This window comes from Dermacentor silvarum, chromosome 10 (genome assembly GCF_013339745.2).
Source record: "Dermacentor silvarum isolate Dsil-2018 chromosome 10, BIME_Dsil_1.4, whole genome shotgun sequence".
Taxonomy (NCBI): Eukaryota; Metazoa; Arthropoda; class Arachnida; order Ixodida; family Ixodidae; genus Dermacentor; species Dermacentor silvarum.
This window is the reverse complement of record NC_051163.1, coordinates 121,228,914-121,517,271: the sequence shown is the minus strand read 5'-3', so window position 1 is coordinate 121,517,271 and position 288,358 is coordinate 121,228,914. Positions and strand designations below refer to the sequence as shown.

The window sequence follows — 288,358 nt, the reverse complement described above, 5'->3', positions numbered from 1 at the left end:
CGGGCCCTCAGAGCTTCACCGCCAGTACGTATGGTCATGCGTCTCAATTCTACATGCTTAGATTGCAACACATATTCTAATTTGGGTCTTACAAGTGATTTATACGCCGGCCATTTTATTTGGGGTCCGGCAAGGTGGAGGTGGCGCTTAAGAAAAATCGAGTGCTTTGTGCGGTGTTGAAATTAGTGTTACTAATATGGGCGCGCGTGATAAATTGGAAGAGAGGGTGATTTGTAAAAAATTGAATAATCAAAGCGAGAAGGATTTCGACGACAAGAGAAAGACGAGTTTACATTTCGCAGGATTGAGGGACATTAAGCTATCACTGCACCAATTTAGTACGCTGTTAAAATCTGTCTGGAGGATTTCTTGATCATGACAATTAGTAATTTTGTGGTAAATGACACAATCATAGGCGAACATTCGTATTCTACAGGAAACATGCAGGGGTACGTCGTTAATATATTTTAAGAACAGGAGGGGACCGAGGACAGACCATTGTGGGACGGCTGAGGTAACTGGGAGGGGTTTTGACAGGTGGCCGTTAAGATTTACTGAGAATGATTAGTTAGGAATTTGTCAATACCTTTAAGAATAATGGGATGTAGGTTCAGCTTGGAAAGTTTTAGTAAGAGACGACGGTGGGGAACCATGTCAAAAGCTTTCGCAAAATCAAGAAAGGTGGAGTCGGTTTGCACGTTACAGTCAATATTAGTGTGCAAGTCGTGAAGGAATAGCGCTAGTAGGGTTTCGCAAGAGAGGCCCTTACGAAACCTGTGCTATGAAGGGTGAAAGAATACGTTGGAGTCCAAGAAGTTCATAATTTGTGAGTATATGACGTGTCCTGTGATTTTACAAGGCACACCAGTTGATGAAATGGGACGGTAATTCATGGGTGAGTCTCTGTTACCTGATTTGTAAACTGGAACGACCTTGCCCGTTTTGCACTCAACTGGCATAATTCCTGCGGAGAGTGACCGAAAAAATTAGACATAAATATGCTGCACAAGTTAATGTCATGTTTTTCAGGAGTTTCAAATTAATAAAGTCCATACCAGGTGACGATGAAATATTCATATTGTGAATTAGGGATGAAATGACTTCTTCGAAGAAGGTGACAGCGCGCATGAAAGTTTCTGAGTTAAAGGATGGTGACTGTGAAGGCGCGTGAAGTTCAATAGTGAAGGCAGATGCGAATGCGTTGTTAAATATTTGTCACAATCATGGTCAGTAACTGCCTCGTGCGATCGTTCGTCAGTGTAATATCGGGTGGACGCGTAGGATTTAAAACTTGCCAAAATTGTTGCGATTCCTGATTAGTAGGTTTGGAAAGTCGTTGTGATATAACGATAATTTGGTGTTACGAACGGAAACTAAGTAGAAGTTTTCGGCTTCGAAGTATTTTTCCATGCAGCAGGTGTGCCGTTGCGTTTGGCGGTACGCAACAATCGTTTCTTTTAAGTGCGAAGTATTTTTGGGGCCCGGGCTGTCGGCGTCTAATGTGACGTCAAGTAGTCGTGGTCACGCACAAAAACAAGATCTGCCGAAAACTCGCGTCTCGTTCACTTGGTATATACCAAAATTGACATGGAAGTGTAGGAATTTATGACTAAAATGACTGATAGGTCATGACATTAATAACATCACATGCTCGTCAGTTACGTCACGATTAACGATAATAAAATCACGTGCGGCGCATACCCACCTTGAATATGCGGGCATGGGCCAGGGATATGCGGGCATTAGCAGAAATTCGCGAAAATCACTTCTGAAATGCCAGTCAGGTACCAGCACAGCACAAGCATTTTTGTGAGTCGTTGACGCCATCAACATTTCACAGGATCAGTGCCACGACCCAGATCTGCTCCCACTCATTAATTTTTTGGAAGACCGAAGTAAAGACGTCCCGCTACTCTATGCCAGGGGACTGTCGTCGTTTTGTCGGCGCAATGATGTTCTCTATAAGAAGAACTTTTCTGCCAGCGGCAGCACGTACGTGCCTGTCGTATCGACATCACCTCGCAAATAAATACTAACAGCATGCCACAATGAAGCCACCTCAGGTCATCTAGGCTACACGAGAACACTGTCCCGACTCCGACGCAAGTACTATTGGCCAAAGCTACCCGCTGCTGTGAAACATCATGTACAAACATGTGCCGACTCCCAAAGACGCAAAGCACCTCCCGGCAAGCCTGCAGGTCTCTTACATCCAGTCGAGGTACCAGGACAGCCTTTCACCCAAGTTGTAATGGATTTCTTGGGCCCATTTCCAACTTCTACAGCCGGCAACAAATGGATCATTGTCGCAACCGATTACCTGACGCGCTACGCGGAGACTAAAGCTACGCAGCGGGGCACAGCAGCCGAAGCGGCTCATTTTTTCAATATGTATAAACAGCAAGCAAAACATAGTGGCGCTCAGTACGCCATCCGAGGACCAGACCACGAAATATGGAGCTATCAATAAGCTCCGCTTTGGAGAACAAGAATTTGAAGCAAGCGCTTACAGAGCAGCTCCTGATAACACATCCAAGGGTCTCATCAGAGGAATATCCAAAGAGGAGAGTCCGGGGGACATAGGGGCCAGTCTGGTCACGCCGCGCAATCCTGGGGTCTTGCACGCCAAGTGAATGGGTAACACAGACAACGTGATCGTTTTATTTGAAGGTTTTCACGTCCCAAGGTATGTGAGATATGGAGCGAAGCTTATTCGATGCTCCTTGTATAAAAAGCAGATTGACATATGCTATGGATCTGGAAGAACAGGGCACAGGGCTGACGTGTGCCCCAACCCTGAAGACAAGATTTGCCGTGGGTGCGGGTGCAAGAATCCACAACAAGACCACAACTGCTAAGCGGAGTGCCAACTCTGCGGCACAGACCACCTCAGGGGAGAAAAGAAGTGTGACGCAAGATGCAAGATACCGTACCTCGTCAGGAGACGTCGCTGGAAGCGACGGAGGAGGGAAGAAGAATACGCCGAAGAGGAAGAGTACTACTACCACAACAACAAAGAAGCCTGAGGGAGCAACAACAACAATAACCATAAGACGATATCGAGCAAGCATCCATCAACCGACAAAGAAGATACCAGCAGGAAAAACTACGGGCGTGACCCTGGGAGAGACCGGTCCGGTTCCTTCCCGAGACTATCCGGGGAAACCGGCCGCGGACGCTCCACGTCCAGGACCAGATGCCGGACCAGATCAAGGTCGAGGCCGAGGTACGGTTCAAGCACTTCTCGGGGGGGGAGACGGGAGCAAAGCACAGGTGAGCGGGGCAAGCATGGTCTCCGGCACTGCTACTCAATCTGTTAAAGGCATAGAAAAGGAAATGATAGAGATTAGAAAGATGTTAGAACAGATTACGCGAGAGAATGCAACGCTTAAAGAAGAGATCAAGGGCAGAAAACACGAAGCTACAGCAACAAAAAAAGAATAGCAACACACCCTCCGCCAGTATAGGACGCCGACGCCTAGTCGAGCTCCAACACCCGTTCGCGCACAAGCGAACGGGGAAGCCCCACCACACAAAAGGAAGGCACAAGAAACGGTTGACGAAAAGAGCGACTTTACAATCAGCGACGTTATGGAAACGTTTAAAGAAATGTTTGATAGGATACAGCAACAAATTACACACATGTATGTAGAGATTAAACAACGATTCGATGGATTAGAGAATAGAGTAGCGGCACTAGAAAGCATACCAAAGGATATTCGGCCGACAGGCGCGGGACCCGTTAAAAGCAAACCATATAGCAGACCGACTGCAGTGGAAAATAGCAAGGCCACCGGGGAAGATCAGGTAAATCAACATGGCGCCGCGTAACCAATACGCGATTTGGCAATGGAACTGCCGCGGGTATCGTCGCAAGCGAGGAAACCTGCAGCAGTTCATAACAAGCAAGGAGCCGCCAGATGTCATCGCCCTGCAGGAGACCGGGGGGATGGCAAAATTATCGGATTATAAATCTTACAATGCTTCTGGCGAGAAGACAACCGTCACGACGCTGGTGCACAGAAACATCGTGGCTGTCGAGCACGATACCGGAATACGAGGCATAGGCCACGTCCTTATTGAAATAATGCCCTCCCGCAAAGAAGCGGGAAGTCTATTCTGAACATATACAGTCCGCCAGGCGCGTAGCCAGGGGGGGGGGGGGGGAGGGGTATAAAGTTCTCATAAACTTCTGACCCATAAGTTTATATATATATATATATATATATATATATATATATACATAACTTATGGGTATAAAGTTCTCATAAACTTTTGACGCGAAAGGTTCACTGACATTTCCAAAGGCGTGCTTTAAAAGATTTTCAATTCTGGAACTTTATGGGGTTAATACTCTTATACACTTGGACCAACATGCGTGCACCGGAGCCCTCGTGACCAAGCCGTTCCAGAAATGAAAGCACGCGCTCGCAATATTCCACACATACGAAAATACTAAATATCACCGTGACTGTGAGCTAGCAGCTGATAATTTTCTCCAAACATTTTCAGGAAGCGTGCCCAATGTGATCGATCAGCTGGACCAGGGCAGACAAAGTAAAATATGAGAAAACAGAAGAAAGTAAATGGCCTACTATTGAGGAAATTCTTTTTGCGGGCGACAAGGTCTGGCTCTCTGTGGCCACAGGGACAGTGGCCCTATGGATTAAAGGATAGCCCCCGCTGAAAATACAGGTATTTTCAAAGCGCTTATTCGCATGCGAGCTGATTGTGGAGATACACATCTGAGGAACCATTTGGAAAGTTGCCCCAGTAATGCCTCGGTATCTAAGTCCAGATGCACAAAACCAAATTATAGAAATTTGTGGTGAAATTATCAAAGAAACTCTAGTTGCAAAAGCAGGCTGCTGCTCCATACTTCCTGACGAAACGACGGACATCGCTGGAATCGAACAGCCCACTGTTTGTGCAAGGTACCTAAGCAAGGATGCCAACGACATCGAGGGAGTGTTTTAGGTTTTAGGACCGGAATATATGCCCTCTCTCATTGTGACTGCAGGTTCTGTGTAAATGTGTACAAACTGCTGCAGATTCTAGTCATCCTTCCAGTGACCTCTGCCAGCGCAGAGAGAATATTTTTAACAAGAGTTTACTAAAAGACTACTTGCGCTCTACAATGTCTGTGGAACGCATGGTTAGGCTGGCGCTTCTATACACCCACAGAGACGTCGGCATCAACGTGTCCGAAGTCATTGACCGCTTCGGTCGACTTCCCCGCCGAGAGAAGTTTGTCCTTTAGATAGCGCAGCAGCAAAAATCTATGCAAGTTAAAAGCTCTGTTCCTTCCGGTCCATAAGCTCGTAATTATGAAAACGTATGACTGTTCGTTAGCTTTTAAAACCGCAGAAATTTTAGCCGTTTATTCTAGCAGTTAGCATCATGATCAACATTATCATGCGAATGCGAAAATTACGAGCACATCAATAACCAATTTTGAGCGACCTTGCTCATTGAAAGCTCGGCCCACGCGGCGTTTGCCAAAAACAATCTCGGATATTGGGTGGTTCAACTTGGCGCATCATCTGCGGCTTTCGTTTGCCCTTTTCTTTCCTTTTTAGCTACCTGCTTTTACTTCTTTTATGAAACGAAGCAATACCCTCCTTTAATTTTGGGTGAAGAATAGTTGTTGCCGCTGTGCAGGCAGTTAAATTCCACATTTTCGTACTGATTTCTGCATTATTCCTCTATTATTCTATCCATACGGCGCTGTTGCGACCGCCGCATGGCCCGAGTACATATCACGAATTCTGCTATCATAGTTTTGTTCTTGCCTAGGCCATCTGTCTTTCTGTGGCGAAGTTTACTATCTGTGACTGCGCAACATGTTTATTTGTCTTGTTTGACGGATTATATGCAGTGACGTTTGCTTAAAGACGTAGATTTATTGGAGACTTAGACGTATATTTATATATCTTGTTGCGAGGTTTTGTGTATACAAGCAGTGAACTTTGTTTCCAGCGACACTTTTAACACGAAAGTGTTTTATGCCGGGGTCCACCAAGACTTCACTGACGTATTTCCGTCACGGAAATACGTCATACGGAAATACGGAATGACGTTCTTACAATGTACACGAACATAATACAAAGAAAGAAACCAGAAGAAAAAGTTCCACAAACATGCAAAATTTGGAAATCGAACCCACGACCTCTCGGTCCGCGACGATAGATCGCCGAGCGTTTAACCCATTGCGCCACAAACGCATTTGCAGAGAGCTACACAGACGCGCCTTATATATCTAACACTCCTCCGTGTACCCGCGCTCTTGCTCGGGGCGGTGCCGCCGCCTACGAGCAGAAAAGAGAAGTACTGCATTATGACACTAACGCGCACCGACAGTGAACGCTTCGGTGGTCTCAGCACTACGACGCCTCGATGCCAGCATTCGAAGGGACGCTGGCATCAAGAAGCACTGCCAACGCCACCTAGGTGGCGTTCACCGTACTCAGCACAGCGGAGCGTCGCCTCCGCAATTAGCTCTGAAAATGTTTCTGAAGTTGATCGCGGAGGCTGCAATTACGACGCGCTGTACGCGCTGATTTGACTCGGTGACGATTCAGTTACGTGCTTTGTCTTGCGCGTTGTATTAGTGTGTCAGTTACGTGCTTCGTCTTTCGCGTTGTGCTAGCGTGTGCAGCGTAGTGCAGCTTCCATATGCACGACGGTTGCTCATGGTCATCGACGTTGGTAGTCGTGATGGAGGTGACGTGCCACCAGGCGTCAGCGTGGGTGCATCAACGCCTAAGGGCGCTTTAGCCACAAAACACCAATAGACATTATATATCAATGTGCAATAAACATTACACTACTTCTGTGAAGACACGTTTCACTTTCGTGTTCTATACCGATTCCTATATAAGAGGGATCAACCACATTTTTTGCCCTTGAAGTTGTATCTTCGACTTTGTATATTTCATTTTATCTTCGCATTTCTAATGTATATTTTGCAGAACTCTTACTTTTTATTTGTACTCACTGTTGCGAGTGTAATCTCGGTGTAATTACAATACACGACCGGTAACAGCAACTCCTGCGCAGTTTTTTTCCTCGCCGTTGCATATGTGCAAAAATGTAAACAAGGTTCTTCAATGACACAGATTCATTAAAATATGTGTCCTCAACTTATTCATTTCTTGGCCTTTACGTTTTTCATATCAGCTGCATGCACTGTTTTGCTGGTTTTGAACTGATATAGTTCTAAAGTTCGTGTGATATTTTCTTATTAAATGGACAAAAAAAAACGCGGAAGCATTGCTATCAGTTATTTCTGCCACAATTTTTGGGACACACGAATATATTCTTTTATGAAAAAATACATCTCACTCATTGGGGGCCGGGATTTAAGAAGCCTCACTGCAGGCATCCTGCGCACTATCTTCACAGACAACTTGGGAGAAAAGTTCAGCACACTAGCCCAGCGGCAAAAAAAAAAAAAGCCTAAGACACTTGCACGTGTACAGTGTCATTAAAGGTAAGGCTTGAGCTGCTGTTTGTCTGCGTCAGTGTAGTGACTTACTCTCAAAATATGCGGCGTATTGAACTTTTTTAAATTGTGGACAAATTTTATTCGTAGAAAAATATTGTCCATGCGACTATATAACTATAGCCGGGTGAGTGACAATTTTCTCTTTCATGAACTTTCCTCCATCTTGCAGTCTTCTGCAGAACAGACTTGTCACAAATTTTATTTAGTGTATACCTAGTAAACCGCCTTTAGCTCACTCGGTGAGCTTTGTCTGCCCCGAAGAAAATTCTGCAGGAATGTGCGGTGGTGCCAACGAAATAAGTGGAGTGGACGCATGGCTTTGGTGGTTGATTGGATTGGAGCAGTTCTCCCTTCACCTGCTACATGCATCGTTGTCAATGAACCGATACCTTCGTAACATTATGTAATTGCAGAGCTGTCAGTATCAGGTAATGGTTTGAATATCAGTTCGAAAGCTAATATTGCGTGCTATTTGCATTGCCTGACTAGGTGTGTTGGTATTTCAGAAGCGATTCGAAGTGATCCTACGTGTGCAAATGCAACAACTCATGCCATTCGTCAAGCAGCAGTTGCCTGGCTGAAAAGTTGCAGTCTGCGAGCGGCTAAGAGGTCAACATGTTACATTAAGCTCGTTGTTTGGTTACTTTTTATACAGAAATATTAACTTATCTTATCAACTAGGTAATGTAGCCATTTACATCACATTAAGCTTTGCTCTTGGTTCCATATAGGAGTCATTGCAGTGCACGATATAAGATTAATTATTGCTTTGTCTTTCTCAAATGTGTTTGCACCAACTGTCAGCAGCGATGTAATTTCCAAGGACCATATTGCGTGCTGTTTCAACATCATGCATTACTGTGGTCATAGGGAAGTATACTTTCTGATAGGTTCTAATTTAGACCAATAAATTTTGGGAACCTGAAGTAGAGTCTAGAATGCAATTATTGCAGTTACAATTGACGTTCAGGACTGCTTCTTTACGGGATGCAAAGTAGTGGTAAGTTATAAGAATTATTCATTTCCAGGCACCGAAAGGATGTAGCACATGCTTTGGTGGAGCATGCATAGACGTTTGAAGTTATAAAGTGGGTTATATGGGTATTCTACCACCATTCTTATGCCACCAATTTATGGTGGGTTGTGCTTCACTTCTCATATATGTTTTTTCACCCCTAAGTGATGGTGCTTGTTTTTGTTGTATATTTGTTCTTGTGCCATTGTGCATGCAGTCTTGTGACAGCCACTTGAAACCTTACGTAAAACAAGCAGCTGTGCATCCTTAGTACTAACTGAGGTCATAAAAAATTTCAGTTTCACGACTGCTATGGTTAACTTGCATAACTTCACCCTTGTGGTGGTTAAAGTGGTGTTTGTATTAGAGAAGCTATACTATTCTATACCCTTGAAAGCTGTCAATGGGGTAAAGTCTTTTTCTGTTTATATAGCGTCATTGCAAATTTTTCTGTAGTATGTCAAATGCCAGTTGCATTTGTACATTAAGTATTTAGTCTCTCTTTACTGGTTTTCATTGTGCTATATGGACTTGCCTTCTTTTTCTTTTCCTTTTTTCTTTTTTACTGATACAGGTCAGCAGCCTTCAAAGACATTGGGACTGCCACCAGCTGAAGTACTTTTCTCTTCCGTGTTACTCTTGTTAAAATATGGAGTCAGCTTTCCCGCAACTCTATTTATATACTAGTCAAAATAAGTACAAAGCAGGACATTAACTATATATACATTCTAGTCACTGTACATAGTTTGAAAAAATACATTTTTTACGTTGCTGATTTTTCTGTGTCTTAAACATTTCTTTTATAAAAGGCTGCCTTGGAAGAGCAACATATTGCAGTATTTTGAAAAGGCAGCTGTATTCATTACGTGCATATTTCCTACAAATTCTGAGACATGTCACCGGTTCCAGGAAAACCATACATTTGCCAGCAATCTGATTAGTACTCAACATGCAAATTATTGAAAAGTTTTGCAATACAAATTGCGTATTTCCTTGGGAAAGCAAAATAAGGCGTGGTATTTCAGGTTTACACAACGCCTAATAAAGTGTTTGCCATAGTAGTAGTAAACACTTTATTTAGGTCCTGAGAAGCTAGGCAGGGGGGCCTGCTAGCCGTTGGCTAGTCCCATGTCGGAACAGAGAGGCCGTGCCTCTCCGCTCGTTCACGGGCCCTCTGGACAGCCAGGAGTTGGACGTCTTGTCTGGGATCTGTGATGGCCTTCGTCCGGTCTTCTTCTTGGTTAAAATCCTGTAACATAGGGCACTGCTAGAGCATGTGATTTAATGAGCAAAATTCAGTACCACAATCTGGGCAGAATGGATCGATGTCGGGGTGAAGTTTGTTCAGAAAGCCCCTAGAGGGGTAGGACCCCGTCTGGAGCATGCGGAGCGTGCTAGATTGTGATCTGCACTATAAGGATGTTTATTGGACGGTACTTGAAGCAGCACAAGGGCGACAGTCCAAAAGCGCAGCACGGACTCTCAGCCCGAGCGGCGCTCGAGAGCCGAAGAAAACGACCCACTAGAAGGTACGGGAGAAGGAGACCCACTTCAAGGCGCTGGAGCGGAAGACCCACTTCAGGGTTCCAACGCTTCGCTACAATTCCCACTGGTGTGAAAAGCGAGCCGCCCGGCGACTTAACAGGTTGTCACCATGAGTGGGTCATGATATATCTTGAGGCGCCCCACATTGACGATGTCATGCCCTCGACGGCGCATGTCCGAAGGTGGTTCAACGGGTTCGATGGGGTAATTTACTGAGGACGTGCGTTCGACGACACGGTAGGGGCCTTCGTATTTGGGCAGTAGTTTCGAAGAGAGTCCAGTTGCGGTGGTAGGGACTGAGAGCCTGACGAGCGCCCCAGGGAAAAACGTGGGCGCAGAAGTGGTAGTGTAACCGCGAATGCTCTTCTGCCGCTCTTGTTCATTTGTAGTAAAGGTCCGGGCAAGGTCGCGACACTCTTCAGCATGTCTGGCTGTGGCAGATGCTCAGATGTGTCTGGCTGTGGCGTATACTCAGACGTGTCTGGGCTTGTATGGAAGGATCGTGTCGATCGTGTGCGACGGGTGGCGGCCATACAATAAGAAGAACGGTGAGAAGCCAGTAGTACTCTGAGGGGCAGTATTGTAGGCGTAGGTGACGAAGGGCAGAATGGCATCCCAATTTGAGTGGTTGGCGGCGATGTACATTGAGAGCATGTCGCCGAGCGTGCGGTTCAATCGCTCTGTGTGACCATTTGTCTGTGGATGGTAAGCAGTAGTGTTGCGGTGAACGACGTGACTCTTTGAGAATGGCTTCGACGACTCCCGACAAGAAGACACGGCCTCGATCGCTGAGTAGCTCCTGGGGTGGACCGTGACGCAGTATGAATCGGTGGAGCAGGAACGAGGCAACAGCTCGTGCTGTAGCCGCTGGAAGGGCGGCAGTTTCGGCGTATCGCGTGAGATGGTCAACAGCGACGATGGCCCAGCGGTTATCAGCAAACGTCAGAGGAAGAGATCCGTATAAATCGATGCCAACGCGCCCACACGGCCGGTTATGACAAGGTAAAGGTTGTAGAACTGCTGGCGAGAGGTTCGGCGAAGATTTCCGGCGCTGACAATCGAGGCAGGAGCGAACAAATTTCTGCACGTACCGGTACATTCCCCGCCAAAAGTACCATTGTCGAATTCAGTGGTAAGTTTTGTTTACCCCAGAGGGTGCACACTCCGGATCAGAGTGGAACGATTCGCATATTTTAGAACGGAGACTGCGGGGTACTGCCAGTAACCACTGGCGGCCGTCGGCGCTGTAATTGCGTCGGTGAAGTAGCTCGTCGCGAATGGCGAAATGGTGGGCTTGACGACGCAATGCGCGAGTGGGTGGTGTTGCCGACGGATCAGTGAGCACGTGTATCAGCGAGACAATTCATTGGTCCTTGCGCTGTTCTGTAGCGATGGTGTGAAGGTCGATGGAAGAAACGGCCAGCTGAGTTCCTGAGCAGCAGGCGTTGTCGTCGGGTAAGGGGGAGCCCGAGAGGGCGTCGGCATGTTCGCGTCCATTGCGGTAGAGCACGCGGATGTCGTAGTCCTGCAGACGATGTGCCCAACGGGCCAGACGGCCTGAGGGATCCTTCAATGAGGACAGCCAGCATAGTTCATGGTGGTCAGTAACGACATCGAACGGGCGACCATACAAATAAGGGCGAAACTTCGTAAAGACCCAGATGATCGCCAGGCATTCTTTTTCGGAGACGGTGTAGTTGGCCTCGGCTTTAGTAAGCGTACGACTTGCATACGCCACGACATATTCAGGGAACCCTGCCTTGCACTGCGCAAGGACAGTGCCAAGGCCAACACCGCTGGCGTCCGTGTGTACCTCTCTAGGGGGCGTAGGGTCGTAGTGGCGTAGTATGGGCGGAGACGTCAACAAACGACGGAGCTTTGCGAATGCATCCTCGCACACTGACGACCACGAGTCGAGGGGCCCCTTACAACCAAGGAGCTTCGTCAGTGGCGATATAATAGTGGCGAAGTTTCGAATGAAACGTCGAAAGTAGGAACACAATCCTACAAAACTGCGCAGTTCTTTGACGGACGTAGGTCTGTGGAACTCGGCTACGGCCCGAAGCTTGGCTGGATCTGGGAGAATTCCATCCTTGGACACGACCTAGCCCAGTATTGTCAGCTGTCATGCTGCAAATCAGCACTTCTTTAAGTTCAACTGTAGGCCGGCGTTGCTCAACCGCGTCAAAACATGCCGGAGGCGTTGAAGATGCGTGGAGAAGTCCGGAGCGAAAACGACGACGTCGTCAAGGTAGCACAAGCACGTGTGCCATTTCAGGTTGCACAAGACGGTATCCATCATGCGCTCGAAGGTCGCGGGCGCATTACACAGTCCGAACGGCATGACGTTGAATTCGTACAAGCCGTCGGGCGTGACGAAGGCTGTCTTCGGTCGAGCGTCCTCAGCGATAGGGACTTGCCAGTACTCTGAGCGAAAATCGAGCGATTAAAAGAATTCAGCTCCCTGGAGGCTGTCAATCGCGTCGTCTATTCGTGGCAGCGGATAGACGTCCTAGCGGGTTATCTTGTTGAGCTGTCGGTAGTCCACACAGAACCGAACGGAACCGTCCTTCTTCGCAACAAGAACGACCGGAGACGCCCAGGGACTGTTTGATGGTCGAAGCATGTCATCGACTTGCTCGTCAACTGCACGACGCTCTCCAGTAGATACGCGATATGGACGTTGCCGCAGTGGCGGTTGGGAGCCAGTGTCGATGCCATACGTGACAGTGGACGTGCGGCCCAGGAAAGTCTGCGCGACATCGAAAGATGGGCGAAATTCTTCCAACAGGCACAGAAGCTGTGAACGCTGGACCGGCGTAAGGTTTTCATCGATGGAGGAGCCAAATACATATATCTTCGGGCGACGAATCCGACTTCGAAACAGCACTGAGCGTAAAGGAGCTGGGCCAGTGCGGGTCATCGGGTGCGTCCACAACTTGTGCGTCTTCGAGGGGTTCCACTCTGCCGAGACATTCCCCTCGCAGCAATGTGACAGTATGTGGGGATGGATTGCTAACAAAAATAGCGCTGTCACCGTCAGTGATTTGCACTGTCGCAAAGGGCACCAACAATCCTTTCTTAGTGCGAACGCGGTCAGATGGCGAAAGGAGTGCAATGGTGTCGCAGAGACCGTCGCAGTACACTGACACAGCCGCCGACGCGTTCGGAGCCACTTGGGTATCGTCTGTGACGAGTATCTTGTTCGAAAGCGATGGTCTGTCTGCCGGCGTCATCTCTGAGAACGGCGAGAGTTCTATTTCGGCGGGTGTGCGATGAATGACGGCGTTGTGGCGGGAGAGAAAATGCCATCCCAGGATGATGTCGTGCGAGCATGCAGGAATGATGAATTCGACGGCATACATGGCGTCCCGAATGACGACGCGAGCTGTGCATACAGCTGTTGGGTAAATAATTTGGGCGCTAGCCGTACGAAGGGATAGCCCCGAAAGTTGCGTCGTCACTTTTCGTAGGAAACGGCTAAGTTTGGCGTCCATAACGGATACGGCGGCTCCAGTGTCTATAAGGGCAGATGCGCGAACACCGTCTACAAACACGTCCATTATGTTCGATGGTCTCTTCTGGGGGCTTTCACAGTTCGATAGCATCGCAGCCCTTGCCTCGTGGACTGCGACGACTAGTTTTCCCGATCTCGTGCGACCTGACGTGGACGCATCGGCGACAATGAGCGACGTCGTGGAGACGGCGAACGGCGAGTAGAAGGAGCTGGGCGTAACGTCGGTGACACAGGCCGCGGTGGTTCGTAATGAGGGCGGCTGGACTGGCTCATGACGGGTGGTGCGACTCGAGGCGACTGCACGCTATTGCAAAAACGTGCAACATGACCGGCGCAACCGCACGCAAAGCATATGGGACGGTTGTCGGAAGTGCGCTAACGGTTTGCCGGAGAGGGTCCCACCCATGGCTCAGGACGCGATGGACGTAGCGGCTGCTGATATGGCTGCATGGTGGGCTGCAGATGGAGCCTAATGACATCAGCGTACGTAGGCGGCACAACCGCTTCGAACGACTGAGGTCCAGCGACGGCTTCGGCGTAACTAAACGGAGCAGCCGCAGAGATTGGTTGGGCTGGCCTGGCGACAACTTGAGCGTAGCTAAGGGGCGCCAGTGCCGGAGGGCGCTGGTGATATTCAGGCATGACTTCGGCGATTTCCTGTTCAATCACTCAATCCCGTAGATCTGAGATGACCATTGCAAGTTTTTGTTCAAGGGTTAAGCGCTCCGAGTTTGCAGCCGAGGCAAGAAAAACCAGGCTGACTACGTCAGCCATCGGTTTTGCTCAGAGCAGCAACAAGCCAATTTTCATCAATGACCACCTCACACCTGATAACAAACGACTCTTTCCGCAGGCTCTTGAGCTCAAAAGAGGTAAAGGTTGGAAATACCTCTGGACTGACAACTGTGTGATTAAAGCTAGGAAATCAGACAGCAGCCGCGTCTATCGCATCACTAGTGTGATGGATCTGGCGATTATTCAGTGATCGTGCAAGCCATATTTCCGTTAACCACAGTTGCTGTTCGGTCTTTATTGCATTATGTTTTCCTGTGACTAAGTGAAATATTTTTTGCAAGATAAATCACCTGCGTTCTCTTTCCTTCATTGCAACATTCGTAGTTTACGCTAGCATCATGACGATCTATTGAACTTTCTTTCCATGCTTGACCACACTTTTTCCTTGATATGCTTATCCGAGATCTGGCTGACATTGGCTGATGGAAATTTGTATGGTCTTTCTTGCTACAAATCTTAATTCAATAATCGAACTTCCCACCGCAGCGGTGGGTCGGCTATTTTCATCAGATCATCATTGCCCTACGTTCGACGTTACGATCTTGCTTTTCGGGACTTGTTATGTGAATCCATCTGGTTAGAATTTGACCGCAATTCTCTGCCGGTCAATAATAGCTGTACAATAGTAGGTGCTATATATCGCTCACCGTCAACTTCTTATGCGGTATTCTGTTCTCAGCTTGAAGATATATTACATGCGTTAACAAATGAAAATAAAAACATAATAATTTGCGGGGACATAAACATCAATATTCTCGATATCAACTATCAGTCTTGCTCTGAATATGTACCTTGTCTACTCAGCTATGGCTTTTCTTCCCTAATACAGACTCCAACCAGGCGTGATCTTTCAGGCTCTTCCACGCTGATTGATCACATCTTTTCTTCATTTGATTTTGATTCTCAGTGCTCTTCTGGAGTTATCGATTATTCAATCACTGATCATTAACCCTTGTTTTTTTGCCAAGGTACAGAAGCAGTTAGCAATTCTAAAAGATATGTTAAATCTTCGTTCAACAAAACACAGTTTATTCATCAGGTTCAAACCACAAACTGGGATGACGTATATATGGAGGGTTGTCCTGAGAAGGCATTTTCCATGTTCCATTCCAGAATCACTAAATGAATTGATCAGTGTACTACTTATTCACAAGTCACACATTGGTATTCTACTCCAAGAAATCCTTGGATATCAGATCTCATGTTGCGTTCCATAACAAGAAAAATAATATTCACAAAAAAGTAAAATCGCAGCCCTTTAACATAAATGTGAAAAATCGCTTCCGTGCATATTCAAACATTCTTTCTGCCATTCTCAGGCGCGCAAAACGAGACTACTATGTAAACAAAATACTTGAAAATGGAAACGATACCAGGCGTAACTGGAAACTAACTAGACAATTTCTTAATATGAAAGAGTCTGATCCCAGCATCAAAAGAATTGTCCTCAATGATCATGAACACACCAAAGATACTGATATTGCTCATGCATTTAGTGAACTTTTTGTTGCTTCGGTTAACAGTCCTCCAGCTAATGCAGTGCCTAGTATTTCGCGTAGCTCATACTCATTTTATCTTCGTCCTGTTTCACCGCAAGAAGTCTACAATGTTATTTGTTCCTGAAAATCGACTGGGCCTGGGCTTGATTCTATCAGACCAGCTCATATGAAGCTTGTTTCTGCTGATATCTCAATTGTCCTTGCTGATATTATTAATAAAATGTTCCGTGCTGGGGTATTTCCTAACTCACTTAAAATTGGTAAAATAATTCCTGTCTTCAAAAAAGGCAATCGTGAAAATATTAACAATTATCGTCCCATCTGTATGTTGCCATTCAGCAAGGTTATTGAAAAACTTATCTATACCCGCCTCATGAACTACCTAAATAAGTTTAGGCTTATCAGTCCTCTCCAGTTTGGGTTCAGACATGGCTACTCAACCGAGTTAGCGCTAGTTCACTTAACTGACAAAATCAAGCAAGCCATTGACCACGGACTAATTGTAGGGGCTATATTTATTGATCTTACTAAGGCGTTTGACACACTAAATCATTGCATCTTGTTAAATAAACTAGAGCAATTCAGCATTACTGGTCCACCTCTCGAACTGCTCCGCTGCTACTTGTCTAATCGTTCCATAGTTGTCTGTATAAATGATCATTACTCTACCAATAAATTAATTACCACTGGTGTTCCTCAGGGTTCCATTTTAGGTCCGTTGCTTTTCTTATTATTCATAAATGACCTACCTAATGTACTGACCGATTCAGACTGCCTATTATATGCCGACGACACCACATTATACTCATCTCAACACACACTAAGCGCTCTGCAAGCTACACTTAATACTGACCTCTCCAATGTCCACACATGGTGTACCTTAAACCAATTGTGTATAAATCCAGTTAAGACAACGTTTGTCCTCTTCCATAGTCCACCAAAAGTATTAGTAAATCCCGTAACAATTTCTTTGAATAACTATGTACTACTGATATCTGAAAAAGTGAGATTTCTTAGTGTTACCCTTGACAAACACCTAAAATATCACTGCCATGTCAGTTCATTACTGCACACAGTGTCATTTGGTATTCAAGTTCTCATCAAAGCACGTGGAGACTTTGCACCACATATTCTTACTTCGTTATATCATGCATATATAGGTAACCATTTAACATACTGTTTGTCTACATTGGTAAACACATATCCTACTCACCTCAAGCCTTTAGAACGCCTCCAAAATCAAGCATTGAAGCTCATGACATTTACACCACTGCGATGCCATTCCCTGCCTCCTTACCAACTTCTTCGTTTTCTACCCCTTCGGTATTTATTTCAATATAAGTTATCGCTTCTCATATTTCGCTTCATTCGTCTTGACATACCTACGGAGGCACTTGGGTATCTTGTGTCACATCGTTAATTCATCCAACACAATGTTTTCTGAACAGAATAACCTCCTTTTACCGAAAATAACATCAAATTATGGAAAGTTTACCCTCAGATTCGCTGGTATAAGTGTTCGGAATGCAATTACTGCAGACATTAAGATTACCTCTTCTTTCTACTGCTTTAAACAAAAATTATAAATAAAATTGTTATAAGAACTGCTTTCTCTGTGATTTTTTTGTCTTTTTCTCTTTTTTTTCTTGCCATTTTCTTGCCGATATTCCTTTTCGTCTTTGTCTTTTCTGCGGACGTGTGTTTCCTAGTATTTGTGCGGGAATTTCTACTACGTATAACTTTCTTCACTCTTATTGTTCATATTGATTTTAAATAAATACGTTCGTGTTCTATTGCTTTAAGTTCACAAGTTAAACTATCTTCATAATCTGTGTTTAGGCCTTTGTTAGCATATCATAATGAAATAACCTTTTTATGATTTTTATTTTTATACTATTATCTTGTTATTTTGTTTTCATATAACACTTTGATTTGTGTGAAGTTGTTATCGCCTGTTTGTAGCCATTTGCAAGATAAATCACCTGCGTCGAAATACATTATATCGTATGCATTGTAAAACAGGAGGGCCCCCGGACATTTCTAATTTGGGACCTCCTAATGTACTACCTAAGAGGCTAAGATGTATGCTTTCTTTTTTTTTTTTTTTTTTTTTTGCTCTTGCGCTACAAATAAACTTCAAACTTCAACTCAACCTGCCGTCGGACCATCATAAAAGGCTTCAAACACCTCACGTTGCAGAAAACGTGGTATGATGGGTACCCATTTGTTGCCATCGACGTGATAAATATAGCGATGCAAAGCCCCATCGTGAAGCTTGAATTGTTTAAGTTGTCGACGGAGTCGGGCGTTCGGAGGTGAAGCAGAACCTTGTATGCGGTCGAGAATAGTTCGGCAGTATGGGTCGGCACGTTGGTGGGAAACAAGGACAGAATTGGTGATTAGGTTTCAGCCAGTCGAGCGATGAGACGGACAAGGGTGATGAAGTGGGCTCAGGCTGTACATCAGTACGATTAGGCGATGCTGAGTCATTATTGCTCCGCAAAGAGTAACGAGATAGAGCATCTACGTCTTGGTGACTCTTTCCAGACCTGTATGTAACATCGAAATCGTACTCCTGTAAACGGATCACCCAGCGACCAAGGCGACCCGATAAGTTATTTAGCGACCATAGCCAGCACAGTGCGTTATGGTCGGTGACGACTGTAAAGTGGCGACCATGGAGGTATGGGCGAAACGTTTGCACTGCCCAAACAACAGCAAGGCACTCTTCTTCGGTGATGGTGTATTTTTTCTCAGCAGCGGTCAGCGTCCGACTGGCGTATGCAACGACTCGTTCACGCAAGGGGGTGTCACGTTGAACGAGAAAAGCACCAAGGCCATGACTGCTGGCGTCAGTCAGCTGCACGTTGGTCAAAGTAGCACAGTACCGGGTCGGACGTCAGGGCCTGCTTGAGTGTCAAAAAGGCACTTTCACATTCGGTGGATCAAACCAAGGGCGTGTTATTTGAGAGGAGTTGGAGCGGAGACGCACGCGCAGCGAAGTTGCGTATGAAGCGCCGGAAGTACGAAGCCAGTCCGAGAAAACTGAGCAAGTCTTTTTGGCGCAGAGGACGAGGAAACTCAAGGACGGCAGATAGTTTCTCAGGGTCTGGTCGAATGCCTTCTCGGCTGACTAAGTGCCCCAGAACGTTGATAGACGCCTGCGAAAGTACATTTTTTCGTGTTGAGCTGTAGGCCAGCGTTTGCGAGGCAGGTTAGCACTTGTTCAAGACGTTGCAGGTGTTTTAGGAACGTGGTTGAAAACACTACGATGTCGTCGAGGTAGCAAAGACAGGTCTTCCATTTTAAACCGCTGCGTGCGCGACCGCAGTGCCGGACGCACACGCAACGGAGCCCGCGGTGTCAGCTTCCACACGTACCCGCAGGCCAAGAAGCTGCATGCAGCTTGGAGTGCGAAACATAGAACTGGCAAGCAGCCATCGGCTACAACTCGGGTGTGTAGCAGGCACTTCCGCGAGGAAGGTTTCTGCTACGGAACTGGGGTTGCGATGTTCGTTGAGTATCAGAAAGGGCGCACTGAGATACTCACCCACGCTCGCTGCCCGGTTATAATGTCATGAAGATTTGGTCTATGCGCTTCTTGATGCTAGATACTGCAAAGTTCACCAGAACGGAAAGGGAACGGTAAGAAGCACATTCAAATGGCATATATGCTCGATCATGTTTGTTTTAGCATCAATGACTGTACAGGAGTAACAAAAAAGAAGCAGCGCGAAATCCTCGCTGAGAAGACCGATAAACATACAGTGTGACCGCAACTTGAGAAGTAACGATATTTAAATGACCAAGAATTTAGAAGGAAAGAAAAAAAGATCACCAGCCCTTCCCCTGTCGAGAAAATGAAGGTAAGCAAAGCTTGCCGTCTGTGTGTCTGACCTTCGTGATGATTTGCTTTCTTTGCTTCTCTCTTTCTTTTTCTCACTCTCTTTCTCTATCTCTCTTCCTTTCTGTCTCTCCTTCTTTCTTTCTTTCGCTCTCTCCATCTATCTTTCCTAAATTCTCTCTTTCTCTCTCTCTCTTCATTTCTTTATCTCTCTTTCTCTCATTTTTTTTTTTTGCTTTCTCTCTGCCTTTCTCTGTCTCTTTCTTGTTTGTCCCATGGTATGTGCCACTGAGCTTGGACCCTTTCTGTACTATCGCCAGGATCGACCCACTTGTCAGCCTGACACTAGCACCACCACCGCCGACACTTGTCAGCCTATAAAGTTTCGCTTAAAAAACTTGTGTATCTGACCTTCGTGGTGATTTTTCTGTGTTTCTTTCTTTGTCTCTCTCTCTCTCTCTCTCTCTCTCTCTATTTATCTTTCTTTCTCTTTCCTTCCTTCTCTCTCACCCGCCGCGGTGGCTTAGTCAGGTGTTGCCCTGCTGAGCACGAGATCGCGGGATCGAATCCGTAGTGCACGTTAAAGAACCCCAGGTGGTCAAAATTAATCCGAAGCCCTCCACTGCGGCGTGCCTCATAATCACAACTGGTTTTGGCACGTAAAACCCCAGAATCAATCAATCCTTCCTTCTCTCTCTTTCTTTCTGTCTCTTGTTTCTATCTTACTATTTCTTTCTTTATCTCTTTCTTTCTTCCTTTCTCAATTTCTTCCTTTCTCTTTTTGCCCCTGGTATGTGCCATTGTGTAAAAGCTCACGGCACGGTGCGAAAACGCGCTCGCATGCAAACGCGCAGTCGGTCGCGGCGAACCCGTGCGATCGCTGCATTGAGGCTTCATTCTGTTATGCCCCATTTGGTTATACAGACAACACACTTTAAGAACATACTTGACATAGTCTGCTCTCAGCGATTGCTTACGTTTCACACAAGAAGCTGGTTCGGGGGACTCCGTCTCAAGCAAAATTGGCCGAGGGCCGACCATCGGGTGGTGCTCGGCACATCGCTGGGAGCCGATCATGTCGGCTTGAAGAGCTTGGGCCGTAAAAAGGCCGACTTATGTTGTCGACCCCATCGGCGCTGGCCTGGTCACGGATGCTGGCCCGGACGCGTAGGGCTGTATAATGCCGAGGACGAAAATTTTGGTTGGCCAGAGACGTCGGCTTCACGCTGGCCTGGCGCTGCTGGCCGATCATATAGGATGTCCCCGCCCGATCATATAGGATGTCTTGTGGTTTATGGAGCTCCACTCAATCTCACATGCCAAATCTTGTCGTGCAAGCGAATTAAGAGACTGGGTGCACCGTGATATGCATAAAGTACCGATGTGTGCATGCAGTGCCCGTAACGTATACTATACAGGGGGTCCCAACAATCTTGCACGAAGATTTATAAGTATGCAAATGCGACGGAGTTGGACAGAACCGTGGCAATGTTTGCCGTCGCTTGAAGATACTCATATTATTTTTTGCATTGTCTTATTACCTAATTAGTCTTAGTTAATGATATTAAACTTATCAAATATTATAAAAGTGTCAAGGAGATAATTGTAAATCAACATGTAAATCCCGATACAGTTTTCTGTTGCAATTAATACGTGCTACATAAAAGTGCTTTCCGAGTGTGAAAGAAGCCTGCGAATACACCCAAAGTGCCACGAGCGGCGAGTTGCGCGGCAATTTTGCGTGTATTCGCGGGCTTCTTTCACGCTCGGAAAAACACTTTTATGTAACACGTATTGAGCACCAGAACGCTGTATGGGGAGTTTTTCATGTTGCTGTACAATTTTCTCATTCACACTTTTCATCTAGCTATAATATTTGAGAAGTTGATTAATTAATTAGGACTGAATATGTAATTAGGCGGAATGCAAAAAAAATAATCTGAGTATCTCCAAGCGACGGCAAACAACCTTGGTTCTGTCCAGCTACGTGACATTTGCGTATTTTTAAATCTTGGTGCATGATAGTTGGGACACCCTAGCTAGAGTGTACTAGAACTCTACCCTAGCTATGCTAGTATATTGACACGTATACATGTTTATCTCTCGCCGATGGCCGCTTTCCACCGGCTAACAAATGTTAAACGTTATCGCTCGGCGCAGGACGCGCCTGTATCGGAAGTTTCTAGAACGTTATCGATGCTTCTTTCCGTTGCCTGTTTTCACCGACGCTTATGTTATCTGATTGTATGAGCGACACGAATTGTCTAGAACTTTCTGGAAGACACGGGCGTACCAGGAATGCACTTCTTAAGCGACCCCGAAAACTCCGCCGGCATCCGCGCTCCTCCTCCTCTCCCCTAGCAACGGCGCGAGGAGCGGAGAGGAGCGTCTGTAGCAACGGCGCAGCGACGTCACGCCCCACGTGACTGCGCGCGCTCCGCCCTCCGCTCCGTGGCTGCGCGCGCCCCGCGCCGGCTCCGCACCGCTCTCCGCGCCGTGACGTTACGGCGCGTTGTGCAGCTGGCGCCTCCGCGCCGTGGCTGCGCGCGCCGCGCCGGCTCCTCGCACCCTCTCCGCGCCGTGACGTCACGGCGCCATGCAGCTGGTGTGCCTCTCCCCCCGTTAGGTTTGCACTCACCCTCGGCCGCCGCCTCTCCCCTCGCGCTGACAGCTCCCTCCTCGCCCGGTAACAGCCCCTCGTGTGCGTACTCTCCCCACCGTTTCGTCCATTTCTCGGATCACAAAGCGCTGGTACTAACCGTGAGCTACAACGATAACACGAATAGGTGCTGATCTGTAGTGACGTGTGTAGTGTGTGTATGTGTGTGTGTGTGTGACGCACTCGCGAGGTGCATTAATGCATCATACGAAAAGCGTGAAGTGTAAAATAAATAAATAATACTTCATATATAAATGTGTGTGTGTGTGTGTGTACAAATGCATCATGACAACACTTTAAATCATTAATTACACTTAATCATCATCATCAGTAAAAGTGCTTTGCACTTAAAAACGGCCAGACCTCCGTGGGTCGGCTGGCGCGTGCTCTCTCGCTGCCGTCTCCTTCGCTCGGCTCTGCAGTTTAGTCGCGCGCGCCCCCTCATAGCATCACCCCGTGCTTCGCACTTCCTCATACTCCCCTTCGGGGAAATGCGGGTTTTTCTGGAACCTTCGATGACTCAGGTATAAAAGCCGACGCGTTTTGCCGCTGATCAGATTTTCGACGATCGCCGACTGTGTTCGCCGCTATCGTTGTGCTTTGAGTGTAGCTTGCTTTTGTGGGCACAGGTTCGCTCAATAAACAACCAGTTTCGTCATACACAGTTTTGCGACTGTTTTCTCTACCGTCACTACTACATGACATCTGGTGGAGGTGCTAGTTCGTTCATGCACCGAACGCCCCCGCAAAGCCGCGACCCAAGCCCGAAACCGGAGGACGAGACCAACGTCGCCAAGGACCAGCGAGCTAGCCGTAGGCAGCAAGGACTTGTGCCGGAGTTCGGACTTCTTCCCGAAAAGGCCACAGCAATCAAGGCCAAGTCAACGACAAGAATGGCAACACCAGCGTCCCCCATCCTGCTGCAGCAACCTCGGGAGCCACCGACTTTTCGTGGATCATCCGCTGAAGACCCTGAAACCTGGCTGGAGACATACGAGAGGACCGCGACGTTCAGCAAATGGAGCGATGACGACAAGCTGCGCCATGTTTATTTTTCATTGGATGATGCTGCTCGGACCTGGTTTGAGAACAGAGAGACCACCCTGGTGACGTGGGACCTATTTCGTGAGAACTTCGTCAGGACTTTCACGAATGTCGTGCGAAAAGAAAGGGCCGAAGTTTTATTAGAAACCAGAGTGCAATTGCCGAACGAGAACATCGCGATCTTCACGGAGGAGATGACTCGCCTCTTCCGCCACGCCGACCCCGATATGTCTGAGGAAAAGAAAGTTCGGTTCTTGATGCGGGGCGTCAAAGAGCAAATATTCGCCGAATTGATGCGCAACCCGCCCAAGAGTGTCGCCGAATTTCTTTCCGAGGCCACAACGATCGAGAAGACGCTTGAAATGCGCGCCAGGCAATACAACCACCGTGCCCTGACCAACTACGCCGATGCTCAAGCACTAGGCGCCGACGACCTGCGCGAGACCATCAGAGCAGTCGTTCAAGAGGAGCTGCAGAAGCTCTTTCCCGGGTGCGTATTTACAAATGCTAGTAGGCACAGCGGGGGCGTGGCACTGCGGGTCATGTGACTTCCGCTTAACACGGGTTGTCTTCCCGGGTCGCAGCCTCAAGTGGCATCTATCGCCGACGTCGTCAAAGAAGAAGTTCAGCGCTCACTTGGAGATCCCGATGTGCAGCCGCAATCGCCACAACCCCAGCCGGAAGCGCTGACCTACGCCGCCGTTGCCCGTCGTCAAGGCCCCCCTTCACGCTCGCGCCAGGGCGCCGTAACGCCGCAGTTCCGTCGTCCACCGCCGCCGCCGCCGCCAGCACGCCCGCCCGTCGCCCAGCGTAGCTACCCAAGAAAGACAGACATTTGGCGCGCCCCCGACCACCGCCCGCTCTGCTATCACTGCGGGCAAGCCGGCCATGTCTACCGCCGATGCCCATACCGCGAGATGGGCCTACGAGGGTTTCCCGTCAAAGCGCCGCGTCCCGATCGAGGTGAACGACCGCGCGACATCGCCGACTACCTCGCCGGAGCCCAGTGGCAACCACGACGATCCTCACGCTCGCCGTCACCAGGCCGCTACATCTCGCCGCATCGCCGTCAGTACAACGGTCCCACCCGGGGCCGATCTCCCAGCCCATACCCGGGAAACTAAAAGCAGCAACCGATGGAGGTGCGGTTGCTGTACGACGCAATGCCGAAGATCCTCCGCCGCCGACGACGACGACGATTCGCGAATCATCACGACGAGATATCAGCACGCCGCCTAGCAACAGCCTTGACAACACATCGCCGCCGAACGAAGACCTTCCGACGCGACGTAGCAGCAGCAGAGCAAGACGACGCAGCCGTGATCCGACGCCACGAATTAACCGCAACGCCAGACGCCGGTCTACCGATCTAGACGTGCTCATCGACGGTCATAACGTCACCGCTCTCGTCGACACTGGCGCCGACTATTCAGTTTTCAGTGGCGCGTTCGCCGCCAAGTTAAAGAAGGTGAAGACGGCCTGGCAAGGACCCGATATACGGACAGCGGGAGGTCACCTAATAACGCCGGCTGAAATCTGCACAGCGCGAGTCACGGTAAACAACCGCACTTACCCGGCGAGCTTCGTAATCGTGCCGCACTGCTCCAGGGACGTCATCCTAGGCATGGACTTTCTAAACCAACATGGTGCAGTCATCGACTTAAGGTCCAAGTCGATAACGCTTTCAACACACAAAGCGATACCGCATGATACAAGCATCAGTTACCATGCCTTGAATGTGCTTGAAGAACAAGTCACCGTTCCGCCTCGCTCCAGCGTAATGATTTCCGTCGGTACCGAAGTGCCTGCAGACATGGAGGGCGTCATCGAGGGCGATCATCACTTACTGCTCTACCGTGAAATTTGCGTCGCTAGAGGCATAGCTGAGCTACGTGCAGGGAAAGCAACGGTGATGCTCACGAACTTCAGCCCCGAATACAAGCACATTATTAACAAAGGCACCACGGTCGCCTACATCGACGAAATAGTACAAGCCAGCAGTGCTTTCGCCTTCACGGATGCCAGTGCACCCGCAACGACGACTATAGTACCTGAACCAACTTTCGACGTCAATCAGAACCTTCCCAAGCATAAGAAAGAACTAAAAGCTCTGCTCCTGCAATACAAGGACTGCTTCTCGTCGTCGTCAAAAGTTCGACAAACCCCTGTCGCCAAGCACCGCATCATAACCGACGAAAATGTCCGCCCACTCCGTCAGAGCCCGTACCGAGTTTCGGCGCGCGAACGCGAGGCCATAAGGCAACAAGTCGACGAAATGCTACGCGACGACATCATCCAGCCGTCCAAGAGTCCGTGGGCGTCCCCCGTGGTGTTAGTGAAGAAGAAGGATGGAACCCTACGTTTCTGCGTCGATTATCGTCGCCTCAACAAGATCATGAAGAAGGACGTATACCCCCTCCCACGGATTGACGACGCCTTGGATCGACTCTACAACGCAAAGTATTTTTCGTCGATGGACCTCAAAACCGGCTAGTGGCAAATCGAAGTCGACGAGAGGGACCGGGAGAAGACGGCCTTTATAACACCAGACGGACTGTTCGAGTTCAAGGTCATGCCATTTGGTCTTTGCTCGGCACCTGCGACTTTCCAACGCGTCATGGATACAGTACTGGCAGGCTTGAAGTGGCAGACTTGCCTCGGTCTATTTGGACGACGTCGTTCCCAGGTGAAAATATTGCAACTGGTGACAACTGGGACCAGTTAAAGTGGCTTATGGCAGAATTCCCAGTGGGGACCAGTTGCCAGTTGGTCCCAGTTGGGACCAGTTGCCAGTGGGTCCCAGTTGGGACCAGTTGCTAGTGGGTCCCAGTTGGGACCAGTTGCCTGTTGGCCCCAGTAGGGACTGGTCGGTCTGCTAGTGGTCTGCAGCTGGATTCAGTAAAAATGTGACCCAATGGGGCCATTTTTTTGGCTCCAGTGCAAGAAAGACAAGCTTGGATCATCATCAAATGTTTATTTGATGCAGTCTACAAAGTGTCATTCGATGTAGCCACCTGCAATCTTGAGAGCTTTTCGTTGACTTCAACCAAAGGACGTCCTTTTGAGGAAGTGGTTAAAAAAACCTGGGCACAAAAATACACATATAGAAGCAGTTAAAAACAGGGGTGCTAGTTCAACCACTAAACGTTTAACCTGGCAATATTTGCTTCCACATTAGAATAATGTGGCTCCGCAATTACCAAACCAATTTTAGGACAGTGTGATATAGGCTAGCTCAAAATGTCTATCATAATAAAAAATTACGCCACATGACATGACAATTATAAAGCACACAAAATCAACATGATATGTGTGTTCCATCGTAACAGTAGGCAGATATAAGGAACTCTAGACAGAAATCTTGCACAGCGTTGTCGGAAACAGGCATGTCATTGCTGCGACGCACACAGCAATCGGCCCGACGCCACTGTAGAGAAGTACTTACGTCCACCATCAGGATAAAAAAAAGAAGAAGAAAACACTTCATACTGTACTATAGAATCATAAATAAGAAGTATAATTACCTCGAAATGGTAAATCGGCGCCGGGGAAAACGCTGCACATCGATGCATGCTGATAGATCCACAAAGCCGCGAAGGACAGGGGTAAAAGAGTTGCCTTGCGTTGTTTTGAAGTTACAACAGCAGCCACAGATAAAAACTATCCAAATGTACTACCGCACGAATGAGATTGCGCAGGCGCTAACACCACGGGTTCCTTAAAAACACATCGTTCAGTCACAAACACGCACGCACGCCTCGCTACGGTGGCTAGCCTCGCCTTGACATGGCAGCCGCCATTGCACACCTGCTGTGCGCAACTACGGCTGGCTACGGTCGCAGTTTTATGTCTTTCCTGCCCGCCGTGTTCCCTTCTCTGCGCTACTGCTTTTTGATGTTAATAAATATTACGGCCTTTTATATGCGGTATCAAGTTAGCAATTTAGATTAAATGTTTAACATTTACTTTATGCGCACTTCAACAGAAAATACGACACTGATGAAACTTCAGCCGCAAACAAATATGGTTGCTGCTATTGCACCGTCGTTCGTAAGCTGACCGGGCACCGCAATCTGCCTTGCAGATTACGACTGGTTGTTCGGGTTTTCCTTTTTTTGTGTGGGGAAGTATTCGCTGTACTGTAAACATTAGCTACCCAACTCAACGACTCATCGCGACGAGGTTCAGTGAAGCAAAATTGGCAAGACCATGTAGGCGCACATCGCTTTTGTGTATGTCGCTGAGATGGCCATTTCTAGCTTAGTGCGCTGAAACAAAATGCAAACGTACGAACGCAATCTGCTGCACAATTGTACAGCAGAATTTTTAATTATTCAGTGATTAATTAGAAACACGTGCCTCTCCATGCAAGCAAGCGGTCCGCTAGTCTAATTTTTTTATCAATTAACTTTCACCAGCAATACATGTTGTATCAGATCAGCAACAATCAGCATAAGGCCAATAGAACCCATTAGTCTAATGGAGAAACTAGTAGACATGCAACACTGATTGTGTAAGACTAATAAGTACAATACACAGGGCCATTGGTCTTACAGGTAAATCAGTACGACTAATAGAAATTTCTGTCAATTGGTCTAATACAAAACTTATACAATTTAACTAATACAAAACTGTATTAGACTAATTATTACAAACTTCTATTAGAATTTTTGCTAGGGTTGCTCAAACTGCCAAACATAATTACGCAGTATAAGTATATAGACTAGCTGCTGCTGTCTTAGCAAGCACTGCATGTTACTTGCTTTCAGTTAAACTTCTGTCACCATTTCATTAGGATCCAAACTGCTACCAGTACAACTGGTGAATGTTCCAGTTGGAATCCAACTGGAACCAGTTGATTCCAGTACAACTGGTCAAAGTTCCAGTTGGATCCCAACTGGGTCCAGTCACTCCCAGTATAACTGGAAATTGTTCCAGTTGGATCCCAACTGGAACCAGTTGCTACCCAGTTGCTTCCCAACTGGGACCAATTGGTGTGTAACTGGGACCAGTTGGTTTCCAGCTGGAACCAGTTCATCCCAGCTGATCCCAGTTGGATCCCAGTTGGAAATTTTCACCTGGGCAATTGTGTTTGCCTCAAGCTTCGAAGAACACCTGCGGCGCCTTGAAACAGTTCTTCAAGCAATCAAAACCTCCGGGCTCACGTTAAAGTGAGAAAAGTGCCGCTTCGCATATGAGGAGCTCTTGTTTTTGGGCCACGTCATCAACAAGTCTGGAGTGCGCGCCGACCGCGCCTCAGAAAACTGCGGCCATCTCCAACTTTCCTCTGCCCGCTGACAAGAAGGCAGTGCGTAGATTTCTTGGACTGTGCGCCTATTACAGGCGCTTCGTCAAGGATTTTTCACGGATCGCGGATCTCACGAAGGCCGACGTCGAGTTCAAGTGGGAGACGCCGCAACTCGAAGCATTTGAAGAACTGAAGCGACGCCTGCAATCGCCGCCAATATTTGCGCATTTCGACGAAAACGCCGATACCGAAGTCCACACCGACGCAAGCAGCGTAGGACTCGGCGCCGTGCTTGTGCAGAGGACTGACGGACTAGAACGGGTTATAGTTACGCTAGCCGGTCGCTATCGAAGGCGGAAGCAAATTATTCCACAACAGAAAAGGAGTGCCTCGCCATCATCTGGGCTACATCAAAATTTCGCCCCTACCTCTATGGCAGGCCCTTTAAAGTTGTGAGCGACCACCGCGCCTTGTGTTGGCTAGCTAACTTGAAGGATCCTTCAGGCCGCCTCGCACGCTGGAGCCCGAGACTTCAAGCATTCGACATCACCGTCGTTTACAAGGCCGGGCGAAATCAGTCTGACGCCGATTGTTCGTCTCGCATCCCCGTGGAACCGCCGCCACAAGACGACCAGGATGACGACACTTTCTTGGGACCCATCAGTGCCGACGAATTCGCCGAACAACAACGAGCCGACCTGGAACTAAGGAGCCTTGTAGACTACCTGGAAGGCAAGACCGTCATTGTGCCGAAGGTGCTCAGGCGAGGATTGGCGTCGTTTTTCTTGCAAAACGACATTCTCCTAAAGAAGAACTTCTCGCCTCTCCGAGCCAACTACCTCCTCGTGGTACCCTCAGCATTGCGTCCAGAGGTTCTGCAAGCTCTCCATGACGACCCAACGGCTGGACGTACATCTTGGTTTTTCACACACTCTCGCGAGGATACAAGAAAAATACTACTGGCATGTCTGCCGACGTCGCCCATTACGTAAGGACATGCCGAGACTGTCAGCGACGCAAAATACCGCCGACAAGGCCAGCCGGACTTCTACAGCCAATCGAGCCACGTCGCCGACCGTTCCAGCAGATCGGGATGGACTTACTGGGGCCTTTTCCGACGTCGACGTCCGGGAATAAATGGACCGTCGTCTGCTACGGACTACCTCACCCACTACGCCGAAACATAAGCCTTGCCCAAAGGCAGTGCCGCCGAGGTAGCCCGATTCTTCGTTGAGAACACCCTCCTGCGTCACGGTGCCCCAGAAGTCCTCATCACCGACAGAGGCACGGCCTTTACGGCAGAACTAACTCAAGCCATCCTGAGGTACAGCCAGACAAGCCATCGCCGCACCACCGCCTACCACCCGCAGCCGAATGGCCTCACCGAGCGCCTAAATAAGACCATCGCCGACATGCTGGCAATGTAGGTCGACGTCGAACACAAGACGTGGGATGCCATCCTTCCGTACGTGACCTTCGCATACAACACGGCCGTGCAAGAAACGACGCACATGGCGCCGTTCAACCTGGTCTACGGAAGGAACCCGGCAACGACGCTTGACGCCATGCTACCAGACGTCGCTGACGAAGAAAATCTCGACGTTGCCACTTATTTGCAGCGTGCCGAAGAAGGTCGACAGCTCGCCCGCCTGCGCATCAAGAACCAGCAGAGGACCGACAGCCGACACTACAATCTACGACGACGCTACGTCGAGTACCAGCCCGGCGACCGTGTTTGGGTCTGGACTCCGATACGCCGACGAGGACTTAGCGAGAAACTGTTGCGTCGCTATTTCGGACCATATAAGATAATCCGACATATTGGCGCACTGGACAATGAGGTCGTGCCAGACGGCATTTCGCAATCACAGCGGCGCCGGGCACGACCTGAAGTCATCCATGTGGTGCGTCTTAAACCTTTCTACGCCCGCTGACGACGTTAGGTACTTTGTTGCTTTGTTATTTGTTTACGGATGGTTTTGTTTTCTGTTTCGCGTTTGTTTGTAGCATCGGGACGATGCTTTTTAAGGGGAGGGTATTGACACGTATACATGTTTATCTCTCGCCGATGGCCGCTTTCCACCGGCTAACAAATGTTAAACGTTATCGCTCGGCGCAGGACGCGCCTGTATCGGAAGTTTCTAGAACGTTATCGATGCTTCTTTCCGTCGCCTGTCTTCACCGACGCTTATGTTATCTGATTGTATGAGCGACGCGAATTGTCTAGAACTTTCTGGAAGACACGCGCGTACCAGGGATTATTCTGGAACCTTCGATGACTCAGGTATAAAAGCCGACGCGTTTTGCCGCTGATCAAATTTTCGACGATCGCCGACTGTGTTCGCCGCTATCGTTGTGCTTTGTGTGTAGCTTGCTTTTGTGGGCACAGGTTCGCCCAATAAACAACCAGTTTCGTCATACACAGTTTTGCGACTGTTTTCTCTACCGTCACTACTACGTGACAATATGCTGTGCGCACGATGTATGTACTACGTTGCAGTAGTGGTGAAAGTAATTTGGAGACAGGCGAATTTCGCCCCGCTAGCATGAGATTTTCGCGACGCTTGTTTTGAGGCTAAATAATATGAGACTGCGTTTGCATGTGCGATGCGTATTTAGGGTTTGTCATGAAAAATCAGGGTTTTGTCAGTACCTGTTCATAATTAAGTAGAATGGTTAAAGAGTTATTGGGACGCCACGAAGCATCTGGTAGAATATTATAGTAATACATGTCTCATTTCTGAAACTTACGTAGTACATGTCTGTATTTCAGATACCAGAGCGGGACCATAGCAGAATCAGTCAAGTGACAAGGCTGCACAGTTCCCTGGTAAATGAGCTTAGGCAATTCAAAGAAGGACATCTTAAAGTACCCATACAAGACTGTCATTGATTAATTCCCATTTTATGTTTGTCACAATTAACGACTAATCTACTATTACAGCATTTAATTCCAGTTTCTGTTGTGTTTGTATCTAAATAGTTCAATAAAATTCGACAAAAATCAACTGTAGTGATAATTTGTCTACAAAGCACTCGCCTTTCATGCAGAAACGTGTGCATGAATTAAATAGCGAATTATATCTGTCCTTCATTATGTCAAACTATCTTTTTTTTTATTCTTGTTGCAGATACCAGCATTCCGTTTCTTCATCTGGGTTGCATCTAACAGGTGGACATTACTTTCTAAATGAGCAGCTGTATAGTGCATAAGTTGCTCATTGACAAAACCGTGCCAATTGCTTTTTTAATTATTAACTTTAGTGCACATGTTGCAATGGTGGAAATGAGCCCCAATTCTGCACATTCTCCGCTCCACGGGAGGGCGCTCAGATAAAGTATGGAAACTTCTGAGCTCCCTATTTAAGTCCTCGGCAGACCATATCATAGTAATTGGCAAAAAACAAAACAACACTGCAGGACAGTAACTTGGCAATTGCATTAATGACTTTTCTTTCTGCCTTTCCCACATCCTCTACAGATGATAGCCTAACTTTCATGAATTTCCGGAATGAGCGGACAATGTTCCTAAGACCTGTGTCGGAGGAAGTAATAGCCGCATTCACAAGGTTGTACAACTAAAAATCTCAAGATGCAATGGGTATTTAAGTAAGACACCGGTTAAACATGTCAGTCATGTAATTTCCCATGTACTTACAAACTTATTCTCATACGTGTTTCTTGAATGGTGGCTTCCCGCGTGGCCATCGTAATACACAACAAAAGGTGACAAATAGCTTTTCTAATTATCAACCAATATTCATCTTGCCCATATTTATCCAATGGATTTGAAAAAATCAGTCTAATGCACTTAAATTCTTTTACCAACTACTTTACCAAATACTACTGTCGTCTTCCGAGCAAGATGTACTCCTACAAGTGCTTGCCTGCTACACGTCAGTCTTTGATTTTGCTCAACGCAAGTGGTCTCGGATGTTGCCGAAATTCCGCATGCACCACCGCATCAACACAAGGCAAGCGACTCCGATACGTCGAAACCCTATCGCGTATCTCCCACGGAAAGAAAAGTGATCGCCGAACAGGTCGATGACATGCTGCAAAAAGGCGTTATTCAGAAGTCTTAATTGTAGTCCTTGGGCCGCTCCTGTTATGCTAGTGAAGAAAAAAGACAACTCATGCAGATTTTGTGTCGACTACCGCCACCTCAATGCCGTCACAAAGAAAAACGTGTTATCCCTTACTGCGAATTCACAATGCTGTTGGCTGTCTCCACTCCGCCTCGTGCTTTTCGTCGGTTGACCTTCGGTCCGGGTATTGGCAGACACCGATGCATCCATCTGACAGAGAAAAGGCCGCTTTTGTTACGCCTGACGGCCTATTTGAATTTAACGTCATGCCATTTGGTTTATGTAATGCCCCAGCAACCTTCGAGCAATTTATGGACTCCGGCCTCCGCGGTCTCAAATGGGAGATCTGTATTTGTTATTTAGATGATGTGATTATTTTCGGCCGCACTTTCCACGAGCACAACCAGCGGCTCGGCGTTGTTTTGGACTGCATCCAACAGGCTGGCCTCATTTTAAACTATAAGAAGTGTCATTTTGGTGAGCGTCAAGCCCTTCTGCTAGGAAATCTCGTCGACAAGGACGGTATGCAGCCAGACCCCCAAAAGATTTCTGCTGTTTGCAACTTTAGGCAACCGAAGACAGTGAAAGACCTCAGAAGTTTCCTGGGCCTTTGTTCTTATTTTCGCAGGTTTATTAAAGACTTCGCCCAGCTTGCTTGTCCCCTGACTAACCTGCTTCACAAGGACACTCCCTACGTATGGTCCACTCAGTGGGAGGCTGCCTTCGAGCAGCTTAAGCTTTTGCTCATCTCTGGGCCACTTCTCCACCATTTCGATCCGAAGGCGGTCATCGAACTGCATACTGATGCAAGTGGCGTGGGCGTTCGTGCTGTGCTCGTCCAGTTTCACGACGCTCACCAACACGTCGTTGCCTTTGCCAGTCATACTCTGACGAAAGCAGAGAGAAATTATACAGTCACGGAACTGGAATGTCTTGCTGTTGTTTTCACCATCCACAAGTTCAGACCATATTTATACGGCCGCCATTTCAAGATTGTTACTGACCATCATTCTCTCTGCTGGCTTGTTGGACTGCGTGATCCAGCTGGCCAGCTGGCTCGGTGGGCCTTGCGGCTCCAAGAATACAACTTTTCCATTGCATACAAGAGTGGTCGGTGCCACACAGATGCTGACTGCTTATCTCGTCTTCCCGCTCAGAGCAACAGCACTGATAATGACGATTTCGACGACTACCTAACTGCCATCTCATCCGACTTTCCTGACTTCGCCGTCTTCCAGAACGAACAACAGCGCGACCCTTCACTAAAGCCGATTATTGATGCGACTCGCAGATCTGAACGGCCTACGCTATTTGTGATTCACGACGGTCTGCTTTACCACAATTATTCTCACAATGGTGCTCCGCTGCTCCTCGTCGTCCCAGAATGCCTGCGCCTTGCGGTACTTCGGGCCATGCACGACGACCTTACATCCGGGCACCTTGGATTCGCTCGAACGCTCCACCGCCTCCGACGTTTCTATTGACAATTGTGGAAGACAACCAAGCAGTACGTTACCAGCTGCGATGTCTGCTAACGCCACAAACAACCGACTACGGCTCCTGCAGGAACTCTGCAACCAGTTAGACCGGCGACTTCGCCTTTTGAGAAAGTGGGTATCGATTTACTCGGTCCCTTCCCCAAGTCTTCCAACGGGTGCCGTTGGATAATCGTGTGTGTGGATTACTTAACACATTATACTGAAACAATGGCACTCGTCTGAGCTACAACAGCCGATGTTTCGGGGTTTCTTCTGCATTCTATTATCCTCCGCGACGGAGCTCCTCGTGTGGTGATAAGTGATCGCGGCCAGCAGTTCACCGCTAACGTCATGGAAGAGTTAATCCGCCTTTGTGGAACTCGGTATCGCCATTCCACGCCTTACCATCCGTAAACCAATGGCTTAACCGAGCCAATAATCGTACCCTCGTCAACATGCTTTCAATGTATGTCTCAGCAGATCATAAGAACTGGGATACCGTATTACCGTTCGTCACTATGCCTTCAACACAGCCAAGCATGATGTAACAGGATACGCACCTTTCTTTCTCCTTTACGCTCACCATCCTCAAAGTTTCCTCGCATCATACTTCCTTTTTCACCTAACAAAGATGCTTCTGTCACGCAGATATTGTGTCGTGCCAAAGAAGCACGTCGACTCGCCCGGCTCAGAACCCTATCGTCGCATGCTCATGCCAAGGCTCGCTGCGACGCACAGCATTCGCCCGTCAGATTCGCCGCCGGTGACTTCGTGTGGTTGTGGACACCGGTTCGGAAAAGGGGACTTTCCCAAAAGCTTCTCTCCAAATATTCGGGCCCATTTGTCACTCTCAAATGCTTGAGTGAAGTGACCTATGTTGCTAAAGTGACAGCTGATAAACCGCCGTTCAGGCAAGACGCAAGTTGTGCACGTTGCACAATTGAAACCATATCATCAACGTGCACTCTGACTCGCTCGGTGAGCTTTGTCTGCCCCGGAGGAAATGGTAACGCCACACAGGAGGAGCGTAGAAGAGGAATTAAAGCTGCACGACGTTTTTGGGCTGATCGGTTGTTTCGGACCATCCCATGTCTTGTCTCCGCTTTTCACTATAAATAAATCCATCCTTCATCCATAACAATATCATAAACATCACACTTTCGCTTTACTGAGCTGGCACTTCTTGCGCAAGGTCTTTTACTTCTGAAATTAGAGAACAAAAATTGAGTACTGGGCTTATTGCTGGATTTCTCTAAAGCATTCGACTTCATAAATCATCAAATTTTTCGCAAGTTACATCACTATAATGGTATTCATGGGAAATCTCTGTCGTTAATATCTTTACACCTGCAGTATCGCACACAGTTTGTTGATATTTCCAAACATTTATTGTGCACTCATGAGTAGGTGTCTTGTAGGAAAGCACATTATATCCATTCATTTATTCTGTACATTAACAAAATTCTTAATATTGATCATTCTGCCAAATACATCAACGCCGATGACACTAGCTTGTCTTTCTTTGGTCACACGAGTACCGACTTGTGTAATCGAGCAAACAAATGAATGGCAGCATTCACATCTGGACACTCAATAATAGAAGTAAATGTCGAGAAAGCAAAAGGTGTTTTATTTCACACATTCAATAAAGCTGTAGAACATCCGGTTGTTGAGAATAAAGGAGGGCGTGTAGAATTTGTGCAGTCTTAACGGTCTTTTAGGAATTTATTTCTCAAAATACACACTCCTGGGATAACCACTCAGGCTATTTTGCACAGACGTAATCTCGCACAATAGGTTGTATGCGCCATCATTGCCTGCCCTTTCCTGTATCAACAAATGCTTTACTCTATACCACCCTATTTTCCGCCACATTAAATTATTTTCACACTCGTTTGGACTACAATGGCGAGCAACTTAAGGAAACTACTACTTTTACAAAAATGTGCGACGCAAATAAAAGGCATGCTACCATATCTCTGCCACACTGATCCACTGTTTAATATGTAAAATATAGTTAAATGTGAGTCGCTGTTCATTTATAGGAAATGTAAATACACAATTTTTTTCAAAAAGACAAGAAAAAAATTGCTGGCTCTCCCGTAATCGAGAGTATATATAGGTAAGCATGAAATGGCTACCATATGGCATCTTTTGCTGTCTGTAGTGCCGCCGCCTTCAACTGCGTTTCTTCTAGCACCAGTCCAACATGCTCAGCGTCTGCCACCACTTCTTGTCTCATCGAAGTGATCAGCTGCAAAAGTGCGGCCTTGGGAAATGTGCGGCCATAGGTCCCTTGTACGTATCTGCCTTTTGAACATCGCTATTGGAAATAAATAAATCTTCAGCATACTAAAAGTTACAGCTTGAGTGATATTGTGAAGAAACATTAGGAAGAACTCGGAAGCAATATTTTTTGTAACTTGTTTGGAGAGTAACTAGCGTGTGTAATGCGGCCCCGTACAAAGGGTTGGGGGCCAGAGACCGCATTTTGTTAAGTTTTGGCTGGTTGTCCGGATGATTTCGTTTTGTTCTTGCCACTTGCCGGCATGTTCTCGTTTTGAGTGCACGGATAGGATATTCTCGTTTAAGTGCCCGAATAATGGCTCTGGTTTTTTGCTCAAGTTCACTTGAAGGTCGCCGACAACGGGAGCCAAAAGCATTTCATGCTCAAAGTAGCACACTAACTGCACTGGCTCAACTCATTGGAAATGTCACTCCTTACCACAGCCGAAATCCACAGCCCTGGAAAATTGATGGATGCTGAATGAAATATGGCAAACAGATGCTGTAAGTTTACTTTGCCAACATATGCTGAATGTATTGCTGTTGTTGTTTTTCCAAACAAGGAACTGTCCATGTGGATTCCGTTTCCCACAAAGAGATTTTTTTTTGTATGACAACCTGTGCTGTCAATTTTTTTTATTTGACATCATGTAATAAAAATATATTTGAAAGCACCGACTTGAGTACAATGATATTGCTACTCGATTTTGTTACATTGTATTGGTATTTCTTGTAATGTCAGGCATTTCTTATTCTATAGCGTATGACATTAACATGATTGCGCTTGGCTAATTCAAAATTATGTTAACATTGCCTTCCACAAAACAACATGCTTTTTCGGTAGCCGTTTCTGCAATAACATTCTATCCCACTACATTTCATCATCAATAAATGATGTACCTTGAATACTGCAATGAGTGCTTGTTCTTGTATATATATACACACACTATCATTTATAACAACACTTACACTGTCAATGCAATGCCTTAATTGTGCTTACGTTACCAGATTGCTAATTTGCAGGGACGACAATGTTGTACCCTGCTGCATGTCACTGGGACAAACTTCTTCAAGTCATTCATCAAAATGGCTTTTTTTCGTGCTCCTAATATCATGTAATGATGTTGAATAAACTAAATTGAACTGAAAATAAATGCCCAACTTCTATGTGTTTTATTTGTCGAATATGAAGGAAAAGAAGTCACTGCTGACAACTGAACTGAGGTCAGCAGTGGAGGGATAGGGTTAAAGGGAGCACGAACAGGGAGAGAGGTTAAAGGAAAATATCTTCACTAATATTGCATGAGCATAGACCGTAAGCATGTCAGCGCATTACAACAGCATGCGAGGAACGGCAAGAACATCGACAGTAAGTGTGATCGCACAAAGTACACTCCAAGCATGCGAAAAAATGTCTGCTGTGCTGTTCACATCATAAGTATGCACACCCTATACACCACAGGTATCTTTTCCCCCATCCTTTTTACAAAAACTGACGAAAAGCAGAACACGTGGGTGACTAAGATGTTTCATATGCAATGCGTTTTCCATTTTTCCTCAATATGTGCACATTTGCTAAAGAACTAATATATGAACAATGGGGAATTTGTCAGTATCCGCAACGCATCGCCATAAATGCATGTCACTGATGGGACCTCACAGAAAACGAAGGCAGGGCATGTGCATTCCTAGGAAAAGTGTAGCAGACGATTCTCGCACTGTATAGTGCTTTGTGCGCATGTGCTGACATGCCGCACAGTCGACGCTTGTGGGATATTAAAAGCCCGCGAGGATCAACGACGTGCGTCACATAACCTTAAACGGCCTGATTGAGTGTGCTGCAGAAAGCGCTTCTTTCGATTACTCATTTAGGCTGCAACTAGCTGACTAGCTGGCGTTGCCTTTCCGAATCTTCTGTGCGTGAGTACGCATGTGCCTTATCAGCATACCCTCGTTCACACACGTGAAGCAGCAAATCCTGCACGTAAGTGGTCTGGAGCGCGTGTGGGTCGCGTGATGATAGAACAACGCCTGGCTCTGTGACGTCGCGAATGGGCAGACGTCACACTTGAACGGCTTTTCACCTGTGTGCGTACGCAGGTGACGATTGTAGGTTCCCACTTGAGTAAAAGCCGCGGAGCAGATGCTGCACTTGAAGGGCTTCTCTCCACTGTGTTTCCGCAGGTGAATGTTCAGAGTGCTTATGTAATGTGCGACGTGTGGGCAATAGGGGCACTGGAACACTCCACTCTTCGAAGGTTTCTCCTTTCCGTCGGCAACATTTTGCTCACTCACGGGTACGCTTGGCATGAATTGCATGCTTCGGCTACTGTCTGTTCCTGCTTCGCTGTCATCCTCCGAACTCGAACGAACAGGTGCTTTGTCGTGGCTCAGTCCACTATTCATTTCTGAAACAGCAGTGTTTTATAATGAGAGCTGCGCCCTGCACCATGGCAACACAAAGATGGATCCAAGGTTTAATATTGTGACTTCTTGAACGAGGACAAAGCAAGGGACAGACTTGCGCTGACTTTATATGGCTTTTCAGGAAATACAGCGGATCTCCTTCGGTTTTGTACTCATTCAAGAGGTCGCGCTGTTATACCTTGAACCATGCAGAACCAACTAGCTCAATCTTTGACGTTACAATAACGGAACTGCAAAAGAATTGCTCCCATTTTTCTGGCCCTTAATGCATGCTACTAAATTCCAGGTCAGTGTCCCCTCATCCGAGGCTGGGTTCACCAATGCAATTATAAGGGGCCAATGGTGCAGAACCTATAGCTCAACAGCTATACCTGACACACCATACCAACAACATTTACACCTGAAACTTTTCCATCACTCTGTGCTTTTAGAACTTATTTTAATTACGATTTGAAGAAACTAACAGTAGCTGAACAAGAGATGTCTGTGGCTGGAGCTATAACGCTTCGACAGGGGGACTTGTCTGCAAACAATGCATTTTACTCAACAGTAGAAATGGAAATACGTTCATAAAAGCAATGCCTATTCCTAGGCACAGTAGACATGTGAACATTTATCATCACTGCGTTGGATGACGCAATGCACACTGTACACACTGGCAATTTTCTCAATATGCACACCGCTTTATTTGTGCAATAGAAGACGACATCATATATATTCACTTCTTTTCACGGTTGATCAAAGGCATGCAAGAATTAAACACTTTTACTGATCACATCAACAAAATGACAAGGGGAACAAATACACGGGTGCTTATTGAGATGCTGCGGTAGTAGTTGCGGCCTTGTAATTTGTCAACGATAACAATTCACGACATATATAAAGCTTTCAAAGGAATATCACCTAAAGTTTAAATTCGCAAGTACTTAGGTGTGAGCTTACAGTATTTCTGAATGAGAAACAACAGCTTAGCATAACGTATTAGAGAAATGTGTTTTGTATGAGCACTTTTAAACATATATCATTTGTCATCTGCATTTGAATAACGTAACTTGCGGTAATTACAGCTTGGTATATTATATAACACAGCTTGGTATATGACAAACGAACGTTAGCGCTAATAAAATCAGCAACATGCAACAAGAGTAACAGTAGCCAAAATGCAGGGATGGTCACAAAACTGTGTGACCAATTTAAGAAGCTATTTGTTACAGAATAAAGCAGACTTCAAAAGTAGCGCAATAAAAGGAATGACTGAACATGAAGTGTGAACTGCATTATATAATAGCGCAAAAACATGATCAGAACAAATCATCGCCATACCGTTGCTAGGGTACAACTTTATTTTTTCTAACATATTGCACACATATTTCGGTGTTTATCTAGAGGAAATGCTTTTTTTCTCTTATAACATTTTAAAAATTTTTTTATCACCACAGAGCTCACCTCTTTTAGGGGGCCCTATAATTTGTTAACTCCTTTCCTACAGTAGAATGGATCCAAACCAAGAATACCTTTATTAATTTGTTATTTACTACAAGCATTATTCGATAGACATTGATACCGATGAGAAACATTTTAGTTACATCATTACATCTGTGTCCATTACATCAAAATTCGACGGTATAGTTCTCTGCCTCCTTCGACTGCATATTTTTTTTTCCACTATGTCACCTGCACAACTGGACTTTTTCATCCTTGTTAGCTTTCTAATACATGCTGCCATCTTTCCATCTCCTCTCATACATGAGAACTTATTCTACAGCTCATCGTGCGGTCGTTGCTCGAATCTCAAGTTTCTTTATCCTCCAGGTTGGTCCCATAGCTTAGTACCGGTTAGTATACACTCATTCTACGCCCTTTTTCACAAGGATACCAGTAAGCTGTCATGCATAATCTGAATTTGCCTGCCGTGTGACCTCCATTTATTCGTCTGCAGGTTTTTTACTCATGATCTGGATCCCTCGTGACTAATGAGCCTCTTTTGTTGCTTCAAGAGGCTGATTACTAATTGCAAATGTTTGTTCCCCTGTAAGGCTATTAATAAAGAATGCTAGGGGTATGCGAATATTCGAGACATTTGAATAACGAATCGAATAGTGACCTATTCGATTTAGTCTTCGGATCGAATAGTCACTATTTGTAAATGTGAATATTTTTCTAATACATTTCGAATATTTCAAAACGGCCAATTAAAGATAAGATTGGAGCAAAAGTAGAATTTCACCCCCACTGGCATAGTATAGACATAAAACATGAGAACTTGCATAGTGGAGCAGGCTACGTCACTTAGGTAGCCATATTTTAAGGCTATACAGCGATCATTCGCACTCTAGGAAGAGTGTCGTGCACACAAAGCTTTTATTAAACAACGCTCCTATGTAATGACGGAAACTTGCTAACTTTAAGAATACTAGGATGTGAATATTGTTTTATATAAATTGTGATAATGGCTGTTCACTATTCGAAAACTATTGAATATTCAATTCAATTTGCGTGTGGCACTATTCAATTCATATTCGATTCGGTCTCAAATGTCACTATTCGCACACCCCTAAAGAATGCTGAACGCTATAGCTACGAATTTCAATACTTCTATCGGCTCGCACGTTACATAAAAAACAACGTGCAAATCCATATAATTCTGGCTGCAAGAGAAAGTACAGTGAAACCTTTTTAAGCAAAATTGTACAACACCTTTATTGAAGCCTGCGCAAATATATACAATTCGCAACGGGCAGAAAGAGAGAAAAAGAAGAAAGGGAAGGCGAGTCATCGTCTGTCAACTCTTGCTGCGCACGCGTCAAAAACATAAAACAATACAAATGTAACAATACATATAGTGGACACAGGCCACTGTCCACAGACACAGGCCACAGGCCTGAATTGTATATATTTGCGCAGGCTTCAATAAAAGTGTTGTCGGCAGTCAGCGCTCATCCAGTGTTCTCCCTGTCCATGTTTTTTGGCGCTGTTTTAAATATGAAATCCCATCTGCTACATTTGGCATTCGTTGCAGACACAATGGTTACCAAAAGCAGTCAGTGATGGATGCGCCTACTTTGGCAGGTGCACTTTATGACACTGAGTCCCTCCATGACATGAGAGCGGTTTACAGCAAGATGAGTGATTAGCAGTACTCGAACAAGGTATGTCGCGAAGCCATCGTTTCGAGAAGGGGTCTTGTTTTCATTTGACCAAAACAAGCCCCTTTATTGGACCGTTCACTTCAGCAACATTCGCTGCTTTACCACTGGTAAATCACTTAAACGTCCCTCCATGAAGTCTTCTGCCCGGAAGTGCATAATCGAGTAATCCCTTTCGAAGATAGTTCCGCCTTCGTGAGAAAAGGCAACTCTGTGCTAAGACAGCAGGCTTGGCATAGTGCCAGAAATGCCGACGGCCGTATATGCAGACGCGTCCGGTGCAGAGTCTCGAGAAATTGAAACTACTTCCAAAAGTGATCGCCCGAGAATGCCACGCCAGGTACCTCGAGAGCTGTACATAAAGAGCATAAGAAGGAAGCAAATCAATGCACTATCGCGCAATGAAACATAACTTAAACATGCAAAGTGCCCAAGCAGTCTCACTGAGTGTGATAGAAAAAAAAGTGCTCCTTTTGATTAGTCGTTTAGGCTGCTACTACGTGGCTGAGTGGCGTCGCCTTCCTCGGTCTTCTTCTCCATGTGGGTGCGCATGTGCTTCAACAACATGCCCTTGTTCACGCACGCAGAAAAGCAAATCTCGCACGTAAAAGGTTTGCAACGCGCATGGGTCGTCCGATGGTAGATCAACGCCTGGCTGTGCGCCGACGAAAAGGGGCAGACGTCACACTTGAACGGCTTTTCACCGGTGTGCGTGCGCACATGACGGTTGTAGGTTCCCGCTTGAGCGAAAGCTGCAGAGCAGAAGCTGCACTTGAAGGGCTTCTCTCCACTGTGTTTACGCAGGTGAATGTTCAGAGCGCTCAGGTAATGTGAAATGTGCGGGCAGAGGGGACACTGGAACATTCCCCTTTTCGAAGGTTTTCCCTTTCCACAGGCAGCATTTTGTTCACACGCGGGGATGCTTGGCATGAAGTGCGGGCTTTGGCTCCCGTCTGTTGCCAGCTCGCTGTCGTCCTCTGAACTCAGACCTTTGTCGTAGCTCGGTCCACTTGTCGTTTCTGAAATAGCAATACGTCTTATCATGAGAACTGTGTACCGCACTCTTTCAGAAAGAGATACAAGTTTTGCTTTATAAAACCACTGATTCTGCTTGGTCTTAAATGGGTGCCACTAATTTCTGGACCCACCCTCAAAATTAAAGCGGATGAACACCGGTGCCACCGATATTATTATCAATAATGACAATATTTATTGATGCGCTGTGTTACAAAACAGTAGCTCGTACGCCAACAGCAGCAGCTGCTCATTAATTAGGCTTTTCCAGCTTTCTTTTATGCCCTCTTGCGCCCATAAGGCGCAGCAATGCATACAATGTGTCGGCAAACCATCCAACAGTTTATCGCAATAAGAACGGCTGTTCTTGGGGAACGCCGGTATGTGGTTTAGGCTAGTATGGCAGCATATACAGTAACTCTAATATAGGCGATAGCAAGTCATGTTTCACTGGTATTTTAACCTTCATTGTTTGTTTGCATTCTGCAAGATGTTTCATTGTTTGCATTCTGCAAGACCTTTCAGACCTTTCGTTTGCAATGATTCCCAGCTGAAAGTCAGTGCGTCTTTGTCTAACCGTTGCTCGATCTTGGCCTCCTTCATGAAGTTGTGCTGGAGAACAAACTAGCCCAATCTTTGACATAAGTTATTTTCATGCATTCTGACAGTGTCTACTTTAGTGTAGTTAATTACTTAACTGCAAAGAAGCATTGCATTGAATTCTAAAGGAACCAATAACCTAACTAGTTTAGTGAACTTTTATTACGGCAAAATGGCAAAAATAAATATTTAAAAATCTATGACATCACAAACGCACACAGCACTGTAGCCAAACTAGATTTTGGTGCACTGTTCAGAAAAACGGATGTGTAGCACTAATTTCTGAGAGTTATAATCAATCTTCCTGCTGCCAAATCGATCCAGATTTACTCCATAAGAAACATTTTACAAGTCTTATAAGTCTTATTGATAAAACGTAATAAATAAGACGATGTCACTTTTTCGTATCACTTTCGGCCGTCTTGTGATAAGCTTTCAAACATAAAATGCACGTGCTATCTGCATAAATTCAAATGCGAATAAGCCAAAAACAACTAGAATGCATTGCTGCATTTCCAGGTTTGCCTGCATTTGTAATGGTAGCCTAATCCAGGCCATAAAGCATATGTTTGAGACTACAGCATGCTTATAAATGGGTTACAGAGCAACTACACCTCACACTCTCATGTAATCATGAGCAACCAGTCATATTCTGACCCGTGTCTTTCTGTTTGTGTTAAAATTTTTGCTGATGGTACAACCAATAATTCAGCTTTCCACATTTCATTTGTTGTAAGCATACATAGTCTAGCCCATATATGCTAGGCTTTATCCACTGAAGTCGTGGGTAGAGCGCCCATCCTGTCTTCAATCTTTTTGTCATCCCAATTATTGCTATTATGAATTTCTCATTGACAAATAACTTCAAATCTGCTTTCGAACTGTTGGCACAACAAAACTGCTGCCACAAATAGCATATCCAAAATATCGCCAAATATAGCGAAACATAATTAACAAACACTGAGAGAACAAATTATTAGGTGTAATTAAGTGAAACTGAAACAGACAAGTTAGCAGTTCATACGGAAGTAACTTTTCATTTACTGGTTGCTCAAATACAAAAGCTAGCGTGAAAAATTCCCCATTAAAGAATATGAAAAAAAAACCACCCATAAGTTAAGAGGGCCCGCGACAGCCGTCAGGTTTGACTTGATGGTCCCCGAGTGGGCCTAGCCAGGTGACGTCGGGTTTACTCACGTCTATTGTTGACCGAATAAAGTTCACTCACTCACTCACCCATAAGTTAACTCTTGTACACACGTGATACAATGCACAAAATCATGTCTCATCTCAACCAAAGAAATTCCACTGATACAACAAAACCGGCAATTATATTCATAAGCAATCAACCAAAATAGCTGCCAAATTGTGAATTAAATAAAGTGCATTCCGATCTGTGCAGGCCAGGTGACCATTTTACACAGTACAACAAGGACGGCCTATAGCACTACAATGCAGTCCACCTCATAAACCTGAAAAAAGGAGAAACATAGAAAATTCTATGCTTAGAATACTGTTGTCCAGAAAGCAATACAGTGTAGACCGCTTATAACATAAGTCTCCGGAGTCGCGAATATCCGCACTATAACCAAAGCAGCAATTTTCAAGGCCCGCACATATGCAAAACATGTGCAGTGAGCCACCACGTGTATGCGACAGTCCAGGAATGCAGGTTGAACGTTTCCACGCGTAGAAAATGGCAGTGAACCCTTCTTTCTCCTTTATGCTTCCTCTACTTTCTAGTCACGTGTCAACCTTGCATGCTGCGGCTATGTCGCAGAGGGAAGCAGCGGCGCTGTCCCAGGCCGGCCAACGCCAGCTTCCCGATAACGGCAGAAAACAAAACTTCGGGGAGCTGGCGCAGGGCCAGCTGTAGTGGCGGCTACAGCTGGCCATGAGGGAGCTACGAGGGAGGGCGCTACGAGGCAGGGTGAGGGGAGCCACCGAAGCGGCGGAGTTGCCAAGGCGAAATCCGCTTCCCTGCCGCCCTCCTCCCTCACATTCCACGGTCCGCATGCGCCCTTTGCCATGATGTGCCGGTGCCGCCCACTCCCTGAAGTTTCGTTTACTGCCGTTATCGTGAAGCGAGCATTGGCCGGCGTTGGCAGTTTCATGGCGCTCGCTCGCTATGCGCGCCGTGACATTTCACGACTCGCACTCAAGATTCTGGTTTCACTCTCACTGGCTGTTCGTTCACACCATGTGCCCTTCTCCTCCACTTTGTCTCTCTTTCTTCCTCAAGCACTCCTTGGGGCGTCCGTTTAAGGGGAGCGTCCGCCGTCTTCGCTGACTTCTGTACTCCCAGGCAGCCGCACTGTAACCAGTATTTCATTGCCCGCAACTGCACTATAAGCGATACGTGTATACATGGAGTGCTATGGGAAAATTCACGGAAGTCTGAAAATACCGCACTATATCCGGTCCTGCACTAAAAGCGGTTACATTATAAGTGGTCTATACTGTAATAGAACAAAACATTCACATACACCACATATCAATGTGTCACAGCTGTGAAGAAACAACAGTTGTACTACTTGACTACTTTTACTTGGCTGCATAACAGATGGCCCATCCTTAGCTTATGAAACTGGTCATGCTGTAGCTAAAACAGGCCAACCCCAGTGCTTCCAACAGTATTTCTGCAAATTGCCGTGCTAGCCATTGGAGGGACCCAGAAAGCTTTCTCAAAACATCAAAAAAAGTCATTACAAGTCATCAGGAAACATAAGCAGTTGTGAGCATACCAGCTGAACATTAGGTCACACACACACACACACACACACATACACACACATATATATATAAATGCAAGACCATGTACAATCTATGTTTACCCCATTAAATGTGCTATGTGCCCAGTCCCCACTGCTCCATTTACATATGAAATGGAACATACAAGGTAATTTTACCCAATTACAGCAGAAGCAGTGAGAAAAGCTAAGCAAACAAAGTACAAAGAATGTCGTCCTCAAATAAAGAGGGTTGGCCAATCAATCTTCAGCACAATATGCAACAAAGTTGCGGGTAATCCTTTGAACAATGACCTGGAAAGAGAAGATAGATGCAATGATTATGAGACATTTATGAGCACTACCTGGCAGAGGATACTACAAAAAAATGTCACAGTTTCGCCCTGAGTGCGAAGCAATGAATGCGATAGCAACACAGCAATGTATACGAAGTAAGGTGAGCGGCTCTGGTAGCAATATGAATTGTAGTAAACATGAGCTGATTAAGTAAGCAGGTGTGCTGCGGCGTAAGTAGACCGCGTGAAGAGAGACTCGATGACCACGAGAAGGCGCGTGTGAACGGTGGTGTGATGAGAAGCGCTTCCCGTGGGCAGCGCCGTGCGAAGGGACACACCTGTAGTGCTGCACTGCCGATACGGGCAGCATTGCATGTGTAGCATGCGTTGGAAAATGTGGCCCCGACTATTACTAACTGAATGAACAAGCGTGGTGTGAGCGCGCACAAACAAACATAAAGAGATCACACAGAATGACTGCAGACAACGGCTTGTCAAAACGCCGGCAGTCGAGCCCATTCGCCACAGCGGGCGAAGGTACGTGCGGTTTATCGCTGCAACGGAAAACTGAGCGGCGCATGCACGGCGCAGAAAGGTCAGAGCCGTGTGGAGATAAGAGGCGAGCGACGAGCGCGGTTGTTGGCAGCGTAGAAGTACCCCCCCCCCCCCCCCGCGCTCCCTATGGCGCTGGCTTCCCGCTTCCTTGCTTGCGCGTGGGTGATTGAGTGCGTTCGCTCTCCGTGATAGCGCACGTCCCCGCACGCTTCCGCTCGGGCATACGGCGCGCGACGAAGATTTTATCTATAGGGAACTTCACAGCGACGGCAGAAATCCGGTTAAAGTGTCCATATAATTGCTATCGCAATAAAACTCTACCAGGTGCACTAACAGCAACATAATCCAAGTTACTGAAAGGAGGTATTTTCAGTCAACCTAAAATGCTTGGAAATATCTAAAATTCTACCTCAGCTAAAAAAAAAGGTTTCAGTGCTCGAATTCACCATCACGTCTAATCTCACAAATAAATACAATTTTAAACACTGCAACGTTCCTAGACATCTTCAAGTGTGAAATGAGAGCAAGATTGCAGCAATATGTGCAATTCAATCACATCTGACATCAAGAATGCCAGTTGCGAGTCCTTCGAAGTGCAAAGCTAACGAATATTTTATCACACATTACAGAATTCAAAGTAATGTTTAATGAGTACTATGACAAGCAATATAAATATATATGCATGTACATTGTTGTTTTTTTCTGCTGTAATAGATATTTCTCCGGATTGCTTGTTACACATGCTACCACCCAGTTTTGTTTTCTGAGCATTGATTTTTTTCGCATTATTGCCGATGAACACACCCTTCGTATGATATGCGAGGGAGCTGATACTGTTTGTCACAATTGCACAAACCCCCACTTATTCCTATTCGGGACCTCCAATAGTAAATTTATAATCTACCTGTGTTTTATGTATCGTACTGAATAAATCAAATGAAATACAAACTATTACAACACATGCAACTAGACAGAAACAGTGAGCATTTAAAATGTTTTGAGCAGGAAAAAAAATATTGAGCAATACAGCTGCTCCCTCAAAATATGCATGGCAACCCTTCTAGCAACGTTTGTGTCCCCATAAAGCAGATAATCAGATGACTGATGAGCCAGCTTTAGAGGCAGGCAATGCCAAGTGTCACTGAACTACTTCATATTAGGCAAAAGCAGCCACCAACTTCACACAGAAAAATAATCACACCTTTCATGAAGGCTTCCTCTGTTATTTGTACACAACTATTGAATGGTCCAAAAATAACTGCTCTGGGTGTGCATGGCTTTTCTGGTTAACTCACTGCCTTGTTTGTGATTAAGTTTCGAACCAAGGTGACACTAAGGCAACACGAAGGTAACTTATGGCCACAAGCACATCCAAAGAGGTCACATGCTAGCTTTACGAAGGAATTTTTTTTAGAAATAGAGCACTAGAAATGAGGACAAAAGAACTCATAACAACAGGACATGTACGGATTGCAAGTTTTATTTCAAGAAACGGGAACCACTTATAACTGCATTCTCACACAATATCACATACTGAAGACAATCTTTTTCTTATAAGGTCTCCAGGTCACACTTGAAAAGATTAAATTTTAAGCGAAAAGTAACAAAGGGATGATTAAAATGACTTGCTCGGAATTTTGCGTTTTTATGCTAGTTGTCCCCCTGGACGTCCTCCTCGTTACCTTCCTGAACTACAGTCTTAAATGACCTTTGCATTGGCAAGTCAATGGATGGAATGTGAAAAAGGAATACAACCTCTGCTTTTTTAAAACAGTATCAGATCTGAATATAATGCTTTGCCTAAAGATGTAACTTTGATGCAGAAGGCATTATTAAGGATGCTCATTATTAAGTTTTTTGGCATGTCTTTAGAAGCTGCAGCAAATGGATACACATAAAATGGGGATGAGGCATTGAAGTTAGCTCAGAGTGAACTGAGAAATTTTTATCAGGCCGATTAACTGGTTATTACATCACTAAATGTTTCTAAAGCTCCAAAAGCCAAAACTGTCATAAGGCGACTAAAACATTGTAAATTTGGCGACTTTCTTGCTAAGTTACCAACAATGCCCGGACAACAGGAGCAAAACATCAAAAAATCACCAGCTCTTCCCCTGTCGAGAAACTGGGGTAAGCGAAGCTTGTCATGTGAATACCTGACCTACTACTTTTTCTTCCCTTTCGTGCAACTTTCGAGCCTCGTCTACGGAAGCCCTCATGGTCGGGTCGGCACATCTATCTGCGTTCGATGTCTCAAGTTTGCTCGGCAGCATGGTTAGCAGAGTTCGCCCACCGCAGTGGTGGGCGAACTCTGCTAACCAGCTTGCGATTCTTAGAAATAAAATTGCCTCAAAATTAAATCTGTCCGTCACATAAGACAATGAATGGCTCGTACCCCTTTATGCCACCGTAAACGCGGCCTCCCCATTACGACAGAAGTGATATTCTATGCTGGAATGATGAGCAGCAACAGAGCCCGCTGTGGAAGAAGACGACAGCAAATGCAGGAGCAGTGGCACGAGCGCGTACTGAGCACGAGCACGAGCGCAACCCGAAGGCGCCAATGAACCAGCTGCAGAAGACGACGACGCTCGAGCCCATGCTAATGATGATAGCTTTCCGCGTACACCGACCCCAACACAAGTGAACCAATAGAAGCTTCGCTTGAAAAGCAATGAAAACCTTGGCACGCAAAATACCACCTAGGTACGTGACCTTCCCTCAAAAAATATTTATTTAGGAGAGACTGTGATGCCTTACTGACCCGCATCAGCCCAATGATTAGCAAAGTTTCAATTTTGCTTTCAGTCTCGGCCTTGCTTTTTGCGATTGGCTGGTATGTGTTCTCTCTTCCTCATTTTTTGTACTTTATTCATCTAAACACGTCTGAGCAGCTCCCTCAAGCAGTTCTGTTGCACCGATGGCTTAGTCAAGTTTGTACAGTGATAAGTCTCTACGGTGGCACACGCACGAAACATATTAACATAAGTGAATGCACGCATATCTGTTCGTGTTCAATATTCACACCGCCATGAAAAAAAAGCAAGTTCCCTGTCAGCAAGCAAGACACTGACACACTGTTTAGAGCCAACATTTTGTCATTAAGCATGCTCCAAAGTTATTTTCTTTCCATCAACCAAGTGCAAATGATAGCAAGTGTACAACCGCGCTCTCAACAATGATAAAGCGGCCAATGATAATGCGAGTATCATCTTGCAGTGCTCATGCAGCCAATCAACACAAAGAAAAGTTACTAGTGTTCAGGCGTGTAGCCAGGGGGGGGGGGGGCTGATGGGGCTTCAGCCCCCCCCCCCCCCCGAAATTTTTTCCCGGCGCCCAAAACAACCACCGGCGCCGGGAAGCATTAGGGATTTTGCCTACAATGTCTATTGCACGCTCGAAAGACATTTCGGCACGAACATTGAGAAATCGGGCTGGATTTCGTGGCAACGCTTCTGCGCTTGGAGTCACATAACGCAAGGAGCGCCATCCGAGCACAAAGGTTCAAGGGCTTTTCGAAAGCGAGCGGGCGCGTCGCGGCATCTCGCAGCGGCCGTGGAATCTACGGAGCGCACGGATTTCAATTCCGAACTTTGTGGTATAAAATTCTGATAAAATTTTGACGCAAAAGTGCATTGACATTTCCAAAGCCGTGCTTCAGATTTTCAATTTTGGAACTTTACGGGTTTAGTGTTCTTTTAAACTTGGGCCAATATGCGCACACTGGAGCCCTCGCATTCACGCCGTTCCATAGATGGAAGCACGCGCTCGCAATCTTCTATACACGAAAATACTAAATATCACCGTGACTGTCAGCTGGCAGCCGATAAATTTCTTCTGTAATGAAGCAGAGGCCGCCCCTGTGTATGTGCCGACTGAAGAGGAAGACGAGTGAGCCCCGTGCCCTTGCAGTGCCTACCTTTACGTAGCGTTCTTGCAACGACGACAATAAACCTCGTCGCATTGAGCGGTAGCGACGTAGGGTGATTGGGAAAGTCGGTATCGGGCAGCGGCACACTCATAGGATTGGGTGGGGAGGTTGTAGGAGCTGCAAGAAGCGCTTCCGATATCTGATTCCGGATGGCTTGCTGTAGCGTTGAACAAGCGTGGTGTGAGCGCGCACAAACAAACATGAATAGATCACACTGAATGACTGCAGACAACGACTGTCAAAACGCTGGCAGCAAGCGCATACGCCGCACCAACGGGCGAAGGTACGTGCGGTCTATCGCTTCAACGGAAACTGAGCGGCGAATGCACGGCGCAAGAGCCGTGTGGAGATAAGCGACGTTGCGAGCGAGCGACGAGCGCGGTTGTTGGCAGAGAGGAAGTGCGCCCCCCCCCCTCCGCTCCCTCCGGCGCTGGCTTCCCGCTTCCTTGCTTGCGCGTGGGAGATTGAGTGCGTTCGCTCTCCGTGATAGCGCGCATCCCGCACGCTTCCGCTCGGGCATACGGCGCGCGGCGAAGATTTTATCTATAGGGAACCTCGCGGCGACGGCAGAAATCCGGTTGAAGTGTCCTATATTGCTATAGCAATAAAAAGAATGATTTGTACAAGCATCGTGATTTCGGAGGTTACCGACAAAAAAACACGTGACGAAGAAAGAGACAACACGAAGTGTACTGACAACTGCTGATTTAATGAAACAAACGCCGAGCTATATAGATCAGGGCCCTGAAAAGCCAACGAGAAAACCAATAAAAGCACAGAGCGACCTTCAACAGGGGTGCGAACAAATGCAAGTAAGCGCTGGGAGACTACTGAGGCACCTACACGTGGTATCACATGGAAAGAAATAAAAGTTGTTTCTGAGTAACAGCAACTGATGGCGAAACTAACGCATCACCATCCTTAAAGCGTCGCGTGGCCCATGCCTCTACCATCTCTTTCAGCTGGCCATTTTTCTGCGGTAAATCTCGGTGTCGATGGCATAGGAAAGCAGCCCATGCAGCTACAGCAATGAATAGCCAAGCTTGACCTCCAGCAGCTCCCAGAGAATGTTCAATGCTTACACAAGCGAATGTTAATGCACCTACCGGTTTGTCCAATATCTGCCGCACTTAAGTGGAATCTTATATGACACATGTCATGCAGGGCACAAGGGGGTTTGTATGCTTATTTTACAGGGGGGCGAGCCTGTGCTTCCTTTGCCACCATGCTGCACAATTAAAAAGTTTACAAGGTGTGAAAGGACAACATCGACCCATATTTACCAGAATTCTTTTTAAGATTATGGGAAACCTTATGTATGTAGGGAAGTACTGCAAATCTTCCAACTAGCCTGTTCACTAGAAATTGATGGTTCTTTGTCCTTTTTCCGAAGCTTAACAAGTGGTGGTTTGGCAACCGAAAGCAAGAGAGAGCTCGGAAAACCCACCTTGTCCAGAGGCCCCACTTGAAGTTGAAAAACTGGAAAAGCTGCTTGTGGTGACATGATTTTAAAAGCGCTGATCTGAAACATGATGAAGCTATACCACGTTTATAAGCTTTGAATGGGATGAATTAAAAGGCAGCAATGCTTCTTTCGACCTGGGCTTGAATGCCCAGCAAGCATGGTCGCGGAAGGAAAATTAACTTTAGATCTAAAAATTGGATTGACCCATTATGCAGAAGCTCGTTAGTGATTTAAGCTGGCTGAGCAACTGAAAAAGATTGACAAAATCTCAAGAGCCACTTCTGCAAGGTCATCGTCCGGTGCAAGGTTTAGTATGATAAAAAATTGTTAACGTATCTAAAGATTTGCAAAATGGAAGGATGAGTCAGCTTAAGCTTCAGTGAATGTCCAAATGTAGCAAGGAAAATTCACAATGCCCTGGTGCGACGCTAGACCCAATGCATATGCCTTTCTTCTGGACATACCATTTATCAACAAAGGACACAATTGGTGGAATTGAGGTAAAAACTCAGCAGCTCTACAACGGTTTCTGAAAACACACAACAGGAGTTCTGGAAATCGTTGGCACCTGTAAGGTCAGCAAGTTCCCTAACAGCACCAAAAAGTCCCCCCCCCCCATGTGGCACCGAACAGCACAGATCTTCCACTCAATGGACAAAGTGTTGGCTTAGCTTTTCACCAACCAAAACGTCAGAACCGCTATTCTTGTAAGGATCAACTTAATTAGTGTCTCAGATGTGTCTGTAGAAACTTGCCGACATGTTCTTTCTGTTACAATAGCCGAAGTGGACAAGACTGCTTGTGGGTCTTGGCCACGGTGTAAGAAGAACAGGTGATCCGACGACACAGCGGCCGCTGCTCTGCAACGCGTCTCACTAAGGTGGAGTTTCACGTCTGCACCGCTGCACGGCAGCACACTTTAGGAGGCTGAAAAAGCGGGAAATTCGAACGTGTAATAATTGTAACTGTACGTAAAGCGCGTTTTAAAATAAAAAACTAATTTTTTTACTGCTTCTGTGTGCACTATACTAATTGAAATCCCTCAGGCGCCGAAACAGACGATAATGTCTCCGGCATTGCGGGTCGCGTGGCTGGATCTAGCAGACGGCGTTTGACAATGCCTGGAAGCAGTCGCAGAAAAGTGGTGCGGGCAGACGATAAGTTATGTTTTCTTAATATTTTGCAACGTTTGCTTTACCGTTGAGCAATCAGTCACCCTTGTTCTCGGGAAGCGCTTAATAAAGTTTTCCCGTGGTATAAATAATGGAAAAGGACGAATCCGTTAATCGCAAGAAAGGAAGAAGAGATTTGCCGTTTTGAGCCGCGACGTTACCTGGGCGGAGACGGATCTAGCCTGACTATGGGCAAGAAGTGTTTCGTTCCAAACTGCAAGAGTGGATATGACTCGTGCAAAGACAAAGTATGTATGTTTAGTGTCCTTAAAGAGGCGAGTCGACTGCAAGCATGGCGGGATGCCATACAACGTGAAGACCGAGTCCTGCGACCAGGGGACTATGTGTGCGATAAGCACTTCGACCCAATGTACGTGTTAAAAACATGGACAGCACTGCACAACAGAGTTGTTTTAGCCAGTACGACCGGAAGAGCTTCTTTAGCTAGAGATGCTGTGCCGACTCATTTTCCGGCTACTTCACAATCCACTTTCAAAGAACTGTGTTCCGTGACAACTGACGCTTGCGAAGCACTTCCGAAAGAAAGAAGAATAGGCAGAAAGCACAAGCGAAAAGAAAGAAACAGAAAGCAAAATGTAGTGAATCACGAGTTACTGGAGCTAGCAACTGATGTGCAAATAGAAGACGGCCAGAACCAGATTAACGTAGCCAACACAGAACAGACTCCAGCTGACGGCAAGCGTAAATCAAAACCTGAAGGCAGTGAACTACAAGAACCACAGGCAAAAGTATATGTGATGCAAGAGACAAGAGCTCAAGAGACTTCTCGTGTGGACAAGAAAACGTTAGCCATAGCAGTTCAGCAGTCTACAAGACCTCACAAAATTCAGGACTTCAGTGCAGCATCACATGACGGTAACGACAGCATCAACTTCAACCCGCTCTTTGAAAATCCGTCTCGCCAGGAATAATGCCACAGCTGGGTATGTATATTCTACATCGATGGACTTCCTTTCTGTTGGTTTGCAAGTTGCTTTCATTTGTTTTTCTGCTGCCTCGTAACTTTGAATAAAAAAAGCAAGAAAAACGATCGGCGTCTTCTATCATGAATATTTTATTAAGGAGCATGCGTATAAGGATATATACGCATGCAAGGTGCCGCATGCTTCATAAGAAACAACAGCCTTTAAATGGTTGCTTTATGGACCCAATACTATGCACGGAGCCTGTATGGGAAACGCCCAAACAAAATTTCGTTTGAGCCTGCAGAACAATTATAGCACAGTTCACCGCATTACGCGAAAGCGCTATATATACACTCAGGAGGACATTGTACGCGGTACTCCCCTACGCACTGTTTTCGCTATGAGAAACGAAAACGGGGACGCAGCGTATAGTGACAACAGATAGCAACTCGTCATCGAAACGTAACTTGCAAAATGAATTGTCAGCTGCTCCAAGAAAATACGGACTGTTAGCGCCGCTTGAGCGAAATATACGCTTTTGATTTAAAAATGCAGCAAGCCTAGCGACACTCTCAAAAAACTCTTTAAGCTTTCGGGAAATTAAGATAACTTCAATATGAGAGCGTTAACACTAACAGGCGCTCTGAAAAACGCAGGCTGAAACAGCTGAAACGCGCGCGCTCGGGTATGTTTGCCCCCAGCCCCCATGCCCCCGACGCCCAGCCTCCTAGTCACGTGCGCCACCTAGCGGTATCCCAACATTAGTGAGACACGCCGCGCGCTTCCGTCGGATCACCTGCTCTTCTTACACCATGGTCTTGGCCGTAAAAAAGATGCAAAGCGTATTCAACTTACTGCTCGACACCTGTCTTGCCATTTTCGTCAGATTGGATTCCTTCAGCAGAGCAATGGCCCCGCTTTTGACCTTGGAAGGACCCTGGGTTGAAAGCTTGAAGTTCTTACTTACTGCAGCCTTTGCTTTTTTTCTCGGAACAAAGTCCCAGGAAGCACCGTAAAACTGCCCTCTTCGTCAGCCAAGACAAGAGCAAGGTCGTGCTCTCGGAAATGCCCCCCCCCCCCAGCAACTTCTCTTAAAACTTACTAGGGTTGGCCTTCTTGGTGGAAGATCCTCCGGAGACTACCAACACCTTCAAGGCTGCAACTCTTTCTTTTCGAATGGGGCTTTGTTAGCTATTCGGTGCACAGCCGCAAGCAAATCCATCTTATCCACCGAAGGCACCAGGCTGTATTAGGACCATGCTGCAGTACTGCTTCCACTTCAGCAGGAACTGTTTCATTGTCTAGGCAGGTAACCGGAAGGAGCACTTTAAGGATGGTGATTGCATTAGTTCACCGTCGGTTGGTGTTACTCAGAAATAACTTTTGTTTCTTTCCATGTGATACACACGTCTTAGGTGCCTCAGCAGTCTTCCAGCGCTTATCTTAGCATTTGTATCGCACCCCTGTTGAAGGTCACTCTGTGTTTTTATTGGTTTTCTCGTTGCTTCTCAGGTGCACATGTCTGATCTATATAAGCTCGGCGTTCATTTCATTAAATCAACAGTTGTCAGTACCACTTCATGTTGTCTCTTTCTATCTTCATCTCGTGTGTTTGTTGAGGTAACTTCCCAAATCATGAATCACCAACTGGCCTACACCCACACTCTTCTACTCTAAATATACAAGAGCCTCCACCATCAAAAATATAAATCCTGTAATCCCATTAACACATCAATTTGTTTTGAGCCAACACAAGCCCCCCAAGGAACATATCCAAAATCTACCGGGTCAAATTGACAGAATCCCCCAAAACTGAACGTTTCAAGCTTTTTTTGGCTTCACTGATGTCACAAAGGCGCTATAACATTTGAAATTAAGAAAAAGTGGTCTTAGAGAATTAGTTTCAACTCTTCTGAGAGCATTTACTTATTTATCCTTGAAGCATTGCTATCTAGTCTACACACTTGAACGCAGCGAAGCGAGTTCCTCGAGCCATCGCCTCCTCTAGGACGAATCGTTGGTTCCTCTAGAGGAGGCGATGGCTCGAACACACTCGCTGTCAAGTGCACTCCCCAACAAGTGTCACTAAACATTTTCGTCAGACTGCCTGCGAATGACACTAAGGGCATAGTGCACTTGCTCGAAGTGTCCTAAATTTGCGCGTCTGACTGCGGTATTCCTTTCGCGTGACGTAGTACGCGGCGCATTTTATGATTCTAGCGGTTTCGCACAACCAGCCTACTAGCGCGCACTGAAAGTGTATCTCCAAAAGTGATCGTCGGAGGATAACTCCTGTCAGCAAATCAGGTCATCCAGTTTTGCTCAACCAGCCAATCAGCGCACACTGGGCCTCTTCGATTATCCGTCCCTGACAACTGTCCGAGAAGATGCACGTGCTCGCAACGCTCATTAAAAAAAATGGCGTTTTACGTGCCAAAACCACGATATGATTATGAGGCACGCCGTAGTGGGGGACTCCGGAAATTTGGACCACCTGGAGTTCTTTAACGAGCACCTAAATCTAAGTACGCTCATTGACTAAAGCACTGCTTCGGACAGTCTGGGAAGGCAGGGATAATCGAAGAGGCCCACTGAAAGTGATATCTCCGAAAGTGGCTGTCCGAGAATCCGTTCCCTGAATCTACAAATGGAAATTGTATCCACTACACGCAACGAAAGGCCGACGTCAGAGGCGTGGGATCTCTCACCATGGCATCCAACCTTTCACGCAAGCGCACCGATGCCGTGATCTTTACAACACATACACACACAACCAATGCATTGACACAACAGACGCAGCACTTCACTGCACGATCGCTTGCTTTCTTGGACGCCATGCTTGAAGCGAGGTGCGTCGACACACTCCAAGGTTCCCGATAGCTACACAAGTAGAAACACGCCTTGTAAGCATAAGTTTCACAACTCATCGCTGGTTCGTAGCATTATCACACATGTGCACGAGAAACAAACGTCGCTGGAGCGCTGGCAAACTGTAGGATCATACGGCAGTTGTCTTCAAAGCCGTGACAGAACGGACGCCAGCAGCTAGAAGGGAATGCAGTCGCGCGCGAACTTAAGCAAAGGCACGAAACAAGAGTTCCGAAATAAGTATTCAAGTAGTACACAGGTGCTTAGATAATGCAGACGCAACGAACTACTGTGAAACTACTACGACAGCGGCGCGGCTTGTGCGCAGCGGGGCCGCAGCTACGAGACTTCACACATGCTTCACACACCTTCACCACTACCATCCAATACCATCCACCTTCACATCTCCTTCGCTGCCTTCACGCTTCCGCGGTGCTTCGAATCAATGCCGCTGTATGGCAGCAGCATTCAGAGGCGGCAAATTTGAACAAATAACTTGCAATTTGACGGTATTTAAGCATATAACGCTATCTCAGTTACCTCTGTCCTTTATATTGTGAGAGCCACAGAACATAGAATTTTGGTATTAAACTCTATCGGAGAGCACGATTGGGGATGTAGAAGGGCAACCCATCATTTGACGAGCAGGTAGTGATTTGACGCCACGGTGCGTGGCCTGGCCAATGCCTCCTAAAATTTTTTTAGGAGGCATTGGCCTGGCTTGACGCCCAATGGTGGTAGGAGGGGGGCGTTTAGTGGACAGGAGGAAATATTAGAGCGGCCCTGTTTACCGATAGCGGTGCGGAACCGCAAAATGTGTATACAACCACGAATCTAAAATGCACTTTTTTTTTTTTTTTTTTTTTAGAAATACTTCTTATAATACTCAAAATGCCACTCATAGACCTATTGGGGGTGTAGCTCAGATGGTAGAGCGCTCGCTTAGCATGCGAGAGGTACGGGGATCGATACCCCGCACCTCCACAACGTTTTGTTTTTTTCTTTGTCTTTTTTTTTTTTTTTTTTTTTTTTTTTTGGTGTGTCAACTGCTTATGATCGACTTGCGTGTAACAATAGAGGTTCAAAAACCTGCAATGGTACCATAATAGTACACCCATATAGAAGTTGACTGCTACTTTGGCAATTTAGGCAAAAGAACCATCTTTTTGAAGAAAAAAAAAATCTTCAATCACAACGCAGCCCCTCCACTTCCCATATGAGAAAAAAAAAAAAAAAAAAAACTGCATTCAGCATCTGTACGGGGCGCGAGGTGCCTAAGGATCTTGCTCTAGACTGCTAGAAAACCTTGTTAGGTTATTATGACAGGTTCTGAACAGTGTCCTGATTAAGATTTATTACACTTCGGTGACGGAAAATTGGTGGTACACAACCCATGCAATTACGGGAATTTTTGTACGACATTACGCAAATGGAATGTACTCTTACGCCCACTTATTGAATTTTATCTAGCCGACACCACTTCTTTGTGGCTCAACGCTCCTTGATCTGTAGGCGCTCAAGCTGGACAACAAGCAAGAATATCCAACAGGGTCGGTCATGCACACGGAATACACTGCGGTTTGAGGGGGCCAGAGCTGCACGCACCATCCAAGGCTATCATCCACCTCTTCTGGCTACCGAAACCAAAACTAATTTGTAAAAAAAAAAGTGTGTTGTATTGAATCATTTAGGAAGTTCTGACCCTTTCCAGCATTTTGCTAGAGTTGACAGTGTTTACATCTTCAGTTACTCCCCCCAAAAATAGTAAAATGTAGACCATGCAATGACATGCACATGCAATGACCATGCACAAGACCACGTGTAATGACAGACGAACCTCCGCGTAAGGTAAACGCAATACCATTTTTTTTTTTTTTATGTGTAGTGCGCGTGTGTGCGTGCGGCGTCTGTGTTTTGCAAGCGATTTGTTCTAAATGAGACAGCCTGATAAACATCAGCATCTCGGGGCTCAAATCGCTCAAACATGTCGCTGTCGATCTATGGGTACAGTGTCTACTATGGGGAAACCTGTGAGAAAACTCTAGGGCTGGAGCACTGCTACGCGCCGCTACAGTGGTTACAGTTGGAGCACTAGCACAGTTCAGCACTAGCATATTTCCTGACAGCAAAGCCACTGTAGCGCTAAAGCGGCCAGTGCTCAGCCTGGCCGGCTTGCAGAGTTTTCGTACATGTGTGCATGTATTACCAGGGACGAAACAGGACAGCAGAGACAAGCTCTTGTCGCTGATTACCTGCGCCCTTATCGTCCTACGTTCGTAGTGTGGGCGCGCTATACGTACTATGGGAACAGTTGATTGAGGTAAGGTTATGGCAGAAACTTGAGAATAGCACTCGCCAAGTTACGCGGGTGATGTTCCAAAATGGCACAAAAACGTCTGACTTCGTCATCCCTACGTCTGTGAGGTAAGCAGGCAGTACCATCCCATCACCGTAGCGCCTGCAGATGTCAGATTGCAGCACACTGTGCCCATGGTGTGGGAAGCGTAATTCGAAGTGGCCACCTGTATCGCTTCGTGTGAGCTCGATAATGCGCGCGCGGTGGTTCCAGCGAAAAAGCACAAGGGACCACAATGCATTCTCAACGCATCTGTAAACGGTGCTTCCGTGAACATGCGAGCCAAATATCCCAGCGCATTTGGCGAACAACCCACAGCTCGCTGGGTTCGTGCACCTCCTTGAAATCCTTAATAACCCTTGAATTTAGACAAGATTGAAGGGCCCTTAAAACTCCTTGAAAATTAATATGCTCCTTGAATTACTTAAAAACAGGTTGGGAGCTAGTGACTTTCAAACATTCAAAGTAACAAACTCCACATCGGGGTTACTCCATGGACACTGTCTATTAGGAAACGATCGTAGATATTTTCTTTTGAGAGTGTCACTAAGTGATGCAATTTGCCATGTACACAGGCACCGACAGCAGAATTGTTCAAATTACCACTGCAATCGTGGAACTAGAACTTGCCAGATCAAGTGACCGAGCCGTGACACTGTTCTTGTTCTTTGCTAGTTGGTTCCCAGGCCAGCCATCATGGCACCATTTTCAAGGCCTAGGCCCTCTAAATTCTGGTGAAAGGGTTTCAGCCATTTGGCTTTAACACGATGCGAATCTTTGGCTGAAGCCGAACACTATTTACCATCATGGTGGAAGGCGACTGACATCATTACAATGGGAAAATCAACTCCAAAAAGCCACCCGAAGAGCATGAAGCATGTGTTCAACTAAGCAGCCTGCTTAGCTTCTAGACATTGAAGCGAAGGTGAAGGAGACTTCACTTTTTTCCAGTGCATGTGTACGAATAAGGTTTGTTTCCCCTTTTTGTAGTATGGCCTTTGGCATCAATGAAATCCTTTAATTTTGAGTCAACTGTTTTTTGCTAAACCTGATCTCGCCTAACTTGCTCATTCTGATGGCTTTAGAGACTGCCAACCTAACAGCTAAAAACTGCATCTCAGATGGTAGCAAAGGCTACAAGCAGAATGTCTGTTGCAGTGTTGGTAATTTAGCTAGAAATTTAATAAATTTAGGGAGTTTATAATCGCCTGAACAACTGTTTTGCCTTTTTGGAGTCTAAATGCTTTTTTTTTTAGAAATATATATACATATATAGCCAGTAAATTGCCCTGGTAAAATTACTTAAGAGGCTTTGGCTAAGTTCAATGCCTCATGCCCATTTCACCTTAAGAGGAATATATGCATTTCTGGTTTGTCGCTACTTCTAAAGACATATAGAAGAACTTAGTAGTGAGCTATACGGGAGCATCAAAGCTGCTTTTCTAGGCAAAACACACTCCTGAGATCTGATACCACTTTATACGGGTGTCACTCGGTGCACTTTTCATCGTGATCAAGCCCCATCCGGATCGAACTTCTTGGCTTTGATTGGCTTCTTTGAGCAAGCTGCGCGATGGAGTCAATCGCAGTCGAGAATTTCGATCGCGACCAAAAGTGGTCGTGTGACACCTGTATTAGAAAATATGGGGTTTTCTCTTTTCGCATTCTGACCATTTACTTGCCTCTGCAGAAAATAATTAAATTTTAGTTTAAGAATTAATAATTACTTCCAGTAACAAAGCAAAAAACGACAAAATTTTGAGCAAACCGTCATCATCGCTTCGTAACCTTTCGGTAAACGTTCGCAGTTTCGACCTCAATTTGAAGCAGTGATGCAGTAGCTGGTGCAACATTATGCGCAGTACTATTCGTCGTGCAGTGCGGGTTGGAGTAAATATCTGCAGGTTCCTGTGAGCAATAAATGTGTTCAGAGCTTTTTTCTTTTTATTCATGCGCATCTACTCTCCTTCTATCACCTTCACTTTTTCACTCTCCTTCATGTTCCCGTTCCCCCCTTACCCCTACACTAACGCCTGTTTCCAGAAATGTGCCTTAACTCAAAGCCCATGCTTGACTCGATCTAGATGACACCTGGCATGTTCACGTCAGGCTCTCCTAGATCGAGTTAAGCATGGGCTAAAGCACATTTCTTATTACGAGGCTAAGTAAGCATATAAGGTTAGAACACAGTAATCTGGGCATTTCTCCTATAATAAATCTTCTGTCTCTTTTCGAGAAGACAAAGAAAATTTTCTTAAATGTTGGCTCTAGTACATGCTGTCTTTGTTTGTGTAGGTGGCGCTCCCAAGTGGTGAAGCAGAGTGACACAACCCTTTCTTCCCCCTCTTTACTTCCAGCCTTTCACTTCTTCCTACTGGCTTCACTTATATCCTTTCAACTTGGTGCTGATTTATGGACGACCTGCAGAGCATGGCATGAGCCAATCGTATTGTCATGTGCTTAGGAGGCCAGGCGCAGTCTTTATTGCTGCAGCATGTTGGGCTGTGACCTGATGACTTTGTCCCAAAAAATCAATGATTAAGTGTCTGCGAGTCAAGAGCTATACAAAAGTAGCACTGACTGCAACAGAAACGAGAAGCGAAATGGTAGGAAATCACAAATTAAGCACATAAAAAAATAGCAGAATCTCTGAGAACACCTTGTTCTTGGGAAGCTTTGTTGATATTTGTTGAAGCCATTGAGCTCAAGTAAGGCAAATGCAAAGAACAGAGGACTGCACACCACGGGCATGGTGTCCAGTCCTTTGTTCTTTGTGTTTGTCTGATTTGTGCTGCAATGGCTTTGACTAATTTCTGATGATTATCTATGGCAATGTGATAGCATCATTACACTGCATTACTTCAAGATTTATAAGTTTGCATATGATAATTGTGACCAGATATGGGGCAAAGCTTGTGGGTGATGCTTTGGAGACATTCGCTGCCCGTGATGACAAGTAAAGAACAATGTATGCATGCACAATGAACATCTACCCAGTTTCAGATTTTATTTGCGTTTTGTGAACACGTGATCGATTACACATCTGCCGGTCGTTGTGGCAGTATTTAGTCATATTTTTCTTAGATTCAGCCCCAAATAAGTATCACAGATGTAGACAAAATAAACAACCGCTCAATGTCAAATTTTACCTTGTCTCTCGTGTGGAGAGTATACATTCGCTTCAAGTGTGAAGCTGAATGATCTTCTTGAACTCATTCAATTGCAAAAATCGTTCGATTCTAATGGCATTAAACATTGCTGTGTTGCAGCTGACTAATGTCATCCAATGCTAATGCCATTCGATTCAAATGGCATTATTATGTGCAGTGTGACAGGGGTACAGTCGAACTCGGAGTTATCAAACCCACATATAACGAAATATTATCAGTGGTGGTCCAAATGCGCCATTTGCACCATTTTGCTAGATTTGTACTCGTCTGCGCCTTGCTGCGCCCACCGAAGTGCAAATGCGCCGAAGCACCACCTTTGCCTTGGGCGCTAAGCGGACATCGCAGTAGCATGGCCGATCCCTCCCTTTGTGGACAGACCCGCGGCTAAGCATTCCTAGCATCAGCGACGTGGACTTCGGGACCAAGCTTTGCGCACGGAATCCTCGATTAGACACGCAGTTAATATTGCCTTTCAGTACTCGATGTTTCGGAATTCGTGACTAAGCACATCGAGCGTCGACTCCTCGAGCCCGCAGCTAGGCATTGTTGTTGCACAAAATTGTTTTTATGCATTTCTAGTCGGTTTTGTATTATGTCTGATGGCATAAAACTATTCTCAGTAGTGCACAAGTGCTATTTACATAGGCAAATAAAGTCTGTTTGCAACGTTTTCTGCTCTGGGCACGCGAGCTAAATGGCTTCGTCAGTCTGTCTTGCTTGTGTCCATTTGCTCTGAAGAAGTACTTAAAAATTGTGTAGTAGTAATAAGCTGTACCAAATATCATGCACTTGCTTTTCTCCTGCTCCAACTGATCCAAAACGCAAAATTTTGTGCCACAGAACTGCTACAAAATGCTAATATGGCTGCTCCTAAATTGCTACAAAGCAGCTTTCTTCCTGCTCCAAAAATTGCTCCAATTCTTAAACTGGCTGGACCACCACTGTATTATGTTTATGGAACAGCTGTAAATGTCCTTGAAAATTTCTGTATGAGATTTTTATTTTATGTATCGAATAACCTATATATTGAACTTTTTTTTTGTGATCCCCTTCAGATCAGACATATCCAGGTTCAACTGTATTACACACTAGCTTGACCCGCCGTGGTTGGCTTAGCAGCTATGGTGTTGCTCTGCTAAGCACGAGGTCGTGGGATCAAATCCCAGTCACGGTGGCCACATTTTGATGAGGGCGAAATACAAACATGCCAGTATCCCATGCATTGGGGGCATGTTAAAGATCACCTAGTGGTCAAAATTAATATTTGATATTTTTGACTACTGGAGACTAATGAAACATTTTGCAACAACCTACTGTTAAAGTCTTGATAGTGTTCTTTGGTCTGTTAAACAGAGTATTGCAAATTATCAGAAGGGAAACAACGACAAAAGTTTTTGAAGCACTGCAGATACAAAATGGGTAATGCTAGCTTTGTTTTTGGCTTCGGAGTGGAAGCCTACGGGATAAGCATTATTTTTGCTTGTAGTAAGTTATTTAGTGTACTTGAAAGTAGCAGTCTTATCTTTACATTGCAACCAGTGATGTTTTCCTCGCAATGGGTTCATTTGCATTGACGGTGCACTGACACATGAGCCATGTAGAATCCCCCTTATTACAATGGAAAGATGCAAGCATATGGGCACCTCGCCACGCACTGCACTTCATGCAAGTGCAACCCTGTCTTCCACAGGACAGTGATTCTGCTCAAATGTAGGAACCAAAGAAAAAGATATGTCGGTGAAGCCTACCATAGCCTCCTCTATAACTTTTCGAGGAGGCAATGAGCCTACATCAAGATGGTCCCAATAAAAGTAAACCGCAAATAAACTCTCTAAAATCAAGATTTGTTATTTTCAGCTCTGGCCAACATGTCATAAATGTTTCAATTGGGCAGCATCTGATTAACGCGAGTGATTATGCCACATAGCTAGGAGTCAAATTAGACCGCAGTTTTAAATTCCACTATCAAGTTGCATACATAAAAAAAAAAGGAAATGACTTGCGGCATGAGAGTCTTCACCAGAGCGTGTGCTCATTTCAGCCCTAATGCACTATTGTCACTCTGTTAAGCATTTCTTTTTTTCACATAACTACGCTGTGGCCATCTTGGGGAAACAAATATAATACTCGTGTAAACTCATTCACAATCAAGCCATCAGGGTAGTAACTTGCAGCTCTTAGAACGCTAATGCAAGAGAACTGCTCAGAACTAATAACATGCTCACCGTACCTCAGATAATAAACTATAATTTAGACATCTTGTAAGCTGATAGGCAATCAGCTCCCAGTAGTCCTGATTTCAGAATCATCTTTACTGAATGCTAACATTACAAGATTTGCATCTAACAAAAAATTTTATCTTGCCCAAAGTGCGGACTAATCATAGCAAATTCAGATTTCATTTTTCTTGCATTTCACTCTGGAACTATTTGGCTCTAATTATAAAAAAAAAAGTGTAAGACCACATGCTAATTAAAATTATCATAAAATGTTCTTGAATTAATTGCTGTAATTTCTGTACAGATTCTTGTGCGTCTTCTTTTTTTTTGTTTTGCTCATCTTTTAACATTGTTTTTGAAACTTCTTTCTAGGTTGGCACTTTAGCTTACTTTCACGTATATTGCTCATAGTTTTGTGTATACATCTTACGTATATTGCTCAGTCATTGTTTTATCATTTGATGTCTTTGTAATTGGAATATATCTATGTGCATTTTTCTTGTTATGCTTGTTATTTGCGTGTAGTTCATGTTTGATATACATCTGTAGGTACTCACCTTCCTGTATTTTTTTACGTGCATTTTTAAAATTTCTTTGTGTATTTTCATTTAACTTGTTCTCTCTGGTACTTGCCCTATTCTTATATGAGCATTACGTTAATACCATGGTTTTGCTTTATTTTGCTGCCATATAATCATTCCTCTCATCATCTAACCTTGACCGGAGGTCCCAATACAGTCTTTGACTATGGGACCTCATTGTGTATTTCATATTTATCAAAACTTGTAGCCACTTTGTGAAGCAATGAATCCTGAAATTGTGAAATGTGATCTGGTACAATGTAAGAAACGCCTTTGGGTATTCAAGCTGATAATTTACACGAATTTGAGACGTTCTTGTTTTCTTTGACAGGTGGAGACCAACGATGCAGTTGATCTTGGGACTCTTACAAGGGGTGGCTGGAATCATGCCACTTTTCTAAACAAACACGTTACTGCCTGGCCGCTGCACTTTAAAGGGACACTAATGAGAAAGATCATTTGACCTGCATTAGTGTAAATTGTCCTTTTACAACACCAAAAACACTACTCTTACCGCAAGAAGATGCTCGGTAAGCCAAAAAGGCGCAAGAAAAGAAAGTCGGGTGGCGACACAGCCTTGAAGTTTTGGCACCAGCTCATTGTGACATCAGAGATTTTGACGTCTGCTGGGCCTAGTTAATTTTTCATTGTTAAAAATGGGCTACATTGTGTCCTAAAAGAGGCAGATACTGAATTTGGCAAGTTTGGAGAACATTTATTGCTGTGTCACCACGACCCAACTTACGAGAAAATACTTTGAAATCAATGACGAAGCAATAAGGTTTTAATGTGGCCATAGTGTTTTTTTGTCCAATAATCAACCTCTTGCTAGTTACATTAATGAAAATGTTGTTTTGAAAGGATGCTTTATCTGTGTTAGCTGAACCTGTGTTCTTCTATAGTGTCCTTTTAAACATGGTAAACTGACTGCACCATGTGGACGTGCAGAGGTTACAGTGTCAACACATGGAGCATAATTTAGCACTTTCACGCAATAGAAGCTTGTCTTCCTTGTAGCTGCATCTAAAAAAATTAAATGTTGTTTATTGTCTTGTGCTTGTTTTGCATCACATGATAATACCATGTCATGATAATATCATCGCATGGTAATAGCATCACATGATACTTAATAAATAAATAAATAAATATGACTTAAATTCTCCTTGCAGTATACTGTAAATGTACAGCGCTCAAGGATTGAAACGCGATACTTGGAGCACCTGGTGGCCGGTTCTTTTTGCGCCACTGGTGAGCTCTGGTTTGATCGCTGATCAGCCGCCGAACACAGCCAAAATGCATTGAAAAGGCTCGCATTTTCATGTAATGGCAAGAATACATCGGCTTGGTGACCCCACAGCCACCCCTAGTGCAAAAATGTGCCATCAGCCACTTGCTCCGAGTATGGAGTTCCAATCGCTGAGCACTGTACGTCTGGAGCTGTATAAAGCCAAAGGATGACCTAAATGAGTACGAGATGAGTGGAAACAGCACAAACAAGTGATAATTACAAAGTGATCATGTGGCTTTTTGAATCGGGTAGTGCTTGTTTTCATTGACACTTAGCATCCTAACGGTCTCAGTTACTTGAAAAGGAATTTCTTTTTTTATATATATAACCACACATATTAACTCCCTCTGTATTATGTTATACCGAATTTTGCAGTGCCCAACTTTGATGTGTTTAAACATAACACTGCAGTGTCCGAAGTTTAATACATTGACGCTGGCTTTGGTGTTCTTTCATGTGGCCTTATTGTGTGCCATTCATGCTAGTCTGTTTTAAATGCTGCTTGTATTATCTTGTCTTTTTGTTCTGAAGCTCATTCTGTTTATGGTGACTTGCACAATCTTTGCAACCTATGTCAGTACGATCTTACTGATGCAGCTGCGACTTCCACGACACCAGCTTATGGTGCTTCGTTGTAAAGTATGTATTGTTAGTGTCCTGTACGCTGTGAAATCTTTCAGTTGCAGCCGCCTTATGCTCACAGCAGTGCTGATTTGAATAGTTGTGCCCTAAATAACGCTGCAAAGTTTGCAAATAGTACCCTGGACTGATGGACCACATCTGTACTTAACCTGACTCTCTCTTTAACTACTGATCCTAACAGTGTACCTAGCATAGCCTTGTAACCATTTTTCATGCTTATTACAATCTCTTAACAGTTTTGGTGCAATTTCAGATTAAGAGTACTTGTTTTGGTTCGGAGCAATGCAGTTCTATCTACTCCTCACTCCATGTGCCGTGGTATAATGTAAACGACTTCATTACAAGAAAGCCAATTTCCTGGTTCATCTTTTTCTTGATGCTGCAGTTTCTTGGAGGCTCTGTGTTCTTCCTCTGCTGTTCTCCCTAAAAGTTCAGTGTGAAGTTTTGAATACTCGATGCCTGAAGTCAGCTTGTTCATGATCTATATAAGAAAATACAGGCATACGACAAGCAACATGTGGATCTGTCTAGATTACGTAAACATGCACTGGAAGTACTGCAGACTTCGCTATAAACAGGACGACTTACCGTTTGTGAGTACTAAGTTCAACATTACTAATGAAGAAAATCAAGTTTGCTTTATGGAGCTCTTATGATCGGTATATTGCAGTACCATTGATAAGTGTTACTGGTAGTACCGCAAATGCTACCAAAATCAGTCATGTGTCACGTACTGACTTTTTGACAGCTTTCAATTATTATTTAGCATATGTTGAAACAAATGTCTTGTGTATCATGGGTTTTCTGCATGACGGAGTTAAATTAGCACGGTGCTGACTTTCTGTAGCTTTTCCTAGCTTATTCCTTTTTGATGCGAAAGCATCAGATGGCTCACTGAGCGAAAAGGCCTCGCGTTTGTCGTCTGTAGCAGAGAAACGGCACCGAAATTCCCACTGGCTGTGACGCCATGGCACGAGCACGCCTCAACGGTGCAGAGCGGGCGAAAGGGAACGCCTGCTGCTGCGGTAGCATGAGGGGAGAGGGCATTGCCGTAATGCCACGTCACCCTCGCTCTCGGAAGCCTAGGTTATCCGCGCATTCCTTGTCCGCGCCAGCTCTCGCCTGCGTTCTAACTGCGCCTCGATGAGGCCAAATCAAAACACGCCAAGCGTCTCAATGGCTCGTTTGCCCGCGAGGAGTAGTTCATAACTCATAACATATACTTTCCTGCGTTGATTTGCAAACGCTCCATCTCTAGCTTCTTGCTTTGTTTTTTTTTTTTGTATCTTGCTTTTTTTCATTTGTATTTGCAACTTTGTTGTACATTATGATTGTATAAAAATCCCCCCCTATGTAATGCCCTTTGCGCCTTTAGGGTACTGAAATAAATAAATAAAATAAATAACTCGAAGGACCGCTCGGGCAGCGTTCAATTAGACACTAATGCTTTCGCATTCACAACTCATAAGAAGTGCTTGAGTGTCCTCGGTTTCTTTTTTCTTGTGACTGCATGGTACATGTAATAAACTTAAAGCAGCAGACCATCATCTGAAATGCTGGTACCTGGATAAATAAAAAACAGAAGCCAAACAGTGGGGTAGCATTATGATCTAAAGAAACAGTAACCAGTACTGATCTTAATTTTGTTTCTGTGATCTTTTCTTTCAGCATTGCCATTGCCCCAGTTGCAGCATCAAGCGTTCTACTCGGACATTCAAATTAAGTGCGAAAATTCCCATGACTCTACAGCAGGGGCCAACGACAACGGCATATGTGCGAATTTAGTGCCAACTGTGCTGCCAGATGAGGGTGCCATCACAAGCGAAGCCAGCGAGCGCTCACGCCGTAACAAGTGCATATATTCTTGTCCATATTGCCCTTACGTTGCACGGAGTTCGCACTTGACTGCACACATGCGTGTCCATACTGGTGAGAAACCATTCAAATGCAACGTCTGTTCAGCTTGCTTCACCACGAAATCAAACCTGTCACGGCACGTGAGGGCTCAACTATGCGGAAAGCCATTTCCATGATCCGTCTGCAACTAGCGGTTCAACACCAAGTGCACAAGAAGTGATTAGCTTGATGTGTTCCAACTCCCTGAAAGAAGGTGGACTGTGCTGGGTGGCAGCAAGGCCTGTTCACACAGCCATCAACTGCGAGTGTGCTTGAACAGCAAAGAAGGCTCAAGTTTAGAACAAGCATTTCAGTCATATGTTCGTGGAGTGGTTGTGTAATAGCATGAGATTATAAAAAGTATCTGTCAAAGACGCTCACCAATAGACTGTTTATTAGAAAACCACTTATGTGCAGAAGTGTGGTGCTTCAAGCTGTGCTGTGAGGACACCTTTGGTTGCAGTGCAATGTTTTACTGTGCCAGGCAGTTTTAAAGTAGGAAACAGTCGCTGTTTCTGTAATTTGGTGAGTCCGTTGCGCTCGTTGGTGTTTGGATGCGCTGGCGCAGATGTCACTTAAGTTGCAGCAGTTTGGAACTCCAGTTTGTGGGAAGAGCTAGTGTGGATATGTTTTTCCATGTGGTGATGTTGATGCCAATTTCGAAATGCATCACTTATACAGTTCTGTGTACACATGCATCAGAGATAAAAAGTTCATGTTTGCCACAGCCAAGGTCTTTTTCGTTGGCTCGCCGACACTGATAAAAAGCATGCTGTTCTACTGTGAGGAAATGGTTGAAAGCATATTGAAAGAGTTGCACTGAAAAATTCTCAGAACCTCTGAATGAAGGCTGAGAAATAAAGCAAAGATTTCAAAGTGTGTCCTTTGAGTCGTTTCGTATTTCGCAATTCAAAATGGACAAGGCTTGCCTGAGGGGTTGTCGAGTGAAAGTTTGGAGTAGGTGGCGGAGTACAAGATGTGGAGAGGTGCTCGAAAAGGTGTGATTGCCGAGGTACTGCGCACTCTGTGGGGAGGAGGTGCAGCATCAAAGAAGGAGCTGCATGGCACAGTGCTCGACTCAGTTGCAAAAATGTGTTGCATTTTGCTCAGTAATGAAAAAAAAGCTTGTTGTCTTGTACACTGACATCCTTGTGGAGATGCAGAAAAGTACATTATTGAGGCATGGCTGCACGTGAGAAAAAGCACTTGCTCAATCCCTATTGTTTCGTGCCCCCTCAATTTTTGCGACAGCACGAAAATTTTGCCAAATACAAAGGAAACTGTAGGAAGTCTTTTGCCGATAAATGGTGAAAAAAAAAAACATGCTTTAACCAAAAGCTCTATCTGCATGTTGTAGATGATAAATGTGCTGCAGTAAATGCAACATGATTATTTACAGTATTTCAGAAAGTTGTCCTCGCCCACTGGTTAGTGCAACTTCTCTGTTCAACTATATCACATTGACTGCGTATGGCTGCCCCTAGACTTAACTTGAGCACATAACTTGTGCCTTGTGTGCAGAATGGTCACTTGTCCAGTATCTGACAGGCAAAGCTGGTTTTTTGGAGCTGTTTCTAATAGCTAGCTAATTGTGTTAGTTAATGTGAAGTTAATTAAGATAGAGTTAAGGCACTCAAACCTTCGGTGGGAGTTGAAGCCACAACCTTTGGTGGGAGAAAACAATAGGAAATAACGCATTTGAATGAGAATGTCAAATAATTTAAACAATGTCTCGTGAGCGCACAGGCTTGAGCCTCCATCCTCTTTAGCGTAAGTTAAAGTGAATGTCAACTTTTTCAATGTGAGCTATTCGCCAAGACCACAGCAGCAGCTACGATTAAGAAAGTTCGGGAGGATATGCAAAGAAATTTTCACTTTAAATTAAGGAAAGATGAGGCATCCAAACATGCCACTGCTTCATTTGGCAGTATTTACATGAATATATTGTCACGTAGTAGTGACGCTGAAGAAAACAGTTGTAAAACTGTGTACGACGAAACTGGTTGTTTATTGGGCGAACCTGTGCCCACAAAAATCAAGGTACACTCAAAGCACAACGATAGCGGCGAACACAGTCGGCGATCGTCGAAAATCTGATCAGCGGCGAAACGCGTCGGCTTTTATACCTGAGTCATCGAAGATTCTAGATTAATCCCTGATGCCCGCGTGTCTTCCAGAAAGTTCTAGACAATTCACGTCAGTCATGCAATCAGATAACAGACGCGTCGGTGAAAACAGGCAATGGAAAGAAGCATCGATAACGTTCTAGAAACTTCCGATACAGGCGCGTCCTGCGCCGAGCGATAACGTTTAACATTTGTTAGCCGGTGGAAAGCGGCCACCGGTGAAAGATAAACATGTATACGTGTCAATATAACATGCACATAGTTTTTTGGGGGGTTTAAAATAAAGAACCATGCGTATTCAAGTCCAATGCGCACCTGATTTTATAACAAGAATGTACCATCGATTCTGACTATCTGAAAAAAGATTCAACCTGCAGGTCAACTTGTTTAATGTTCATGTAAATAACAACGTTATAGATTAGTGATATTATATGTTAAGGAATATAATCAAAAAAGTTACGGTGGAGCTCTACTCTCGATGACTGTCAATGGTGATGTGAATGGCATTCGAGCAATGTAGTGACAGACCGTATTCCTGAAGTGACGTTTATTAAAGGTTTATTAAAGCAAAACAATAAATCAACTTAGACTGATAAAGTATTCTTCGAAAACTCTGCTGTCATTGATTACACTGCCTTAGGTCAATTATTACAAAAGAAAATGAAGCTCAAAGTTAATTTTTTTTTTAATTTCGCGCGGAACCCTCAATGTCGGCAAGCACTTCAGTGTGACGTCACGACTTCTAAAGGAATTTTTCATATTTGGGCCATGTTGGCTCACTAAAAGTTCGCGACACTTGCCATATTCAGTCTTGGGCTCCTGTAGAACACAATGTAGCCAATCTTTACCGCTAAGGAATTAACTGAGACCTAGAAGTCGCTGTCAAAATCCATGACGTCACAGTGAGCTGATGCGGGAACTTAATGTGGTGTCGCCACTCGCCTTCTTTTCTTTCTGGCTTACCCAGTGGCTTCTCGCAGTGAGAGTAGTGTTTTCGGTATTGTGGAAGGGTGATCTACTGATACAGAAGAAATCATTTTCCCCTTTAGTGTCCCTTTAAACACGTGTAGAGGTTTTGTTTGAGACTTGCATTGCTTCGGCTATATGCCACACACTCCGATATCGTCCCACTTTACTATGGCGCTCACTTGCCAAGATCACCCATGAGCATGGCAGCATGAGGACAACTGCATGACGCAGAGGCAATAGAATAACAAAGAAGGAATGATATCGATGGAATGACAAAGGCGCTGTAACGACGATGGCACGAGGACAATGATATGTTGATTCCTAAATTAAGACAACGGTGTAGCGACAAGATTGTGACGATGACGACGGCATGAGGACAATGAGATGACGACGGCTTGACCGCAATGGTATGATCACAACCGGATGAAGCGGGAATGATGATGGTAGGATGATAGCATCTGTCGACGACAATGCAATGACAACAGGGGCATAATCACGATTGAATGGCAGCAGCGTGATTACGATAGAATTACAAGCAAGGAAGGACATCGATGGATTGGCGAAGGTGGTATGACAACACCGGGATGACAACAATGGGATTAATTTACTGAAATGACGGCGATGAAAGGATGATAATGGTATGAGGGCTACGATGGCTCTCACAACAACGGCATGACGAGAGTCGCATGACGAAGTTACAATGACGAGAATTTATTCACCGCGACAGCATGATGATGACGGTATGACAAAGAATGTGGAAGATAAGTGGGATATAATGGAAAATTAGAACGGCTGTAGAGAGGGCAGGCGATAACCTGTTTGTGTTAACACAGTGTATAGAAATAGCAAAGGCTGAATCTAGACTGTTATGCAAGCAGCCTGTTATCTTATGCAAGCTCTTTTGGACATCTCATTTATTTACTCTCAGGCTTACTAACATTACAGAGAGGGGTAACATTTGTACAATTACTTGAAGTGAATGAAAATGGCAGTCTTCACATTGTCATCAACGATGGAGGCGATGGAGGTGGGAAAGTGGTTCCAGCCCGTGCTTGTGGTTGGTATAAAAAATGATTTTACATATTAGTATTTACAACAATTAGGCATGCAAAAAATGAACCAGTGGGTGTTGTATGAAGAAGTAATGCATGTGACAGTGTGAATAGAAAACGTTTGTGGAATGTTCCGAGAGACAAGGGGCGTTAATGTAGTACCACTGAAGATAATATATAGAGAGAATAAAAGACGTATGTTTTGATCATGCACAATGCATAAGAGAGAATAAAGTTCAAATTGAAGGCAAGGCCAAAAGTACGGAGGGAACAGGAGATATTATAAAAAATAAAGGACAGGAGCTTCCATGGCCACTGCTTCTTTCTAAGATCTATATAAGGGGAATGGAGAAGAAGTTGGCAGTAAACTACGGATTAACCTCGCACCTAAACAGAATTGAGCAGTGGTTAAGCAATGGCTATGAGGCTCAGTGTAGACAGCTGACATTTGTCTTATTAGCAGATAGCCTGAGTGAGTATTGAACAGCTTGCTAATATCAGGACTGGAGAGCGAGAAGCTGGGATTCCGGGCATGCTGTCGTGATTGATCGTGATCGAAAATGACCCGAATGTGGTATGTGTATATATATACACGGCCACTTTCGATCGCAATCGAACGCGATACAGTTCGAAATGCTCGACCGCGATTTGTCCCTCCTGCACATTTGCTTGCGCAAAAGTGATCCCGATGCGATTGAAAATGCGCTGTGTGATGCCCGTAGTAGGCGCACTTTCATAAAACACACGCAATAATAGTATTTATTCGTTGTTATTACTTTTCTTTTATTTTGTTTTGTGTGCGTTTGCGTCTGATTTGGCTACGCCGCGCTTGGCGACCTGTTCCAAGTGGGACAGCCCGATCAACATCAACATCTCAGTAGCTCTCAAATCAAATATGTCGCTGTCTGTAAACGAAGATGAGCCAGATAGAGATGCTTATGAAGCTAGTGCTTGCTTGCCCTGGCAGGCTGATTGATTTTATACGTTTACGTATGGACCACAAACGAATAAGAACTGAGACAAGCTTTGATCCATTGGCTACCTGCGCCGATAAGGTGCTGTGCTGCGTCCTTGTCGTTCTACATTTGTAGCGTGTGCTTGCTGCATCGGGAACACTTGCTCGAAGCTGGTGATGTGGTTACGTACTGTGCAAACCATAGCCTCCTGTGTGCCTATATACAGTGGCTGTAGCAGAAACCTCGAATAGTACCCGCATAGGGAGGAGATACTGTTCCGAAGTGCAAAAAAAAAAAAAAGTACAACGTCATATGTGAGGTAAGTAGGTAGCACTGCTTCATCACTGTAGTGTTTGCAGACTGTCAGTGCAGTCATTCGGTTGCACCATACTGCGCCCATAGTGCGTGAAGCTCAAGAATAAGCGTGGTTTCAGCGGAAGGCACATTCGCTAACTACACATGCAGACATTGCTACTGTGAGCTTCAGAGTGCAAGGATCGCTTTGCCCTCTCCTACGGCTTTTGAGAGTACCGCTTTTAAAGTGTTTCGCTTTCTTTGCATACTAACCGCGATTTATCGCGTCGAACCGGTTTCCAGGTCCTATCCCAAATACAATACGGAACCACCGGTACTGCTACCGCTCCCGTTACCACTCTGCGGTACCGCACATTGGCAACGGGAACGCTCTCGCATTCTTCCTTCGTGACTGCCAGCGTTTGGATACACTGTCGTTGAGACGCTGCGCCTCTGGTCGAAGACGCAGACGCTGTTAACCCTTCAGATAATTCGATTACGCTGGAAAGTCACGGCGAGTAGCCATGCTATGGGAGGAAAACTTGCTTAGTTAGTACGTGACAGCCTGTTGCGTCGGTTAATTCGACCTCTGTTGGCGCCGCCTCATGCACGCAATGGTTACTTAAAGCTTGTAATCACAAAAAAAATTCGGCATTCAGGGCTCCAGATTTCCTAGGCAACGACAGTAACGCTGACAACAGGGGCCGTATTCTGAAACGTTCGCCTAGGCGAAATTTCTTTTTTCGCTTTCAGGCGTGCGCCGATTGGCTGTTTTAGCAAAATTAGATGAGCTGATTGGGTGGTTGAGCCCGACGTCATTCAATTTGCTCAACCAGCCAATCAGCGCGCATGCTGATTTCGCCTAGGCGAACGTTTCAGAATACGGCCCCAGTGATGCGCGGTGCCTTGGTGACGTCTCCTTTTCAGGATGTTGTTAGCGCCGACGACAGTGGGCCTCTTCGATTATCCGTCTCTGACAGTCCCGGACTGTCCGAAAAACTGCATACGCAACGCTCATTGGCTGAAAGCACTGTCTCGGGCAGTCCGGGACTGTCAGGAACGGATAATCGAAGAGGCCCAGTGTTGAGCTCTGCGGGCCACTGACCTGCGACGACTTGTATAGTTTTGTAATACTAAAGTAGTCTGTCAATGACAACATACCTCAAGCAGTACAAAACATTTCACTCCGTTCATTTTGCCGCCGTTTGTAGAATTCGGCCTTTCGGACAATTCAACCAAAACTTGCGCTCCCACCAGTGTTGAATTAACGGAAGTCGGCTGTAGTAAATTGGTCATGGCACTCTGAGGGGTACCGCTGCTCCAACAATTTTTTTATTCTCAGTTTTATTGTTATGGTGTAGTGAAGTAATAAATGTGTGATGGGAGCTGTTGAGAACAATGTGCTAGACATGTGATCACCTGGCCTTACAGTGAAGATGTACTTGTTTTCTATTGCAGGTGGAGAGCGCTGACAAAGTTTATGTTTGGACTGTTTCCAGTAGTGGCTGGAATCACCCCACTAAAAATCAAAAGTGTTACTGCCTGGCAGCCATATTGCTGTGTGTTGTTTTATTTTTGCTGGTGTCACTATTTGTACTGGATGCGCCTACTGTATCGAAATTGTACAAACATTGCCACCAGAAAGAGACCTGTCTAACCATTGCAAGCAATGCTGCAGATTCTCAAATGTACGCAAGAATCAGTGATTACTCTGGCATGTATGATTACTTAGGTGTGTCTCAATAGTAATTTTTGAGACCTAATCGAATATGAATCTAATAGTATCAGAAGCAAATCAAATTGAATGGAATATCAAATACTTTTGGCTAATGAGTTCCGTGGAATCCCACAAGGTGGAGGGAGTATCATGAAAGGGAAAAATTGTCATTCACCCGAATGTGCTATAATAGTCATTCATCAAATAGTAATCAAATACTTTTCAAATAGTTTTTGAATATTGAACATCTGTTCTCGCAATTAATAGAAAATGACGTTCACATGCTCATATGTATTCATAACGTTAAAGTTTGTGTCATTACATTGCACATTATGAAGCGTTGTTCTTTAAAAACACAAATGGCACGTTAGGAACAAGTAAAAAGTTTGTTTCCAAACAAAGGGCTCTTCAGAGATTGTGAATCAACGCTGAATGCCCTGTAAGGTCTGCATCCTAGGGCGATGCAAGTTATCATGATTTATGTCAATACTACCTGTGGGGATAAAATGTATCGTACTTTTGCTACAATTTTATGTTTAATTATATATAGGTCATGTTTTGAATTATTCTAAAATTATTTGAAACTTAATTTTTTTTTACGAATAGTGACTATTCAATTCAAAGACCTCATTGAATAGGAGACTATTTGATTTGTTATTAAAAACTTTCAAATATTTGCGCACCCCTTACGATGAGTGATGTATAAACAGCAGACGAACTTGACCCGTTAGATCAGATTTGACAACCATACTAGCTGCTGTCATTGCGTTTCGAGTGCTGCTTGCTCTGCTAGGCACAGACTCGTTCAATGAAGAGCAAGATTCGTAACTCGCGCTTTTGGTAGTTGTTTGGTTCTTTGCTGTCAGTACAATGTGACATATGGGCAATTGGTCAAATGTCGCAACATAAATGTTGCAGCATTGTACGCAGGGCACATAATTTAGCATTTCTGTGCAACAGAAGTCAAGTCAAGAAAGTTTATTATGATTGTCAAGAGAGTACACATGTAGGTATTTATGTAGGTAGATCCCCATAACTCATGTAAGATTTGTGGCAGGTGATCTTACAGTAAACATAAGAAATAAATATGCAGTGAGCAAATTCATGGTAAGAAAAACAAAAAACGAGAATAACAATATTCATGGGTACATTTACTGAACATGTACTATATGCAGCACCTTGTCATCCTTGTAGCTGCATTAAAGAAATGTGTTTATTTACTTTTTTTTTTATCCAATGTTGTGATGGATTACCCAATTCTGCTTGCAGTAAATGTGTATTTTTGGAGTATGAATGTTCACCAAAACACGACCTAAGTGAGTATGTGATGAATGCAAATAGTGCAAACAAGTGATAATTACCGTGTAACCACGTGTCTTTTTTAATTCGAATGTGCTTGCTTTGACATTTTGGCAGTGTCCTAGCAGTCCCAGTTACTTGAACAGCAGTCTGTTTTTTTCTAATAAGCACACACATTAAACCCCGCTGTATAATGTAATCCCTAATTTCGCAGACCTAACTTTAGTGTGTCAAGCTACCCTGTAATAGTAAGAAATGAATATGTTGATGCGTTGTTTGATTCTATTTCATGTGGCCTACGGTCATACAATCTGCATATGCATTACCATCCTAGATGGTGGCTGTGTTATTGTGCATTTTTGTACCGAGGCTCTGTCTGTTTATGGTGACTTGCTCAAACTGTGTAACCCTTTGTCAGTGCGATTTCACTCGGTACAGCTACGGATTGCATGACACCAGCTTATGGTGCTCCGTTGCGAAGTATGTATCATTAGTGTTCTGTATGCTGTAAAATATGTCACTTACGGGCTGCTTTATATGTACAGCGATGCTGATTTTATTATTTGTGCCACCCGCTGGGGTGGCTCAGTCAGCTAAGGCGTTGCGCTGCTAAGCACGAGCTCGCGGGATCAAATCCCGGCTGCAGCGGCCGCATTTCGATGGTGGCGAAATGCAAAAACGCCCGTGTGCTTGCGTTGTAGTGCACATTAAAAAATCCCAGGCGGTCAAAATTGATCCGGAGCCCTCCACTACGGCGTGCCTCATAATCAGAACTGGTTTTGGCACGTAGAACTCCAGAAAGAAGAAGATTATTTGTGCCCTCAGTAATGCTAGAAAGTGGCACCCTGGACTGGTGAATCGAAGCTCTACCTAACCCGTCTCTTTTTAACAACTCATTGTAACGGCGCACCTAGCATAGATGTGCAATCTTTATTTTCTGCTTATAACATTCGCTGACTGAACAGTTCTGGTGAAATTTCCGATTGTGAATATTTTGCTTATGAGCCATGCATTTTCACATTTGCACCTTACATCGTATGCTGGGGTGAAAGCATGAATGACTTTAGCTTATCTGCAAGAGTTGTCCAGACTACAAACTATCTTTACTTCAGAGAATCTTATGACACTGCATTTTGGGAGTAGCCCCGCTGTAACATTAGCTTGCTTGATATCGCACTGATGAATAGATTTGTGAACTTTAATGAGAACAGAAAGATTTGCATATGGCAGTATTGAGTGCCCCTGTGATTTACTTAAACTTTGTTTCACACCTAGCAGGCAACACTACAAAGGCTAGATATTACTTCTCTCAGTGCTTGCTTTGCAACCAAAAACTTGTGTGCCACATGTTAAAGAAAGATGTAGGTGTGCATCATGTAATTCAATGTAATATTGTCTGATACATTCATTTCACAAAATGGGATGTCTTATGTGGAAGACATCTGAGATGCTTATGTCCACAAGTTGTAGTTTTAATATGATAAGTAGTTTTTCTTTAGAAGGTGTCATGGATAAAAAACACACCCACACTGCGAAATGTGCAAAGTGAGACTTCTACGACTACACTACTTCGGTAGCTTCTTAAGTGTTGCTTGCTAAGTATGATATGGTGTATCACAAAGCTTGTTATCATATTTCATGTTTTTATACTAGCAACTAGTCATACTGGGAGAATGTAATTGCTTGATAATGAGTGATGCAAATATGGTTGCGCTGTTATGCATGCACTGATGATAGGGTTGTTGTGTTATTGTAACCTGAGGGGGGGGGTATTCCGTAAGTGTCCACTAAGTGGTATGCCAGTTTCTGTGTGTGCTGCATGTATAGAGCCTGAGAGCTGGCAGTGACGATTGGCACCTTCCTTACCAGCTTTGAGCTCTATTCAATCAGTGTGTGCTGAAATGAACAGTGGACCCTTACAGAATGCACCTCCCCCCCTCCTCATTTCCTGTGAATGACTCATTACGTTAAGTACATTTTAGCTCTGTTGCATGTGGTAGACCATCAGTGCTACATGGATCTTGGGCTGCGAATAGCAGTCCTCATTGGAAAAAAAAAAAGGGATCATAATGTAGTGTTTTCCCTTCAGCTTATTCACCAGTCTCCTTGCGGTTCACTCTGGAGTTGAATAATTTAGCAGAAAGATTGTGGCTCTAAGCAACAGCACAAAGGAAAAAGCAAAAGGCACGCAGTATACAGTCAAGTCTCATCATAACCAAATGGGCTATAACAAACTTGCTGGTATAAGGAACTGGTCATAGTTCTCGAAGTTTTCACAGAAACCCACAGAATTATCTGATTTTAACTGTGCAAAAAATCCAGCAGAAATAGATGTAACAAACTCCTCTCGTTTGAGAACAAAGATTTGCTGCTTATATTATAGTGACTAGGCCAAACTCTGGTGGTTGCTTGTCCAAGACGGTAGTCGTGCGTCTGATGCTGCAAATCAAAGCTGGGATTATGTCTCTATGAGCACTAATTTTCTAAAGTGACTGCTACCCTCGCCTAGATTTGAGCAACATTTTTTGTTTTCTTTCAGAGTGGCCCTTGTGTCAGTTATCTGGCTAAGTACAGCCAGACTTGGGGCTAAGAATTAAAGAAGAGGTCTACTCCCACCTGTCATTAAAGGGAAATCCCAGCAGCAGGAGTGCAGACACAATGCCTGCTGCGGTTGCGCAAGGTAATGATGTCTCTCCTCATTCTCGCAAAGTCATGTTAGGAGAGATGGAATACGAAATTTGAGTGATGACATCTATCTCAAAAACTTCTTAGTGTAACGAAAAGACGGAGGAACGATAGGACTACGTGCTTATTCGCAATGGAAGAATATATATTGAAGTGATTGCAAATCTCGATTGTTGGCACATGTGTATGTTTGGCTTTAAGTCTGCAGGTTCTTTCATGATTAACCATGAGTATAGTTTCGGTTTTTCATCATCAACCACACCACTTTTGGCAGGGACAAGAAAAGAGAACATAGGACATGGGCTGGCTACGAATTGAGTTTATTACATGGAAGCAGTGGCTTATGCTTGTATTATAGTGTTCACCTTTTTCCACGATATCGAGGTGCGCTCCGTATCGTCCTTGGACGAGTCAAGCATGAAGGCGTGGGCGTGACCCGTCGCGTGGCGGCTTTGCCGTCTCGGCTACTTTGCAAGCGTCGGTCGGTCCACTAGTGCTGCGGGCTGACGGAAAGTACCGCAAGCCATGACCGAGTCGACGCAACGAATCGATCGAGAGGGTGTGTGCTTCTTGCCGCGTGGTGATACCCGGCCCTGTGGGGAAGGCGCTGTAGTGAGCTCGAACGCCATCATCTCGGACTGCAAAGTGCTACCCTTTGCGAAAACGAAGTGCGCTGGGGTGCCTAAAGGTGGCCTTGGCGTCGCAACAACGGCGTCCGGCCTGGCTGGGCACGCAGTTGAACGATTACCTCTGTATCCTTTTATAGACATGCTCAGTACAGCTAGATGATTGAGTGCTGTGTTCTCTCTTTCTACTTGGTGCATTTTGTCTTTTCAATTAATAATTTCTATATGTTCACACTAGAAAATACTTTTTGTTTCCGTATATTTGGCTTTCTGTATTGATTGCAGGAATGTCAACTATGCCCCCCCCCCCCCCCCCCCCATGTACAAATGCTCTCGGGCCCTTTGGGTACATGACTATATCAATATACATCACGTCAGTCTTGAAACCCGTGTCTGCACACATGCAGTCTGTAACAAGAGATCAGACAGTAAGAATCACAATTCTCAGTGTCTGAGCTCTTGTTACAGACTGCAGTCCTTATAAGTTTTGGTTTTTATCCCTTGCCTTGCTTCGCATATGCAATCACTTTCATACGTGTGTGTGTATGTGAAACTCTTTCAATAAATTCTTCAGTTGCAAGTGCGCGCCTTGTCCTGTCATTCCTCCGTCTTCCATCTATTCATTGCACTAAATAGTTCATGATGGATGTCATTCAACCAGCCCGCTTATCCATCTTGCTGAGTGATGACTTTTGTGGACTACTAAGTGCGCAACACATTTTTGAAAAGGCACACATTGGAAACAAAAGCCCTGTTGGGGGCACTTCGAAAGCGCATGTTCAACTACAATGAATTTGAATTTTTCTAAATCATCCTTTTGAGGGTATTGATCAGAAGTGTGCATGCCAGCCATTAAAATTTATTTGCAGGAAAAGTATGCCACACCCACACCCAAACTGCATCATAAAACATGAAGTTGTGTTTGCAGTAGGGGACAGGCGGGTTCGGCAGGAAAGGTGATTTATATGCACAACCTGCAGTGCCTTTGTTCATAAATGCTTAGACATGAGCCTGGGAGCCAATGTTGCTGCTACGGATAGTGTCGTGAAACTCAGTTTGTGGGGTGGGATGCTTGGGTGTGCTACGTGAGGGCACCTTTCGAGGTGTCATCTCAGTGTGCAGCTGCAACTCAGATAATGGGGCGACGTAGATGTGAGCGTAAAATACAGAACAAATGTTGTTTGTTCAGTGGGGAACATGCAGTGCGTTAGGCTTTTACAAATCAAGCCATGTCATGGCCGCTGTGGTGAGGAGGTCCTGCAGGCTCAAGGTCGTCTGCTTCCCCAGTTCCACGCCTTTGAGGTGTGTTGCCTTTATGATTGAAGCAATAAATAGGAATAAGCAATAGAATAGGAATACTTTCAATGGGAATCCAAAGTGCAGCATTCGTAGCTCAGCTGATAGGCGTGCTGCTGACATATGCCAGTGCCTCCTCTATTTTTTCAATGCCGGTGCAATCGCTCGCTCCGCAATGGGAGCTGTTGGTGCGCCTTAGTTCAGTGAGTTGCTGCGATGTGATGCTACCCAGACGGTACGACTGCTTGCGTCACGCGTGCGTCTGAGCCACTGAGCGCGCACCACTGCTGTTCCGGAGGGGATGCGGTAGACGCTTCACGCGTCTGTAAGGGTTACTTACTCCGACTTCCGTCGTGAGGCGCCACCTAGAAGGCACTCTCCCCCACGACCGTAAAGCAGGCGCGAATGCTAGCCGACGGTTGAAGAGTAGGAAAGGGCGATCGGAGAGGGTGGTGAACCGTTGGATCGGCCGCATCTGGCTGGCATTGAAAAAATAGAGGAGGTGCTGCATATGCAAATGAACATGAAGCTACGTTTCTTTACAGCCGCGAAATGTGTGCGATTGCCATATATATAAGTGCATAAGGAAATATCGTAGTCAGTGCCACTCGTTATGAGAAGAAGCTGGTATGTGCAGCAAACTGGTGAGACCAACATTAACACAGTAATGGCGATCGGAAATATAGGTTGCCAACAGTATCTGGCAGCTTGCAAGTAAAGAAGAAAAACAACATTGAAGCCAGGAGGCACAAAATTGTAGTTTGGGCATCACCGGCGGTAGTGCCCTGCTCTATCGGAACGGATTACTTTAAGGAAGAACCCGAGAGGCAAACATTGTGCTTGTAGTATCTCATCGTTCTAGGTCTCTGATAAATGAATTTGTTAATATATGCCTTGGAAGGTACCCCGCTCATTTTAGGACAGGTTTGAAGCTACAAAGAAAGGTGTTTTAGGGCCACTTCGAACTTTCTTATTCTTATAGTTGAATGGTGAATTTAAAGCACCAGGCCATCGTCTTGAATGCTGGTGCCTGCCTAAATAGAAAAGAAAGAGGCGAAACAGTGTGGTAGCATTGTGGTCTAAAGAAACAGTAATCAGCATGGATCTCAATTTCATTTCTACAATCTTTTCTTTCAGCATCACCGCTGCCTCAGCTGCCAGTCTAATTTTCCCTCCACTTAGACATTCAAAGTAAGTGTGAAGATTCCAGTGACTGTACCGCAGAGGCCAAGGGCGATGCCACGTCTGTGGATGCTGCACCAAGTGCACTACCAGACAAAGGTGCTGTAGCAAGTGAAGCCAGCCAACAGCCAAGTGGTGTTAACAGCACAATACATTCTTGCCCACATTGCCCCTATGTTGCGTGGAGTTCACACTTGACAACAGACTTGCGGATCCATACTGGATAGAAGCCATTCAATGCGACGTCTGTTCAAGCTGCTTTACCATGAAGCCAAACCTGTTGAGGCCCATGGAGTCTCAAGTGAACGAGAAGCCGCTTGAGTGCCCCACCTGCAACTGACCAGTCGATGGCAAACGGGACCGTCACAGTCACTCCTCCATGTACCTGGATATTCAACCTCACCTGTGTCTCATATGCTTCGGTCCTTGAGACCGAAGAGCAGTCTAGAGGCTCGCGTGCTTGATGTGCTCCAACTTAAAGGGGTACTGATACTATATTTCCGAGTCTTCTTTCCTTGCTATGAAGGTACGGAACCTCTAATCACAAGAAAAGATACTGTCAGGCCTCACGACGCCCTAAATAATGTAATGTAATAGCTTGTCTGCAGCCAGTATTGGTTTCATTTCTGCTGTGTTGTGACGTCATGATGCAGTATGTGGTCATGTGATACAAGACATTTTAATGTTTTGACACTCGCTTTGGCTCGCTCAGTCATCCGCCATGCTGCTACACCGCCTTCCAGATCGGCATAGGTCGTAAAATACATGTTTGAAATGGTTCTTTTCCGGAGTACAAAAAAAGTTGGTCATCCCATTATCACTGTCACTTTCATACTATCATCGCCTCTGCTGTCATGAACTTGCTGTTGTCATCACACACATGCTGGTGTCACATGCACAATTGCTGGCTTTGCACGAACACTTTGGTCCACAAGGCAACGCTCTGCAGAACCACAAACCATATTGGTTAGCCAGGCGCCTTCAAAATGCTTCAGGTAAGATCTTTTCACACATTGCATGGGACCTGCATAATTGTTTTTTGTGAATTATTTCTGTAAGCATAATTTTTAACCAACTGCAATAATAATAATTATCTTTCCAATTCCAATGCAGTGCAATGGCCTCTCAGCAATTTCTGGTTACCTCTATTCTGCGACACCTGGCTCCATACTAAGTCAACAATTTCCTCCTCTCGACGGTCAATGTAATTTTCTGCCATTAAATCACGCAGTTCGTATGTACACTGTTTATGTAGCTTTTCTGTATGATTAATTGCCAGTTGATATACAGTGTGCGGCCCTTTTGTTGTGTTGTGTATGTGCAATGGGTGTGTTCAGATAATGACAGACTTAGGGGAGTCCTGAATATGTTTTGTTACCAGCAAAAATTTTGTACGAGTTGTGCAAATGTCTCTGCAGAAAGGAATCAACCTTTATGTTGCGAGACGCAGCGCCAATTTTGAAAAAGAAAATTGTGAGCACTTTTGCAACTTGCAGATTTTACAAGTTTCAAGACCTATCACTCCAACACTAAAACAATGTACATCACCGAACATTTTTTTGGGTAATTTTGAACTGTTAGAACTATTTGCCCTAGGAAACTTAGGCTTATGCCACTCACAGTATTTTTTTTTTTTTTGAAACTTTGCCAAAGTTTACTTTTTGAGCAAGCACTTCTCACTGACCCTGAAATCGGTGGCTTTGTGGGGCCATTTTAGCTAAGGCAATAAGCCATAAAAATTTCTGACAAATCTCCAAATAGTTTCTTGCAAATTACTGAAGAAATGTGCAGCTACATTACACATTTATTTCGTAATAAAACCCCATAAATGCCAAAATTGCAAAAGTAGCAGAAATTGGCCAATTTTAAGGGCATTTACAACAACAATATTCCCTGGCTTTCATTAAAATTTTACAGAATGCCCTCGCAGAACTAATAAGTCTAGTACTGCAAAAACATGTTGCAATATTTTTTTTAACGGAAAAATTGAGCCTACATTTAGAACCCTACATGTTCATTGCTGATTTGTGTAGCTCTAATAATAAAATCGAAATTACATTCATATTGCGTTCCAAGCTCACTGTTTTTGTTGTAGCAAAGAAAAGTGACTCAGATTCTGTCTTTTTTGCCTCCTGTGAGCCACGAAATGGGTTGAGCTTGTGTTTTCAGGGCTCCTGTATCCGTACTTTTCCTTACGGTATGTTAAGGTAGCAAGCACATAAGAGCGCGCACAGTGAGCTGTTTAAGGCTAGTATGGGGAAACTACTGGCACTACTCTCTAATTGCACTTTCTATCTGAAAAAAAGTCTAATGTTGTAGCTCTGTTCACGACTTGTCTGGCCCACCTCTGTGTCGCAAAAGAAGGTCAACATGACACATAATTAGTGCATCATTGGTTTTTGCCATTCGGCCATAATCATTGTAATATGTACTTACGCCAATTGTAGCTCCTCAGTTCAGACCTCTCGAGGTCCCTCTGGTACGTTCCCGATTTGTGAACTAGCATTTCAGACCAAAACCGCCATGACCAGCAGTAATATAAGGTTTCATTGACAGTTTTGTGGCTTGATATGATGAGTGCTGCTGTGTGAACTGCTTTTGCTTGTGTGTTTAGTACAGAAGTTTGAATAGCAAAAGATTGACAGTAAAAGGTTTGGCAATACCGGAACAATTGTACTGCTGTTGGCATCTCATGACGCTGAGTTCAATGAAAGCAGACAAACCTAGTAGTGCTATGACCAGCTGTTATTTTGTTAGCTGCTGGCATAAAGGCTTTGGTAGCAACAACTTGTCTGCATCGACATATTGCTTTTTTTTTTCTTCTGTGGCAACACTCATGCAGCACCGACATTTCTAATGGGTTGTTCTTGAATACAGTGGCAAGATTTGCCATGAGCACCGTTGCTCCAGGTTATGCCTGTGGTATTTTGTGTACAGTGATTCATACATTGATAGGCTACAACTATTGTTTCTTGTGACTTGAAAATATATGATTTATTTGTATTAGGCTCTCTTGTTACTTGTGCAAGACTTTCTTGCTGATAAAGTGTTCAGCATTCGAGTGTTTGAGGAGGGCTAGGCCTGACCATGTGCCATGTTTGAAGGTGCTTATTGAAGTTTTCTCATGGTTTGCCTAAACATTACTGTAAACATAAATGCCTGCAGCACGGACCTGCTGTTTATTTGCTTTTTACTAAGCACTGTTGGCTATCTCGCTTTATAAATGTAGTCTGGCTCATTTAGTTATTGCGACATTTGTAGGAATCTTTTGGTTACTATGCTCATGTAATGAACCAGAAGAAAGGGAACAGAGAGGCCCAGTTTTCATGTCACAACCACATAAGGCCAACAGACAATGACTACAAAGAAAGTGTAGGGGGAATTACTTGTTTTATTTAATTGAAATGTGGAAATTATAAATAAATGAAAGTGGGTGAAAAAACAACTAGCCACAGGTGGGATACAAACCCACGCGCTGGCTAACACTCCCAGGGTTAACTCTAGTACACATACGTATATACCCAAGCAAGTGGACAGGAAAACGACGAAACAGCAGCTCAATTGGTAAGAGCATCGCATGTGTAATGCTAAGACCTGAGTTTGTATCTCCTGTGCGGCCGGTTGTGTTTTTGTCCACTTTTATTTTAATTTATAATTTCCACATTTCAATTATTTAAAGAAGTAATACCCTATGCTTTCCTTGTTGTCATTGTCTGCTGGCTTTATGTGGGTATATTCAAGTAGAACCTTCTACAGGCACAATACAAGAGTTTTGGTTACTCGTGCATGGTTTTTGAGTTTCTTCAAACCCTGTTTTCATGCTTTCCGATTAACCCCTTGAAGGCCTACTTTTTTCTAAAATAGAAACTGCCATAATTGCTCATCATTTCATGTGATATGCTTTAATAACATGGTTAGATTACAGAAATATGCCTGCAAATAGTATGGAAAATCTCATTTTGTCAAAGCGATGATAGATTGTCTATTGTCCGAAGCGGGCTTGTCATAACCCAAATGTGATGATCACTCAGGACGAGGTGAGGTCGTCGAGAACCTTTAAGGGGTAAATGGTTTGTTCGGCTAGCAGCATTATTTTAGTTGCTCTACAAGGCTTCACGAATCACTTCGACACATTGTGCACTGTCTGGGTTGCTCACTTCTGCTTGTGGGTCTAATCACTCTCACAGTGATTGATCATATGCCACCACTGTTGTTGTGTGTGCTTTCTAAGTCAACTGCTCTTGTTACTCTAACATTTGAATGTTATGAGGCTGGATTTACTGATGGTTTGAGGCATTGTGGCTAGCATTATGTGTTTTCACATTTTGGTGTGCCTCATTGGCGTGATATGTGCCTAGAGTATTTGTGCTTTCCTGGAAGAGCCATCAATTGAAAGTAATTTTATTCAAAAGAGTGCTTTGCTACCACAAGAATTATTAAGGTGTACCTTTAAACGGAATGCTGATACACGTTGCCAGCATATTTCTTACACACTTTATAGCAAACTTATGTCACAGTTGATTCTTATTAGTTTTGTGTAATCTGTTTCAGTTGGAATTATGTTTTCGGGCTGAGACCGAAGTGGACCAATAGAACAGGCTTTTTTCATAGAAAATATGTTGACATTAGCTGCACACTTCTTTTCATTGCATCTGCTTCTGCTGGCTTGGCTAATCAGTGTGCACTTCAACTGATATACCTGTAATTTATCACTTGAGGATAAAGCCCCAGAACTAATCTTTATAGCTTTATTGCCTATGTAACTTGCATCTTTACTCACTGCACAGCCATTTACAGTTGAACCTCATTATATGTGATATTTGTTGCAAGCGTACATTTGTTACCTACTGATATTGACGAGAAAAATGTCAGATTGACTTTGTTATATTCTATAATTTGTTTTATCTGTGTTTGTTATGTCTATGTTTCTGTACCGCCCCAATCATCAAATTGCTTTTTGAGGACAGTGTCTTCCTTGGCAAGTTGCCCCACTTTTCCGTATTGGGTATCTGGGTTAGCCACAAAATGCTTTTCGTGGGCCATCGTCGGCCAACCCTGGAGATAGCTAAAAATGTAATGTGGACCGATCTCAAAGGTAGTGCAATATTCTAAAAGGGTGGGCTGTTTCCATGAGTATGTGCAGTCTAAAAATGAGGGCCGATCTCAGTGATAGTGCGGTAAAAAAAATTGAAGCAGTCCGACACTTCTACTCCCCTCACACAAGGAGGTGATGCAAAGAGTGCCATACCCACCATGGTTGCTTGGTAGCTATGACTTTGCACTGCTAAGCACGAGGTCCCTGGATCGAATCCTGGCCACAGTGCCTGCAATTCGATAAGGGTGAAATGCAGAAACTCCTGTGTCCCGTGCATTGGGGCCAGGTTAAAGAACCCCAGGTGGTCAAAATTAATCTGCAGTCTTCCACTATGGCGTGCCTCATAATCAGATTGTGGTTTTGGCATGTAAAACCCCAGAATTTAATTTTAAAAAGAAGAATGCCATGCACATTGACTCCGCCTCATTCTCATTCCCAACCTGCTCAGGAAGACATTGTCTTTCATCGACTTCCACTGAAGGTTGAGTTGCCTTCCAACTGTTTGTGCAAGATTCTTGGCTTCACCTACTGAGCAAAACTTGCCCGTGTTTGCAGGACTGCCCGTCATTGTCTCCAGCCGATCATTATCCCTGGAAATCGTCGATGATGTGCTCGGTAGCCCTTTCTCAGCTCCAGCATCAAGCTTGCCAAATGAAACAGAGCCAGCAAACATGGCTGAAGTAGTATCTGGGGAAACTCCGATCGAGACCGTCGATGTCCTTTCAGGGGAGGTTGCCGGCGCTGAATTGGTGGGCCGGAGGACTGCCAGCTGCCAGTACTGTCCTTACGTGGCCAAGTACAGGAGCAAGCTGGCATTCCACCAGCGGACACACTCGAATGAGCGGCCTTTTCTGTGCGAGGTGTGTGGGCGGGGGTTCAAGCGCAAGGAGCACGTCGAGTACCACCGGCGCATCCACACGGGCGAGAAGCGGTACAAGTGCAGCGTCTGCTCGTACGCCTGCGTACAGAAACAGTCCCTGAAATCCCACATGCGTCTCCACACGGGCGAGAAGCCGTTTCAGTGCGCCCACTGCTCAAAGGCCTTCACCTACAGAAAGCAGCTCCATCGCCATACAATACAGCACAAAGACCTCGCATAATCTCGAGGCTTGTGACGCTCCTGCCCAACTGAACTTTCTCAAAGCACCGCATGTGTAATGTGGGACTTGTGAGTTCGGCTCCCACCTGACAGAAAATCCTTTTCAATAAAAAATAAGTCAATTTCCCTTATGCCTCCCGTGGCTTCAATCAATCACTGAATTAAAGCCTTATTCTACAATGTTGAAAAGAAGCCTACAAAAATATTTGGACCAATAGCTTTTCCAGCTAGTATCTGGTCCAATGCAAGAAGGTCACTGTAGGTCAGCCACAGGGCTATTAAAATGTATAGTATGTTTCTAAGAAAGAACATATATGCATTTAACAATAGACAGTACATTTAAAAGCAATCTTTCTTCACTGTCTGTCTGCTTCATATCCCCTTCTGATGGCAATTTGATTCAGTCCATTAAAAATTTAGTTTTGACACGTTTTCCGCATCTTCAGAACCGGGGAAATGCGTACTGCTACAGAATGGATTAAGGATTTTCAACTCTTCAGCGAGAGTTGTCAAGTTTAAACGATGCAGACGCTATGCGGGAACCCCCTCCAGGATCACATATGAGAACCTAAACTATTTCATGTCTAGCATACTTTCAAAGCACCCATTCAGACTTCAAATGTATGCTGGATGTAAAACACTCAACAACAGTCAAAGAAATTAACCTGTTACATGATGCCTTACTGATATACCGAGGCCAAAGACACAGGCATCTACCTTCCACCTCGTTTTACTGGAATTAATTCATTTATATGTACTAATGGCATGCCACTTTCTGTAACCGCTAAAATCCTTATTTTTGCTGATGCTTGGGTTCCTTACCACCCTTTCAATAACTTTACTGATGTTTCTTCCTTCTGGATGATTTCATTGATATTTAAGACTGGTGTGCTACTTGGCTTATGTCCCTGAACACTAATAAGACTACATATTTCATTCCATTATTGACGTAACTATACCCCTCTGCCTACAAAAATAATAGCTGTTCTATATATGTAATACCCAAATGACGGAAAACCCCCCCCCCCAAAAAACCTTGCACATATATGCAACTTTGCAGAACTGGCCCAATCAGAAGTGCAATGCATCTTAAAATATTTTCACCAGTGCTTTTGATACACATCATGGCATTGCACAGTGCTAAATTGCTCATATCTTCTCATTTTCTGCGAGATGAACAATCTGACAAATTGCAGAGTTGAAGCCAAGCTTTTAAGGCAGAGAGGTGGGCTAGCTATTTGCTACAGCTTGCATTTTGGCTGCGCACAGTTCAGAAAAACACGTGCAGAAAGGGAGACACATACAAAATAGAGAAAATTACTTTTGAATAACTCGTGTTTCGAGTCATCGCTTTCGGAGTCCAGCTACTTTCCCAGTCGCATTGCCACTCGTCCAGACCCGTTGATGTGTCTTCTGTGGGCCACCAGCAGTAGAGCTGTATAGCAAGGAGTTCTTGCAGTGGCGCAGTCCCACTCTCCAGGGTGTAGAAAAAAAAGGGTGGGATGCTTATCCTCCAAGACATTTCTGGCGAGTATTGAGTGCGTTGAGGTAATTGACTTAGAAACGTAGTTGTACTCCAGCTTGCTGCAACATGCTAGGTCGTATGTTGCCTGTGCGGTGTACAGAATTCCCCTTGCGGGAGTGTGTAGTATACAGGGATGTGCATATTTCGCGCTTACCGCTGCAGTGTTCTTGCTAAAGTTTGTGTTTGGAGTCTACATCCTGAGTGTAAGACTAGGCACAGTTAGGCCTGGTTCTTAAGAAAAAAAGATGCGAAGTTGCCTTCGTTGATGAGTACGCAAGCTGTTGCCATGGCGGCACAAGAGTTTACGCTCGCACCATCGCTGCAGCAACTTGCATGCTCATAAACGAAGTCATCTTTGCATTTTAAAAGCAAAGCTTTTCTTTGCAAACCTACCGGGTTTCATGACCGTGGCTGCGGCCCAGCTGTTCTCTTGCTGAATAGGCCAACCAATCACAGTGGAGCAGGCGCGCCGCTGGGTTCCTTGCACCACCACCAGATGGCGCTCGCCTCCGTGCATTCACGGCAGCGGTGGCGCTGGCCGTGTAATGGTGGTTGCTAGTCAGCAACTCCGCTTAAGAAAGACTCGGTATAATTTGTGTGTGCCCGCACTTATATGTGTGTGTGTATGCATGATTGTACCCTTTATGCACTCGCACAAAGCTTCGCTGTACTAGTATGTAGATTCCAATTCGTTGGATCTGCTGCATTTTTTTTGTTAAAAACCAGGTAATTAACTGTGCCAAGTGTTACACTGACAGACTCCAAAATGTGATCTTTCTGCAAAATTTGAGGAGGAGCAGTGCAGAGGTAAGCCCTAAATTTTTTATCGAACATTTTCAGCAAGATATTAAGCAATGTGCCCCTGTATTGCCCAAACAGGCCAGTGCATGTATGACGGAACAAGGGAAGCACTTCTATCAACATGGGTGATCACTTGTCATATTTCTTTGGTGTGTCGTGACCCACTGGCGAGTCACCAGATAGTTTTGCTCCTTTAAAACTTTCTCAAGGTGCAAAGAGATGGCACCACGATGCATCAAGTAAAAAGCAACAAAAATTTTTCCACTCTGTTGATTTCTAGCACAGCTGTCAGTTAATTGTGCACTGCAGGAAAGCACTGCACACCCGAACTGGGGAATGGCTGCCACGACCATCAGTGGCCATGTTACAGTGAACATGTTAAGTTAAGGGGAGAAGTGGGTTTTAGAAAAAAAATTTTTACTTTTCAAGATATGGTGCTGAAAAGTTGTACCTATGCGTGCTTATGTTGAATGTCTAGTCCATTTTTGGTTATCTCCCCTGGTTCTAATTTTATATGAGCTTCCTTGAAATAATTTTTTGCTAGGTTTGCAAAATATCTTATGCTTAGATTTCTCAAAATAGGGTAGGGTATCTATGGCTTCTGTATGATTCAAGGAGTGCCGTAAGACCAGCCTTATTGCTCTGCCTTAACTAGAACGCGAGTTGCGAGACTTCAAAGTTAAGCACCAGAAAAACACTCCTTCGAGTTTCAACTTCAAAGCCACACAACTCATGTTCTAGGCGAGATAGAGCAATAAGGTTAGTCTTACGGCATTCCTTGAATCATACAAAAGTCATTGATACCCCATTTTGAGAAATATAAGCATCAGATATTTTGCAAATCTGTGCAGAAAATATTTAAAGGACACTAGCATAAAATTGGAACGAAAGGAGATAAACAAAAATGGACCTCATATTTGAAATAAGCACAAAGAATTACATTTACATATGAGTTTCCAGTGCTACACCTCAAAGAATAAAGATTTTAAAAAATCTTTGGTCAAAGGCCCACATGTCCCCTTAAAGCTAAATTTACCCGCCGTGGTTGCTCAGTGGCTATGGTGTTGGGCTGCTGAGCACGAGGTCGCGGGATCGAATCCCGGCCACGGCAGGCCGCATTTCGATGGGGGCGAAATGCGAAAACACCCGTTTACTTAGATTTAGGTGCACGTTAAAGAACCCCAGGTGGTCTAAATTTCCGGAGTCCCCCACTACGGCGTGCCTCATAATCAGAACTGGTTTTGGCACGTAAAACCCCATAATTTAAAGCTAAATTTAGTCTAGGAATGTTGGACTTGGTGTCATTGACCCTCGTGTGAGTGATGACACAGAACAAGATTTGTTGACGGTGTCGAGCATTCAGGCTAGGTTTAACGATGCTGCTTATATATACAGTTGGACTTCGATACAATGAAGTTGCAATTGCAGCGAAAAACTCCGTTAAGTGCCTAATTTTGTTAACTCGAGGTCTTAAAGTTTCAGAAGTAAGTCATTTCGTAAATTCCCAGAACATTCCTGGTGGATAGTTTCTTGTCAGTAATCGCCTTTAAACAAGTATATATCGCAAGAAGGTCAGGCCATAATAGTGTGTTTATGAGTGCTAGTGCACGTGGTGCAGATCGCGCCCACCGAGGAGACGTAGCGGTAGAGCACCTGCCTCGTGTGCAGGAGGTACTGAGTTCAAATGCTGGTGCCACCGAAAACTCACCGTTTTTTTCTAATGGGTAGCGGTGTTCCCTGGCCTAGCACTCGGCTTCTCATGGGGTGGGTTCACATCTCGAATGGGGGCCATTCCAGGTTTCATTCGGTGACCGATTTTTGTGAAACATTTCCCCAAAATGCTATAACTTGTGCATTTTTACCTCGGGGCTAAGGATTGGGAAAGATAAAAGCATTTTGTAAAACTGTTTTATAATGAAAGGACAATGTTTTGGGCAACACAAGAACGCAATGTTTGAAAGAATGCGAAACGGTCGATACGGCCGCTACGCCACATACTGCTCCCCCATTAGAAAGGAAGCTGACTCGGTGGATGCTTTACAATGTACAAGTGGCAGCCCAGTGAATGCGACGAAAAATGCATTTGCAAGGCGGAGTCCGCATGTCCAGTGCGGGTGCTTTGCTGAATGCTGGCTTAATTAGTCGCTTAAGTGCAATGGTATGTCGTGTCCCATTTACGTTGATGACGAAGTTAGAAGAGAAACGTTCCAAAACAGGGAATGGCCCGAGGTAGTGAGGCTGAAGCGAGCCGCGCACAGGGCCGTACCACACAAAAACGTGTGGCTGTCTGTAATTCTGAAGTTATGTACACTGCACGGTGTTTGTTCAAGCGTGTAGGCTATGGACGGAGGTTTCAGAAGACATCGCGCAGCTGGTCAACGTACTTGCGGTTGTTAGAGAGGAGGTGAGGTTGTTTTCTTCGAAGAAGTCGGCTGGCAGGCGACGTGAAGTGCCGTAAACAAGTTGTGCAGTGGCGCAGGAGAGGTCCTCTTTGAAGGCAGATCGAATTCCGAAAAGCATGAGCAGAAGTCTTTCAACCCACTTGTTAGGGCAGCTGTGCAATGTGAGTGCTGCCTTGAGATAGCGATGAAATCTCTTGATGAGGCCATTTGTTTGGGGATGGTACGAGGCAGTTCGTCAGCGTGCTGTTCCGAGAAGTTGAAGGAGCCCTGCAAAAAGGGATGATTCGAATTGGCGGCCTCGATCAGTGACAGTTTTTATTGGACAGCCATATCGGGATACTCAACTCGAAACAAAAGCAGCTGCGGTGACCGTAGCTGTAGACATGTCAGAAGATAATGATAGCCTTGGCATGGGGGTAGCGGGCCGACGATGTCGACGTGCACAAAGGATGCACGACGTGCACGTGAAATCTTGGATGTTAGGCAGTAAGTACCGATTGGGAATGGTTTTTGCGTTCAGGGATTGGTAGTTGCCGCACGGCCTCCAGTCACCTGATTTCTTGGTGACCAGGTGGAACGGAGACGCCCAGCTACTGGATGATAGTCGTGCGATTCCAAGTTCCAACATGTGTTAAAATTCTGCTTGGGCAATTTTGAGTTTGTCCTGGGCGAGTCGTCTTGGGTGAGCAAAAACAGGTGGACCAGTTAGGATGTGATGACAAACATCATGTTGCATGGGTTTTGTCTAGCCAGGTGGTCCTTGAGGTTCGGGAACTTTTGAAGGAGGCAAGAAAAGGAATTACCAGCAACTGTTGTGATTGGGGCGACTATAGGTGGGCCAGGCACCATGAGCAGACAGCAACGTAGCAGTGTCTAGCAGGCGTTGGTGTTTCACGTCGACCAGCAGTCCATGGTGGTTCAGGAAGTCAGCGCCAATGAGAGCACAGCAAAATGCCAGCGACGAGGAAAACCCAATGGAACACGTGGTTCAGGCCAAAGTTCAGGGCACAACTCGAGCGCGATGTTGTGTGCTCAAGCAGTGGAGCCTTGAGATCACTGTACAGAGTGGTGGGAGGTGGTACAGAAAGCAGGTTGGCAAATTCTGCAGCGGTTGGTGACAGCACCTAAACAACTAGGTGGTACTTGTGTTCTGTGCGAACGCCAGAGGGAACCAGAAGCAGCATGGGATCAAGCCGTGCTGCTTGTCTGGAACTCGACAACAGCGGTGATTGTATAGTGGTCCGTAGCTCGCGTCCTGGCAAACTCAGGTTTGACCAGTGGTGTGGTGGCCAATTACTTCAGATGCTGCATAATGCACTGAGAATCAGTTGAGGTCACACAAATGCCTCTACGTAAGAAGCACTGCCTGCAACGTCCCCTATTATGGCACAGGACTATAGTAGCTCATCCAACGCAGAAATGGAACTTGAATGCCACTGGAAGCAAAAGAAAATTGAATTTAGCTACGGGTAATTGTCAAAATGTGCATTGGCATGCTATGATGCGTGGTTGATGTCTAAACAACTGCGCGTGCATATGTCACAGGCGACCTTGCGCACTCATTTATGAAGTATCTCTTGCAAACTTGCGATTTCGCACAAGCTGCGACTCGCTCATGTACGCTAAACACACCTAGAGTTTTCCATTACTCAAGCGGGTAAAGTACGCCTATATATATATTTATATATGCAATAAAGATATGTGTGACCAACGGTGGGATTGAGATTTTGTCTTCCAGGACAGCAACCCACGCTTCTTCTCTTGTGCCTAAGTCACGCTTTGAAACCTCCAACGCAAGTTTCACGTGCCATTTTCTTGCATTCTTCCTTTGCGACAGCTAGTGCTTTGAGACAGCGTGCTAGACAGTACTGCCTTTCAGATTGGCCCATGTTTTTGTCAGGCAGGTACCTACAATATGGCTAGAGGCAGGCCCGTGACATAAATGTGATCTTAGCTGTAGTATGGAAAACGAAGAGAGTGTCTATGTTGGTAGGAAACTTGCCTGCTGGGGGCATGCTGACACAATGTTTCAATTTTCATTTTCAGTCTACTCTAATAATGAACCAATTTGAAAATTTCCAGTGGATAACCGAAACTTGCAATGGAGCCCTATAACGTGACAAAGAAACATGTGGGCTCACTTTCTACCAACCAGGTTCCTGTAGCACGCTAAACACGGTACACGAGTGTTCATTACATTAGAATGCAGCCTATCTCAGCTGGGTATCTAATGCTCGCAACCTCAGTCGTGCTCGGAAGAACGACACAGTCAGAGGATGCATGAATTCTTATTGTCAAACCACAGAGCTCAACTGACGCGTCCGTTCTGCTTGTCACGGTCCATGTACTGAAATCAAAGCTTGTTCCGTGACTAAAAAAAAAAAAAAAAATGAAAAAAAAAAAAAAAATGGGGGAGTTGCTTACACAAAGGGGTGAGTGAGTTAACCTCTTGAGGCCTGCATGCACCAGCTTTAAACCAGTTTCGTTAGACAGAGCTGGCGGAGACCAGAGGTGGCTAGCGGGCCGAAAAATAGTAAAAAAGTTTGAGGATGTTTAAGCTTCGCTTTTAAGAGTGGGACGCGATAGCATTCAAAGATCCCTGGTTGCTTATCAGGCTTTTTTTTTCTCGTATACTCAAATTACAATCTGACGCTATCACGCTTGTAGGTTGTGGTTAAGTCGTACTTTACAATTTTTGTGACGAATTTTACTTCGAGAAATTAAATTTTTGTTCACTAACGCCTTGCGCCACGCCAAGGGCCTGCCCTGTAGGGGAGGTTCGGGATGATGTGGTTCGGCATGATTATTTCCGCCAGACGCCGATGCTTACGCCGACGCCGGATTTTCAGCGACACGTTCCGACGGACAATAATAAAGTTTTACCATACCATACCATACGGGGCCCTTAGCTGTCGCGCTACTTCAGTCGAGCTAAGCGGTCACCGCCAAACAACCCAGTTTCTTTTGTCTTCATTAAGTTAGCCGAAACTCAGAATTTAGAGGGCCATATTTTGTTCACTTTCTTCCACTGTTACAACAGTAGTAAAATCTAGAGCGACATAAATCACAGCCTTGCGTGACAAGGACAACCAAGCTAGCCAGCTTGACCGCTCGAAATCTCGCGCTAATACAGTGGTCGGTGTGAAAAGCACTGCACATAATGACAGTCCACACTTGCTTACACGTTCAGTAGTTTTGAAGCCACCCGACGACTGTGACACTAAAGCCCCTCCATGGCGGTGGCGCGTGGATGGAGGGGCTTTATGTGACACCACAGTAACCACAGCGTGTCCTCAATCATCCCGAGCATCGCCTTTCTAGAGGAGGCGATGTCCCGAGGCAATACGTTTATGGAAAGCTTCTCACACCGTTGTCAAAGAGAAATTTCTCAATGCCGTTATTGAAACTTCTAAATGCTCCGCTCCGAAATACACGCGCTCCGCGTAGTCGTCATTGTAGTAGTAGAGTGTACTAGAACATTGTCTAGTACACTCTAGTAGTAGTCTAGTGACAAGATAATTACTGATGATGATAGGGAGTGTTGACGCCGCGCCGACAGGGACGTACATTGCCTCCGAGATTTAACGGCAGACAGAGTGCGCACCATTTAATCTCAAAGGCTATGATACGTTATCCCAATGAAACTGAAGTTTGTGTAGGATTTTGTTCGTTCCTTGCCTACGAGCCCGCCCATTCTAAAGAGCAAAATTAAGTCGAAGATTATTACTATCCATCATCATCAGCAATTACTTCTGACGCGAGGACCGCGTGAAGCGCGTATATTGAGCATTTGAAAGCGCGCGACGTATCTCGACAACGGCTACAACGGTACGAGGCGCTGTCCGTAAGCGTTCCCGTGTTGTCACCGACGTCAGTGGAGCTTCAAGCACTAAGCAGCATTCGCAAAACGTGTAAGTGTGGACTGTCAATCCCCGCAGTGATTTTTTTTTGACACCTGCCACCGCGCAAGATTCGGAATGGTCGAGCTACCTTGGTTGTTCTCGGCACGTAAGGCTAAAACGTGTGGTTTATGTTGCTTCGTGTTGTAGGTATTCTGTGGTAACACTGCAAGAAAGTAAACAAAATATGGCCCAATGAATCATCCGATTTTCCTTTTCGTACAGAGTAGAAGAACAGGGCATGAAGACGAGCGGAACTGAGCCGTTCGGCGGCGACTGCTTAGCTCGGTTGCAAATATTTTAGTACCATTTTTCTGCCCGCTTCGGGTGTCCCGAATATCTGGTCATAGGCCTTTCTCTGTCCAACGCGAATAGTTCAAAGCTCGGCGTACGTAGGCCTCGCGAAGTTCTCATTTGTCATGTGGAAATCTTTATGTAGAAAGATGCGAGTAGCTCGGCGTACTGCTTGTTGCAACTGGCGAAGAAGTTGAAAGGAAAGCTCAGCAGTATACGCCAGATTTTATTTTTGTGGCACTAGCGGGAATGCCGTGTATGGCAGTGCTGGAAGGATTTAGGTAAACTAATCGCGTACAACCGCGCTGCAAACGCTAGTACCTGTGCCAGCTAGCTTGGGCAGCATCTGTAGGTACGATGATCGTCAAGCCATTGGTCAAGCGGATAAGCGCATGCCTCGAATTGAAACAGCGCTGCTCGAGTGCAAGAACAGCATTTCTGTCGTGCACTCTGCAGCTCTAGACTGGACCTTAGAGGTGGAGTTAATCAGCTGCTGTGACTCGCACGCTTGAAGGGACGCCCGCCCGTTGTAGGGCGTGGTGTTCTTAAACAGCCCGGGTTCACGTCACGTTGGCACACACGGTCGTCTAGCGCTGTTGCTGAGAGGCTGCCTTGCGGGCTCGTTTTCTCGTATGTAGGGGGCCTTTCACTGTGTTCTTCCCGAGGTTTTTGCACCAAACGCGTCATCAAAAACCGCTCAACCGTAATTGTTTGCAGGCATGTTATAAGACATTCAAATGTACTAGATACTCGTATTCCAGAATTACCCCAATAGAGTACGAAATACTTGAAAATGTATTTCGTTGTGTTTAAGACTCTTTCAAAATACAAGACACTGCACAAACAAAAGAATGCCGACATTATTGCAGCACTTGCAAAACGAAGGGCCAAATTTACAATATCATTTGCTCGCCCTCGATAAAGCTGCTTTTGTAAATTTGCGTTGGACTGCGTTCCCTCTTTTTGAAGATATCACTGCCTACACTGAAAGCTGCCCTATGGCACAGCAGCGTTGTGATTGAAGAAAAAAAAATAAAGCTGAAGGGAGGAGTACTTCAATACCGATGTCATACCTAAGTACCTGTCTCACTCAAATTAGGAGTGTAGTTGTGCTGCTACACTTTTCAGTGTTGTCCACTGGCAAGTTGTGGAAGGAAAGTTCCTGTCGTGGTGCTTGACTTAGTTGCCGTGTTTCATTTAGGGGGGAGCAAATCGACTGTATAGCAAAGTTTGCTGCCTCATCTACAATCCAACCATGGCAATTCGGTCCCATGCATCCATCATAAGGTTGCACGCCTGCTTTTTGTGCACTGATTTATATTTAACAAAATTGGCGTGCGGTGAGTTCCTAAAATGCCGGTAGAAGCTTCGAATCAAGTGTCGGGGCAACGCATTCCAGCATCTGTAACCAGCCAACTTCGTTTTAAGTATCTTGAAGAGTATCTTAAAGAGTATGAAATATCGGAAGGTACAGTCTAGGGCAGAAGTTTAAGGACCAGAGGCGCCGCTAACATGTTTTATTTCTTGGCAGCCTAGGCATAAAGGCTGAAATCAAGTGGTATTGCCTCTGTGTGCCTGTTTGACCAGCGTTTACATTATTACAATTTCGCATTGCACGGCTGTGCTGGAAAAAAATTTTTTTTTCTTTTGCCACGTACAACTTGTGCCAAGCACAAGTTCATGGATTAAATAGCCAGGTCAGATAGGTGCATTTCAGTTAAGAGGAAATGCAACAAAAACTCGTGTAATCAATAGTTCAACGGATCGCCATCTGGTTGGGTAAAAGCATTTGCTGACCAATGTCAAAAAAACAGTTAGACGTTTCGTTTGATCCCTGAAGTTTGGTACCTTGTAAATGAGGAATCTGTACAGACTCAAAAACATCAGTTCTTATTGTTTTTTGACATTGGTTAGTGACCTGCTGTGTAAATGATAAACTCGTGCTGGGTGCATGTTAAAGGAACCCAGTTGGTCAAGGGTAATCCAGAGCCCTCCACTACAGTTTCTGCAATAGGCAATGTTTTGCTTTGTGATGTTAAAAGGACATTGCGGGCATATCATGTTACATTGAGGCATTTATATTGATTCTCTGACAAGTGGTGTTCCTTTAAGAGGGAGTGCACGGTCTTTCGTTTGAAATTTAAGCTAGGTACTTTAGCATTGTGCAGCAGTTTGACATTTTGCATATGTAGTCGTCGGCACATGATCTGTGTATGCACGGAGCTTGTTGATTTGCGATGCAGCACTGACTAATGAACAATTTTTATTGCGTGTTGACGTTAGTGTATGTCTGAAGTATATCCAGGACAAGGTAACAAAGGAACAGGAACATAAGATATTACCGTTAACTGTGCCATGTCACGAGTTAGATGGGTACATGATTTCACTATGGTGTAGTGATAGCACTGTTAACAGTGACCTTTGTTTGTTCCCTTGCATTTAATGTACTTCCAGTATGCATTTACGTTGACATGCAATAAAAATTCTTTGTTAGTAAGCGCTGCGTTTACTGCCTCTCCAATGACCATCAATGAACTTCAAAGTGTTTCCTTGAAGTTCAGTAATGTACAGGTGGAAACAAAAGTAACTGGAACATGGGAGCTGTGGCTGGATGGATGGATGGATGGATGGATGGATGGATGGATGGATGAGGCTGAACCCTTTAAACTGGGCGGTGGCATACGCCACCTAGCCATGACTATTAACATATTTTGTACTTTGTGGTGGGTGAAATTTCACCCCTGCCTTGATTTTATCCACCAATCAGATAACCTCTGTTTGGTTATTTCTACCCGCTTAAAGTCTATTTTGCCTTCGCTGTCCCTAAACCCCAATGCTTTGAAAAAATCAGCCCCGTTGCCTTGCACTGTAGGGTTAAGCCCTTTACAGAAAAGTATGAGGTGTTCAGCCGTTTCCTCTTCTCCACACGCACAGCACAACGGTACCTTGGTACTTGACTCGATACATCTTAGTCCGCAATACTCCCGTCCTGGCTTCAAACAACAAAGAGCTTCCCCTAGAATTATCGTAGATATTGTCTTTGGCAATTTCTTGCTTGAAAGTTCGGTATGTTCCCAGTGCTGATTTCGTCTGCATCCCTGTTTTCCACAGACCCCTCTCTGTTTCCTTAACCTTTTTCTTAACCGCTGTTTCCTGGTTTGCACCCCTCCTGCAGTCCAAATATTTGATTGAAAATTTTCTGGTCAGCTTCCTCCATTTTGTATCAATATTCCTCATGTACAAATAACTGAAAACTCTCCTTGCCCACCGCTTTTCTGCCATTTCTCTCAATCGCTCCTCAAATTCTATCTTGCTGCTGGCTTCCCTGCCCTCGAATGACGTCCATCCCATGTCACCCTGTACCCCCTGATTTGGTGTACTTCCGTGTGCTCCAGAGCCAGTCTACCTACCCCTCGCTGCTTAACTTCCAACCTTGCTCGAACCTCTGATCTCATGCACAGGACCGCATTGCCGAAAGTCAAACTAGGGACCATCACCCCTTTCCAAATCCCTCTCACCACTTCGTACCTATTGTAATTCCACAGTGCCCTATTTTTCATCACAGCTGCATTTCTGCTACCTTTGGCCGTCACATATTTTTCATGTTCCGTTAGGTACTCAGCCCCATTGTTTATCCACACTCCAAGATATTTGTACTCATCCACCACCTCCAGCGTAACCTCCTGTATCCTATGCTCGCTGCCCTGATTATCATTAAAAGTCATGACTGCCTATTTTTCTTTACTAAACTTCAAACCTAAGCTATCTCCCTCTTTACCACAGATATCCATTAATCTCTGCAAGTCTTCCTTGCTGTCAGCCATAAGTACAATGTCATCCGCATACATCAGTCCTGGTAATGACTGTTTAATCCATTCTCCTTGCTTGAAATAGGAAAGGTTGAAGCCAAGTCCGCTCCTCTCTAATTTTTTCTCTAATCCTTGTAAATACAGCATGAACAACAGAGGTGACAGAGGGCACCCCTGCCTAAGCCCCTGCTGTATCTCTATAGGCCCAGATACCTTGTTTTCCCATTTTATAAGCACCTTGTTACTTTTATAGATATCTTTTAAAAGATTTCTTACTCCATCTTCCACCTCTAGAGTGCCCAGTATGTCCCACAAATCCTTTTGGATTACACTGTCATAGGCTCCCTTGATATCCAGAAAGGCAAGCCATAGGGGCCAAACTGCATCGCAGTGCCCTCTAGTGGCTTAAAGGAGCAGCAAGAGCAAGAAATTCGATCACGCATGCACGCTTGCTGGCGATTGTAGAAGTTCAATCGGAGTGCCCTCCAGCAGCCTTGAGGCCGCCAAAGGGTGTTGAAATGCAGTTCGGCCACAGCTCCCATGTTCCAGGTACTTTAGTTTGCACCTGTACTGGCCAGTCCAGCCGAACTCGCTACTGCAGCCTTCCTCTTGTTGAATTGTTCCAGTTGTGTGTTTAGCTTCTAGTGCCCGGTATTCTCATTGCAGGAGGCACCTGGCTTCTCACGTGCACCTCCGGCAACATGCTGGCCACACCCGAGTCTCCGCCCATGAGCAGCTCGATGGTGTTGCGCGAGGCCCAGCGCATTGTGCAGAATTTGGAGGAGCTGGCCACTACGCCGCTGGTCGACACGCGCCAAATCACTCTCGTTAACTTCACCCTGCAGAGCCCTGAGCTCGATACGAGTGGCGCGCTTCGCCGCAAGCTGTTTCAGGAAGAGGAGGCTCCCGAGCACGGCGACACCTCGTGAGTGACCCTTACGCCTCCCTGTTCGCTGATGTCCTTGGGTGACTTTATATATACTAAATGGAGAAAACTAAATCGTGACAGTAGGCTTTTGTGCACAAACGAGTGGACGGAGACAAGAGACGATACAAAAACAAGTCCAAACGTTTAACTTATTTTTATTATCGAAAAGCAGTTGGTGCTTGGCAGCCACTGTAGCGACAAGTTTTGCTTCAATTTTCACTTCTGCGTAACCGACTTCAATTTTTGGTTACTGAAATGCGTGAGCACTGCATGAATAGGATTATCACCAAAAAGAGGTAGATCATTTATTGCGAGATCTGTGGCTGAAGACCTTGCCTTTCTTGGCCTGTGTTGGGCATAGATATGTTTTTTGGTGCATGTCACCGTCTTTGAAATCCACGTACCTGTTAAACATTTGTTTGTCGTCTTTGTGTTTATGTATGTATGTATGTATGTATATATATATATATATACATATATGTATCACGGCGCCTGAGGTATCTGCGCTATGCAGCAGACTGCAGCTACATGAAACTGTGCTGCGTATGCGCAGCGTTTGTGTCTTGCACGACAAAGCTTGAGTGCACGCTCACGCTTATATGCTCCAGTCTGGCCATGCTATGTGTTGCAGACTGGCTTTTTCCTGCACCAACTCGACCAATAAATAGTGGCCTCATCCAACTTGCGCATTTTGCTCAATCATTAGCTGAATACAAAGCGAATTATATGCGCATGCATGTGGTCTGACCTTATGTTTCGAAGCTAGGTGAGTGTTCCGAACTTGTCGAAAGTGGCGACACCCGATGGCTATGACACTGACATGCAGACGACACCTACGCGTGCGGCCGCGGCCGAACGTGAGCAGACAATAGTCAGCTTCGTACCGGAGTACAAAATTCGTATCGAAATTCAAAAGGCAGGTTTTCGCTTACTTGAGCCTGTTTATTAAATGGCGTCAATAAATATACACAGTAACGGTAGGAAGAAGTGCACTGATTCAAACATCCTTCTTGATTGATGTAATCTATTGGCCAATAGCAGCTGCATATGGGAATCTGCTATATTACGTAATAAAGCATCCCAAAAAGAATGAGGACCACGCTTCTGTTGAAAAGAGAACGTGACTTTGTGCTCTGCTTGCGAGCTCCACGCGCTGCACACAACTGCAAAATTTGGCTGAAATGTTCACAGCAGTGTATGCTACCTGTGGACTGTTTTTTTTTTGGCCAAGCCTCACGGGTGGTTCAGGACTCCTTTAAAGTTCCCTCGGAAAGATGTCGTGAATTTTGACAGCATCCGCATGGGCATATAGTTACTTTTATTGGTAAAGGTAGACTGCATTTTATTCTAGAAGAGCCAAAGACTAAACTTGGCAGGTTTCAAGAACCTTTACTGAGCTGCAACAGCCCAAATATGGGAATATGCAGTAGAATCTCATTGATTTCCCGGTGCCAACATTCGCGATCGAGAACAAAGAAAAAGTGACCCAATAGAGTTACGCTTATTTTTTACCGGTTTGTACGTTGCCAGAAAACATGATTTTTGGGCACTAAAGTTCAGTACATCGCCAAACTGCGATTATATGATCAAATCAAAATCAAATCAAATCAAGCTTTATTTCCTTTTGAGAGAGGAGGAGGCGGGACTAAAAGCCGTGAGTACGGCTTGACTGAGGTCCCTGCCCCCTTATTTTGGCACGACAGCGTACATAGAAGATATACATCTGATTACATTGCACATAGCATAGAACATATATTTGTTTTTGGAATAAAAAGAAAACAGAAGCATAAACACATGTCAGAATACAGAAAAAAAATTAAACTTCCCTAACACAACTGGAGTAATAATATAAATTCAACAATATAGTTTATGACATCACATAATAGATGTTATGCCTGATACTTATCATTTAGACATTGTCGATAAGAAAAGTCTGATCTCATTATTTGAGTAACAGAACGGGTCAAATGATTCTTGATGCAACTTATTTAATAAATGTGTATCATTATCCCGTCTCGGGATAATGATACATACATTATCCGGCTGTTAGATGCCAAAGGGGGGGGTTGAGGCGCGCCATTCGAGAACATAACCGCCCCGCACGGCACCTTCACCGCAATACTTGCCCGCTCGTCTCATGTGAAAACGCCAGCGTGCACTCAGTTTATTATTCCGGTACCAGCAAATCTCCTCCCGCGTCGGATGCCTCATTCACGGCTGTCACTGCCAAACCTATTGCAATAAGCATCTTCACATATTTGTTTTACACTGCGTGGGGCGTAGTGGGTAGTGCTGTCGGTAGCGAGCGTACTATATGCTTTTCGTACTAGTACACACAGTCCATGAAAAACGAACGCCATTCTGGCTGCTCTCGGACTGGTGGGTGGAGCTTCCGAAGCTCTTCGAGAAAATGGAATGCAGGACAGCAGTCCCAATCAGTCCGGTACTGTCGTGGACTGATAATCGAAGAGGCCCACTGACATACCAGCGCTAGGGTTTCGGCGCAAAATTAAAAAATGGAACTGTCATCTTCGTTTTCTGCTCTAATAATGCACATATTACCACGAAATTAACAATAGTTCTGAAAAAAAAAAACAGCTTTATGAGTCGAAACTGAGTTACAGGTTTCACTTTAGTGTCTCGTAATGAGAACTTGTAAGTAAATGCACAAATTAAAAATGTAGGTTACTGCCATCACAAGAGGAAGCGTAAACAAGATTCATACTAATGCTTTTACTCTGGTTAGACGTCTCGGTGTTCTCACTGTAACTGAGGACTGCGCGTGCACACGTGCATAAGGAACAGCATGCCCCGTTACAGTGCCTTTTTCCACTCTTGGTATGCTTTACTGTACAGCAGATATGCTTCATTGCATAACACAACTCTGTTGCAGTGAAGCTAAACATAAAAATCGGTCATTGTACTTCGAAAAGTCTAATAACTTGTTTTTTTAAAGCAATTATTGAAGAGTGGAATATTCAAAACAGCTGTTTGGAAATTCAAATACTCGCAAGAAGAATGCCAGGTGGTCAAAAGTAATCGGGAGCTCCATCCTACTCATAATCAGATTGTGGTTTTGGCACCTGAAACCCCAGAATTTCTTTAAATCTAGAGAAGGCTTTGTGCTGTGTCCATCAACTTGTTGGTTGCACCTGTAAGCTTGTGGCCATGGGTGAGGGACCTTGTGCTTTTGCATTAATCGTCCAGGTAACGGAACAATCTGCAATATAATATTCCAGCGGCACGGTCACCCGTCGCAGTGTGCAACCCACTTATGGTTGGAGTGTTTATTTATAGTTATGACGAGTTCATAAGAGTGACATGTTGGGCAGTTTGGTGCATCATGACATTACGTAGTGGTAAGGCTCAACAGGAAAGTAAGATAATAAAAGCCTTTCATATCTACATATTTGGTCTCGACAAGTGTGGGATTGCGCCATTGTGTGTGGTAAGAGGGATTACGTCGAAGTGATTTGCAATGCTACCACGCATACTCCGTTTGTTGTTGCAGGGTGTTGTTTTCACGAAAAAAAAAAAAAAAAAAAGGTTGGTTGTCTGTCCAGCACCCTTCCTGTTCCTTTTTCTGTTTCTTCCTCAGTTTCGTCTGGTTCCCTTCCTGTCTGCTGACATTCCAATACATAATAATTATGACGAGAAGGGTGCAATAGACTTCAGACTCTGCCCAGGTGGCGCTGCGGAAAAACCTGCCACCAGCGCCCCCATCGCAGCCTTGGCGCAAACTGAGTAGTGTAAAAAGAGCTGTCTGCAAGCGAAGCTGCATAGGCCACAATGGAGCCCCCTGTTTCGGTTGTGTTGAGGCACGGTTTTACAACAATGAAGGACCTGGAAAGCTTCTTCCGCCCATCCACGCTTCGGAAAGGGAGGAAGCTCAGCAGAGCGAAGCACGTGTACAATGTAAAAGAAGTAAAAGAAGTTTCAGCCTGCTTATTTCGGTGCGCTGCAACTCTCAAGTATAGCGAGCATCGTACGACATCGAGTTCGAGGCAAGCACTCCGACGTCCGTTCTCTAGCGCCTAAATGTGTTAAATTTGGGTACATACATAATGTCAAAGCGATGAAGTACATATATGATTAATTCAGTTACTATGTAGCTTACGGTTAGTGGTACAAAGCTCGCTTTATCAGGGGTGAATGGCCCTGGCGACCTTCGCCTTTTCAGTTGCATTCTCGCTACAGCTCTCGCTTCCTGTGTGTTCGAGCGTGTTATCGCGCATCTTCGAATGTTCTCTTCACGGTTGTCTTCTGTTTGTACTTACTGCAAATGGAGATACGTGTGTGTCCGCTTTTGCGGGGTACAACCGAAGGCAAAACAAACCTAAAAGTGGTCGCGAACAATATTTTGGCATTTATTCGTTTGAACACGTGTTAGCATTTGCTAGTTGTTGCACGCGCTAAACTGATGGCTATCTGGTTTCAAATCTCTCAAAGGGTGACCGCTTGTTACTCGATTGTTTATCGCTCAATGCGGCGCGATTACATCTGTTCCCGGGCAGGCGTGTATATACACAAACGATGCTGCCGTTTTTTACGTATCCCTTTTTTTGGAGACCACATAAAGCTTTATTGCACCTTGTTGGCGATAAGACGAAGGCTTCTTTCTCACTTGTTTCGGTTTCCGGACGTGCACACAACCATTTTTCAGTGCGCTTATCTTATTCATGAATGTGTATTTTACAACACAAACAATTTACGTCATTTTACGGTCATTCTAAAAAAATTACGCCCATTTTTTTCAAAATGGGTTCTTTCGAAGAATTTAAATCAGCAATTAAAAAAATCGACCCTGGGGGGTCGCATTTGGCAAAAATATTCGACCCTCAAAGAATTAGGCATTTTATCGTAATGTTTAATGTCGTAATTATTTACAGACAATAAATTCTTCCATAGCCTTTTTCGGGCAGCAAACAGAAAACGTCTTCCAAGGCAGCAAACAGCGTGTGAACATAACGAAAGTAAAGCTCCTACAGTGCCTGCGCGCCACATTTTTCTATCTCGCGGGAGCTACAGCACGGCTCAGTACCCTTGAATTTTTAGCAGATGCTTAAAACAACACTTTGAGCGGCTGTGTTGTGAAGAATGCTAGTAACTCGCTTACCCAACACGTTGAGCAGCCCGTATCCAGCACTCTCGCCTTTCTCCTTCATACGACTGCGATGGAAATCGGTAAAACTGAACGTTATTATTCAGACCTTCACGTTCATGTCAATTTACAGCCCAACCGTAGCGTCGATTGCGGCGTTTCTTCGTAGCGCGCGGGGCTGTCGCGGTTACCGTCGTCGCCATCGTTCTGACGAGTGAGCCAACAAGAACTTTATGGCTTTATGGCAGTTCAGCGGCGCGTCTGACTAGCGCAGAAATTCATAGCTCTCTTTCTGGGTGTTAAATGCACAAAACATGCGCAATATGAACCAAAATTAAGTTAAATCGTTGTTTCACACTCGCTAGCTGCTTAGGCAACTTAGCAAGGGAGTCGGACTTTGCACTACTCAATTATTACCTCTTCGCACCGGCAGGTGGCGCTACGCGTCTTGCAAAACTCCAGAGTCTGACGTCTATGCATTATTCCTGAAATTCCAGGGCCGGAAGCCTGCTGAACTTTGCGGAAGAGCATCTGGGAGCCATTTCCTTGGGAACAAGCACGCCACTGGTGTTGTCCCCGAGCACCCCTGCATTTGGGGCAAGTTTCACCGTTGACACAGCAGGCGGAGCAGGGCTCGAAGTGTGCGCCATCCAAGCCACGTCTCCTTGCACGTTGCCATGTCCTACAGATATCCCGACAACTGAGTGCAAAGTGGCCGGTCCTGGGACACTCGTCCCTGGTCTGTTGCCCGGTGGTTCGGCAGACGTGCCTTCGAGCCCGGACCTGGTGACCCATGATGAAGCACTCGAACTCTGTCAGGCTGGGGAGGGTGCAACCAACATAGCGGCCGACGATGCTCCGGCCGCGAACAACGAAACATACGTCCAGGCTTCAGACTGCGAGGCCGACAGCTCCTCCCACCAAGCCGGCGATGCGAAACCAGACGGCAGCCTGGACAGTGAGCAGCTGCCTTCTTTCCTTTGGTTCCTTTCTTTGTGAGAGTTTAAACATTGCGAAAAGATGAGAATGCAGATACACGCACACGCACAGGAGCAGCGCTGTACTACCTGCCAAGCTATTTCATTCGGAAAGACCATGCTTTTATAAATGCCATTCCCTCACTCTTGACAAAGTGTGCATTTATCATTGAATGGAAAACAAAACATGTTCCTGTGTGTATGTAGATATGTATGTGTTATATATATATATATTGTTAATGAAGCATGTTGGGTTCAGAAATCGTTAGTTTACAAGCATGCCACTGAAAAGAATAAATCACTGGGAGGACCGGCGGATATAAATATCAAAGTTCATCGACACTTTCTGCGCCACCTTGACTTGAAAGTACGTAGCCGGCTTGCGTTGCGAGCTTTCATACTATTTTTACGTCTCCGACTTTTGAGAAAGAGCTTCGTGCCATAGTGCCCTACACCAGGGAGGTCTTCAATACCATTGAATAGTTGCCGTCGCTTGAAGTGGACTTATTGCGCAGTTTTACGCATGCAGCACGTTTAGGTATGCCTTGTAGAAGCTTCAGCATGTGCGCATTATGTCTGCAATGTGCATCTCAAGTGAATTCCACTGCGCCGCATCTACAACAGTCACCGCGGCTTCACTTACTGCGCGTGCTTCACGCCATTTCTGTTCGTTGTTCATAGTGACAGGCCAAGGTCAGCCGTGAACACGAAGGTACAGCGGCGCCGCTCTGTTTAGACAGAACGGCGTCTACTCCCGTCATTTGCAGTTTCCAGCATTTCGTAGGCGCGTGCCCGTTTGCATTCACCATCTGACACTACTGGCGCAGGCGCTGTTCAGGCGCCTGAAGGGAGCTGAACAGCAATTAAAAAGTGGTGACCGCACAACAGTGAAATTTAGTTACAGCTAGACGATGATAAATTAAGCCCAATGCTACTCACAATGGCATGAAAGCCAAATATTTTTTTACGCTGTGCACTCGCCGGTAAGAATTTTCACACTTCCAGAAAAATACACACGCGCCCCTTGCTATGAAAGCTCTGTGTCAGTCTTGTCGAGGTTAACGGAGCCGATCAGAAATGTTTAAGGTCCATAGAACCTGATACCCTCATATTTGTGGGCAAGGCCGGCAGACAGCCTCTACAAGCTATTAAAAACACAAATGTCTTAAAGCCCCCAAAATTTGCGATAATAATCGACCTTTTACAGCACATTGAAAGCTTGTGATGCACATCTTTGAGCCCATTAAAACCCTGTTGCCCCCAGGCGACCGCTGTAGAAACTCGAGAGGTGTGGTGACGCGCTTGTGGCACTCGTTTGGCCACCTCTCCTATTCTACCACCGTGATGAGGACCCAGTTGATATGAAGCCCCTCAATGTAAAAGTAGCGATACGCTTTGAAGAATGCCCCCTCCTACTCGCACGCTGTGTCCGAGGCCGACGTCGTGTTGGTATTGGCCTAATGGCATCACGTGGGCCGTTGCGCCGCCAGGTGCTGGCTGCGTTTGTTTATGATCACGCTCCATCGCCATTTTCGCCTGAGAATCGTCTACTGACTGGTGAGGAACACATGTTGGCACCGTCGCTCTTCCTTGTTGTTCTGGTTTGTGACCGCCTTGAACTAAGTTTTGCGGCAAGTGCGACGTCGTTTCACGGCATTTTCCATCACCATGACCTGCTGCGCCTTCGCATGCCAAAATAGTTTCAGCAAAGGCAAGAAGCTTAATTGTCTTGTACGCCAACAGGCTTGAATTCGCGGGCACGCAAATCTGCATGTGAAAACGTGTCATTCAGCTCAATCTTTTTGACATTTGAGGCTCGAGCATGAAAACTCTTTTTAGGAAAGCAACTCTGCCTTTTGTGATTACTTACTAGCGAATAGCTTTGTTTGCCTCTTTTGTTCTTGTTCGTCGCTGGTGGCCGCCTGGTGGATTTGCAGTACAAAGGCACCAATGAAAAGCGTGCGTGCTCTCCTGAAACTGAGTTACGGGGTGCGTTCGTCGCTGAACGACAGCATCATAGGTCTTTGAGACGTATGTTGTCGGGATAAGGGGGGGGATGCCAATGGCTCTCTGCCTCGACACACAGAGTCCCACGGTTGGCGCATGCCTGGCCCATCAACCACGTTCCGGTACAAGCTCGAGGAAACAATAGACGACAACCACGTGTACACTCGGAAAGCATTTATTATAACTGCAACTAACACTTCGAGCAGGCCAGCTAGCTATAGTTGACATCGCTGAGGATTCCCTCGAAGAGAATAATGCACTAGGTAAAGAAGGGCTTCCGACTTACCAACTGGGGAATACGGGCGGCCGCTGCAAGAATGTGGTTGACTAACCTCGTGCGGGAATACGAGAGCAGCTGCGGAGACTTCCGCTATCGCCGTTTGCTGGGGACCAAAGAGACCCCGGTGATGTCAGCAGGATCTCACATGACCCACCCGGTGGTGCTGATAGCGCTTGCGATTCCCGTGCGCCGCTCGCAGAAGGAAAGCTTCCCCTCTCCCCAACATTGCTGGCTCGCATGCGCCCGACGCGACGTTCGCCGCGTGTGCAGCAGTCATGGGACCCCACGATTCCCACAACGTGCTAATTCGCGTGAGCTTTAAAGTGCCTGAAGGTTATGATGCGGGGGTGGAGCACTCGCAAAGAAAACATGCGGTCGTCCGCTCGTTCACTGGCTGGTTTAGTCGTCGTTCATTTAGTCATTTGCTCGTTCGTTTAGTCGTTCACTTGCTTGTTCGTTCAACTATTAGTTTGTGCGGCCACTACGTCTCTGAGATGCACTTGCTGTAGGACACTAAGGCTGGTGCGTCCGTGCCCTCCGCCAGCCCTTGAGCGCCGTAGCTTATACACGCCGCAAATTCAAGTGGCAAGGACGGAGCGGATTATTTAGGTTACTGATGGTTTGCTGGAGGCCAGGATGTTGGCATTCGATCGTAAACGTGTTATTTACAACCATTTGCAACAAGATCTTGCGACACACCCTTGGCGAATGTAGTGCACGCAATACATTCGGAATCGTCATGGTACGGCGTTAGTGCTCGTATAGATACTTAAAAAAATAGTTATCAAAACAGGAAAAAGAATCTGCCGTCACTGAATTTGTATATAGTATTGTCACGTAGTAGTTGCGGTGAAGAAAACAGTCGCAAAACTGTGAATGACGAAACGGACTTTTTATTGGGCGAACCTGTGCCCACAAAAGCAAGTTTCACTCGAAGCACAACGATAGCGGTGAACACAGTCGGCGATCAACAAAATCTGATCTGCGGCGAAACACTTCGGCTTTTTTATATGAGCCATAGAAGGTTCCAGAGTAATCCCTGGTGCCCGCGTGTCTTCCAGAAAGCACTAGACAGTTCGTGTCGCTCATACGATCGGATTACATAAGCGTCGGTGACAAGAGACAATGGATAGAAGCATCGATAACGTTCGACAAACTGCCTATACATGCAGGCGCGTCTTGCGCCGAGCGAAAACATTTAACATCTGTTAGCCCGTGAAAAGCGGTCACCCGTGAAAGATAAACAAGTGCATGTGTATATCTATATATATATAAACTCTCCGTATAGAAATCCCATGCTATACACGAAGTTACTCTGAGCTAGAACGCTTCAAGCGCATCGCATTGCTATGCGTGCATTCGCTCTGCGAAAGGTCGTCTGCTATGCTCAGCCGGTGTAGGCGGCGCCACGGTCTAGGAAGGAGCGCGAAAAAGAAACAAGGAGGAGTGAAGGCGGAGGAGGCAAGTGCCTCTACTTTACGAAGTTTAAGGGGTTTAAGTCGATAGACTTTATCCCCCTTTGTTTTGGCTCGTGGGGAGTACAATTGTATTGCCTGAAACAATAAACTTTAAGGCAAGATTGAAATACCTTTTATGTCTGTTTTTTTTTTTTTTTTGGCCCAGAGTGACTCAAAGTGCTGTTGTATTTGCCCAGGCACTCCACCCGAGCCATTGCCAGCGCTTGGGGAGTCGTTTGTTGTTGCCAGAGAATCTCCAGCTGCCGACGCAGTGGCCTTGAATGGATCACCCGTTCCCGTAGCCGAGACCACCTTTGCCATCCCATATGCTCCCCCTGCGACTGCCGACGCAGTGGCCTTGCATGGGTCACCCGTCGCCGTAGCAGAGACCACCTTTGCCATCCCAGCTGATACCCCTGCGGAGATGCCAACAACACAGGCAAGTGTGACTGCGCTGCTTGTCGGTGATTGGAAAAATCTTTAGTGCACAAATAATTTTCTCGTTGGCTTACACACCTAGCACGGTGTGTCAGTGGCTATGGCAGTCTGCTGCTGATCCCCAGCTTCTGCAGCTGTAGACTTCAATGGAAGCAAAATGGAAAGGCGCTCACGTGCTCTGGAGCACGTTAAAGAACTCCGGATGGTCAAAAAATTTTTGCAGTCTTCCACTATGGCGTCGGTCATAACTTACTGGGCAGTTTCGGCACGTTAGACCCCATAATTTCGATTTTTCTTTTTTAAAATCGCTCAATGTTGATTGCAGCCTCGTCTGTTTAGAGAACACACCGGCGGTGTGCTGTGTTACTGAAGCACTTGAGCAGGCCCCTGCACCTTCTTACTTTGATTTCTTTTATGTGCTCGGCGAGCCCGTGGGTTTTGTAAACTTTGTAGGTGATCCTCGTGAACCTTGTAGGGGAACTTGACAATGACAAGGAAGTTTATTTATTCTCATGACAATACATGTATGAAGACCTTAACATGGCTTGAAACTTGCTGCAGCAGGCACTGCAAATGGCAGCACAACACGAGTGAACGGGTGTAACAAATAAGGTCCCAATAGGCATCTTGTATACAGACAAAAAGAATGTACTATAGACATACAGCTTGTACAGGCAAAGAAAACACTTCGGCAGGTTCTCTTTCATAATAATGCTTATGGCAGAACGCTAAGAAATTCCTCCTTGTTGGGCCATTTCAGGTATAAATCTTCTGGGGTTCTGAAATTTTTTTTCAAATCGTCTCGACAAACTGGGGCACTACTTGCCGACTTCGGTTTTCAGGAATGCTTCCCACCGTACATAGATCCAATCAGTCGTAGCCTATTCACCCAATCACAGATGTTTCTTATTGGAATTTTAAAGGCGTCTGTAAATTTCTGTGGCATGGAACCCCTTGTTGTAGAGCTTCTCAATTTGTTGCTCGCAGAGTCTTGCTTCTCACCGTCCTAAAGGCAAGAATATCTGTTTGCACGTGAAAAGTGGAGAAGAGGAAGTGCAAATAAAGACAGTCATGTTTATTCATAAATCATGATTCATAGTCGCGAAAGGCAAATGCTTATCAGCAGCTAAATATCTTGCGCTTTGAATTTTCTACTCATGAAGGACATGTATGCCTGGTAACCGTGGTGCTGTTGTAATTTTGTTCAGATTTTTCTTTTTCTCTGCTCTTTTGTTGTTTTTGTAGTATTCAGAATGTGCCCACACTGCAACAATGCCCTCTGGTTGCATGTTAAGTAAATGGAACAGAATGAAATGCAGTCAACGTCTCATTTTTCGGACTCCCTAGGTTGCCAGAATGTCCGAAAAAACGTGCAGTCTGAAAATACCAGTACACGTCTTTTACTTCCCTAAGGGCTCAAATCACCACAGGCACGTCCTAATTAGCTCTGAAGGCCTGCCAGTACACTTATTAGGCATAGCGGTGCTCGTACTGTGATGGGAGACAGCAGGTTCATGCGCTTATAATTGAGGAATAGTGTCCTGCGACAATTGCCCCCTTCTTACTCTTGGTATGCTTCAGCGCAATACTTCGCTTATGCTTGACTGCGTAACGCTGCTGTATTGAGGCGAAGCGGACTTTCGGGAACCGGCATTATGCAACGCATCGTGCTTTCCGAGCTTCCAAGACATTGGCGAGGATTACAAAGGCGGTGTCGGTGCCATTGCTCACAGCGGCAAATTGTTTTAATGAAAAACACGGCACCGAACAGCAAGAAGCTTGGTAGCCAACGTCGCAGTAGCTAGGCCTAGTGTTGCAGCAATGGTCGCTACGGCTGCCAGCGGATCTGCGTGCGAGAGGATCTGTGTCGGTTTGAGGAAGTGAGGTAAATCAAAATGGGCGGCGCTGGTGCCTACGATTAATGCTGTTTCGGACCTGTGGTCATGGCAAGAAGTCGGGAAAATAGGACGGCGAAGGTTCTTTGCGTCCAAAATTTCAGACGTTCTTATATATCGACTCTATGAGGGGGGGGGGGGGGTACGTGGTGGTGCTGCGCAGGTGCCCGAATTATCGGGCATGTCTGAAAAATTGGGTGTCTGGAAAATTGGCCGTTGACTGTAATGCTGATGGACTTTTGTACAACTGATGTTTAGGAAGTGTGGGAACTTTTGCCACACCTTGTATTTGCGTAAACTTGACCTAACTTGAACCAGCACATTTATAACTTAAAGTGGCCCTGAAACACTTTTTTGAACAAAGAAAATGTTGTAGATGTGTTGTAGATGCTGCTGTGAACATGTGAGCCAAATGTTACTGCACTGCATGCAGCAAAGAATATACAACCTCGTGCCAAAACAGAAAAATGGCTTGCTCTCGCAAATGCTATCATGCAGCGTCATCGCTAGCAGCTGGACCCACAACAGCTATTGGCTGATTTCATGATCGCGAGAACATTTTCAATAATGCAATTAATGCTCATTTGAGTTGAATAATCGAAATATAAATATGTCTGGAATCTCTATAAGACTGGAAAATCATTTGATCTTTGCACTGCGCCTAGCTGTGTCAGTTGCGCGCTTTCCCTTCGAAATGGCGGTGGCGTGCTTCGTAGTGTAGTCTACTGCGGCTGGCCACAGGACGCCGAGACCAGCCCTTTCACCGCCACAGCACTCAACTTTTGGCCAGGGCTTTGCCCTCTTGGCTTCTCTGCTGTGTAGCTTCCAGTGTGCTAGCAGAGACGAAAGAGAGAAAGCTGGGCATCTGTGCGATAAGTCCACTCGGTTTCTTTTGTGGCGCTAGATTTGCGAGACGATGTCCTTTAATAGTGAGGCACCGCTACGATTAGTCAGAAAAGTGTTTTCAGGGCCCCTTTAATTTTGAGAAAGGTTTATCCTTGTGCTGTCATGACCACGTTTTAGTTTAAGCCACATTTCGGGACAAGCCAAGCCACCTACGTCCCAGCATCCTCAGTTTCACATATCTACACCCGTGAGCAAAAGTATACAGACTACCGGGTCGCCGAAAAAATTGAATTTCTTCGTAATTAACTAGCATAAACGGTTCACTGAAAAGTTCGCACTGCCAAGTTTGGACTGCAGTCCTCAATTTCGAGTTTCGTTCACAGGCAGAGGAAAAAATCGACTTTATCGCGCAACCCCTGGTCCGTATACTTTTGCTCACGGGTGTACATGAGTGGCAGTTCTGGAGGTCTGTTCAGGAGTCCAGTTGGAGAACTCTTTGCCCTGTTCACCCCAACACATACTCTGACTGGATGCCCCTTTTGTACATATGTTTTCACTCGCGCTGCGCACTTGGGGGAAGCCTCTGTGGTGGCTTGACAATCGCATGCAGCTGGCAGCAGCTGAAGTTGACAAGCCATGTGTGCACGAAGGAACACGCTAATGTGCCTGGTATGATTGGCCGCAACTACAAACCACTTTCGCATACAATCAGTGCCATAGCTGGCCGGTTACACTAAGTCATGGCTGCGGTGGCTCCCTCATCCGGCTGCCTCCACGTGCGGTGTAAGTACTTACTTTGGCGGGTGCACCAGATTTATCTCTAGGCAGTGTTAATGGGAAGCTCCACGACTACAGCAGCTGACAATGACTCCTTTTGGGTGTGCAGGTGCCCTCGGCCAAGGCAGACACCACCATGATCATGGCAGCTAGCTGTTCGTCGCGCCAGCAGTCTACCAAAGGTACAGCACTGGTCCGCAAGAGTCTCCCATGTGAGTCGCCTTCCTCCCGCACTCCCAGTTGTGCTTGACAGTAATGTGCTCTCGTGAATCAAAGGTGTACAGTTGGGGAACTTGACCACCAGACACTGCAGAATCGGCTTTTTAAAGCAAAGCTTTAAAAACCCGCAATAACGAAAGCCCGAGACACTGAAATCCTCGCCACAACGAAAAGACTCTAAACTGCAACCTTGCATCAACGAAACCTGCCAGAATGTTATACCCCATGTTATCTACCTGTGCAACGCTAACAGCGTACAGTAGAGTACAAAAAGTGCTCAAGAACACATTCTCTCTACTTGAATTGCGTAAAATGGCATTACAGTGTGGTTGCATGGCCGCCGCCATTTTGTTTACAAAAACAGCCAAGTGCGGGAAACACGTCATGGCTGCTATCTTATTTGTTAATTGCCCATTTCAAATGGCATGGCTGTATGTCTCTTCTGGCATGCGACGTCGATGATGTACAGATAGACGCACTGCTTGGGGTAGTGACACAAAGTGTCTCTTGAATCTTTATAAGAGCCTCATACTCACAAGAATAGATTACGGCGCCATAGTGTACCATTCCGCTACGCCAAGCGCCCTAAGGATGCTGGATCCTGTACACCACCTAGGCATCCGCCTAGCCACTGGTGCCTTCAGGACAAGTCCTGTGGCAAGCCTGTATGTAGAGGCGGACATGTGGTCGCTCGACATGCAACGTTCGTACCTAAGCCTCACCTATTTTCTGAAAGTTAATTCGAACTCTGAACACCCGTCCTTCTCAACCGTAAATGACATGACCAGTGCCACACTCTTTAATAACCGGCCGACAGCAAGAGATCCCTTCTCAGTACGTGTAAGAAAAATTAGTGAACAAATGGATATCCCACTACCTGAAAATGCTCTGATGGCCCCAGCAAAGCCAGTGCCACCGTGGCAGTGGCAACTCATAGAGTGCGATACCTCGTTTGTAGAGGTCACAAAAGACGCTCCAGAGGCACATATTCGAATCCACTTTCTAGAAATTCAGTTCAAGTACTCGTCCTGCACTCAGTTCTACACTGACGCTTCCAAGTCACATGCAGGGGTATCTTACGCAGTAGTCGGACCGTCGTTCTCAGAGTGCGATGTACTGCACCCGGAAACAAGCATTTTTACGGCTGAAGCCTATGCACTTTTATCAGCAGTGAAGAATATATGCAAGTCAAAACTCAAACGATCAATAATATTTACAGACTCCCTAAGCGTTGTAAAAGCGATTATGACTCTACATAGACACAAAAACCCTGTACTCATTGAACTGTATTCTGCTCTGTGCAAAGCATATATGTCTAACCAGCATATTATTTTGTGCTGGGTGCCTGGCCATAGAGGCATCGAGGGCAATGTTCTGGCTGATCAAATGGCCTCATCCACTACATCGCGAGCCCTTAATCCTACAGCTTCTATCCCTGCCGCAGACCTCAAGCCCTACTTAAGAAATAATCTTCGAAGCCACTGGCAGCGCTTGTGGGATGCCGAAACGAACAATAAGCTCCATTTAGTTAAGCCACAGATAGGTCCCTGGCATCCCGTTACGAAAATACGAAGAACTAATGTCCTATTCTCTCGTTTGAGAATAGGACATACATACGGCACCCACAATTTTCTTTTAACTGGAAATGACCCACCAACCTGTGATAGATGTGGAGAGAGGCTTACCGTGCTCCACGCCCTCGTGGAGTGCAGGGAAGCCGAAACAGAGAGAAAAAGGCACTTTCCTCTAGCGTACCGGTACTGTCTCCCTCTCCATCCCACTATGTTTCTGGGTGACAAACCCCTCTTTAACACCAAAGCTGTCCTGAGTTTTCTTAGCGATGTTTCATTGCATGTTATTTGCCCAATAGTTTCATAGCGCATCCTCTCTCCAGAGGATGCCGCTGCGATAGTAGTTTTGTATAGCACGCGCCTCCATGCCCTTGCATTTCAAAGGGCCTGTCAAGGCAGTAGTGCTTTTTGAAAAGAGTTGTCAGTGATAAATTCTCATTTATCATCATTATCTTGCAATTTGTTCTTTCGTTTCATAGTGCTCCTCATTAGCCATTGCCATAATTTTATTACATATATATATATTTTACGCATTTTACAGCGATTGTTTTTAGGCCCTTTTACAGCCACGGCACATCTACCTTTCGCAATTCATTGCTCCATTGTCAACTTATTAACACAGGCCTGGCGCTCTTTGGCCATACCTGGCCCTTGCGCCATTAAACAACATACATCATCATCATCATCTGGCATGCGACGGCAATTTTTGCGTGCCTAGCACAATGTATAATCTGTGGCTTGGCAAGGAAAGTGCAGAAAATACGAAGAATGTAGACTTGTTTATTGCACATGAGATGGCAGCTACAGCATTGGCTACCAGCCTTTCGGCCGTGATTGAGCGATCATCGAGGATGTGTGTCCCTTGCTTCAAGAATGCTAGTTTTGATACCGCCCAACAGGCATTGCTGGGAGGTTCAGCGTCGCTGGACATAAATTTGCGCGAAGGTGCCATCTTTCTCGGTCGATCACTTTTGGAGGTATCGATCACTTTTGGAGATCACTTTTGGAGATCACTTTTGGAGGTTTCACGCTCGGCAATGGATGCGTCGGTGCCTATGGGGGACAGCATCTGCTCAAGGAACGCTGTTACACGTGAGAAACGCTGTTGCTCTGCATCCAGATCTGAGTTACGCAAAACTTCACTTTCAGAAATATGATCACTTTAGCAATCGACCGAGAATACCTCTCTATCGCAGTGCCACCATTGATGAAGGACGCATGGGATGCACTTCATGCCGTCAGCGGTGTGGTTCTATAGCCTTGAGCAAGCTTGCCAAAGTAGGCTAACGGAATTTTGACAGTGAATTTTTTGTTGTGATGCATTCCTTATCTGTGCTGCCTCATTTCGCAAGAATAATCGCAAGAATAAAATTCTCGTGCTTTACCCACCGATTTCGTAATTTCGTAACTAGATGCATTCTCAAAAATGGTGAGCTCGTAAATTATTTTGTTGCAGATTCATTGTATGGCGGCAGCGCTACTTTGACAAGGACTGAAAAAAGTAAAAACGGGACATGTGCTTGATTCTCAACTAATCTTCATTATGAAAAAAAAGTAGCAAATTTTTTCGTTTGTGTATATGCTGAGGGCCAGCAATTGCACATTCTTCATGCAATGGCCATTGTCTCAATATGAGGTGCCATATTTCATTTGCTTAAGGACAACTGGGGACCCAAGACCAGGGTTCGGGGTTATTTCACCTATATAAGGGCAATGAACTAGTAAAATGCTGTTAACTCGGTAGTTGTGAAAATTGGAAAGATTTTTCCAGGATGGTGAAATTGCGAAGATATGATCCCACTGACCATGCACAGACCATGCAGAGCCCTTCCAAAATGGGGCCAGTAACTGCCAACTTCCTGACAAAAGCTTGGTATGCCAGGAGCATTATTCTCGGTCAATCCCCTTTTGAGGATACCATAACTTTCACGAGGCTTGGTTCGAATAGTCGCTTTCACATGGCTCAGAACTGGACACCTAGTTTGCTGTGTCGGTGTTGGCAAGAGTGTCCCTGGCACTTTGTCAAGACACCCCGACGATTGATCCTAACGCAAGGACAGAAGCCAGTCGTCCGAGGGGTTTGAAACTGGCTCCAAAGTTTGTGGAGATCTTGAATGGAAAGCTGCAGTGCCATAAAATTCTGCTTTCATTTTTTGATATTGCAGCTTCAGACAAAGTATGGAAACTTTTCAGTGATTTTTTCCATGGCGTTTTTGCAGTTGAGATTTGGAGGTATCAGGAGCCAGTTGCAAAAAAAATTTCAAAATGAGAGGTAAAAACACGTGGAGTTGGCATCACAGCAGGAAAAAATTTTTATATTGATTTATTTATTTAGTACATACTGCAGACCACATTGTGGTCCTCGCAGGATGGGTAGACATAGTTAACCACAAGACTAGACATTTATAAATACAAAGATGTATGTAGATACATTCATATACATTCATATTCTAAGGATAGTAATAAAAAAAATACTTTTCTAGAATATTGACCCTTTTCGTGGTGATCCCGTGAGCACTGCCATGTTTGATCACGTGGTGACGCATCCATTGCTTGCCTCAACTGCCTCCGTTGCCTCCTTGTTTACAATGGAAGTGTATGACTCCAGCGCAGCTTAGAAAGCCTCTGTTTTGGGAGATATCGTAGACAGTGACTGAGTCACCGTCTACGATATCTCCCAAAACAGAGGAGAAACACCGTCTACGAGAACGACACGAAGCTTTGATCACACCTACAGAGGACATGCAAAAGCGCTTTCGGAGCTGATTAACCTATGTCCAAACGGCGCGAGCAGCGTGTATGGTGCTTGTTTTAATAGTGGGGTTAAATATGTATTCGAATCTATCCAAACATTCCGCTCATGAATTGAATGAGGATTAGTGTGTTTTGCTCTGTACTTTTATTTGGCAAATATTTTGAAGCAGCGGCTTGTCAGTTTCTGACTCAGTAAAAGTACCTCGGTGTGGCCACTATGTGATTATTTTCGCCCTAATCGCTCGTGGGTGTGCTCAGTTCCGATAGATTTGTTCTTGCTGCGCGCAAGGCTTGAAACGTAGCTGTTTTGCGCATTGTAATACCTTGTAGCTAATATATATTACCGTTAGTAACTCGCTTACTCTTGTGGACCGTCGCGAAACCATTCGTGCGCCATCGGTGTAGTCCGTCATTTATTGTGAGTAAATAGTGCACATATATTCAAGTGTGCGCCCATTCACTTATTCTTGGTACGTCGGCGATAGAGTGGGCTTAAGATGTGTATAGATAACGTGCGCGAAACTCACTATGACGGGAAGCGGCACTACTCTTTTTGTCATTGTTTAACAAGTGGTACTCACACTTGCTGACGTTCCGGGGCTGAAGCCCTTTCTTTGAAGGTTAGCGATACAATGCTGGCGGATGAGCAAATTTCTGTATCCTCGAGGAAAGCCGTACATCTCAAAGTGCCGGTAACACGTTCGGACAGTTGCAGCAGCGGTCCGCGAACTTGGCCACACAGATTCATTCCATTCCTTAACATGCTAGTCACTATTTCTTGCAGCCAACTACTGCACACGTCTTCAATCCACATGATTAAATCTAGCATGATTGGAGCACAGTGTGTTAGCGAAAACTCAGTTGCATTTCCAACAGCTGATCGCACAGAAGCAAGGTAGAAGCGGTAATGGTTTCGTATTCGTGCGCGGTCGCTGAGGAGAGGTATGGCGCGCCGCCGTAAGCGCCATCTCGTTTCTCTAAAACTGCTCCGCGAAAACGGTCAGTATTGCTCACAAAACACTTCGTGAAAAGATCAAACGCAAAGCCTTAATCACTCCGTTTTTACCAGTCGAGGAAAGCACAAGAGGGTGCAGAGCGATGTAAACTAGATAATAGCAGAAGATCAGTGACAATAGGCAACTGCGTTTGCACACCGAAGACCAGGGTGTTTGAAAGTCGGGGATTTGCTGTGATCATTCAACAGCAAAGAAGACACATTTATGCAGACACATTCCCAGTGCAACGGAAATACTAAGCCCTAAAACAAAATTTGTCGGCCCTTCCACTCTGTGAAGATGGTTAACCAGCGAAGCTGAGATGTGTGTCCCCGGTGTTTATCACTGGGTTAATCCCGACAATTCAATGAAGTATTTCTCAATTATGCGGTTAACACGCGTTCGGCTGCGACGGAGAGAACGACTTCACTTACAGTACGCCTGCAGTCTGCCTTTGTCGCTTGCGTTCGATGTCTCAAGCTTGCTCGGCGGCGTGGTTAGCAGCATTCGCTCATCATTGCCGCTTGCGATTCTTCGAAATTAAATCTGTCCGTTACATAAGACACTGAATGGCTCATACCCCCGAAACACGATCTCCCCATTACAACGAAAGAAGAGTAGCGAAATTCTACGCTGGAATGATTAGCGGGAACGCAGCCAGCTGTAGGAGCAGACGACGAATGCGGGAGCAGTGGCATGAGCGTGTGCCGATCACGAGCCAGCTGCGGAAGAAGACGACGATGCTGCAGCCAATGGCGATGATGATAGTTTTCTGTACACAGGCAATTTCACCTAGATATATACAATGTCACCTAGACATATAAAGCTTCACTTTAAAAACAGCAAAATCAAGGAAAAAAAAAAGCTCACATATTCAAAAAGACAGTCGCATGTTGTGTGGTGCGGGTAGAGAATTCCATTCAGAAATAATCCGTGGAAAAAACTTATAGGTGTCTGTCTTAGCATAGATAGATATTAGTGTATCAGCACGATGGTGTCATGTATTCCTTGTGGAAAGAGGGCTTACATATAGTGAAGGGCCCAGAGCCAATTTGTGGTTAGAGTATGTAAAAATTCTAGCTGGTATTTCTGTCTTTGTTCAAGCGAACGAATGTCGTTAGCCAACATCAACTCTGACGGCAAGTCCGAACTTTTGCATTTGGAATAAATAAAACGAACAGATTTTCTCTAATATTTCAAGTTTGTTAATGTTCACTTCAGTATAGGGATCCCATGTGACACAAGCATGTTGAAGTTTTGGCTGGACATAGGTCAGGTAAGTGAGTAGCTAATGCTTGAGGGGGCATTTCTAAGTTTGTATTGCAGATAAGTTAGCTTGCGGAAGGCAGAAGAACATGTGTTATCAATGTGAAGTTTCCAAGAAAAATTGTCAGTGAAAGTTACGCCAAAGTACTTGTAAAACTTGCTTAAGTGGAACAGATCCCATGTCATACGCGTACTCCATGGGATTCTTTTTATGTATTATGCTAAGAGAGACAGTTTTATCTGGGTTTGCAGCCATGCCCCCATTCTTCGCACCACAAAAATATATTATTCAAGTTCTCTCTGATCATCTGTGAACTTAATAGTACGAAATACAACACATTCGTCTGCAAACAGTGTTGTTTGTGTTCCAGGTTTGACGACTGTAACAACGTCGTTAGTACTATATAAAAGAACAATGGACCCAGGACACTGTTCTGGGGAACACCTGAAGTGATTGGTAGTTGTGACCAGAGTTGTGATCATCATCTGAAACATACTGTTGTTGATTATCCATAAGTAATTATGATGTCTGGAAGGTTAATATTTCTTAATTTTAGAATTAGTTTATCGTGAATTACCCTATCGAAAGCTTTACTGAAGTCCAAAAACACAGCATCAATTTGACCGTTTGCATCCAAAGCTTTGGCAATTGAATTGACTACTAGTATTACTAATTGCATGACAGTGGAATAGCCCTTTCTGGAACCATGTTTATCACTTGTTAGTGTCAAGTTTTCTTCTAAGAATTCATTAATGCGAGTTGCGATTATGTGCAGTAGTCTTGACAATGGGCAAGGAAAGCAACAAGGTAATGATCAGATAAACCATCTTCGATTGAAACGATATGCTCAGAAAAGGTTCGGTTTAAAAATGAGATCTAATATAGATCATGATGGCTCTTCTACATGTGTCGGTTCATTAACCACTTGGATTAGATGATGTTTTAGGATGTCAAAAATAATGTTAGCATTTGCATCAACCTTATTGTTTGCCTGGAGGAGCTCCCAACTCCCAAAATTTTTCTTATTTTGTTTATTCACATCTGTTTATTTGAGGCTACTGCTGTTGTATTTATTCTATATCGCATTATAAAAGTATTTAAGTATTTTTTGTACATTTCCCTGTCAGATGTCGGCATTTTTGTCATACCTGTGTTACCCTGAGATCATTTGCTGTTCACCTTTTCTTGCTTGTCTGTTTGCCTACATGTTCTTAACAGGAGTTCTTTGCCTGGCCTCCTGCCACTTCTTATTTCATTTCACACGGATTTTTAGCAGAAGTGATTTCTCTCCTCATCTTGTGCCCTGGTGTTGCAGCGCCACACCCCGCACCAGTGCAACGTCCTGCAGGGCGGCTGTCGATGATGACCAAACCTAGGGCAGTCCCGGTGCGGCCCAGTGCTGCAACTAGAACTGCGGCAGACACCACATTTGCCAGGAATGCACAGGCACCAGTGAGATCATTGCTCGCCCCAAAAGGTTGCGAGCGACCAAAGGTGATGACCACTCATTTGTTCCCAAATCTGGACATGAAGCTGTTTGTTCTTCAGAGGCTTTGAGACCACTGAAAGTTTCTGAGTGGGATAAACAAATAAAAAATTAACTGCGCTTGGTAAACCACAAATAATTGCTTAAAAGTCCCCCTGCCCCCCTACGAATACGAATGCATAAAGTGTGGAGAGCAGCTGACAGTCCTGCACATTTCAATTGAATGCGCTCATTTTCGTTGCGAAAAAGTATGCCACCTTAAACAAGTTTTGCACATTGTATACCTCTTCACTCTGCACTGTTTTCATTGAAGAAGCAATGTTTCCTATTGAAACTGTTTTAAAATACTTCGAACAAGTCAACTTTTTTAGCCAGATGGCTTACCATCGCAGGCACCATTAAGCTGTGCTCGTGAAGATGATGAGCATGGGAGACAGATGGGCTTGCGGTAATTGTACAATCCTGGTATCTTCTTTCTACACTCTAAAACACATTACCGTATTTACTCGTATGTAATGCAACCATGATTTTAACGCGAGGGTCGGCTTTTCAGTCACTGGAAATAAAAAAAAAATAAAAACCGCGAATGTAACACGAGATGAACTGAATACGAAATGCCACCTTTTAAAAGGGATCGCAATTGAGAAGCGAGTTCTCTTCACTCATCGTCATCTAAAAATTAAATTATGGAGTTTTACGTGCCAAAACCACGATCTGATTATGAGGCACGCCGTAGTGGGCGACTCCGTAAATTTGGACCACCTGGGGATCTTTAACGTGCACCTAAATCTGAGTACACAGGTGTTTTCGCATACCTGGGGATCTTTAACGTGCACCTAAATCTGAGTACACAGGTGTTTTCGCATTTTGCCACCATCCAAAAGCGGCTGCCGTTGCCGGGATTCGATCCCGCGACCTCGTGCTCAGCAGCCCAACACCATAGCCACTGAGCAACCACGGCGGGTACTCATCGTCATCTGAGGAGGCAGAGCTTTCCTTGGGGAGTATTCTCAGGCGATCACTTTCGGAGATAGCTTGACTGTCGCGAAATTTTCCGTGACTCGGTACCTAACATGGCCCCGACAAGTGTTTCTGGTGCTGTGCCAGGCTCACTATCAGTGCCAAGAGTGCTGTCGGCCGTATACTTCGAGGGGTTCAGTACCTCGGTGAGCAGTCTTTCGAATGCGAAACTATCTCTGAAAGTTATCACACGAAAATGAAGTAATCTTCTGTGTAGTTGAGCTCATTTGAGAGAGAGATTAAGCACTTCTTGAAAGACCGCACAACCATTTCATTCGACCGCAGTACCAGGTCACTACGAGGTCCACAGAGCCCTTCCGACTGGTCTTGCATTTGAAGAGCCTCCTGTGGGCCCCGCCATCCACGAATCGTCGACTCGTTGACGTCGAGTTCCCGAACTGCAGCGGAGCTTCCCAGATCCTCTGCCATCAAAATTGTTCATCTTGCGAAGCGGGCGTCATACCCCACGAGCTGCATCACCATAACGTTGCGAATGAACGGAGTCGAAACGTGTAAGGCCGCAGGGTACTGTGCCACCGTAACCGTTGCACTAGCCACGAGCACAGCGAAAATGGCTGTGGCACATACCGTATTTGTTTGCCCAGAATTTATAAGCAAAAAGTTTTCTGAAAATTTCGCTAATATTCGATTCAATATTCAGCTTTTTGTTTCATTCGATATTTCATTAGAAATCTACTACTATTCGGTATTCGCACACCCCTGTTAATAGGTTTGCGGGTACGTCGTTAGAAGTACAGTTGAATCCTCCTAAAACTAACGCTGCTACAACGAAATTTCCGCCACAACAAAGATATTTCAAATCCCCATCAGCTGCCCACAGAAAGTAATACAAAAAAGTCTCTTCGTAACGAAGGCGTTTTATGTGTTATTTTCGCTTGAACAAACTTTTCGGTAATGAAACTGGGACTGAATTGAAATTGGAACTGCCGAGTAGTCAAAATTAGAAGGCCCTTCCAAAGCTGTGACGATCGTATGTCCGCTTGAACAAAGTTTTCGCGAATGAAATCAAATTCAAAGTACCGATTTATGCCACTGCAATCCATAGCCAGGCGTAGTCATCACGCGCCTGCATGAGACTGCATGGGACCACCATAATCACTGCCGTTTTCTGTGGTGTGTGTGTGTGTGTCCTGTCGAAATGGCTACGCCAACGAAGAAGGGTAAATTTCTCTCTCTCGAGGAGAAGGCACATATGATCGCCGAGGCAAAAAGCGGAAGGAAAAAAATTTCGCACTTTCACCTGAAAGGTAAAGAATCGATTGCGATAGCAGATTCTAGTAGACAGCTATACGAATTAAGGATAGTAGTTTATCGGCCATGTAAATTTGTAAACATTCGCTTACTAACTAAATTACCAAGCACGGTGTCATGCGCACAGGTAAACATGAACACATCTCGCTCGATGATCGCGGAAACTTGGTGTCAACACGCTGGAATGAGAAGGCGCGGCAATAGCAGCGAGTGAATTGACCTCCGTGCCGTCTCTCGCTTCAATGCGAACTAAACGTCGAAAGCGCAGCGCACATGACTCTACCGGCACTAGTTGCACTTTGCCCAGTTGCACTTTGCCCACATCGCAGATTGCTTTCGAGATACGGCGGCCGCGTCACAAGTGCTGTTGTCAACATGATGCCAACGTCTCGTCGTCTGTGGAAAATGACGCCCGCTAGACACACTGACTCCAGCGACTGCTTTGAAAGTAATGGATCCTGTTGACCTCATCTTAAAGGTTATCAGAGCCCACGACAAATGAAATTTTGATGGCTCTTTTTAACGGGCTGCGAGACTCGCGTAACGCCTTTGCTTGCCGTGAAGCGTAAGAAATCTAGGCTGACCGACTTCTGTAAATAAAAGTTCTGGGAAGAGCAAGCTTGCCAAGCTTGCCGACTTTGTTATAAATATGCAATGAAATTGTGATAATTCAAACCTCTTCATTGCGACAGTGCATGCACTGCAAAAGAAGTTTTGCGATCGGCATGGCACGCACGTTAAGTGTCGGCCACAATGTACGAAAAATGCTATAACAGTGGCGCGAAATGCACCGTATTTACTCGAATCTAGACCGGCTTCAATTCTAAGCCGAGCCGCCAAAAGTTCGAAGCCAGAAAAAAAAACAACTTTCCTCGAATATAGGCCGAACAAAAAAGCGAGAACAGCATTCACAAAATGAAACAGCATTTATTAAATATGAACGTGCCGAGCTCATTCTGCGTCACCATCGCTGCTAGCCTCGTCGCTATCTTCCTTATCGCTGTCATCGTCAAACAGTGCACTATATTCAGTACCATCAAGCGCATTAGAGATGCTCCACTTTTTGAAGGAGCACACGATCACTGTTCCTGGGTAAATGCCATCGTCATTGTGCCGCACGCAAAATGCATCTCCCGTGGCCCCTCCAACGACAGACGTTTTTCTTATCGATGCTGAAGTGCCGCCCGGCTTGAATGTTTGACGATGCCTCTACAGCTAGCTCAGCTACCGTATTTACCAGATTCTAGCGCGCCCTCTATTATAATGTGCACCCGTTTTCCGTGACGACAAAAAAAAGAGTCCTTTACAGTACCGCGCCCCTCATGCTTTCAAACAGAAATACAACTTTCTGTCATTTGGAAAAATAGATTTTCGCTCGATGCACTGAAGTTGCGATGAAGAAAAAAAGTCGCAGTTTCGCTGCGATAGCAAATTAGTAGACTGCTATACGAAGTAAGGATAGCAGTTTTATCGGCCGTATAAACTTGCAAACATTTGCTTATTAAATAAATTAACAAGCACGGTGTCACGCGTGCACCAGCAAACATGAAACACATCTCGCTCGTTAACCGCGGCAATGAACTGTCAAAACGCTGGAGTAACGAAGCGCGGCGAGCGAATTGACCTTCATGCTAGCATGCCTCCCACTTACCTATAAGCAGCAAAAAGACGGCGCACGGCAGACTTTCCCCGTCGCAGATTACTTTCAAGATAGGGCAAAGGCGATCGTATCGCCGAAGTGGATTGTCGCAGATTACGTGCTGCTTTGGTCCACTGAAACCTTTCCGCATTGCTTTGCTGGCGAAAATCTTCTCGTTCTGTTTGCGCCAGTCCCGCACGCAAGTTTCGGATTCTCCGAATGCCCGCGATGTGACCAGATTTCCGTCCATTTCCGCACACACGATCACTTTCCTTTTAAATGCGGCATCATGATGAACTCGGTACTTCATGCTGATAGAGCAGACGCAGAGAACGTGAATACAGACGGTAGACTATTGCCTAAGCACGTGTATTGCAGCACACGGAGGAAGCTACGGTAGCTAGGCTCGACGCGCGTGCGAGGCGGCCATTTTGAAATGCTGACGGCTATGTGGTAACGCAGATATAGGGCCAGGGTAAAAGTTCGCGTTAAATTCGAGTAAATAACGGTATTCGTTAGAAAGCGGCACTATAGTGGCAACGCCTGTTTGGTGCCATTACGATAACGCCATGCCACGCGCCGATGCTACACCATACTACACTGTAACCATACCGATACTACCGATACGACACAGGTCAAACTGGCGATGTTTCTCGTGTACTTCAGTTGGCTACTAGCGCTGCTAGTAGCGACTGCGATACTGACTTTTGTAGGTGGCGCTAACTATGCACCATATTCATCAGTTTCAGTTAAAAACTGTCGCTTTTTAAAACATCCTCGAATCTAAGCCGACCCTAGAGTTTCGTATACGATTATTTAAAAAAAAACTATCAGCCTAGATTCGAATCAGTACGGTATTCGCTCGTGAAGTTGACACGTTATTGGCCGCATTCGGTACGTCTCAACCTTCGCCCCACGCCATCGCGAAGATTTCTCCTACAGTTGTTTTGGTTTCCTTCCTGGCTTTGCCGTTTGGTGTACATATATACATACTAATTTAGCGTCAACGAAATTCCGCTAATTAATTTTCTTACAGTCGAGTCTCGCTACGACGAAATTCACGGGGCACGTGAAAAATTTGATTGTAGAGGCACTCGACTGTAATGACAAATAGAGATGGATATATCTCTCTTGGAATAAAATTTGGGCATGACATTAAACCCGGCCAAAGTTTCTTGATGAATTTACCTAGGCAATTTACTGGCTATACTTAGTTGCCGTAAAGGTCGCTAATAAGCCATCAAGACTTAATAAAGACAATGTTGTCATTAAAGTGACTAAATCCTTGCTGTATAACTGACTTTCTCACCAAGTTTCCAAGCTGAACCGCATGTGATGAAGTTGCTCTCAACCTCTTTTCCTAGCCTGGGTCCACCTCTGGAGTGTCGAAACCTGCTCGAAGGGGGCCGACGCCATATGTGCCATCTGCGCCCGCTGTGACACAGCGGCCAGCAGCTCGATCGACGCCAGCTATGCCCGAGCCACGTAGGCCACTCGGACCGCCTGCAGGAGCAACTGCTGCTTCGAGGAGAAGCCTCCAGCCAGGTTTGCATCCAATTGGTCTCTTTATCTTCGGAGACTTCAGTTCAATTTTGTTGTGTGCATGGCAGCATTTGTGCTGTTGTCCTCGTCCGAGGGGGCAGCCAGCAGTATTCGCATGATACAGCCTGCGTGAAACCAGAAACCTCATGACAGACGCGGGATAAATCTTGTGTCCTCGCGCATAGACAACGCTCTGAACTGCGAGGTGAACACTCTTATCCAATACGATCAGTGTGCCTTCTGGTGGCTTATCGGTTCAATCTTTGCACATGCTTTCATGGTTTCATGCGCACTCGGGCGGTATTCTCGGGTGATAACTTTCGGAGATGGTTTCACTCTTGCGGGAGTCGGCAATAAACGCATTGAAGTATGCTGGCGACAGATCTTAGCAAAGAGCTAGAACTGCTGTAGCCATATACACGAATGCCCTCAGTGAAGGGAGCAAGCGCTGTGAGAGAAAGCGTGATGACACTGCAACGAAGGGATGAAGGCGGGCGGCGGTTGAGCGACATGAAGTGGGGTAGAGAAGGGCAGTAGGTTGAAGAGAGGGCTGACAACGTGGGGTAAGGAAAGAGGAGGCTAGGAGGGAACCCGGAAACCAGTTGGAGAGTGAGCGTGCGTGACACAGTTGAAACTACGAACCTTATCTCGGGAGGCTGTCTCTTTGCTATCGCCATCAATGCTCCACCTTTCTGGCAAAACTGACTTCTTTTTTTTTTTCTTCAGACATATATCGGTATCTTTCTACACTTTTGTTGTTAATTTGTGGGCGCTTGGCTGCGGGCACTAAGCGCGGTCAGCCATGGTGTCCAATATTTACGGTGCCACGTGATGCAACACACGCAAATCTCGGATGCCGTGAGCCACGTCGATGCATTGTTCTCGGCACGATCTGCACCGCACGCGCTGGAGCTCATAACCGGCTATTATGGCCCGACCTTCTTGACATTTGTTTATAAATTCCTATTGTACTGAAGAAGCATGAGCAGTATGCACTGCTTTGAGAAAGACTGCGATGACGAGCTGCTCGAAGCCTTGTGCCTGTGTTGCCTGAGCTGTGCAACCTCTCGCTGCAGTGCTCTATGCTCTAATTAATTAAACCAGAGCACCTCTCTACACTACGAACAGATTCTATCTACCAGGAATCCTTTGGGAATTTGTGAAGCCGTTCTCTACGGCTGGAACATTAAATAAAACCTTGAATTAACGAAACTTGCAATATAACAAAGTATGTTTGCTGGAATGCAACTTCGTTATATCGAGATTTCACTGTTTAAAACTTCGTTTTAACGAAGTAAAATTGTTCTGCCAGTGTAAGTGACGAACTAAGTTTGTCTCCGAAACCAAAAATACCAACCGTTGTGCACCGAGCATATCGCCTTCTGCCACGTTTCGCACTCGTTCGGTGTGGCAGTTCAATATTCCTGCGTCGAATGCGTTCTCGAGCAACAGTGGTCTTTCTCATCGCAGAGTGTGGTCATGCACAATCACTACAACTTATCTTATCGCACATCTCTCTTGCTGTGACAGCACCTAGCTGGCAAAGCTAGGCGCGCACCCTCTGAGATCGCAATCTCGGAGGCCACATATCAATAGTGCTGCTTGCCGCAGTGTGCTAAAAACCTGTTTCCACTTCTCTCACTCCCTGCGGCGCAGCCAGGCGAGACCTCCAAAATTGCATGAAACTAGCATGAGTTGGCGTGCTCGCACAGTGGAGATGTGGCAGCCATGAGGCCACGAGAGATAGTTTTGCTTTTATGGGTCAAACAGGTCGGTGTGCATGTTCACATTTGTGGCACTGTGTCAAGCTCTACCTGCCGTTTGCTTTGACGGGTTTGCAAAATCTTGTGAAAGTGAAACTATCTTCGAAAGTTGTGGAGGTCGCTCGAGAATGCCGCCCCAGCTGCGTAGTCGGCGCACTGTGTTGTGTGCCGCTTGCTGCTCGAACGCTACGGACTTCATTCACATCACAGCGACAGAACCGGTCCACACCGGTTTCACGACAATATTAGCTAACCAAGTGGAAAGCGGAAGCAGAGACCATCACATTGGAACATAAGGATGCTATCAGGTGTTAAAAAAGTCGCTTGTTACACACGCCAGAGTCTTTCGCTGTTGTTTTAATAAATTTTCATCACATACGCGGCCGCATGGCGTTTTGGGAGGCCGCGCAGCCATAGTCTTCTTTGCATGTCCATTGGGCATATATACTGCAGTAAAGGGAAATAGTCGGTATAATGAAGTAGTTTCGGCTTCGGTATAACGAGGTAGTTTCGGCTTCGGTATAACGAGGTTTGAGTGTATTTGCACACCCCTCATAGAAGCGCATGGAAATTCCGTGACATAAACGCACCTAACAAAATGAAAAACTGGTATTTAAAATTGCCAACTCTGCTGCTACTGCTTTACAAGCAGTGTTTATTATGCAATCAATTTGGGCCAAGCAATCGGAATTTGATGTTTTATCCTGCGGTTGTTTGGTACATTGGAGCAGCTCTTTGCACTTGTTCACATGGTCACTCTTTATGCTGCAGCGAGGGAAGCGCCCGGCGGCCCGGCACGAAGCTCTGCGACCAGGCATTCCACTGTTCCAGAGAATGCGGCACCACGACAGTCTCGCCTCCCTGGTGAGATTTCCCTCTGGCTATGCTACTGCCACGCGACGGTGAAAACCAAACACCAGCAAAAGTAGGTTAACGGAAGACATGAGTCTTGGACCGAAAATATAAAATAAAATTTTATCCTTCGATTTATGGTGCTGGGAACTTGCACATATATGTAATGTTATGTACTTATTTCGAATGTGAGGTTAGTTTTGTTTAACTTTTTTGGTTCAAGTTTATATGGGCCCGATCAATCCTAATTTCAATCCTAAAATTGGCCTTCACTGGATAATTAGAAAAGAGACGGCATCCACACGCCTGACCTCTATGGTGACCCCTTTAGTGGCAGTGTCTGTCTTAATGAAGCTCGGTGGACAGCGAATGCATTGAATGCCCGTCATCAGTCGAAAATGTTTATTTTCGGCCTGCCCAAGGAAGATAGCTCACAATAGCCCAAGGAAGATAACTCACAACGTCTGATTACGGTATTTACCCAATTATAATGCATACCTTTTTTTACCAAGAAATTTGGGGCCCAAAATTGCCTCCATGCTGCAATCCACGCCGTTCATATGCTTTACCGCATAACAAGGATATCTTGTGGCAAAGTTGACTTTAGGAAACAGGCTCCCATTGGACCCTTGCCCATTTTTCTTGATAAATAGTGTGCGTGTTAGATTTCTCGTTTGTTTAGGAACTTTGTTCTACTTTAGTTTTCAACTTTGGACACATAGAAAGTGTGCACGTTTGATTTAAGGGCGTGTTAGAATCTGGCAAATATTACCAAATGAATCGGCGGTCTGTTTTGCGTTTTGCCGCGACCGTCCCGATTTAAGAATCTGGTAGGCAGCAAATCACGCTGAAGCTGACGCTGAATAGGCGTCTGCTTTTTGTAATCGGTGCCGGCCATGGTCGACCTGCACAGCGTACACGATGGCTCCGCACAGAGTGGTTGTCACTGAATAGGCACCTGCTTTTTGCAATCGGCGCCGGCCATAGTCGACCCGCACAGCGTCAACGATGGCTCCGCGCAGAGTGGTTGTCAAGTCACTTGATACGCCGTCCGTCTTTTTGTCTGCCTTGCAGATTGGTCTTGCGATAACCCGCCTGCCGTAAAGATGGGGATAGCCCTTCTGTATTTTAGGGGAAAAGTGGAAAGCAAAACTTTCTCTGCAATAAAATATTGCCATGAAAGACAGGTCTGCTATTAAACTGAGTATGGTACTCAGTACAACAGAACGTCACTAATTTAGCTTAAAAGGGAAAAAAGAACATTCCATTCAACAGATATTCTATTGATAAGAACAAAATTTTGGAGACCATCATACACTAGAACTGAGTGGTAGTCAGTAGTGGCATAGTATAATTTGGAGATCCCTGTATTGAGAGTAGACCGTACTGTACATCTTGTTTCATTCTTGTTATGCAACGCCAGCAGCCTCCCACGAGCATGTGCAGCACCCTGTTTTCTAGCACAAAATTTGTCATTAAATAAAAAAAAATGTCCGATATTCTATTCGATATTTGGCTTCTTTTTTTTTCTTGATTTTATTTGATATTCGATTTGGGGCGTGATCTTGTACGCGTTCCAAAATGGAACGGACGCCTCCGTTTCATTTTGGAACGCGTACAAGATCGCGCCCCTGAAATCTATTCGGTAGTCGCATGCCCCTAGTAAATAGGTAATTCATTTATCGTACTGGTCAGTGATGCTCCATTTTTGTATAAATAATTCAATCATAGGCTTGAAGCACATGCGCAATGTAGTTACTACTGCTTGCGTGCATTACGAGCAAACTATTTCTTCGACATTGCTACTGGAATGCGGCACGTCGAATGTCCTGTCAAACATGGTAGTAACTTCTGCAAAGTGAAATGAAGGCACGTTGACCAAGCAAAGGGTTCAATTCACCTGAAGTTCAATGTCTGCCGCTTTTTCTTGGCCACCACTTGACAGAACCACTAAACCCGTTGAAGATAAAATAACGTGGCCGTGCCATTTATTCAGCACTCGGGACATGTGATGCAGGTGCCAGGCGGTCTGTGGCTGCCGTTCCAAGGGCCACGACCGCAGCGAGCCAGCCAGTGGCATCTCAGCCCGACGCCAAGACTGGACCGTCTGCAGGTCCAGCTGTGCAGCCGTCGCAGTTGCCCCGCTCACGGCTGAGGCCGCCCAGCAGTCGAGGTAATTTGGAACGCAGGATTCCCGACCTGTAGGGAGTAACTGGAACGGATGGCGACGGTAGTTGCGGTGGTAGTGGCAGCCCGTTCTGCTCCGGTCGCCGCTGCATATGGTGTAGCTGAGCGGGCCTCATATATTGAAAGTAGGTGGGTACAAAAATCTAGGTGCGCCGAGGGCTGATGGCTTCGTGTGCATTGTTATTTTTTAAATTTTTTATTCAAAATACCCCTAAAGGCCCTCATTACGAGAGTATTACATAGGGGGGGGGGGGGAGGAAGGGGGGGATCACAGGTGCACAGGCACTGGTCACAGATTATACATCAGACTAAAAACAAAAGGATATATAAAAGTAATAGAGTGAAACGCATATGTAATGTACAAGATTAAGTCACAGTTATTGCAGAGAAAACAATACATATTAGATCATAAGGCAACTGCAATGAAATGCAAACAGCTACAAACATCGAAAACGCTGTAAAGTCCCAAAATAATAATATTAGGTGGCAAGTCATGAGCGAATTAGATCTTGATTATTTAAGTCCAGTTCCATGGCAATGTCTGATGGTAAGGTGTTCCATTCAGTTATTGTGTGCGGCAAGAACGAATATGCATAATGGGATGACTGGCAGTTCATGCGTTTGAGCGTATATGGATGATCACGACGTGGAAAGGTAACTGTTGGTGACTGGAAGAAATCGTCATGAAGTGATGGATGGTGATAAAACTTATGGAAAAGCTATAGGCAAAGTGATAAGTTGTGGCTTTAAAGAGGACCCAGTTCTGTTCAATAGAGCGAGAATGAAACCATGCAGAAATTCATCTGAAAAGGTTAATTCTTTTTTAATTGCGTAGAAATTAGCTTTAACGTAACATCTTATTTTCTTTTTGGTAAGTGTTCTTTTGCTCACGCAAAAGTTAATGCATCCAGTTATAACATCATGGTTAGCGATGCCTCTTTCATGAGTTATGTCGGAAAATATCTCGGGATTTTTAGTTAAAACTAAGTCTAGTACATTCGCCGAAGTTTCAGTGGATCGTGTTGGTTGACTAATAAGTTGTGTTAATGGAAAGTCAAGACAAGTGCTCAGAAAAGAATGCGACTGCATCCGTAGCCAATACAGAGAGCGTTGACCAATCAATATTTGGAAAATTGAAATTTCCAAATATGATAATTACCGACCTCAGAAAAAGCGCGCCACACCTCGCTAAGCACCTGACGATACTCATCGGGAAAAGGCGCCAGACATGTCGGGTGGACGGTAAAAAACGCCAATGATCACACTAAACGCAGCATCCTTCAAGGAAATCCAAGTACATTCAAGAAAAGAATCGATAATGATGGATGCGGCAATGAATTCTTCCTTTATTGCGATGAGCACACCGCCCCCTCTACGCTGTTGTCTATCACATCGAAAAAACTTGAAAATGGATTCACTTGTAAAGGTGTTATCGTGAATGGTGTTGGTAAGTAACACTAAAGAAACCTAAAATGAATCAATGAGCAATGAGTGCAATACCATTAGCGATAACACTTGTAGCGCTGGTGTATAGAAGGGGAATTTATTATCAGTGCTACAATGCAATCTTGCGGGCGAGCTGGTAGATGAACCTGAGCTTAAGGAATCGAAGGAGGAATATCGTTCATCCCTGCGCCGGGGCACAACAGCCTGGCCCTCATTGGTGTTCCACTCATAAATGACATTGTTCAAAGTTTGTTGAACACAAGGCGTACACGATCCTCGTCTTATAGTTTGCGAGAACTGGGGAAGCTTCCGTCGCTTCGAACTGCTTCCGAGTAATCTCAACTTAGTGTTTTTCAACCTATAGCCGCGGCTCAAAACCAGTTCAGCTTCCTTCTCATTGACGAATTTGTCTATGATAGGCCGCTTCTTCTCAGACGAAAAGCGGCCCACAGGATGTGCTCTCGAGATTGACATCGCGGTAAGCCCAAGTTTTTCGGTACAAAAATTATTTACGAGTCGCTCTGACTCTTTGCAAGTTTCAGACTTTGCCAAATCTGTTATGCCATAAAAGAGAATGTTAGACCGCGTAGAGCGATTTTCCAGGTCGTCAATTTTTTCTTGTAGCCCTACGAGACCGTTGTCACTGCTCGCGATGGACTGGGCACATTTGCTGCAAATTTCTGCTCTAGATCAAGGACACGCTTGGTCAGTTTTTCGAAATCATTCTTTATTTCTACGTGAATTTGAAGCACCTTGTTAACAGATTCTTGAAGTACTGAATTTCTAGCTTCAACACGCAAGATAGAGCCAGCCACAAGGTCTAGCTTTGCCTCTTGAGCCTTGGTCATGTGTCACGGGTTAAGCTCGACATCGCCTCCCAGAACAAGCGGGCACATCAGATACGATACACAAGTGCGAACACTTTTCAAAACATGAGGTGGCCACGACACCACTAAAAGACAGACATCATAGTCACAATAAGAATAAGTGTCATAGTAGCTAACCTGTAGAAACATCAACGGTGAGCGTAGGATCGCAGTGGCAGTGCCGTGGCCCAGGCCGGCGTCGAAATGCGCCCACTTTTGTACTGCCCGCTCAGCTGACTTGGTCCCACATTGCCAGACGAAAAAAAACTACAGCGTCCAGTAGTCGCAGAGCATCTAGGAGAGGCAAAGTGGCCAAAAACGGTATTGATAGGCCGCAGTTCGTTGACGGAAATGCGCGGAGCCAGGGGGAGCTTGTATCAGCACAATGCGTTGGCGGGCTAGTTGGTGCGAATCCATAATTACTTATACGTAGGGCAGTCATGGCGCTGTGTTAACGAGCACCTTAGAGAACACGAGCGATCTATACCGACAGGCACAGGTTCCCATTTAGCTCAACATAGCAAAATATGCAAGTGCAAAGCTATGTTTCATGACGCTACGATTTTGAGAAAGAGCCGTGATACCACCGCCCGAGAATTATCAGAAGCTTTTTTCATACAGTCGCTGGGTTCGCAGTGCATTAGTGTGCCTTCCTTAAGCTTGTACAGCGCTGAATATGGTTTTTAGGATTATGTGTCATGAGTGCACTCTGGCGATCAGATGTTGTGGTCGTTGCCGCGCATGGTGCTCACTGCGCATGTTCTTCTTGTTTCTGCTCTATATAAAGGAGGGATGCAATAAAATGATGTCAGATGAGAGTAGCGCCTTGTCCTGTCGTCTTTCACGTGTCCGTTGTTTTTGCGCTAAATAAGTAATTATGGAGCTTGTATCGTTGTGCCATTCACAATTGAGTGTCGTCGGGACCGGCCGCATCAAAGAAACGGACCATCGCCGGCCCAGGAAAATCGGCAACAGGATCTGTAGAAACATCAATGGTGAACGGAGCATCGCAGTGGCGGTGCCATGGCCCTCCGCTTACTTAATTAAAAAAAAGAAGATTAGAGCAGGCCTAAAATATAAACAAATATTATTACAAAGGTATCGGAAAAGTAATATTGTGTCCCGATTGTTATTATTGGTTCCTGCTTTAAAAAGTTTGACTTGCTCCAACTTTGGCCGAAATAAGTCTAGAGCATTCATTCTTGTAGCATTCTGGTATACAGTGTAGACCGCTTATAACGCAAGTCGCCGGAGTCGCGAATATCCGCACTATAAGCGGTACCTCACTATAACCAAAGCAACAATTTTCAAGGCCCGCACATATGCAAAACAATTGCACCGAGCCGCCATGCGTATGCGATAGTCGAGAGAGAGAGAGAGAGACAAAACATTATTTTGATGAGGCACGGAGAAGCGTCGATCTCCGTGGTGGGTGGAGCCTTCAGTCCAGGGCCCCAGCGGCGGTGCGGTGGCAGCACTTTCGGCTCTGGCGATAAGCTTTCGCTGATCCTCCAGTGCCGAGCTGGTCAGCACCATCTCCCACTGCTCGTGCGTTGCGTTTCGATTTGGGGAGTTATTGGGGATATTTTGGCAAGCCCATGTGGTGTGGTAGAGGGTAGCTCGCTCTGTACAGAAAGGACAAAGGTGCTGATAAAGGGTGGGGTACATCGCGTGAAGGAGCGTGAGGTGAGGATAGGTGTTGGTCTGGAGTTGCCTCCAGGTCGTGGCTTCAGCTCTGGTGAGGGATGGGTGGGGTGGCGGCATCGTTCTTCTCGAAAGGCGGTAGTGCTGCAGTATATCGTAGTAAGTTTGTAGTGTGTCTGGACTTGGGTCTTCTGGCATCTCTTGCAGTGCCCGGTTGCAGTGACCTCGGGCTATCGTGTGTGCACGATGGTTTCCGCTGACGCCTTCATGTCCCGGTGTCCAAATTATCGTGGTGCGGGGTATTTCGTTGAGGCGATGTAGAATATCGCATGCGATTTTTTGTAGATGGCCGTTCACGTAGGCTCGACATGCTGACTGACAGTCTGTAAGAATATATAGTTCTTCGTTTTGTCTTGATGCCGAGGTGGCGAGGGCAATAGCGGCCTCTTCGGCTGCAGCGACGTTCTGCATACGAACGGAGGCGGATACCAGTTCTTGCTATCTGTGTCCAGCCACGCTGATTACCACGCCCTCTCCATTCGGGTACATGGCCGCATCTGTCCAGCGAGCAGTGGAGAGAGTGCCGTATTCTTTCTATTGTTATCGCTCGTGCTTTTCTCCTGCCCAAGTGATATTCCGGGTGCATGTTACGCGGAACAGGCGCCACCATTATTTGCTCGTGTAGGGACTCTCGGAGTACTTCTTGATTGTTGGTTGTCGCCACGGGGTATTGCAACCTTCGAAGTGTTGCTCTGCCTGTTCTAGTGAGGTTGAGGCGCGTGATTTGCGCATGTCGTTGTGCTTCAATTAGTTCTAAGGTGTTGTGGATGCCCAGGGATAGAAGTTTCGTTGTTCCGGTGCCTGGAGGAAGGCCGAGGGCTTGTTTGTACGCTTTCCGTAGTAACACATTTATTTGGGCTTTTTCTGTTGATAAGTTCAAATAAGGTGTCGCATACGTGACTCTACTGACGATAAGGGCCCGAGTCAAGCGTAATAAGTCTTCTTCCTTCATGTGATAGTCGAGGAATGCGGCTAGAACGTTTGCATTCAATTTACAGTCGAATCTCGTTAATTCGAAATAATTCACGCGGCGGCGCCTCCGACCGGCATTGCTCCAGCACCGTCATAGAGTAAAAGCTTAGGAGAGACCCCTCAATGTCGCGCGCGAACAAAACAAAAAAAGGAAAGAAAAAAAAATGCGGCGGAAATTTCACCCTCTCTCAAATGGCAAGGTCTCTGATTCTGCGTTGCGCCGGAAGCGTGTATGTGCCGACGTCTCAGCCACGCTACCGTAGCAACGCGTAGAAAATGGCAGTGAACCCTTCTTTCTCCTTTATTCTTCCTCTACTTTCTAGTCACGTGTTGACCTTGCACGCTGCGGCTACGGCGCAAAGGGAAGCAGCGGCGCTGTCCCAGGCCGGCCAAGGAAACTTCCCACGCTGGCAAACGCCTGCTTCCCGATAACGGCAGAAAACGAAACTTCGGGGAGCTGGCGCCGGGCCGGCTGGAGCGGCGGCGGGCGCGCATGGTGACAGTCGAAAGTGAGGGAGTTACGAGGGAGGGCGAGGGGAGCCACCGAAGCGGCGGAGTTGCCGCGGCGAAATCCGCTTCCCTGCCGCCCTCCTCCCTCACATTCCATGGTCTCCGCGTGCGCCCTTTGCCGTGCTGGCGCCGCCCGCTCCCCGAAGTGTCGTTTACTGCCGTTATCTTGAAGCGAGCGTTGGCCGGCGTTGGCAGTTTCGTCACCCTCGCTCGCTATGCGCGCCTTGACATTTGAAGACTCGCACTCAAGATTCTGGTTTCAGCCTCACTGGCTGTTCATTCGCACCACGTGCCCTTCTCCTCCACTTCGTCTCTCTTTCTTCTTCGAGCACTCCTTGGGGCGCCCGTTTGAGGGGAGCGTTCGCCGTCTCCGCTGACTTCCGTACTCCCAGGCAACCGCACTGTAACCGGTATTTCGTTTCCCGCAACTGCACTATAAGCGATACGTGTATACATGGAGTGCTATGGGAAAATTAACGGGAGTCTGAAAAGACCGCACTATATCCGGTCCTGCATTATAAGTGGTTACGTTATAAGTGGTCTATACTGTACCAGACTCCTTCATAACAACCAGCATTTCAGAGCTCACCTTTAAACCAGTCCACACAAAAAACAAATTTCTTAATTTTCCTGGGCAGCAAGTCTTTAAGTTAACTGCATATTTGAAATCAGCAGGTCGAAATACATAATTAACACAAGTTTCATCAAAATGTGGTCATAAAAGAACAAGTTTTCAAGTTTACCAGGACCAGGAAAGGTTAATGAGACATCTAAGAGGAAGACTAGATGAGTTTAAACTGATAGTTTTATTTCAAGACTCCATTGTTAATTTTGCAACAGTAGGTTGATTACTAGAAAAGAAAACGAAAGTGAAAGTTTAGTTGCATCAAATTTTGCGCTGAAACCACAATGCTGGTATGTCAGTGTGACGTCATGGATTTCAAAGTATTTATTTGCATTTTGGGCTGCTTTGTATCGGTAAATGTTCCCGAAACTTGCCACATTCAGTACTTGGCTTCTTTAAAACACAATGTAGTTCATTTTTGCCTATAAACAAATGCCCAGCAGATGCCGTCGAAATCTGTCACGGCAAGCTGGTGTAGGAAATAAGGCGATGTTGCCAACCGTACTTTTTCTTTTATTGCACCGTTTCTGACCTACCAAGCCACTTTTAGCAGTGAGTGGCGTTTTTAATGATGTTTGCAGTAATGCCGGTGAAATAATTTTTCTGATTATTTAACGCTGCGACTACCCCGTAGGAGACATTGATCCAGGGATCCATCGGTGGACAAAGATGAATTTTTCTTCAACTGGGAAGCTTTCTTTTTGAGGAACCCATGTATAGCTTTCCTTTGTGACTTCATGCTACAGTCCAGATGCATGCCTGTTTCTCCCTCTTATCGAAGGTGTTGCATCACCAGGTTTTTTTCGCATCTGACTAGCTTATAGAGACACTAAGAGAAAAATAAATCAAGCTGTATTAGCTAACTATTAGTTAATTAGTTGCTGCAGTACCAAGAATGCCACACATGCTGTGAGAGCAGTCTTAGTAAGCTGCAAAATGAGGAACTGAAGATGGTTGTCAATGTCTCCATGAAGTTCCTGTACACTGTGATGTCGTGGATTTTGATGGTGGCTAGTAAGGCCTAGTTATATTTTATCGCTAGAGCTCGACTACAATGCATTCTTAAGGAGCGAACCAAAGACTGAAGTTCTCAAGTTCTGAGAATGGTGCCACAATGCCCAGATTGCACAAAAACCCCTTGAAACCTATAACATCGCACCTACAGGCTCGCACTGGAGTTTCGATGCGAAATTCGAGAAACAAAAGTTTGGTCTTCGTACTTGATGTTCAGTAGCGCTAACACAGATGAGCACGAGTCAACAAGGTTCACAACAATAGTATTCCTCGTCTGTGTTAGTGCTACTGTATGTCAAGTGTGGACTTCCACCAACCAGCCGAAGTTGCCCTACTCTTACACTTTGGTTTTCATTTACTCTTCTAGTAATAAAGCTTTTACTGCGAAAAAGAGTTCTCAAAGATTATCTTATCAATCTAAACTGCCTCAGTGTTCCTCTTTGGTGTCCTTTTGATGTCTACAACCAACTCAAGAGGCCGCTGTGGTTTGGGGTCAGTGATACTACATAGGGCATAATCGTATCATGAATCGCTCTTTGCAGTGTCGGGCAGCGTTTCTCGAGTGCCTAGATTGGCCTGCAGCAAAATGCCCTGCCTGCTGCCGGTGCCAGAGTCTCCAGTGGAGGGTCGCCTTTCATCGACTCCTGCCCGGTACGTTTCGGAGTGAACCTTTAATCTGCATTAGTGAATTAGGCTGCACTTGTCTGTGGTTTTGGACCCAGTCTTGCCGAAGCATTTTGGCAGCACCTTCTGCTGTCGCGATGGCCGCACTCTTGGAATAAAGGAAAGCATCATTCCCTTTGTCCACATGTCGAGAAAATTTGTCGTCAGCTCTAATTAAAGTAAAGATCTTCTAAATGCACTGCAGATATGCTAAAGGCCAACTGCACCATAATATTGCTCCCCAGAAAAAACCGATGCAGTGGCATCACAGAGTGAAGATACATAGCAGCCTCCATGCACACTTTTGTTTCTGACGTACGAGTGTATACTCGGGGAAAAAGCTTGCGAACACTGTCGCTCTACAAGCCACTGATGAAGCACGAAATTGCAACTGGGAATTTGAGGCACATAGTGTGTGTGCATGTCCAGAATGGCTGATTCAGGTCACGGTGTGCAGGTGCCTTGGGTTATGCGGTGTTTTGAGTTGCAGCATTTACCCTGCTGCTGTGCTTTTGTGTGAATATTCCCAAAATCAGTCCTTGCTCTCCCCTTCACTCTGACTCGCTACATCGACTTATTGGCAGCCCTGCTCTGTCCGTAAAAAAGAGAGCAGCGTGAACTTCCATGGCCATCACAAGGCATTGCAGTCTTAAAGATTGTATGTGGTTAATGGTCTTGCATGAAACTTTTGTGTCCAGCATAGGAGTAGCCAAGTTCATAATGGTGGCTGTCATACTTTCTCACCTTTCCTAGGTCTGTCTATATTTTCCTAGCATAGTTTTCTAGAACAACTACTAGAAGGAACTCTGGCACTTTGATCATTCAGCTACCAAAATATTGACACACACACACACACACTTGTTTATCTTAATCCGGTGGCACATTTCACTGGCTAACAAATGTTGAAAGTTATCGCTCAGCGCAAGATGGGCCTTTCTGTACTGAAAGTTTCTCGAATGTTATCTCTGGTATTAGCTGTTGTCTGTTCTAGGACTTGAGCAAGCACCAGCAATTATGCTGGTAGTTCAATGAATCAGGTACACTTTTTTTTTCTTTATGTGTACCAAATTTATTGAAATTGCCTATGGCAGAAAGCAAAATTCTAACCCTTGATCTAAATTACACGATAAGGTGGCCCATTACTTCTACAAGCAATTGGAATGCTTAATTGAATAATTGACATAATTATGTTATTTGACTTTAGGAATTCTAGCTAGTAAGTATGCAAGGCTATATATATTTATAAACTTGCAATGAATTCTGAGGATGCCACCAGTTTCGAGGTATGCGCCATCAAACTTGCAGTAAAAATGCACTGTTGTTTCACTTTTTTAAAGGGACGATTTTGTACAAATGTGCTAAGTCGTTAGGGTAGGACCTTCTGATCATTAAGTGACACCTTTAAACGCTCCGCGTGAAGTGTATAATTTATTAAAGTTTTTAAAATGTGCATCGCTACCGACTGCAGCGGCGCTGCTCCCCTGAGTTTTCAGTCACCCCCTCACAATTGATGCAGTTAGCCCAATTCATGGGCGAAATGCGAAAACACCCGTGTACTTAGATTTAGGTGCACGTTAAAGAACCCCAGGTGGTCCACTACGGCGTGCCTCATAATCGGAGCGTGGTTTTGGCACGTAAAACTCCATAATCTAGCCCAATTCATGTTGGTTGGGTGAGCTATCTGATTGCCTACCTAGGTTACGTCGTTGATAATTTTTTCATCTTTATGGTGAATAAATGTTATTTGCAATAGCTGGGATGCTGGTTAATTTGTTATGAAAAAAAAGTAACAGACAATTCATCCCTACACTAAAGCACTTCCGGCACACGGCAAGTGTCGTTTGCTTGTGTTACGACGTGCTCCGTGTTGACACAAGCTGCGCGGTCAGTGTTGGTCTCGAGGTTTCTTTTCGCAAGCACCATGGTGTGCCCTTGTTACGTTGTGGGCTGAAAATCTAGCGATCGGTGGCATGTCCAGCTGCGACATCGTGTCCCTCTACTAGGCAACAGGCGAGCGGAGGGGCTGCAGTGCATCGGGCTGCGGGTGTCCAATCGGCACCAGCATCTACGCGTTTACGGCCATCACTTCACGCTGGAGGATTACTACCACAATAGAGAGATTTAGTGTGTCCGGTATTAGGGTAAATGCAAGTGCAAGTGGACTGGGCGTTTTAACGGATGAGTGGAAAGTGAAACGGCCTCGTGGTATAGCCACCTGGTGCCACAGAGCTCAACCGAACACAGAGCTAATATAGCAGTAACCAAGTGTATTCTACTTTGCTGCAATTGTACATTTTTGGCAGGAGTGTAAGCGTGAACACGTTTTGTTGTTAGATGTTTAAATTGTTTCACTTGGTTACAGCAATATTAACTGTTTTGCTGGTCGAGCTCTGCGGCACCAGGTGGCAGCACCGTGCAGGCCGCTCACGTTTACGTTTGGGCCTCTTCATCACAGCAGTAGTAGTATGGAGGGACTTTAGTTTGTGCCTCCACCCATCCATCAAAACGCCCAGCTTGCTTGTGGATACCAGAATACCAAACACTAGGGGTGTGCGAATACGGAATAGATTACGAATCGAATCTCAAATTGAATCGAGGAAAAAGTGCAGAATATTGAATCGAATATCAATCGAATATCTTAAATTTTTTATAAAATTGTATGCTTGCAAAAAAAATGTTGCCCAAGAAAATGCAGTGCTGCACATGCTCGGAAGTCTCCTAGCATTGCATAACAAGAATCTAGCAAGCTATCGATAACATAGGTACATAGAGATCATGACATAGAGCACGGTCCATTCTTATTAAAGGAAGTACCAAATTGGTATGCCAGCACTGATTACAGCTCAGTTTTTGTATGTGAAGGTCTGGAAAATATTTCTTTTATCAATAAAATTTTTGTTGAATAGAATCAAGTGCATCTTTTCCTCTCAAACTAATGAATTACTGACGCTCTATTGTACTGAAGTTCTGTTTAATAGTGAACCTGTGTATTGCAGCACTCTTATTATTTCATAGAAAGCTTTGCTTTCCAGTTTTTCGCAAGTGCAGAAGGGCCATCACAACGTTACGGCAGTTCGGTTAACACTGCAGGCCAGTCTGCACGACTGGCCTGCAGTGTTAACCGAACTGCCGCAAAGTTGTGCGCATCACGAGTGCGCATCACGTGAGTCGCGTTGCCGGCAGTGATGGCAGTAAAGAGCAGGTGCTGTGTCTGCGTCATTTCGTTGTCAGGTTCGGCGAGATTTGCTACCTATCAGATTCTACAATCTGTAGGTTCACGGCGAGTTTGTGTGATACTCATCCCCCTCCCCCCACCACGCCTATTCCTGCTTATCACGTGTGCCAATGCATACAACCAGGTCATGACACTTTTGTGCCGTCCGTGTAAATCCAAAGCTAGTTTTGTGGTGAGTTGCTCCAAGCTGTAAAAATACCGATGCTACGTCGGTAATAAGACCACCGTTTCGTGTCACAATTATGGCAGCCATGAACAACTTCATTCATGGCTGTTCATGGCTGCTCATGGCTGCTTAAATTTTTCCTGTTCAGGAAACAATTTAAGCTCAACATTGGTCAGCTCGACATTACTGTCCAAGCGATGTGCCGAACAGTTATCAATAAGTAAGCAAACATTGCGGCCTTGCCTTTTCATTTCTTTGTCGAACGCTACCAGGCAATCGGTGAAAATAGCCCGCGTCATCCATGAATGGCTATTTGCGACGTATTTCACCGGCAGACTTCGCGTGCCTTTAAAGCAGTGCGGCTTGGCCGTCTTGCCGATGACGAGAAGGGGCCGCTTGTCGGACCTGTCCATATTTGCGCAGAGCAAAACGGTGACATGCTTTTTGCTTTGCTTGCCTCCGTGGCACTGTTTCCTCTTGAAGTCGAACGTCTTTGCCAGCAGCATTTCATAGAAGAGTCCGGTCTCGTCCTCATTTCATAGAAGAGTCCGGTCTCGTCCAGACGCAGGGTACTTTTCCATGATGTTAGTGGCGTTGTTCGCAATCCACAATGATGCACTGTCAGTCTACAGAAGCAGACTCCCCACACAAACACTTTGCCGACGATCTCGTAGCGCTCCTTGAAGCCGTTAAACCACCCGGCACTTGCTCTGAATTTGTCACCAATGCCTAAAAACGCCGGCATAGTTGAAAGCCTTCTGCTGAATCATACTTGCACTGATCGCAATCTTCTTGGCCCTTGTCTTGCAAAACCACGTATAAACTGCCTTGTCAGGTCTTCATGGGCGGGCTGGGTCGTTGTTGCGCAGACGTGCCTGACGCTAATGCCTTTGAGATGCTCGTTTCAGACTTCAGTATCGTCGACAAAGAGCTTGGCGTGATGCCATACTTTTCGGCAATGCTTCCTCTTTTTTTTCCTCCTGCTGCCGCGGCAATAATTTGAACATTGTGCTCTAGTGAAAGAAACTGTTGTTTTTGCTTTGTGGCGCCGCCATTAGCCTTCGCGCTACCGTAGACTAGAAAACGCACCCAAAGAAAATATAAACAGGTCAGAGCTCACGCGGCGAAGCGCAGACGCACCAGAGTTTCCGCGAGGACTAACACAAAAGATTGCTTGCGCTAGCAGCCAATATGAAACGTGCGGACTCGGCTTGGCTTTGGCTTCAGTGAATGTTGCTGATCTGCAAGCTCGCAGGATGCTGCGCTGCATCGTCATCAATAGCAAGCAATGGCGTCCCCCTTATTTTGCAACATTCGACAGGTTACGTGCGACTTTGGTGCGTTTATGATCGTTTGAGCCATCAGGAACCAGGAAATCCTGTTGTTTCTATAATTTCCAGTATTTATTTATTTATTTCAATACTCTCAATGCCATGTGGGGCGTTACAGAGAGGAGTGGGTGTCAATACAATAAATGCAAATCGCGGTTTTGAAGGATGATGGAACGGGGTTGCTGACAATGGAGGCGGGGAGGCGGTTCCAGCAGGTCGATGTCCTTGGAATGAAGGAATAAGCATAGTAGGTTTGTACGTGAACTTGGGAGTGGACCTTGAAGTTGTGATCGGTGCGTGCTGAAATATAATGAGGAGCAGAGAGTAGTGCATTCTTGAAGTGATGATTGGTATGGTATATTTTGTGGAATAGCCCAAGCCGCGCCATTTTTCTTTGTGTCGTAAGGTAAGGGAGGTCCAGGAAAATTTTTATTGCCGTAACACTTGCGGTGCGAGAGTAATTAGAAAGGATGAAATGGGTGGCTCGGTTTTGAATAGCTTCAAGAGAGGAGGTAAGCAAGACAGAGTGAGGATCCCAGACACAGGCGACATATTCGAGTTATTACGAATGTTTTATACAATAACAGTTTTAAAGAGATAGGAGCCAATGAAAAGTTTCAGCGATGGAAACCTAACATGTGATTAGCATTGTTAGCCACGAAATCTATGTGAGTTTGCCGTGTCAAGGTATTAGATATATGAACGCCGAGGATATTTATATGAGCTAACAGCTTCTAAGATAGCATTGATAGATAGTATTGAGAAAGTAAGGATAAAGGGCAGGAACATTACTGTTACGATATACTTCATTACTTTGCATTTATTCACGTTCAGTTTCATTAGCCATTGAGTACACCTTGCTTGAACGTAGTTCAGATCAGCTTGAAGCAGCAGTGCGTCACCTGGTTTAGTTATCTCCCGGTAAATTACACAATCATCAGCAAAAAGTCTAATTTCTGAGGAAACGTGGTTAGGAAGATCGTTAATGTAAATTAAGAGTAACGGTCTGAGAACGGTTCCTTGCGGTACACCGGAGGGGAGAGTAGAATTGGAAGGGAGTCGTAGCTGTTTTCCGTGACGTACTGCTTTCGATTTAATAAAAAGCACTCAATCCACTGGAGCACGTTGGGGTCGATGTTAAGGGCTTTACAATTTTAGAAGGCGGTGAGAGACTGGTGTCGAATGCTTTTTGAAAGTAAAGAAAAATGCAATCTACGAAGAAAGAGTTGCGATCGAGGATGTTAAAGAGGTCGTTAGTAAAAAGGAGCTGGGTTTCACAAGAGTAATGTTTCCTGAAGCCATGTTGATGCATACAGAAGAAGTTGTTACTTTCAATGAGTTGCCAGATTGGAGTATATTACATGGTCTAGAAGCTTACAAGGAATGCTGGTTAATGTGATGGGTCTATAGTTTAGGGGGCTGGATAAGTTACCTTGCTTGGGAACTGCTACCACCCTCCCCGCCTTCCAGTCATGAGGAAGCTGAGAACACTGTAAAAACTGAGTAAATATTTGTGACAAGATTATTGATGAATATGTCTCAGTGTGCTTCAGAAACACCGCGATGATTTCCTCGGTACCAGATGAAGAAGATGGCTTCAGTGCCTATATTAGTTTGGTAATACCAACCAAGTCAACCAAGATTGGATCCATCATAGGAAAAGAAGTTGCTGCAGGCTTGGGGGCAATGCACGATACATCATTCGAGAGTGAGGCTACAAAATGGTTTTGAAGAACAACAGAACACTGATTGCTTGGTATGATATCACCTTGCTCATCGCATAGCTGAATTTCCAGTTTTTTTTTGACCCAGTCACAATACTCCAAAACTTCTGTGGGTTGGATTGTAACAAAGATGGAAGTGTACAGGTAGAAAATTGTCTTTGGCTACCCTAATTGCCTGTTTATACTCGAACACGGTGCTGTGGTACACTGCCCCCTTTTACTGCTATCATAAAGTGACGCACTACGATACAGCCCCTTTCTTCTTGTGAAGGTGGTTCAGCGTAGATGTATACCAGGGGGAACGGAAAAAACAACGAGCACTATGCCATGGAACATACTTATCTATTAATAATAAGACTTGGTCTTTGATGATAGACCAGTTGTGTTCAACTGAATTCTGTGAAAAGCTGCGTAGGAATTCATGACAAAAATCTTTGCAACTATTGCAACTAGTTTGTGTGATTTCTTACCTGGTAGATCGAGTGACTTGTGCCTCGGGAAAATTTCGTTGAACCGGAAGAACGATGAAAAAGTGGTTCGTTGCGGAGGGAGTTGCGATACATTGGAGCCTATGGGGTGCGGTCAGGGAATCACAAACACTTCGTTGAAGTGGGAGTTTCATTGTGGTGGAGTTCGTAGTGGCAAATTTTGACTATCTCCGAAAGGGATCATTACGAAAATGTGCCAGTGACGTGTCAAAGCCAGATATCGCTATTACCTTTCAACTGGGCACTCAAATTAGCACGCAGTCATGGAGGCAGAGTCTGAATCACTGAATTATGTGTCTTAAGGTGTTCGAAATTGGGATCGTCCTTATGCATTAAGTTTATGGGCCAGTGGAGGTGCCATGAAATAGTTCGAATAATCGAGCTTCTCTGAATTATTAAATGCAGTAAACATTTCTATGCTTACCGAAGGAGTAAAACCACCCGTCCGTCATGTAAGACTATTGCTTTCAAGATAGAGCCCGTAGCTGCGAGTGATTTTACCTTCGTGCTGCTTGTCGCTTCAATGCAAATGAAGCGTCGAGAACACAGCGCTCGCGGAGCTCTCAACACACTCGGCACACTGCCCGTTTTGCAGTTCGCTTTCAAGGTACGGGCCTGTACAGTCTCTCCAACGCTGAGCAAGCGGCGAGAACACAAGTGCGCCAAGCTATCGGCAGTCGGCACTCACCGTTGGCATCGTGGATCGCTTTCAAGATACGGTCCACACGGCCGTGCCATATGCAACTACTGGCGGAGTATGTTTGGTCACGGATCATAATAGTTTGTCGTGCCTGGATAAGGTGCTAAAGAGCGACAACTGCTTATAATCGGAACGTCTTCAGTGCACCTGATGCTGCCACCTGAAGTACTTTGCTTGTGCTATCAATGCACCTATGCCACCGTCCGCACCAGTTCGTGTCGCCGCAGCGCTGTCATTTGTACTGGCCGGATCAAGTTTCATAACACTGATAATGACACCGGGCTGCATGGAGATGAGCAAGTGGCACAATGCTTACGTATAACTCCCACAGGAGTTTCTGTGTAAATTTTTGGTGTCTGCATAATCGGTCGACGTCAGTTGTGAATCAGTTGCTGAGTAGAGGATTCAGGTTTGAGGAAAAGCAGACCATTGAAAAGGATTCGTGTCATCTAAATCAATGCTTGAGATTAACAGGCGCTCATCAACGCTGGCCTGACTCACAGCATTGACCACATAGTCTAGCCAGGTGTTTCTGACTGATGCTAACACTAGCTTCGCTGAACATGGCTGAGCTGGCAGATGTCAATAAAAATTTGTGAGATCTAAAAGCACCATTTTAGCAGCTTCACTCAAATGGGAATAAACAAACTACAGCACCCTGTGTGAACAGGTTTGTCATCCTAATTTAAATTACAGGGTACTCAAATTTAGGTTTTCCTTTTTTGTATTTAGAGGCAGAGTTGTTGTACAGCGAGTCAATACTTTCTGGAATGACGCTTGTCAAATTTAAGTGTTCGAAAGTACCTAGGACGTTCCCAGCAGAAGGAATTTATTTGCTTCAAGGTGCTCTGAAATCTGTATTTAGGTGCTCCAAACTGCTCCTTAATTGCTCCAAAAATTGCTCCAAAACTAAGTTTGTCAGTGGCACCACTGTGTATGTTAAAATGTATGTTTGTACATACATTTTTACAACATACAAGTGCACCACTTGTATGTTTAAAATGGCCGAACCGGGTGAGTGACCCTTTAAAGGCTGCTAACAAGCCAACTATGCAATTAATTACCAGCCCTACAGCTTTGCAAAGATTGTTTAAGTGTTAACAAATTTAGTCAAAGTGAAATTTTGTTGCAGTTGACCTTTCAGCTGTCTGGTTTTGACTTGTGTGGAACTGCAAAATAGCTGTTTGGACTTGTGTCAAGAAACTGTCATTTTATTTTGTGCAGGCCTAACGTTCCTCTGGCCAACTGGCAGTCCGGAACTGACACCCATCAGGAAGAAGCCGGATCGCCACTGAAGTGTCACTTGCGTCCGAGCTTTAGAATTTTTTTAGATCGTAATTTATTGACGGTGACTTTGTCTAGGAAATGATTTTAACGTAGAAACACAGAAGCTCGGGCGAGTTTTTATGACTGCATAATAAAGTTCTTACTTTTTGACAGCATTGTACTGGGGCATTGCTGCAGACATTTTATGCAATTTTTCTTCAGGATAAGCTCTGCAGTTAAAAGGGCGTACTTGAGATCATCGCCCAGTTTGGTCTGGTAGAGTATTTTACGATGGCTGAAGCTGTCCTCGTGCGATAAGGGGTAGGGAACTTATTAGTAGTCGAAGCGCAGGGCAAAAGTTCCGATCGACTTTTTGCCTGAACCACCATGGTGATCTATTTGCATCATTTCAGTGTTTTCGCATTTTGGGCGGTTGAATGCGGTTGGCATTCTTGGGGAACTTCACTCGGTTTGCCGTATCTAACCTCTTCCGCATACCCAGTGACTCAAGTTGCCCATTAACTTGGGCCACTAGTTATGTGCTGGCTGCCGTCTTGCCGAGCAGACATGGGCCACTGAGTCTGGGTCACTGAGTATGTGATCGAACAAATGTCTTCAGCACTGCATATGTGATGTTGGCATGTGCCCATTCTTGGCCGATCCTCCAGAATGCATGTGCTAAGGAGTCTTAAAGGGTATGTGCACTCACACCTAGAAATAACGAACTTCTCTAATGAAGTTTGCAGTATAACAAAGTAATTAACTTTTTAAACTTTGAACACCATGTATTTTGAACACCAATATAATGAAGTGTGTTAAAGCGCATTTTTCTATAATGAAATTTTGCTGCCGCTGTGAAAGGGGTGCTGAGGCATGAATGAGATATGCCTCTTGCTAAGCGTACACGTGTGTATGAGTCTGTATGTGTGTGACGAAGGAAGGGTGAGCAGCCACACAATACGGGCGCAGAAGTAAGCACTTCAGTTCGCCTAGCACAGTGTTGCTAGATCACCTTTGGAGGAAACGTTTGTGTTTGTTTTAGAGTCAAGTTTATTCTTGATGCAGATGAGGCAATTGCGACCGGGAGATCTCTTCCCGAAAGGCCTTTATTGCGATTGAAAGTGCCCCGTATGACGCCCTTAAAAAATTCTGAGCGCCACCTTGGCCCACAATAACCTTGTCACGTGCTTATTCTTATGGTGCTCGTGCTTTGACGGCCAAAGTTCAGGCTGTGCCTCAACGCAGGGGACTAGCGTGTCGTTATTGTGTCCCTCACCGTGCGACATGGAAGCATCTGAGCAAGATTTTGAAACCACAACCTGTTTCAAAACCCATGCCGGAAGTTTACGTGTAAGCCACGGGATGCGAGCGCACAAGCCGCTTCCGTAGCGTATGCTCAAAATTATGCTCGATATCAAGCACTGCTTGACAGGCGCGGGGCCCACGTGTCCCACGTGACAGACGCGGGGCCCACGTGACAGACGCGGGGCCCATCCTACCGCGTCCCTTCTGGACGCGGTAGGATGTGCACACGACCTTGCAGAAGCATGATGCGTAGCCAGGCGTGTACGATTAGCCCTGTGTGGTTGGGCATTAATCTCAAGTTTCGGAGACACGTTGAATGGAGAGGCAGTAGAAGTGTTCGCTGCCCTCTGTCTGCATTCATCATGCCAGCGTCAACAGCAAGTGCTCATAGTCGTCGAGCGAGATCTGTTCACGTTTGCCTGTGCGTGCATGACTCGGTACTTGCTTGTTTAATTAATAAGAATATTGTCACGTAGTAGTGACGATGAAGCAAACAGTCGTAAAACTGTGAATGACGAAACCGATTCTTTATTGGGCGAACCTGTGCCCACAAAAGCAAGTTACACTTGAAGCACAACGATAGCGGCGAACACAGTCGGCGATCGTCGAAATCTGATCAGCGGCGAAACGCGTCGGCTTTTATACCTGAGTCATCGAAGGTTCCAGATTAATCCCTGATGCCCGCGTGTCTTCCAGAAAGTTCTAGACAATTCGCGTCGCTCGTACAATCAGATTACATGGGCGTCGGTGACCACAGATGACGGATAGAAGCATTGATAACGTCCGAGAAGGTTCCAATGCTGGCGCGTCCTGCGCGGAGCGATAACGTTTAACATTTGTCAGCCGGTGTTGAAAGCGGCCACCGGTGAAAGATAAACATGTGTACGTGTCAATACCCTCCCCTTAAAAAGCATCGTCCCGATGCTACAAACACGAAAGCGAAAACAAAACCATGCGTAATAAACAAAATAACAAAAAAAAACAATAACAAAGTAACAAAGTACCTAAGTTTGTCAGCGGGCGTAGAAAGGCTTAAGACGCACCACGTGGATGACTTCAGGTCGTGCCCGGCGCCGCTGTGATTGCGAAATGCCGTCTGGCACGACCTCATAGTCTAGTGCGCCAATACGTCGGGTGATCTTATATGGTCCGAAATAGCGACGTAACAGCTTCTCGCTAAGTCCTCGTCGGCGTATCGGAGTCCAGACCCAAACACGGTCACCGGGCTGGTACTCGACGTAGCGTCGTCGAAGGTTGTAGTGTCGGCTGTCGGTCCTCTGCTGGTTCTTCATGCGCAGTCGGGCGAGCTGTCGACCTTCTTCGGCACGCTGCAAATAGGTGGCAACGTCGAGATTTTCTTCGTCGGTGACGTCCGGTAGCATGGCGTCAAGCGTCGTTGCCGGGTTCCTTCCGTAGACCAGGTTGAACGGCGCCATGTGCGTCGTTTCTTGCACGGCCGTGTTGTATGCGAAGGTCACGTACGGAAGGATGGCATCCCACGTCTTGTGTTCGACGTCGACGTACATTGCCAGCATGTCGGCGATGGTCTTATTTAGGCGCTCGGTGAGGCCATTCGTCTGCGGGTGGTAGGCGGTGGTCCGGCGATGGCTTGTGTGGCTGTATCGCAGGATGGCTTGAGTTAGTTCTGCCATAAAGGCAGTACCTCTGTCGGTGATGAGGACTTCTGGGGCACCGTGACGCAGGAGGATGTTCTCAACGAAGAATCGGGCTACCTCGGCAGCACTGCCTTTGGGCAAGGCTTTTGTTTCGGCGTAGCGGGTGAGGTAGTCCGTAGCTACGACGATCCATTTATTCCCGGACGTCGACGTCGGAAAAGGCCCCAGTAAGTCCATCCCAATCTGCTGGAACGGTCGGCGAGGTGGCTCGATCGGCTGTAGAAGTCCGGCTGGCCTTGTCGGCGGTGTTTTGCGTCGCTGACAGTCTCGGCATGTCCTTACGTAATGGGCGACGTCGGCAGAGAGGCGAGGCCAGTAGTATTTTTCTTGTATCCTCGCGAGCGTGCGGGAAAAACCGAGGTGTCCAGCCGTTGGGTCGTCATGGAGAGCTTGCAGAACCTCTGGCCGCAATGCTGAGGGTACCACGAGGAGGTAGTTGGCTCGGAGAGGCGAGAAGTTCTTCTTTAGGAGAATGTCGTTTTGCAAGAAAAACGACGCCAATCCTCGCCTGAACACCTTCGGCACAGTGACGGTCTTGCCTTCCAGGTAGTCTACAAGGTTCCTTAGTTCCGGGTCGGCTCGCTGTTGTTCGGCGAATTCGTCGGCACTGATGGGTCCCAAGAAAGTGTCGTCATCCTGGTCATCCTGTGGCGGCGGTTCGACGGGGGCGCGAGACAATAGTCGGCGTCAGAGTGCTTTCGCCCGGACTTGTAAACGACGGTGATGTCGAATGCTTGAAGTCTCAGACTCCATCGTGCGAGGCGACCTGAAGGATCCTTCAAGTTAGCTAGCCAACACAAGGCGTGGTGGTCGCTCACAACTTTGAAGGGCCTGCCATAGAGGTAGGGGCGAAACTTTGATGTAGCCCAGATGATGGCGAGGCACTCCTTTTCTGTTGTGGAATAATTTGATTCCGCCTTCGATAGCGACCGGCTAGCGTAACTTACAACCCTTTCTAGTCCGTCAGTCCTCTGCACAAGCACGGCGCCGAGTCCTACGCTGCTTGCGTCGGTGTGGACTTCGGTATCGGCGTTTTCGTCGAAATGTGCAAGGATGGGCGGCGATTGTAGGCGTCGCTTCAGTTCTTCAAATGCTTCGATTTGCGGCGTCTCCCACTTGAACTCGACGTCGGCCTTCGTGAGATACGTCAGTGGCTCGGCGATCCGTGAAAAATCTTTGACGAAGCGCCTGTAATAGGCGCACAGGCCAAGAAATCTACGCACTGCCTTCTTGTCGGCAGGCGGAGGAAAGTCAGTGATGGCCGCCGTTTTCTGTGGGTCAGGGCACACTCCAGACTTGTTGATGACATGGCCCAAAAACAAGAGCTCCTCGTATGCGAAGCGGCACTTTTCTGGCTTCAACGTGAGTCCGGAGGTCTTGATAGCTTGAAGAACTGTTTCAAGGCGCCGCAGGTGTTCTTCGAAGCTTGAGGCAAACACAACGACGTCGTCCAAATACACGAGGCAAGTCTGCCACTTCAAGCCTGCCAGTACTGTATCCATGACGCGTTGGAAAGTCGCAGGTGCCGAGCAAAGACCAAACGGCATGACCTTGAACTCGAACAGTCCGTCTGGTGTTATAAAGGCAGTCTTCTCCCGGTCCCTCTCGTCGACTTCGATTTGCCAGTAGCCGGTTTTGAGGTCCATCGACGAAAAATACTTTGCGTTGTAGAGTCGATCCAAGGCGTCGTCAATCCGTGGGAGGGGGTATACGTCCTTCTTCGTGATCTTGTTGAGGCGACGATAATCGACGCAGAAACGTAGGGTTCCATCCTTCTTCTTCACTAACGCCACGGGGGACGCCCACGGACTCTTGGACGGCTGGATGATGTCGTCGCGTAGCATTTCGTCGACTTGTTGCCTTATGGCCTCGCGTTCGCCCGCCGAAACTCGGTACGGGCTCTGACAGAGTGGGCGGACATTTTCGTCGGTTATGATGCGGTGCTTGGCGACAGGGGTTTGTCGAACTTTTGACGCCGACGAGAAGCAGTCCTTGTATTGCAGGAGCAGAGCTTTTAGTTGTTCTTTCTTATGCCTGGGAAGGTTCTGATTGACGTCGAAAGTTGGTTCAGGTACTATAGTCGTCGTTGCAGGTGCACTGGAATCCGTGAAGGCGAAAGCACTGCTGGCTTGTACTATTTCGTCGATGTAGGCGACCGTGGTGCCTTTGTTAATGTGCTTGTATTCGGGGCTGAAGTTCGTGAGCATCACCCTTGCTTTCCCTGCACGTAGCTCAGCTATGCCTCTAGCGACGCAAATTTCACGGTCGAGCAGTAAGTGATGATTGCCCTCGATGACGCCGTCCATGTCTGCAGGCACTTCGGTACCGACGGAAATCATTACGCTGGAGCGAGGCGGAACGGTCACTTGTTCTTCTAGCACATTCAAGGCATGGTAACTGATGTCTGTATCCGGTGGTATCGCGTTGTGCGTTGAAAGCGTTACCGACTTGGACCTTAAGTCGATGACTGCACCGTGTTGGTTTAGAAAGTCCATGCCTAGGATGACATCCCTGGAGCAGTGCTGCAGGATTACGAAGCTCGCCGGGTAAGTGCGGTTGTTCACAGTGACTCGTGCTGTGCAGATTCCAGCCGGCGTTATTAGGTGGCCTCCCGCTGTACGGATATCGGGTCCTTGCCAGGCAGTCTTCACCTTCTTCAACTTGGCGGCGAACGGGCCACTGAAGACGGAATAGTCGGCTCCAGTGTCGACGAGAGCAGTGACGTTATGACCATCGATTAGCACGTCTAAGTCGGTAGACCGTCGTCCGGCGTTGCGGTTAAGTCGTGGCGTCGGATCACGGCTGCGTCGGCTTGCTCCGCTGCTGCTACGTCGCGTCGGTAGGTCTTCTTTCGGCGGCGAAGTGTTGTCGTTGGGGCTCTTGCCAGGTGGTGTGCTGATACCTCGTCGTGGTGATTCGCGAATCTTCTTCGTCGGCGGCGGAGGATCTTCGGTATTGCATCGTACAGCAACCGCAGCTCCATCGGTTGCTGCCTTTAGTTTCCCGGGTAAGGACTGGGAGATCGGCCCCGAGTGGGACCGGTGTACTGACGGCGATGGGGCGAGATGTAGCGGCCTGGTGACGGCGAGCGTGAGGGTCGTCGTGGTTGCCACTGAGCTCCGGCGAGGTAGTCGGCGATGTCACGTGGTCGCTCACCAAGCTGTGGACGTGGCGCGTTGACGGCGAACCCTCGTAGGCCCATCTCGCGGTATGGGCATCGGCGGTAGACATGGCCGGCTTCCCCGCAGTGATAGCAGAGCGGGCGGTGGTCAGGGGCGCGCCAAATGTCCGTTTTTCTCGGGTAGCTGCGCTGGGCGACGGGCGGGCGTGCTGGCTGCGGCGGCGGCGCTGGGCGACGGAATTGCGGCGTTACGGGGCCCTGGCGCGAGCGCGGAGGGGGGCCTTGACTACGGGCGACGGCGGCGTATGTCATCGCTTCCGGCTGGGGTTGCGGCGATTCGGGAAGTCCTAGCGATTGCTGGATTTCCTCCCGCACGATATCGGCGATGGAAGCAACTTGAGGCTGCGACGACGGTAGCAACTTCCGCAGCTCTTCGCGTACTATCGCCCTGATGGTGTCTCGTAGGTCGTCGGAAAGTCCTTGGACTTCGGCGTAGTGTGGCGTCGAACGGCGAGAGAAAGTCTTGGACTGTTGTTGGTGGATTCCGTACCAGTCCGGCGAATAGCTCCTGCTTAACTCCCGGCATGAGCAAGCGAACTTTCTTGTCTTCGGGCATAGCTGGATCGGCGTGCCGGAACAATCGAGTCATTTCTTCAGTGTACATACCGATGCTCTCATTCGGGAGCTGTACACGGTTTTCCAGCAAGGCTGCAGCTCTTTCTTTACGGACGACGCTCGTGAAGGTGTCCAGGAAGGCGGCTCGGAAGAGGTCCCAGGTTGTTAGTGAACGTTCCCTATTCTCGAACCAGGTTCTGGCGCCGTCTTCAAGAGAGAAGTAAACATGGCGCAGCTTTTCGTCGCAGTCCCACTTGTTGAACGTAGCGACCCGGTCGTATGCCTCCAGCCAGCTTTCGGCGTCTTCACATGGCGAACCGCGGAAAGTCGGCGGCTCCCTGGATTGTTGCATCACGACCGCAGATGTTGGCACAGGGGCTGTCATGGTAGCTGCTGCCGAGGTCATGACTTTTGTCCTCTTGGTCTTCTCAGGTAGGGGTTCGTACTCCGGTGGCAGGTTCAGTAGCCTGCGACTAGCTCGCTGGTCGGGGTAGGCGTCGACGTCTTCTAGACGGTGTGGGCTTGGCTCACGGCTGGACGGGGGGGTCCGGTACAAGGACATAAAAGCACCTCCACCAGATGTCACGTAGTAGTGACGATGAAGCAAACAGTCGTAAAACTGTGAATGACGAAACTGATTCTTTATTGGGCGAACCTGTGCCCACAAAAGCAAGTTACACTTGAAGCACAACGATAGCGGCGAACACAGTCGGCGATCGTCGAAATCTGATCAGCGGCGAAACGCGTCGGCTTTTATACCTGAGTCATCGAAGGTTCCAGATTAATCCCTGATGCCCGCGTGTCTTCCAGAAAGTTCTAGACAATTCGCGTCGCTCATACAATCAGATTACATGGGCGTCGGTGACCACAGATGACGGATAGAAGCATTGATAACGCCCGAGAAGCTTCCAATGCAGGCGCGTCCTGCGCGGAGCGATAACGTTTAACATTTGTCAGCCGGTGTTGAAAGCGGCCACCGGTGAAAGATAAACATGTGTACGTGTCAATATTTACTGCAACTTGTGTTGCCGCGAACAATAAACTACAAACTTTAGAATGGTTGCTTGCTGGGCTAGTTGTTTGATTGCAATTTATGTAATAGCGCGAAAAATTAAGGAAGGGATGATGATAGAGACAGTCAAAGAGCGGTCTTTTGACTGTCTCTGTCGTCGTCCCTTATTTTTTCGTGCTGTTACATAAGTTACAAACTTTACTTTGTGTACTTGTGTAATTCTTTGCCATCACTATCGCTACTTCACCTTTTGATCGAAAGTGACTTTTTTGTCCTTGAAGTTCGTTTTTTCCAATTACCCGATAATTGAAAATTTTTTAAAGTATTCTGGATAAGAACGTTCTGTCGGCATACTTCAATGTTAAGAAATTTCGGTATAATGAAGTGCCGAGTTTACTTCGTTAAGCCTATATATATAACGAAGTAGTGCCCCATCCGTGACGAGCATGGCTAGATGGTACAGCATGTCTCAAGGGAAGCATGAAAGGGGAACCCGATAGCAGTACACTCGTACATGACTCCACTCCACGTGCATCATTCGGTGAGCCCTCTTGCCGTCTCCTTGCCCAAAGCTGCTGCTTACCACTAGGGAGTTTGAAGAATGAAGATAATGGTGATCTTCATAAAGCGAAACATATCACCCATCATGAAAATTACTGCTAATCATTAAGATCAATTATCCCCAGAAGTTAGATGTGCCGCCAGTATATATATTTTAGAAAGTTATCAAAATTTAGTAGTTCGACCTCCAGGTGCCATTATAATTCAACGGAAAACTTGGCGATTGAAAAATTATAATCCTGAACAAATGCTGCTCAGTTGTGCGTTAGTTTTTCTGGCTTACCAAAACTCCATTCGTGGCAAAGGTCATCTTTTTGGTAAGCCGGGCGGCCCCGCGTGGCGTCCGCCAGGCGGCCGGCGGCTGTTCGGCGTCGATGACGCGTCTCTAGTCCGCGCCCTTTGGTGGAGGCTCGTATGCATCCGCCTTTGAGGGGGCAAATGCCGCTGCCTTCTAAAGTTGTACCCGACTACAGATACGTTCGCAGGCGGTCAACCGCTCGCCGGTAGTGGCGAATGAAGTTTGTCAGCGCGGACCAATCAGGGCGTGGTCGCGTCCTTCCTGCCGCCACATTTGAATCGGCTAAACAGCCAAAGAGCGAACATTGCAACGAAAGCTACGCGCATCGCGTACAATGATGCACTGATCACAGCCGTCCAGGCGCGACCAATATGGTTCAGCTGCAGAAAAATCGTCGCAGATCAATTGCGATAGCAAATTAGTAGAGAGCTATACGGAGTAAGCATAGTAGTTTTATCACCTATATAAACTTTGACATGTAGCAGCACCAGCAACGCGCAGAACTGTTGTCGACGCCGTCGGCGTTTTGCTCGCGCTTCGCACCGAGCGCGCGCACCGTTGGTGACTGTTGCGGTGCCTCTGGCGGCGGCTCGGAGGTTTTCGACGAGTTGAGAACGGGACACTCGTCGAGCCGCGTCGGCAGTCTTTACCACCTTCTCGCCTCGCAGCGTTTTTATATAAATACGCATTTGGTGCCGCAGCTCAACGTCGCCCCACGGCCTTTCGCGCGACGGTAGAAGTCGCGTTTGCTCTCCGCCGTGCGTTCGCTCCCGTGAAAGCGTGCGTCCCTCGCGCACTTTCACTCGCACATACGGCGCGCGGCGACGATTTCATCGCCGTTGGACTTCATACGGAACCTCACGGTGACGCCAATGGCAGAAATCCGCTCGGAGTGTCCATATAATTGTTATCGCAATAATAATGGTTCAGTTGTAGATACAAAATTTTTTTCACTGCATGTCACTCGGAATAGAATCCTGCTGTTTCCACCAACACTGTTTTCACCGCATGTGGGTGCAGCACAGCGGCGGCGCGCTAGCGTTCCGCCGCGCGAAGTTCGCCGTGAAAGTTCGCTCCATGTGCGCCGGGCTTTAGGCGCCCGTCTTTGCGGCGAGCGTCGGCGTAACCGAGCGAGCCAGCACAGCGAATGATGAAAGAGCGAACGCGGAGCGCAGTGGGGGATGAAAGACGACGACAGCGAAGAAAACGCCAGCAGGAAAGCGGAGGGTATGTCGAAAGCTTAAGAAAAGCGTAATGCCGCGCAAGACGGGCTCTGCGCGGCGACGATGGTTACGAGATGGCGCCAGAGTAGCGCGCGTAGTCTGTATGGAAACAGCGCTGCATGAGCGGAGGTCTGTCTGCGGCGGCTGCGGTGAATCATGCCCACGCTTCACCCACGTGCTGCCTCGCGATCTCCCTATTATCGAAGAAGTCGCGCCACACTTCGCTCCGTTTGCAACGTGCTGCACGATACAGATTGACCGCGCCAGCTAATATAGCTGTGCTCAAATTTCGCATTAGGTAGCATCGTAATGCACCTTAGGGCCGAGCCTTGTCCCTCCCTCGTCTTCTGTAGCTCTGGTTTGCATGGAGTCCGCTAGGGGCGCTGCGGTGCACAAGGGCTGTATACGCGTGCTCTTTCTTCAGCCATGGATGATAACGGTGGCTTCTAATAAAGGCGCGCCCGCTATGGATGAAAAGGCGAGAGTGGCGGCGCAACTGCAAGCGGAGTCGAGGGCTCGCAAAGCTGCTGCAGCACGGCGACGCAGACAACAAGCGGACCCGGAGACTAGGGCGCGGGAAACTGCAGCAAAACGGCAACGCCGGCAAGCGGACCCGGAGCTGAGGGCTCGCGATGCTGCAGCAGCACGGCAACGCCGGCATGCGGACCCGGAGCTGAGGGCTCGCAAAGCTGCAGCAGTACGGCAACGCCGGCAAGCGGAGCCGGAGCTGAGGGCTCGCGAAGCTCGCGCTTGAACCGAGCATCGATCGGCGCCACCAACCTCAGGTAGAGAACGCTTCCGGCGTTTTGCCGCCGCTTCCCGCGCTCTCGTCGCCTCTGGGTCCGCTTGCCGGCGTCGCCTTGCTGTTGCACTGATCATAAGACAGTCTTAATGAAGGGAAAATGAAGTCCGCACCTCAATACCATATACGACCAATAAAACAACATTGTATATACTGGTGGTGGTGGTGATGTTGAAGCAGGCGGGGTGAGCCTGGCATACATAGCCGGCAATTGTTCCGCCTGATCCTCCTTCGAGTTGAGATCAGGGGTGTGTCACCAAGTGTCTATGAGCCCCGTGTCTCGCAAGAAAGCTATCAGCAGTCGTTGCGCTCTCTTCCTGATTGTCGCAGGTCCTCCGGGGAAAACGACGTCTTCAAAGGTACTGTGCGTAAGACCGCTCTTTTGTAGGCTGTCGACAATCGCTTTTCTTTCTGTGTCAAACTGCGGGCATATCCAAATGAAATGTTCGATGTCACCACAGAAAGCACAGAATGGGGAAGCGCGAAGCCCAGTCTTGAATAACCAAGCTGTGGTGTACGCGAAGTCGGTCCTGATGCGGTATAAAAGCGTCGCATCTTCGCGGGTAAATCCATGAGTCACACAGGCTTCGTGGCGATTCTTGTGGATCTCCCTAAAGTGAAGGCCGATTGCAGCCTTAGGGTTCTGAAAAGTTCGTCAGCTTTCTCGTTTCCATAAATTCCTACGTGTGATGGTATCCACTGGAATCTTATGTTAAAGGGACACTAAAGAGAAACAGGAAGTTCAGCTGGAATAAATGAGGGACCTTCAGGAATGCATGCCGTTTTTGTTGGGTGCAAAAATATTAGTTATTAGCGGAAAAATTCGTAAACAAAGACCAAATATCTCTTCCTCAATTTCTCTCACCCTAGATTTGGCGCTGAAGCAGTCACAGATTGCATTGCTCTCAGCGAATCAGAATGCGCCATGATACGTCACCGCTTACGTAAACGGCTGAGGCGCTGGGCTGGATGCATCATGGCTGCATGCATGGTCGCTGCGTTTGCGTTCGCCGCGATGGATACCGTAGCTGCCGCTGAACCTTGCAACGAAGAGCTCGCCAGGAAAGCAGGACTGCATTTCAGCGATATTCAGTGAAACGGAGCGCGAAATGATCCTCTGTGCTCGAGCGGTAGGTGTTTCCGCGTGCGATGGCGGTGAGCCGCCGGCCGCGCCGGCGGAATGCAGAGCTTCGTTTTCGTCGACGGGAGGCGAAGCGTCCTCTCCGCCAGGCGACGATGTTCCCGACAGAACAAGCGTAGAAAGTTGTGCACGTACTCGGTATGGTTATTTCGTGGCTTTATTTAATGACATTCAGCACTCACCGAGCCGCCAGTTTGCTGCTGCAGGGGCACCGGTAGGAGGTTTGATGAAGGCCGCATTGAGGGAACAGCTGCTCGAGAAAGGACTGGCCTCTGGGGCACGCCAAGATACTTTCCGAGGGCAAGATTATACACATAATCCGAGGACGAGAAATGCAGAGAGCACACCATCGGTTTCTCTGGCTCTTTTGCCGTTTTATCATCGGCAGAGCACTCAGCCATTGCGAACGCCGGGGAGCCGGGGCTCTCCGAGCGACGCCACATGAAAGGACACAATCGAGTCAACACTGCCGCTGCCCCTGATCAAGCGCCTTGGGCCATTTATACAGCCCTCAACACTACACACACGAGGCATTTTCTGGCTGTTTCCCGCGAAGTCAACGTTTTTGGAGCCACGCAACACGCAACCAAACACCGTAGAGCGGAACAGGCGCGCGCGACGATGCATTGACCAATCACGGCCTTGACCAAAAACGAAACTACGAAACTATCACGGCCGCATGTATCGCCATGCCATTTTTTCTTATTTAATTTTGTGCTAAACTTGTACTTCCTCGCTTGAAACGGTTTAAAAAGTTGGCAAATGCTGTTTATGTACGTTTAAGGTGTATTTAATTTTGCATTTTATTAACAGTGATAAATCGCTCTCGACCAATCGCGACCGGCCTGCGTTTGTAATCTCCGACGTCACATCACGTAGTGCGGGAATTTCGAAGGGGCGTCAGCACCTATTCTTCAGTTTTTCGCTATTTTCTCGCTTATTAAACATCTGTTTGCAGTAAGAATTGTATGGCTGTGATCGTGAAAGGATAATCTACTATTTAAGCTCAACTTCCGGTTTCTCTTTAGTGTCGTTAATGAGTGTCGTTTAATCGTTAATGAGTGCCAGAGATTGCCTTGTAAATTTCTATAGAGGTAGGCCACGATGCAATCTCTGTAACGCTGACTTGGAATCCGTCAGCACCACGACATCTCGTCCAAAAAAGGCCCGTAGTTTCCGCAAAGCCGCGGTGATTGCGGCGCTTTCTACTGTTGTAGAGGAAACTACGCGATCCAGTCGGCCAGACCATGACACATCAAGGGATGGTGTGCAGAATGCCGCTGCACAGCTATCTGTTTGTGCACACACCGAACCGTCTGTGTACACTTGTAAGTGGCTTTGAAACGCTGTGCTCAAGTGTTCCAGCACAATAAACTTTGCTTCTGCTGTTGAAATGGTGCGTTTCGCCTGTAGGTGGGGTACACTGAGGCTGCAGGTAACGGCCGAAAAAGACCATGGCGGGTCAAGGCGACTTCGTTTAGGCCATTGCAATCCTGAAAATTGGAAAGTGTTCAGTGCCGCATGGAAATGTGAGCGAGTTCTTGCTCTTAGCCGCCGGAGAAGCGCCGTGCCTGCGCGGTACTCGCCCAGCCTTAATAGCTGCGTCAGCAACGCCTGAGATGCCAAGAGGCGGAGTGGAAGAGACTCTGCCTCATTAGCGACTTACTGTGCACATGTGTTGTCACTCATTTGCATGTTCGAGTGGGGAATTCACGGTTACCCGAATGATCCCCCGGTGCTTCGCCCACTCATCATCATTCACTTCGTGGATATGCGGTGTTTTTTTCATTGTGCAAATTTCAATTTAGAAATATGTATTGCATGTTAATCGAGGTAATCTAGAAATCTGCGGAGTACAATCAACCTCTCTATATGGCTATCATAGATTATGAAAAGGCATTTGATTCAGTAGAGATACCAGCAGTCATAGAGGCATTGCGGAATCAAGGAGTACAGGAGGCATACGTGAATATCTTAGCAAACATCTACAAGGATTCCACAGCTACCTTGGTTCTCCACAAGAAAAGTAGAAAGTTACCTATCAAGAAAGGGGTCAGGCAAGGAGACACAATCTCTCCAATGCTATTCACTGGATGCTTAGAAGAAGTATTCAAGCTCTTAGACTGGGAAAGCTTAGGAGTGAGGATCAAGGGCGAATATCTCAGCAACCTTCGGTTTGCAGATGACATTGTCCTATTCAGCAACAATGGAGACGAATTACAGCAAATGATTGAGGACCTTAATCGAGAAAGTGTAAGAATTGGGTTGAAGATGAATATGCAGAAGACAAAGGTAATGTTCAATGGCCTGGCAAGGGAACAAGAATTCAGGATCGCCAGTCAGCCTCTAGAGTCTGTGCAGGAGTACGTTTACCTAGGTCAATTACTCACAGGGGACCCTGATCGCGAGAAAGAAATTTACAGAAGAATAAAATTAGGTTGTAGTGCATACGGCAGGCATTGCCAAATCCTGACTGGGAGCTTACCACTGTAGTTGAAAAGAAACGTGTACAATCATTGCATTCTAGCGGTGCTAACATATGGGGCAGACACTTGGAGCTTAACAAAGAAGCTCGGGAACAAGTTAAGGACCGCACAAAGAGCGATGGAATGAAAAATCTTAGGACTAACGTTAACAGACAGGAAGAGAGCGGTGTGGATCAGAGAACAAACGGGGATAGCCGATATTCTAGTTGACATTAGGCGGAAGAAATGCAGCTGGGCAGGCCATGTAATGCGTAGGATGGATAACCGGTGGACCATTAGGGTTACAGAAAGGATACCAAGAGAAGGGAAGCGCAGTCGAGGTCGGCAGAAAACCAGATGGGATGATGAAGTTAGGAAAATTTCAGGCGCAAGTTGGAGTACGCTAGCGCTAGACGGGTAATTGGAGATCGCAGGGAGAGGCCTTCGTCCTGCAGTGGACATAAAATATAGGCCGATGATGGTGATGATTGCATGTTAAACTGAATGCGTCCCGCATCAAGCAAGCAAAATTTGAGCACATTTGCTGCAGCAGAAAATCGAATGTATATGGTTCCACTGCGATACAAGAAGACTCAAATTCTAGGGCTTTAAGCGCCCAGGGATGGCAGTGCTGCGCCAATTGTTGCGCCAAAACACTAACTTCGAATGAAGTCGCTAAATTTTGCAGGATGTTCGTGTTGCTAGCCACGTGTTGGCTAGCATTTAGTCCTAGAAGCCAAGCTGAATTAATCCGTTTCAGCGCCGGCGTCGTTGGAGTGTGGGTGTGTTTGGTGGCACATTGTAGCTTGGCCGCACGAAAACGAAGATCCTTTGTGCTATACAATGCATTACAAATGTTTTATGCAAGTCTTGCGCGTTTGCGTAATATGCGGACCAGACAAAGATGATTTGAACTGGCGCTCTTTCTAAGGGGCAGTCGGGAAAGAAAGCCGTGCTCTCAGCTGAATAGGTCGTACGCTGTGGTTATACATTTTAGGGCTGGCTCGTGCGCCGTATTAGGAAATCTGCGTTGATTTACGGCGAATACCATGCGCGTAACGTGAAAATATACTTTGCACGTGCACCATTCTCTGTTTACCAGGATGGTAGTGTGACACGCTGACAAACGCACTACTTGCTTTCGTGAAACTTTCTGGCCAGAAATACCCAATAGCAACCGCAATCATCACTGAAATTGGTACTCCGGTTACTCTATTTTCTGCATAACCACACCACACAAAAACAGACTTTTGCGGTCGCAAAACACTGAGAATGCAAAGTTTCGGTTTTAGTCTACCGTAGCGGCCGAATAGCTGTCGGAAAGGGTTGGAGAATACGTGAACGACAGAAATTGCCTTCGCGGCAACGATGTTCACGACGCGGCTTGCGCAGATCGAATCCGAAAATTTTAAGAAACCATTCATTGGCATTGAAAATACCGGTCGCCGTTTTACATTGACTTTAAGGGGCAGCCCTATTAACCGAGCTTGTGCAATATATTGGTCGGCGACGCGGATCGGAAAGCCACTGAACACTTTTTTCACCTTTATGCTTTTCATGAATGCCAGTTTTTGTTTCTTCTCGCCAAGTGATGTCGAATACTGGCAAACATGCATTGTCCAGCTAAGTAACTTCGCATTTATTCTGCGTTACTATGCTATCCCAGCTGAATGTCACAAAGGATTAAAAAAATTGCTGAGAAAATGCGAACGGCGTTGCCTGTATGTTGATGGGTGTTCATGGTTGTCGCAGTCAGTATTTATTGTTCATTGTGATCGAATACGTCTAATTAGCTAACTTTATAGACTCACCTAATCGACGAGATGTTGATGAAGACGTTGTGGAGGATGTTGAAACATGAATGATAACTAGATTTAAAGCAACCTAGAATTTGCATTATCCAATAATTGAGGTAAAGTTAGCTAATTAACCATTTTAAGTATTAGTTGCTTGTGCACAACGAAAAAAATAAGAAACTCTTGACTAGCAATAACAAAAGCCTATCAACATACAATGGGTGCCGCTCGCGTAAATCCCTTGTTTACTTTTTTTTCTTGGCCACATATAGTTGGCACGTCCGGTATGTCACAACATTTTTGCTGCTTCCAGAGCTGCTCCAAAACTCCCTTGGCCCCTTCCATCACTGAGCGCCGAAACCACGATCTGATCATGAAACAAGCTGCAGTGGGAGGCTCCGGATTAATTTTGACCTCCTGGGGTTCTTTCTAAGCACTTGAACATTTTTGCATTTCGCCCCCAGCGAAATGTGGCTGCCGTGGCCGTGGTCGAACCTGCGACATCGAGCTCAGCATCATAGCTATTTGTCTACCATGGTGGGTCTGGGAACACTAAATCATGAAATTAAATCCCTCTTAGTAGCGGCAGCCAATCTCAAAGGCTATGCTTTTGTGTACTGCAAGCGGAGGGTGGGCAAATGCCCTCATTTTTTCCTCCCTCGCGCCGCAAGTACCGTCCTCACCCTCGGGTTGATAAATTTCACCCCCCTCCCTCACTCTAAGCACAAAAGCTTTACCCGCCCTTCCTCACCATCCCGCTGAAAAAGTAACCATCCTTCTGTTACCTTTCGTTTTCTACAATTTCAAATAGACCGTTTGCTCCACTCGCGAGCTTAGTAACACTGATTGTCTAGTGCAATTCCTATTGTCAAAGCGTGCTATACTGCTTTGCTTTTAGGCACTTAGCCATAAGTCGGCAAAGAAACGGAGCTAACTCAGACTCACTCACAAACTATATTTTTACAGCGGCGCTGTCTAGCCTCCCCCAGGATCGTGTCCGCGTGTAGAAAAATACTATCATCATCAGCATTTCGGCTCCATGTGCGTGGAGGTTTGGCGCCATGTGCATGGCGGTTTCCCGCCAGTTGTGCCTTAGCACAGATGTCAAAACGAATGACTAATATGACTGATAGGTCATGACATCAACATCACATGCTCGTCAGTTACGGCAAGATTAACGATAATAAAGAAGGAATGAAAGTAGGAAAGAAATAGAGAAAGAAAAAAAGAAGGTAAAGAAATCACATGTGGCTCATATCCGCGTTGGATATGTGGGTATCAGCTGCCGAGAGCAGGAGCGGGAGAGATCTCACAGGATCCTGTGCCGCGGCTATGAACGTACGCTGTGGCTCATATGCTAGTCTATGACGATGGGGCGCACTTGGCGCAGCAAACGCACTACTTGGCCATCGCGCCGGGCGAGAACAAGACGCCGGTATCATTGCTCTTTGACGAACATGCCGAAGACGCTCAATATAATCAATAATGATAATATATAAGTTCACTATAGCAATATTCACTACAGCAGACCCACCGTAGTCACAGCTTCGCTGGCTTCCATCTTCACAGTAGTGGAAGGGCTCTGAATTTTTGCTTAGAGTTCACTTGGACTCTGACTCGCCGAAATTCTACTCAGCCGGTATCACTTGGATTCAAACTCACCAAATTTATACTCAGCTGGGCTCACTCGGACTCAGACTCGCGAAAATTGTACTCAGTCGGGCTCGCTCGGACTCGCCAGAATTATACTCAGCCGGGATGACTCGGACTCAATCTCAGCAAAATCTCAGTCAGACCCTGAAAGGCCTTCTTGGCCTACAGATTTAACGAACTCAGAATATCTTGAACATATCAACGAGAAAGATATCTTCATACCAGGCTAATATGTATGAAATGCAGAGGGATTACAAGCGCTAATGATTTAGAAAAGTGTATGCACGAGAGTCGTTAATATACAAGAAATTTCCTTATTTCTTGTCCATCACGATGTCTCGTAAGAACCAAGTATGACGGGCGACCTTTGGCAGGGCTGGATTTATTTCGCCTAAAGATAAAATGCGCAAAAGAGATCTTTAAAGAATATGCAAACTATTATTTGTGCGTGCGTACGGTGCGCACACTATAATTGTTTTTGTGGCGCATGCGCATTTTTGGCAGTTCGGGATAGATCAGTCCTTTCGTCCTAGCAGTGTACTAAATGAACGTTAGCCTCGCAAACAAAAGTTTACCCTGCTGGAATGGTGCGCAAAGGAGCTTTAATATACGTAATGCCACTTATCCACGATTTACTATTAGAACCGCGGGAGGTCCAGCTCGCTGTAATACTTTTATTGCGATAACAATTATATGAACACTAGGCGCATTTATGGCGTGCCGTCGCCGTCTTCGTCGCCTTGAGGTTCCGTGTAAAGTCCACGGGCAATAAAATCGTCGCCGCGCGCCTTATGCTATATGTGCGACTGAAAGCGTGCGAGGGTGAACCGGCGAGCGCGGCGTTTTACTCCGCGTCGCAGGAGCGCCCGCGGGCCGCAAGGCTCCGAGGGGAGGGTGGGGAGGGGCGAGGCCGCGTACTATGCCGCGCGCTCTCGCCCGGGTGGCTATATCTTGAAAGCCATCTGCGGCGGGGGTCCTTCCTCCCTGCGCTGTGTTTTCGCAGCTTAATTAGTTCGCGTTGATGCGAGCTGCGGCACGAAGGTCAATTCGATCGCTGCTGCAGTCGCGCTTACTCACTCCAGCGTTTTGACAGCGAGTTTCCGCGTTCATCGAATGAGATGCATTCATGTTTGCTTGTGCGCATCCGACGCCATGTTTGTTAATTTAGTGTGCCTATGTTTACAAGTTTACACGGACGATCAAACTGCTATCCTAACTTCGTATAGCTGTCCACTAATTTGTTATCGCAATCGATGCTTCGCCTTTAGGGCGAAGCTGCGACTTTTCTTGGTCCACCATGGTTCGACATGTGTGATTGATAATGAGTAACTGACAGACGCATTTCAAGGTTCTTTCTCGTAATGCAGTATAAACTCGCAATATATATGAGAGAGAGAGAGAGGTCACATGGTTTGCGGTTTGGCCCACTACTCGAGGAATAGTTGGTACGCCACTGCCCTTGTACGTTCGTAATTTTTATTTGCCTAATTACGTGTTAAGAAATTGATCCTCTAGAAGGCTGCTCGGCACACACGGCTAGCTGGAATCATTGCGTGCTTTCAGCGGCCAACGCGCAGTTATGTTTTCAGTGCGAGAGCAATTCTCGCTGCCTTCCCTTCAAAAAGAAAAAAAAAACAGGGGGTGGGGGGGCGGGAACAGCCGCCTTTGTTGATCACGGCAACTTTCCGCGCCTGCTTCTAAACAGCATCGAAGAGAGCAGAACTGGGCTGAAGAACAGAGCACCGCCATCAGTGCTTTGGCGGCTCGATCATGGCCTTGGCCGACGGCTCGGGCACGTTCTCGTCCGTCATGACCGTCTCGTGCAGCCGGGTGTACGAGGGCCTCTTGAGTCTCAGCGGCGACATGGGCGCGATGGTGATGTTGAGCTCGTTGGCGCCCTTGGCGAGTGCCGTCCTGACGCCGTACTGGTCCATGGTGTCCACCGGCACGCCGTCTATCATGAGCAGGACAGTCGCCCGGGTAAAGGAACTTGTTGGGCGTCACGACCTGGGCGTTCGTGACCTGCAGGTGCCGGAAGAGCAGGCGGTTACCATTCCGAGGCATGGGTGAAAAATAGTCTGCTAAAGGAATGTTCTACATGCTGGGATCATCCGCTGCAAATATATGTCGAGGAGCTAGAAAACTGGAAAGATCGACTATAGTAAACGGGCATTTTCTCAGGCTAGAAATATAAACTATTTCGGTATCTATGGAGGTCTTAGGTGGCGGCGATGAAGTGCTTATTGAATAGTATTTAATTAAGCTAGTTGGTCCATAGCTAAGAGGAGTTTTCAGCAGCTGAACTAAAAAATAAAAAGCTGGAGGCGACTCTAATCCTTGATTTAGGTGCCTGGTAGTGGCACTCGCACCCCGGCGTTGGTTTGCCCTGGTGTATTCCTTGGGTTAACCTTGCGTTTTCCTTGTGTCAACTTTGTGTTAATAAAGTGAAGTACGACACAGACAGAGAATGCTGGTGAATTCTTGATGTAAACGATGTAAACTACACTACATTGCGCTACACTACACTAGACCTGACGTCCTCGTCGTCGGAAACTCGACGGAACACAACACTTGGCCTGGCGTCATCGTCGTCTAATTCCATGGTGAACGGAACGGGCGGAAAACCGAACTCGGAAGAGCGAGCGAACGGAACTGGAGGAAAACCGCCACGCAAAATTATTCCTGTCACTTAACTAACTCAATTTGCACTCTATCTTTGGTCGCAAAAAACAATAAGTGACAACGCATTCGGATGAGAATGTCAAGAAATTTGATGAATGTCTCTTGAATGTGCAGGCTTTCGCCTTCAGTCTTTTTGGCGTATGCTAAAGTGACTAAATTTTTTAACAGCGAAGCTGTTAAAGCTGGAGGTAGTCCGGTGGGGTACGCCCGAAATGTGGGCCGACCTTGCACGTAGTGTAGAAAGGGCCCAAGCGCAATGGCACATACCCCTGTGAACTAGCCATGCTGTTCAAACTCGAGGATGGTCCGTCGAGTGTACGCCGCGAAACCTCCGCCTGGCGATGACGTCACCATGCGTCGCCTAGCAACGCTTCGCCCCAGCTGCGCCGACCGCGCTGAGCCTCGCCGCATCACTTAATTCGCCTTAGGTTTGCCGAGCCCACGATGTAAGATATATACTCTTTAGGTGGGGACACTTCTCGGCTTGCTTGCTAGACGCGATCGACCAGATTAAGTAGCAAGGGCGCGCGTCTATCGTGGCGGTGACGGCAGCGGATACCTATCGGCGGAACGACGCAACTTCAGTTAGAACGCAGGCGAGAGCGTGCGCCGACAAGGAACGCGCGCATGCCCTCTCCCCGGTGACCTACTTTCGTGCGTCACTCAATCATTTCGGATTTCCCGTGAACCGCCGGTTGCTATAACAACGGGAGATTAAACCAATAAAAAGCTTTCTGTGTTGAAGTTGCGTCGTACTGCCGATAGGTATCCGCTGCCGTCGCCGGGCCGATCGGCGCGCCTTTGCTACTTTATTTGGTCGATCGAGTCTGGCGAGTGTCCTCACCTAAAGAGTATATATCTTACACCGTGGCCGAGCCACAACGTCACCGCGCCGTGCGGAGCGGTTGCCGCGGCTGCGCAGAGGCGGAGCTAAACCGTGACGTTACTGCGCCGACCCACGGGATATATAACTCCGCAAAAAACACAAAAGCCCCGCCGTCTCCGCACCGAGCACATCGCCGCGAAAATGGGGCGGCCGAAAAAGAGCGTCGCTCTCGAAGAAGAGGAAGCACGGCGCGAAAGCCGCCGCGCCGCTACTCGAGAGCGAGTGAGACGACTTCGGTCCGATCCCGAGTATCGCGCCGCCGATTCGCAGAAGATTCGGAATTGCGAGCCCGCGAAACTGAGCAAAAGCGTTTGAGCGTCCAGAAGCGTCCAGATACTTTAATGACCGAGTGTTCGTTGCTCCTTGGGCTGTCGATGATTCCGGGGTGATCTTGCGCAAAACGTGGCCGTGTCTCGAAGCATAACCTCGCAAAAAGTTGGCCGAACCGAGATAAAGCTAGATGGGGTCGCCAGCTTCGCTGTTTGGCCAGCCTTCACACCACTATGGGGAAGCTGCCCCGATTTTAAAATATTTATATTGAATTTAGATTTTAAAAAAATTTAGCACAAACCAGAACTCGGTGGTCTACCGGAAGTCGCTGCTTAAGGAACAAAGAGTGTCACTCGCTGCTCGTACTACTAAAAGATAACTAAGAAAGACAAACAAGGAGGTCGCTGTGGCGACGTCTTTGTCTGTGTCTATTTTTTTTGTTTCAGTTCAGCTGTTGAAAACTCGCCTTGCTTATTGAAGGCTTTGTGATGACTGTTCCATGTCTAACATGCTTTGCGCACGTTACATCCGGAGAAAATTGTATTTAAGGTATAGTGACATGACATTTACGACTTATCAAAAATGTTTTTGGACTAAATGAACGCGCTGGCCATTAGATAAAATACTGGTAGGCATCAGAGCGGACTAAATAATGTACTATAACACAGAAGTGTTTGAATAGTGAAGTTTCTGAATCGAAGAGAATACGGTTCTAGGCGACCTACATTTATCCAATCGAATATCGAGTATATTTTTATAGCAAAGCTGTTTACCTCTAGCCCCCGTATGCATCCCCCGCATGTGCTCCCAGGAAGGGTGCCCTGGGCAGCTTGCGTCCGTATCGTGGAAGGGAATGGAGACGATACGATTGGACAGGAATGGCACAAAGTTAATTGTGCACATGCCCTGCGATTCAGTGGTTTTAACGTCCCGCACGTTCGCGGGGAGAGGGGAAAAAGTGTGTCGACAGCGCTGCCGCAATGAACACGAGTAAGGGGAGAGGGCAAAGAGTGTGGCCACGGCGCCTGTGCAGGTGGCCTGCGCATCTGTGGTTATAACGTCACGCGCGTTAGTGGGGAGAGGAGGAAAGAGTGTGGCGACACAACACCCTCTAGAAAAATATGAAGGCCTTAGTTCTTTTCCCTTTCCACTCGCGCTACGTCAGCAGATGGGGCGGACGCATCAGGCGGCGAGCGCGTTTTGCGGTTTTGCCCGTCGCCGCGACACGACGCATCCGCGCGTCCGGATCGCGCTGGTGCGCGTTGATCGCGCGTCTCCAGAAACTCATTCCCCGGCGCGTATGTACAGTCGTACATCTCTTCGCTGTTCAGTCGGACGTGTTTTCCTCGCTGTGAAAAGAATCCCGCCGCGATGCCGTGCAAATGCTGTGTACCTCGATGCCGCGGAAACTACACGGGGGACACGAAGGTGCATGCACGTCTTCAAGTTCCCGAGAGATCAAGCTCTAAGGGACGCTTGGATTCGCGCTGTGCCACGGGAAAACCTCACGGTCACCGAACATTCCAGGGTAAGTTTTTTTATTTAGATGTTAGTTAATTGAAAGAATATAAACGTACATCTGTAAGTGGCTCATGAGCCGCATGTTTGTGTGACCTGTAGCCGTCGGTTTGCTGATTGGAGCGTATTTTTTTTCTAGGTATGTGAACTCCATTTCATGGACGAGGACATTATTCGAGACGCGACGCATACAGATCAAGCAACTGGCCGCGTAATGACAGTGCCGCTATCTCATGTGCGCCTTCGCCCAGACGCTGTACCGTCGAAGTTCCCGAATCATTCGAGCTACTTGTCCAGAAAGACCGCGAGGAGGGAAGATCCTGACTCCAAGCGCGCGCGAATAGAGAATGCAGCCCTTCAGAAAGCCATCGCTGAATACAACGAGGCATTTATCAGAGCACGCGAGGAGGATAAAGTCAACAGTGTGAGCGAACTTGCCAACCACGTAAGGAGCCAAGGGATGAAGTTCTGGGATGTTATCGAAAGAAATGAAAGGCTTCTTCTCATTCACATTGTCGACGATGAAGCACCGTGGTTGAAATACTCTGCTTGCGTGAAAGGAGATTTGAGCGTGACACTACACGTTATGAAAACGGCCGTAAAAAAGCTCGGTGCAAATCTCTGCGTTCCCGAAATCGCTAACAGTAAAAGGGGTATGGTGGAACTCCTGGAAGGCATCGAGAAGTGGGACTGTGACCTGATGTCCAACTCAGTCGCCGAAATTTGCGAGGCTGTTTGTTTACTGCTTGATCAGCTTTGCACGTCCCAAGCAGAAGATGACGCCAACTGTATTCAATTTCTGAAAGAGCAAGTCACCTTGCACCTATCGAAAAAACAGCGCAGGCGCTACTCTGCTGATTTCATGATGTTTTGCTGTATTGTTTTCACTATATCGCCCCATGCATACGCGTTCATACGTAGCCATGGAAGCATCACCTTGCCGCATCCTATGACGATAAGATCAGTGTGCTCGTCTTATGGTATGAGTCCTCAACAAGAGCATCAGAGTGAAACATTCCTCAGCTACATGACAACAAGAATTTCTGACCTGAAAGATGACCAGCGCTTTGTCACAGTTATGGTTGATGAAATACATATAAAACCTTACTTTGACTACAAAGGAGGCAATATTACCTGGCGCTGCAATGAATAGAAATGAAGCTGCTAACTGTGCGCTCGTTTTCATGGTGCGCAGCGTGACGTGTAAATTCAAAGAAGTTGCGCATATCGTGCCGGTGCACCGAGTAGAGGCGGAGTTCCTGCAAAAGACGCTTAAAGACGTGATTTGTGGGCTGGAAAAGATTGGGTACCGGGTTATGTGCGTCGTCAGCGACAACAACTCTGTGAACAGAAAAGCGATGTCACTTTTCGAATCACCTCCGTGTAACAGAATTGTGTACCAACATCCATCAGACCCTTCAAGGCCGCTGTTCTTCGTTATAGACCCAGTGCGCATTCTAAAATGCATACGAAATAACTGGATCAATCAGAAGAATGACCAAATTTGTTTCTACTTCCTGGAGATCCAAGGAGACACACCAGAATCAGAGCGAATGCAAACAGCGTCATTTGCAACAATCAGGGACCTTCACAGCAAAGAGTGTGACCAGCTGTTGAAATATGGCTATGGGCTGTCAAGAAAAGCCCTCTACCCTTCGAGTCTTGAAAGGCAGGACGTAAAGCTTGCTTTACAAATCTTCAATGACTATTTACCAGAGGCGTTACGTGCTCTTGGAGCAAAGCACAACCTATTCTCTTTCGAGGCCACGGCTACATTCGTCGAGATCATACTCAAGTGGTGGAAAATTGTAAACGTCAAAACTCCATGGAAGGGAGAAAGGCTTAGAGATCACTTCCAACAACCAGTGCTTTCCATTGATAATGATCCAAAAATTGACTTCTTGCACATGTTTCTGAAGTGGCTGGATGAGTGGAAGAACAAAGGTTTTGACAACGGTACTCTGACAAAGGAGACTCACGCTGCTCTCGAACACACCACCTATGCGCTTGTTGAGCTCGCTAGGTACAGCTTCGAAGAGCTTGGAATGTCATATGTCCTTTTTGGGAAGATTCAGACAGACTGCCTTGAAGATCGGTTTGGAAAGTATAGGCAGCTGGCAGGTGCGCAATTATCACATCTCCATATGAAGTCGAAAACAAGCTGCGCCTGCAGAGCACCTTGCCTACAGTTTCCCCTGACCAGCACTGGGAATGTGTCCGAAAGCAAGTCGAGGCATTGCTTCCCAGCAGCAACGTTGTTGTTACCAGCCAGGCTCTTACGAAGATGCAGGACGTCGTCCCAGTCCTCGTCTACGTTGCAGGTTATGCAGTATACGGGACCCTTAAAAAGTTGAAGTGCGAGCAATGCAGGGACTCGTTGACCGTGGACAAGAAGATCACAGTCTCTGCCACAAACGAACATTATGGTCTTGTGAAGCAGCTGGACCGAGGAGGTTTAGTTTATCCATCAATGTTTGCACTTAACGCAGTTGCTCATAGCTACGTTGTAGTAGAGCAGCTCGCTACAGAGCCAGCACTGCTTATGATGCCTGAACAACGCCAGGTGGTAACGAAAATGACGCTACAATTGCTGGCTAGTGAAGAGCAGTCCGACTTCGATACGTGTGAGAATGGCCACACAGTTTAATTAGTGCTTAAACACATCCTGCGGTGCAGCACCAACATTCTGCTAAAGAACTTTTGTAGGAAGCTGAACGACAAACTTCTCGACGCTGCCGATAAATAAAAAAAAGGAAAGCCACAACTCTCGAGGCCAAATAACTGCATGCATTGCTTCTAATATAAAGCCAGCAAAAAAAGAAACTGGGCTTCGTAAATAAATGTTTTGCTGCTACAGTTTTCTGGCGTTCTATTCTTTTTTAAATACATGCATGCTTGTTCTTGAGAAAAAAAAAATGTTTCCGCGCAATGCACCTGCGAGACAACCGCTCTTGAACAGCGTTCCATATCTTTTTTTTTCAATCCGCCCCATCGTGTGACGTCACGCGAAGAGAGCTAAGGCCTTCATATTTTTCTAGAGGGTGTTGGGCGACAGCGCTGCGATAATGGAGACGGGTATGGAAGAGGGGGAAATGGTGCGGCGATGGCGCCTGTGCACGTCGCCTGTGCTTCTCCGGCGCTTCCTCACGCGCGTTGCAGGTGCCGGTGTGGCTGCAGCAGCGGTTGCGGCAGAATGCGTGGGAGGTGCGTTGACCACATCGGCGTAGTGTGGTCCCGAATGAAAAAAAAAATCTGTGATTTCATAATGAATGCAGCCTACACAGCTTCGCTGGTAATCCGTCCCCATATGAATGTTGCGGCCCCATGATTTAATCTTACCCATTTGGGTAGGATTAAATGTAGCATACAAATCGAGAAAACTGAACAGTGTGAAAAGCCAGTAGCAGATCTATTTAGAGAACTGGACCATGAAATTTCGAGAAAGTCCCATACGCTCAAAGAGTATAGTGGCACTTTCGGTCCTCGGACAATAATATTGCTGATGCAATCGAGCAAGGCCGCTGTAACGTAAAGCTATTCCAGACTGTTTCAATTTCATTTCTGCAATCAGTCCTCCACGATTTCTTGGGCCACCCCCACATCACCTGCCTGTCACGCGATTCAAAAAACCGCGAAAACGTCTGATGGACAGTACAGACTGATTACGCATGATTAGAAAATAAAATTATTTCCGATTCTATGCCATTTTCGTCCTTTGCCCTCCGCTATTGGTCAAATGATTTCGGGCGGCGCCCACTTCGCCTGTCTGCCATGCAGCCTCATAAAATGGAGAAAGCTCACCACGTTAAAGTGACGTGTACGCATTAAAGATGCTGATAGGACGCGTTGAAGGTTAGATGCGCTTGGAGTTTTTATGAATGCCAGAAACAGGCAACGGCCAAGCGGCGCGAGTGCGAGCACCAACAACAAGCGTCTTCTTCTTCGTCTTCTGCTGGCGCCCGTATTTGTCACTACAATGCATTCATTAATATTGACACGTATACATGTTTATCTTTCACCGGTGGCCGCTTTCCACCGGCTAACAAATGTTAAGCGTTATCGCTCGGCGAGGACGCGCCTATATCGGAAGTTTCTAGAACGTTATCGATGCTTCTTTCTGTTGCCTGTTTTCAGCGAAGCTTATGTTATCTGATTGTATGACCGACGCGAATTGTCTAGAACTTTCTGGAAGACACTGCGGGTACCAGGGATTAATCTGGAACATTCGATGACTCATGTATAAAAGCCGGCGCGTTTCACCGCAGATCAGATTTTCGACGCTCGCCGACTGTGTTCGCCGCTATCGTTGCGCTTCGAGTGTAGCTTGCTTTTATGGGCACAGGTTCGCCCAATAAAGACTCAGTTTCGTCATTCACAGTTTTACGACTGTTTCTTCATCGTCACTACTACGTGACATCTGGTGGGGGTTAAAGCCCCTGTATATAAAAAGTAGCGACACTCTCCTCCTCCGGCTTCCCTCCTCCTCGTTTCTCCTCTCTTTCGCGCTCCTTTTTCGACCGTTGCGCCGCCTACACCACTTGAAACACGTGCACTTGTTTATCTTTCACCGCTGATCAGATTCGACGATCTCCGACTGTGTCCGCCGCTATCGTCGTGCTCCTCGCCAGTCGGTAGACGCTTCTCGGGCGAAAATGGCGATGGAGCGCGATCGTAAACAAACGCAGCCAGCGCCCGGCGGCGCGACGGTCCACGTGATGCCATTAGGCCAATACCGAAGCGGCGTCGGCCTCGGTCAGGGTGTGCGAGGAGGCGGCGGCATTCTTCAAAGCGTGACGCTACTTTTTATATATAGGGGTTTTGGTGGGGGTGCTTTTATGTCCTTGTACCGGACCCCCCGTCCAGCCGTAAGCCAAGCCCACACCGTATAGAAGACGTCGACGCGTACCCCGACCAGCGAGCTAGCCGCAGGCTACTGAACCTGCCACCAGAGTACGAACCCCTACCCGAAAAGACCAAGAGGACAAAAGTCATGACCTCGGCAGCAGCTACCATGACAGCCCCTGTGCCAACATCTGTGGTCGTGATGCAACAATCAAGGGGGCCGCCGGCTTTCCGCGGTTCGCCATGTAAAGACCCCGAAAGCTGGCTGGAGGCATACGACCGGGTCGCTACGTTCAACAAGTAGGACTGCGACGAAAAGCTGCGCCATGTTTACTTCTCTCTTGAAGACGGCGCCAGAACCTGGTTCGAGAATAGGGAGCGTGCACAACCTGGGACCTCTTCCGAGCCGCATTCCTGGACGCGTATTTCCATTTGCTAGTAGGTACAGCGTTTGACCGCTGGCGCCACGCTGCGCCGCTCGCGCGTACCATGTTTCGAGCCGCCGCCGTTGGAAAGGAGGAAGCGTTGACGGAGAAAACGCTGGGCTGGTGGTGACTTAGCCTGCTGTTGGGATCGGTGGTATTATAAACGCATCACTGTTTTGATGATCCAAATATAATCTCACTATCAGGGAGGGAGCAGTCTACCTGACTGGAGCAGTATTTTTTTATTTGGGGTGTTGCTACGCTGCGCTCCGCAACACCCGAACGACCGCCGCTTCGCGTCGGCGCCCGGCACCACGGCTGCCGCCGTGGCGCCGGGGTTCAAGCGACCGTGCTGGCAGAGAGAGAAAAAAGGAAAAAGCGTGATATTAAGAAAAAAATGTAGCCAGAGCGAGTTTCGAACCCGCGTACGCAAGATCCCGAAGCGAGCGCCGTATCCACTCAGCCATACAGCTACGCTTCCAAAGGTTGCATTCGTGCAAACCATATGATTGCGTTCGAGCGCCCTCGGTGAACGGAACCACCTAGAAACGCAGTACGCGCGAGCGGCGCAGCGTGGCGCCAGCAGTCAAACGCTGTACCTACTAGCAAATGGAGTGTTGCTTCCTGGACACCTTCACGAGCGTCGTCCGTAAAGAAAGAGTCCCAGCCTTTCTGGAAAACCGTGTACAGCTCCCGAATGAGAGCATCGGTATTTGCACTGAAGAAATGACTCGATTGTTCAGGCGCGCCGATCCCGCTGTGCCCGAAGACAAGGAAGTTCGCTTGTTCATGCGGGGAGTTAAGCAGGAGCTATTCGCCGGACTGGTACGGAATCCACCAACGACAGTCCAAGACTTTCTCTCGGAGGCTACGACTATCGAGAAAGCACTGGACATGCTCAACCGGCAATACAATCGCCGTTCGACGCCAGACTACGCCGAAGTCCAAGGACTTTCCGACGACCTTCAGACACCATCAGGGCGATAGTACGCGAAAAGCTGCAGAAGTTGCTACCGTCGTCGCAGCCTCAAGTTGCTTCCATCGCCGATATCGTGCGGGAGGAAATCCAGCAATCGCTAGGACTTCCCGAATCGCCGCAACCCCAGCCGCAAGCGATGGCCTACGCCGCCGTCGCCCGTCATCAAGGCCGCCCTCCGCGCTCGCGCAAGGCCCCGTAACGCCGCAGTTCCGTCATCCACCGCCGCCGCCACCAGCACCCCCGCCAATCGAACAGCGCAGCTACCAGAGGAAGACGGACATTTCGTGCGCACCTGACCACCGCCCGATCTGCTTTCACTGCAGGGAAGCCGGCCATGTCTACCGCCGATGCCCATAACGCGAGATGGGCCTTCGAGGGTTCGCCGTCAACGCACCACGTCCACAGCTTGGCGAGCGGCCACCGGTGAAAGATAAACATGTATACGTATACGGGTTCTGCAAGCTCTCCATGACGACCCCACGGCTGGACACCTCGGTTTTTCCCGCACGCTCCCGAGGATACAAGAAAAATACTACTGGCCTCGCCTCTCTGCCGACGTCGCCCATTACGTAAGGACCTGCCGAGACTGTCAGCGACGGAAAACACCGCCGACAAGGCCAGGCGGACTTATATATACAGCCGATCGAACCACCTCGCCGACCGTTCCAGCAGATCGGGATGGACTTACTGGGGCCTTTTCCGACGTCGACGTCCGGGAATAAATGGATCGTCGTAGCTACGGACTACCTCACCCGCTACGCCGAAACAAAAGCCTTGCCAAAAGGCAGTGCCGCCGAGGTAGCCCGATTCTTCGTTGAGAACATCCTTCTGCGTCACGGTGCCCCAGAAGTCCTCATCACCGACAGAGGTACAGCCTTTACGGCAGAACTAACTCAAGCTATCCTGCGATACAGTCAGACAAGCCATCGCCAGACCACCGCCTACCACCCGCAGACGAATGGCCTCACCGAGCGCCCAAATAAGACCATCGCTGACATGCTGGCAATGTACATCGACGTCGAACACAAGACGTGGGATGCCATCCTTCCGTACGTGAACTTCGCATGCAACACGGCCGTCCAAGAAACGACGCACATGGCGCCGTTCCACCTGGTCTACGGTAGGAAACCGGCAACGACGCTTAACGCCATGCTACCGGACGTCACCGACGAAGAAAATCTCGACGTTGCCATCTATTTGCAGCGTGCCGAAGAAGGTCGACAGCTCGCCCACCTGCGCATCAAGAACCAGCACAGGACCGACAGCCGCCACTACAATCTGCGACGCGGCTACGTCGAGTACCAGCCCGGCGACCGTGTTTGGGTCTGGACTCCGATACGCCGACGATAACTTAGCGAGAAACTGTTACGTCGCTATTTCGGACCATATAAGATCATCCGACGTATTGGCGCACTGACTATGAGGTCGTGCCAGACGGCATTTCGCAATCGCAGCGGCGCCGCGCACGAACTGAAGTCATCCACTTGGTGCGTCTTAAGCCTTTCTACGCCCGCTGACGAACTTTGTTACTTTGTTATTTTTTTCTTTATTACGCGTGGTTTTGTTTTCGCTTTCGTGTATGTAGCATCGGGACGATGCTTTTTAAGGGGAGGGTATTGACACGTATGCATGTTTATCTTTCACCGATGGCCGCTTTCCACCGGCTAACAAATGTTAAACGTTATCGCTCGGCGAGGACGCGCCTGTATCGGAAGTTTCTAGAACGTTATCGATGCTTCTTTCCGTTGCGTGCTTTCAGCGAAGCTTATGTTATCTGATTGTATGACCGACGCGAATTGTCTAGAACTTTCTGGAAGACACTGCGGGTACCAGGGATTAATCTGGAACATTCGATGACTGATGTATAAAAACCGGCGCGTTTTCGACGCTCGCCGACTGTGTTCGCCGCTATCGTTGCGCTTCGAGTGTAGCTTGCTTTTATGGGCACAGGTTCGCCCAATAAAGAATCAGTTTCGTCATTCACAGTTTTACGACTGTTTCTTCATCGTCACTACTACGTGACAATATGCCGAACAAAGCTGAATTTTTTAGGAATTGTCGGAGACTTCCCTTGCTCGCAAAGAATAGAATATGACTGCCCGCCGATCGCTCTGCTCCTGGTTAATTCGTCACAAGTTGAAATTCTGATTGATTGATGCTGTTATCCCTGTTTGGTATTCTTTTGAGCGTATTTGTGTTTTAATTAATCAATGGCTGAGTTCAGTGCATCCGCGCATGTCCTCTTTTATTGTGTGTTTAGTAAAGTACAAGAATGCGTATGCAGTCTGCTACGTTATTTTACTTCGAACACATAAGACAACTCTACAAAATTTATTCGAATTACGTCATTACAGAAGAATTTTCTGCTCAGGCAAACGCCATGTGCGAGGGGAACCAAGACATCTATTTATAATTACACTAATCACATATATTAACTTCTTAGCAACATACTTTACAGTGTATGTTTATATTGGAAAGTTGAAGGAAATTGCCATGAATGTTTATGTCCGCGTTCTCACATTTCAATATTCCGGTTTTAGCTTGTGGCAAGACGACGCTGTCGCAGGCGTTTCGCTTTGTTTGCCCTAAACTCAGGGTCGGCGGCTCTTCGCCTCAACATCGCGCTCCCGAAACTCGGGGTCTGCGGCTCTTCGCTGACGTTTCGTCTGGGCTTCGGAAGCCCTCACGCTAGAATCAGCACGGCGACGACGAGCCCCCTTCCAGAGCCAGTTCGCGGCGCCGTTGCTCAAACGCAGCCTGGTCCTCGGCACAACGCACCACGCGCCGCCTTCCCATTCGGTAGCCGAAACTGATCTGAGGCGAGGGAAGCCCGGCGGAGCGCGCGCGCGCCAACCCCCTCTCCTTCCATTTCCCTTTATTTCTTGTCCCTGGCTCATACCTGCATATCCAATGCGGGTATGCGCCACATGTGACTTTTTGCGTGACTGCCTCGCCACCGAAATCTGTAACGCAATACAAGCTTCGCTTGAATCATCATCATCAGCAGCAGCAGCCTATTTTTATGTCCACTGCTGGACGAAGGCCTCTACCTGCGATCTACCTACTTGCGCCTGCAAATTTCCTAAATTCATCACCCCACCTAGTTTTATGCCGTCCTCGACTGCGCTTCCCTTCTCTTGGTATCATTCTGTAGCTCTAACGGTCCATCGGTTATCCAGCCTACGCATTACATGGCCTGCCCAGCTCCATTTTTCCCTCTTAGTGCCCATTAGAATATCGACTATCCCCGTTTGCTCTCTGACCCACACCGCTCTCTTCCTGTCTTTAACGTTAGGCGTAATATTTTCCGTTCCATCGTTCTTTGTGCGGTCCTTAACTTGTTCTCGAGCTTCTTCGTTAACCTCCAAGTTTCTTTCCGATATGTTAGCACCGGCAGAATGCAATGATTGTACACTTTTCTTTCCAACGACCTTGGTAAGCTCTGAGTCAGGATTTGGAAATGCCTGCCGTACGCACTCCAACCAATTTTATTCTTCTGAAAATTTCCTTCTCAGGATCAGGGTCTCCTGTGAGTAATTGACTTAGATAAACCTACTCGTTTACAGATTCTAGAGGCTGACTGGGGATCCTGAATTCTTGTTCCCTTGCCAGGCTATTGAACATTATCTTTGCATTCTGCATATTAATCCTGAACACCACTCTTACACTTTCTCGGTTAAGGTTTACCTGATTTACCTGATTACGTACGCGCAACCGCGAAGAGTGGCTCGCGGTGCAACCACCCTATGGCGTAGTATAGGACGGTGTAGAATGAAGCTTCGCCATACTGCGTGGTGGTGTGCAAGTAGGTATGTTTACAGAACTGATTGGCTTCAATTTTGCAGTAACAGCGTGATCCCCTAAAGCAGCAAAGCAAAATGGAATAGCTGAAGTTTATGAATTATGTTTCTAACAGCTATGTAAGTTGCCAATCCGTAGGCAGCTTGTCGCGTCGGCAGCCGGTAAGACTCCATACACTGTAAAGAACTATAAACTTTCAGGGTGTGATTTGGTGATGCAGTCAACATCCCGATTTCCATAATCATATTTATGTCAACTGCAGGACGAAGGCCTCTACCAGCGACATCCAGTTATCCCTGTCTTGCACTAGCTGATTCCATCTCATACTTGCAAATTTTATAATTTCCTCACAAGTCGTCCTCCATTGCGTTTAACTTCCATTGGCACTTCACACCACATCCCTTTATCCCTATATAATCTGCCTCAAGATACTAAAACCAGGAGGAAGGCATCACTAGAATTGAAATGAATACATCTTTTTTCTCTCTCTCTCTCTTGGCACTCATTCTGTAGCACTAATGCTAGTCCACCGGTTATGTGCCCTATATACTTTACATGACCTGCCAAGCTCCATTCCACCCCCCACCCTTAATGTCAACTACAATATCATTTTATGTCCTACACTAATCCTCATTAATTAGGAACCAATTAGAAATTAGGTACCAGAGAGGTGGAAGAACGCCAACATTATACTAATCCATACGAAGGCAGACGTTAAAAAATTGAAGAATTATAGGCCTATTAGCTTGCTTTCAGCATTGTATAAAATATTCGCCAATACAATTTCCAATACAATCAGCGCAGCACTTGACTTCAGTCAACCAAGAAAGCAGGCTGACTTCAAAAAGGAATCTTCTACAATGGATCACGTAAATGTCATCAGTCAGGTAATTGAGAAATCTGTGGAGCACAATCAACATATCTACATGGCTTTCCTAGATTATGAAAATGCATTTGATTCATTACAGATACCAATAATCATTGAGGCATTGCGCAATCAAAAAGTTCAGGACGCATACGTAAATATCTTGGGAAATATCGACAAAGACTCCACAGTTACCTTAATTTTCCACAAGAAAAGTTGAGAAATAGCTGTCAGCAAATGGGGTCACGCAAGGAGACACAATCTCTCCTATGCTGCATGCTTAGAAGTATTCAAGCTAATAGACTGGGAAGGCATGATAATGAGGATGAACGTTGAATATCTCAACAAACTTCGGTTTACAGATGACAGTGTCCCGTTCAAGAACAATGGGGATGAACTGCGACAAATGATTAAGGACCTTAATCGAGAAAGTGTAAGAGTAGGGATGAAGATTAATATGCAGAAGACAAAGGTGAAGTTCAGTTGGCAAGGAAGCACGAATGGATGATCTCCAGTCAGCCTCTAGAGTCTGAGAACGAGTACGTTCATCTAGGTCAATTACTCCTGACTTGGAGCTTACTATAGTAAACTCCAAGTCAGGATATTTCTTTTAGACGTATACTGTCGAAAAGAAATGTGTAGAATCATTACATTTTACCGGTGCTAACATTTGGGGCACAAACAACGAAGCTCGACAGCAAGTTAAGGACCGCGCAAGGAGCAATGGAACAAAAAATGTCAGGCGGAACATTAAGCGATAGGAAGCGAGCGGTGTGGATTGGAGAGCAAACGGGGACAGCCGATAGTCTAGATGACATTAACACAGTTGAGAGTGCAGAAAACGTAGACGACATTGATATTGTGATTGTGTCGCTAGAACCTGTTGGAGGTACGGATCAGCAGGAAGGCGACGACGACAACACCGATGCTGTCACCGTGAGCGACGTCTGCGGTCATTGTATGTTGGCAAAGTCTGCAACAATATACCGCCAAAATGGTTCCATAGCAATATTTTTTTTATTTATTTCTTTATTGATACGACAATCCCAGGAAAGGATTTTCGAAAGGTGGGCGTACAGATACAAGCACGGATCAAATATTCACAAACAAAAAATCCAGAAAAAACAAAGGCTGCAAATGATTAGTAAACAAAATGCATCAGCAATATTGGAGACAAAAAATTTATTGATGGAGTAATTAATTGATAGGAGTAAACATAGCAGTGCAGTAATGTTTATGGGAAATCCTAATTAATCATGAACACATCAAATCTTGAGTGAATAAATTAATACAAAATGTAAGGTGCATCAAATTGATAACAATACAAAATTCGTAACTATATGGGCAGCCGGGAATGAATACAACAGAAAATAAATGTTAATGGACACTGAGGCTTCTGGTGAATGACGTCAGAGATTGCTGTAGTACTTGATTGTTAGTAAGCTAATTCCATTCCGTTACTGTTCTTGGAAAAAATGAATATTTAAAGCGGTTATTACGCTGACGAAAAGGGGTGATTGTGAGATTATGACGTTGTCTTGTAGAGTAACCTGAAGAGAAAGTCCGTCAGTGTTAATCGTAAAATGACCTTCGATTAATTGGTATAAGAACTTAAGTCGGGAAACGCGATTTCTTTCGGATACAGATGTCAAACCAACGCTATTTAACAGATCACTTACTGATGTGTGTCCATAACTATTATAAACAAAACGATTTTCTTTCTTTTGCTTTCTTTTGTACTTTTTCAATTTTAATAATGTTCGTGTTAGTAGATAGATCCAAAATTATCGCCGCCTAATCTAATATTGAAAGGACAACCGATTTGTAAGCTAGGAGCCGGACTTTGGGTGGGGAGAGCTTTAGTGCTCACCTAAGAAAAAAAAAACGTTTACGGTTAGCATTGCTTACCACCTGATCAATATGTTTAGTCCAATCAAGGTCGTTATTGATTTATAATTCTAGAAATTTGTACTGCGTAACTTCGGAGGGGATATTGTTAGCAAAATAATATTGGAATATGAGGGGATTTTTCTTGCGAGTTACTCTCATGTAAACGGTTTTCTGAAAATTTATCGGCATCTGCCAGGCGTCACACAATTCAGTAATCTTTTGGAAGGCGTCGTTCAGTGTTGTCTGATCTAATAAAGTTTTGGTTTCAGAGTGGAGCCCGCAATCATCAGCGTATAATTTAATATGAACTGGAATTTGTTTTACGATGTCGTTTGTATAAATGATGAACAGAAGTGGCCCAAGCACCGAACCCTGAGGGACGCCAGAATCAACAGAAAAAGAGATTGAGATGAATGATCACGAAAAGTGCCATATTGCTGATGGTTACTCAAGTATGTTGAAATCCAATTAGTAATCTTGTCATTTTTTATTAGGCTATTAATTTTGGAAAACAGATTTTTGTGAGAAAATTTATCGCATGCTCCCGCGAAATCCATAAAAATGGCATCTGTTTGGTTTCCGTTATTAATAGAGTTAGTAAAGTCATGTACAGCTTGGAATAATTGAGTGCAATTACAATAACCTCTACGGAATCCGTGCTGAAGATTTGTAATAAAAATATGTTTTCCGAGAAAATCAGAAATGTGGGTATGTATTATGTGCTCCATAATTTGGCAAGTTGTCGATGTTAGTGAGATTGGCCGATAATTGTTGATGCACTGTTTCTTAACGTTGCACTCTGGCCGTCCTCCAGTCGTTCGGAACCGGCCCTTCATTTAGAGATCTTGAAAATTATATAAACAAGTGTTTGGCTACCCAGTCTGCATACCTGGTTAGGAATGCATTTGGTGTTTTATCGGATCCAGGGGACTTCTTGGTATCGAGATTCAAAAACATTTTAATAATACCTTGCTCGCTGATGACAAGATCAGGCATCGGAGGTAAACATGTTTCGAAAGCAGGCAGTATGCCATTATTATTAGTGAAAACAGATTTGAAGCATTCGTTAAAAGCAAATGATATTTCTCTTTCGTCATGGGTTAGAGTGCCGTTGACTTCAAACGCATGAGAATCTCTGGATACCGGAGAAATTGTGCGCCAGAATTTCTCTGTTGAAGTTGTAATGAAGTTAAGCAACAAGTTACCAAAATAATTTTTTTTATCGAGTGCTGTTTGACTGTTTAATTGAACGGCAAGAAGGGAAATTTTTCTAGCAGACACCTAGGCCGGTTAACTGCTTGCTTTTTCTTTTTCAATCGTTGTAATTTTCTGCGCATTTGTACTGAAGTACGAGAAATTCAGGGAGTCTCATGTTTTATCTTTTTTAATAATGCTTGGCACTAAATGTTCACTACACACCAATAGGAGATTCTTGAAGGAAATCCACAAATCGTCTACAGTTGCTGTTGACTTCGAAAAACTATCAAAATGAAAGGACAAGACATCGATTATCGTTGTTTCATCTGCACGTGAGAAGTTAGGAAAACAAGAGTGTTTTTGATTTCTGTCGATAGCAGTATCAGACAAGGAAAGGAGTAAGGCTTGGTGGTCGGAGATTCCCGTGATAATTGCGCACTTTGATTTAGTACTAATAGATCCTCTCATGAAGAAAAGGTCCAGTATAGATTTAGAACTGTCGTGTATCCTAGTGCATGTGCCAACAACTTGAGATAAATCAGAAGCAAATGCTATATCCAAAATATTATAACGATATCATCGAAAGATGTTCAAGAGACGAGCCACCGCGCGAAAGACGATGAAGTGTGTCTGTGCTCTTGGCGCGAGCGAGTGTCGGCCTGGCTGTCTGGCTCCAGTGTAAATAGCCTGTAAATAGCCTCTTTCGTCTATGTCCTTCCACATCTAACATTCTGGTGGAGGTTAGCGATCCCCGTCCTCGCCACGAAATCTGAAGTGGTCGGTATCATCACCTGCTTTGTCGTTATGGTGTACGAGTTAATTTTGGGCCTGTCAATATTAGGCAGATTGAAATAGCCAGCAAGAATTATTCGATTGCAAGGTTTTATATACGTGTTCATGTAAACTTTTAAATCATCCAAAACAGAAAGAGAAGAGGAAGGGGGCCGGTACATCGCGCCTATGATGAAGCTGATTCGACCACAATAAGCTAAAAATGCACTCAACATTTGACACATAAGGCATCCTGAAAACTCGTGACGATTTTTTGTAGATAATACAGACGCCACCACCACTACCAATGCGGTCTTTATGGAGTGCATTGTACCCAGCAGGCACGAATTCACTGCCAAAAATTTCATCATGTAACCAAGTTGCAGTCAGCACAGCAATGTCAAAATTGTTAGAAAGAAGAAGCCCCTGAAGCCCGGTGGCCTTATTGATTACACTTCTGCAGCTAACATTCAGGACTAAACTGCAGAAGTGATATTGAGGACGCCTTAGCCGCACTCGCGCAGTCGGCGAGATCGTTGCCGTGCTTGCTGGGTGTCATTATATGTGTGTTTAAATGCTCATGGCGGATGGTCACGGTCGCTACGCCGAAAAAATTGTAAAGCAGCTGCGATGCCACTCTTGTCACGTCCGAGCATCATGGGGATTTGAGAAGTGCACGGCCACTTTGTGCATCGAAAAAGGGTGCTTCCGAAAACTTCAGACAAGGAGGTAGGATCGCAATGAGAAGTGCGTTGGCCATTGAAACCTCATGGGCCCAGTGTACTGGATGTAGTACACCATTGTACCTCGAGAACCAATAGGTATTTCTTGGTAACGTTTTGCAGACGTGATATTTGTGTACTTTTTATAAATTTTGATGAAAATCGCACCGGTAGTTTTATCATGGGTCATAATGGGTTAAAAGAAAAAAAAAATGGAGCTGGCCAGGCCATGCAATGCGTAGGGCAGGTTACTGGTGGACCGTTAGAGCTCCATAATGAGTGCCAAGGGAATAGAAGCGCCGTAAGACGGCAGAAAATTAGGTGGCGAGATGAAATAAGGAAATTTGCAGGTGGTAGTTGGAATCAGCTAGCGCAAGACAGAGGTAATAGTAGACAGCTGAGCGAAGCCTTTGTCCTGCAGTGGACATAAATGTAGGCTGACAATATTGTTATGGTGAGGCGATTACAGTCCTGCCCTAACACTGCCTTTGTTCTCACACACAACGCCACCGTCCCTCATACGGTACTGAGTGTTGCCGACAATCGTATCTGCCTTCCCGTGGCAAATTTCAGCTTCACAAAGGAAGTGCTGCCACAGGGAATATCCCTGGCCACGATCAGTGCTTCAGCAGGTCGTGGCGTTGAGATTTCTGCCGTCGACACCTGGAAGCCTTTCAAGTCTGCCAGTTGTTCTGACAATGAACCTTTTGCCTGGTGAAGCTGAAGGTCTCTGTAACTTTGTGCTTTCTTATAATGATATTTTTTACCTAAAGACCGTCCTTTGGGCCCGACATGAGCTACCAAACATCGTACGCACACCGGAGATGATCAGTCCATTAATCGACCACTCTACAGAGTTTCAGCATTAAAGAGCCAAGTCATCAAAGCAGAAGTGGACAAGATGCTAGCAAAAAACATCACTGAGCCATCGTGAAGTCCCTGGGCGTCACCTGTCGTGTTAGTGAAAAAGGAAAGACGGCACGTGCCGCTTCTGCGTTGACTAGCACCACCTCAATCGCATCACAAAGAAATATGTCTACTCCCTACCTCGTATAGATGACTCCATTGATTTTGTCTATGGTGCCCAGTATCTTTCATCCATCGGCCTTCGGTCCGGGTATTGGCAAATTGCTGTGGGTGATCACGATCGTGAAGACAGCCTTTATAACGACGGATAGACTTGATCAATTTAAGGTTATGTCCTCTGGCTTATGTAACGCGCCGGCCGCCTTTGAGCACATGATGGACTCTTTACTTCAAGGGTTTATTTGATCGACTTGTTTTTGCTACCAGAGTGTTCTCGCTTATGTTCTGCGCACAACTTGAGCGCCTCTCTGCCAATCTTGGTATTCTTCGCAAGGCTGGCCTGCAGCGCAACTAGAAAAAAATGACATTTAGGCCACCGTCAGATAACTGTGCTTGGACATCTCGTTGACACTTCTGAAATCCGACGTGACCCGGGAAAAAATTGCGCCGTCTTCCGCCTTTTCTCGTATCACGACCTTACTCCCCACCACGGTGTAAGATATATTGACGCGAAATAAGTTGGCACGTGGTGACACTGGCCCCTTGAGGCGAGAACGACGAAGTTCGTGGTTGCGCGCGCGCTCTCCGAGGTCCAGCCATATTAAAGGCTGACGTGTTTTTTACCTATCTGTTGCTGGTCAACTATTCTAGCTGTACTAGCTGGGTGACATTTCTGGTGGAAGTGCTGGGTACGGTCGATGTTAAGATCTCCGGAGCGTACCCCAGACCTAAGCCCGGCGAGTAGTTCGGCCGAGCTTACTCCTGTGCACGTACGTACCAGCCGACGTCTCCAGGGACTCCAGCCACAGCACGGTCTGCTACCCGAACGAAGTAGAATGACGAATCAACCCCCTCCTGCTGCTACTGCAGCATCGCACGTGGTCGTCAATCAGATCCGGACGCCGAATTCGTTCCACCGGAGTGCTTCAGTGGACGCCGACGACTGGCTTGACCATTTTGACCGGGTCGCCAACGTCAACGACTTGACCCACGAGCGTAAGCTCATGGGAAGAATTTCGTCGGCAGTTGCTCAATGCCTCCGCCAGGGCGGACAGGAAGGAGAGAGCGGAGTTAGCAATGGAGTCGAGAATTCAAGGCCCGAATGAGCGAGTGACGGCATACGTAGAAGACATGAATCAGCTCTTCAGACGTGCAGACTCCTCTATGGCTGAAGCAAAGAAGGTGCGCCACCTAATGCGTGGCGTCAAAGAGGAAATCTTTGCTGGCCTCATTCGAAATCCGCCGACGACACTTGCAGAGTTCCACGACGAAGCCACTGCCATGGAAAAGGCCCTTCAACAGCGGGTCAGGCAATACAACCGCGTCGCCGTGATTTCAAGGGAGCTCTCTGCCGTTACCCTCGGCAACGACGTCGGTGCCTTGTGATAACTCATCAGAGCTGTCATCAAGGAGGAACTGCAGAAGATGCAGACGACCGCTGCCTCTGTGGGACAACTTTCCATTGCGGAAATGGTGCGCGCCGAGGTCCGACAGGCTGTCCACGTTCCTGAACAGTACGAGGCACCACAGCAGGGAGCGCGTCCTGAAATGAGTTACGCTGAAGCAGTACGCCGTCCACCACCCTCAAGTGCGTATAGCATGGTACACCCCGCTCAGCAATTGGATGTAAGCTTCAGGCCTCGCAGCCCACCGCACATCGCCGAAGCAAGAACTAGGAAGAGCGATGTCTGGCGCACCGGAGACGACAAGACCCTTTGTTATCATTGTGGCGAAGCCGGGCACATCTGCAGAATGTGTCCTTATCGTCATGTGGGGCTCCGAGGATTCTCGCCGAATGCACCTCGTCCACGACCTGGTGAGCGGCCGCCGGAAATAGAGAGTTTCGTCGCGAATCGTCGCAATGGTGATCAACGATGGCACGAGCCCCGTTCGTCGTCTCCTGCTCGTTACAGGTCACCATCACCAAGACAAGCCTTCTTTCGCGGCGCTCTCAGACGCCGCTCGCCTAGCCCAGTGGCTCGGGAAAACTGAGTTCAGCGACCTCCGGAGGTGAGGCCGCTGACGTCGACTATGCGCAAGATCCTCCACTACGACGACAACGACGAAAACAGAACGACGCAGACGTACAGACGCAGTCAAACACCGTACGAGAGGTAATAACGTCGAACATTCCCGTCACCGTAGACGAAGAAGAAATAACAGCGTTAATCGACACTGGAGCGGACACCTCAGTTATGAGCATGGACCTTGCCTGCAAGCTGAAGAAAGTTTCTACCGAGTGGACTGGGACGCAGATTTGCACTGCAGGAGGCCATCTGCTAACCCCGGTAGGAAGATGCACAGCGCGAGTGAGCATTCGTGGATTTACGTACCTCGGAGATTTCGTTATCCTCCCAAGCTGTTCGAGGGACCTAATTCTGGGAATGGACTTTCTGCAGGCTAATGGAGCCGTGATTAACTTACAAAAGTCGCTGGTAACGTTTTCAACGGCGCAGGCCTTAGCAGGGAGCAGCACTGACGACACGTATGTCAACGCCTTGAGGATTGTCGACGAGAACATCACGGTGCCGCCAATGAGCAGCGTATTGACCCTCGTAACCTGCGACGCATTCGACGACTATGAGGGTATTGCCGAGGCAAATATCCCGCTGTTGCTAGAAAGACACATCTGCATCGCCCGGAGCCTTGTTCGAATACAGAATAAGCGCTCGCAAGTTTTGTTGACAAACTTCAGCCATGAGTATCAGCGCGTCCCTCAAGGTACAGCTGTGGCTTTTCTGAACGACATTGCTGACATCTCCGACGTCGGCACGTTACAAGTGACTTCACCGGATGCAACAACTCACGCCAGCCTGAGTACCCGCGTCCACATTCATGCTGACTTAGCAGATGTACAGAAGGATCAGCTGCTGGGCCTAGTGACAGAATTCTCTGGCTGTTTTTCCACAGAATCTAAAGTCCAGCGCACCTCCATTACGCAACACCGGATAGTCACAGAGGAGTCGGCGCGGCCTGTTCGTCAGCACCCGTACCGCGTGTCACCTATGGAGCGGAAGGCGATTAAGATTCAAGTTGAAGAAATGCTCAATGATGACGTCATCCAGCCGTCGACAAGTCCGTGGGCGTCGCCTGTCGTACTAGTAAAAAAGAAACACAACACGCTCCGCTTCTGCGTTGACTACAGACGGCTTAACCGAGTCACCAAACGCGACATTTACCCTCTCCCACGGATCGATGACGCTTTGGACCGTCTGCGTCATGCTGAGTTCTTTACTTCGTTAGACCTAAAGTCAGGGTACTGGCAAATCGAAGTGGACGAGCGTGACCGTGAAAAAACCGCCTTCGTGACTCACGACGGGCTATACGAATTTAAAGTCCTGCCTTTCGGTCTCTGTTCCGCTCCTGTTACATTTCAACGAATGATGGACACTGTACTCGTCGGACTAAAATGGCAGACGTGTCTAGTGTACCTAGACGACGTTGTGTTTTCCAGCACGTTCGATGAACATCTCACCAGGCTACGAAGTGTCCTTACCGCAATACGCAAGGCAAACCTCACCATCAAGCCTGAAAAATGTTACTTTGGCTTCCAGGAACTCACGATTTTAGGCCACGTGGTCAGCTCCCAAGGAGTACGACCAGACCCAGAAAAGCTCGCTGCCGTTGCTGAGTTTCATCACCCTAATGACAAGAACGCTGTTCAGCGGTTCCTGGGCCTCTGCGCTTACTACCGTCGTTTCGTTGAAGGCTTCTCGAGGATTGCTGAGCCTCTCACGAGACTGACGCGACAAGATGTGCCTTTTGCGTGGACGGAAGCCCAAGAGCAGGCCTTCACCGAATTGCGCAAACGCCTCCAATCCGCTCCAGTGCTGGCGCATTTTGATGACTCCGCGGCAACTGAAATTCACATAGACGCAAGCAACGTAGGACTCGGGGCTATTCTGGTTCAATGGCAAGACGGCACAGAACGTGTAATTGCGTACGCGAGCCGTAGTCTTACAAAAGCAGAAGCTAATTATTCAACCACCGAAAAAGAATGTTTAGCCGTCATGTGGGCCATCAGCAAGTTCCGACCTTACTTTTACGGCCGGCCATTTCGCGCGATCAGTGACCACCGTTCGCTCTGCTGGCTTGCCAATCTACGAGACCCGTCAGGTCGCCTCGCTCGTTGGAGCCTCCGGCTCCAGGAATACGACATGACTGTTGTCTACAGACCGGGCCGTAAGCATAGCGACGCTGACTGCTTGTCACGTTCTCCTATTCCCTTGACATCCTCCGACTTGGAACTAGATTTGCCGTTTCTTGGTGTCGTCGATGTGGTGCGCATGGCTGACTACCAACGTGCAGACTCTGAACTGCTTCCAGTCATCCGATATCTCGAGGGAGCTGACGTTGTTGTCCCACGCCCACTTTCACGAGGATTGACATCGTACTGCCTGCGGAACGATGTCCTGTAAAGAAAAATTTCGAGAACAGCCAAGAAACGTTCCTTCTCGTCGTTCCGACGGCGCTGCGCTAGGAAGTTTTACAGGCGTGTCACGACGATCCCTGTGCCGGCCACTCAGGCTTCGCGAGGACATTAGCGCGCATACGGCAGAAATACTATTGGCCACACCTATTTTCGTCGGTTCAGCGCTATGTGCGAACGTGCTGTGACAGTCAGAGGCGTAAAGTCCCACCCGTCAAGACTGCCGGCCTCCTTCAGCCTTTGGATCCACCTCCGGCGCCGTTCCAGCAAGTGGGAATGGACCTTCTGGGTCCGTTCCCCACGTCTTCCTTGCAAAACAAGTGGATAATTGTGGCAACCGATTATTTGACTCGCTATGCGGAGACAAAAGCTGTGCCGCGGGGAACTGCTGCTGAAGTCGCCAGCTTCTTCGTCCACAACATCGTGCTTCGTCACGGTGCACCCGCTGTGCTCATTACTGACCGCGGTGCAGTGTTTACAGCGGAGTTGTTGCAACAAGTCGTCACGCTGACGCATACCAACCACCGAAGGACCACGGCCTATAATCCCCAGACTAACGGCTTAACAGAGCGTCTGAACAGAACATTGGCCGACTTGCTATCCACGTGCATTGATGTGGAACACAAGACATGGGATGAAATTTTGCCATACGTGACGTTTGCTTACAATACCGCTGTGCAGGAGACCACCGAGTTTACACCATTCGAGCTCTTTTACGGACGTCGCGTTACAACCCCCTTAGACGCCATGCTCCCAGTACACCACGGGACCACAAGGAATGTCACCACTGAAGAGTTCGTCGAGAAAGCAGAGGAAGCTCGCCAGCTTGCTCGGAATCGTATCCGCACGCAACAAAATACCGACGCCTGTCGTTACAACCGGACCCGACGGAACGTCCAGTACTCACCAGGCGACCGCGTGTGGGTGTGGACACCAACCGACACCGTGGGCGCTCGGAGAAATTGCGCCGCTATTTCGGCCTCTACGAAGTTGTACGCCGCCTCAGTGATGTGAACTATGAGGTGGTGCCTCAAAGCTCTGATCCTAGTTCGAACCGACGCCGTCCCCGTGCTGAAGTCGTCCACGCAGTACGGATGAAGCCGTACTACGCACGCGAGGGATAAGCAACCCTCACAAACCGCTTCAGCATTGTGTACATTCCTGTATGTTTTTTTTTCTTTCCATGTTGACACTCTTGTCCATATTGCTCGCCCTCTACCCTTGAAGCGACCGGGTCGGTCGCCTTTGAGAGGGGAGCAATGACGCGAAATAAGTTGGCACGTGGTGACACTGGCCCCTTGAGGCGAGAACGACGAAGTTCGTGGTTGCGCGCGCGCTCTTCGAGGTCCAGCCATATTAAAGGCTGGCGTGTTTTTTACGTATCTGTTGCTGGTCAATTATTCTAGCCGTACTAGCTGGGTGACAATATTCTCTTTAGGTGGGGACACTTCTCGGCTTGCTTGCTAGACGCGATCGACCAGATAAAGTAGCAACGGCGCGCCTCTATCGGGCCGGTGACGGCAGCGGATACCTATCGGCGGAACGACGCAACTTCAGCGAGACTCGAGAGCTTGCACGGGCAAGGAACGCGCGCATGCCCTCTCCCCCACGTTCTCCTCTCTCCCCAGGGACCTACTTTCGCGCGTCACTCAACCATTGCCACGGTGGAAGAATATTTAGGTGTTGACACTGCGCGCGAGCGAGCGTCCAGATTATGTTCGGCCGCGCGCGGGCGCACCGAGTAGCTCTGCTGCGAGCAGGTAGATGGCGCCGCGGCCAGCGGTCCCACCTTAGCGGCGCCGGCGGCTTGGCATTCCTCTGCCTCCGCTAAATTTTCGTTCATAGTGGCGCCAGTAAAACTCAAAGCGCGAAGGAAATTCGTTATTTCAGATTAAGGTGATAAGTGTACCAGGCTCAATGCTTTGCTAACATGAACGTATATTGTGCAGGGCGTGAATGACGTGAACACGGATCGATCGGGCAGTATTCAACGCCCACTCACATTCCGCTCGCGCGCACATTGTGTTGCGGCCGATCTAGTCATGCATACAAGCATAAAACAATGAAAGCGTAAGCCCGCGTGCTACCCCTCGATCAGAAGAAAGTAGTGACTGCATCGGAAAATTCCAACTCAGAAAACTGTTAAGCATCGTCACGCGAATTCAGTGTGGGCGCGATATAATTTAAGAAATGAAACGGCGCAAGCTTGCGATATGCAACGCACTAGAGCAAAGTGGGTGTTCATGGCTAGAACCTATGATGAGAAAGCTCATAGCTATGTAAAGAAATCTTTCAAAAGATAATTTATCAGGTTGGACGAAGGCAGGCGTTTTATCTTGGATTACAATATCATTAATACAGTTTACTTGCGAAAATCTTTATTTCAATTCCACTTAACATAGACTGTGTATATTATTAATTTGGCTTTCGTCGTTTGGGGAGCGAGTGACTCTTGCAGGATCTAAGAGGTGACTTTCTTTTTTCTTAAATTGCATATGAGAATGTGCCAATGTAAGCATATTTGGCAATGCATGCTACTGCCTGTCCACAAATACACTTATACCCAGCACACAATAATCTCATAGACTTTTTATTTTTTATTTTGCAAAGACAGAATAATTAAAAAATTGTGCATGGAGCAGCTCGATAATTTTAATAGAGGATAGCCTTCCCAGAAGCTTACGCTCTCATACACTCCCACAATGCAAAAATGTTGAATAAAAACATGCAAGCGTGTAATATACACCGCACGCGCATTGTAAAAAACATTCAGTATCCAGGATGGCACAAATTTGAAAATCGGGCACACATCTGCACAGAAAACAGCAGTATTTTACCGGGTGCACAAAGATTTAAAAACATGTAAATGTCACGTAGCTGAACAGAACCAAGGTAATGTTGTTTTCCGTCCCTTGGAGATACTGAGATTATTTTTTACATTTGGTCTAATTACATGATTAGTCTTAATTAATTATTCAACTTCTCAAATATTAGAATTATATTAAAAGTTTCAATGAGAAAATTGGAGAGCAACATGAAAGACTCCCGATACAGCTTTCTATTACTCAATACACGCTACGTAGAAGTATTTTTCCGAGCGTGAAAGAAGCCCACGAATACACGCAAAGTGCCTCGAGGCAATTTTGAGTCTATTCGCGGGTTTCTTTCACGCTCGGAAAACACTTTTATGTATCACGTATTGAGCAACAAAAAGCTTGTTGCTCATGTTGCTGTGCAATTCTCTCGTTCACATTTTTTTATCGTTCACACTGTTTTAAGAAAAGTTGATTAATCAGTTATGAAATAATTATGTAAGAAGGCGGAATGCAAAAAATAATCTGAGTATCTCCAAGAGACGACAGACAACATTGCCTTGGTTCTGTCCAGCTGTGTGACATTTTCATATTTTTAAATCTTGGTGCATGATAGTTAAGACACCCAGTATATATCTTATACATGCAGCAAAATTTGCACAGACTGCTGTGGCACACAGAAGTTTTTGTGGCACACAGGAGGTTCTCTCTTCCGCAGCGGCTTTCGAGGTTTATTTGACCGTGTCAGGTTCTTTGGACAGTTCGGAAATAAGGTGGGAACTGTATTTGCAGACAAAACAGGGCTCTTTGGCGCGTCAAGTAGCATCATTTTATCGAGCTCCGCCTAATATGCCGTCGATATCATATCCTCTGAAAAATTCTTGGCGCAAACATGGTCGGTAGGCATTAGAGTTCGGTCTGCCCTCAGATTTACACGGCGCCACTGCTCTAGACGACCGCTGTCGGACGGCACTTTGAATAGAGGCACACGCTCCGCACAAGTTCGGTATCCAGAATTGCAGTTCGTGACGAAGCACTTTCTACCCATTTCAAACTCTCAGAAGGCCGCTTCCACCTTGGTCGAGGGCCCTTGGCGACAATACACAAGCACAAGATGATGAAAGGCGCGTGAACAAAAAGTGTGCCTTCAAAACAGCACGGCCGCACATGCAAGCACAAAGCGCACAAAGACAGCGAAGCACGCGCCTTCCCGCCGAGGCTGTGACTGCATACCGCAGCGCCCTCTACGACGGCGCCGAACCAGCTGCAACCAAGCCGAACATAATCTGGACGCGAGCGAGCGGCGCTTTCGCGCGCGTTGGGGGGAGAGTGTCAGCACCTCTCCTTATTCTTACACCGTGACCATTGCGGACTTCCCGCGAAGCGCCGGTTGCTATACCAACGGGAGATTAAACCAATAAAACGTTTTCTGTGTTGAAGTTGCGTCGTACCGCCGATAAGTATCCGCTGCCGTCACCGTGCCGATCGGCGGGCGCCTTTGCTACTTTATTTGGTCGATCGCGTCTCGCGAGTGTCTTCACCTAAAGAGCATATATCTTACACCGTGCTCCCCACCCACTTAACCCCGGCCATGTCGATGCTTCAGCCCCTATACAAATACGCATCGATGAAGTGGCCACGGATTTGATGCTGTCTTGGCGCAAGTCCAGCGTGGTGATGACCGTGCTATTGCGTACACCAGCCGCTTTTTATCAGCTTCGGAGCGAAACTACTCCATTACCGAGCCAGAGTGTCTGGCTCTTGTCTGGGTGGTTGCGAAATTCCGTCCCTATACCTACATGGCCGGTCCTTTTGTTTTGTCACGGACCATCACGCTCTCTGTTGGCTTTCGTCTTTGAAAGACTCTACATGGAGGCTTGGATGATGGGCTTTGCAGCTGTGGGAGTATTTCTATTCGGTGGTCAACAAGCATGGTAGCCAGCACACCGACGCCGACTGCTTGTCCCGTTACCCAGTAGACACACCCGACGTCGGTGACATGGACACTTCCGCATGCATTAACGTTCATCTCTCAACTTGTGTATATGACCATGAAGCAACGCTGGAATGCCACCTTGCGGACCTTCATTGAACTTGTTGAATCAGCGCCTTACTGACCCATCCGTACGGTGGTTCTTACTCCAGGGCGGCGTTTTTTACCATTGTAATTTTCACGTCGATGTTCCTTTCATTCTCTTTGTCATCCCTCGACACATTTGCTCAGCCGTTTTCCATGTGCTTCATGACACAACACTTGCATGCCATCACTCGCCCCTACGATCGTGTTCACCGTCGCGTCTACTGGCCCGGCCTCGCTCGCTCAGTACGCCCATATGTTGCAGCGTGCGAGCCCCGTCAACATCGAAAAAAGAAGCAACCCAAAGACGCTTCCTTCCGGGTATCTTCAGCCCCTCAATATTCCAACCGAGCCATTCTTTCGAGTGCGTTTAAATATTCGCGGCCCTTTTCCCGAGTCCAGGTCTGGCAAAAGGGGAATCGCTGTGGCTACTGATTGCGCGACGCGCTACGCCATTACCCGAGCGCTTCCGATCAGCTGTGCAACATACGTTGCGGATGTCCTCCTCCACGACAGCACTTTTGCTGACGGTGCCCCACGACAGCTACTCAAGAACTGTGGTCGTACCTTCCTCTCCAAGTCATCGCCGACATCTTACACATCTTACACTCTTGCTCTACCAAGCACAAGCTCACTGCCTCCTACCATGCTCTGACCAATGGCCTGACTGAGCGACTGAACAGGAATATCACCGACAGGCTGTCTAAGTACGTTTCGCCAGACCACAGTGAATGGGACATTGCGCTACTCTACGTCACGTTAGCTTACAATTCACGCCACGAAGCCACCGGTTGTTCGCCTTTTTACCTGTTGTTCTGTTGCGACTCTGCATTGATTTCGGACGCTTCACTTCCCTCTGCTAGAGCCTCGAGAAGCGAGTATGCCTGCGACGCCATTGCCCATGTTTACTACGCGCGGCCGCTTGCCCGTACTCGTCTGTTGGCATCCTAAGAAAATCAAAAGCGCGTTTACAATCAGCGGTACAATGACACACTTTTCACCAGGTTACCTTTTGCTACTATGGTCCCCTTGCTTCCGAGTGGGGCTCTCGGAACAGCTCCTTCCTTGCTAAAAGGACCCTTACCTCGTCCTACGTCAAGTAACCAATGTCACCTATGAGGCAGTCCCCGTAAGCTTTACCATGTCACCTGGCATAACCTCACCTGACGTCGTTCACGTCGTACGACTAAAGCCCTACGGCGCTCGTCCCGATGATCCCGCTTGACGCACCAGGAAGGTGCTTTTATCCGCCGGGGGTCGTGCTACGGTGAGGTGAAGAAGAGAACGACGACGGTTCCGAAGACAACGAGAAGTCTACACAGCCTGGCTGGGCTCTCGTTTGTCGCCGTTACCGCTCTGTATTTGTAAATACACCTCGTAAATAGTTTTATACGAGTAAGAATATATTAGGAACCATATACTGGTGGCCAAGCTCGTTATACATAGTGTAATTTCTAGCGCAAATAACTCACCAAAGAGAACATACATAGGGTGATTTGTCTATTCTACTTGTTGTTGTCCTTTGAGCTAAAAATAGACCTGCGCTATAACTCTTATGCGCACTATACTCGCGGACCACTTTCTGTGGCTATGAAGGGAAAGCTACGGAGGCAAAGCGCGCAAAAGTGAGAGCGCTTCCGAAAAGAGTCCCACGTTTTAATCCACGTTAGTTTAGGCTGGGGAAGAGAAAACGTAAACTCCTTATTAGCAACACTTAAATAAGACAGAACACACCACTGAGTGTAAAAGCTAACTCAGTTGCGGCTTATCTCTTCCGCGTCTGGGTGAACGCGAAACTGTCGCACGTGGAACCTGCGTTGATTCAGCGTCTGTTCCGTGCAACCAAAAGCACTGTCAAACGCTGCCGGAATATTTGGCGCGATAATACATGTGGCGCCCGTAGCTTTCTCTTCCTAGCCACAGAAAGTTGTCCGCGGGTATACCTCACTTTAACTCTGAGTGCCCTGTACTTGGAAATGATGAACGCCGTGAGCGTCTCAGCATCCCTAAAGGATGTAATGTGTCTAAAAGCTCTGCAGCCGACGAAATCTCGTGTAATGTTCATAAACTTCGGTGGGCCAAAAGTGCTGGCGCATACCTTCTGAATGACGTGGCAGTGTACGAGCGCCTTCTTCTGCTCGTTCCACGCCTTGGCCTCGAAGGCCGTGAAGCCGTAGTTTCCGCTGCCTCCGCACGTGGTCTGGATGGCCCTGAGCTGGATAGTGTCCTTGCCGGCGGCCTTGAGCACTTGGTCCATGTCGCGGCGCGACTCGAGCATCCGGAAGGCACTCGAAGAGAGCACCGTCAGCACCAGCTGGTCGCCCGAGTCTTGCATCCTGCGGCGAACCTCTCCGATGGGCAACTGGGACACGTCCTGCGCGTTGACCGCCACGATGACGTCACCTTCCAGGACGTGCGACACTTGGGCCGGGCTGCCGCTCTTCACTTTCTGCGCGGGAACGGTGCCACCGAGGTGGCGAGTGAACGGATTGAGTAACTGAACACTTAATTGCGACCCGTAACTCAGAATAAAGCAAATCTGCGCATGTGTATAAGGAAGTTCTCACACCTTTCAATCGTCCGAGGGGCCTGGTCTGCCACTGCACGAAATGGACCAAAGGTTTTGCGTGCGCTGTGCTATATTCGGCGCAATTATTTCCCTATATCGAAGCTTAGTCCTTCTATAGTCTCCGCTTTGCCCAACACATGCTCCGGTATGCCACGCCGACTCTGCCCGGTCTGCTTCACATCATGTGGACACTTCTAAGAAAATTACACAGTCAGTGGCAGGCAAACCCTATAAAGGCGCTTCCCCATTTTTTTTCTAAAACTCGAATTGCCATCCTCACAATCAGGCTCAGGCACTTTCTTCCTAGTGGGCATCACGCACACGACGGTGTGTGATAGTGCTCGCCCCAGCCGCTGCAGCAGACGCAAGCACTCCAAGAGTCACGAGTAGTGTATGTTTAATTTTAAAAACGCCGGATTTATTCTCGCACATAAAGTTCGAAACATGCAAGAAAGCCACCTCTGGAAGCTGTAAGACTACTCCTCGTGGCGACGCGCCTCCGCCTACCTGCAGCGATGGGCTATACGAGTGCCGCGAGTGAATCTAAAGCCCCGACCATGAATCCAACTAATGCGCCACATAAGCTCTCATCAAAAGATGTATATTTCCCCTTCCTGCTGCGACAAGGTCTTCATGAACTGAAGAAACACAACCAGGACGCCCACGAGGAAAAGAACTACTACTATAAAGAGTGCACCGAGCTGTTTCGCAAAAGAATGCACTTCAGGAGCCACATGGCATAGCACACAACGGGAGGTCGTTCCTGTGCGACAGTTGCCCTTACACGTGCTAGAGTTCGTACAACTTCCGGAGGCACCAAGGGTCGTCGGGGTGCCCAAAGAACTCTAACAACAAGCCAGCCAAACTTCGAATCGCACTGCAGCCGATGAGGGAACCGAGAGATGTTCCTGTCAATAGGCGACTCGATGTCAGTGCTGCCTCTTAAAATAAAACCTTAGACTTAGGTACGAGGTACACGTGAAAGCGACTCTGCTGAAAATGAAATGTGTATTTCACTAGGCGTGGTGGCGACGTTACAGGGAAGTCGCAGAGCCACGTAGATAGAAAATTCGACAATGACGCAAATGTTATGATGTTCGTGAAGTATAGACGCCTGGGAATGCGTGCATGCAAGAAGTGGCTTTGTGATTAAAGGCACCACTGATATGTACTGATATACTGGTACGCTGATATGTTCACTTATAGTCATAATAAAAGAATATGACTACAATAAATATGTAATAATTGCTTGCAGCAATTGTATTTAATATTGTTTGTGGGATAGTGCTTATTCCAGGATTTATGACCACGTGCGGATCGTTGATGCATGGCAGCGCGAAGAAAGCAAAACATATGTGCCCTATACTTAGCTACACCAGCAAACTCTGTGAAAGAAGCTTTCGCCTGAACCTGTTATGAGTGCAAATGAACAATGACATAATGAAAACTAGTAATGTGTGCTAAAAGATGAGCTGCGAGAGACGACTTCGGGCGTACAATATGGTCCACTTTTTAACAGAACACCCAGCGACTGGCAATTACCCACCGAAAGCACCTGAATTGTAGCATCAAAGCATACAAAGGATCTTTATTGCATATATGTAAGCCTGTAGCATCCCATCATAGCGCTTTTTACAAGAGAACCGGATTCTGGCTGGATATCTCATAGACTTCTGTTTCACGGAAACTACGTATTTCGCCAAGCCTGCTCGCTTCAGGCCATACGTGTAGCCATTTCTGGCCCATTTTGCACACTTCACAACTTTCATTACCCTCCATCTCACGTCGGCAGCAAAGTTCGCGCGTTATCTGGGCGGCGTTCTTCAGATTGGTTCTGTTAATCTGGACATAAAGGCCTGTAACACGATAAAGTTTACTACAAAACTTACTAAGGGAAACTAGCGCTGGTGTATATGGGAGCGGTGAGCATGGTGATTCAATCGGAATTGGAATGATTGTCAGTACATACATGTGCCTGAAATGTACCCTTCTGGATTCAAACGATTTTTGTGATTTTGAAAAGTGATCTTTTTCAACAAAACATTGCTTTAGCAGTACAACAAGTTGCACGGATAATGCGTGTGGGGACAGTATGATTTCCTTTCGCTTTAGAACGATAAGAGTGCTAATTATTTGTAAATGAAATGAACTTTTATTTGGCATCAGCTGTCAGATATGTCTACTGCACAGGCTGAATGAACGAAGATTCAGCTTGAGGGGCCCTGTAACCCGCGTAAGGTACAAATACTAATTACCTACAAATACTAGTCGGGCAAAATAAATCTGAGTTTAGTTGGCCCAGCCAACTAAACTGCTGGTTTAAATAAAAGTTTGTTCCTCCTCCTCCTCGATCTGTAGCAGAAACATGCGTGCATCAGATACATGTAATTCAGCATAACATACGAGGTCTGTTAGAAAAGTATCCGACCTTATTTTTTGGATATGAAACAAGCGCGTTTGCATCAGCCGACCTTGAACCTTCGTGCGCATGCGCGAATTTTTTCCGCCGGCCGATAGCGTCAGTCGCTGGGACGCAGCGTTTGAGTGAAGTAGTGCGCAGTGCTCACGTCGGTTTTTTCATTGCAAGGAAAATGGCGGAGTGACTGGAGCAGCGCTACTGCATCAAATTTTGCCAGAAACTGGGCGACAGCCAAGTGGAAACCATTCGGAAGATTCAGACGGCTTTCGGTGACGATGCTATGAGCAGCACACAGATTTAAGGAGTAGTACAACCGGTTTAAAGACGGCCGCACATCGGTGGAGAGCGAGCCACGCTGCGGTCGGCCATCAACATGCCGAAATGACTAGGTCATTGCTGAAGTGAACGCTGTGGTGATGGGGGACCGTCATGTGACTATCCGAGAAATTGCGGAAGAAGTGGGCATCAGCACTTTTTCTGCACATTCCATTATGACCGAAGATTTGCCATGAAGAGAGTTGCGGCGAAATTCGTGCCGAAGCTGCTCACGGTGGAGCAAAAGAAACTTCGCACTTGATTCAGACTTTTTTTTTGGCGAAAAATCAGACTCCTGTAGTTCAACAGGCTTCTTACTCTCCTGATATGCCCCCCTGTGACTTCTGGCTGTTTCCCAAAATCAAGAGGTCATTGAAAGGAGCGCGATTTCAGACAAGAGAGGACATTATGGCTGCAAAGACAGCTGAGCTAAACTCCATCCCGAAAGACGCCTTCTCGGAATGCTTCCAACAATGGAAGCACCACTGGGAGAAGTGTGTGGAGTCCCAAGGAGACTACTTTGAGGGTGATTAGGTTTTCAACGTTCCAGTTATGCCAGTTTTTTTTCCTTCGGCCAAAGGTCGGATACTTTTCTAACAGACGTCGTATATGACACGGAATGTCTGCAATTAGCCATAGTAAGTATACAGTGCAAAAATAAGCCGTAGAAGGAGACTTAGGAGTACGTTGAACTGAAGCTTGATTTTGAAAACCAGCCCCATAGTAGAAAAAGAAGACAATAAAAATGCAGCAAAGATGTTGCGTTCGAAAGACATTACATTCTGATTTAGGCCAATAAAGGCAGGTAAAGAGCAGGAAATCAAGCCACAATCATGAAGATCAGAAAAATTCATGTACTAACCATTATTGTCATGGTAGTTAAACGATCAGCGCACCAGCATCATCGTTATCGTCATCATCATCAGCCTATATTTATGTTCACTGCAGGACGAAGGCCTCTCCCTGCGATCTCCAATTACCCCTCTCCTGCGCTAGCTGATTCCAACGTGGATCTGCAAATTTCCCAACTTCATCAACCCACCTAGTTTTCTGCCGTTCTCGGCTGCCCTTCCCTTCTCTTGGCACCCATTCTGTAACTCTCATGGTACACCGGTTACCTACCCTATCCATTACATGCCTGCCCAGCTCCATTTCTTTCTCTTAATGTCAGCTAGAATACCAGCTATCCCCGTTTGCTCTCTGATCCACGCCGCTCTCTTCCTGTCTGTTAAGGTTAGGTCTAAATTATTTCGTTCCATCAAAGTTTGTGCGGTCCTTAACTTGTACTCGAGCTTCTTTGTTAACCTCCAAGTTTGTGCCCCATATCTTAGCACTGGCAGAATGCAATGATTGTACACTTTTCTTTTCAACGACACTGGAAAGCTCCCACTCAGGATTGGGCAATGCCTGCCGTATGCACTCCAAGCCAATTTTATTCTTCCGAATTTTTATTCCAACCGCGCCAGCATGCCGCCTAGTAATTATAGTAGAAAACACTATGAGTAACAGCGCAGGAGGCTTGCCATGTCACTGGCTTGGATTGGCTTGGTTTCAGGCAATGTGCGCTAATCTTCTTTCGTGGTAGCGCGTGCCTTGAACGAACTGAAATACTCATTGACTTGTATGAATGTTGCAAAATGTTTAATGGTAATAGGTGCAACGACGCAAAATATAAAACGGGCATAAAGACACATATCGCTCGTTTTACGGGCAGAAAATATGTACTAGCTTGTTGAAGCCTCAGGACCATTACTAAACGCCTAAAGATGCAGGCATAGAGCACATGTCTCGAGACAATTGATACATTCATTCACGTTCTCAAAAGCACGGACTTAGCAGAACGTTTCTATGGATGGCTTGCACTGATGTAATCCTAGCCGCCATGTTGCAGGACCAGCACGGGGAAAAGCTGCGTTCGTGATGTCATGTGCAAGCTATATATCCCCTTCAGACACGGTGCCCACATTTGTGGACACGAACTATTTTGCAACTTTTCTGCAGTGGTAGCAAGGAATAGAGCACAAAAATTAGGCTTAGGGTAAATTGAGCATTCTGATAACCTATATTCCTTCCATTTTACTTCTGAGTGATATGTATCGTTTCACAGTACCGCTTTGGTGAAGGAACTACCGTCTTTTACGTGACCATTGACGTGGGGCATGTCGGTGGCAACTTCGAAACATTTTGTTTTCGTTCTTGAAATGCTTGTAGCCAATAAATAACTTGTACATGTAATTCGACAGGGTTATCCAATCCTTTTTATGAGGAAACGTAGCATGGCTGACTTTACAATATTAAAATACTTAGTTACCTTTTAATGTGATGACTCATCATAAAAAACACAGAGTCATTCTACCACCTTGATTTGCTTCCACTGGAGTCTTCTCAAGCACCCTTGCATAAAATTATGCATGTTTCGCGCATGAATCGACAGTCGATCATATTTCGTGTTTGAAGGGGCTATATACCTGTCCCGACTCCTCAACGTGGCCTTAGCAGCTACCATACCCGTGGCGATCGATCCTGATCACGTGGGAGCTGTAAGATCCCTAGATTCAGTTTCAGGCTGCGGTGCTCTGGGACATAGGTTCGATCCCACCACTGGGCGCGTAATGCCATTTTTATTTAAATGTCAACTATTGCGCAAGAAAGCAGCAGCACACAGTAGCAACGTTCAGGAAAGTCCTTGGAGGGCTTGCAAAGAAAGCTTCCCTTTAAAAGCAGATATGCAAGCAGAAGTTCTTTTTATGTGCGCTTCAACATCGGTCCATTATGAACTTAAACGAAGCAAGCAGACTCGCCATCTTATTGGACTGTATACGGATCGTGTACTTATAATCGTGGTCATGGCGTAAAATAATGGAAACAAGCATGACTTCATTTCTTCATTGCGAAACCACCGTTCAATTTGACTTGGAAAGTCGCGAAATCTGTTGACAAACAGCGGTCAAACCTTGTAAACAAATAAACTGTCATCCCATGTAAGGTCAAATAGACATGCACGCATTATCCATTGGCAACTATGAAACGGTTTCCACTAACAGTCATATCTACAGCAATCACTGCGGGTTTCCCGCATTCATTTGTGTGCGCGTAAGTGTAATTTATGCCGCTAGGTGGCGCTGTGTTCATACCATGCATAAAGCCCCTTGATAACCATGCATCGGGAGCCTACATGCAAGCGCAGCGCTTGCATGTATGCTCCCTAACCATGCATTCTCTTAATCCCTATAAAGTGCAACCATTCATTTGCTCATCGCTGTAAAGCTTGCAAATTAGCACGTTTATTTTTAAAGCAAAAGTTTCTCCTCCGCCTAGCCTCCCAGGTTTGGCGTGGTTGTTGCTGCTGATGGGTTGGTCGCTATCTCGGCGGATATATATATATATATATATATATATATATATATATATATATATATATATATATATATGTCGCAAAGTATGGCTTCAATGCTTCCAGTCGAAACACATTACAGCAACTGACCCCCGTCGTGTTGCACACATGGTTTATCTAGTTTCTGTTGGCGAGAGTGTTCGTATCTTCATCGGCGCTCATGTTGAGAAGCACCGACGCGGCGCGCAGACCCCCCCCCCCCCTCCCCCTCGCAGAGAGCAGCCCTGGGAGTTGAAGAGGATTGGTGGACCGAACCCGGCGTCCAAAGCGGGTGGTGTAGGGCACGGGCCAAGGCGTTGGAGGCTGTTGTGGACGGATTACGGGAGGCGCGCAGGGGTTTGGAGTCTCCTCGGAGAGGATGTATATGACGGCTTCAGTCCGTCGATGGAGACGCGAACGTCCTTCCCGTTCATTTGCAGGGTGAATGTCTTGCGGTCACGACGAATGACTTTGTATGGTCCGGAGTAAGGTGGTTGGAAAGGTGCGCGTACAGTGTCGTCGCGGAGGAAGGCATGCGAACATGTTACTAAGTCCTTAAACACGAAAGGATGGTGTAATGTGCCACTTGCGATGGGCGCAGGGCACCCATTGTGCGACGGAGTCGGGCGACAAAGTCTGTAGGGTCCGAGCTGGTGATGTCGGGAGTTGAATCGGAGAGAAATTCCCCAGGTAGGCGAAGCGGTTCTCCGTAGACAAGTTCTGCGGGCGTGGCCTGAATGTCTGGTTTGAAAGTGGCACGCAGAAGAGCGACGGCTGGGAGAGCCTCGAGCCAGGTTGAGTTGGGGTGGCACATAATGGCTGCCTTGAGCTTTCGGTGGAAGCGCTCAATCATCCCGTTGGCGCAAGGGTGGTACCTGGTGGTCCGTAAACGCTTGAACCCGGTGGAGAGCCCGAGGAGCCTGAAGAGTTGAAATTGGATTTGCCGGCCTTGATCAGTTGTGACGCGACGAGGAGTGCCGAAGCGGGAAATCCAGCTGGAGAAGAAGGCCGAGGCGACGTCTTCTGCGGTAATCCTTTCGAGGAGCCATACCTGGGGCCATGGAGTGTAACGATCAATGGCGGTGGGGCAATAGCGGTTAGGTCGGGCTGGTGGAAAGGGGCCAATAATGTCGATGTGGACGTGTTGAAACCGTTCCGATGGCAGGGGAAATGCCCCGAGCAGCGAAGTGAAATGCCGGGTGATTTTGGCGCGTTGGCATTGAATGCACGTGGTGCCCAGGTGCGGCAGCCCCGCTGCATTGAAGGCCAAACGTAACGATCAGTCACAAGGCGCGTAGAAGCGCGAATGCCGGTATGGCTAAGGTTGTGTAACTGGTTGAAAGGGCTACGGCGATGCAGCGAAGGTACATATGGTCTCACTCGGCTGGTGGGTTTGTCGCAGTAGAGAGTGTCCGTTGACCCTGGGTAGGCGCTTTGTTGATGTCGAAGAGAAGATCCATTCTCGAGTAGCTGCTGGAGTTCGACGTCCGTTTTCTGAGCGTCGGCGAGGGCGTCAGTCGTCACGGGTAGCAACTCGACAGCAGAGACGCGGAAGAGTGTGTCGGTGACCACATCATCTTTCCCGCTGATGTATTGGATGTCTGTGGCGAATTGGGCGATAAAGGACAGTTGGTTCTGCTGGACTGGTGGAAGTTTGTCGCGGCGTTGGGAGAAGGCTTAAGTGATAGGTTTGTGGTCGACGTAGATGGTGCAGTGCTGTGCTTCGAGGATGTGGCGAAAGTGCTGGACCGCTTCGTAGATGGCAAGAAGCTCTCTATAGTAGGGTGGCCAAGGCTACGGCGCAGCTGTGGTCAAATGAAGGTAAAATTGCTGACGACGGCGAAACTCGGCTCGACTAGGTTAGTAAAGCTTTCGCTTTAAAACGAAGGGCAGTGCCTTGCTATTTGAGACTCGAGCTGTTAACTCGGGACAAAAACATTCCGGAGCAAATATTCGCAACAAGATGAGGCATGTATATGCTGCAGCAGAAATCAGGAGACCACTCAGCACATCCTAGTGAAATGCGAAGGGATTCACCCAGTGAGACCCGTAGGTAGCGTACACCTTCCAGAAGCGTTTGGATTTAAAGTGGACGGAAGCGTCAACCGGTCAGCAGCCGAAAAAGCAATAGCCGTTTAGAGTATTGGTGGAAAAATCAAAGGGAAGAGATTGATACGACCGGATCCGTTATAAGTAAATGGAGCGGTACAAGTTATATAGAGAAGGTTTGAGGAAAAAAAGAAACAAAATTAAGGAGATGTACACAATATGCTAGAATGGAAAACATGTATAGCATACCTGATTAAACCAAGGAGGCTACAGAACTACTTGTGACCGCCCCGTTTCAAAGGGGTATGCCAATAAATCATCATCATCATCATCATCATCATATGATGGTGGTTCTGCTCGCATGCGTAATATAATTTCTCGGTTCCCATTGAGGCTGCTGGAGGGCCATAGCTCCCGTATTCCAAATACTTTTGTCCACACCTGTTCTCTTCTTCCGTGGGTAATAAACATTTCGGCACCATATACTTGAAAACCTATTTGCGACAACGTATTATTTGTCACCAATCAAACAGTACAAAAATGTTTGCGAGTTTGCTGTGCCGAGGGCCTCCCGGGAAAAGAGCGCCCCATACTAGTTTTCTTTCCATTTCACCCCGGCAAAGTTATCTGCTTCATAAACAGCTAATCTAGCTGAGCGGGGCTTGGAGATGGGCACTTACCTCGACCATGAAGAACCTCCTGTTGTTCTCTCCTTCCACCTCAACGATGTTGACGCCAAAACTCCAGTACTTGCCGAGACTCTTAGTCCGGAACAAAATGACGTCCATCCTCTCCTTTGCTGTTATGGACTTGTCTGCAGACGCACCAGCTGAAAGAACAGGTGAAGACGACAGGTGTACAGCTGACTGCACTCATCAGTGAGGAAAAAAATGCAACCAGCAAATTATTATATCTATAACCTAATTATTTAATAATTAATTATTTTTTGTTCTTCACAAAAGTGACATACTCTGAAAGAGCTAAGGAGACAATCGGTTACTTGATGACTGGTGGTAACCTTTGGTAACGTTTTTGGCGCGCACACCAACGGAGCAACATTCTCGTGAACAAACGCAATGAGCGAGAAAGGTTGTTAGCGTGAGTGGGAACGTGCGCAGGGAACGTGAGTACAAAATGTACAAAACCAGCTAACGTCAGCACAAGATGCATGCACTTCATGGGGCATACAGCGATTTATTTGCTTTTACAAGAGTTCAGAATCAAGAGGTGCTAGTGTCATTTTTATAACAAGTGACCAATGTGGAAGTCCGGGACGCTCCACAGCAATCAAATGGCTGCCTGCCAAGGACTTGCAGGAGGTCAGCTAGTTACGTAGGTAATGACAGCTGTTTGGATGCGCCGCGACGTGTCGCAGGTGAATGAAATGCTGTTTTACCCAGCCACAGTCGCTCAGTGAAAACAGACGTACGGTGAGTGGGTCTTTGGATCGAGTGGCCGTGGCTCAGTTAAGAGTTGATAAGAAATGTGTTTTTGATTGCGTAGGATTCAGCCTTTTCACGTTAGGTCAATCGAGTTTACTGAAAAATTATTTTCACTTGGCTGGCCGATACCACAAAGCAACAACGTAAGTTTTTTTTTTTTCGCTTTCTCAGTGCGGCCGTGATGTGAAAGATGCGAAGCCGGTGGCACAATGTCAGATCCTTGGATCAATCCGAACTCTAAGGCCTAATGTATCTCACAAGCAAAGTGCAGTATCAGTCCTTCCGTCCTCCCGAGATATATACAGGATCTCCCAAATATCATGCACCAAGATTTGAAAACATTCAAATGTCACGTAGCTGGACAGAACCAAGGTAATGTTGTTTGCCATCGCTTGGAGATACTCGGATTATTTTTGGCATTCCGCCTAATTACATAATTAATCACCTTCTCAAATATTATAATTACATGAAAAGTGTGAATGAGAAAATTTCAGGGCAACTTGAAAACCTTCCGATACAGCTTTCTGTTGCTCAATACATGCTACATAAAAGGTTTTTTTTTTCCGAGCGTGAAAGAAGCCCGCGAATAACGCAAAATTGCCATGCGACTGGCCACTCGAGGCACTTTGCGTGTATGCTATTGCGTTCCACTCTTAAAAGCGAAACTTTTAAGAGTGGAACGCGAAAGATCCCTGACTACTACTCATGGTTCCCGACGACTGCAGCTTATGCAACCGTAATGGTTACTGGCAAACACTGGCGGCGACCGCTATATGCACGTAGGCGAGCTTTCTGGTGGAAATGCGGCCTCTTGCGTGGGCCTATCCCGCAGATAGTGTACAACAACGCCAAAGAAATTACATCATTTTCAGGTTTCCGTATTTGTTTCGCACTTTTATTAGTTCAGTCTGAGAAGATTTAACATAAAAGGCATGCGCTGTGGGTGTTTTGTTTTATGACATTTGTTTGTGGATTGCCATTCTCAAAATTCCGAGGAATAGCTTTGCCAAGAATACAAGACAATGTACGAGCTACATTAATGATAGAATGGTGTGGCATATCTAAACGTGGTTAGGGATGATTTTCTCGGCCGCGGGCGCCAATGCCGGCGCCGGATTTTCTGCGACACGGGGCCCTAAACGCTATCGCGTTAACACTGTCAGTTTCATCCACGTAGAAAGCTCTTCGTTTAAATAATTTTGTAGCCCTTCATGGAGCACGGCGAGAACGGGTGTTTGCTCTTCGCCGTGCGTTCGCTCCCCGTGAAAGCGCGCGTCCCTCGCGCCCTTTCATTCGCACATACAGCATACGGCGCGCGGCGACGATTTCATCGCCGTTGACGTCATACGGAACCTCACGGCGACGGCGATGGCGACGGCAGAATTCCGCTTTGGAGTGTGCATGTTATTGCTATCGCAATAAAAAAGCTCTTTGCAGATGTTAAACAATTTGAGCAGCTGATACATCAAAGACAACGAAGCTGTGTAAGCGCGTTCTAGCACTCTTCGGAAGTGTTTGTCATGAGTTGGGCGTAGCTTTCGGATAACGAAGAGCGAGACAAATAGTAAATGCAGTGGCAGGTCAGTGGGTGACGTGGGCTACGTGTTTCCAGCCGCGCCCTGGAAATGGCAACGGGTGGTTAACAAGGCCTGGTCAGCAGAGGGGACCCACCGGCAACGCACCGGCCCGCCGTCCCTCTAGAGCACTGCGACGGTGCATTGCGGTATACGGGCAGGTTCCTGCTGCAGCTCCGGCCCCGTACTGCTCCACGGAGGCCAGCCCAAGCTTTAGCACGAGGCCACTCACTGAGCCCCGTGAATGCATCAATGTAATAGGGACGCGTGTTGCGACGCTGCTAGCTGGCGTATGTGCGAGAACCACGGCACAACCGGCGGAACCACCGCGCGAGGCGCCAACGGACGCCGGTTCTCACTGTGCTGGTCCTCCAACATGGCGGCTAGGGGGAGGTCGTTCTATATCTGTCGCCGTCTTTATTGCCAAGCTGTTCTTCTACGTTCACTGGCTACAAAACGAACCGGTGCTAAAGAGCACCGTGTCGAAGACGCATAACATCATCCCCGCTTCGATGGGTTGTTGCCCTTACTTCCACTGTAGGCGCTTATGCCAGCGGCGACGTCTGTGTCCGAGGCCTTCTTATAGTCGAGTTCTTCGGACTCCGCGCCGCTGGTATCGAAGAACGAGTCTTTTAGCTTCACTGGACCGGTAGATTTCTTGGCCTGCATGTCCGAGAGAGAATGCCCAATCCTCCGCATAAGAAAGTTTAAACCGACAGTGCACCCGCGAGTATCAGAGTGCTCTATCCCACAATGTTTCGTCAACCCGTGCGCAGTTTCAACAGAGAGCGAGAATTGAGCACTGAGGTAACGGCTACTCCTGAGGTTTTAGTTCGAAAGTGAGTTGCACAGTAAATCGCAATAGTTTACGGACCGCGAGATCTTAGAAAAAGCTTAGTATCTCCGCAGCCTGCAAACACAGTCTAATACCCCTGTCACACGGCACGTGTAATGGCATTCGCAGCGAATGAGATTACGTGTTAATGTCTTTTTTGTTGCTTCTACACGGGCATAGTGAATGACATTCACTGCTAATGGCATTCGCCCGTTGAATGAGTTTCCCGAACTCATTCACGCGCGACTTGTGTACTCTCGACGACAGGGGCTTGGCAAAAAATTACAAAATAGATAAGTTAAAACGAAATGTAATATGTTTTCAGATAACCATCCATTGTTTACCATTGTATTGTTAACAATATAGTGAAAAGATGTAAACAAGAAGCACGATTTGTGGGGTTTCGTTATCATAGCAGCCTGCCGATAAACATTGCCATCAATTGCGAATGCCATTTTGTTTACCCGTGTAGACGGGGAACCCAAGACGGCAATGACATTCGGTATGAATGTCATTTACTACAAATGACATTACATGTGCCGTGTGACAGGGGTATTAGATTCAATGTTTCAGCCTGTATATGCGAAAAACGTTGTCAGAAGGCATATATGGTCACACATTTCTCGGAATTTCAACGCTATCACAGATCTCGCGGTTGTTGAGGTTTTTCGGTTTACTATACCTACGTAGCAAGCAGTGTTTATCGTCGCAGTACGTAGGCTAAGCGGCTTCAGTGTTGTACATCCCGCTCCGTGCCAGCGGAGGTGCCCCACTGCTATCTGCCAAATGGACATCACTGCCAGAGCTGGCACTAGGGTGATAACGCAATGTTGTCGTCAAAATAGAATACCAGGGGTCTTCGTAGAACGGCAGAAGCGGTGGACAACAAGAGTCAAATATGTGCGCTGCAGCGGTCGAAACTGGCCTGCTGGATGGCTCACATGACTGGTTAGTCCCAAATTAAGATAATCGCGTGCATAATCTTCTCTGTTCGAGTTATGTGATAACTAGAGACCGGATTTTAGGCAAATGCCTTTTTTGTTCCTTGCACTCTTATCAACCCACTTTGATATATGAGCATAAATTAAAGGTTAAGGAGGGCCTTTATAGTGTTTTTATAGTGCCTATAAATGCCTATTTTGGCGTTTGTGCCTAAATGCCTATAAACGCCTATAAATGCCTATTCTAAATATCGGCGCCTATATGAACACGATTTAGCCTCAAGTTTCGCCTTCGAGTGCAGTTAGAGACCGTTATTCATGTTACCGAGCAACATTGACTGTTCGGAACTCTATGGGGTTCAACCTAGTCCTTTAGTTCCACCAACTCGCCGAAAATAGCTGCTAGCAGCCTTGAAATGGGACGCGCCGGCCACTATACGCCGCCGCGCTGTCAGGGGAAAGGAGAGTGAAGAGCAAAAGAAGGAAGAAAAACTGTGATTGCACGCGGCTTTTGTTTTGTTTGTAATTTACTTCGTAAGGTGTTCACCGCCATCGAGTGTTCCTTCTCACCGTACGAAATGCCAAGTGACAAGAGGCACAATTTTGAATCCAAAAATCTGGAGATGGCAGTAGCTTGCTATTGTTTCCACAATCTTCACAGTGATTCTTAGACTACGTTCCGCGTGCTCTCCAAACACATTTCTTCAAACATGTACACTTCAAATGGGCGAAAGTGTATTTGGCAGTGTTGGGACGTGTTGCCCGTACAATTCGGATAATGTCATTGTATTCTGACACGTATACATGTTTATCTTTCACCAGTGGCCGCTTTCCACCGGCTAACAAATGTTAAACGTTATCGCTCGGCGCAGGACGCGCCTGTATCGGAAGTTTCTAGAACGTTATCGATGCTTCTTTTCGTTGCCTGTTTTCACCGACGCTTATGTTATCTGATTGTGTGACCAACGCGAATTGTCTAGAACTTTCTGGAAGACACGCGGGCATCAGGGATTAATCTGGAACCTTCGATGACTCAGGTATAAAAGCCGACGCGTTTCGCCGCTGATCAGATTTTCGACGATCGCCGACTGTGTTCGCCGCTATCGTTCTGCTTTGAGTGTAGCTTGCTTTTGTGGGCACAGGTTCGCCCAATAAAGAATCAGTTTCGTTATACACAGTTTTACGACTGTTTTCTTGAGCGTCACTACTACGTGACATCTGGTGGAGGTGCTAGTTCGTTCATGCACCGAACGCCCCCGCAAAGCCGCGACCCAAGCCCGAAACCGGAGGACGAGACCAACGTCGCCAAGGACCAGCGAGCTAGCCGTAGGCAGCAAGGACTTCTGCCGGAGCACGGACTTCTTTCCGAAAAGACCACTGCAATCAAGGCCAAGTCAACGACCAGAATGGCAGCACCAGCCTCCCCCATCCTGCTGCAGCAACCTCGAGAGCCACCGACCTTTCGTGGATCATCGGCTGAAGACCCTGAAACCTGGCTGGAGACATATGAGAGGACCGCGACGTTCAACAAATGGAGCGACGACGACAAGCTGCGCCATGTTTATTTTTCATTGGATGATGCTGAGCGGACCTGGTTTGAGAACACAGAGACCACCCTAGTGACGTGGGACCTATTTCGTGAGAACTTCGTGAGGACCTTCACGAATGTCGTGCGAAAGGAAAGGGCCGAAGTTTTATTAGAAACCAGAGTGCAATTGCTGAACGAGAACATCGCGATCTTCGCGGAGGAGATGACTCACCTCTTCCGCCACGCCGACCCCGATATGTGTGAGGAAAAGAAAGTTAGGTTCTTGATGCGGGGCGTCAAAGAGCATCTATTCACCGGATTGATGCACAACCGCCCAAGACTGTGGCAGAATTTGTTTCGGAGGCCACAACGATCGAGAAGGCGCTTGAAATGCGAGCCAGGCAATACAACCGCCGTGTACTGACAAACTACGCCGAAGCCCAAGCGCTAGGCGCCGACGACCTGCGCGAGACGATCAGAGCGGTTGTACGGGAACAGCTGCAGAAGTTATTCCCAAGATCGCAGCCTCAGGTGACTTCGATCGCTGACATAGTTAAAGAAGAGATTCAGCGGTCACTGGAAGTGCCAAGAAGTTCCGACATCACCTCAACCACAGCCGCAAGCGATGACCTACGCCGCCGTCGCCCGTCGTCAAGGCCCCCCTCCGCGCTCGCGCCAGGGCCCCGTAACGCCTCAGTTCCGTCGTCCACCGCCGCCGCCGCCAGCACGCCTGCCCGTCGCCCAGCGCAGCTACCAGAGGAAGACGGACATTTGGCGCGCCCCCGACCACCGCCCGCTCTGCTATCACTGCGGGGAAGCCGGCCATGTCTACCGCCGATGCCCATACCTCGAGATGGGCCTACGAGGGTTCGCCGTCAACGCGCCACGTCCACAGCTTGGCGAGTGACCACGCGACATCGCCGACTACCTTGCCGGAGCCCAGTGGCAACCACGACGACCCTCACGCTCGCCGTCACCAGAACGTTACCTGTCGCCGCAGCGCCGACCATACACTGGCCCAGCCCGGGGCCGGTCCGTGAGCCCCTATCCGGGAAACTAAAGGCAGCAACCGATGGAGGTGCGGTTGCTGTAAGACGCAATTCCGAAGAACCTCCGCCGCCGACGAAGAAGATTCGCGAATCATCACGACGAGATATCAGCACGCCGCCTAGCAACAGCCTTGACAGCACTTCGCCGCCACGACCGGCCGACGCGACGTAGCAGCAGCGGAGCAAGCCGACGAAGCCGTGATCCGACGCCACGACTTAACCGTAATGCTAGACGACGGTCTACCGACTTAGACGTGCTCATGGATGGTCATAACGTCACCGCTCTCGTCGACACTGGAGCCGACTATTCCGTCTTCAGTGGCGCCTTCGCCGCCAAGTTAAAGAAGGTGAAGACGGCCTGGCAAGGACCCGATATCCGGACAGCGGGAGGCCACCTAATAACGCCGGCTGGAATCTGCACAGCGCGAGTCACGGTAAACAACCGCACTTACCCGGCGAGCTTCGTAATCCTGCAGCACTGCTCCAGGGATGTCATCCTAGGCATGGACTTTCTAAACCAACACGGTGCAGTCATCGAGTTAAGGTCCAAGTCGATAACGCTTTCAACGTACAACGCGATACCACTGGATACAAGCATAAGTTACCATGCCTTGAATGTGCTTGAAGAACAAGTCACCGTTCCGCCTCGCTCCAGCGTAATGATTTCCGTCGGTACCGAAGTGCCTGCAGACATGGAGGGCATCATCGAGGGCGATCATCACTTACTGCTCGACCGTGAAATTTGCGTCGCTAGAGGCATAGCTGAGCTGCGTGCAGGGAAAGCAAGGGTGATGCTCACGAACTTCAGCCCCGAATACAAGCACATTAACAAAGGCACCACGGTCGCCTACATCGACGAAATAGTACAAGCCAGCAGTGCTTTCGCCTTCACGGATTCCAGTGCACCTGCAACGGCGACTATAATACCTAAACCAACTTTCGACGTCAATCAGAACCTTCCCAGGCATAAGAAAGAACAACTAAAAGCTCTGCTCCTGCAAGGACTGCTTCTCGTCGTCGTCAAAAGTTCGACAAACCCCTGTCGCCAAGCACCGCATCATAACCGACGAAAATGTCCGCCCACTCCGTCAGAGCCCGTACCGAGTTTCGGCGCGCGAACGCGAAGCCATAAGGCAGCAAGTCGACGAGACGCTACGCGACGACATCATCCAGCCGTCCAAGAGTCCGTGGGCGTCCCCCGTAGTATTAGTGAAGAAGAAGGATGGAACCCTACGTTTCTGCGTCGATTATCGTCGCCTCAACAAGATCACGAAGAAGGACGTATACCCCCTCCCACGGATTGACGACGCCTTGGATCGACTCTACAACGCAAAGTATTTTTCGTCGATGGACCTCAAAACCGGCTACTGGCAAATCGAAGTCGACGAGAGGGACCGGGAGAAGACTGCCTTTATAACACCAGACGGACTGTTCGAGTTCAAGGTCATGCCGTTTGGTCTTTGCTCGGCACCTGCGACTTTCCAACGCGTCATGGATACAGTACTGACAGGCTTGAAGTGGCAGACTTGCCTCGTCTATTTGGACGACGTCGTTGTGTTTGCCTCAAGCTTCGAAGAACACCTGCGGCGCCTTGAAACAGTTCTTCAAGCAATCAAAACGTCCAGACTCACGTTAAAGCCAGAAAAGTGCCGCTTCGCATATGAGGAGCTCTTGTTCTTGGGCCACGTCATTAACAAGTCTGGAGTGCGCCCCGACCCTCAGAAAACTGCAGCCATCTCCAACTTTCCTCCACCGGCCGACAAGAAAGCAGTGCGTAGATTTCTTGGACTGTGCGCCTATTACAGGCGCTTCGTCAAGGATTTTTCACGGATCGCCGAGCCACTGACGTACCTCACGAAGGCCGACGTCGAGTTCCAAGTGGGAGACGCCGCAAGTCGAAGCATTTTAAGAACTGAAGCGACGCCTGCAATCGCCGCCAATACTTGTGCATTTCGACGAAAACGCCGATACCGAAGTCCACACCGACGCAAGCAGCGTAGGACTCGGCGCCGTTCTTGTGCAGAAGACTGACGGACTAGAAAGGGCTGGAAGTTACGCTAGCCGGTTGCTATCGAAGGCGGAAGCAAATTATTCCACAACAGAAAAGGAGTGCCTCGCCATCACCTGGGCTACATCAAAGTTTCGTCCCTACCTCTATGGCAGGCCCTTTAATGTTGTGAGCGACCACCACGCCTTGTGTTGGCTAGCTAACTTGAAGGATCCTTCAGGTCGCCTCGCACGATGGAGTCTTAGACTTCAAGCATTCGACATCACCGTCGTTTACAAGTCCGGGCGAAAGCACTCTGACGCCGACTGCTTGTCTCGCGCCCCCGTAGAACCGCCGCCAGAAGACGACCAGGATGACGCCACTTTCTTGGGACCCATCAGTGCCGACGAACTCGCCGAACAGCAGCGAGCCGACCCCGAACTAAGGAGCCGTGTAGACTACCTGGAAGGTAAAACCGTCATTGTGCCGAAGGTGTTCAGGCGAGGATTGGCGTCGTTTTTCTTGCAAAACGACATTCTCCTAACGAAGAACTTCTCGCCTCTCCGAGCCAACTACCTCCTCGTGGTACCCTCAGCATTGCGTCCAGAGGTTCTGCAAGCTCTCCATGACGACCCAACGGCTGGACACCTCGGTTTTTCCCGCACGCTCGCGAGGATACAAGAAAAATACTACTGGCCTCGCCTCTCTGCCGACGTGGCCCATTACGTAAGGACATGCCGAGACTGTCAGCGACGCAAAACACCGCCGACAAGGCCAGCCGGACTTCTACAGCCGATCGAGCCACCTCGCCGACCGTTCCAGCAGATCGGGATGGACTTACTGGGGCCTTTTCCGACGTCTACGTACGGGAATAAATGGATCGTCGTAGCTACGGACTACCTCACCCGCTACGCCGAAACAAAAGCCTTGCCCAAAGGCAGTGCCGCCGAGGTAGCCCGATTCTTCGTTGAGAACATCCTCCTGCTCCACGGTGCCCCAGAAGTCCTCATCACCGACAGAGGTACGGCCTTCACGGCTGAACTAACTCAAGCCATCCTGCGCTACAGCCAGACAAGCCATCGCCGGACCACCGCCTACCACCCGCAGACGAATGGCCTCACAGAGCGCCTAAATAAGACCATCGCCGACATGCTGGCAATGTACGTCGACGTAGAACACAAGACGTGGGATGCCATCCTTCCGTACGTGACCTTCGCATACAACACGGCCATGCAAGAAACGACGCACATGGCGCCGTTCAACCTGGTCTACGGAAGGAAACCGGCAACGACGCTTGACGCCATGCTACAGGGATGTCTCCGACGAAGAAAATCTCGACGTTGCCACCTATTTGCAGCGCGCCGAAGAAGGTCGACAGCTCGCCCGCCTGCGCTTCAAGAACCAGCAGAGAACCGACAGCCGACACTACAATATTCGACGACGCTACGTCGAGTACCAGCCCGGAGACCGTGTTTGGGTCTGGACTCCGATACGCCGACGAGGACTTAGTGAGAAACCGTTACGACGCTATTTCGGACCCTACAAGATTATCCGACGGATTGGCGCACTGGACTATGAGGTCGTGCCAGACGGGATTTCGCAATCACAGCGGCGCCGCGCACGACCTGAAGTCATCCACGTGGTGCGTCTTAAGCCTTTCTACGCCCGCTGACGAACTTTTTTGTTGCTTTGTTATTTTTGACCCTTTCTGTACGCGTGGTTTTGTTTTCGCTTTCATGTTTGTAGCATCGGGACGATGCTTTTTAAAGGGGAGGGTATTGACACGTATACATATTTATCTTTCACCGGTGGCCGCTTTCCACCGGCTAACAAATGTTAAACGTTATCGCTCGGCGCAGGACGCGCCTGTATCGGAAGTTTCTAGAACGTTATCGATGCTTCTTTTCGTTGCCTGTTTTCACCGACGCTTATGTTATCTGATTGTGTGACCGACGCGAATTGTCTAGAACTTTCTGGAAGACACGCGGGCATCAGGGATTAATCTGGAACCTGAAAAGCCGACGCGTCTCGCCGCTGATCAGATTTTCGATGATCGCCGACTGTGTTCGCCGCTATCGTTGTGCTTTGAGTGTAGCTTGCTTTTGTGGGCACAGGTTCGCCCAATAAAGAATGAGTTTTGTTATACACAGTTTTACGACTGTTTTCTTGAGCGTCACTACTACGTGACAATATGAGAAAATTGCCAGAGTTGTACCTAAGGGTCCTAATGTAAGAACATGTTAATTTCTTAATAAATTGAAGTCTGTTTTTGCATTTCTTATTTGTCTGTTTTTGGTGTATCTTAATTTAATTGCTTAAGGCAGACATAAAGTTGCGTTTTTTTAAACCAGTAGTCCCAGCTTTCAAGTATTCTTTTTCATGCCTGTTTCACTATATGAGACGCTCGAGTAAGTGGCCATTGAACATGAATATGAGCAGTGTGCTTGTTGAACTAAGCCAACTTATCGTGATTAGTCTAGCAGTTTTATGGGACAATTGCACGGCTATGTTCAACTGTTGGCGCATTTGTGCCTTCATAAATAACATTTCTTGTTTTCCTGTCGTAGATACAGGTCGCGGACGTCATCGTTTGAAATTGTATGCACTTATGTAAAAATTTATTGCGCCTATATTTGCGACATTGGAGGCCTAAAACGTTGTTTTGCCTGCCTATTTTAGGCGCCTAAAACGCGCTTTTTAATGCCTAAAGATCCGGCCTCTAGTGATAACTTCACGGTGGCGCACTCACTCAGTGCTGCTTAGGGAGCCTGCATGCAAGCGCTGTTAGTGCTGCTGCATCATGTGAACCGCACCAATAGTGTAAATTCCGAGTGGTAGAACGTGACTGGTGGTGCGAGAATAGGCAGCTTTAGCATAGCGTTCGTATAATGCGAGAGAAATGCGTGAGCATTACCTCTTTAAAGTCCGGGATCCATGGTTTATTAAGCCGCGTTCACCACATTGCAAATTGTTGTTTAGGATCTCACTTGATACACGACCTGCAACTTCAAGGAGCGAAGTGCCACTGACACATACATACATACATACGAACATACATACATACATACATACATACATACATACATACATACATACATACATACATACATACATACATACGAACATACATAAATACGTACATAGATAACTACAAACATACGTATACATACGAACATACATACATACATACATACATACATACATACATACATACATACATACATACATACATACATACATACATACATACATACATACATACATACATAACCACCCACCGCGGTGGCTTAGTCAGCTAAGGCATTGCGCTGCTGAGCACGAGATCGCGGGATTGAATCCCGGCCGCGGAGGCCGCATTTCGATGGACGTGAAATCCAAAAACGCCCGTGTGCTTGCGTTGTAGTGCACATTAAAGAACCCGAGGTGGTCAAAATTAATCCGGAGCCCTCCGCTACGGCACGCCTCATAATCAGAACTGGTTTTGGCACGTAAAACCACAGAAAGAAGAGGAAGATACATACATAAATGACCACGCACATTCTCTACCACGTGACCAGCTTTGCACACTTCGCACACATACACTTTTTTACACTTTTACGTTCCTATGCTAGTGTTAAAAAGTAAGTTCGAGTAGTATGCACATTTTCGCAGAGAATTGAACGTCCGCGAAGTGAGCGGACTCACGAAGTTGATCATCTTCTTGAAGCTCGGCGACGTGTAGGTGTAGAGCGCCCGTTGCGTTGAAGCCTCGACGTCCGCCATGTCCTCCACCTTGTAGAGAGGCCTCTTCTTCGTGTTGGCTGTGGCACTGACGGCTGCACGCAAGTGGGCGAATACAATCACGTACAATACATTGCGGTTTCGCGCGAGCGTAATATTATTTTGCGCTTTGCGTTACGAAGTTCGGGGCATCGTATTCCCAAAACACTTTCGTTGTAATGCCGTCACCGATTAGCCACGGTCACGGACATGGAGATACTTACAATATTACTTATAGAGGAACATATGGTAGGACCGTATTCGTGAGATTTCTAGCAGACGCTGTGACATCATGGGAATGCCGGAATATTGACGCCTCCAATGAACCTCTTTGACGCCAACTTGGGCCACTGTGCATGTACTGCACTTCATGAAAAACGCCTCCATGCAAAAAAACGCCCTCCACGAAAAAATACGCCCTCCATGAAAAAAAAAAAATCCTTTACATTTTCTTCGACGCTGGGTGGTGTCGAACCGGCGTGCGGAGTTGATGAGTCTAAATATGATCGTAACTTTATTAGAACTTAAAACTGAGCAAGTTGGTGTTAATGCATCATGTGGTTTTTGCAGCGCGCACAAAAAACGTTAAAAAAAAAAGACGGCGCGTGTGCTTTTCTTTCCTTTGTCCCTGTTCTTTGTGAGCGCTGCAAGAACCACGTGGTGATCGTAGCTGACCAGTTAAAGCTTTCTTATGGCACATTCGACTGCTTCCTATACGAACCTACTTTGTTTGCAACCATGTGTAGCAAAAAGCATCAATTACGGGGGCTAGGGGTGCTCTCGCCCCCCCCCCCCCCCTCCCCGCCCTCCTGAACTTGTCCACGAAGCCCCCCGGGCCTCAAACGTTAGGCAGCCCCAAGTACCGGCTGTTAGAAAGGAGAATGGTACAAGGATATTCTTACTCTACAAATGAAATAACCATGCCTAAATCAACTTCAAAATTTTGGTCACAATAACGGCTGATTTATTCTGTGGGCATTTTTCAACTGAGGGCACAGTTACATCGGTTTTCACAAACATGCGCAGTTTCTACAACTACATAAAAAACGTAAGAATAAATGTGGATAGACTCGAGGACGCTGGTATCCTTATCTACAAAATGCCAATTAAAAATACACATGCTGCGCTCTGTAGGAGGTTCCCCTAAATTAATAACTGCAGATTTTTGGCCGATTTTCTTGTAAACTTTTTGGTGGAATAAATGAAGTTAAATTCCAATACATATAGCACCTAAGTAAACGAAGAAACGGAGAAGTTTCCGATTGAATCCGACGTACAGTGTGCACAGACCTTCTCGTGTCTCCGAAATTTGGCGATCCACTTGTATAGTGCTCACGTTTGGTAAGGTTGTGTGAATTTTCTAAACTTTCTAATAACGAATGAAATAGTGTACCAGCCGATTCAGTGTTCGAATGGAGTGTACTAGCCGATACAGTCTTCTAATGGATTAGTCACTTTTCGTAAGCACGATGATTTTTCGAATAGCTTTCGAATAGCACAAGTACAATAAATTTGATTACCGCGGGGATAGTATGCATCAGGGTTGGCCTCTCTCTTTTATGGCTGTTCGCATATGCCTGTCCGGTCTGGTATATATGCATAGAACATGAGAACATACGTAGTAGAACAGGCTACTCGCTCAAGGAGGCAAACTTTGCAAAAATAGAGCGATCATTCGTATTGCTCGAAGAATACTCTGTATGCGAACAAAGTGCTTCCTAATGCTCCATTTGGGTTTTTAATAAGCAACACTTCATAACGTGCAGTGTGTATTGACAGAAAATTGCTAGCCTTGTTAGTTAGTTAGTTAATTCAGGTTTAATGGCGCAAAAGCGACAAAGGCCATGCTGCGCCAGCCACAAGGTATTAAGAAATGAAATGTTAATGTACCGAAAGTTGCGTTACCTTATATTCTATGTAAAAAACAGGTTTCACCTAAAAACTTGGACAAGTCAGTGAATGGCACTAGCGGATCATCTCCCAATAATGAGGCGGGGTGTAAAGGTATGTGTAAGTCATAGAGATTGTGCAAAATTTTCCGTCTGTGTGTTTCTGTATGTGGACATGCCATAACAATGTGTATTACTGTAAGAGGTTCATGACACTTATCGCAGGTTGGCGGATCTTCTTTTTTAAGTAAGAAATTGTGTGTCAGATGTGTGTGCCCTATTCGAAGTCGACATAGGATCACCTCATAGAACCGTTGCTAGTGACTGCACGATTTACACTCGCCAAGCAGGGGTTTGGTTATGTGTAACTTGTTATTAATGCAGGAGTCCCATTCTCGTTGCCATTTTGATGTCAGGGCTTTACGAATTGCTCGGATACTGCCTTTGGATGGAATTTTTGAGTGAGCTAGGTCTTTGTGCGCTGCCACGGCCACGCGTCTATCTGCCGATTCATTCCCTGGTATCCCAACATGGCTAGGGACCCAGCAGAATGGTATGGTTCGTCCGTATTTGTTATAACAACCATGTTTAAGATGTTTAACCATGTCGCCAAGCAGCGGTTCACAGGCGGATTTTAAATTTAAAGCCCTGAGTGCACTCAACGAATCGGTGTAAATGACAGCACTCTTCTGTTTGTCGGTGATAACTTTGTTTACTGCCGTCTATATTGCCATAACTTCGGCGGTAAAGACTGACGCAGAATTATGTATTCGAATGCTATTTCCCCAATTTTCCGTTACGGTTCCCACACCCACGTATTCTTGTGTTTTATACCCACCTGTGTAAAATTCTCCGTAATCTTTATATGTCTTGAATAGTGTGGAACTCTTGGATTATGTGTTCTTGCTAACGTTGTGAATACTAGGATATGAAATGTGTTTTATATTACTTGTGAAAACGGCTGTTCGTCTTTCGAAACCATTCGAAAAGTATTCGATATTTGATTCTATTGGATTCGCATTGGCACTTTTCGATTCCTAATCAAATGGGTATAAAAGTTCATTATTCGCAGATTTCTGATATTTGATATAAATGCACACACTTCTACGAGAACTTAGTTTTGACGAAACGTGTTACGTAATAATGCAAAAGAAAAGTGCACGTGCTTTTCAGTGTAGCCTCAGGTATTGTTGCAGAGGAAACACTGTTTGCCAGCTTCATATTCAAGGTGTCCTGAATATCTGAAAAAATATGTTACTCGATCTGAAGCTCCCTCTTCCCGGCATTCCCATGCATACAGCACTGTGGCCGTGGCAGTTGTCGTAGTTCTATATCAAACGTGACGGGTGCCCGAACGCCAGCCACTGAGCAAACGGACTTAATATTAGTTTCCTGGACGGTGGCCTTGATTATTAATGCCGTTCAGCATGTTCTTGGGGTTTTCGCTCAGCTTGAAAATGAGGGACAGACACTGACTGACACTGCAGACGACCCTCACTAAATTAATACTTGTGGGATCGCAAGATTTGGTCGAATTATCCGAGAGGTGTGTTTAACTAACGACAGCAAAATGAACGAAATAAAAACGAACGAACAAAGGAAAAGAATCCTCCACCCCCCACGTTGGCTATAGCGTCAAAAGCGTGCATGACAGATCTTCACGCCGCATTTCTTTCCGATCTGTTTCCTGCTGATAGCACCTTTATCATCATCATCATCATCATCATCATCATCATCATCATCATCATCATCATCCTATATTTTTATGTCCACTGCAGGACGAAGGCCTCTCCCTGCGATCTCCAATTACCCCTGTCTTGCGCTAGCGTATTCCAACTTGCGCCTGCTAATTTCCTAACTTCATCCTCCCATCTGGTTTTCTGCCGACCTCGACTGCGCTTCCCTTCTCTTGGTATCCATTCTGTAACCCTAATGGTCCACCGGTTATCCATCCTACGCATTACATCTGCCCAGCTCCATTTGTTCAGCTTAATGTCAACTAGAATATCGGCTATCCCTGTTTGTTCTCTGATCCACACCGCTCTCTTCCTATCTCTTAACGTTAGTCCTAAGATTTTTCGTTCCATCGCTCTTTGTGCGGTCCTTAACTTGTTCTCGAGCTTCTTTGTTAACCTCCAAGTTTCTGCCCCATATGTTAGCACCGGTAGAATGCAATGATTGTACACTTTTCTTTTCAACGACAGTTGTAAGCTCCCAGTCAGGATTTCGTAATGCCTGCCGTATGCACTCCAACCCAATTTTATTCTTCTGTAAATTTCTTTCTCGTGATCAGGGACCCCTGTGAGTAATTGACCTAGATAAACATACTCCTTTACAGACTCTAGAGGCTGACTGGCGATCCTGAATTCTTGTTCCCTTGCCAGGCTATTGAACATTATCTTTGTCTTCTGCATATTCATCTTCAACCCAATTCTTACACTTTCTCGATTAAGGTCCTCAATCATTTCTTGTAATTCGTCTCCATTGTTGCTGAATAGGACATTGTCATCTGCAAACCGAAGGTTGCTTTCTCAGCAACCTTTCTCAACAACCTTAATAATCTCTTTCTTGACCTTGATAGAAAGCGCTGTCTAATTGTCACGTGACGCTATGTTGAACCGACGAAGCAAACAGCTGAATAGGGAGGCGTGACACGGCGTGAACTAAGCGCGCGAATGGATGGGTGCACGGGCGGAAGGAGCATCCGGCTACTAAAAGATAAAAATAAAACAGTTTCACGCCTAGGCACGCAGTAGCGCCGTCTGCTAAATTTCTTCTGTTTTCAAGCTTTTACTAACCACTGCTTGCATGAAGCGGTCCGTTGGGAGTCGTATTAACCGAAGCCGTAGTAGCATGCTGTAGCGTTGGAATAAACGAGCTTTCCTTCCATGGCAATGTATAATTTATCGCCAGAGCTTTCTGGTGCGTTCCAATTAAGCGAGAAGCCGTAGTGACGAAGTTAGAAATAATGCAAGTTGACGGTGTATCTGAGTTTTAGTGTACCTCAACTACAGAGATGTAGCCGCAAGTAGACGTTTCTCCCAATAACTCTTACAAAGGTACACGTTTGTATGTTTAAAGTTGAAACCCCCGGTGATACCCCAAATAAGGATAACAGCTATATATGCAACGACTACTGCGACGAAGACAAGAGAAACCTGAGATGGGAAAGGTAACACCGATGCTGGTTGCAATGTTATACCAATGTAGAGTGGATTCCTAGGGCGGTCGATCTACGCGTGAACAATAAAATTAAACTTTGAGTTAGACAACGGCGAAATGAGGATCTGATAGTGGTTGCAGTGGCTTAGGAAAATATTGTTGGTTTGTGCCTGCTGCTTCGGACACTGGTTCAAACGGCTGAATAAGCGTAAAAAGTTAGGGTGAGTAGCTCTCAGATGGATTCTCCGGCAATTCAATATCCAATTCATTTGAATTAATTTTATTCATTACGAAGAAAGCTAGCGGGGTAACTTGATGCGCGCAACTGCTTTGTAATGAACAACTCATCGACATAGAGAATCTATTCAATTATCGAAAGACGCACACTACGAGTAGTTCTCGCGCTCAGCGCTATATACATTCGAATACAGTTAATTCTACTACGGTTAATTTCACTTTCTTTTAACTCGATTGCACTGGAAAATCCCGGCGAGGAAAGAGGCATTGGTACAGAAAGAAATCCCGTTTAGTTAGAACATGAAAGCACGTAGCTCCTGTTAATTCGTTTACGACTGGCGCCCTCTCATGCACGCAGTGGTTACTAAAAGCTTGAAAACACGAGAAACTCCGCCGAAGGCGCCAATAATTTCTGGCTTACTGATTGGCGACAACTTGTATAGTTGCAATATTGTAGTGAAGTAGCCTGTCGATTGCGAGACTACTTCTAGCAATAGAAAATGTTTGAGTGGGTTTTTTTGCAGCCGTTTGTTACTTCGACCATTCAGATAATTCGAGTAAATTTTGTGGTCCCGTAAGGGTCGTCCAGGGTAACAAGGAACGTAGCGCGCACTCGCGACCATCGCGACCACCACGTTTTGCGACTGTCTACAAAGAACAAGAACAGGGCTCACTCAGCCGCTCGGCGCCTTGTTCCGTGCGCCGGATCATGCACTCGCCGATGGCCGGGATGTCGCACAGGTGCTTGGACGTCGCCAGCCACTTCCAGTTGAAGCCGGCGAAGAACGGGTGTCCCCTTATTTCGGCGTACGTGGTCGAGCCCAGCCGCTCGACGGGGTTCTTCTTGAGCATCTTGAAGACCATGTCCTTGGCCTCGGGCGTGGCCGAGTGCGGGTGCACCTCGACCTTGGGCCACTTGAGGGGCTCGTTGGCGATCTTGTCCTTCAGCATCTCCTTGTCCTCGGCCCGGAACGGCACTCGACCCGTCATCATCTTGTAGAAGGTGGCGCCGGCCGACCACCAGTCGCACGCCCGACCGTACGGACGGTGCTTGATGATCTCCGGGGCCATGTACGGCACCGTGCCGGCGCACTCGCCGTCGCGGAACTCCAGCGCCGTCTTGCTGAAGTAGCCCTTGCATACGCGTTTTGAGTCTGCGAGTCATCAAGGGGGAGGGGTAGGTGTTCAGCCCGGCCTTCACGGCGGAAGCTTGTCCACGACTTCAAATTTCCTTATACAGGCGAAACCATCATTGCGACTAGAACCGCTGAAAGCGTAAACTTAAAACGCCGGAGGTATCGCCACTGAAAGATCTACATTTGAAAATGAACGCGCCTATCTGAGAAAAGCAAAATTTTATCGCGCATAAAATTTGAGGCGCTGTCTGGGGAAGATGAGAATAATGTGACTGTTAAAGTTCGAGGTTAATTAGGTGCATTGTGGCAAATAATCGGATGTTGGTTAATTGCTTGCCCGAGTTTTTGCCCGGTGATAGGAATGCCGGGTAGGAGGGCGGGGAGGGGGCGTGGTGGAGAAGAGCGGCTTGTCGCCCTAACGGCTTCGCTAGAATCTGAGTTGTGATTGCGCAAGCTCAGATAAGGGCATTAAAACTAGTTCTATACATAGATCAGACCCATGCCGTGAAGGACCTGCGCAGTGTATTGGATGGATCGCCTTTCGCAGGTAGATTACATAGCAAAGTGTCTGGATAGCAAATAAAAGTATGGATAACCCCGTTTATCTTCCTAGGGACACGTTCAGGAAGACGTAGCCAGTCACAAGCCTCCAGTCATATATCCGCTCTCCCCGCGCCGCCCAGCGCACACGCGTTTTAGAGTGCTTCTCAGGCGCCCGTTCCTGCGGTGAACGTCGGCGGCGTAACCGAGCGAACGAGCACAGCGAAAGATGAAAGCGAACGCGCATCGCAGCGGGGGATGAAACACGCGAAGAGGAAACCGGAGAGCAGGGTGCAGCGGATTCCCACTGAGGCCGAAAGCGGAGGAGGATATGGCGAAAGCGTGAGAAGAAAAGCGTAGTGCGGCGACGATGGCTACGAGATGGCGCCAGGGTAGCGCGCGTCGCCTGGTCGATATGTCGGCGGCGGCTGCTGTGAATCTCGCCCACGCGTCACCAACGCACTAGCTCTCGCGATCTCCCGGTTAGCGAGGCACTCGCGCCAGACTTCGCTCGTTTGCAACGTGCCGCACGATACAGATTGTCCACGCCAGCCAATATATCGCGAAATGAAAACACGTATACAGCTGCGCTCAAATTTCGCATTAGGTAGCGTCGCAGTCGTCGGTGAATTTTTCAACAACAAAGTCCGCCTCTCCAGACCTGCATTGATAACTCTGTGTGGACCAGACTTCCGGCCGATCTTCCCCGCTGCGAGGAGGTTGTTTTAAGAAGAGTCTGTGCGGGTGCTGCATTGGCGCCAGCTGCAACTTGTCTATGGGCCGCCGGCTATCCTTTGGCACGACCTGTCCCATCTGGCTTCGCGCAGCTGCCCTCGCACGTTTACTGCCTCTTTTATGGAGTTGTCCCGGACCGCACTCGTTGAAGCTCCACTACACCTGCCGTAAGTGCGCCTACATGAAAACCACCCGGCCTGACGACCATATGTCGATCTATGGTCCACACCACAAATTCCTGCATGGACGAGAACAAACTGTACGTGTGTAGACGTACCATAAGTTTGTTTACCCATTTTATACCGCACGGCAAATTCTAACTATATGCGGCATCGCACACTGAATGCATGGAAAGGGGTGAGAGGATAGGGCGCAACAAAATCGACATTAGGGTCTAATTGTAATTGACCCTTAGAATAACTTTTTGTGGGCCTAGTTGGTGCATACTTGATAAACTTTTTAGAGCGCAAACAAGAGACACGGCACAAAAGAGAGGTGAAACACAGGACAGCGCCTGTCCTGTGTTTCACCTCTCTTTTAATGCCGTGTCTCTTGTTTGCGCTCTAAAAAGTTTATCATGTAATTGACCCCAACGCGAAGAATAGCAGTTGTGGCGAATGTAACACGTGAACACGCACATCTTTGTCCAGTGTTTTATTTTTGCTCTGTAAGCGCCTTCACTGCCTCTACTTGTGGAAATGTTTGTTCTGTTTGCCTTAAGGTGGCGGTCCCACTCCGGCAGCACGAGCCCCCCGTTTTCAGTACTTTGGGAGCAACTGTGGCGGCTCTTCTACTTCGGATATGAAGTTGTCGTATAAACCATAAAAAGCTTAATTTTTGTAGATTGCAACTATATATAATATAAAGAAATTGATTGATGTGATTTAGCAATAAATGTTCAAGAACAAGCATGAGATACATGGTTTTTGCGAACTGTGTCTCACTTGTGACCATCTTTAGAAGAAACTACCGCACTTACTGCATTGCGGCTTGCTCTGTAGCTTTAGGACATATTTCTCTAGTTCCTAGACGCAGCAAAATAATTTCGAATTTTTACTTTTTGGATAATCTGCTTTTGAAAATTGCCAAATATCGCAATCTTCTGTTGTAAACAGCCCGGCAACTACATGCTCAAGGAAGCTAAATTTTGGATAAAGTAGAGTTCAAGGAATTTCCATTTACGACGCTAAATTTCCTTCATGTAACTTCATTAGCTTTTCTAATAATGCGACCGAAATTGAGCAATATTTAGAATTCTGCTTTTATTTTCACCGCTTTTGCGGGAAGGTACTAAAGCTACGAAGCTGCAGTTTAAAACTAATAAAGGTACATGAATGAAATATTACGTCCTAAATGGAAATTCCTTGAACTCTACTATATCCAAAATTTCGCTTCCTTGAGCATGTAGTTGCCGGGCTGTTTACAACAGAAGATTGCGATACGTGGCAATTTTCAAAAGCAAGTTATCCAAAAAGTAAAAATTCAAAATTATTTTGCTACGTCTAGGAACTAGATAAATATGTCCTAAAGCTACAGAGCAAGCCGCAATGCAGTAAGTACGGTAGTTTATTCTAAATATGGTCACAAGTGAGACACAGTTCGCAAAAACCATGTATCTCATGCGTGTTCATGAACATTTATTTCTAAATCACATCAATCAATTTCTTTATATTATATATAGTTGGAATCTACAAGAATTAATCTTTTTATGGTATATACCATAACTTCATATCCTAAGTAGAAGAGCCGCCACGGTTACTCCAAAAGTACTGAATACGGGGGGCTCGTGCCGCCGGAGTGAGTACCACCACCTTAAATCAGTTTTCCACAGGTTGTGCAGTGGTCCTGTAAAACTACAGTAAGAGCGGAAATATAATATGTGATAGCCTGTTTCATGATTTCTTGCCTAAGTGTTTTTATATGCTACTTTGTTTGGAAAAAAGTGAGGGTCAGTATCTTTGTGAATTACTGTATAAAATTTAAAGCATAGATTATTTCAAAAGCGTGCTTCCAGTACTGGCTACCAACGTTACGTAGAACAAACAGGACAAGGTGTTACAGAAACGAGGTCAACGCTTTTTTTTTTAGCTTTGCACCGTATATTCGTGTACTCAAATATTGTGACTAGATCATAATTGGTAGCAAAGTAACCTGTATTTAAGACTCAGAGGGCAACCTTTATATATGCGTTCGAACGCGATCGGCAACACGAAAAAGTGGCCATGGTTGAAACTAACGCATCATAACAATGACGGTTGCTGCACAAAAACAAAATGACTGATTTACCGCCATCGCTAATGTTTTCCTGCTTTCAATACCGTCGCTCCACTGATATATATTGAATTATGGAACAATACGAAAGATGTGGACGCAGAAGAGGCACATAAACAAACACACCCAGCGCTATCCTTGTCTTTTGCGCTGTTCCTTAATTCAATATTGACAGTTGTTTATCTTCCTCGGGTGACCGCGTTTCACCGTCTAACAAACGTTATCGCTCAGCGCAGGTCGCATCTGCATGTATCGGAAGTTTCTCGAATGTTATCGATGGTTCTATCCGCTGTCTGTTGTCACCGAACCTTGTGTAATCTTAATGCATGAATGCGCGACGCGAATTGTGTAGTACTTTCTGGAAGACACGCGGGCGCCAGCGATTACTCTGGAACCTTCGATGACTCATGTAAAAAAACGACGCACTCGACCCGCTGATCAGATTTCGACTATCGCCGACTGTGTTCACCGCTATCGTTGTGCTTTGAATGTAGCGTGTTTTTCTGGGCCCGGGTCCGCCCAATAAAAAGTTAAACCCCTCTCACAAGGCACATGTAATGTCATTCGCAGCGAATGAGATTACGTGTCAATGCCACTTTTGTTGCTTCTACACGGACATAGTGAATGACATTCACAGCTAATGGGATTGGCCCATTGAAGGAGTTTCCAGAACTCATACACGCGTGACTTGAGTAATCTCAACGACGGGGGCTCGGCAAAAAATTACAAAATCGATAAGTTAAAACGAAATGCAATATATTGTCACGAGCGGGGAGGTTGGGGCGAGCGGGACTGACGGCGCTGGGGTGAAGGTGAGCGGCGGATCCGGTTTTCCCTAGGGAGGACATGCAGCACTTGAGGCCTCAGGACGGAAGGACGGAGCATATGGTGCACGGTCCGGGCGATTGTAAGGGTTTGGTCCATAGGACGTGGGCCAGCGGCTGCGGCAATGGCGGGCGATGTGTCCAATCCTAGAGCACGTGAAGCAGATGGGCCAGTCATCAGGTGTGCGCCAATCGGCTGGATTTCGATAACGTGGCCTGAAGGTCGTGGTCGGTCTTGCAGCAGTGACGACAGGGGAGACCGGGTTGGTAGCAGCATTTCCGTTATCAAAGGCGGGTAAAATGCCCATATTCGCAACCTCTTGGCGAACCACGGCCTGAATTATCGAAATTGTAGCCAGGTTGTTGCTTTACATACCGTCATGAGGGGTAACGGGTGCCATGGCCTCGAGTTCTCGACGGACGATCCTGGTGACGTTTTCCGGAGCTCGCGCTTGCCGAAGCGTGGCTAAACCTTCGCATGAGGACGTGGCAGCCGTATTGGGAAGTTGGTCGAAGCGGTGAGTGATACGTTGACTTTTGGCCTGCTCAAAACGACGATATTCAGCGATGACCGACTCCACTGTAGATCAGTTCTTACACAGTAGCCGATTGAATGCGTCATCGGCTATGCCTTTCAGTACGTGTCCCACTTTGTCCGCTTCAGGCATGTCCTTATCGACGTTGTGGCACAAAGATAACACGTCCTGAATACACGAGATGTACGGCTCTGTGGACGTCTAAGCACAAATTGCGAGTTCCTGCTTGGCCGCTAGTTGTCCGTCCGATAGGTCTCCCAAATAGATCGCGTAATTTCTGCTTACAGACGTCCCAACTTGTCAGATCTGCCTCATGCGTCTCGAACCAGAGTCGTGCAGTGCCCCGCAAATAGACATTCGCAAGCATTATCGTCGGGTCCCACTTGTTAGTGCCGCTGACGCGCCAGCCATTCATAGACGTCCACGCCGATTGTGCCGTTGAAAGTTACGAGATCACGAGGGTGCAAGATAATGACCGGTGACGGGTCTTGCTCACACTGGGTCACTTGGTGGGTTTCACAAATCTGGACGACTTCACCAAGACGCTGACTGCTTGTCGCGATATCCGGTCGATCCTCCTGATACACTGACTTTTTGTGACTTTTACCCTGACTTGACAGACCCACACTGCTCGTTATGTGGGTCCGTAGTCTCTTTAAATCATATTCTCTGGGACTGCAGAGAAGACCCCCCCCCCCCCCCCCCCAGATCTCCTGGCTGAGCGCTCCCTCGCCTGAAGCGTGGGAAGCGATACTTATGAACCCGAACCTGGAGGTTAAACTTCGGGCCACGGTGTAAAAAAGGAAGGTGATCCGACGGCGGCGCGAGGCGCGGCCACATTAGTGTGACTCTACGCACGCCGCTGCCGCAAGTGGCAGCACCTGTTCTGGGGGTCACTTTTTCGCTCGCTTTGCTGGCGCTTTTATGGGCACGCGCGGCAGAAGTGCTTTATTTCGATGAATATATGTCGTTCGCCTGCTTAAAACGACTCTACTTGGTTGGAGGAACGTCCCTTTATATTTCTGCCGACATTCCGATTGACTCCGACGCGGCGAGCAGCGGTAAGCGCAGCGCGCCGTCTGCTCGTGCAGACGACGCGTCTCTCTCGTGTTCGAAATGACGGTATTTTGACTGTAAGTGGCATGAAACCTTCTACCTTCTCAGGATTTGGCGTCTAAATAACGAAAAATTGCATATCTTTAGGTATGGGTGTTTAAATGCTGACGGAGGTCGTAAATTATCCACTCTTGTGCCGCTGCTCCAAGGCCTCCTGAACACGTGCTGCCCCTAGCGGCGGCGCTCACTTCCGGTCACACGAAGTGGCCGCTCTCTCGCCCCAGCGCGGGCGCGCCGTCGGAACACCTATCTTCTTACACCGTGCTTCGGGCCATCAAAAGAGCCGAGGAGGTGGCTGTAAGGCATCACCTGGTAGCCACCCATCACTAAGCCAAATTAACAAAATAAAGTTGTTTCCTCCTCCTCCAAGATACACTGGAAGATGAACCTGACACCTTCGTTCTGGCCATTATAGACTTCGTCCACATAGCTGATGAACAGCGCCGCGACTCATCTTTGCGGCCTATTATAGACGGTCTCAAATCACCATACCCTGACCCTTCCTTACGAATGTTTGTGCTACACAACGACACCTTACACCGCTACAATGCCCGGCCTGACGGCGCTGAGCTCTTGCTTGTTGTTCCCGCGCATCTCCGCTCGACTGTTTTGCGCCAGCTTTACCATGATCCGACCGCCGGACACCTAGGCGTGTCACGCACGTATGATTGCATCCGTAGGCGCTTCTTTTGGCCTGGTCTCTACCGTTTTGTGTGACAGTACGTTGCGGCTTGTGACCTCTGCCAGAGACGCAAAACTGCTGCCCTACTGCCTTCTGGCAGCCTTCAGCCCCTCGATATCCCTGATGAACCATTTTTCCGGGTGGGACTCGATCTTCTAGGGCCTTTCCCCATGTCAACCACTGGCAATCCATGGGTTGCAGTCGCTACTGACTAGGCAACGCGGTACGCTGTTACACGATTTCAGATGTTATTCTTTACGACGTCATCCTGCGCCACGGTGCTCCTCGTCAATTAATCACGGACCGCGGCCGCTGCTTCCTGTCTAAAATGGTCGATGATATTCTTCGTTCTTGCTCGACCAATTACAAGTTCACCACAGCGTACCATCCACAGAAAAATGGCATTCCTGACCGCCTCAACCGTACTCTCACAGATATGCTTGCTATGTACGTGTCTCAGGACCACCGAGACTGGGACGTTAACTTGCCTTTTTGTGACCTTCTCCTACATCTCTTCTCGTCACGACACAGCTGGCTACTCACTTTTTTATCTGTTGTTTGGCTACGACCCACCATTGCCTATGGACACCATACTTCATCCTCACGCAGACACATCCTCTGCCTATGCTCGTGATGCTCTTGCCCGTGCTGACATCGCCCGCCAGGTTGCCTGCGATCGCTTGTCGGCTTCACAGGTCAATAAAAAATGTCTCTATGACCGCCGACACCGGGCGGTGGACTTCCATCCAGGATCGCTCGTCTTGTTGTGGTTCCCGTCACGTCGCGTTGGCCTATGCGAAAAACTCCTCTCCTGTTATGCTCGCCCTTACCGCGTCGTACGCAAAGTCACTAATGTGACCTACGAAATCGCTCCTCTAAATCCTAAGTCAGCCTCTGCAACAATCGCGAGTGACATAGTCCATACCTCTCTCGGCCCGGGCCCTAATTGCACCGGGACGGTGCGTCTGCCGCCGGCGGGTAATGTCACGAGCGGCGATCCTGTGGTCGGTGCTTTGACGATTACGACGATGACAGCGTGGCTTTCTGGTGTGCACGTGCTCTCCTGAACCATTGCCGTAGCGATTGTGCGCCTTACCTTGTAAGTATATCCATTGTATATATAATCTCCTTGTAGCAATATTTTCAAATAACCTTACAATGTTTGCCATTGTATTGCTAACAATATATTGAAAATATGTGAACGTGAAATATATGTTACGATTTGTAAGGTTTCGTTATTATAGCAGCCTGCTGATAAACATCGCCATAAATTGCGAATGCAATTTTGTTTACCCGTGTATACTGGGAACGCAAGACCGCAATGACATTCGATATGAATGTCATTTACTGCAAATGCCATTACATGTGCCGTGTGACAGGGGTATTAGTTTCGTTATTCAAAGTTTTGCTACTGTGTTCCTTGACTGTCACTACCACGTGACACCTGGTAGAGGTGCTGGGTACGTTCATGCACCGAATGCTCTTGCAAAGTCGCGATCGAAGCCCGAAACCAGAGGACGACACCAACGTTGCCAAGGATCAGTGAGTCAGCCGTAGGCAGCAAGGACTGCTACCGGAGTACGGACTTACACCTGAAAAGACCAGGAAGTGCATGGCTGCGACAATGGCTACAATGACAGTCCCAGTGTCGCCAACACCGATCGGGCTGCAGAAGCCCAAGGAGCCACCGACATTTCGTGGATCAACATTTGAGGACCCGGAAAGCTGGCTGGAGACGTATGAAAGGGTCGCTACATTTAACAACTGGAACAGCGACGACAAGCAGCGCCATGTCTTTATCGCATTGAAAGACGCCGCCAGGGCATCGTTAAAGAATCGAGAAACCACCTTAACAACGTGGGACCTGTTCCACAGTGGCTTCCTACAGACGTTCACAAGCGTCGTGCGCAAAGAGCGAGCCCACGCTCTACTACAAACTCGAGTGCAGCTGCCCAATGAGACCATCGCAATCTTCACGGATGAGATGACCCGTCTTTTCCGGCACACTGACCCGGACATGTCGGAGGAGAGAAAGGTCCGCTTCCTGATGCGGGGCTTCAAGCAATAACTTTTCGCAGGCCTGATCCGCAACCCTGGAAATGCGAACGAGAAAACCCTGGAAATGCGCACTAGGCAATATGACCGCTAAGTGCTCACGCCGCAGCGAGAAATCCAAGCAAAGGACCCCGACGAGCTACACGAAACTATCAGAGCGGTCGTGCGGGAGGAACTTGAGAAGTTGTTCCCTTGATCACAGCCACAAGTGGCTTCGATTGCCGACGTCGTACGGGAGGAGATCCAACAGTCACTCGGAGTCGCTACCCCGGCGACCGTGTTTGGGTCCGGACTCCGATACGCCGACGAGGACTTAGCGAGAAACTATTACGACGCTATTTCGGGCCTTGCAAGATTATCCACCGTATTGGCGCACTGGACGATGAGGTCGTGTCAGACAGCATTTCGCAATCACAGCGGCGCAGCACACGACCTGAAAGCATCCACGTGGTGCGTCTTAAGCCTTTCTACGCCCGCTGACGAACTTAGGGCATTTGTTTTTGTTGCTTTGTTGTTGTTGTTTCCTTATTATGCGTGGTTTTGTTTTTGCTCCCGTGTTTGTCTGTAGCATCGGGACGATGCTATTTAAAGGGGGATGGGGGAATATTGACACGTGTACTTGTTTATCTTTCTCGGGTGACCGCGTTTCACCGTCTAATAAATGTTATCGCTCAGCGCAGGACGCGCCTGCTTGTATCGGAAGTTTCTCCAATGTTCAGTAATGTGGAAAGTTGGGCGAGTTGGTGATTAATTATCATACCGAATGTTATCTCGAATGCTCTCGAATGTTATCGATGGTTCTATCAGCTGTCTCCTGTCACCGAACATTGTGTAATCTGATTGCATGTATGCGCGACGCGAATTGTGTAGTACTTGCGATGACTCACGTATAAAAGTCGACGCGCTTGACCTGCTGAGCAGTTTCGACGATCGCCGTCTTCGCCGCTATCGTTGTACTTTGAGTGTATAGTATGTTTTTCTGGGCGCAGGTTCGCCCAATAAAGAGTTAGTTTCGTCATTCACAGTTTTGATACAGTGTTCCTTGACCGTAAATACCACGTGCCAATATGTTCATCGAACTAACGGACACGCCCACTTTACTCAACTGATACAAACCGTCTGTGACCCTCTGGCTTCCTGATCACGCTTCTCCTGATTTATTTGTAATGAGAGTTTAAAAGTTTCTAGGCGCGAGAAGCGTCATCAGGGATAGGAGAAAAAACGGGCACTTAAAAGCACGAAGAGAAGGACGACCCGGTAAGCACTCGTCCTGTCGTGTTCCTCGGGTTCGCATACTATTTCCTGCTCGCTTTTCCTATTCATAAACATGTCAGCTCACCCAACACACTTCGTGCTAGGATCGTCACGAAATAGGCAAGAGACCTTTCCAGTCACTGCGTACTTTTAACCGCCAAATTTGAGTCCTTGCATACTTGTCCAAAAGAGATTCTTGAATGGTTGATCACGATAACTCGTAAAGAGCCTTATAAACCAACCGGGAGCGAAAGGTATCTTCAGATAAATTGGTTTCAAATGAGCAGTTCATATATTGTATCATTCTTGGTAAAGTTTCGGAGCTGGCAATAGCTACTGCAATTTTCCTTATTGGCAGCTTTCAAATTGCACCTAAGCAGAAGACGCGTGCACCTGTTGGTTATCGGATATGGCGTCACACTCAGCGCACCCTCAGCGCGCCGCGGGCGGCCGCGGTTGGCACTTCAGCTCAGAGGTCTTGTTGAGGAGGCGCGCGTTCTGGGTCACGTGTCACTTCCGGCGAGCCGTAAACGGAACTTAATGGCGCGAGTGGTAATAGGGTAACGTTTTTATTTTCGTTAATGGAACTACTTTTGCGAGCTTTTCATTACGTATCTACCCACATTTCAAACATAAAAATTCTCACCGGGGCCGACATATCTACACCATCTGAAGCTAGGATTTTTACGCGGCCCGAGCCGTTTGGCAGTTGGCATTTAAAATTCGTTCTTTAGGGCATAATTCGCTCTTGAAAAATGACTCTACGGCGTATGGACAGTTTACAAGCTTGGATACGTATTGATCGAACGGCTTCATCCCGAATTTCTATGTCTCCCAAACAAGATTCGACTGCCAAGAAGGCACAGACTTCGCAGCTACATTTGCTTATATGTCTTGTTATACACTGCTACTTAATTTTCTACGAATGGTTATTCTCAGGGGGTTCATCAAGTGGCCTTACTTACAGTGCCCGATGCAGACCTTGTTGGTGTCGAAGTCGATAACCTTGACTCTTCCGCCCGGAATGATGAGCATGCTGAAGAAAAATGGAGAAAATCGAAATAATTTAGGGCTAATTTATTTCTCAGCCACAGTAAATGAACATTTAATCATATTGCACCTTTAACAGTGCTTCAATCGAATACTAAAGCAGTCATTACTAACAGCTTGCGTCGCTGAAACATACTAGCAATCTATAAACTGGCTTTCGTGTAAAGCAAAGCTTTCTTATAGCGAATTCTCCCGGGTTTGCTGCGGCTGCTGCTGCTGCTGCTGCTGCTGCTGCTGATGATGATGATCTTTCCGAATAGCTCACAGATGGCTGCACTTATATAAGATATTGGCTTCTATGTAGCGCCATCAGTAGTGATTCTAGATATCTGTCGGTTGCAGACTCTGTTATCTACAAATGCGTCCTCCTCGAAAAGAAACGAACAAAAAACGGTGCAGAGCAGACGCGCACGGAGAAACACATGCAACATGGCGGGCGCCTTTATGTGTGTCTATTCTGTTCTGCGCCGCTTATTTTTCCTGAAATATGCTACACAAACTAGCTCAAACCGAGATTCTGATGCCAATGCGGGAATGCGTCAGCATTTATGGAGAAGGTGACAACAAAGGCGAGAGTAGGGAGAGAGCGTTACCTTAAGAGGACCTCATGAATGCGCACATTAGCGATGCTTCCAAGGTTACTGGAACATTTCCAGCATGCTCAGGAGTGCGGATACGAGCGAAACAATGGAAGAGTGACAGTAGCGTGCAGAGGCGAAATAAATGCTGACGTGGCCATATTTCAGTAACGCAAAAACCATTTAGTCATCAAGTGCAGGTTAAAGAACCCACGGTGGTCCATGTTAATCCGGAGTCCCTCACTACAGCGTACCTCATAATCAGATGGTGGTTTTGGCACGTAAAAACTCAGAATTTAATTTTCTTTTTTTAATTTAATCATCTTGCTCTCTGCGAGGTCTGTCAACTGTTGAAGTCGTGCACACGCTAATTGGAATCACGTGGTCTTGTGTTGCACACGCCTCGACATTCCAACGGTTAAGCTATTTAAGAGCGGTCGTCAGAATCTGGGGGCTCTTCAGCAGGGGGCGATTTCTCTAAGCTGTATGTTCGTAAGTGATATTTGCCATTGGTCAGCCACCTTCTCTAACGATACGTCCAGCATCATTATTGGCTGAAATTTGTCATACGCAAAACTCTAGCATTAGAGGCCTGATGAATAATGGTCCAGATTTGGGCAATTATTGCGCATGACCGATTAAAGCGCTTTCGCAACTCGCGCACAGGAACATGTGAGGCGCTCACTTGGAAACTTTGATGTCTCGGTGCAGCAGGCCCCTCAGGTGCATGTGTTCAAGGGCCAGGATGAGCTGGGCCATAACGATGCGGCACTCGTTGGTCGGCAAGTACACCGCCTTCTCCACAACTCGGAACAGATCCGCGCCGCAGATGTACTCCATCACGGTGAGGTAAGCGTCCTGCAAGAAGTTGCACACATCTCCGACCGCGTTTGGCCAATATCGATGCCTCGTTAGAGGCCGACTGCGACAAAATATTGCAACAAAACCCAATGCACGGTACATAGGCGCTTTTGCATTCAGCCCCCATCAAAATACGACCGCCACGGTCGGGATTCGATCCCAGGACCTCTTGCTTAGCAGCGCAACGCCAAAACCACTAAGCAACCACGGCGGGTGCCAAAGCACCGAGTCTCAGAGGTTACGTGTTAGGCTGATACTACGAGGGAATAAGCCAAGGGAATGACTTCACTGAGAGTTCGTTTGCAAAAGATGGCAGCGTGACAGCGATGCTGCCTCCTAGTTAATTTCTTTCCTCCATGGCTGACATAATGGCGAATATAGGCTCTTAGGAGAAGTGGCGGCGGCGTGTAGTCGGAGAGCTAGCGGAGGGGGCGGCGCTTGCGACAGAAAAAGAATAACTGGAGGGTGATAAAGTGAAATAAAATCAGGTTGCGCTTATTCGACATCGCGACTCGAAAACGCAGCACGGCCGTTGCAAATTTCCGCGGTTGCCTCGCAGTGATAGCTATTAGAGTGTAATGCGTGATATCTAACGACACGTGGTACATTCGGCTGACTGCGCATGCGCCGGCTGCTGAGAGGTTAACGGTTAACCGCGATGCCGAGAGGTTAACGGTTTAGCATATCGTCATCGTAAACCACGCTACAGCGTAGATTAAAATTAATGATTGAGTGAAGGATTAGGCTTCCAGGGCATTTCGGCGATGTCTCCGATTTCAGTGGACCCAAAAGAAACAGATGCTTTCAATATAGGCTACGTACATCATTAACGCTTTGTCCACAGCGGGGGATGAGACCAAACGATTACTGCTTTTGCAATTTTTTGCTTGCGGTTAGGACGGACAGCAAGTAGTGAGTTCGGATCGCTTGGGCATTACTATGCCGTTACGCAATGCATGTAACACGCTGTAGCCACCGCAACCGCGGTAGCTCACGGTAGGCGACGCACATGCGCACAGCGTGTCTCGCGGTAACGCATCAAGCAGCGCTAACGCGGTCTATTAACTGTCAATGCATTCTGAATTTGGCGCCTCGTTCGCAGCGGAGGACCGCTCCATCTTAATTTTCACCAAGCAAGGAAGTGCATAGATGTGAGCGGGCGCTATACATAACCTACTGTACAATTTGGCCCCGTATTCGCGGAGCTCGTACGCTAGGCCTGTTCGTTAGAGCAGATGGCAGTAACCGTGATGTTGGTCGGATAAATAATGAAGACGGTCGTTTAGTAGCAAAGAGCACTCTACGACCTAAATGCTTTGAGAACTCGGCCCTTGATGCCTTTTTCATTTATTTATTTAGGATACCTTACAGGCTCTCTTTGTATCATAGGGTACGGAAGGCATAAGTAGGACCGGGGAAAAAAAAAAACAAAAGCGCGAATCGCCTTGCGGCGATTTCTTTGCTCCCACGGTAGAGCGAATCCGAAACCATTTGTTAAAATTGTAACAAAAATACTTAGATGACACTTTGCAGTGAAATAACACCGCAACGAAGACGAATTGAAATGACTTTCTTTTGAGCAATCTGAACAGGCAATCACAAAATTGTAATACCGAAAGCAAGCAAATACATGTATTTGCGTCTTGCATTTCAATTACGAAGAACATTTTTTAAGTGCGATTGCTTGTTTATTAAGTTACTCTCAATTATTGCAATTTTGAAAGACTTGTCTTGGGGCACAAGCCGCACTTCAAAAGTTACAGAGCGTGCTCGGAAAAGCCCAATGAAGTTGTTGCAATGTTTATCTCCCTCTTATGCATGTCTCCTTTCTTTGGCACAGTCCTGCCGGCCGTTATCTGACGGGAAGCATCATTAGTTTGTTTGGTAGATGGCGCAAATGTGTAATTTTTTATTTCATGATAAATGTAAATGCCCTGAGTGCCATTAATACAGCTTTTGAAAAACTCATCGTGAAACGGGTCATGGAATGTGTAGGACGAGAATCAGTGCTAACACCTAGCCAGTATAGGTTTCAGGAGCAAGAGGTCAACCGCTACCGCTATGTTATCTTTCTCAGATATTGTAAACACCTACTTAAACAATAATATGTTCGTATTAGGTTTGTTAATTGATATGAAAAAACTTTTGATACTGTAAATCATGAGATATTACTTGAGAAACTAGAACGTTACGGCTTCTGTGGTGTTTGTCTAGAATTTTTCAGAAGCTATCTCACTAACAGACAACAAAAGGTACGATTTCTCGATGTCGACTCAGATTTTTCTGAGGTCACAACGGGCGTCCCCCAAGGATCAGTGTTGGGACCCATATTATTTTCATTATACGTGAACGATCTACCACTGATGTTGCGTAATTTCACTGCTGTCATGTACGCGTATGACACTGCTCTTATTTGCGCACATGAGTCTACGGCTGAAGCTTTTCGTATATCTAACGAAGACATGAAACTTATTAGTAATTGGTCTCACGCTAATAAGCTACGACTAAACGTAAGAAATACAAGATATACATCAAATCATACTTCACAAAGAGCTACAGCCTTCGACTCATGTGTGCTTCAGGTAGACGGTGAGCTCATTGAACCTGTATATAGTATAAAATATCTAGGGGCGCTATAACGTAAAATGATTCAAAACTGTTTCGATTCCAATTTCTGCAATCAGCCTCCGCGATTCGTCACAACATTTTCGGGCAACTCCCAACTTCGCCTGTCTTTCACGCGACGTTCTGTCTGTCACGCGACGTCTGTCAACCGCGATAGCTCCCCATCTGATATAACGTGTACACACTGATTAATTACGATTAAACCGCACAAAAGAAAAATAATCATTCCTGATTCGACGCCTTTTCACCATTGGCCCTGTGCTATTGGTCCAATGTTTTCTGGCTACGCCCACTTCGCCTGTCTGTCACGCGAGCTCACAAAACCGTGAAAACTCACCACGTCGAAGTGACGTGTACGCGAAAAAAATGCATTAATATGCCGAACAAAACTGAAAATTTTTCTGAATAGCCACAGACTGCCCCGTTCCGAAAGGAATAGAAGATGGCTGCCCGCCGATCGCTCAGGTCCTCGCTAGTCGCACCTGCCGGTGAGCATGTATTTATTAGCGCATGATAAACCTTTTTGCGTAGCAGTAAAACTTTATCAAGCCCTTTCGGCATGCATGCGACATCGCTCTGCCAACTATTCCTCGCTCAGGATCTCTTTTAGCGCCATTTTTTTTCCTTCCGTTGCACGCCACCGCGATTTTCGACCAGCCACCGCAAGCTAAGTAAGGCGAAGTGGACCAATCGAAGAAGCCAGCACCACCCTCTTCATGCGGTTAACTATTTTCACTGTGCTGGCTCGGCCCCATCGAAACCCTCTCCACTAGAGCATGCTCCTCGCCTCTTGTCAGCCAATTAGATAAGAAAAACGGCTGAGTGTAGACAATGTTATTGGTTTTGAAAGCGAACAAAGGTGACCTCCTATAAACGCGAAGAGTGTTTGATTGGGTTGTTCAGACAACGCTGCGGGTCACCGGCAGATGCTTGCGTCAGTGGTTACGTAAATTTGACGTCAGGAGATTGGAATCAAAACAGTTTGGATTCATTTTACGTTACAGCGCCCTAGGTGTTGTAATAGACCATAATTTAAACTGGAAAATGCATATTGATTTACTATGTAAAAAGCTCAGCAGTGTTTTCTTTGTCATGTTCAAATGTCACCAGTTTTTCGATGTACCGACTTTAAGAACGATATATTTTGCTCTTTTTCATGGTCAGTCATCATATTGCATAGAGCCATGGGGTCATACGTATGATTCTAACTTAAAGCCACTTGGTAGTGCTGCAGAAACGAGCAATTCGTTTTTTGTCGAGTTCACATCATGCCGCCCCTACCAAGCCACGTTTTAACAAATATCAAATCATGCGTCTTAAACTGCTAATAAACTATAATACAAAAATATAATTATGGTGTACAGTTGTATAACCAACAATTGTCCACTTTACTGTTCATCATTCTTGTCTTTCCGGTTTCCAACAGGAGGCTACGAAGCCGGCAACTTCTTGCAGCCACTCGTAAAAAATGTGTATGGCAAAAGGCGGCTACCTAGCGTTGGTCACACTTTATGGAACAGTATTCCTGTTCAAGTAAAACAAAGTAAATACTTCTTGTTCAGTTGAAACACCATTACAAAGACCTGGAATAATGTTGAAATATAATGGCAATATAAAATGTCTGCATAAGCCTGCATAAGCGAAACCTGCAGAAGCGAAAAAAAGAAGAAACTGTTGAAATTGGTATTGTGTAAACATATATCTTTGTTATTTATTTATGTATGGATCGAAACTAGCTTGATGCTAAAGATCCAGATGCTTCTATGTATTTTCGTCATTTTTATATCTTTTTGGCAAATAAATTCAAATGTCCACGACGGTGGACACTGGGACTCTAGAGTAGTGCCTCCGAATTGGATTTTGGTGTTCATAACTTGGATTATGGCGCGCATGGGTGAATTTGGTTTTGGCGCGTATAGCTGAGTGGCTGCTCACTCCGCCGCTTGAGGGGGAAACAGACTGCAACGCAGACGACGGTCCAGATGTCCGCAGATATAATATTTAACCTGCTCCCAAGTACAACAACCTGAACGTTGAAAGCACTAAATGTTTGCGCATAAAATATGGCATCAAAAACGCTGCACGATGCCGTAACCTCGGCTGCTGTATGAAGACTCCACATAGTTACACATCTTGTAAAATGCATCTCGGTATTGAGGTTGATCACAGTTGCTTCCAGCAGTTTCACTCGAAATAAGCGTTTCAGTTTGAAGTTTGTGTTATCTGTAGTAACCAAACAGAAAACATATTACATGGAATGGAACTGTGGGAAGGAGCGCAATGTGTGTGCAGTAAACCGTTCAATGGTTGCATGTGCTTGTAACTTTAGAGTTCCAGGTGTCCACATAGGGGGACATTCATTTCTGTATGAACTACTAACAAGAAAAAAAATATTGCTTCATGAATTGTCGACCTAAGCGCCCCCCCCCCCCCCCCCCCCAAACAATGAATTGAAGAGCCTTAAATGAATACTACTACAGCAGGTCTTTTCTCGAGACCCACGAGATTAACTACATGCGATATGCGTATGGATGACTCGAGAAGCGTATTCAGTAATAGTGGTCGAACAAGGGACGCATCTAATGCCAAGTACTCTTGTGGAAACACTGGCTCCAGAGAAGTGGCTCGTTTTGCCCGCGGTCGAAAACTTCAACTCTTCATGCGCATGTGAACCTGTTATTTTTTTTACGAGGAGCGCACTGCACTGAACTATTGGGACCGCGTATCTGCAGATATTTCGGTTTAAAAAGAGGTGCCTCATACTCACCTTCGTGCAGTAGCAAGCGTAGTACTTGACCAGAAAGGGGTTCCTGATCATGGAGGCGGTCACTTTGTCGACGCAGGCCTGCTTGTGGCGCTGGAATTTGTCGCACGGCACGAGCTTGATGGTGCAGACCAGGCCCGTCGGCTTGTATAGGGCCTTGTACACGGCTCTGCAATCAACGACATCGGAGTAGATGCACGCTGAACGTGCGGCACGTGTGCCGCGATCAGGTAGACTATCGTGCGCTGCTTCAATTATTGGGCTGCCGAGGAGTAATGTGTAACGCGAGAGCCAAGTTAAAAGTAACTTCATTAAGGCGAAAGCCTTTAATGGCTCATACTCGCAGCGTCCGACCATCCGCCCGTCCGTGCCCTGGAATGGTGCCAGCTGTGGCCTCTCCCCTCCACACTCTCTCAGCAATCACGTGATGGCACAGCGGCGCATAGCAACAGTTGCGCCGCCACAGCTGTGGCCTCTCCCCCTTACACTTTCTCAGCAATCACGTGATGGCACAGTGGCGGCGTCCGACCGTCCGTCCGTCCGTGCCCTGGAACGGTGCCAGCTGTGGCCTGGACAAGCGTGTGCAGTCAGGTTGTCGACTTGGCTCTTTGTAGTCTGTGTGCACTTGGCCCCAAACCTCGGACAAGAAGCAGCCATTGCCTTTGTGAATCGCATCCTACCAACAAGCGCAGGCATCGGCCGATGGTCGTTGTCGGGGATTTCAACCAAGACGCTAGGAACAGACATGCATTTGTCAATGGTCCACAAATTTCACTAGCGTTACAGTTGGTCACACTGACGACAAAAAAAAAAAAAAGAAAGACATGGCATAGTCAGTCGAATGGCCACAGGCTTTCGCCGAACGCACTTTGGAATTTACAAAGTGTCTAATTTTTTCTTCAAAAAGTTAAAGATCACCCTGGTCAGCAGGTCAGACGGATTGCCCGAACGTTGACAACCAAATTCGGTGATTTTATTGCGCTAAGAGGTCTTAGCCTACTTCAGCACGCACGCATGCATTCATGCACGCACGCATGCATCCATCCATTCATCCTTCCATCCATCCATCCGTCCGTCGGTCCATAGCTGTGCATGTTCGCGGAGTCTATTTGCATGTGTAGCAATATGCGCTTTTCTTGTAGCACACCAGGCGTCGTATCATCGAGATCAATGTAGCAACCGCGTTCGCGCCCTTTCCGTTTGTGCTTTGACGCCGCGGTGCTCGCTGTGCATGTTCGCGGGGACCATACGCTTGCGCGTAACCTGCGTTCACGACGTGAGACGTCACTAACTTTTTCTCTGGGATGCATTACCTAACTGATTAGGACGAATACAGGATTCATTCAATTGATAACTTTGCTCCTAATTCAGTTACGCAGCGCCGAGCGCTCGACCACCGAGAGACGGTGCCTGGTGTTTTCCCGCATTTGTGGCCATGACTGGTTCGGTGTGCGTGAGAAGCGTGACACATTTATCGAAAGTTAGAAGGAGGGGCAACAGGTTTCTTGGGCTCCAAGAAAGGTGGACAAAAAATGACACAGGGGAGGTGAGGAAAAAAAGCTCATGAGGATACCTGCTGACCATGATTTACAAGAGTGGTGATGTGGGCTTGTTGGTGCGATTTTGTGCTTGTTGGATCTTTTGATCTTGTGTTTACCTGCACTCCACCACCTTTAGTCATGATTTACACGCAAAAACTGCTTTGCACGCGCCCTGTAATTCCTCTATATTCTCTGCATGTACAAAGTCTTGCCTTGTATTGAAATGATCCATTCTAGTTTAGTCGACACAATGAGCCCTGGGTGCTTAGAATGATCAGGAAATTTGTTTTGCTATATAAAAAGTGAACAAGGATAGCGGTTCATTTCATCCCCTCCCTGTCTCATCAAGTAAGAAGCATTGCATGTTTAGCATCACCGAAAAGGAAATCTGGCGTTGAACTAAGGTTTTATTCTCTGTGTGATTAAGTAAGAAGCAATGGATGTTTAGCATCATCGGAAGATAGATACCCTTTGCAGAGGGTAAAGGAAATATTGATTGATTACTGACCCGAATCCACCAGCACCGAGCAGCTTCACGCATTGGAAGTCCTTCATCTTGGGTATGTAGCTCCAGAAGGGCGCGATTTCGGCCATGTTGAGCTTCTCAGTTTTGGCGACGACAGTGTCGCCGACGCCCATCCAGTCGGTGGGCGGGACGTCGGACACCTTCTCGAGTGAGGTGGCCAGCTCACCAATGATGACGATCATCTTGCGGATGCTGTCACCCAGCTCCTTGGCGATGTCCGGGGCCCTCTTGAACACCAAGTTGTGCAGCCCTAGCTGGGCCAAACGGTCACATTGATCCACGCGTGCATTGGCACCGAAAATAGCTTGAGTGAACGCAACCAAGCAATACACAGAGACACTAAAGGGCTATTCACACTGGGGAGAAATGCTGGCTGTCACCGCGGGGAGTGTGCATCACGTGACAACGACGTCACTTGAGGAACAAATGATCCTGCTTGGCGGGGGAGCTAGGAAGCGGAATTTCATGCCTGTATCTGGGAATCTTGACGAAGTTGCTGCTGCAGAGGGCGGCAACCATATCGCAATCACTTCGTTGTTATGACTGGCGGCCCTGTCACATTTACAAAGGCGCGTTGCATGTGTGCCCCTCTCTGCGATGGCCGAATTAAGCGACGATGCCACATTATTCCTTTTTTTTCGCTGGTCGAGCAGTTCCCTGTGCCTTGGAAATACTACAGCTGAAGCGTACAACAAAATGAACTTGGAGAAATGATGTGTTGCGTCGAGAGTAGAAGCCACCAGAGTAATCGGCTAGCACTGATATTCCTCCCGAGTTGCCTTGTCCGTGTCAGCGTGGGACGTCTCCGGGGAATCTTTAGCGGCGGATGACGCCACTCGACTACAACCATAACCCCCGTGAAAACGTCCCTCGTGTGAACACCCCTTAACCAGTTAATATTACCGAGTATTCTTTAGCTAGTCATGCATAAAACGGTTTCATGCGCGCGATAACAGCATTGAGCGTGCGGCCCCAAAGAACGTCCGGTCACCTGCTTTAGTAGTTAGCTACACCGGAACAAAAAGCGTCCTTTTAGGTTCTTTCGACGTAAAGAAAGCCTCTTTTTACTTTTGCAGGTAAAAGAAAGCCGCATGATGCCGCAATACTGACACTTGTCATTTTACGTATAAGTTACAGCAAACCTGACTGGTAAAATTATTGTTATGCACAGGTGAAATGTGTAGAGAATTCGCGGGCTGCTGTTTTAGTACAGTCCTGCTACTCGCCATCGCCTCTCTCGCCGGCTAAATTCAAGGGGCTGCGTCAGTGGTCAAACACCAATGCATTTCTCCGCAAAGTTCGGGAATTAATATATTGAAGCTGGTGTTATTCTGAGAATTCGTTCCAAGTGGATCCGCCTTGCGAACTCGACGGATACTATTTGTAAATTGTGATATGGGCCATAAAGTAATTAGTTAACCTAATTAGTGTATTTTGTTATTAGTCGATTATGCATTTCAATTTTTTGTGCAAGTAATGTCCGCCTCGTCAAGTAGACCAGCTCATGAACTAGACTTGTGCTATCTGCCACAGGCAATCTTTAAAAAAACTTTGAAAGTGTTCGCTGAAACACCCGGTGTAGTTACCTGCAGAAATGAAGACCGCTTGGTTGTTAAAAACGTTTGTTGCAGTTTAAGAAAAAGTTGAAATCTAGGCAATGCCTTAAGCGAAGTTTTATCTAAGCCATCAATTTTTGAAGAAAAAATGTCAATAGATTGTAAAATAATAAAGCTCAAGTACCAACCTTACATTTATAACTCAGTATTGAAAAGCTTTATTATAATTTGGCAAACTGTACTTAATATTGCATCTAAATCGGATGAAATTAATTCATTTTACACAGCTCTGAAATATGTAACCTAATTTTCGAGAAGGGCTTTTGCGAAACCCTTGTAAGCTTTGTAACAATTGTAAGCTGCAAATTAATATATAAAATATGTTCGCTTTAGTTGCTGTAGTGGGGGCAGTGTACAAAACAGTTATATTCATTTTTAGTGGAGCGTTACGGATTCGTAAGCTTCACGCTTCTCATTTTTTAGACTTCAAAATTTACGGCGATTAGTAAAAATTCACGTCATAAATCGAGAATTCCTACGTTCACTAGAATAAATGTTTCGCTGTCAAATGTAACAAATTTCATGCTAACTGGTCCAGAAGTTGTCTCATCAATCCATTTCTGTATTTGAATTGGCGACAATGTAGTTGGCCCCGAACTAAAGGTCCCTCTTAAACCTTCTAAGCAGAATCTTACCTATGAGATTTTCGGCCGTGTCCCGGACGTCCTGGTAAGTGATGACCTGCCGGTTGAGCTTGTCCAGTATGTCTTGCGCGGCCAACACCACTTCTTCCTGGCAGAAGTGCGACAGTGGCTCTCGCGTTAGCACCACGTTGTTCTCTCGCTTGATGTAGAAATCGAGCAGCAAAGTGGTGACCTTCGGGATGCGCGGGAACAGCGTGGTGACCACCTTGGCCGCCGTCCGCTTTTTCTCTTCCATGACAGCCGCTGCACAGTACAGGGAATTTACAGTGTCCAGTGTACGCTGCTTCCAATGGGAGCAGAGTTGCCCGGAGGTCCCCGATTTTGTTCCAAAACTATGTGGTAAAGCCACTTTTCGAGCTGCGCAGGGCTAAAGTTAGCGTGATGGCAAACACGTATAGACCCTTTTTGCGGAGTCAGCTCTAGAGAAACGATTCGGTGCTACCGGCGGCGCTTCTACCTTGCTACTGTGCGACCAGCTGTCGGAAATGCAACTCGGTGATGCTTCGTTCGCGCTGCAATATGTGAAACGGAAGAGGGAACACCTGTGAAGTAGTTGGCTGCAAAAATAGTGACTGGGATATAGAGGATTGAAATAATCTATGCAAATAAATGTACGGACCGCTGCTACTCAAGAACTGCCTGCGTTGCCGGCCCTTCGCTATGCACGGCTTTCCTCGAGAATAAAACATTCACTAATTTGCCAACGTTGTATGCCTAACTTCAAGAGAAAGGGCTCCAATTACGTAACGTCGGCTAGAGTAGTGAGTACCGCTCGTTACACAGTGACAAAGGAGAAGCGTCATTTCCTGGCATAGTAAGCTCCTCGCACGTTATCAACACCCATCCACCCCAACACACAATCAAGCTTCCGTCCTCACCATCGCTCACGTATCAAGAATAAATGAATGGAAACAATGCGCTGAAGCGTGAGTGACGATTACACCGACAGCACATGAATGTTCGAAGCTGAATGTCTCATGACGGTACAAAGAGTAAGCGAGTGACTCGCGATAATGGGTCCTTGCTGCAGGCTATTGCAAAGTACATAACATCTGCGTCTCAAGCCTTAATTGTGCGCTGCAAGAACAAATTTACCGCAGCTGATCACATCCGTGAGCGAATATGCAGATTATAAACAAGCAGACATCGACCGCACTGAGGAATGGTACTAAGTGAGAAACGTAACAAGCTGCTGCTTCAATGTGATTGATAAACAGAGAACGAAGAGGAAAAGACACTATAATCCTGATTTAATTCATAAGAGAAAAGTTTGGACAGCTGAATACAATTCCAGCCCGGTTCAAGTCATAGCACCGTATACGCTGCTTGCAACGTTTCGACAAGGCGTAACGAGTTCAGATAGCGCTTAAGGTCCTCTAAAGCTGCAGCCAAAGCTTCGTTCAGCCACCCAGTTACTGTCTACAATATCCGCGAATACAGAGGTTTGCTGAGCCGCACCGGGCGTCATGCACATGCATTGTAAGCACAGAGGCGACAGAGGCAGCTGAGGCAACCAATTGACGCGTGACTACGTGATCAAACATGGCGGCGCGCATGGGATTGCCGTGAAAAGGGTCTATAGACGCTGTTTCATTTTTTCATCATGCTATTAATGTCTTGTCCTGCATCAACTTAAGCCACTAGGTGCCCGATTGAGGTCGTGCATATCATTCTTGTCATGACATACCATGTCCTTTATGCCATGTATATATGTCGTGCATGTCATTCATGTCATGACTGCAATTCATTCTTGTCATGTACATGTTATGTCAGTCATGTCATGACGTCATCTTTCATGCATGCATGTCATGTCACTACATGTCAATTATGTCATGCAATGACATGCCATTCATTTTATGCATGCATGTCATGCGTGTCGTGTGATGTCACTGATGTCACTGTCCATAGCACAAATGGTTTCCAGCAGAACGTACAGACACGGACAGAAAGGGACGACGACACACGCTGGACTCCAGCGTGTGTCGTCGGCCCTTTCTGTCCATGTCCGTACGTTCTGCTGGAAACCATTTGTGCTATGTGCAACCAACGAGCTCAGGCAAACACGAGTCTGATGCATGCATGACATGCATGACGATGCCATTCAATGATGTCAAGTCATGCGTGTTAAAGAAGTGGCGGATTCCGATGTTGATGGCACTTAGCAAACGAAATAGTTGGTTTCTCCGCACCACAGCGGATCCTTTGACGTCATATTAGACCACGTGATGGCGCTCGCGGCGCGATGTGCGAGAGTGTTCAAGTATTTGTACAGGAAAAACATTGACTCACAGTGGAGGAAAAGAACTAGGAAGCTTACCAGGAAGTATGCGACCGGTATGGTCAGCAACATGGCAACAAAGAACGTCAAACTCAGAGTAAGAGAGGCTGAGACAATCTCATGGGTAGTGGCAATGGTAAAGAAACCTGCTATGAATGACTACCTCAAAGGAAAAAAAATCAGGAAAGAAGCAATTTATGATATATCACTCAAAGCTCCTTACTTTTCGAAGCGAGATCAGATGCCTTAGGACGTGTAGTTATAAAGCGAGGTACAGCCCCAGTGGAAAAACATTAGCACAAGGGACTGGTGGCCGCAGCGGCACATTCCATTTTCCAAAGCAGCGGTGGCCGTCAGAAAGCGTGTCGTGATTGTGACGCTCTGGCTAATATTTTTCCGCTGGGACTGCACACCAAGGTCGAAGACGCATGTGCTTGCTGCGGTAAAGCTAGGGAAACGATGGAACATATTTTATTACAATGTGAAGATATTAAATCTACCCAGCTGCCAGTTTAAGCTCCTCTGGCCTCCTTGAAGCCCTTGGGTTCAGGGATAGCAGGGGGAATGTAAACATGTCCGCAATAGAGATTAGTAAGAGGAGATTGGAGGTTTGGTGGCAGAAAAGTTGGGAGACCACAACCCAGGCATACAAGAACAGAGTTCGCATTAATGGTCCTAAACGTTTGAGGCTGGGAATTCTTTGAATCTGTATGTTTTCAAAAATATAAGTAGTACAATAGCTTGGTTTGGGTGAGTTGGTTCAGCTTGACATCATCTTAGTTAGGACATCAGGCAAAATAAGAGCCAGAGCTTGGTGGCACAACCCACCACCCCGTTCGAAAGGGGACGCTCATAGCATCCATCAATCGATCCGCAAGTGGGGAAGAGAGAAGGAAGGTACAACTCGGCTCCCTTTGGAATCATATACAGGGACACTTGGAATTTCGGGCGCGTAACACTGTCTATTGTTGTACTAAGTAGTGCTTTCACGAAATTTTAACAGAGTCGCTTTACAAACGATGACATCATGAAAGACGCGCACGCTGAGCGAAGTGGTGTCGCCACAAATTGGCATTGCTCATTCTTTGGATGCTTCCCACGAGGCAGCCCCTACATCAGCGCCCGCCCAGACGGCGATGGCGCCCGACTGTGTCGGGCAAACAACGAAGCTCCCTTCGAGGCAACAACCGACGCCCTTCGTGGAAGTGGTAACGACTGCGTCGGCTATACTCATGACCCTGACAAGTTGAATTTCACGGAGAGCAAGGAATCTGTCGACGACTTTCGTGCAAACAGCGTGAACCCTTGTTTCGGGATTGCCTCGTCACTGCTTCGGAGGCGGGTTCGAAGGTTGGACACATTAGGCGGAGTTCTGCGATCAGTACGACCCCTCTGACTGACCACAACAAGGTCATCGAATTTCCTTGTGCAGGGAACTGGGAAATAGAACTGCTTAAAAAGGACCTATTGAGTGTGACTGAGAGATCTCTAACTAGAATCTGACTACTTGTTTCAATATGTATATAAACATAGAAATATCTGAAAAGATTCCACAGCTACCTTGATTCTCCACAAGAAAAGTAGAAAGTTATCTATCAAGGAAGGGGTCAGGCAAGAGAAACAATATATCCAACGCAATTCACTGCATGCTTAGAAGAAGTATTCAAGCTCTTAGACTGGGAAGGCTTAGGAGTGAGGATCAACGGCGAATATCTCAGCAACCTTCGGTTTGCAGATGACAGTGTCCTATTCAGCAACAATGGGGACGAATTACAGCAAATGATTCAGGACCTTAACAGAGAAAGTGTAAGAATGGGGTTGAAGTATAATACGCAGAACACAAAAATAATGTTCAATAGCTTGACAAGGGAACAAGAATTCAGGATCACCAGTCAGCCTTTTGATTCTGTAAATGAGCACGTTTATCTAGGTCAATTACTCACCGGAGAACCTGATCTTGAGAAGGAAATTTACAGAAGAATAAAATTGGGTTGGAGTGTATACGGTAGGCATTACCAAATCCTGACGGGGAGCTTACCACTGTCGTTCAAAAGAAAAGTCTACAACCTTTGCATTCTACCGGTGCTAACATATGGGGCAGAAGCTTGGAGGTTAACAAAGAATCTGGACAACAAGTTAAGGACCGCACAAAGAGCGATGGAACGAAAAATCTTAGGCCTAACGTTAAGAGACAGGAAGAGAGCTGGGTGGATCAGAGAGCAAACTGGGATAGCCGATATTCTATTTGACATTTAAGAGGAAAAAATGGAGCTGGGCAGACCATGTAATGCGTAGGATGGATAACCGGTGGACCATTAGAGTTACGGAATGGGTACCAAGTGAGAGAAGGGCAGTCGAGGACGGGAGAAAACTAGGTGGGGTGATGCAGTTAGAAAATTACAGGCGCAAGTTGCAATCAGCTAGCGCAATAAAGGGGTAATTGGAGATCGCAGGGAAAGGCCTTCGTCTTGCAGTGGACATAGGCTGATGATGATGATGATGATGATGATGATGATGATGATGATGATGATAAACCTATTCTTTCGCTCCTACTCCCGGACGTACTCATCCCTATGCCTAGAGGATTCCTCGCCTAAACGCTACGCCGAGGCGCAACAAGGGAGACAAGGGGCTGCAGGACGAACGTGGTGCAGGAGCAGCAGTTGCGGCGATTTGCCGAAGGAATGCTTGGCGGTTATTTTGTGAGTGCCATGCGCGATGTGGTATTGTTCGTTTTATTGCCCAGCAATAAATAAGTTAACTACGATTGCTGAAGTTATTAAATTTTGTTTTGGAAGTAAATACACTGCTTAGCGTTTCCCTTGTCTCCATGACCCACGCAACTATGAAGCGGAACTGGTGCAACTGTGAGCGGTTCATTGGTTAGGATATTTCGATTCTGGTCATGCTGCACGTTGCATGAGAAGCGTTCAAGTGATCGACAAAGCTCCATTGGTTCGCACGGGGCGCCTCTGAAGGCGCCGCATGTACTATCATAAGAGACGTCAGAGCGAGCCAGAGTTAGTGCCAAAGTGTCGCGATGTCCTGCTACCACGTCATCATTATCTGCACCAGGACGTTATGAGGCAAAATACTTTTTGGGGAAAGGAAGAAGAAAGCGTCAGCCGGGTGTCGATGCTTAAGAAGACAAGGTCGACGTGGATGGTGGGTAAAATGATTCAATGATTAAATGTTCCTGACACCTTTCTATTTTCTCTCATTCTGTCTCTTTTTGATGTGTATTATAAATTAATTTCGTATCTTGTTCGTATCGTATTTCACACGCAAGAACTTTGGAGGACGCTTAAGCTTCGCCTTTAAGAGTGGAACGCGATAGCATTCAAAGATTCCTGACTGCTTTTCACTCTTTCCGGAAACTGCAGCTCATGTAACCGTAAAGTTTACCGGGAAACGCTGGCGGCGAACGCTATGCACGAAGGCTAGCATTCTGAGAGAAACGCGGTCTCTTGCGTGGGCCGATCCAGGAGGTAGTACACAGTCACGCCAAAAAAATTACATGTCTTCAGGTTTCTGTTACTGGTTCGAACTTTTAAGATTTCAATCTGAGAATATTTAACATAAAAGGCATGCGCTGTTGGTGTTTTGTTTCATGACATGTGTTTGTGAACTGTCATTCTAGAAATTCAGAGGAATAGCTTTGTCAACAATGTGACAGGAGGTATGAGCAACATTAGTGATAGAATAATGTGACAATATAACCCGAATATACCGCACGTTATATGCAAGGCATGGCATATACATATACCAAAATATATGTGGAAAGTGTCGCTCACGGACAACTCCGCCGATGCCGACACAGGATTTTCTGCCACACAGGGCCTTTAACGCTATCGCGTTAATACGTCGAACTTGTCTTCTTTAGCATCAACACTTGGTTGTGGCTTTTTTTGGAAGTGGTTACAAGATAGCCCGATCCTAGATACACCCAACCAGTGTAACTTCAGCAAAGACCTTGAATTCAAAAAAAAGCGCTCAAACTCGACGGGCGCGGCGAAATCGCGGGGCGTGCGGGAACATCCGGGATTTCTCACGGACGTGTGCAAGTTCGCGCATACTGAGATGTCGCTGGTAAAACAAATATCCTTATGCATAAGGATATGGGCGGAAGCTTCTACCAGTGAGTAGTCGACATAGGCAAGAGACGTTTAGAGTATTGGTAGAAAAGAATCATCGACGATTACGAGACTCCCTAATGCGAAATAAGAGAGTCTGATTCGCCCCCCCCCCCCCCCCCCCCGCCCTCACGCCACCCTGCCCCCTATTGCGAAACTAGTGCTTTCGTCTCATACAATGACTCCGCCTCTGCTAACCCCGTCAAGTCCTCCCGATACGGCACTCAATCCTCGTGGTTCGCCACCTCAACCACTTTCGGCTCCAGCCCGTGGTCTTTCACCGGGCTTTCTGACAGCTCCCATTCGTTCCCTAGTCGCACCCTTCCCGGAGAGGTGCTTTATCTCCGCTCCTGCAGCGTCCACTAATGCCAAACCAGACAGACAGCATCGCGGAGAATTTGCACGAACTGCAGCATCATCTTTTATCTCCACAGCCTCCGACATCCAAGACACGCTGACCATTAATCCGGACAATCCAAATGCAGCTTCGCAAGCGTGCTCTTCTGCTTCGACTACTGAAAGTGATTCGACGACTGCACACACGACGCTAGTTCCTTCTGTACGGTCGATAACTCCTCGTGTGGTCCCCCACTGAGCGTCTTTTCAAGCCGTCAGCTGACGAGACACACCGTCAGATGAGCTACCAAAACGCACACGTGTCGGTCGCAATGACACCGATACCGAAACACAAACTAACGCGTCCACCGCAAGCGACACTCCGGCGACGGTACCACCATACCCGGCGCCATGCCCCGGTACACAAACGCCCATGAAACGCGTCCCAGGCTGCATGCGCCCACGCATGCAGCCACGAGACCCTTCGCCCGTCGTCTGCTGGTAAAGCTGCGCTTCGACCCTGCCGACGAGACCCACTATACTCAACGCGAGTTTCAATGGCCTTATGGATGAACATCGGACGCCTTCTCAACGCCGCGCTCTCCATCACGGTGTGTAGCCTGACACGCGCGGGTTTGTGCGCGCCGAATAACGCCACTCAAAACAGTGTGCGCACACCACCGTTGACGACAAAACCATACGTCACCTCGAGCACGCGCGCCCGCCTCCTTCGAGCACTTAGTGCCACGACGCCTTGCAACACCCGTCCGCAACGCCACATTCAGCCGCCACCTAATCTTGTACTTAACATACAAATCTCAGCACCTGTCACGGACGGAATCACTCCTCAATTTCTAAAATAGCCTGCCATATAATGCGCAGTAATCTTGTCGCAGCTCTTTACCCAGTCATTGGAAAATGTAACAATGCCTAGCGATTGGAAGGCGTGGAAGGTGATACCTGTTCCTAAACAATGTGATGCAACCAATCCATTGAACTAGAGGCCGATAACTTTGATTAGTATCGCGTGTAAGTGTCTTGAACACGTTATTTAATTCAACCTAATCACTTTTCTCCAAATGAACAACCTTTTTTGACAACAGTCAACATGGTTTTAGAAAACATTACTCGTGCGAAACTCAACTACTCCTCTTTACTAAAAACTTGTTTTTGGCACCTGGCCGTGCCTTTATTATTGACTGCAGTTTTTCTTGACTTCCAGAAAGCTGTTGATACCGTTTCTCACTGCCTTCTTCTTAAGCTAAGCTTTTAAGCATTGACCCTAATTTGTTGCAATGAATTAAATGCTTTTTATCTAACGCGACCCAGCATGTAAGTGGCCACGGTCATAACTCGCACATCTGTTCTGTTACTTCCGGCGTTCCACAAGGTTCTGTCCTCGGACCCTTGTTATTACTAAATTGCCGACACTAATGACCCCCCCCCCCCCCCGCTTGCGTTTCCTCATTATTCAGATTATATTCGCCGATGATTGTGTCTTCTGCCCCGAAATACCGAACCCGCATGATTGGACTCAACTTCAGTCCGATCTTGACAGCGTTACTTCCTGGCGGTCTCTCTGGTCCCTGAAATTGAATGTTAACAAATGCAAAATAATGAGGATCTCCAGGAACACTACTCACGGTACTGCTTATTCATTCACAAATCTTCAATTGTCTTCCGTCAATCAATATAAGTACTCTGGTGTCCACATCGATTACAATTTGTCATGAAATACGCATATTAACTAAGTGATTAACAATGTCAACCGCATTCTCGTTTTCTTTTTTTTTTTTTGCTCAGCATTTTTTTAGCGTCCGCTTCCTTAAAACTTCTCCTTTATAAAACATTCGGTGAAAACTTCAGTACGTTGTTCAATCTGGGACGCTCACTCTTCTACACTTGTATCCTCACTCGTAGAATCGCCAGTAACCAGGATTATGCTGCATTCAAAACTGCCATTTTCACCGTGTTTTATTCACACTCCTCTCTCTAAGACCGTAATATAACACTGCGAATATTTTTAAAAAGTCGCAGTTTCGCCCCAAAGACGCAACAACGCTTGCGATAGCAAATTAGTGGCCGCATTAGTTTTATCGGTCGTATAAACTTGTAAACTTGGGCATACTAACCCCAAATGAACAAGCATGGCGCCACGCGCAAGCAAACATGAACACGCCTCACTTGATGATCCCGGAAACTCCCTGTTAAACCACTAGAAAGAGGAAGCGCAACAGCAGCAGCGAACGAATTGACCTTCGTGGTGCGTCTCGCATCAGCGCGAACCGCGAAAAAACAGCGCACGGCGGCAATGCTTGGTGTGATAGTGGCTCGAGCATGTATATAAGCAACCGCCCCTTGTTTCTTCCGGGGTTGTTAGATCGTTAGTTGTGTGACCGAATAAACATGTGTTGCACTTAGCACCGTGTGCTGCCCGCCGGCTTCGCCCCTGCGTAGGCGAAGATATAATAGTGGCGACGAGGGTGGGATCCGTGTGAATCCGCACGGCCGACAGACGCCAGGCACTTTTGGGAGCGGAAGACTTCAACATGGCAGCGGCTGGCAACAATTGAGGGCCTGGCAGAACGCAGGGGTGATTGTTCCCGTCCTAAAAAGCGACTGGGCCACGCCGCTGGTGGTGGTTCCAAAAGGAGACAAAACGGTCAGGATTTGTGGAGACTACAGAATGACGGTGAATCCCTGCTTGCGCACCGATCATTATCCGCTGCCAGTCATGGAAGATTTGTTTGTAGCCTTGCATGGGTGCAAATATTTCATTGTGCTGGACCTTTCAACCGCGTATCAGCAGCTGCAGTTGCACCCTGACTCGCAGTCTTTGCTCACGATAAATACGCACATGGGGCTGTTTAAGTTTACGCGCCTACCGTATGGGATAACCAGTGCACCCTCGATATTTCAGGCAGTCATGGACGATGTTCTAGGAGGCCTAGATAGAGTCGCCTGCTACCTGGATGATGTGTTGATTGCCGGGGAAAGTTTTGAGGAGAGTTGGAAAAAGGTGGAAAGCGTGCTGACAAGGTTCAAGGAACGAGGCATTAAACTGCGCAAAGAAAAGTGCAAGTTTTTTCAAACATCGGTGGCGTATCTGGGTCACGTGCTGGACGCAAATGGCATTCGGCCATCCGATGATAAGGTGCGCGCTATCAAAGACGCGCCGACACCCAAGAACAAACAGGAGCTTCGAGCATATTTGGGCATGCTCAATTTTTATGCCAAATTCATTCCGAACATGTCAGCAGAGCTGAAACAATTGTACGAGTTGTTGGGCGAAAATGTTAAGTGGAAATGGACGGACAGGGTGGCGGATACCTTTAAGAGATCTAAGGATTGGCTTATGCATCCCAGAGTACTAACATACTACAATCCGGATCAGGAACTGGGTATGGTATGCGACGCCTCGGCATATGGACTAGGGGCGATCTTATTCCATAAAATCGCGGGGGTCGAAAGACCGATAGCGTTCGCATCGAGGACACTAAGTCAGGCAGAGCAGGGCTACGCCCACCTGGAGAAAGAGGCTCTTGCAGTGATTTTCGGTCTAAAGAAGTTCCACAAATTTTTGTTTGGTCGAAAATTTTCCGTTTATTCAGATCACCAACCCCTGGTTGGAATTTTCGGGCATGGCAAGCCAATCCCTACAATGGCAGCAGCACGGATACAGCGGTGGGCCTTAATCCTTGCAGCGTATGACTACCGATGGGTCTACCGAAAGGCAAGCGAAATCCAGAATGCCGATGCCCTTTCACGGCTACCGCTCCGAGACAAAGCAGAGGAGTCAGAGGGTGTTTATTTCTTTTCGGTGCTAGACGAGGCTCCATTGTCTGCAAGGGAAATCAGATCGGAAACGCGTAAAGATCTATTGCTGTCCAAAGTGTTGTTTTTTACGCAGAAGGGGTGGCCTGCGCATGTGTCGGACGACGATCTTTCACCATACTTCGTTCGCCGTAACGAACTGTCGGTAGACCAAGAGTGCGTAACATGGGGCAATCGCGTGGCTATACCCACTTCGTTGCGACACAAGGTTCTAGAAATGCTGCACGAAGGTCATCCAGGGATGACTCGAATGAAAATGCTGTCAAGGAGTCATGTCTGGTGGCCTCGCTTAACGCTAGACATAGAGCAAGCGGTGAAAGAGTGCATCACTTGTCAGTTGTCACAGAATGCGGCAGCTAGAGTACCACTAATGTCATGGGGCTGGCCAACGCGTAGATGGCAGCGAGTTCATCTAGATTTTGCGCAAAGGGACCAGCATTTCTTTTTGGTCTTAATGGACGCTCATTCGAAGTGGGTTGAGGTGTTTGTCATGACAGCAACAACAAGCGAAAAGACGGTAGAGAAATTGCGAGGTGTTTTTGCGGCCTATGGACTACCCGAGGAGATCGTGACCGACAACGGGCCCCAATTCACATCGCAGCACTTCGGAACATTCCTGAGCAGGAATGGAATTCGTCATTCCAAATCTCCTCCCTATCACCCAGCTTCGAATGGTAGCGCCGAACGGTGCGTTCAGACCGTCAAGAAGGACTTGTTTAAACAGATACTAGACGAAGAAAGAAAAGGAGACAAGAAGTCCATATAACATCGCATAGACCAATTTCTCTTCAGTTATCGCAACACCCCTTCCAGCACCACTGGTGAGACCCCGGCCCAGATCTTCTTGTCGTGGCAGCCAAGAACCAGGCTGAGTCTGCTGCACCCTGAAATGGAACAACGCATGCGCGAAAGGGGAGAGCAGGCGAAGCTCCACGCAGACCAGAAACGAGGGCCATGGAGAGACTTTAGGGAAGGCGATCAGGTTTTGGTAAAAGGACTCCGCCCGGACGACGACAAATGGCTGTTGGGTACAATTGCTCAGCGGTGCAGCGCATGCACGTACATTGTTCGCGTCGGAGACGAGGACCGATACGTTCACGCTGATAACCTGCGACTTCGTACATTTCAGGAGAACCGGAGCTGGCTTAAGGCGGCGGGAACAGTACTGGACGGGCCGAGAGTGGAAAACAAGGGTCCGCTCTCTAGGGACACTAGAGAGCCCACCTCGACCAGCACGCCTACTCGGCTCAACGATCAGGACCCACCAGCATCGAACTTGACGTCACCAGCAGTTGAATCGGCAGGGCCTTCTACCGAGCCTTCTCCGGACCTTCTACACGACAGCGGGCCGACGCTCGACAGTGGTCCCCATAACGGCGACCCCTCGGGACAATCAACACCGCAGCTTCGACGTCCTACCCGGTTGAGGCGACCGCCAGACCGGTACGTGCCGTGAGACGAAAACCTCGTGAGGGGAGAGGAGTGTTGTGTTATCGTGTTTGTGCATCGTGGTGCTGACGCAGACGCACTTCGCTATCCGCGGTGACCCGGACTCGGACTGTTGGGCTTTGTGACGTCAATGCTTGGTGTGATAGTGGCTCGAGCATGTATATAAGCAACCGCCCCTTGTTTCTTCCGGGGTTGTTAGATCGTTAGTTGTGTGACCGAATAAACATGTGTTGCACTTAGCACCGTGTGCTGCCCGCCGGCTTCGCCCCTGCGTAGGCGAAGATATAATAGGTTCGGCCGCCTTAACTCTACATTACTTAACTGTGCCTTAATTAACTTCGCCCTGAGTAACCCCAAAGGTCTTGGGTTCGGGTGCTTTAACTCTACATTAGTTAACTGGGTCTTAATTAACTTCGCCCTGAGTAACCCCAAAGGTCGTGGGTTCGGGTGCCTTAACTCTACATTACTTAACTGTGCCTTAATTGACTTCGCCCTGAGTAACACCAAAGGTCGTGGGTTCGGGTGTCTTAACTCTACATTACTTAACTGTGCCTTAATTAACTTCGCCCTGAGTAACCCCAAAGGTCATGGGTTCGGGTGCCTTAACTCTACATTACTTAACTGTGCCTTAATTAACTTCGCCCTGAGTAACACCAAAGGTCGTGGGTTCAACTCCCACCAAAGATCGTGAGTTCGAGTGCCTTAATTAACTTCGCCTTAACCAACACCAAAGGTCGTGGGTTCAATGGTGGCACGATCAATTTTGGTGGCATTGAATTTTCGTGCCATAACGCCGGACGGTCAATTTTTTGATAACGCCTGGCAACCGATTTTCTAGCCACGAGCCACTTAAGGATTCCGCCTAAAAAAAGAAAAAAAATTTAGAGCCCTCCCACTACTGTGAAGATGGAAGCCAGCGAAGCTGTGACTATGGTGGGTCTGCTCTGGTGAACATTGCTATAGTGAATTTATTATAGTGAATTATTGACTGTATTGAGTGTCTTCGGCATGCTGGTCAAAGAGCAAGGACACCGGTGTCTTGTTTTCGCCCAGCGTGATGGCCAAGTAGTGCGTTTGCTGCGCCAAGTCCGCCCCATCCTCATAGACTAGCGCATGAGCCACATCGTTCATAGCCGCGGCACACTACACGGCATCGTCAGGATCCTGACGTCACGATCCTGGAAGATGTGGTTAAACGAGCGTCTGTCCCACAGCGAGTCGTTGCTGAAAACAACGCTAGCACGATCTCCACGTCACGAGAAAAAGGGTCACAACGATTGGCGGCGCGTGCCGCCGCCGAGCGTCGTGACACTTGTGAAAGAGGCATCGGTGGTGGAGAGGAGTATAAGAATGGGCCATCCATCATCCGATTGGACACCTGTGCTAAGGCGCAACTGGCGGGAAACCGCCTCGCACATGGGGGCGAAAATTGTTGTTCTACGCGTCGTTTTCTCCGCGGACGCGATCCGCCAGAACCTAGCCACATACAGTTTCGCTGTAAAAAAAAAAAGAAAGAAAAAACGCACGGCCACCGTGCATTGGGTGCACGCTACAAGTGCCAAGGTGGCGAAAATTAATCCGGAGACCCTCACTATACTTCGGGGGCGATATGGGCTTGTTGGTCGGTCATCGTGGCATAGTATCTCGATAGCACAGCAAAACACAGACACAAGAAGAAACGAAGATGAGACAAGAGCTGTAGGGTACGACGTGCCTCATATTCGGTCTTTGTTCTGGCTCGTAAATTCCCAGTTTCATTTTTAACCAACAACCCCAAAAGCGCTGCAGTGTTCATCTCTATCTCTGTCAGAGTCCATGTTTTCGCGCTCTCAGTTTTAGCAGCAATAGACAGCTTGCACGTGACGTCACAGACACAGCTTGTCACCGTGATGGTTCTCCAATATGTCTCCTAGGATGACGTCAGTATACCACCTTCACTGCTGCCTCCATGGAAGAGAGGCCCCCGCCCTACCGGCTGTGTTGGCGAGTGTTGGAGCCATGCGAGGCTTCAACAGACGCAGCTGCTCCCCGTAGTGATCCACCAACATGGCGCCTAGGATGACATCAGTACAAGCGATATATACCAACAAGCCCAACAAGTCACTCTTGTCAAGAAGGGGGCAGGGAGGGAATTCATCCAACCGGTTGCAGGTGGGTCAAGAGAAACCTATAAATGCTCGCTCGGCCTATTCCGCTAGTCTTTACACCATCCCAAAGATCGATTTTCGGGCGGCAAGCCGACTCATTCGATGTTGTGGGACGCACTGTAAACGTAGCCTATGAATTGTGACATCGAGAGGCAGATGCTAGTCGCGTCAGACGGGCATGCGGAGCGAGCAGCAAACCGCCCCAGAACGCTTGTAGCAACCAATGGGAAGCTTTCTTCCTCTTTTTTCCGGGGTTTTACGCGCCAAAATCAGTTCTGATTCTGAGGCACGTCGTAGTGGAGGGCTCCGTATTAATTTTGACCACCTGGGGTTCTTTAACCTTTCGCGCCGTTTTCTTATCAATAAGTTCGTTTGCACATGTGTTATTAATTGTTGCACCGTCTCAGAACCTTGTCTCCGGATCCTCGTCTAATACTTGGCAAACACTGTCACGTTGTCATCACGCTTGAAATAACGCCAGCCTGCTTCATTTGCGCAAACAGTGGGCGGAACCGTTACTTTTGTCTTAATCTATCACCCCACAGGATTGCATAAATGCGCCGCTTTGCAAAGGAACAGCTTCAAAACGGGACAAACACACACCCCACTGGGCGCGACTGTGCAACACACCGAGCACGGAGCGTTCCGATGCAAAACAGCACGTTTATTCGCAACAATGTAAACCTTATTAGCCCCATTTACGTCCACCCCTCGCCTTTTCCCCAGAATAATTTATCGTGAGTGTGAGGCATTTGCAGAGACTGATGCTCTCACCATTGGCTGCATGTGTCTCTGGTGATGTCGGGGAGATGGGCCCCGCAGCAGCCATCTTGGGCGGTAAGTCCGCGACCGCACACAATTTTCGGCACGAATGTTAGCCTACGTGACGCGGCTGTTGACGTCGACAGTCCCACCGTCCACTGGGCGAAGGCGGGGCCGACGGCGAAGGCTGCTGATGCTGCACAGCAACGGCACCAGGCCTTGGCAGCTGCTGTCGGCCTTTGTCGCGCTGGCTCACCTGCGCCCAGCCCAGACCTCGCGCGGCGACGCCTTCCGGAACAATCGAGAGCCCGCCGACGAAGGGGCTGGGCGACTTGAAGCGGGCGCGAGGCTCTGGAGGCCGGCCTGGCCTGGCGAGCCGCGGCTGAGGCAGAGCCGACGACGATGATGATGTCGATGATGACGTGTGAAAGCGAACGTTGAAGTCGTTGAGAAATTTCTATTTGATTCAAAAAATGATTTCCTCAGTAATTTCTTATTACCTTATGTTATTGTACTGTTCCTTTGATCTTGTGAAAACTTCTATTTTGCGTTTATTTTTCCGACTTGTTCTTACAACTCGTCCGATTCTTGGTCAATGCCCCATTGTGGGTAAGAACCATGCATAGAGGCAAACTAACCATCCATTCGAATGAACCGATAAAAGTGAGGAGGAAATAAAATATGGTAAAGCATGCTGGTGCAAGAAATAGATGTCTCTATATTTCGTAATTTGAGAATAACCCAACTTGCCTATTAAGTGAATGCCACATGTTAAGACTTTCCGAAAAATAGTTTATTTCAACAAAGCTAATATTGAAACTCTTATGTTACCACCATAATCTAAGTTCAGTGAAAGGCTGGCGGCTCAACTAAACTATATCATTTTTACTAGCACTCGTTCTAAACATATCTTTATAATTCCGGTTCACCGCCACATAACGTTCCCATTTTTGGCTACACCAACTGCGTATACGCGGTAATGCGAAGATGGAACGACATGATGTTCGATAAGGGAGTTCTGGGAGTTATGACGGTCAGGCCCTCTATTTCAGACCCAGGCTGCTCCAGGAAGACGAGACAGTTCGAGGAGAGGTGTCGGAGGCTGGTTGTGGCGCTTGAGCTCTTTCATCCGGGGCAGAGTTCTTCATCTTGGGGTTCCGCCGCGAAGACTGTCTTCTCTTCGCTGGCAGTGGGGCTTCTATTTGGCACGCTTACTATACGTTGATATTAGTAGGGAGTCCTGTCCAAACACCGATCTTGCCAGCGCAACCTACCACATGCTTAATTTAGGCAATGTGCGTCAGTATGCTTGTCCCAATGCGATATAGGCGGAGAAACGAGTAAAAACGGGGGCAAAAAGATAAGCGTAAGCAGAACAAGCGTAATTGCTTCACCTATAAGTATGGTGTGTAAGACCGGGGCGCCGACTCACGTATATCGCAATGTGTTTGGCGCGGACAAGTAATGTCTCACCGATAAGAGGCACCTAGTACTCTACCGTGCCTGCTGCCGGCGTTCACCCACTCTCGTCTTCGCGGCTTTATAAGCCACTCTGATCCCTTGCTTTCTTCCCTAGCTGTTGATGAAGATGATGATTTATTGGCATCTTCTTCGAAATGGGGCAGTAACAAACAGTCCCCTAGACTGCTTAAATTATTCAGGTATGCTCTTCAGGCTTTTCATTCTAGCATTTTTGTTTACTTCTCCTTAATCGTTTCTTCTCTTCCTCGTAACTTCTCTATCTACTTTGTACCGCTATCTATGCCTGTAACGGATCCGGTCGCATCAGTCTCTTCCCGTCTTTTCATCTTCACCAATACTCTAAACGTCTGTTGCTTATCTCGACTGCTTACCGGTTGAAGCTTCCATGCAGTTTAAATCCACGCGCTTCTGGAAGGTGTGCGTTACCTACGGTTCTCGCTGGGTGAATCCCTTCGCATTCCATTAGGATGTGCTTGGTCGTCTCAGGACTTTTGCTGCATGGTACACATGCCTCATATAGTTCCGAATATTTGTTATGGTATGTTCTTGTGCTTAGGCAACCGGCTCGAGCCTCAAATAGCAAGGCACTGCCCTTTGTGTCATCGTACAGATTTACCCTTCTAATTTCTTTATTCCCATTCTTGTAAATCTTCATAGTCTCCTGGCCAGCACATTTTGCGCCCCTTGGCGCCAAATGCGCGCACCCCGCAGCGGTAAATTCAGAAATGAGCGTGTCCAGAACCCTTTCAGCTATGAAAGAATTAAGTGGCCGGATGGCGCGCTTCTGCTGTTGTGACTCCTTGGAACGGAATATCAGTGCCTCGTGTTTTGGATTGCGAGTGCTACCAGTAAAGGTGCCATCAGCCTATTTCCGAGAACGAAAAAGTCTTGTGTTGCCAAAGTGACCCGTCGCAGTTCTATTAGCGGAGACTAAATAACTACGGGTCGTCGGAGTGAAGCAGCAGCGTTCATTGGAATAATATATTAGCTCCTGATAGGAATTGTAGGCAATCATCATCATCTTCTTCATTGGCGGCGGCGGCGGCTGTGGTAGCAGCAGCATATTTTTGTGTCGACTGCAGGACGAAGGTCTCTTCCGGCGACCTCCAATTACCCCTGTCTTGTGCTAGCTGATTGCAAACTTGCTCCTGCAGATTTCCTAATTTCATCACCCCACTGTTGTATCGGCGCGGCCGCCATGGACACCAGCGCAGGGGACGAAGAAAGCAGGGCACGCCGGGAGAGCGGCCGACCGGAATCAAAGACAAGGACGCAAATGGGTACCGATGCGAAGAACTCCTTTATTGTGGGGGCAGCTGGTGAAATGGGCAAGGCCGGGTACGGCAGTGCCCCCTGAGGCCGGCTGAACTTGGTTTCCAAACCGAAACGCCGATACAACACCCACCTAATTTGCTGCCGTCTTCGACGTCGTGCACAAGACGTGCGATGAAATCCTTCCGTACGTAACCTTCGCTTACAACACGGCAGTGCAAGAAACAGCGCTGATCACGCCGTTCAAGCTGGTTGACAAGAGGAACCCGGCGCCGACTTTCGACGCTATGCTGCCGGCGTCGAGAGTCGTCGTCAGGTTCCTTCGTCGTCACCGCCAAAGAGAATCTCGGCGTCGCCGCTTATCTCCAGCGCGCCGAAGAAGCCCGGCAACTCACACGCCTGTGATTAAAAAAAAAAAAAAAAAGAAAAACCAGCAGACAGCCGACACTACAATCTTCGACGGCGCTACGTGGAATACCACCCCGGCGACCATGTTTGGGTTTGAGCCCCGATACGCTGACGAGGACTTAGAAACTTTTGCGACGCTATTTCGGAGCCTACAAGATCATCTGACTCATTAGCACACTGGACTATGAGGTCGTGCCAGACGGCGTTTCGCAAACACAGCGGCGCTGCGCACGACCTGAAGTCGTCCGCGTGGTGCGCCCGCTAACCAACTTTGGGACTTCCTTTGTTGCTTTGTTGTTTTTCTTTACTACGTGCGTTTTAGTTTCCTTGCTATCGTGTTTGTAGCATCGGGGACGATGGTATTTCAATAGGGGGGGGGGGGGCATTTACACGCGTACTTATTTCTTATTTTCTCAGGGACTTCATTTCACCCGCTCACAACGTAAAGTAATCGCTCAGCGCAAGACACGCCTGCATGATTGGAACTTGCTCGAACGTTATCGTTGATTTTATCTGTTGTGTATATTCTCGCCGAACCTTGTGTATCAGATTGTATGTGCGAGACGAACCGCGTCGCGGGCACCAGCGATTACGCTGGCACCATAGAGAAAGAAATTCAACAAGAGGGGACACTCGGCAAAAACTGGCAACAGGAAACGCGTCACCATACGTCACGCTATACTTTTGACACAGAACGTTAGCTGCCGCGAGCATCGAAAAAAAAAAAAAGAAAGTGAACTTAAGTTTACAGGAATTTATTTATTTTTTTAATTCTCTGCCGCGAAAACTAAAAACGTTTTGCGTATAAATGAACTTAAGCTTTAGCGACTTATTTTCCTTGCCTTACCTAGCCACAGGTCAGTGACGCGCCAGATACATGCGTCATCCGCCAGACACTCCCCCGAAGCCAGCGAGGATGGCTGCGCGCGCGTTTGAGCGCTCGCGCGCGGCGACCCGTCTGTCTCCTTTTTTTCTTTTTTAACCTACTTTTTAACCTTCTTTTTTAAACCTGGTTTATTGGGCTCTCGGCGTATTCTTGCGTTCCTTCTGCACTGGGCCAACACACCATTGCACTATTGGACTACGGCAAGGTGAGAAATCTTGTTTCACAGTCTACGACGCAATTAGGCTTACGGCACGGGACCGAGACTTAAGACGCAGTTAGCGAAAAACAGCTTGGCCATCCTGGCGCAGTTAATTTGAGTAAATGAATCGTGCTGAGGCATGTTTCCGACGCTTCCTAGAGGATTATGGTAACTTATTTCGGTTTTTGAGCCACATTTGCCGCACAGGGCGCCGTGTCGTAGTTAGCGAGAACTAACTCGCCCGTGGTGCGTATATAGTCTAGTGCATCTTGCTAGAAGTTCGTGCCGCTTTCTCTGACGCCAGACATTACTGAAAAGTAATTTCGTTACTTTCTGGGGTACCTTTTGAGTCACGCTGGCCGCACAGCGCGCTGTGACGCAGTTAGCGATAAGCAGCTCGGCCGTGGGGATAAAGTTGGTTTGGCGTGTGATGAATCTTAGGAGGGACAAGTCTGTGACGTTTTTTGTGGCTCCGCAACAACATATACCTTCTTTCGGTACTCACGCCTGTTGAAAACGCGATGGGCGATTGCCAAGAGTGATAACATGGGGTGTGCTGCTGGCGCCGGCAGAACGCGCGAACGAGGAACATATCAGAAACTTGTAATTCGAAAATTACGTCTTATAAAGGACTGAAAAAAGGCATTGCACCCACGCATTTGTCTTGAGTGCCTGTTGCGTCCGTCTCTATGTATGTAGCGTACCGTCGCGTCGCCCGAGGCCAAGTTTTGGAAACGCGAAGTCGCTCGTGTATTTGTGCTGCCAAATTGCAGGAAATAATGCCCGGAAATGGGGGAACGCTTGGGAATCAGATGTTTTCATACATGTGAAAGCTAGCCGGCGTGCAAGCTAGCCGGCGTGCTAGCTTGCGTTCAGAATACGCGCACCCAAAACCGAAACCGGAAGTGATGTCAGTGATTGACACAGACCGCTTGGCACGCTGCAGTCAATTCGGCCGCTGGGCCCTATGGGAGTGTCCCCTCTTGTTGAATTCCTTTCTCTATGCTGGCAAGTCGCATGGCAATTTTGAGTGTATTCGCGAGCATGTCGACCCTTCCCGAGAGAGGTTCCAACTTCCACAATGGTAGCGCTCGTTCAGCAGCACTGCATGACACTGAGGCGGAAACGGGATGGGAGAAAGTCTGGTCACTACGTGAGAAGAAACGGCAGGCGAGGGAGCGCAAGAACGCGCCAGGAGAAGACACCTCGTCGCACTTAACCGACAAACTGAGCAAACAACGACACCGGCCCCGCAGGAGGCGTCTGCCACCACTACTGCGTCAAGATCTGAAAGTGGTTATCCTCCCGCATCAGAGCTTACCCCTTAAGAACATCAGCAGCCAAGGGCTGGCCCGGGCCGTCGTGGAGGCATGCCAAAACAAAATACGAAGCGACAATTTCATCCTACGTATCAAACCAGGATCGAACACCGCCGTTGTGTCGACACCGGAGAAAGAGGACGCACGGATGATGCAGAACATAAAAATGCTGAACATTAATGGACGACCCCATCCCTTTAATGCGTAAGTAATGACTGGAGAAGGTGCAGTACGAGGCGTAGTCCACGGAATCGAACCCCACACGTCACCCGCAGTTTTAAAGGAAAACCACCGGATCCGCACCCAAGGAGTGGAGGTAGTGGAAGCCCGAATGCTCGGCAACTCCTAAAGTGCAGTGATTACTTTCTTCGGAAACGTAATACCGAGATACGTATACTATTACGGTGGAGAGAAGGCCTGCCATCCGTACCGTAACGCAACTCAGGCGTGCAAAACCTGCTGCAGCGTAGGCCATCGAACGGATGTGTGCCCACAACCGGACTTGTCTGTGTGCCGCGTGTGCGGGTTACAGGACCCACCGGAAGGACACGACTGCAGCCCGAAATGCGCTGCCTGTGGGGAGGATCACCCCACGGGTGACCGCAGCTGCCGATGACGACTTAAACCTGTGCGAATTTCAAAGAAGACTCCGCTAGCCAAGCGCACACCACGGTGGTTTGCCAGCGAGGACGAGGACTCTGAAGTAGAGGCCTACCCCGGATTTTGGTCTGAACATCGATGGAGCTGTTCCCGTTCGAGGTCGAGGGAGCGGACCTTGTCTGGGCAACCTGTAGTGCAACCACGACCAAGGTCCCTGTCGCGACCGGGAAACCAACAGCAGCAACATCCCATCCAGATGGAAGACAGCGCCAAGGCCGCAAAGGGCCCGCTTGCACAGAGCAAGTCACGACATAATCAGGTGAGCTGGGCACAAGTCGCCCGTCTCACACTGCCTAACCAAACTCTCCCAAAAAGACACCGACGCCCATTACACAGAACCCCGAATATCTCAAAATAGTGGAGGAGAACCATGCTCTCAAGAGTAGCTTGGCGGAACTAAGAGCCGAGTTTGAGGCATTTCGTAGATCGGTTGTTCACAACAATACAAATGCACGCACCCCGCAGGGGCGTCTGCGCAAGCAGGCGTTTGGTGAGTTGCGCCACCACGGACCCGAGCACATGAGGGTGAGACCCTCCCGCGTGTAGCCGTGCGCGGCTGAGCCGTGTCTGGGGAAAGGGGGATCCTGGGGGTTGAGCCGATGCCGGGTGTTCGGACCTTTAAGGCCCCCCGGCAGAGGCAACACACCTCTTCGGCCTCTGCTTCACATAGACGGCACCCCTGGACTGACCCACCCAGGGGAAATCGGCAGTTGCCTTTTCCTGTCCTTCTCTTCAATCTTCGTCTTTCTCCCTCACTTTTAATCTTTCCTGTCTTCTTTTCTCTTCCATTTACTTCTAACTTTCCTGGCGGCGAGGGTTAACCTTGTGTGTCATAACCACCCTTGGTTATACGTATTTGGTTATAGCGGGAACGTACAGCTGGCGTTTGTGGGAATTGTGTTTACAGGTCCTACATCGTCCCCTTGTTGGGCTCCATGGTGGGTGGCTGGCGTTCCTGCCGAATGAATATTATTTTTATGGCTTGGTCCTTCCCCGCTTTACCCGATCGCCCCCAGAAAAGGGGGCGCACCGATGAAGTGTTCCAGTTTTTTGGACGACAAAAAGAAAACTTTCCGAGATACCATGTAGTACATTCCCAGAAACCAGAAAAGACAGCAAGAATTATGTCACCTTTCGTAGTTGCGAAATCCCTGATGGAAACCTTTGGTGCAGGCTATAAAGTGTCTAAGATGGCGAGCGGTGATCTCCTTCTGGAGCTCCGTGACAAGAAGCAATATGAAAATCTGCCTAAGCTAGTGTCATTCGGGAACATCCCGGTGACAGTTACCCCACATCGTACTATGAACACTATTCGAGGTGTCGTGTCCGATGATGACCTGATGGAACTGACTGAAGCCGAACTTCTAGAGGGTTGGAATGATCAGAATGTGATCAATGTCAAAAGAATTAAAATGAGGCGCGACGGAAAAGAGATCGATACCAAACACCTAGTACTCACATTTGGTTCAAGCAACCTGCCCGATACTATCGAGACAGGGTATATGAAGATCAGGGTTAGGCCTTATATCCCAAATCCTCTGCGATGCTTTAAGTGCCAACGATTTGGCCACAGTTCTCAGAACTGCCGTGGCCGCCTCACCTGTGCCAAATGCGCCCACGAACATCCATCCGAATCCTGTGAAAACGCTCTACACTGTGTAAACTGCGATGGGGAGCATGCCGCATACTCGCGGTCCTGCCCGTCTTGGAAAAGAGAGAAAGAAATCGTGACGATTAAAGTAAAAGAGAATCTATCATTCAAGGAAGCACGAAGGCGGGTGTCGTATCTGCCAAAAAACAGCTTTGCTGAAGTGGCGCGTCAGGGGGCAGCGTCACAACAGCCACCGGCTGCTGTCCAGCTCACGCATAGTGAGCCGCCAGCGATGCCATCCGCCCCCTCGGCGGGTGCAGCTAGCGCTGCTCCGCCATCTCAGAACAAGGGGCCATCGACCTCCGGGCTGGTGGCCTCTAGGGTCCCACCTCTTGAGGCGAGACCCTCAAGACGAACACACCGCTCGCAAGAGCGGATGCCCAGCGCCTCAGGAGAGGCGATGGACACAACCTCCAGCCAAGCGGCGCATCCAGCGCCTATGGAGCGGCGGGCGTCTCTCGACCGCTCCAAAAAAGAGAAATTGTGCATAACGGGGCCTGAGAAGGGCTCTGTAGTCTAAGGCAACACTCCTTTTAATATGGGCACTCAAATAGTTCACTGGAACGTCAGAGGTCTCCTCCAAAATCTTGACGACGTTAAAGAACTCCTCCGCAAGTTTAGTCCCAGGGTGCTGTGTGTTCAGGAAACACACCTCAAACATACACAAACAAATTTCCTCACACAGTATGCTATTTTTCGCAAAGACCGCGATGACACTGTTGTGTCATCCGGCGGTGTTGCTATCATAGTTGACGGAGGTGTTGCCTGTCGGGAAATAAAACTTCGTACGCCCCTGGAGGCAGTTGCTATCCAAGGGGTGCTGTTTGACAAGCTACTCACTATCAGTTCTATATACATCCCTCCAACTTATCAACTTAATAAAACCGAATTTCAAAACTACATAGATGAACTTCCGGCTCCATACATAGTTGTCGGAGATTTAAACGCACATAACTCATTGTGGGGAGACTCTCGTTGCGATGCGAGAGGTCGCCTAATCGAAAACTTTCTCTTTTCCTCAGGAGCATGTATACTTAATAAGAAAGAGCCAACATACTACAGTGTGGCGCATAATACATACTCCTCCATAGATTTAACTATAGTATCGAGCACACTAATGCCATACCTAGAGTGGTCCGTTCTTAAGAACCCTTTTGGGAGCGACCACTTCCCTATTATATCAAACTTAACAAAACAAGATATAAGCTCACCACACATTCCCCGATGGAAGGTTGACACAGCTAACTGGGAACGTTTCCGAGAACTTACGTATTTGCGCACGGATGATATTGCATCCTTTAATATAGAAGACGCTGTGGCGTATATTACAGGCTTTATAATTGACGCTGCCACGAAATGCATCCGTCAAACTAATGGACTAGCGAATAAACGTCGCATCCCGTGGTGGAATGAAGAATGTAAACAAGCACGGAAAAACCAAAACAAAGCTTGGGGACGACTTCGCTACTCTCCAACCGCCGAAAACTTGATTAGTTTCAAACAAATAAAATCCCAGGCTAGAAGAACACGTCGACGTGCTAAAAGGGAGAGTTGGGAGAAGTACATCTCCAGTATAAATTCTTACACGGATGAGACAAAAGTGTGGAATCGAGTAAATAAATTAAAAGGCCGGGAGGTACACCCATTACCGTTAGTCAGTACCCAAGGTGAGAGCCTGGAAGACCAGGCAGATTGTCTGGGTGAACACTTCGAACATGTATCCAGTGCGTCCCACTACACACAAGCATTTCTGAGGTTCAAAGAACGCGAAGAGCGACAGCCCCTAAAACGTAAAGGCTCATCGAGTGAGGCCTACAACAATCCATTTACTTTAACTGAACTGAAAGCATCCCTCGCTTGCTGCAATAACTCGGCGCCAGGTGGTGATCGTGTCATATATGAAATGATTAAGCACCTGAATCCTGAAGCGCTGAAAACACTCCTGTATCTTTTCAATGTCATGTGGGCGCATGGATATATCCCGTCTTCGTGGAAGGAAGCTATAGTCATTCCCGTGCTTAAACAAGGCAAAGACCCGTCCCTAGCCAACAGCTACAGGCCAATAGCGCTAATAAGCTGTCTGTGCAAACTATTTGGAAAAATGATCAACAGGCGCTTAATCTGTTTCCTTGAAAATAACAAATTACTAGACCCCTTCCATTGTGGTTTCAGGGAAGGTATGTCCACAACAGACCACCTTGTTCGCATTGAGTCTTATATTAGGGATGCTTTTATACATAAGCAGTTCTGCCTCTCAGTGTTCCTCGACCTAGAAAAAGCTTACGACACGACATGGCGCTACGGCATTCTCCGAGATCTCTCTGCGATGGGTGTCCGTGGCAACATGTTAAACTCAATCGAAAGTTACCTATCGAATCGCACATTCCGCGTAAGAGTGGGTAACGCTCTTTCTAAGTCATTCACCCAAGAGACCGGTGTGCCACAAGGGGGCGTGCTTAGTTGCACACTATTTATCGTAAAAATGAGTTCCCTGCACACAGTCATCCCACGCACTATGTTTTATTCTGTTTATGTCGACGATGTGCAGATAGCCTTCAAGTCATGCAATATTGCCATCTGCGAACGACAAGTGCAGCTTGTAATAAACAAATTGTCCAAATGGGCAGATGAAAATGGTTTTAAGGTAAATCCCCAGAAGAGCACTTGCGTACTCTTTACTAACAAGAGAGGCGTAACGCCAGTCCCAAGTATTGCAATCAAAGGAGATGCGCTCTCTGTGAGCAGCGAGCATAAGTTTCTAGGCATTGTTTTAGATTCGAAGCTTACATTTATTCCTCATATTAAGTATCTGAGGGCAAAATGCCTGAAGACAATGAACCTTTTAAAGCTTCTGTCGCGTACGACTTGGGGCAGTGATCGAAAGTGTCTGCTGAACCTCTATAAAAGTCTTGTCCGCTCACGCCTCGATTACGGAGCTATAGTGTATAATTCCGCAACGCCAGCTGCATTAAAAATACTAGACCCCGTTCACCATCTGGGTATCCGCCTTGCGACCGGTGCTTTCAGGACAAGTCCAATCCAGAGCCTCTACGTAGAATCGAATCAGTGGTCGCTTCATCTGCAGCGGTCATACAGCAGTTTTACATATTTTCTGAAAGTACAAGCAAACATTGAACATCCTTCTTATTCAACAATAAACGATGTGACCACTGCCACACTCTTCCGTAACCGACCTGCAGCGAGAAAGCCGTTCTCTTTGCGTGTGAGGAACCTCAGTGAGGAAATGGGTGTTCCGCTGCTTGAACAATGTCCTATGGCTCCAGCGAAACTATTGCCACCGTGGCACTGGCAACTCATAGAGTGTGACACATCGTTCATAGAGGTCACTAAACACGCGCCAGAGGCACACATTAAAATGCATTTCTTAGAACTCCAATCTAAATACTCGTGTACACAGTTTTACACAGATGCTTCCAAGTCACATGCCAGGGTATCTTATGCAGCCGTCGGCCCATCCTTTTCGGAATCCGGTGTACTCCACCCGGAAACGAGTATCTTTACCGCTGAGGCCTATGCACTATTGTCGGCTGTGAATCATATAAGGGCATCAAAACTTCAAAAAGCAGTTATATTTACAGACTCCCTAAGCGTGGTGAAAGCTCTGATGTCACTCTGCAAAAACAAAAATCCTGTACTTACTGAGCTCTATTCCAGTTTATGCAGAGCATATATATCTAACCAGCATGTGACTGTATGCTGGGTGCCTGGCCATAGAGGCATTGAGGGTAATGTGCTTGCAGACAAGTTGGCCACATCAACTACATCGCAAGCTATTAATCCTGCGGCTACTATTCCTCCCGCAGATTTGAAGCCTTTTCTGCGAAGAAAACTGCGAGACCACTGGCAGCGCTTGTGGGACGCTGAAAGAAATAATAAGCTTCACTTGATAAAACCACAGTTAGGTTTCTGGCCACCCGTAATGAAAACACGACGAACTGATGTCCTGTTCTGTCGCCTAAGAATAGGACATACATATGGCACCCACAATTTTCTGCTTACTGGTGATGAACCACCAACCTGTGGTAGATGTGGTGAGAGGCTGACCGTCCTCCATGTCCTCGTGGAGTGCCGGGAAGCCGAAGCCGAGAGAAGGAAACATTTTCCGGTAGCATACCGCTACAATATCCCTCTACATCCCATGCTATTTATTGGTGAAGAACCGCTTTTTAATGCCAAAGCAGTCCTCGATTTTTTGAATGATGTTGTGCTACATGTTATTAGCCCAATAAGTTCGTAGCACATCCTCTCTCCAGAGGATGTTGCTGTGATAATTTTTTATAGCACATGCCTCCAGGCCCTTGTGGTTCAAGGGCTCTGTTTAGGTAGTAGTGCTTCTTGCCAATTACTGTATCTTAAATATTTTAAATATATTATTCTTCTTTCTCAATGCATTCCTCATTTCATAGTACACATCATTAGTCATTGCCATGATTTTAGTACATATATATTTTACGCACTTTACAGCGATTATTTTAAGCCCTTTTACAGCCACGCTTCATCTACTTCTCAGAATCCATCGCTCCACTGCACACTCACAAACACTGGCATGGCGCTCTTTGGCCATAACTGGCCCTTGCGCCACAAAACACCACACATCATCACAAATGCACGCACACAGGCCGACACAAACAGACAGGTGATCACAGCCACAGCGCACACACAGGCTGAAACTAGCTCACCGACGACGACGCTAGACCAGGTAGCCCAAAATGTGCAGAGACTATTCGCTGAGATTCACGCGCTCACACGACATGTAGATGACTCTATTACCTCAGTTCGCGCGGGACTCCGCAAACGCACGAGCGTAAGCCCGGGAGCGCCGACGCGGGGACCAAAGGGTATGGAAGCGACTGACAGCAATAGCACCATCCATGGCTAAAGTAGGAACACGTGTCGCGGAAAGTCTTGAGGTGTGGCAGTGGAACTGCTGTACGTTTCGTACTAAACACGCTAATTTCATACATTATATGGAGTCGGTGCCTATCCCCCCGGATATCATTTGTTTGCAAGAAATAGGAAAGCACAAGAGAAATCTTAAAGGGTACGACTTGTACACCCATCCTGATTACCCACAGGTCGCCACTTTCGCCAAAAAGGGTGTCGCGCTACGTGTAGAATACATCCATGGGGAGATTATACAACATCAAATAATCACGATATGGCCACATAAGCGCGGCAAGCCGAAAACAGTGATTGTAAACATATATAGCCCTCCCAGAGACAGACTGGCGGACTTTGAGGATGTGTTTTCCGCAGCGATGCGTTTAGCGTCTAGGCGGGACAGAGTCTTGGTTTTAGGGGACTTCAATGCGCAACACTCGGAATGGGGATACGCGGCAGACTCTTCGAAAGGAAAACTTTTGCTGGATTTGACGGAGAGGTACGATTTAACCCTGTTAACTCGTCTTGATGAACCCACCAGAATCGGTAACAGCGCCTCGAAAGATACCTCGCCGGACTTAACCTTTACGAACCAAGCGGATGAGATAACGTGGGCGAACCTAGGGGACAACCTTGGAAGTGACCACTATATCCTCAGCCTTTCGGTAAACTCGTCCCGTATAAGACGCAAGGTTGCGCAGGCCACACTAACAGATTGGACGAAATATCGCGATCGTCAGGGCAGCACAGGTCCGATAACGAACGTCGGAAACTGGGCGAAGCAGCTTCTCAACACGCTGGCGGGGGTGACGAAGGTTGTAGACACAACGCGAGATGCCCCGCAGTGGACAGGCACCTGCTACATTTATTGGAGGCCCGCCGTAGCCTCGCGAAGAGATGGAAAAGGCAGAGGTTACACAGGAAGCTTAAAATCCGCATTGCTCAGTTAGCTCAGGAGGTGAACACGTACGCGCAAGAATTATGCGACGGTAACTGGCGCCAGCTCTGCGATTCCTTTAGGGGGACCCTCAGTACCAAAGAGACATGGCACATTCTCCGCAGCATGATGAATCCCGGAGGAACCAAGACGGCAGCGCACACGGCGCTCAAGCTACTGGATAATGAATTCAAGGGCAACGACGAGGAACTCATTGATCAGTTAAAGCTTATTTATATAGGTACGAATTCCAAAGAGGCGAGCCGGTGTGGTAGCTATACGGGGCCGGAACAACCGAATCTGGACGCACCGATAACTACGGCGGAGGTTTATGCCGCGGCACAGTCCTTCAAAAGAAACATGGTGCCAGGGCCCGATCAGTTTACTAACGTCATGATTCGAAACTTGAGCGACAAAACCATAGAGCAGTTAACTGAATACTTTAACGAGAACGTATGGGTGGATCAGGGAGAACTACCGGCGGAATGGAGGGAAGCAAAAATCATCCTTATTCCAAAACCGGGGAAGCCCCGAGATATTCGAAACCTACGCCATATATCGTTAACATCGTGTGCCGGAAAGCTCTTTGAAAAGGTGATACAGACCCGGTTATCGCGCTACATAGAAAACAACAATCTTTTCCCCACAAACGTGTTCGGATTTCGTCCAGATGTGTCGGCACAGGACGTTTTTCTGATGCTTCAGCAGGACGTTCTGCACCCGGTATGGGGTTCCGAAGACAGCATTGTGCTTGCTCTCGACGTAAAAGGCATTTGATACGATTTACCACGATGCAATACTGGAATGAATAGAAGCGATAGGTTGCGGGACGCGCATTTACCAGTTTGTACGCAGCTTTCTGAGAAACCGTACGGCCACCATCGGTCTGGGCTCAACTAGGTCGAAACCCTTTGCAGTTCCCAATCGAGGAACACCACAAGGGTCCATACTCTCCCCTCTCCTATTAAATCTAGGAATGCGTAAACTCGCACTAAAACTGGATGCGAAGCAAGCCCTAGGGAGCGCCATTTACGCTGACGATATTACGCTGTGGGTAAATCGGGGATACTACGGGGATAAGCAGGAGCTTCTCCATTGGACCATCCAACAGGTCGAGACCTTCACGCAAGGGGCCGGCATGACATGTGCTCCAGAGAAGTCTGAATTTATTTGTATAAGAGCGAAGTACGCGAGACGAGAAAATCGTCCGAGTTACGAACTTTTCTTGGACGCGGGGGGTGTAAGAGAGGTGGATAAACTCCGCGTCCTGGGATTATGGACCCAACAAATGGCCGGAGTAGCGCACACGCGCCGCCTCCTCAAAGGTACTACACAAAACGTAGTTAAGGTGATCCATAGGGTTACGCGAACCCGCGAGGGCTTCTCGGAAGAAGAAACGATCCGACTGGTACACGCCTTTGTCTTCAGTAGGATAACGTATGCACTCCCCTTCCAAAGCATTACCAAGCAGAAGCTCAAACAGCTTGAAGTGACCATTCGGCGGGCATTTAAAGCTGCTCTAGGGCTCCCAGAAAATACCAGTACAGAACGTTTCGACAAATTAGGAATCCACAATACCTTCGAGGAATATGCGACGGCCACCCTCATCGCGCAAAAGGAACGGCTGTGCGCATCAAAGCAGGGTCGGGCCATATTAATCAAACTGGGCTTTGCACTCCGCCCCCAGTTCAGTGCTGAAGAGACAGTGCAGATGACCCAGGAAGTCAGGCAGCACATAATGGTGTCCCCAATTCCGAAGAATATGAGTCTGGGATGTGTAGTGCGCGACACGGTGCGGTGGTAGGAGACGGTGATATGCGTGGTGCGCGACGGTGATATCTGTGGTGTGCGACAAGGTGCGGTGCATTGAAACAAGAAGCAGACGACAAGGAGAGCGCGCGCCGAGGCGAATTCCATGCTGATGGAAAACGACGACGCCGAAGACTGTCCGGCGAGTGGACACGCGGCGCAAGAAACAAAACAAAGAAAAAGGCATCCAATCGCAAAAGACCACGGAGCTTCAAGCAGCCAATGAACAAATGACAAATCGCCCAGAGCGGCAGAAAAGCGAGCCGCGCTGGCAGTAGAGGGGAAGAGTTCCAGAAGCGGCACCAGGAGAACGTCGGCAACCGTTCGGGGGTTGAAGACGGCCGTCGGGTTCCGGATCCGAGCCACCAGGACGTCACCCGGTTGGGGCCGCCTGCTAACCCATTCCTGGGCGTCGCTACTTCATTTGTTCGGGAACTGCTGCCCGAGGCCGGCGAGCGTCTGCGCCCGTGAGCTGAACGAGAACTGTCGGGCTACGGGCCCGAGTTCTACAACCAGCTGCCCGGCCAGATCGCTGCCGCCGTCTGCCCGTGCTGCCAAGCCGCCTGCCTTCCTGAGCATCGCCACTCTGTCCGATAGTTAACTGCTGCTGCCCGAGGCCGGTGAGCGTCTGCGCCCGTGGGCAGAACATGGACTGTCGGGCTACGGGCCCGAGTTCCACGACCAGTTGCCCGACCAGAACGCCGCCGCCGTCTGCCCGTGCTGCCGAGCCGCCTGTCTTCTCGATCCAAGCCAGAGTTACCACGCTCTGATAGCCGGTCCGATACAGTGACCTTTTGGTGTAAACAACACCGCTTCTCTCATCGTCTCGTCTCCGCTGCTCCGCGTCGAGACTATATTACGCACACACGCCTGCTTCCTGCCCGAACTTGGTGCCCGAACGTTTTGTGCCGTTATAGTCGTTTTAAGTGTTTCTTTTTATGGTTTTTAATGTTTAATTCCATGCACCACGTACGATACCACTCATACATTTGCTGGTGAACACATGCTTACTACGGAAACGTAAAGATACAGTGGCACAGGAACTAGCAGGGGTTATGTGTATAAGAAAATTGGGAGACCAGTGTATCAGCGTTCCGTCGTTGCCTCTACGAGAATGAGTTTAGTTTTCTTGCTGACAGGGTATGATTGAGTGCTGTGGTATGATTGAGTCCTGTAAACTGAATTGTTTATGTTCTTGTGGGCATGCCTGAGGGTATGTGAAGCGAAGCATAGGGAAAAAATTACACCATCTTCCCGTAGCGGAACCCTGAGTAGTATGCGAAGCAGCCATGGGGTCGACTCAAGTTAGTTTTATCAGCTGTATAAACTTGGACATGCAGCAGCACCAGCAACGCGCAGAACTGTTGTCAACGCCGTCGGCGTTTTGCTCGCGTTCGCACCGAACGCGCGCGGCCTTGGTGACTGTTGCCGGTGCCTCTGGGGCGCCTACCGTCGCGCCTCTAACCTAAGCTGCTTCGCATTATCGCGCACGGAGCCGCAGGTGTTGCCATTCGTTGCGCAATCCGGAGAGGAGAGGAGGAATGCCGAGAGGAGAGATGAGACAAGGACAGAATTGGCGCTGAGCCGTGCTCCCTCAAGGGCTGCAGAAGATAGCGCCAACCTTTCCCTTTCCCTCAAGAACCACTTATCATCATCATCAGACAAGGACAGAAGGTGGAGGAGGATGCGCATGCGCAGAGGAGAGGCGCGTCGGAGAGGAGAGGAGGAATCCCGAGAGGAGAGGAGATGAGACACGGAGAGAAGGGGGAGGAGGATGCGCATGCGCAGTGCGGGTGTTGACGCCGCACGGCGGATTCAGGGAGGGACATAGCCCCGAGCATAAGATGCTTCGCATCTAAAATGAAAATCAGTTTCGAGTGTGTGCCTGTCCGTCTACATGTCTATTCTATTGATTGATTGATTGAATAACTTTAATTGTTTCAGTCCTGCTGAACGCGTATTAGCACGTCGCGGGCTGCTCCCACTTCGGGACCGACAGGCCTAGCCTGCCGGCCGCATCGTGGGCCTGCTGGACAGCCCAACGTTGCTCAGCCAGGAGTGCGCTGCGGAAAGCCGCCTCCCACCTAGCTGAGCTGAGGTCAGGGCTTGCTATGAAGATACATCCCCAGAGCATGTGCGAAAGTGTTGATCTATTCCCGCAAGCAGGGCACGCATCATCACTGTGAATCTCCGGATATATCGCATGTAACGTGAGCAGATTGGGATAGGTCTCTGACTGCAAAAGTCTGAATGTCAGTTCCTGAGGCCTGGTGAGCTTGGGGTGAGGAGGAGGGTATTGTCGCCGCGAAAGATAGAAGTGTTTAATAAGTTCATTATAAGTGGCGAGCGCGTCCCTACCATCCGTAACTCTCTGCTTGGCCATTACCGCGCCAGCGCGGTCAGTCAGTGCGCGCGCGGCAGCGTTCTGTTTGCGGAAAAGCGTGCACCTGATCAGAGTGCCCCCATATGCAACGTAATTTGGGACCTTGTATCCCTCGAACAGCACCACCACAGTTCCAGTATCCTTGATTCTTTTGGCACCTAGCGCGAGTGGATTTCTCCGGTTGACGATCTTCCGGTCAATTACCTCAGGTCCGTCCTCGATTGCGATGCGCCGAATTACCCCCTTGCACGTGGCGTGCGGCGCAGCAACATACGCGTTCACCTCATGCTGTTGCTCGGCGACTGTAATGTTCTCCACAGCGGTGTAACAAACCGCGTGTTCGTGGCTAGATGTGCTGATCACCATCACATTTTGCATCGGATTGGGGCACATAGTGTCCCATTCTCTTTCCGTCGTACTGATACCCGTTGCAGCCCATATGGCTTCTGCGACCACTGTGGGGCCTGCCTTGGTAATACTTAGTCCGCCTCAGGGTCTGACCACAATCTTCATTTCGTCCTTCGGTAGTGGTGGCATCTTGCTGCCCTGGAGAATCTTGCTTTTAGCATATTTGTATCTATTTCGGCTCGGCAGCGTATCTTGGCCGTCAGGGTGGGCCGCGGACGAGTTGGCGCAAAGACGTTCTTGCAAACGCGCCGCTTGGCGACCGTTATCCAGCCAGAATCTTTCCCAAAACCTTCGGGGGCTAAATCGTCCACATCGTCCTGACTATCCATCGCAGAAAGAGCGGTGAACTAGCGCCTACAGGCTAACGCAGGCCAGCGGCAGCAGGCCCAGCGTCTCGCCGCGACTGGCACCGTTGCGTTTAGAGTTAGTGTTAGCACTCAGTTCGGCGTGGCCGGCACAAGATCGGTGATAAATTCTCAGAAAGTCCACTAACCTCCAAAAAATGGTATCCACGTGTTCGGCAGCACTTCACTGAAATAATGCACTCAAAGTTCACGGGCAACCGCTTCATAAACTTTCAAGAGATCGAGAAACAGCAGGAGCCGATCGGAGCGCGTCCGACCTACTCGGCGCCATCCGCGTTCCCCTGTCTATTCTATGTCCGTGTCTTATATTGCACCTAAAACCATTTCTAGCCATGTGCCAACTAACCCGACAGAAGACGTTATCAAGACGATCAACAACCCTGGCACCAACCATCTACCTGCGAATAGGTCCTACGAATGTCGTCCTACGAATTCGTATCCTCGGCTTACTTAAACTTAAAGACAGTGGCGGAGGCTGCG

The 288,358-nt window shown here is 47.0% G+C and overlaps 3 protein-coding genes, 1 long non-coding RNA gene and 1 other non-coding gene across 12 annotated transcripts; 4 read left to right on the top strand and 1 right to left on the bottom strand.

Moving 5' to 3' along the window:
* The first annotated feature begins 58,565 nt into the window (after positions 1–58,565).
* On the top strand, positions 58,566–58,638 carry Trnaa-agc (transfer RNA alanine (anticodon AGC)). The gene has a single exon. It is a non-coding gene; the product is annotated as a tRNA-Ala (tRNA).
* Positions 58,639–59,658: 1,020 nt separating this feature from the next.
* Positions 59,659–70,687, top strand: LOC119466546 (uncharacterized). Of its 4 annotated transcripts, XR_007463888.1 has the most exons (6): positions 59,659–60,078; positions 60,686–60,979; positions 62,368–62,616; positions 66,312–66,510; positions 68,296–68,503; positions 69,579–70,687. It is a non-coding gene; the product is annotated as an uncharacterized LOC119466546 (long non-coding RNA). The 4 variants fall into 4 exon arrangements; XR_007463889.1 differs by lacking the exon at positions 60,686–60,979; XR_007463887.1 differs by lacking the exon at positions 60,686–60,979 and having other exon boundaries at positions 62,306–62,616.
* A 4,160-nt stretch (positions 70,688–74,847) lies between these two features.
* Positions 74,848–90,324, top strand: LOC119466051 (zinc finger protein). Of its 5 annotated transcripts, none has more exons than XM_049657131.1 (4): positions 74,848–75,008; positions 76,662–76,762; positions 80,759–80,899; positions 89,659–90,324. In XM_049657131.1, the coding sequence occupies exons 3-4, from the start codon at positions 80,878–80,880 to the stop codon at positions 90,201–90,203; spliced, it is 567 nt and encodes a 188-aa protein (XP_049513088.1). In that variant the 5' UTR covers positions 74,848–75,008; positions 76,662–76,762; positions 80,759–80,877; the 3' UTR covers positions 90,204–90,324. The 5 variants fall into 5 exon arrangements, with proteins under 5 accessions (XP_049513088.1, XP_049513086.1, XP_049513087.1 ...); XM_049657129.1 differs by having other exon boundaries at positions 74,848–75,228; XM_049657130.1 differs by having other exon boundaries at positions 74,848–75,228; positions 76,662–76,891.
* Positions 90,325–98,699: 8,375 nt separating this feature from the next.
* LOC119466545 (proteoglycan 4-like) lies at positions 98,700–153,096 on the top strand. The gene is made up of 11 exons (XM_049657124.1): positions 98,700–98,841; positions 103,599–103,857; positions 109,459–109,919; positions 113,880–114,121; positions 117,748–117,850; positions 125,760–125,938; positions 131,226–131,406; positions 133,938–134,030; positions 136,036–136,191; positions 143,885–143,993; positions 152,874–153,096. Exons 2-11 carry the CDS (start codon positions 103,634–103,636, stop codon positions 153,016–153,018), a joined length of 1,893 nt encoding a protein of 630 aa, XP_049513081.1. The 5' UTR covers positions 98,700–98,841; positions 103,599–103,633; the 3' UTR covers positions 153,019–153,096.
* An 18,956-nt stretch (positions 153,097–172,052) lies between these two features.
* Positions 172,053–269,587, bottom strand: LOC125940942 (uncharacterized). Its single transcript, XM_049657689.1, has 12 exons — positions 269,210–269,587; positions 254,250–254,501; positions 251,981–252,248; positions 249,935–250,100; positions 244,367–244,539; positions 243,019–243,089; positions 231,579–232,058; positions 225,542–225,672; positions 216,048–216,180; positions 213,182–213,330; positions 203,875–204,225; positions 172,053–172,605 (listed from the first exon to the last, which is right to left on the bottom strand). Exons 1-12 carry the CDS (start codon positions 269,262–269,264, stop codon positions 172,201–172,203), a joined length of 2,634 nt encoding a protein of 877 aa, XP_049513646.1. The 5' UTR covers positions 269,265–269,587; the 3' UTR covers positions 172,053–172,200.
* Between the last annotated feature and the right edge of the window lie 18,771 nt (positions 269,588–288,358).

Bases quoted from the DNA above. Each gene is read 5' to 3' on its own strand.
- LOC119466051 (XM_049657128.1), top strand. The intron at 85,183-89,658 runs GTCAACAATTTC...CCGTGTTTGCAG, and splicing joins GACACCTGGCTCCATACTAA to GACTGCCCGTCATTGTCTCC.
- LOC119466545 (XM_049657124.1), top strand. From the start codon at position 103,634: ATGCTGGCCACACCCGAGTCTCCGCCCATGAGCAGCTCGATGGTGTTG. The intron at 114,122-117,747 runs GCAAGTGTGACT...TTGGGTGTGCAG, and splicing joins CGGAGATGCCAACAACACAG to GTGCCCTCGGCCAAGGCAGA. The intron at 131,407-133,937 runs GTTTGCATCCAA...TTTATGCTGCAG, and splicing joins GAGGAGAAGCCTCCAGCCAG to CGAGGGAAGCGCCCGGCGGC.
- LOC125940942 (XM_049657689.1), bottom strand. From the start codon at position 269,264: ATGGCTGCTGCGGGGCCCATCTCCCCGACATCACCAGAGACACATGCA. The intron at 252,249-254,249 runs GTAAGATTCTGC...TGGCCCAGCTAG, and splicing joins CACGGCCGAAAATCTCATAG to GGCTGCACAACTTGGTGTTC. The intron at 216,181-225,541 runs GTGAGTCCGCTC...TCGGACATGCAG, and splicing joins TCAAGAAGATGATCAACTTC to GCCAAGAAATCTACCGGTCC.